Here is a 278,522-nt window from a genome sequence, read left to right on the forward strand (position 1 = left end):
CCTCTTGACTTGCACATGGGTTTCTCAGGAATCAGGTTAGGTGGTCTGGTATTCCCATGTCTTGAAGAATTTTCCAGTTTGTTGTGATCCACACAGTTAAAAGCTTTGGCATAGTGAGTGAAACAGAAGTAGATGTTTTTCTGGAATTCCCTTGTTTGTGATCCACTGAACGTTGGCAGTTTGATCTCTGATCCCTCTGTCTTTCCTAAACCCAGCTTGTACATTTGAAGTTCTTGGTTCATGTACTGCTAAAGCCTAGCCTGAAAGATTTTTGAGCATAACCTTGGTAGCATGTGAAATGAGTGTAATTGTACGGTAATTTAAACATCGTTTGGCATTCCCCTTCTTTGGGATTGGAATGAAAACTAACTTTTTCCACTCCTATGGTCACTGCTGAGTTTTCCAAATTTGCTGGCATATTGAGTGCAGCACTTTAACAGCATCAGCTTTTAACAACTGAGCAACTGAACTGAACTGAACAAGATGAAAGAATAGGAATCAAATTTAGAGCAAAATTTAAGTCCACATCCAACATTAATTTACCTTCTTAAAATCCGGCTACATGTCCTCAACAAATTCCCTTAACTCCCAAAAATCCACCTTCCCCAGAAAATCCCTTAAACACCCAGATGTTTAATTTCCCTTTCCCTACAAGATTTATAAAGAGCACTCCAGCCTAATCTCAAGGCCTAGAGCATACAGATTACTCATGTAAATATTAAAATCCAGGGGAAAAAATTTAATAGAAGCATCCAGGCAGAGAGTAAGGCTTGTTTTGCTGTCAGGCTTTGCCAGCTTCAGGTCTTCTTATGCAATATCCTTTGCAGGTAGAATCCTAGAATTCCACCCCAAAAATCCATGTTTCCAGGATCCCAGAATTTAGAAATCCTTTTAGTTCCATCTTCAGTTCATTTCAGTTCAGTTCAGTCGCTCAGTCGTGTCCGACTCTTTGCGACCCCATGAATTGCAGCACGCCAGGCCTCCCTGTCCATCACCATCTCCCGGAGTTCACTCACACTCACGCCCATCGAGTCCATGATGCCATCCAGCCATCTCATCCTCGGTCGTCCCCTTCTCCTGCCCCCAATCCCTCCCAGCATCAGAGTCTTTTCCAGTGAGTCAACTCTTCTCATGAGGTGGCCAAAGTACTGGAGCCTCAGCTTTAGCATCAGTCCTTCCAAAGAAATCCCAGGGCTGATCTCCTTCAGAATGGGCTGGTTGGATCTCCTTGCAGTCCAAGGGACTCTCAAGAGTCTTCTCCAACACCACAGTTCAAAAGCATCAGTGGGAAATTTTCTCTCTGATATAAAAGGGAAAGTTCAAAATAATGTGACGGAGTAGGCAAACCAACTTCTAAGTAGTATAATGGAAAATCAGTTCAGTCGCTCAGTCACGTCCGACTCTTTGCGACCCCCATGAACCGCAGCACGCCAAGCCTCCCTGTCCATCACCAACTCCCGGAGTCCACCCAAACCCATGCCCATTGAGTTGGTGATACCATCCAACCATCTTATCCTCTGTCATCCCCTTCTCCTCCTGCCTTCAATCTTTCCCAGCATCAGGGTCTTTTCCAATGAGTCAGCTCTTCGCATCAGGTGGCCAAAGTATGGAAATGGCTACCCAATTCTTTGAAGATTGCTTGAAGGAATGGAAATGAAAAAGAGCTAAAATCAGCAATTCTTGATCTACAACTTGACTCTAGAAAAACAAATGTGTAACTCTGAAAAAAACTCAAAATCCATTCAGACATTTTCTTATTTCTCTTCAGAAATTTGCAGATATTTGAAAAATCAGGACATTGAAATACAATCGTCCTGCACTTAAGAAAAGAAAAGGAAATTTTTAATAACAATTATTTTAAGTTTCTAATAATAGACAAATATACCTCAAAACTCTTAGGGGGAAAAAACTTGCATTCTTTCTCTGTCCCTTGAAGTTATACATCTTATCTTTGAAATATAAACAGAGCCCACAACTGCCTGAGACTAAAGGGAAGGAAAATAAAAGGGAAAGAAATCTTTTTAAAATACAAACTGCAAAAAAAACTCTCTTGCCAAACTCTAGACCACAGGCTCCTTAAGATTACTTCAGAGACAAATACAATTCTTAAGTTGTCTCCACAAATAGTAAAAGCCTTTAGCCATCTGAGCAAGTAAATTTAATTTATTCCAACTTGCTGACTGAAAAAAAAAGAAAAATTAACAACCTATGAGTTGAGTTGTTTTATTTGGCCAACAAAACTGAGGACTTAAGACCAGGACATAGCATCTCAGATAACTTCGTGGAACTGCTCCAAAGAGGCAAGGGTGGAGCCAAGATATATAGGAATGGTTCCAAAAAAGACTAGGTAGTTGGAACATTAAAAGATTACTGTTAATTAAAGAAAACCAGATATCTCCGAGGAAGAAATGGTTGGATAGCTTCACCAGCTCAATGGATATGAGCTTGAGCAAACCCTGGAAGATGGTGAAGGACAGGGAAGCCTGGTGTGCTACAGTCCATGGGGTCACAAAGCATTGGACACAACTTAGCAACTGAACAAGAGCAACAATAAGATATCTTAAGGAGTTTAACATTTTTTATGAATGGGAAGTCTGGTCTCATTGATATTTTTCCCTTGATGTACACCTCACCTGTCTGGGCCCAGTATCCTGTATCTCATCTCACATCCCCTCAGGGGGCATATGGCGGGGGCAGGGGGTGGCTGTAGTGGCTGACTGCTAGATGGCAGGCAAATCCTACATCCATCCTGAGTTCCCTCAGAGCTCACTATCAGGCAGCTGTAATGTAGTACTTTGGGCTTCCCTCATAGCTCAGTTGATAAATCATCTGCCTGCAATGCAGGAGACTCGGGTTTGATTCCTGGGTCAGGAAGATCCCCTGGAGAAGGAAATGACAACCCACTCCAGTATTCTTGCCTGGAGAATCCCATGGACAGAGGAGCCTGGTGGGCACAGTCCATGGGGTCACAAGAGTTGGACACAACTTAGCAACTAAAACACACACAGCACAATGTAATACTTTGATGGTTGCAACATCCTTTGTTTACTGATATCATAGGTTGCATATTTAGTGCACAAGCAATTACTTATACACTGCTGCTGCTAAGTCGCTTCAGTCATGTCCAACTCTGTGCAACCTCATAGGCGGCAGCCCACCAGGCTCCCCCGTCCCTGGGATTCTCCAGGCAAGAACACTGGAGTGGGTTGCCATTTCCTTCTCCAAATCATGAAAGTGAAGTCGCTCAGTCATGTCCAACTCTTAGAAACCCCATGGACTGCAGCCCACCAGGCTCCTCCGTCCATGGGATTTTCCCAGCAAGAGTACTGGAGTGGGGTGCCATTGCCACACTAGTGAGTTTTAAATTGTTTTACAACAGAAGCTATAAGATCTCTGTAGGTTTGTGTTATAAATATGGTATTTCTACCCCTAGATGGTATTGCCAGAATTAATTTGTAAAAGAGCTCTATTTAACCAACTTAAAAATAAGCATTCATATAAATTTAGTATTTCTAAATTCTCAGAAATATAGAAATTAACCCAAATGCCTTCAAGTTCATGTGATCTGAGAAAAAAACCTTTGGTAAATAAAAACTAAACATGTTGTAAATGTGTTAACAGAACTAATACAGACATGTCTTTAGAGTTATCAGCATTAAATACAGAACTTTTATTCTACCTAGGTTTCATCAAAAGATCATTTGAATGCTGAGCAACTTCCACAAAACAACTTCTGAATGCTGGTGGAGGACACCAGGCACCCAGAAAGGCAGCCCCTTCTCTTCGAAAGGAGGTAAGACAAAATATAAAAGACAAAAGAGAGACAAGAGTTAAGGACCGGAGACCTGTTCTGGGGAGGGAGTCGTGAAGGAGGAGGTTTCCACACAGTAGGAAACACTCTCACAGGTGGATCTGTGGAGAGTTTTAGAATCTCAGAAGGCAACATAACCAGGAGGAAAAAAAGAAATCGACAGAATATACACCTAACCACAACTGTGGAAAAGAGAACTTTCCCACCAAAGGCTCTAAGCTAACAACCTAACAGGCAGCCTGGCCCACTCACAGAACAAAGGATTGAGGGAATACCAAAGGAGAGCTAGCTGCTGTGACCCGGCTCCTCCCTGCCCAGAGGCAGAGAGGCAGACTTACCACAGCCAGAGCCGGAAGGCGAGGGGCAGCTGCATCTTCCACCAAACTGAGAGCAAGCTCCCAGCTGCTTACCACGTCCTCCTGAGAGTCTGTACGGTTGACATCCACCAGGAGGGTCACAGCCTGAGACCAGCTCCCCAGAGGAGACACACAGCACACCTGAGTTGGTGCTCTCCCAGCGTACCCAGGAAACCAAGCCACAGGGACCAGGGAGGTGATTAAGACGCACAGCCCACCTGGGAGAGTGCGTGCACCAAGCACCTGGTCGCCTGAGCTGCTCAGACCTGGGAAGGGCACAAAACGCAGGACCAACCCACAGAGTCTGACCTGGAACTCTGTCTGAGTGTCTCCTATGGAGGTACGGGTCAGCACTGGCCTGCTGCAGGGGCAGGGGCTCTGGGTGCAGCAGACCTGGGTATGGCATAAGCCCTCTTGGAGGAGGTCACCATTAACCGCACCATAGAGCTGCCAGAACTTGCACAGGACAGGGGAAACAGACTCTTGGAGGGCACAAACAAAACCTTGTGTGCACCAGGACCCAGGAGAAAGGAGCAGTGACCCCACAAGAGACTGACCCAGACATGCCCAGAAGCGTCCAGGAGTCTCCTGCGGAGGTGTGGGTCGGAAGTGGCCTGCTGCAGCGTCGGGGGCACTGAGTGCAGCAGTGCATGCCTGGGACCTTTTGAAGGAGGTCGCCATCATCCTCCTTAACTCCACGATAGTTTGGCCTCAGGTCAATCAACAGGGAGGGAACACAGCCCTGCCCATCAATAGAAAATTGGATTAAAGAGTTACTAAACATGGCCCTGCCCATCAGAACAAGACCTAGTTTTCCCCTCAGTCAGTCTCTCCCATCAGGAAGCTTCCATAAGCCTCTTATTCTTCTCCATCAGAGGGCAGACAAACTGAAAACCACAATCACAGACTAACCAAATTAATCACATGGACCACAGCCTTGTCTAGCTCAGTGAAACTATGAGCCATGCCTTGTAGGGCCACCCAAAATGGACAGGTCATGGCAGAGAGTTCTGACAAAACATGGCCCCCTGGAGAAGGGAATGGCAAACCACTTCAGCATTCTTGCCTTGAGAACCCCATGAACAGAATGAAAAGGCAAAAAGGTATGACACTGAAAGATGAACTCCCCAGGTCAGTAGATACCCAATATGATACTGGAGAATAACTCCAGAAAGAATGAAGAGACAGAGCCAAAGGAAAAACAACGCCCAGTTGTGGATATGACTGGTAATGGAAGTAAAGTCCAGTGCTGTAAAGAACAATATTGCATAGGAACCTGGAATGTTAGGTCTGTGAATCAAGGCAAATTGGAAGTAGTCAAACAGGAGATGGCAAGTGTGAACATCTACATTTTAGGAATCAGTGAACTAAAATGGGCTGGAATGGATGAATTTAACTCAGATTACCATTATATCTACTACTGTGGGCAAGAATCCCTTAGAAGAAATGGAGTAGCCATCATGATCAACAAAAGAGTCCAAAATGCAGTACTTGGATGCAATCTCAAAAAGACAAAATGATCTCTGTTCATTTCCAAGGCAAACCATTCAATATCAGAGTAATCCAAGTCTATGCCCTGACCAGTAATGCTGAAGAAGCTGAAGTCAAATAGTTCTGTGAAGACCTACAAGACCTTCTAAACTAACACCCAAAAAAGATGTTTGCTTCATTATAGGGGGCTGGAATGCAAAAGTAGGAAGTCAAGAAATACCTGGAATAACAGGCAAATTTGGCCTTGGAGTACAAAATGAAGCAGCTCAAGGCTAACAGAGTTTTGCCAAGAAAACACACTGGTCATAGCAAACACCCTCTTCCAACAACACAAGCGAAGACTCTACACGTGGACATCTCCAGACAGCCAACACCGAAATCAGATTGATTATATTCTTTGCAGCTAAAGATGGAGAAGCTCTATACTGTCAGCAAAAACAAGACCAGGAGCTGTCTGTGACTCAGATCATGAACTCCTTATTGCCAAATTCAGACTTAAATTGAAGAAAGTGGGGAAAACCACTACACCATTCAGGTATGACCTAAAGCAAATCCTTTACAACTATATGGTGGAAGTGACAAATAGATTCAAGGGATTAGATCTGATAGACAGAGTGCCTGAAGAATGACGGATGGAGGTTTGTGACACTGTACAGGAGGCAGTGATCAAGACTATCCCCAGAGAAAAAGAATGCACAAAGGCAAAACGGTTGTCTGAGGAGGCCTTACAAAAGCTGAGAAAAGAAGAGAAGATAAAGGCAAAGGAGAAAAGGAAAGATACCCATTCAAATGCAGAGTTCCAAAGAATAGCAAGGAGAGATAAGAGATCAATGAAAAGAAATAGAGGAAAACAATAGAATGGAAAAGACTAGAGATCTCTTTGGAGAAGGCAATGGCAACCCACCCCAGTACTCTAGCCTGGAGAATCCCACGGATAGAGGAGTCTGGTAGGCTATAGTCCATAGGGTCACTAAGAGTCGGACACGACTGAGCAACCTCACTTTCACTTTTCACTTTCATGCATTGGAGAAGGAAATGGCAACCCATTCCAGTGTTCTTGCCTGGAGAATCCCAGGGACAGAGGACCCTGTTGGGCTGCCGTCTATGGGGTCGCACAGAGTCAGACACAACTGATGTGACTTAGCAGCAGCAGCAGCAGCAGAGATCTCTTCAAGAAAATTAGAGATACCAAGGGAACATTTCATGCAAAGATGGGCTCGATAAAGGACAGAAATGGTCTGGACCTAACAGAAGCAGAAGATATTAAGAAGAGGTGGCAAGAATACACAGAAAAACTATACAAAAAAAGATCTTCATGACCCAGATAACCATGATGATGTGATCACTCACCTAGAGCCAGACATTCTGAAATGTGAAGTCAAATGGGTCTTAGGAAGCATCACTACAAACAAAGCTAGTGGAGGTGATGGAATTCCAGTGGAGCCATTTCAAATCCTAGAAGATGATGCTGTGAAAGTGCTGCACTCAGCAAATTTGGGAAACTCAGCAGTGGCCACAGGACTGGAAAAGGTCAGTTTTCACTCCAATCCCAAAGAAAGACAATGCCAAAGAATGCTCAAACTACCGCACAAGTGCACTCATCTCACACACTAGCAAAGTAATGCTCAAAATTTTCCAAGCCAGGCTTCAACAGTAAGTGAACTGTGAACTTCCAGATGGTCAAGCTAGATTTAAAAGCTAGATTGCAAAGGCAGAGGAACCAGAAATCAAATTGCCAACATCTGTTGGATCATTGAAAAAGCAAGAGAGTTCCAGAAAAACATCTACTTCTGCTTTATTGACTACACCAAAGCCTTTGTGTGGATCACAAGAAACTGTGGACAATTCTTCAAGAGATGGGAATACCAGACCACCTTACCTGCCTCCTGAGAAATCTGTATGCAGATCAAGAAGCAACAGTCAGAACTGGACATGGAACAACAGACTGGTTCCAAATAGGGAAAGGAGTAAGTCAAGGCTGAATATTGTCACCCTGCTTATTTAACTTCTATGCAGAGTACATCATACGAAATGCTGGGCTGGAAGAAGCACAAGGTGGAATCAAGATTGTGGGGAGAAATATCAGTAACCTCAGATACGCAGATTGACACAACCCTTATGGCAGAAAGGGAGGAGCCTCTTGATGAAAGTGAAAAAGGAGAGTGAAAAGTTGGCTTAAAGCTCAACATTCAGAAAACGAAGATCATGGCATCTGGTCCCATCACTTCATAGCAAATAGATGGGGGAACAGTGGAAACAGTGTCAGAGTTTATTTTGGGGGGCTCCAAAATCACTGCAGATGGTGACTGTAACCATGAAATTAAAAGACACTTGCTCCTTGGAAGAAAAGCTATGACCATCCTAGACAGCATATTAAAAAGCAGAGACATTACTTTGCCAACAAAGGTCCGTCTAGTCAAGGCTATGGTTTTTCCAGTGGTCATGTATGGATGTGAGAGTTGGACTGTGAAGAAAGCTGAGCACCGAAGAATTGATGCTTTTGAACTGTGGTGTTAGAGAAGCCTCTTGAGAGTCCCTTGGACTGCAAGGAGATCCAACCAGTCCATCCTAAAGGATATCAGTCCTGAGTGTTCATTGGGAAGACTGCTGTTGAAGCTGAAACTCCAATACTTTGGCCACCTGATGTGAAGAACTAACTGATTTGAAAAGACCCTGATGCTGGGAAAGATTGAAAGTGGGAGAAGGGGACGACAGAGGATAAGATTGTTGGATGGCATCACCGATGTGATGGACATGAGTTCAAGTAGGCTCTGGGAGTTGGTGATGGACAGGGAAGCCTGGCATGCTGCAGTCCTTGGGGTCGCAGAGAGTCAGAAACGACTGAGCAACTGAACTGAACTGAGGTTTGTGTATGCATGCTAAGTCATTTACATTTGTGTCCAGCTATTTGCGACCCTATGACTATAGTCCACCAGGCTTCTCTGTCCATGAGATTCTCCAGGCAAGAATACTGGAGTGGGTTGCCTGCCACACCCAGCCAAGGGGATCTTTCTGACCCAGGGATCAAACCCGCATCTCATGTCTCCCGCATTGGCAGGTAGGTTCTTCACCACTAGCACCACCTGGGAAGCCCATCTACCTAGGTCTGCTGCTGCTGCTGCTGAGTCGCTTCAGTCATGTCCGACTCTGTGCGACCCCATAGACGACAGCCCACCAGGCTCCCCCGTCCCTGAGATTCTCCAGGCAAGAACACTGGAGTGGGTTGCCATTTCCTTCTCCAATGCATGAAAGTGAAAAGTGAAAGTGAAGTCGCTCAGCTGTGTCTGACTCCTAGTGACCCCATGGACTGCAGCCCACCAGGCTCCTCCCTCTATGGGGTTTGCTAGGCAAGAGTACTGGAGTGCGGTGCCTTTGCCTTCTCCCTACCTAAGTCTCCCTAAAGTCAAATAAGCTTATGTTGTCTGTTACAAAATTTGTCATCAGGAAAAATATTTTGGAATGATGGATGACTTTGTCTAATGTCTCACAAAGTTTTCATGAGTAGTCTAAACATAAATGCTAGGAGCAAATGATATATATATATATAAATAAATGGGATAAGTGTTTGTAGCTGAACTTTTTAAAGTAATTGTGTGCTATGGCATGTATATGTCTTCAAAATCTTTTTGGTAACTTGAAACTTCAAAGCTTTATTAAATTTAATGATAGGAATTCATTGAATGTCTTGATCATTTCCAAATAAGATAAAATACTGAAACATTAATTGCTAAATGAGTCTAAGTTTACCTACTTTTGATGCCTTATTACAGAACCTATAGACATTTTAAACATTAAAATGTTTCATTAAATGTTTTAAGCATTTTAAACATTAAAATGTTTTATTAAACATTAATAAACATATTTTGTGCCACATTTGAAAAAATGTGCTATGAGAAAATGTATGTTTCTAGAAATTATTTAATGTATTCATAAATTTTCAAATCTAAAAAATGCCAGTGTAACACTTTGCAATTGCTTGCTGCTGTGTGGCCGCATAGAAAAATCACTGGAGGTGTTCCAACTATGAGCCAGGAGAATCTCAGGTTGCTACTGCCTGCCCGTACTCCATCTAAAGATGCTTCAAGTCTGACATCTAGAAATCCTCTTGACTGGCTACCTTCTGAATTCAACAACTGGCTTATAATTTGCTTCAGTAATTAACATTTGTTCTTTGTTTCCATAGCAGTGGCTCTTATTAAGCACCTCATCTCTTGTGCAAAATAACATAGGCCTAACTTTGGGAGCCCACTTACATCACCACCTCCTGAAATGAGTGTAACTAAACTGACCAGTTCTCAGGACTTAGTAATTGGTTCAGTGAAATATGGAATAAACTACCACTCAGCTACTAACCCGGCTTCTCTCCACTGCTGCCAGATCAGCTGTTAACATGCAGAACTTCCAGAGACGTTTCAGAGGAGGCATCTGTTGGAGCTCAAGACAGGTCACCCCAAAGTGGCATATTCATTAGTTTGAATTAAAGCTCCTTGAGGAACAGCCAGTAGAAGAAGAACATACTGATCCTCCCCCCTCCTTTGTCCCCAGAAGGCAGAAAATAAATCTCCTGTGTGACAGGTGCCCTCCCTGTACCAGGAGGTAGCAAGGCATCCTCATCACCAGAAATAGGGAATTTTGGAGCCAAGAAGGCTGTGTAAACAAATTCTGCTTTGGTAATTCACTAATTAATGACCCAACCTGAGTTTCTTTGTCTTTGTCAATTCTTCACAAATTTATTATTCCTTTGTTTAAAGCATACAAAGGCTTCCTGCTTTGATCATTTCTTTGAGTCTCACATTTCTATAAACTCCTATACATACAAAATTAAAATTTAATTTTCTCCTGTGAATCTCTCTCGTGTCAATTTAATGACTAGACCAGCCAGAAGAATGTAAAAGGGGAGCAGAAAATTTTTTCCTCCTCAACCATTACATGTGGGGAAACTGAGGCTCCGAGAGAAGAAGTCCATGTACACAGTTTGAACTAGAGTGTTTGCCTCCGAGTCTTGGCCCTTTGAACAGAAATCCCAGGCTCTCTCCACTAGCCCAGATGTTGAAAATCAGTTGCCTCCAGCAGGAACCTGATCCTTGATGGAATTTGACATCCACAGTATAATAAAAATTTGGAAAATTCCATAGAAAAATGTAAGGTTTCTGATTTCTCTTGAAAAATCAGGGAATTGAGACACTGCAAACCTTGGGAGAGAGTGGAAGACAGGAACCTGGTGTGCTAGAGTCCATAGGGTCACAAAAATTTGGACACAACTTAGTAACTAAACAACAACAACGTTCCAACAGTCCTACCTGGCAACAATTACAAGGAATCAAGCTCATCTTCAGGCTGAGCTTTGGAGTCCAGGTAGCAGGGCGACCTTGGGCATCATCTTGGGCTCCAACTGTATTGTCTATATGACGAACATATCACTGATGCCTACCTCAAGGGCTGTCCTGAGCAATAAGTGAGTTTAACACATGTGAACCCAGGCAGGATCATAGTTAGGGCACCCTTGTGTTCACTCTGGCCCTCGTCTGATGGGACCCACCCTCTCCTGGTGCCCACAGCTCCCCCCTCCGCCTTTTATCTCCACTGCCTTCACCCTCTCACTCATGTATATGACCTGCCACCTGCCCCAAGCCATCAGATCTTGTGAACCCCGCACTCCCAGAGCCACTTCCCAACCCAACGTGAGAAAGACTTAGGCTGCAAAGGGGCAGGACTCTGATATGGGTCAGAAGTGTCCAGGCCAGAATGCTCTCAATGTGAGTTCCAAGCTGGATTCTGCTCTCAGACTGCGTGTGTGAAACTGCGTCTGCACGTGGGGTTCCTGCACTAATCCACGCATCTATACACAGGTGGTATAGAGAGAATGGTCTGAAAGGGGCAAGAGGGCCTGGGAGATGTCAGTGTGACCTTGACGACAGGCACATCCCCTCCTGCATCCTTACACCTGGGGCTTCTCCAGGCTCCGCCCACGTGGTGCCTAGGATTTCCCTGAGCTCTCACTAGGGGCTCCAGGCCAGTGAGGGAAAAGAACCCCTGCTTCACTGTCCTGAAAAACATCCATCACCACCAACAGGATGGTATGAATGGTCCATCAGCTCCCATGGACACTGTCAGCGAAACCAAGCAGGGGGTCTGGGTGAACTTGGAGGGAGAAAGATTGATTTTCAGATTATCTCCCAATCCATAGTTGTCAAGGAAGAAAAAAGACCTAAACAATCGTAAAATTAAATCAAACGACTTTCTGGATGCTGAATCCTTTTTCTCCCGCCCAGGGACACCTCCCACTCATCCCTAGGGAGGGGATGATGAATGGGCTTGCCATGTGTCTATGCCCCTACTGGTCCCTCTGACCATCCCTGCATCTCTGCAGTGAACAGGGATTGATTGTGCCCCTACTGTGTGCTTGGGATTCCTTGGTGGTTCAGACGGTAAAGTGTCTGCCTGCAATGCAGGAGACCTGGGTTTGATCCCTGGGCCAGAAAGATCCCCTGGAGAAGGAAATGGCAACCCACTCCAGTTTTCTTGCCTAGAAAATCCAATAGAGGAGGAGGAGATGGGCTACAGATGGAGGAGCCTTGTGGGCTACAGTCCATGGGGTCACAAAGAGTCGGACACGACTGAGCGACTTCACTTTCACTTTTCTCTACTGTGTGCTTGGCCCTGTGCTTGGTGCCAAGAATCTGGGGGTGAACAGGCAAACACCACCCCTTCCTCATGGGTCCACTGACCAGGGGGCAGTGCCTGGCATTCAACAACCACCACACGTCCCAGAGGCCCTCCCCCTCCTCCTGTGAGTCTTCCTTCCAGAGTCTCCTCAGTGAGCCCACCCTGACCACCCAACTTGAAACTTCAGCCCCCACCCCCAGATCTTTCAAGCCCCCAACCGGCTCTTATCACCTTCAAACGTAGAGTATAATTTACTTATTCATTGTGTTTATTGTCTATCTGTAACACACACACACACACACACACACACACACACACACAGGCATGTAAGCTCCAGATTAGTGAGGACTTTGTTGTGATTTGTTTCTGATATATCACCAGCGTCTGCAATGGTGCCTGGCGTGAAGCAGGTGCTCAGGAAATAAATGTGAAGTGAATGAATGATCATTGACCTAAGTCACTATTCTCATCACCTCATCACCCTCCAGAACAGTGACAGTGCTTGGCCCAGTGCCTGAGCTCAGCCCAGAAGTGGGTGTCCTCTTTCTCAGTTGCCCTTGGGGGTCAGTGGTAGAAGGTGCTTGCAGCTCCAGAGGGGAGGGGAGAGGTGGGGAGGTGGTTTTAAGACTTGGGATACAATTGATGGGATGTTTTACTCTGTAGGAAGGGGAGTGAGTTTCAAAGAGTGTACTTGAGGGGTGAATGGGGAAGTTGAGAACATGCATGCAGCTGACGGTGGTGGTGGATTCAGGGAGGTGCTAGGTCTAAACTAGGCCCAGACCAGGACAGAGGAGAAGAGGAGCAGGGTTTGGGTCCAGGCCAGGCTGGGGAAGGGGCCAAGAAGGCCAGCAGGAAGCACCCAGCCTCTCTGTGCGATCCTCACTCCCCCTGTCTCAGGATGAGGTGGAGGGTAGCCCCCTGTCCTGCACAGGGGCTCGGGCTCCAGCACAGCCCTCCTCCCTGCCCCTTCCCCCTCCGCTCTGTTGCCTGCTTCACTTGCCCCTGGTCTGGGCTTAAGGGCCAGCTGAGGGCAGAGTGTGCATCACCTACCTCCAGGCTCTAAGACTAAAGTAAAATGAAGTGAAATTCGCTCAGTCGTGTCCGACTCTCTGTGACCCTATGGACTATACAGTCCATGGAATTCTCCAGGCCAGAATACTGGAGTGGGTAGCTTTTCCCTTCTCCAGGGGATCTTCCCAACCCAGGGATCGAACTCAGGTCTCCCACACTGCAGCAGATCCTTTACCAACTGAGCTATTAGGGAAGCCGAGACTGGCCTTTGGGCAACCCTAGTCTACCCCTATTGTACTTACCGGGAAACTGAGGCCCAGAGAGGGTGAGACGCACCCTGGGTTTTTATCCTCCCCTCCCTTTCCTGCCTCTACAGAGTGGATGGACCTCAAATGGGAGGCCAGGAGACCTAGATCTCTTCCTGCTGTCTGTCCCTTTTTACCTATGCCATTGAGCAAGATATTACGCTGCCCCAATTTCTCTATCTTTAAACTGACCCCAAGAGGCAGTGTCTTCCCTGCTTTGAGCTGCACAAAATGGCACACTCCAATTTCTGCTCACACTATATGATAATATATCTTTTGAACTGAACAGAACAAACCTCTTGCTTCTCCTTTGCTGGAGGGGAGAGGAACTTGGAGTTACTGAGCAGCTCCTACACACCAGGCTCATTCAGGCACGTTATCTTACTCACCACAGTCCTAGGAAGGTTTCCCATTTTACAGATAGAGAAACTGAGACTCAGAGGTATGAAGCAACTTATTTTGTTTAGTCGCTAAGTCATGTCTGACTCTTTTTTGAGACCCCATGGGCTGTGGCCCAACAAGCTCCTCTATCCATGGGATCTCCCAGGCAAGAATACTGGAGTGGGTTGCCATTTCCTCTTCCAAGGGATCTTCCTGACCCAGGGATTGAACCTGCATCTCCTGCAGTGGCAGGCGGATTCTTTACCACTGAGCTACTAGGGAAGCCCATGAAGCAACTTACCCGGCCACCCAAATCCAGTGGGTGGTAGAATGGGGCTCTGAACCCAGCTCTGGGTCAGGCCAAGTCCACTGTCCTCTTTGTGCCCACAGCCTCTGACCTCCTGTCCCACCTCTATTCCTACTCTAGGGAACCTGGCTGCCTCCTCTGTTTCCTCTGCCAAACGAAAGTGAAGGACTAACTTCTCCCTGTCAGGCCCAACCCAGCTAAGCCCTTCCCTCGCTGTGGTGAGCATTCCTTTCCTCTGATCAGGTCCCTAAGCTTGCAGCGTCTTTGCAAATAGAGCTTAGAGATGTGTAATTTGGGATTGTGGTCAATTAGAGCCTCCTGACCCTCCCACCTGTGGCCAGTCCCTTGGATGCCAGACTCACTTCCTGCCACCTCGAGTAATGTGGGCAAACAGGAAAAAAGTGAAAGGAGAAAGGATTTACAAGTCGTACATGCAAGACAACACCAGTTGAAAGTGCACACACATAGGTATGAGCACATACATGTGGATGGGCACATGCCCACACGCACACACCCGGCAGCCGCTGGCCACCAGGGCGTCGCTCAGAACAACCAGCTGTGGCTGGAGAAACGTCTGGGATAGGGAGGAAAGATGGCAGAGGGCAGGGCGTGTGTGAAGTGCCTGCTGCATCGGGATGCCTGTGGAGGCCCACCTAAGTGCACACCCAGAGGCTCTGGTCTCTGGTTTCAACTTCACCGCTTGGTGGCAGTTAACTTCTCTGTGGTATCCCCAGTGTGGGGTTTTGTTTTTTTTTCCTCTTTTTTTTTTTTTGGCCACATCCTGTGGCATGTGGGATCTTAGTTCCCTGACCATGGATCAAACCCATGCCCCCTGCAATGAGAGTGCAGAGTCTTAATCACTGGACCACCAGGGAAGTCCCCTCAGTGAATTTGAGATGATCTTATTGCTTTTAAGTCAGACCATCCAAATGAAGCCTCCACATTTGGTGAAAACCTTCGGAGCCATTTTCATCTGCCGGGATGACAGACAGACAGAAATTTAATTTGATTTACAGTCATTGGCAACCCATTCCAGTACTCTTGCCTGGAAAATCCCATGGACGGAGGAGCCTGGTAGGCTGCAGTCCATGGGGTCGCTAAGAGTCGGACACGGCTGAGTGACTTCACTTTCACTTTTCATTTTCATGCATTGGAGAAGCAAATGGCAACCCACTCCAGTGCTCTTGCCTGGAGAATCCCAGGGACAGGGGAGCCTGGTGGGCTGCCGTCTATGGGGTCGCACAGAGTCGGACACAACTGGAGCGACTCAGCAGCAGCAGCAGTCATACATTGGCCTCCCTGATGGCTCAGACAGTTAAAAATCCACCTGCAATGCGAGAGACCTGGGTTCTATCCCTGGGCAGGGAAGATTCCCCGGAGGAGGGCATGGCAACCCACTCCAATATTCTTGACTGGAGAATTCCCATGGACAGAGGAGCCTGGTGGGCTACAGTCCGTGGGATTGCAAACAGTCAGACACAACTGCGTGACTAAGCGCAACACAGCAGCATAGTCAAACACATAAAAGGAAACCTGAAATATGCCACAATATGAACAGTGGTCACCTCTGAGAAGCAGAGTATGGGTAACATCTTTCTAGTGTTTTCAAGAGACATGCGCTGCTTTCAGAGTCCTCTCCAAGCAAACCACACAAGAAGAGCTTGCCCTGCAGCTGGCAACTTCCTCTACCGAGTCACCTGCTCTTCCCCACCAGGTAATCAGAAACAGTTGATAGCGGTGCAGAGATCAGGGCTGGGTCTGGATCAAGATTGGTACCCAGGTCAGGAACTTTCCAGAAAGGCAGGTGTTGTTACCTGCATCGTCACAGAATTGCTGCTGGCCTCTTTGCCCATAAACTCCACAGTTCCTGGCCCAAGTGGGCAGAGGGAGCAGGTGAGCCCTGGGGATGCCTGCAGCCAAGGCCATAATGGCTGTGACTGGCCATATTCAGGTGACCCCTATAGCCTTGGCCCTACAATAAGCCTGCGAAGTGGACGGTGCTGGTCCCATTTGGCAGATGAGGAAGTTAAGGATCAAAGAAATGAATTGACTGGGCTGCGGTCACACAGCTAGGATGTGGCAACGTTGAGACCCCAATGTAGTGGCCACCAAGGCCTGATTTAAGGCTCAGAACACCCCGATAATCTCCATCATCCCCCGCAAGCCTCCTAAAATAAAAGTACTCATTTTTGTTGCTGTTGTTTAGTCGCTTCAGCCATGTCCAGTGCTTTGCGACCCCAATGGACTGTAGCCCACCAAGCTCCTCTGTCCATGGGATTTTCCAGGCAAGAATGCTGGAGTGGGTAGCCTTTCCCTTCTCTAGGGAATCTTCCTGACCCAGGGATTGAGTCCGCATCTCTTGCATTGCCAGAGGATTTTTTTTTACTGCTGAGTCATCTGGGAAATACTAAAAATAAAAATATGGCCTAGGGTAAATGCAGCTCTAAGGCCAGAGCCCCACCCCATGTCCAAATCATGGAGCAGCCCAGGGAGCCCTGCTCCAAAGCCCAGATGCCCCCTCGTCTCTAGACAGCTTCTCAGATTTGACCTTCACCGGCCTGGAACTTGACCGCCCCGAGCTCACTCCCTCTTTGATGAGGCTGGCAAGAGGGGAGGGGACCGCTGGCCGGACAGTAAGCCCCCAGCATGTCTCCAGCCATGGCCTCACTGAACTCTTCCCTCTTCACCCTTCCAAAGACTCTCTTGGGGAAAAGAAGGCAGCCCACCTCGGTCTTCTCTCTTGCTTCCATGCCGAGGATAGAGACGGAGTCCTGGCACTTGCAGTGAGTTCTATCTCCCCGAACCCGCACTTTGGCTGCCCCTGGAGATTTTAGAAACTAGAGCCGATGAAGAGCACAATAATTTCTATGCCTGGAGGGACAGAGGATTTATGTCACCTGTGCTCTTGTACCTCTGTCTCATTAAACCTCATCATAACTGGGGCGAGGGAAGGGATTATTATCTTACTATCTCCCTTTTATTCAGTCCTGAATATTCATTGAAAGGACTGATGCTGAAGCTGAAACTCCAATACTTTGACCACCTGAGGCGAAGAACGGACTCATTTGAAAAGACCCTGATGCTGGGAAGGATTGAAGGCGGGAGGAGAAGGGGACGACAGAGGATGAGACAGTTGGATGGCATCACCAGCTCAATGGACATGAGTTTGAGTAAACTCGGGGAGTTGGAGATGGACAGGGAGGCCTGGCGTGCTGCAGTCCATGGGGCCACAAAGAGTCGGACACAATTGAACAGGTGAACTGACTGATCTCCATTTTAAGGATGAGGAGCTTGAGGCTCAAAGGGGCCTGTCAGGTCACAGCAGCAGAACTAGCCTTAGACCCCGGCCAGGGTGATTTCTGGTGCCCATCTAAGAGTGGGCCTAGGATGTCTACACTGCAGGGCTCTTGGGGATTGCCATCATGAAGTTGCTCTCTGTGCAGGCTCTATTCTCAGTGCTCAATACGCCTTGTTACCAGAGGCCATCTGCAGCCACTGTCACCTTCATGCTTGCACGTGTCCAGAGAGGTGGGCCACGTGGGGACATGATCCCCACTACACGGACAGGAAAACTGAGAAAGGACAGCGTGGGTGAGCCGTCCAATGTCCTGCAGCTTGTTTGACGCCAGGCTTGGACTTCCCCGGTGGCTCAGACGGTAGAGCGTCTGCCCACAGTGCGGGAGACCTGGGTTCGATCCCTGTATTGGAAAGATCCCCTGGAGAAGGAAATGGCAACCCACTCCAGTACTCTTGCCTGGAAAATCCCATGGACAGGGGAGCGTGGTAGGCTACGGTCCATGGGGTCACTAAGAGTCGGATGCGACTGAGTGACTTCACTTTCACTTTCATTTTCACTTTGCTCTGCGTCCCAGAGCTCCAGCCCCACCGCCAAAGACGCTTGCAGTGAAGAAACCAACCTCATCATCCTCTACATCTCAGTCTCTCGATTACTGAAGCACCACCCGGGGGTGAGGGTGTCTGTTAGAATACACGCTCTGGGGCCTGACCCAGAGAGTCTGACTTAGTAGAGATGGGGATGGAGCCAGGGAATCTATGTTTTATACATGGCATACCCCTTCCCCAAGGTGCTTCTGGCGGGTCAAGCACGTGTAGCCTACCCTCAGAGAAACACTGGCTTAGCGGGTTCAAGGCCCCATTCTCAATTCTGTATGGACAGTTTATAGCCCAGCGTTTAAGATCTAAGATCTAGATTCATCCAGTTTGGACTCAAGGACCACCTGTTCCACTCACCAGCTTGAACCCAGGGGAAGTTACCTCACTGCGCTGCATCCAGGGTCCCCACCTAAAAGCAGGGAGAATAATAGCACTTCCCTCATAAGGTCTTTGCAAAGTACACTGAGAAGTTGGAAGAGAGCCTGCGAGCCTGCACAGAATGAAGCCTGATGATGCAAACCCCAGCATTCTAGGCCCACTGCTAGAGGATGCAGGCATCGAGATGAAATCAGTTGTATAAGGACACGCAGCCAATGAGTGACAGAGCTGGGACTCAAGGACCAAAGTGCTCCTGAGTGCTAGGTGACCCTGCTCTGATGGCACAGACTCCCCAGTCCCGCCCTTTACACCTGCACCTGTTAGGGAAGCACACTGATTGAAACCGCCCACCCCAGCCAGGCACCATAGTAACCATTTGCATGAGTTGTTTTACGACAGGAGGTCCTGGTAAGGGACATGGAACTAACAAGGCTCCACCAACCAGAAAAGTTCAGGAAAAGTCAAAAGGAGACACCACATGTCCAGCCACCTCCCAGAATCCTCTTTGGCATCCATCTTGGCTGAACAAGGCGTGCTCCAAGGACTCTGAGTCAGAATGATTGGCTAAAGACCACCTGGAAACTAATCCCATCACCATAAAACCCGAGACTGTGAGTCACATGGCAGAGCATTTCTTCTGGGTTCCCTTACCCTACTGCTCTCCGCCCGGGTGCCCTTTCCCAATAAAATCTCTTGCTCTGTCAGCAGATAATTCATTTCCGAGTGTTAGACAGGAGCCCGGTTTCGGGCCCTGGAAGGGGTCCCCATTCCTGCAACACACCCACAGGGCAGTGCCACACAGGAGGGAGTCAGGAAAGGCCCCTTGGTGCTAGGTAGAGATTTGCTACAGAGACCATGTTCTTCTTACCTACACCAAGCAACCAGCCCCTGGTGCAGCCTCTGCATTAGGTAAACAGGGAATCTGAGGTCCAGAAAGTAGGGAGAGACATGCCTGAAGTCACACAGGGAGAGGGCGCAGAATCAGGCCCAGGCGGCCCATCTCAGCCATCTCTGGCTGGGAGGACTCCTGGAGGCAACCGTAATCCTGGTAACCTGTGCGAATGTGACCCTGTTCTGCTAACATTCCCTGCAGCTCCCCCTCCTTGTCTAATGTTGATTTAACCTGTGGTTTTATGGTTAATCATCTCGTAGTAAATCTCTGCTTTAATCTCCCACGGGGCCACCCAGGCTGTCCTTTTATTAGGAAATAAATAGTGCGGGTATTTTGTGCCACATTGCAGCCAGTGAGGGGAGCTCGGTGGTGGGAGGAGAAGCCATGGACCCTGGAGGAGCTTTGAGGCCCTGAGGACAAAGAGAGGTGTGAGGATAATCCCCAGACATCGGGTTTGGGGGCACGGCTTGTGCGAGACACAAAGAGTGTGGCAAAGGACTTCCCTGGTGGTCCAGTGGCTAAAAATCTGTACTCCCAAGGCAGGGGGCCTGGGTTCTATCCCTGGTCAGGGGACTAGATCCCGCATGCCACAATTAATACCCATTGCAACCAAATAAACAGAAAATACATTAAAATATGTTTAAGTTGTGATAAAATTGGCTTCTGCTCCAAAGCTCTAGGTGAAATTTTTAAATGAAATATTGGCTGACAGATAAGCCCCCCGCACTGCTGCTCATGTGCTGTGCTGCCTGAGGCTAGCCAGGCCCTCTCTGGGCCTCCTGGAGCCTGAGGAAGGGGTTTGGGAAGTGTCACTCAGGGGTCACCCACCCACCCAGTGTAGTGAGAATGAGCAGACAAAGGCCAGATCAGAAGGAAGGTCCCCTGACACAGCTCTGAGTAGCCCTGGGGTCAGTCTGGCCCCACCCAGCCTCCCTTCTCCCTGACCCTCTGAACAAAAGGATTATTGGACAGCAAGTCAGAAACCTAAGCCTCTTTCAGTTATGGATTTCTCAGGGTGTATGCCCAGCAGTGGGACTGTTGGTTCTATTCCCAAATTTTTAAGGAATCTCCACACTGTTCTCCACAATGGTTGTATCAGTTTACATTCCCACCAACAGTGCAAGAGGGTTCCCTTTTCTCCACATCCTCTCAACCTATTTTGCAGGACAGCAATGGAGATGCAGACATAAAGAACAGACTTGCGGGCACAGTGTGGGAAGGAGAGGGTGGGCCAACGTGAGAGAGTAACATGGAAACATACACACTGCCAAATGTGAAAAAGATAGCCAGTGGGAATTTGCTGTGTGACACAGGGAGCTCAACCCAGGGCTCTGTGACAACCTAGAGGGGCGGGATGCAATGGGAGATGGGAGGGGTGTTCACGAGAGAGGGGACACATGTATATCTATGGCTGACTCATGTTGTGTATGGCAGAAACCAGAAAAAGACTGTAAAGCAATTATTCTCCAATAAAAAATTACAAAAAAAAAAGAAAACTGAGCCTGTCAACTGAAAAAATGCAGAAGTCTGCAAAGAACAGAGCTTATTTAGAGTCTTAAGAACTACAGTTAGGGAAAAAGAGATTGAATTAAAACAGAGTATTCTGGGGGAGAGAAAGAGTCAAGGGCTTATTAAGAAAAAGGCCACAAGGCTGTACTCTGACACAAGGAAAGAAATATTTTTCCTGAGGTGATGGCTATCAGGAGCTGTTTTAGGGTAAGGGTCCCATAGTCATCTTGAGTTTCTGGCAGATGCTCTGGATGCTTTCCTAAAGATGGTAAGTGGTCAAAAGGTCAGATTCCCTCCCAGCTGGGATGAGCATAAGTCACCCTTCTTCAGCTGCAATTCAGAGAGCTCTCTTAGCCGTGCAAGAGAAAGTGAAAGTCACTCAGTCATGCCTGACTGCTTGCTACCCCGTGGACTATATAGTCCATGGAATTCTCCAGGCCAGACTACTGGTGTGGGTAGCCTTTCCCTCCTCCAGGGGATCTTCCCAACCCAGGGACCAAACCCAGGTCTCCAACATTGCAGGCAGATTCTTTACCAGCTGAGCCACCATGGAAGCCGTCTCGACCCCATTGTTATTTCCCTTTCACAAGCTTCAGCCCAGCCTGTATGAGATGATTTGCTGTGTCACCTTGGAGTAGGGTCTTCCTCTTTGGTGTCTGAGATATCGTGATATATATATATATAAGAAATATATATAAGAAATTTTATATATAAAATATATATAAATCTTTGGTCTTTACTGTTTCTGACACAGAGCTCCTAAAACTCTAGGAATTTCCTAAGCGTTGAGAGTAATAAAGGTGTCATGTTGTATGAATGAGATGACTTTTTTGGAAAGCACCTAGGGTAAACCTCAAGATGGGGACTGGTTGCCAGGGGAACCAGCCAGGTGATTAGAGGGTTAGAACTCTCAGTCCCTCCCCTTCCCCAACCCCCACCAACCTCCAGGGAGCGGAGAGAGGCTAGATTCCCAGTTCAATCACCAATGGTCAGTGATTTAATCCACCGCTCCTGTGTAATGAAGCTTCTTCCCACACGCCTTGCCCTGTACAATTCCCGAGTATATCTTTTTATAATTAACCGGTAATCATTAAGTGTGTGTGTTCAGTTGTGTCCGACTCTTGGTGACCCCCATGGACTGTAGCCTCCCAGGCTCCTCTGTCCATGGAGTTTCCAGGCAAGAATACTGGAGTGGATTGCCATTTCCTACTCCAGGGGATCTTCCCGACCCAGGGATCAAACCCACATCTCTTGTGTCTCCTGCACTGCCAGGCAGATTCTTTATCAACTGCACCACCTAGAAAGCCCTCGAAATAAACTGGTGATCTAGTGAGTAAAACGTTTCTCTGGGTCCTGTGAGCCACTCTAGCAAACTAATCAAATCTGAGGAGGAGGTCTTGGGACATTCCCATCTCTAGGCGGTTGGTCAGAAGCACAGGGGACAGCCTGGACTCGCCATTGGCATCCAAAGTGAGGTGGGCAGGGAGTCGAAGGAATGAGCCCCTCATCTGTGGGACCTGACACTGTTCCTGGGGAGATAGTGTGAACCGAGTTCATTGCTTGTGTGGGAGAAAGCATTTGCATCGATGTCTCATCTGTAAAACGAGGGACATGCTGGGGATGTGCTGGATCCCCTGTGTTCCTCCTAGTGGTCCAGGTGCCGAGATCCGCTGCAGGGTGGTCCACTCAGTGGGAGGAAGGTTTGGGGACTGGATGAGGCCTCTCTGCCCAGCTACCCACCCCCTCCTCTCCGTGCCCCTCCATCTCCCTCCCTCACCTTGGGGACCCCACTGGCACCGGCCTCATCCCCCCCGCTCCCCAGATGCAATGCAAAGACTTCAGCGCAGCTCAGCCAGGATGCAGAGAACTGAATCTCTCTCTCCAGATGGCAATGTCCTCTCCTGCTCCAAGCCCTAAACTTAGACGTGTGAGAGCTGAAAACCAGAAGCTCTAGCTGCTCCTTCCGGTAGCTGTCAGCCCACAACCTGTGCTTCAAAAAGCGGTGCCTCAGAAGAATTGGAAGCAGGGTCGGGAAGAGCTCTCTGCACACCCACGGGCAGCATTACTCACAACAGCTAAAACGCAGCCCAACCGGCCATTGGCAGATGAGCAGATGAGCACAATGTTGTCTATCCCTGTGATGGATAGGGCCCAGAAAGGTCTTAAAAAGGAAGTTCTGACACATGCTATGACCCGGATGAACCTATGCTAAGAGAGACGAGCCAGAGATAAGCCTGGGGGAAGTGAGGGAAGGAGGGATGTTATTTAATGGGGATGGAGTTTCACTTTTACACAGTAGAATTATGGCAATGGATGGTAGTAAGGGTTGCACAAGGCTAAGAATGCATTCAGTACCACTGAACTATACCCTTAAAAATGGTTTAGATCAGGCTTCCTCGGTGGCTCAGTGGTAAAGAATCCGCCCGCCAATGCAGCAGACAGAGGTTCTATCCCTGGTCTGGGAAGATCCCACCTGCCTCAGAGCAACTAAGCCCATGTGCCACCACTTCTGAGCCTGCACGCTAGAGCTTGTGCCCAGCAAGGAGGGAAGCCATCCCCATGAGGAGCCGGGCACTGCAACTAGACAGCAGACCCCACTCGCCGCAACTAGAGAAAAGCCCACACAGTAACAAAGACCCAGCACAGCCAAAACTAAATAACATTATACTTAAGAAAATGGCTAAGATGGTAAACTTTACATTATGTGTATTTTACAACAATTTTTAAAAATTAAAGATTTAAAAAGTGCCAAATAATAATAACAACCACCTCTATTAACTAGTGGACATTTACCACCGAAGTACTGGGCACCACTTTAAATAATTCACATGCAGGAATTTATTTACTGCTCACAACAAGCCTGTGAGAAAGAAACTTTTATTTCCATTTTACAGATGAGGAAACTGAGGCAAAAAGAAGCTAGGTAACTTGTCCAAGGTCATGGGGGCTGGTAATGGCTGACCAGAACTGGACCGGAGACTCACTCTTGCATCCTCACGGTGACCCATGGGACAGCGCTCACTAGCCCTGATTTCCTGGACTGTTTGTGGATTTACCCAATAAGACCCCAGAGGGAGGCTCAAGGGAAGCTGGGGAGTATGGACGTGGATTCCACAGGAGGATGAGGATTGGCCCCCATCAGCTCCTTCCCCACGGTCCCCAGAGCCTCCCAGGGAAGCCCTATGGAGAGTGAACCACACTCAGCCCGGCCTCTGGAGCCCACGTCCTACAGCGTGGGGAGCGTCAAGTACTCAGCACTGGGGAATCTGGTGGCTACTGGACTCACCCAAGGTTGGGGAAGCAGATTCTGCATTCAGTGGGGCTAGACCAGGAGCAGCTTGAAGCGTCCACAAGCCCTGAGAAGGAAAGTCACTGAGAGACTCAGAGATTTTCTGCTTTTAATAAAGGGAGTGACTAGGGCTTTCTGGGTAAGAGAAAGTTCCCGAGCTTGGTCACCTGCGAGGAGGCCAGAGGCAGTTCTGGCCGAGCCCATGGAAGTCAGATGTCAACTCTGGCCTCCCATCCTCAGGAAGGTCATCAGGCCTGGCCCTGGTCACCACCACCTCCAGGAAGTGACTGCAGCAGGGACCGGCTTTCTTCCCTGCGCCTGGTTAGTGCGCCCAGACCTTCCCAACCTGCTTCAAAGATTATTACTGTCTTAAAAAATCAAAAAACATAAGAGCTGCCATGGGACAGAAGGGAAAGAGGAGGGCCTACGGTCAGGCGAGTCTCAGTCATTTTCTAGCAAATGAACTTGTGGCCTCAGACAATTCACGTCTCACTTCTGAGCCTCCATTCTTGGGCTGCAAATGGAAACAATGACCCGACCTAGCAGACCACGTGAGGCTGAAATGTGATCACAGCCGGTGAGGGTGAGGGCTGACCCGCGCTTCCATCACCTCTTTGCTCTTGATGGAATGTCTTTTCATGACCCAGGAAGGGAGGAGATACCAGCCAGTGAAAAGGAACAAGAAAACATTTAAAAGTAAAACATTCCCCCATGCCTAAGCTTTGAAAGCCAAACCTTCCCTCCAGGTTCAGGAGAGGACCCCCCACTACTGGGCCCTGGCTCTCTGCCACCTTCTTCCCACACTCAGGGGTTCCTACTTTGCTTCTGTGCCTGGACCAGAGCCAGACAGACACTTGGAGCCAGGCCAGGCACTGAGCCGCTGCCCAGACAAGGGCCAGGCGCCCAAGCAGCGAGAAGGAGCCAGGAGAGAGGCCAGAAGCCAGCGGGGAAGATGGTGCATACGGGTGTGTGCATGTGTATGTACTCATGTGTGTGCATGAGACGGAGACAGAGAGACGGAAAAGAGAGAGTGACAGAAACGGAGAAACACAGAGACACAGAATGAGAAAGACAAAGAAGGAAAATTAACTGTGACCCCCTGTCTTGGCCTAGCACGCCTCTCCTCCCTGACACCTTCCAACCCCATCTTCACTCCACCACCCCAATCCCACCTCCAGCTCTGGTAAGTCAGCCCCTCTTCTGTAAAATAGTGGTGTTGATAGCACTGCCCCTGGGGTCCAGTGAACCATCGCACAGTAGGTCTTCAGCGAACATGGCTCTTCCCACACCCCTCACTCAGGGGAAGATCTACTGGATGGAACCTGGGCTGCACGTCCCCAGGGAACGACTCACAGTAAGTAATCAGGATCCATCTGACACCTCCATCACCTCGTCCAGAAAACCGGGACGGCTTTCAGTTGTTTATTTCTTAAATGTTTTGATGTTTCATTCATGAAATACAGTTTTTCCTGAGGCCTCTTGAAATACAGAGGCTGGAGTGAAGGATTTAATGAGAACTCAGGCCTGTGCTCCCTAAACGCTGCTCCCAGGAGGCTGTGTCTGTTCTCAGAGCAGGAGTCCCCATCCTAATTCTGCCAGGGGAGGAAGAGGGGGAGAACCCTCAGCTACAGGATGGAGTGGGGGTCATGGACCCATTTCACAGGGAGGCAAACTGGAGTCACCTCAGCATACATAAACACACACAGTAGCTGGAATGTGGGTGATAGTTCAGACTTTTCAAAACACCAGGAAGTGCACAGGGAAGACTGACAGAATGAATGAAGGACATCCATTCACAGATTTGACTTGGGGCCCAGAATGTCCCTGAGGATGGGGGAGGGCAGCTGTCAGTATCTCATCTTTCTGGACAAAGTAGCAAAGGCTCAGAAAGGTTAAGCTACTTTCCCAAGGACACACAGTAGCAGCATGTATTCCTGGCTTCTGGGGAGTACTGAGTCCAACTCTCCTTTGACAGACAGGGAAGCTCAGGTTCAGAGAATGATGATGATGAGCCCGAGGGCAGTGGCCAGGGTGGTCAGGACCCACCCGCAAGGTTCTCTAACTCAGAACAGGCTGAGTCCCTCGATCCAAGCCTTCTCCTTCTCTCAGACCCCTCTGCACTCTCACCATCTTGTTCCCCTCCCACCGAGGTGACCAGCCTCGTCCCAGCCCCTCCCTGGCCTTAACCTTGGGATCCAGATGTCTAGTGCTCCCAGGCCACTGGGGGGCTGTGCACCCTCTTCAACACCCTACAGCCTCCAGGAAGCTGGTCCCATGCCTCCTCCCCACCAGGTCTGGGAACACAGGCCTCCCCCACAGGAGTTCTGCATCAACCCAGAAAGTGGGCTGCGGCCCCTCCTGACCCCAGGACTCAGGTTGCCAAGTCCAGTATTGAAATACCTCTGAGAGCACTGCCACCAGGCCTCACTTACACACCTCCCCCAAGTTACCCACAACCGGGAGGCAGCCTCGACTGTTAGAAAGCTTTTCCTTAGACTAACCTGAAGACTGGCCCTGTGGCCTGACTGTTCTCTCCCAGACACAACTGTCGGGGCCACGCAGCCTGCATCCACTTTCCCCATGGCAGCGCTCTAAATATTTGAAGGCATGATCACAGTCACTCCTTCATTCATGAAACACTTACTGGAAGACAGCCACGGCGGCTGCTTTCACCCATTCACTCACTCATTCATTCATCTCACCGGGTGCCAGGCCCTGGGCTGGCTCCCCCAGCACAGCCGGTGAGGCAGGTGGGTGGACCAGAAGCGACACACGATTTTCAAGTGCCGTGATGCAGTGTGGGGAGGCAGATAGCTATAGGGCCCAGAGCCCCGAGAAGGGGCCTTTGGGGAGGAAGCAGGAGGTAAAAGGAGAAAGTTTCAGGCCGAGGGAGCAGAAAGTTCCAAAGCCCAGAGAGACTTCGCAGCACCCTGAGGGCTGGAAAACAATGGGGAGAAGGCTTGGGTTCTGGATGGGACAGTGATGAGGGAGAGGCGGAGGGGTGGGCAAGGCGAGACTCGGCAGGGCCCCAAAGCCGTGCTGCCCACAGTACCCTGCACCCCCTCTTCCCTATCTCCATGACCCCCATGTCCTGGATGGTCCAAGAGGCCAGAATCCCCCTCACTTTGGTGTTCAGGACACAGAAGCCAGGAGCAAAATAGGGAAAAGACCCCAAGGGTCTCCATAGTCCAGGCCCAGGGGGAGCCCAGGTCAAAGCGAGGACACCGTGACCTGCTTCAAGCCCCCAGCACAAACGCCAGGCCTGGCTGGGTTCCCCATGAGCTGCAGCGAATCTGGTCATCATTGCAGTCCGGCAGGATGGAATCACTAACCCACCTGCCTAGGTGTTCAGTGAAGCACGTTCATTCATGTCCCGCGCTCCTGTGGGAGGGGATTATTGGTCCTGCATGGAGGCGCCGTGATTTGTCCAGGCTCACCCAGGTCCCTGATCCCAGCACTCAGCCTGGGTCTGGCCCCCACTGGGGCAATAAAAAGAGGCCAAGATGGGAATGGCAGGACAGCCCAGGCCAGGTAAAGGTCCTGGTGGCTAGACAAGAGCCAGCCTTGGCTCTGCCCTGGGCTCAGGCTCAAGTTCAGGCCCTGGCCATCCGTGCCCAAGGCTTGATGTCTGGGGGCTGGGGTCACTGAGGTTAAGGACTCTGCCAGGGTCAGAGAGACCCAGGGTAGTGTTCTGTTTCAGGGATTCAGTGGCCGATCCTCTACTGCCTATGGTCTCCAGGGAACTGGAAGCTGAAGGGGTGGGATTACTGGCTGGGGGTTGTCAGGAGGGGTGCTGTCTGGAGACCTGAAGTGGTAGACAGGCTCTGGAGTCCCATGCTCCAGTTCAAATCTTGTCTCTGACCCTGAGCACGCATGTCCTGGGCAGGCCACATAACCTCTTGGGCCTCAATGTCCTCATCTGTAAAATGGGCTGATAGCAGCACCCCTCATAGTCTGGTTGTGAGAGGCCAGTTACCCACAGGGCAGGCATTCAGCAAAGTCAGAGCCCCGTCAACGTCAGATGTGATTCACTGGCAGCCCTGAGGATGTCATCAGTGGAGAGAACCCTGGGAGGATGAATCTGGGAGCCAGGCTCTGGCATTCACTCCCCTCCACACTGTGATCTTCCCCAAGGCTGTGACCCTTTACCTGTAAAAGGAAGGTGTCTGTGTGTGTGTGCACTCAGTTGTGTCTGTCTCTGCAACCCCAGAAACTGTAGCCCACCAGGCTCCTCTGTCCATGGAATTTCCCAGGCAAGAATACCAGAGTGGGTTGCCATTTCCTTCTCCAGAGGATCTTCCAGACCCAGGGACTGAACCCACATCTCTTGTGCCTCCTGCATTGGCAGGTGGCTTCTTTACCACTGTGCAACCTGGGAAGCTTAAAAGGAAGATGGTGATGCCCATTTCCCAGGGCTGTGGTGGGGATGAGATGTGAGAGCCCCTCCTCCACCCCAGTGCCTGGCACCAAGGAAGGCCCAGTGAATGTGGTTGTCCCCCCTTTCCCCATGAACTTGCCCCAGGCATTGCTGCAAAGGGGTACCTGTCCCAGAGTCTGCATGAGGGGCCTGGGGCCAGGCCAGACTGGAAGGCATTTGGTGGGTTGGCTGGTTGGTAATCCTATAAGCTGAAAGCCAGTTCACTACCTGTGCCAGGTAGAGAGCAAGTGCTTTACACAGATACTATCCCCCGAACCCTCCCAATAGCCCAACCAGGCAGCCGCTGATGCCCTCACTTTAGAGATGAGCAGATCAGAGGTGAGCAGTGACTTGCCCAAGGCCCCACAGGTGGCAAACTGTGGATCCCAATTAGAACCCAGCCAGGCTCCCCACGAGCCCGCTCTCTCTGCCACCCACCCCCCCTGCCAGTAGTAGCAGTGAGGAAAAAACAGGAGGTGACAGTCCCGGCTGTGACGCTGAGGCCTGAAGGGACAGAACCCTCTGCTTCCCCTCCAGGAGGCCTCATGATTCAGCAGGAGGAGGCTCACCAACTGGCTCCACCCACAGATTCACTTTCTAGGACAGGTCTGCCCGGGACACTGTCTCCCACTGTTTTACCTATTGAGCTAAACAGACGGGCAGGACAGAAAATGGGTACAGCTAGCATCCCTACAAGATGGAGATGGAGGAGGAACGGAGGAGGGAGGAAGCTCTGCAGTCAGCACCAGATGCTGAGGACGCCTAGCTGATGTCAACTGAAAAAAATCCTCCAGCATGAGGGCTGGGTTGTTGCTGTTGTTCAGTTGCTCAGTCATGTGCGACTCTTTGCAACTCCATGGACTGTAGTACACCAGGCTTCTCTGTCCTTAACCATCGCCCACAGCTTGCTCGAACCCCAGGAGCAAGTGACTCAAACTCATTGAGTCAGTGATGCCATCCAACCATCTTGTCCTCTGTCACCCCCTTCTCCTCCTGCCTTCAGCCTTTCCCAGCATCAGGGTCTTTTCACATCAGGTGGCCAAAGTATTGGAGCTTCAGCCTCAGCACCAGTCCTTCCAATGAATATACAGGGTTGATTTCCTTTAGGATTGACCTGTTTGATCTCCTTGCAGTCCAAGGAGTCAAGAGTCTTCTCCAGCACCACAGTTTGAAAGCACCAATTCTTGGGCGCCCAGCCTTCTTTATGGTCCAATCCTCATATCCATACATGACCACTATAGCTTTGACTATATGGACCCTTGTCAGCTAAGTGATGTTTCTGTTTTTGAATATGCTTTCTACATTTGTCACAGTTTTTCTTCCAAGGAACAAGTGTCTTTTAATTTCATGGCCGCAGTCACCATCCACAGTGACTGAGTTTCAGTTTTATTGAAGGATCTTCTGAGGACTATAGCCTGGGAGACAGCCTCTCAGAAAGCCATGAGCAACTTCCCCAGAGAAGGAGGGGGAGAGGTCAGTTTATACGTGATTTCAGCTAAGGAGGATGTACACTCATGTACACTTCTCGGTAGAAGGTCACTGCTAGTCACAAGGACTAGATATCTCAGTTAATGATTTTAGTGCTTATCTCACTCCAGTATTCTTGCCTGGAGAATTCCATGGACAGAGGAGCCTGAGGGCTAGAGTCCATGGGGTCACAAAGAGTTGAACACAACTAAGCAACTCACACTTTTACTTTCAGTGTGGGAAGATACAAGAATCCAAGTTCATGAAAAATTCTTCCTAAAATATATCTAACTATCTAAGGGCCTGTTTTGCCTATTTTTCTAAAGCACAGGGTACTTCATCCTGTTCTTTGTCCTGAATTCCTTTCAGTGTGTCTTGAAGGTCAGTGACTGCAGTGGCCAATGACTTGATCTTTGTAGAAGTAGGTTGCAGGCAACTTTCTTTGTTTTACACCAGGCCCCTCCTCCGGTGTCTTCCTCCACCCCTCAGCAATTCAGTGACCTTGTTCCTTCTCCCCTCATACTCTGCACGCTGAAACAGTTTCACTCTCAGTGTGTGAAGGTGGGCAGAGGGGAGATGGCCATTATTAAGGCTCGCAGAGGGTTCCCTCATTTCATGGGATGGGGTTGGTGTTAACACAGGGACAAGCTTTGGGGTGTATCAGTCTCAAATCACTTAAGCATTTGGGGATCAGTTTTTTCATCTATAAAATGGCATGATATGTAGTGATACTTCTTGAAGATAATTGACAGATTCATGGGGATTTATTATACTACCCCTTCCACTTTTGTATGTGTCTGAGTTTAGTTCAATCACTCAGTCGTGTCTGACTCTTTGCGACTCCATGGATTGCAGCATGCCAGGCTTCCCTGTCCATCACCAACTCCAGGAGTTTGCTCAAACTCATGTCCATCGAGTCAGTGATGCCATCCAACCATCTCATCCTCTGTCATCCCCTTCTCCTCCTGCCTTCAATCTGTCCCAGCATCAGGGTCTTTTCCAATGAGTCAGTTCTTCACATCAGGTAGCCAAAGTATTGGAGCTTCAGCTTCAGCATCAGTCCTTCCAATGAGTATTCAGGATTCATTTCCTTCAGGATTGACTGGTTTGATCTCCTCGCAATCCAAGGGATTCTCAAAAGTCTTCTCCAACACCATAGTTCAAAATTTTGTCTGAAATTTTTCATAATAAAGTTTTTTTTTTTAATGGGATGATAAATCACACCTTGGCAGAAGGAAATAAGATAATAATGCATGGAGAGTGCTCAGTGCTGGGCAAGCCTACAGCAAATGCTCAGTGAGTACCAGCTGTTAAGATATTATTAAACCATCTGGCCCAAGCCCCTGTAATTGTGTGAAGAGGGAAACTGAGACCCAGAGAAATCAAGAGACGGGCTTCAGATTCCAAAGTTGTGAAGGGGGGTCCGGAAGGTCCCTCAAGGCCTGCATCCCTCACCTTGCTGGGTCTCAGCCCCATTGGGTTGCTTCTGGGTGTCCTCAGAGAGACAAGCAAATCCTTGGCTTCAAAGGGTAATTTTCCAAGAGAGGCAGCATTCCCTGTCTCTGGTACTAGACACAGAACCATGTCAGTGCCCTCACAGAGCCCCTGGCTTAGGAAGGGTATTGTGGGCAGTGAGCTCAGACACCCACTGAGCATCTCCTGCATGCCAGGCATGATGCCAGGCTCTTTAAGTCAGACAAGGCAGTGCTCAGATCCCAGCTCTGCTGCAGGCTTGGTATGGCTTAGAGCAAGTCCTTTATCTCTCTGAGCCTCTGTTTTCTCATCTGTGAAATGGGAACATAAGAGTCACATTAAGGGAGGCTGTAAGGAATAAATGTAATAATTTATATGAGGCACCTAGCACACAGTGGGAGCTCACAGACTCTAGTTCTCACCCCCTTGGCACTGACTAGATGGGTGACCTGAATGACCCTTGCCCCTCGGCTCCATCTCCTCCCCAAGGGAACCAGCCTCAGAGCTTCATAATCCTCCCCCGCACAGCAGGTGTCTCGAACACCACATTTTCTCTGTCTGCTCCTTACAAACCAACAAGGCTCATCCTGAGGGCCAGGCTGGGGGCATAGTGGGTGCAGGGGTTGGCAGGGGGACAGGGAGGGGACGCACTTTGAGAAATAGTCAGAGGAGGGGCTGGTAAGCATGACCGGGAACCAACAGAATCTACCCTTCACTGATTCAAGCCCGGATGATGGTGGTGAGGATGACGATGGTGGTGGTAAAGATGATGGTGGTGAGGATGGCAGTGGTGGTGAGGTTAGTGAAGGTGAGTCTCATGGTGAAGATAACAGGGAAGATGATTAGCTCAGGCAGTTATGTGGTAATGCTGCGTGCTAGGCAGTGTTTTAAGTACTTTACATTTATTAATGCATTTACTTTTTCCAGCAACTCTAGAAAGCTTGCATCAATACCATCCCCATTTTGTAGTTGAGAACACTGCAGCATAGAGAGGTTAATAACTTGCCCAAGCTCATGCAGTTGGTGACTGAGAGTGTGAAGATTCGAACAGTCTACATGAGCCTACATATTTAACCCCAGTGCTATGATAATCGGAGAAGGCAACGGCAGCCCACTCCAGTACTCTTGCCTGGAAAATCCCATGGACGGAGGAGCCTGGTGGGCTGCAGTCCATGGGGTCACGAAGAGTCGGACACGACTGAGCGACTTCACTTTCACTTTTCACTTTCATGCATTGGAGAAGGAAATGGCAACCCACTCCAGTGTTCTTGCCTGGAGAATCCCAGGGAAGGGGGAGCCTGGTGGGCTGCCATGTATGGGGTTGCAAAGTCGGACACGACTGAAGTGACTTAGCAGCAGCAGCTATGATAATAATGACAGTACAATGGACACAAATAGTAAGAGAAGAGAAACATCATTAAATGTTGACAATGTTCCAGGGGCTGTTTGCTTTATAATATCTCATTTAATTTTCACTATTGAGCAAACTCTGGGAGATGGTGAAGGACAGGCAAGACTGGCAGACCATGAGGTCGCAGAGTTGGTCATGACTTATTCCTATGTAAAAGGTAGTATTCCCTCCATTTTACAGATGGGAAACTGAGACTCAGAGAGGAAGAATAATTGGTCCAATGGCTCAGTGATGAAGGTGGGGTTTGACTGTGGCCCTGGGAGACTCCCGAGCTTGTGCTTTTAACAGCTTTAAATGGCACAGGATGTAGTCTGGAGTCCTTCTCTGGAGTCTGGAGACTCAGGATCATGCTTGGCTCTGTTTCTCATTCACTGTGTGACCTTCGGCAAGCTGCTCACCCTCTCTGATCCCTGCTAGTTCTCAGAGTCCCTCCCATCCCTTCCAGTGCTGTGCCTGTATATCACACGGGTATTCAGGACCCTCTCCCCTCCCCCTCCCCCATAGCTCACCTGTCTCTTAAATCCAGCCATCCAAAGTCAACTTCCTAGACACTTCCCAGCAGCCCCACTCAAAGAAACTGCCCACCTGAAGTCACTACTCCTGGGTCTTCAGGTTTTGCAAAGTGTCTGGGGATCAGAGTAGACACGTTACCATCTCCAGGTCTGCCTTTTTCTCTCCTGTCCTCCCATCACCGCCCATTATATGCAAATTGAGCCAGGTTTCCCCTTAATAGCACAAAGAACAGAAGCACAGGCACTTCTTTGTGCGGACCCAGTCTTGAGAATCTCAGCTGTAATGCTTTCTGCGTGATCTTGGATAAGTTTCTTTACCTCTCTGAACCTCAGTAATATGCTTGCAAATTGCAGTTAACAATAGTACCTACATCATGGAGAGGCTGTAAGAATCAAATATGAAAAGGTAGTGCCTGAGTGATAGAAATTCTCAAGTAATGGTAGCTGTAGCATTATTATTCTCTGCCCCTCCTCACGTTCACCGTTCACCCCGGTTCAGGCTCCATCTCTCCTCCGCCCCTGCCTAATGGGATGGCCTCCTGCCAGGTTCCCTGCCTGAGGTTCCCCACCCTGCCTCTCCTCGTCCATCTAGCTCCCCGCTGACCTTCTTCTCCTTCAAGTCCTTCAGGGGCCCCCACTGCAGGGTTGCAACATGGCTCTCGAGGCTCTGCCTCGTGGCCCCATCGGCCACTACCTGCGTTGCAGCTGGGGTTCCCACCACATCTCTTCTGGCGACTAACTGCCCCAGGCCAACCAAGCTCACCCTCAGGCTCCCTGACCAAGGGGCCCCACTGCCAGCCCTTTGCTCAGACTCTTCCCTGGGCTGAGCACATCCTTGTGCCCATCCCCACATCCCATCCAAACGTCAGGACCCAGCTTGACTCTGCTCTGATTTCTTACTTTACTCCTAAACCCTGGGTAAGAGTTGTCCTTCTGCTTCCCCCTCCTGACTTCCAGAACAGTTCCCTGCTCTTTCCCCACGTATAGCATGTATCACAGTCTATTTACACACATACACACTATATTCTCACTATGTCCCCTCCCCTCCAATGTGAGCTGGCCTGTCCCCGCTCTGACCAAGTGTGTTTGGCAGAGGTGATGTGAAGCCAGCCCTGAGCCTTACCTTTAAGGGGTCTGGAAGCTCCTGCCATGATCTCTCACTGGCCCGAGTCTCCATGTGAGCATTCCATCTCTCAGGATGTGGCCGCCCTGTGGGGAAACCCAAGGCAAATGGAGAGGTTCTGGAGGCGGAGACGCCCCATTGTCAGAGACGACAGGCCCAGAGCTCCAGGAGACCCAACTTGCGGTGAAGGAGTGAAGTGGCCGTCTCAGGAGGGGTCCTTGGAGCCAGTATTTCCCCTGGCCAACCCCAGGCAGTCCAGCTGAGCCCTTCCCCAATCCCTGACCCACAAAATGGTGATCAAAATAAAATAGTTGTTTTAAACCACCAAGTGTTGTGGTAGTTGTTTGTGTAGCAATAAATAGCCAGAGTAGAATCACCTTCCCCAGCCGAGCAGGACTCTGCTCCTCCCCCTCCTCCACATTCTCAGGCCTAAGGTCACCTCCTCAGGGAAGCCCGCCCGGCCCTCCATGTGGGGTCAGAACAGGGCTTTGTGCATTCCCCACCCCCTGTGCTCCTCCATCACGGTGTCTGATCGCCCCCAAGTCCTGAGGGGGTAGCATCACCTCCGTCTCCCCTCCAGACCATGTGCCCCAGCTGCATCACAAGCCCGGCACATACCAGGGTTCTATAAATACACGGGAAGCAAGTGAGCATGTCTGTCTGAGAGGTGGTACCGTCTGTCCCAGCGCCACATGCTGAGCAGGACCAGATGACCCAGCTCTGCCTCCCAGCACCAGGCCTGATTCCCTCCAGATGACAGGCTGGATTCGAGGGTCTTGGTCCCTCTGCCAACCTTGAGGCCTGGTCCCTGGCTCTCCCCCTCCATGGAGCCCCTGGGAATGGCCTTCCCTGGGAGGGGACTGGGAGTGCTGGGGGTAGGGGAAGGGGAGAGCTGAGCCAGGCCAGGGACAAGGCATCAACCTCCTGCTGCCCTCTCCCCACAGCCCCCCAGCCAGTCTCGACACCACCTCCAGGAAGCCTCCAAGGCTCCTTCAAGACCACCACAGCTCCTCCATCTACCATTTCCCTGTGGGCCTGAGGCCACGCTGGGGCTGCCTTGGAGTCCTGACTCCTTCTCTATTTGTTGTGCCCTCCCCCGCACCATGCACTGTCCTCCAATTCTACAACAGCCTCCTTTTACTAATGAGGAAACCAAAGGTCAGAGAGGCTGAGCAACTTACCCAAGGTCACACAGGAAGCGGAAGAAGCAGGACTTGGGCTTTGACACTCTGGCTCTGAGTCCAGAGCGTTTCCCACCACGCTGGGGCAAGGTGACTCGGGAGCCCCCTGAGATTTCCAACCTGTTCCTTCCCCGAGAATCAACTGAGGGCCCCCTTCCTCAGAACATGAGGCCCTGAAATCTCAGTCCCAGACCCCCATGTTGGTGTCAGCAGCCAATACGGGGCGGAAGGAGTGAGCAAGTCAGAGAAAGAGTGTGCATGCTTGCTAAGTCGCTTTAGTCACAGGCGACTCTTTGTGACTCTACGGACTGCAGCCCGCCAGCCTCCTCTGTCCATGGGGTTCTCCAGGCAAGACTACTGGAGTGGGTTGCCATTTCCTCCTCCAGAGTATCTCCCCGACCCAAGGATCAAACCCCTGTCTCTTGCCCCTTCCGCACTGGCAGGCAGATTCTTCACCACCAGTGTCACCAGAGAGAGAAAGAGGAATTAATTTGGTTTGTTGAGCAATAGAGACAGAAATATCAGGCAGCCTTTACAAAACACAGACACAGGCTCACAAACACATAAACACACACCCATATTCACATGGAAGGAAAGAGAAAAACAAAAGGTAAGAGATGGGATGTGTGGAAATGAGACAATAGATACAGAGAAAGGAGGAAGATGGCGGAGGAGTAGGTGGGCAAGAAGTACAGCTCTCTCCAAGGGTACACCAGGAATACACCTTCAGACACAGAAGTACATGCAGAACACCAGCTGAGACCGGACAGGAGTACCTGACCAGCGGAAAAGAACATACAGAACCGCACAAAACTCGGTAGGACGAAGGATCTAGGGGGGAAAACGAGAGTGTTAGCAGGACTGAATCTGCCCTCAGTGGGTGAGGGAACTGAAGCAGGGGTCCGATCCCCACATCGGGGCAACTGTCTGGCTCAGAGAAGAAACATTTAAGGCTGAGGGTGGAACAGCTGATATGTGGCAGCCTAAATGGGATGAGAACCAGACAGTCCTTGTGGCAGCCATACACACCCCAGACAGGTTCCCTGGAAGGTGCAGCAGCTGGGAGCTGGAGTTTAGGGACTGTGGAGCAATCCCAGGGTGAGGGCTGCTGCTGACTGTGGAGAGAAGGATCGGGGGGATGTGAGGCAGGAGACTGTGGTGAGAAATGCCTGTGGAGGAAAGCTGGGCACCCATGGAAGCAAGGTGATACTGCTGAGGGGGTGGAGCCATCACCATAGCCTCTCCCCACACACCAGCATCAGCAGCTGAACAATAGAGAGGCTGACCCATCAAACAACCGAGGCACTAAACTGCAGAACAGGACCCCACCCAGGGTGCCCCTTTAAGTGCCTGATGCACCGGCCTACAGAGTAGGACCCCAGCCAGGGGGGGCCCTCTATGTGCCTGACACACTGAACGACAGAGAAGGACCCCAGGCAAGGGAGCTCTCTAAGTGCCTGAGTGGGAGGAGCTAGGGAGAAAGACTGGCCAGAGAGGTCTTCTGATAGCCAGCTACAAGAGGCTGGAACAAAGACTCTGATAGGGCCATAACTCCTGGGGTAGAGGCAGCCCGTGTCCCTGCACACTTTGCACCACCACTGTCCCTGCAAGCCAAGCAGCTGTGCCACCTTCGCACTCAACTCTCACGGGGACAGAGCTGCCACAGGCCAAAAAAAATATATTGGGTCTATGCGCACAGGGTCACTTCAGTTGTGTCCAACTCTTTGCGACCCTGTAGACTGTGGCCTGCCAGGCTTCTCTGTCAGGGATGGGGGGTTCTCCAGGCAAGAATACTGGAGTGTATTGGCCAATGCTGGTTGCCATACCCTTCTAGAGCACTATATTTCCTGCTGCCCTAGCCGCCAACCACCCTGAGTACCTGGTGCTGCCAGAACCCCTGTGACCCAAGCAGCTGCACCACCTCCACACACAAGGGCAAACCCAAGTCCTTCAGGGCAGACTTGGGGGCAATCCCCAGTGGAAGACCCACATGCAGAGGTGGAAAGAAAACCACAGCTGAAATCCAGGGGCAGTGTGGCTAAGGAAGAAGACTCAAAACCTTCCCACCAGCTGCACAAGCTACAGATTAAATCCACATGATCAACTAGGCAGACTCTGTGCCTGTGGAATATATGAAAGGACATTGAGAGCTCCCACAAAAGAAAATGCACTAGTTCTGATAGCTGTGGATACTGGAGGCAAGAACACACAGGAGTAGGACCAGATTAGAATCTCAGCTGCCCCCACAACAGGTCCAGAGATCAGCACAATGTTGGAGGGCATCCTAGGGAGGTGAGGTGGACTGTGACTCCCAGGGAGGGAAAGGACACTGACAGCAGTGACCCAAGAAAAACATTTATTGTTCTTATGTTTTGACTTGTTCTGTAGATTCTTTTGGATTTTTCCCCCCTCTGTTGTAGTTGTCAATTTTATTGGCACTATGAAATCTAATTAAGATTTTGAGCTTTTCTTTTCCTCAGTCACATTTTTTATTCTTGTTATAAACCTCTGCCTCTATGTTGGGCTTTTACAGTTCTGTGGAGTTTTCCTTCTCTCTCTCTCTCTTTTTAATTTTAATTTTTAAACCTATTATTTTTCTACATTCATTCCTTTGCTTTTCCTACTGTCCTTTTCCCCTTGTAGTTAATTTTGACTGTATATAAATCTTTCTCTACCTCTATCTTACTTTGTATATCTATTCTTTCTTTTCTTTCTTCCCTTTCCTGGCAATGTATTTGTTAGTTTCATTTTCATTACTTTATTCTCCAGTTGGCACCTTGCTTTAGTTCTGTTTCCAGTTTGTGCTTTAGTTAGTTTTGTGTTTAACGGGTAGATATAATTTTTGGTTTCCTTTGTTCGCTGGGTCAGTCTATTGTACTTTATTCTTGTGGACTGTTTTGATTTTGCTTATGGGTGTGTGTGTATATGTCTATATTCAGTCACACTTTTTATTGTTGTTATAAACCTATGCCTCTGTGTTGGGCTTCTGTAGTCTGTGGAGGTTTCCTTTTTCTTTCTTTCTTTCTTCTTCCTTTTTTTTTTCTTTTCTTTTTATAATTTTAATTTTTTAAACCTCTTATATTTTTCTATATTTATTCCTTTGTTTGCCTTTCCTACTATTCTTTTCCCCTTGCTGCTGCTGCTAAGTCACTTCAGTCGTGTCTGACTCTGTGTGGCCCCGTAGACGGCAGCCCACCATGAACTTTAATGTATATAAATCTTCTTCATCTACCTCTGTCTAACTTTGCATGTCTGTTCTTTCTTTTCTTCCTTTCCTTTCCTCTCAACATATTGGTTGGATTTGTTCTCATTGTTTTATTCCCCACGTGGCACCTGGCTTTAGTTTTGTTTTCCAGTTTGTCCTTTAGTTGGTTTTGTTCTGGTAAATATAATTTTATATTTCCTTTGTTTGCCAGGTCAATCTACTGAACTTTATTTTAGTTAGACTGTTTTGACTTTGCTTTAGCTGAGTGCCGAAGAATTGATGCTTTTGAACTGTGATGTTTGAGAAGACTCTTGAGAGTCCCTTAGACTGCAAGGAGATCCAACAAGTCCATTCTAAAGGAGATCAGTCCTGGGTGTTCTTTGGAAGGAATGATGCTAAAGCTGAAACTCCAGTACTTTGGCCACCTCATGCGAAGGGTTGACTCATTGGAAAAGACTCTGATGCTGGGAGGGGCTGTGGGGCAGGAGGAGAAGGGGACGACAGAGGATGAGGTGGCTGTATGGCATCACCGGCTCGATGGACATGAGTTTGAGTGAACTCTGGGAGTTGGTGATGGACAGGGAGGCCTGGTGTGCTGCAGTTCATGTGGTCGCAAAGATTCAGACACGACTGAGCAACTGAACTGAACTGAATGGGTGTATATGTATATGTGTATATTCCATTATTTTAATTATTATTTGCCTGATTTTGTAACTGACATTTGTCTGGGGTTCATCTTTGGTTTCTCGATTTTGGATATTTGTTTTAATCTCACTTAATGCCATAACAAACCACTTGTGGAATCTTTGTTTCTGACCGGAGATCAAGCCCTGAGCCTTTGGAATGGGAGCACTGACTCCAAGACTCTAGACTACCAGAGAACTAACCCTAGGGAGTATCAAATAGTTAGAGCCCACTTGAACACAGCACCTGGCATCACCCACCCACCAGTAGCACCCTGTGCAGGACACCTCATCTAAACAAACAAAACTAAATTACAAACCCATTCATCAGCAGACAGGATTACTACCTCACTCAGCCTTGCCCATCAGAGGAAAAACAAGCAAACAAAACTCAGCACAAATTTCACCCTATATGAAACTTACACAAACCTCTGGACCAAACGTAGGAGGGAAAAAACCAAAAAGAAGAAAGAATTCAATGTTGAAGCCTGGGAAAAGGAGACCTCAAACACAATAAGTTAAAAAATAATAATAACAATGAGAAGGCCGAGAAATACTACACAACTGGAGGAACAAACTAGAAAGACAGAAGTCCGAATAAATGAAGAGGAAATAGGCAACTACCTGAAGAAGAATTCAGAATAATGATAGAAAAGATGATCGAAAACCTTGAAAACAAAATGGAGAAAATGCAAGAATCAGTTAACAAAGACCTAGAAAAATTAAAGAATAAACATACAAACAACACAATTACTGAAACTGAAAATACTCTGGAAGGAATCAATAGCAGAATCTCTGAAGCAGAAAAATGAATCAGTGAGCTGAAAGATAAAATGGTGGAAATAACTTCTGAAGAGCAGAATAAACTAAAAAGAATGGAAAGAACTGAAGACAGTCTCAGAGACCTCTGGGACAATATCAAATGCACCAACATGCTAATTTTAGGGGTCCCAGAAGAAGAAGAAAAAAAGGAAGGGTATGAGAAAATGTTTGAAGAGATTATAGTTGAAAATCCCCCCAACATGGAAAAGGAAATAGTCAATCAAGTCCAAGAGGTGCCAAGAGTCCCATATAGGATAAATCCAAGGAGAAGCATGCCAAGACACATACTAATCAAACTAAAAAAGACTAAACACAGAGAAAGAATATTAAAAAGTGGGAAGGGAAAAGTAACATACAAGCAAAACCCCACACTTTTACAGCTGATCTTTCAGCAGAAACTCTCTAGGCCAGAAGGGAACGGCCGGATATATTTAAAGTACTGAAAGGGAAAAATCTACAACCAAGATTACTGTACCTGACAAGGATCTCATTCAAAATTGATGGAAAAATTAAAAGGTTTTCAAACAAACAAAAATTAAAAGAATCCAGTACCACCAAACCAGCTTTACAATAAATGTTAAAGGGACTTATACAGCCAAGAAATACAAGAGAAGGAAAAAGGTCTACAAAATCAACCCCACACAACTAAGAAAATGGCAATAGGGACATATGTATCACTAATTACTTTAAATGTAAATGGATTAAATGCTCCAACCAAAGGACACAAACTGGCTGAATGGATACGAAAACAAAACCCATGTATATGCTGTCTACAAGAAATCCACTTCAGACCTCAAGACACATATAGACTGAAAATGAGAGGATGGAAAAATGTGTTCCATGCAAATGGGAAGCAAAAGAAAGCTGGAGTAGCAATCTTCGTATCAGACAAAATAGACCTTAAAATAAAGAAGATTACAAGAGGTAAGGAAGAACACTACATAATGATCAAGGGATCAATCCAAGAGAAAGAAAATATCTGTGCACCCAACATAGGAGCACCTCAATACATAAGACAAATACTAACAGACATAAAAGGAGAAACTGACAGTAAGACAATAATCATAGGAGACTTTAACACTCCACTCACACCAATGGAAAGGTCATCAAAGCAGAAAATTACTAAGGAAACACAAGTCTTAAATGATATGTTAGATGAGATGGATCCCATTGATATCTTCAAGACATTCCATCCAAATACAGAAGAATACACCCTCTTCTCGAGTGCACATGGAATATTCTCCAGGATAGACCACATCTTAGGTCACAAATCAAACCTCAGTAAATTTTAAAAATTGAAATCATATCAAACAACTTCTCCAACCACAATGCTATGAGACTAGATATCAATTACAAGAAAAAAAAGGTGTAGGAAACACATGGAGACTAAACAACACGTGTCTAAATAACCAACAGGTTACTGGAGAAATCCAAAGGGAAATCAAAAAATTTCTAGAAACAAATGACAATGAAAACATGCAACTCCAAACCTATGGGATGCACCAAAAAGCAGTCTTAAGAGGGAAGTTTATAGAAATACAATCCTACCCAAGAGACAAGAAAAGCATCGAATAGACAACCTAACTTTACACCTAAAACAACTGGAAAAATAGGAACAAAAAAAAATTAGTAGAAGGAAAGAACTCATAAAGATCCAAGCAGAAAGAAATGAAAAAAAAACAATAGTAAAGATTAATAAAACTAAAAGCGGGTTCTTTGAGAAGATGAACAAAATTGATAAACCTTTATCCAGACTCTTCAAGAAAAAAAAAAAAAACAGAAAAATCAAATCAACAAAATTAGAAATGAAAAAGCAGAGGTTATAACAGACAATGCAGAAATACAAAGGATTATAAGAGACTATTATGAACAACTATATGGTGACAAAATGGATAACCTGGAAGAAATGGACAGATTCTTAGAAAAGTTCAATGTTCCAAGACTGAACCAGGAAGAAATAGAAATTATGAACAACCCAATTACAAGCACTGAAACTGAAGCTGTGGTCAAAAATCTTTCAAGAAACAAAAGCCCAGGACCAGATGGCTTCACAGGAGTATTCTATGAAACATTTAGAGAAGAGTTAATGCCTAGCACTTCATGGCAAATAGATGGGGAAACAGCGGAAATATGGCTGACTTAACTTTTCTGGGCTCCAAAATCACTGCAGATGGTAACTGTCATCATGAAATTAAAAGACACTTACTCCTTGGAAGGAAAGTTATGACCAACCTAGACAGCGTATTAAAAAGCAGAAACATTACTTTGTCAACAAAGGTCTGTCTAGTCAAGGCTATGATTTTTCCAATGGTCATGTATGGATGTGAGAGTTGGACTATAAAGAAAGCTGAGCACAGAAGAATTGATGCTTTTGAACTGTGGTATTGGAGAAGACTCTCGAGAGTCTCTTGGACTGCAAGGAGATCCAACCAGTCCATCCTAAAGGAGATCAGTCCTGGGTGTTCATTGGAGGGACTAACATTGAAGCTGAAACTCCAATACTTTGGCCACCTGATGTGAAGGGCTATCTAATTTGAAAAGACTCTGATGCTGGGAAAGATTGGGGGCAGGAGGAGAAGGGGATGACAGAGGATGAGATGGCTGGATGGCATCACTGACTCAATGGACATGGGTTTGGGTGGACTCCAGGAGTTGGTGATGGACAGGGAGGCCTGGCATGCTGCAGTTCATGGGGTCTCAAAGAGTTGGACACAACTGAGCAACTGAACTGAACTGAACTGAATGCCTATCCTTCTAAAACTCTTTCAAAAAATTGCAGAGGAAGGAACACTTCCAAACTCATTCTATGAGGCCACCATCACCCTGATACCAAAACCAGACAAAGGCAACACAACAAAAGAAAACTACAGGCCAACATCACTGATGAACATAGATGCAAAAATCCTTAACAAAATTTTAGCAAACAGAATTCAGCAACACATCAAAAAGCTCATACACCATGATCAAGCTGGGTTTATTCCAAGGATGCAAAGATTCTTCAATATATGCAAATCAATTAATGTGATACACCATATTAACAAATTGAAAGATAAAAACCATATGATTATCTCAATAGAGGCAGAAAAAGTTTTTTACAAAATTCAGCACACATTTATGATTAAAACTCTTCAAAACATGGGCATAGAAGGAACCTACCTCAACATAGTAAGGGCCACATATGATAAGCCTCCAGCAAACATTATCTTCAATGGTGAAAAACTGAATGCATTCCCCCTAAGATCAGGAACAAGACAAGGGTGCCCACTTCCCCCACTATTATTCAACATAGTTCTGGAAGTCCTAGCTGCAGCAATCAGAGAAGAAAAGGAAATAAAAGTAATCCAGGCTGGAAAAGAAGAAGTAAAGCTCTCACTGTTTGCAGATGACATGATACTGTACATAGAAAACCCTAAAGATTGTATCAGAAAACTGCTAGAGCTAATCAGTGAATTTAGCAAAGTTGCAGAATACAAAATCAATACAGAAATCACCTGCATTTCTATATACTGACAATGAAAAATCAGAAAGAGAAATTAAGGAATCAATCCCATTCGCCATTGCAACAAAAAGTATTAAATATCTAGGAATAAACTTACCTAAGGAGACAAAAGAACTGTACACAGAAAATTATAAGACACTAATGAAAGAAACCAAAGATGACATAAACAGATGGAGAGATTCCGTGTTCCTGCATAGGAAGAACCAACATTGTGAAAATGACTATACTACCAAATGCAATCTACAGATTCAATGTGATCCCTCTCAAATTACCAATGACATTTTTCACAGAACTAGAACACAAAATTCCACAATTCATGTGGAAACACAAAAGACCCCAAATAGCCAAAGCAGTCTTGAGAAAGAAGAGTGGAGCTGGACCTTCCTGACTTCAGATTATTCTACAAAGCTACAGTCATCAAGAGAGTATGGTACTGGCACAAAAACAGAAACATAGACAAAAGGAACAAGATAGAAAGCCCAGAAATAAACCCATGGGTACCTTATACTTGACAAAGGAGGCAGAATACACAATGGGGCAAAGACAGCCTCTTTAATAAATGCTGCTGGGAAAACTGGACAGCTACATGTAAAGGAATGAAATTAGAACACTTTCTAACACCATACACAAAGAGAAACTCAAAATGGATTAAAGACCTAAATGTAACACCAGAAACTATAAAACTCTTAGAGGAAAATATAAGCAGAACACTCAATAACATAAATCAAAGCAAGATCTTCTATGACCCACCTCCTAGAGTAAAGGAAATAGAAATGAAAGTAAACAAGCGGAAGCTGATTAAACTTAAAAGCTTTTGCACAGCAAAGAAAACTATAAGCAAGGTGAAAAGACAACCCTCAGAATGGGAGAAAATAATAGCAAATGTAACAACCAACAAAGGACTAATTTCCAAAATATACAAGCGGCTCATAAAACTCAACACCAGAAAAACAAACAATGCAATCAAAAAGTGAGAAAAAGACCTAAACAGACATTTCTCCAAAGAACGCTTACAGATGGCTAACAAACACATGCAAAGATACTCAACATTGCTCATTATGAGAGAAAGGCAATCAAAACTACAATGAGGTATCACCTCCCACCAGTCAGAATGGCCATCATCAAAAAGTCTACAAACAATAAATTCTGGAGAGGGTGTGGAGAAAAGGGAACACTCTTGCACTGTTGGTGGGAATGTAAACTAATAGAGTCACTATGGAATATGGTATGGAGATTCCTTAAAAAAACTAGGAATAAAGCCAACATATGACCCAGCAATCACATTCCCTGGCATATACCATGAGGAAACCAAAATTGAAAAAGACACATGCATCCCATTGTTCATTGCAGCACTATTTACAATAGCTGGAACATGGAAACAGCCTAGAAGCCCAACAGATGAATGGATAAAGAAGCTGTGGTATGTATACACAATGGAACATTACTCAGTCATAAAAAGGAATGCCTTTGAGTCAGTTCTAATGAGGTGGATGAACCTAGAATCTATTATACAGAGTGAAGTAAGTCAGAAAGAGAAAGACAAATATCGTATTCTAACGCGCATATTGGAGAAGGCGATGGCACCCCACTCTAGTACTCTTGCCTGGAAAATCCCATGGATGGAGGAGCCTGGTGGGCTATAGTCCAAGGGATCGCGAAGAGTCGGACATGACTGAGCGACTTCACTTTCACTTTTCACTTTCATGCATTGGAGAAGGAAATGGCAACCCACTCCACTGTGCTTGCCTGGAGAATCTCAGGGACGGGGGAGCCTGGTGGGCTGCTGTCTATGGGGTCGCACAGAGTCGGACACGACTGAAGTGACTTGGCAGCAGCGGCAGCAGCAGCAGCAATGCGCATATACGGAATCTAGGAAAATGGTACTGAAGAATTTATTTACAGGGCAGCAATGGAGAAACAGACAGAGAATAGGCTTATGGACATGGGGAGAAGGGAGGAGAGGGTGAGATGTATGGAAAGAGTAACACGGAAACTTACATATTTTACTTACTTACTTTACATTGCCATATGTAGAATAGTCAATGCGAATTTGCTGTATGGCTAAGAAACTCAAAGAGGGGCTCTGTATCAACCTGGAGAGGTGGGATGGGGAGGGGGATGGAAAGGAGGTTCAAAAGGGAGGAGATATAAGTATACCTATGGCTGATGCATGTTGAGTTTTGACAGAAAACAACAAAATTCTGTGAAGCAATTATCCTTTAGTTTAAAAAAGAGAGAGAGAGAAAGAGGAAAAAACAGATTCAGACAAGAAAGGAACAACAAAGAATAAGAAATAGCCAGAGGAAGATCAAGATAGAAACACACAGAAATGGGTTGAAAGGTACAAAATCACGCGAACACATATACAGAGACATAGACACACACGAAGAGAGAGTGCCATTGTGAAAGGAGGTGAAATTCAGATAGAGAAAGAGACTCAGAGACATACTGCCAGGCAGAGGTGGACAGCCAGCCAGCCAGCCAGCCAGCCATATGGAGAGACAGAGGTGAGTTACAATAGATACAGGCAGAGGGATAGAGGACTCAGTCCCGGAGATAGAAAAGGCCATAGTGAGACAGAAGAGTGATGGGGAGAGGCTGTGAGAGAAGCTGGGAGGCGGAGGTGGAGGGAGCCGGAGGGAGGCAGGAGCCAGCAGCGCCCAGAGCATCAGATGCTGGGAGCTCACCCCCTCCTCCCCTCCCCACAGCCTTCTTTTCTCCACCACCTCCTGACTGGCTCACAGGAGCCTGCACTGTCAGTGGAGTGGAAATCGTCACCCTCCCAGGTCAAGCTGCCCAGATACGCTCTGCCCTCCACCTGGAGCCCTGAGGACCAAGAGGTGTTGTGGGCACATCTGCATTGAGCTGGGCTTTCTCCTCTGTCCTCCCCTTGAACTAGCCTCCATGATGGAAGGACAGAGACAAGCCCAACATCCGCCCCACCCCCAGACCTCAGAGCCGCTCAGTTCTCCCTGCTGGTTTCTGAGCTGCAAGGACTGGGGTGGGCACAACTGAGACCCCCAGCAAGTCTCTGCAGGCTCCCCTCGTGGGTGAGACACTGCCCCTGCCCCAGGGACACCCACATGGGAGGCAAGCAGCCCCCCTCACATGCCCCTTGCTGGCTGCACAACTGCGGTGTCACCTGCTCTTTGGAAGCCTCAATGCCCACCTCTGAAATGGGAGATGATCAGCCTGCCTCACAAGTAGGTAGTGGATGCCAGTGAAGGACCTGACCCAAAACCTGGCATATAGTAGGTGCTCAGTAAACACTGGCTTTCTTTTATTGGAAAAGTCTGAAAAATACAGAGATAAAGACAGAAGGTGAGGCATAAAACCAACAAGAGTTAGAGAGTCCTGGGAAGGGAGAGTTCATTCTAGCTGGGTCAGAGGAGACATTGGTGGCATTTGAATCAGGCCTTGGCATATTTTGGGGCTTCCCTGGGGGCTTAGATGGTAAAGAATCTGCCTGCCATGTGGGAGACTGGGTTCAATCCCTGGGTCAGGAAGATCCCCTGGAGAAGGAAATGGCTTACCCACTCCAGTATTCTTACCTGGGAAACCCCATGGACAAAGGAGCCTGGCAGTGTACAGTCCATGGGGTCGCAAAGAGTTGGACATGACTGAGCAACTAACATTTTGAAATATTTAAAAGTGAGAGATAGAGATGAGAGGAAGGTGAGCATACAGCATCTCAGGAGGGATGATACTGATGGACTTCATTCTGTTGACCACCTGGATAGGTTTGGATCTATGCGGGTGCAGTAGGAGCAGAGAGCTGGAAGGTGCAAGAGAGAAGAGCTTGGAGCCCCCAGAAGCCATCAATTAAGGGGAACGGGGAAAGAGAGCAGTGATGGATGGGAGGGAAATGGCACCGCTGTCTCAAGACAGGTCACGTAGGGTGAAACTGACAGGGACTTGGGCCAATGATTCCCAAATCTGAGGATGACAAAGGGACCCCAAGAAGCTGGCTTGCATTTGTGATCGTATACAAGTGCACACTTTACTAGAGAAAAGATCCATAGTTTTTACCAGATTCTCAAAAGGATCTGTGTTAGTTTGGACAGGCCAGATTTATGCCTAGTAAAAAACAGCCCCAAAGCTCCCTGGCCAGAAGTTTATCTCTTTATCTCTTATGAGTTCCACTGTGACTCTCCCTGAGTTTTAACCCAGAGACCCAGACTGTTTTGAGTTTACACCTCGACCATCTCAACATGCTGCCTCCATGATACGAGCTGGTATCTCCCATCGGCTTCTTACTGCTGCAGTCCATAGGACACGTCACTTCCAGTCACTATTCCTCAGTGACAGCTAGTCACCTCACTGTAAGGGAAGCTGGGAAAATCTCCATGCTCCTGGGAAGCAGGGAGAGGTCAGCGCTGATGAGCACCGATTATGTCGGGGACCCCCAAGAAAGTTAGGAACCTTAGTTTCAGAACAGTGAGTCCCACACTCTCATTTATAGACCACCTGCCTCAGATAGTATTTTGAAAGCTCTAGGTAAATGCCGATCCTAGGCTATGTCTTAGAGAGTTACGTGTTAATGTCCAGGAACCTGTGTTTTTAAAAAGTTCATAGGTGAATGTACAGAACCAGTTTGGCAACCCCTGGAGTGGAAGGTTCTCTGATCACAGGGCTGGTGGGAGTTGCCTCAGAGGTCATCCAGGTTAGAATCTTTGAAAACCTCCAGCTGGCTTGCTCTCCTCTCCCTACATCTTCCGGCTGCTGGAGTGAAGTTACAAAACCCTCAGTCAAAGTTGATGCCTGCTGTCGCTTGGAATTCCAGGCCCAGTCCTGTGCTCCTCGTGCCAACACTAAGATTGGGCCCATTTTACTGATGTGATAACTAAGCCACAGAATGTCATACTGAATCTGGGATTGCTGACCCTCATTCATGTCTGATGTAAGGAGAAGTCAATATCTGGCCCCAAATGCCCTTGACTCCACTCCCAGTATATATGGTTCCCGGGTATTTTCCAAGGCAAGTGGGCCTTTAAGACACAAGGTGCTCAAAAGTGCTCAAACACCCGCATTATGGCCAGTTCTGTCTCTGCCACCATTGTTTAATTCCTTCCGGAGAACAAGACTGGAAAGACAGTGCTAATTTAATTTGCCAGAATGAATAAAGATAAGACAGTAACCGAGGGTGATGAAGCGCTGGGAGCAAATAATTCACATCCCCGAAACCCGGCTCCTTCCATCACGACTGCCGTCCCCACACTCGAGCTGATTAAGCCAGGACGATGACAGTTAATTACCTTCCTCTGTCGCTGAGGAAGGCTGGCTTCCCCCAGCCAGGCCATGGGCATGAGGGGATTTATAAATGGGCAAATGAGATCAAAGGGTAGAAGGAAGGAGCAAGGGTCTGTGGACCCCCCCAGAGCCCAGCAGTATGTGAGTGAGGAGGGTACTTGGAGAACGTGTTCATTAGTTAGCAGTTCATCAGTCAGCCCCCAGGGCTTGGAGTCCAGTGCTCCTGGTAACTGCTTTTGCGTCCACCTGAAGGCAGGTTCATCACTGAGCCCAGCGACCAGTTAGATCCAGAACACAGGCAGCAGCATCCATTGTGTTCATGGACGGCATCACCAGTGCTTGTGGGGCACTTAAGCTCCCAGGAAACAAGAAGGCTTTTCATTGGTGCACACAGGGACCTGCCCTTCAGCCAAGCAATGAATATTTTCCTGGTACATGGTGGGCGTTGGTGTGAGGGTGTGTGGGGATTCCAGGGGGCTGGTTCAGCACTCATCACATGGTGAGATGTAGAAGCACCCCTGCCCAGCTACTCACTAGTTGTATGACCTTGCCCAAGTTTCTTCTCTAAGCCTCAGTGTCTCCATCTGAGGAATGGGGACAGTCATAGCACCTACTTTATAGAATTCTGGGGAGGGTTGAGAGATTGTGCCTGGAAAGAGCCCAGCTTGGCCCCCAGCCCACAGGAAGGGCTCCAAGATCATGAGTGACCATCAGTGTCACTACCATGAGGATCCTGTGCATCCTTCCCGGGTGAACATGGGGCATGTCCTCACCGTGAAAGTGAAGGGAGGGGCCCACTCCTCTGGTTCATGGATCTCATGGGCAATGGCATTTAAGGCCACAGGGAGGGACCTCTGTGTCACCTCCAAGGTGCCTTGCCACCTTCCTCTGTGGCTCAGAGAGTGAGGACTCAGTGCCCAGGCGGGAGGGAGGGAAAGCAGGTGGAAAGCCGTCTCTCAAGAGTTTGGACTCTACGCAAAGCTGGAGACCTACTTTACTGGAACTGAAAACAATTTGCAGCAACACAAAAGGAGGCATTAAAGAGAGAGCCAGGCACCCTGCAAAGAAAGGGAGGAACTGATTGCAGGAGAGCAATTTAAATGCAACCGAAGCCTGAACACATTTTCCAGGGACCCGGCTTCCCTTCACGTAGAATGAAGTGTCTGCGTGATGTGGGAGCACCCCTCCCCACAGTTGCAGAGACTCTGAGAGCTGAGTTTCAATCTCCTTTTGTGTGGAGCCTAAGATGAAGACAGCTCGTCTTGGGACCTGGGATGCAGAGACCCTGGAACCTGGGTCAGATAAGGCTGGAATTTTTCTGGGGGTTAGGGAGGAGGCAGAGTCACAGCCAAAGATGAAAGGAACTTGGAGCTGAGAAGGCAGTACCAGGCATGGGTTCGGGGGTGACCTTGTCTGTGAGTGGGGAGTTTCAGGGGGCAGCAGCAGGTGAGACGGAGCTGAGTTCTGGATTCAGAGCCAAAGGCTCAGGATGAGACTACAGTGAGGTGGTCGGAGGTAGTGCCAGGTATGTGAGGGGCCCAAGAGCTTAAAGAAACAGCGGCCTGTTTAGACCCCCACACCAGCCCCATCTCGAAACTGGGCTCTCCGACCCCTTGGGAAACTAAGTAGCCGTGGGTTGAGGAAACCCCCCTATTGTGAGATATCAACAAAGAAGACACAGAAGGCTACAAATAAAAGGTTTATTTGGGGTCTTAGGAGGCACAGTTCAGAGACACAGATTCAGGTAAAAACCAAAAGAGTGCTCCAGGGGAAGAGAAAGAGTCAGTTCAGTTCAGTCGCTCAGTCGTGTCCGACTCTTTGTGACCCCATGAATCCCAGCACGCCAGGCCTCCCTGTCCATCACCAACTCCCAGAGTTCACTCAGACTCATATCCATTGAGTCAGTGATGCCATCCAGCCATCTCATCCTCGGTCATCCCCTTCTCCTCCTGCCCCCAATCCCTCCCAGCATCAGAGTCTTTTCCAATGAGTCAACTCTTCGCATGAGGTGGCCAAAGTACTGGAGTTTCAGCTTCAGCATCATTCCTTCCAAAGAAATCCCAGGGCTGATCTCCTTCAGAATGGGCTGGTTGGATCTGCTTGCAGTCCAAGGGACTCTCAAGAGTCTTCTCCAACACCACAGTTCAAAAGCATCAATTCTTTGGCACTCAGCCTTCTTCACAGTCCAACTCTCACATCCATACATGACCACAGGAAAAACCATAGCCTTGACTAGACGGACCTTTGTTGGCAAAGTAACGACTCTGCTTTTTCAACATGCTATCTAGATTGGTCATAACTTTTCTTCCAAGGAGTAATCGTCTTTTAATTTCATGGCTACAGTCACCATCTGCAGTGATTTTGGAGCCCAAAAAAATAAATTCTGGCACTGTTTCCACTGTTTCCCCATCTATTTCCCATGAAGTGATGGGACCGGATGCCATGATCTTTGTTTTCTGAATCTTGAGCTTTAAGCCAACTTTTTTACCCTCTTCTTTCACTTTCATCAAGAGGCTTTTTAGTTCCTCTTCATTTTCTGCCATAAGAGTGGTGTCATTTGCATATCTGAGGTTATTGATATTTCTCCCAGCAATCTTGATTCCAGCTTGTGCTTCTTCCAGCCCAGCGTTTCTCATGATGTACTCTGCATATAAGTTAAATAAGCAGGTTGACAATATACAGCCTTGATGTACTCCTTTTCCTATTTGCAACCAGTCTGTTGTTCCATGTCCAGTTCTAACTGTTGCTTCCTGACCTGCATATAGGTTTCTCACGAGGCAGGTCAGGTGGTATGGTAGTCCCATCTCTTTCAAAATTTTCCACAGTTTATTGTGATCCACACAGTCAAAGACTTTGGCATAGTTCATAAAGCAGAAATAGATGTTTTTCTGGAACTCTCTTGCTTTTTCCATGATCCAGCAGATGTTGGCAATTTGATCTCTGGTTCCTCTGGCCTTTGCTAAAACTAACTTGAACATCTGAAAGTTCATGGTTCACGTATTGCTGAAGCCTGGCTTAGAGAATTTTGAGCATTCCTTTACTAGCATGTGAGATGAGGGCAATTGTGCGGTAGTTTGAGCATTCTTTGGCATTGCCTTTCTTTGGGACTGGAATGAAAGCTGACATTTTCCAGTCCTGTGGCCACTGCTGAGTTTTCCAAATTTGCTGGCATGTTGAGTGAAGCACTTTCACAGCATCATCTTTCAGGATTTGAAACAGCTCAACTGGAATTCCATCACCTCCACTAGCTTTGTTAGTAGTGATGCTTTCTAAGGCCCATTTGACTTCACATTCCAGAATGTCTGGCTCTAGGTGAGTGATCACATCATCGTGATTATCTGGGTCATGAAGATAAGAGTCAGGGGCTTACAAAGACAATGCCATAAAGTTAAGTTTTCTCGAAAGAACTATGATCAACCATGACACAAAAAGGAAATACTTGTCTTCAAGGGATGGGCTCTCATGAGTTGCGTGGAACAATGACTGGTTCAAACTTGGGAAAGGATGTATATTGTCACTCTCCTTATTTAACTTATATGCAGAGTACATCACACGAAATGCTGGGCTGGCTGAATCACAAGCTGGAATCAAGATTTCCAGGAGAAATATCAACAACCTCAGATATGCAGATGATACCACTCTAATGGCAGAAAGTGAAGAGGAACTGACGAGCCTTCTGATGAGGATGAAAGAGGAGAGTGGGAAACCTGGCTTAAAACTCAGCATTCAAAAAATGAAAATCATAGCATCTGGCCCCATCACTTCACGGCAAATATAAGAGGAAAAAGTGGAAGCAATGACAGATTTTATTTTCTTGGGCTCCAAAATCACTTCTTAAAAGATGCTTGTTTGCTGGAAGAAAAGTTTTGACAAATTTAGACAGCACATTGAAAAAGCAGAGGCGTCACTTTGCTGATAAAGGTCTGTCTAGTCAAAGCTATGGTTTTTCCAATAGTCATATACAGATGTGAGAGCTGGACTATAAGGAAGACTAGGCACTGAAGAACTGATGCTTTTGAACTGTGGTGTTGGAGAAGACTCTTGAGAGTCCCTTGGACTGCAAGGAGATCAAACCAGTCAATCCTAAAGGAAATCAACCCTGAATATTCATTACAGGGACCAATGCTGAAGCTGAAGCTCCAATACTTTGGCCACCTGATATGAAGAGCCAACTCATTGTAAAGACTCTGATGCTGGGAAAGATTGAGAGCAGGAGGAGAAAGGGGTAACAGAGAATGAGATGGTTAAATAGCATCACCAACCCAAAGGACAGGAGTTTGAGCAAGCTCAGAGAGATAGTGAAGGACAGGCAAGCCTGGTGTGCTGCAGTCCATGGGGTCAGACATGACTTAGCAACTGAACAACAACAAGGGCCCGATGAGTATCTTGAGTTTCTGGAACTTTGGACAGACATTCTGGATGCCTTTGATAAGACAGTAAGTGAGCAGAATGTCAGAGTCCATCCAAACTAGGACATCCATAAGTTTCACTCCCTCCATGGCCTTCTGGCTCTGTTTAGAGAGCTCTCTTAGCAATAGCAGCTCTGTTTTGATTTTCTTTTCACAGAGAATTGGGAATGGGAAAGTCTGTGGAAATAACCCAAACCAAAAACTTGACAGAAGGGATTCGCAGATTCAGGGATGGGGGGTGGGGGTGGGGAGTGACTGCCCAAAGTCTCTGTATCTGTTTGGATTCTTTTCAGCAAGTATTCACAGCCCTCCACCCTACTGATGCAGAGCTTGGCCGTGTGACCTATTTGGGTTCAGAGGATGTCAGTGGTTGTGACAGGAGGCGATTCTGAGCCAAGCCTTTAGGGAGCATCCCATGGTTCTGCTCTGCCTCTTGTGTTTGCACCATGTTTGAGGAGCAGAACACACCTTCAGGGGCCACCGATCCACAGAGGTTTGTCTCAGGGCCCAGCAGGAAGCACAGGTGCGACAGAGGACTGGAGATAAACAACACAGGAGCCAATATCCAATTCATGCATCATTCAGTTTATTGCACACAATTAGCACATGACATGGGTTAGTCAAAGTAGGGGAAAAAAGGAATAAAAAATCTCTCCTGGGAGAAGTCTGGGATGGATATGTCTCAGCATGAGCAGTGCTCCATGGTCCAGCAAGGATCTCGAGACTAACGTGGGTGTGGGGAGACACCTTCAGCTCCAACAGGGCCTCTGGCAGCACCTCTCAGGAGCACAGAGTCAGACCCTCCAGGAAAGAGTTGGAGGAAGTCACTCAGCTTCGTTCAGTTCTTCAGTCGCTCAGTCGTATCCAACTCTTTGCAACCTCACGGACAGCAGCACGCCAGGCTTCCCTATCCTTCACCATCTCCCAGAGCTTGCTCAAACTCATGTCCGATTGAGTCAGTGATGCCATCCAACCATTTGGTTCTCTGTTGTCCCTTTCTCCTCCTGCCCTCAGTCTTTCCCAGCATCAGGGTCTTTTCCAATGTGTCGGCTCTTTGCATCAGGTTAGCCAAAGTATTGGTGCTTCAGCTTCACCATCAGTCCTTTCAAGGAATATTCAGGGCTGATTTCCTTTGGGATTTCCTGGTTTGATCTCCTTGCTGCCCAAGGGACTCTCAAGAGTCTTCTCCAACACCACTATTCAAAAGCATCAATCCTTCAGCACTCAGCCTTCTTTATGGTTCAACTCTCATATCCATACATGACTACTGGAAAAATGATAGCTTTGACTCTATGGACCTTTGTCTGCAAAGTGATATCTCTGATTTTAATACTCTGTCTAGGCTTGTAATAGCTTTTCTTTCAAGGAGCAAGCATCGTGCTATCTTTTTAAGGAATAATGGTTATCCCCTGGAAGATGCCTTGATTCTATCAGCTTCTCCTGTCCAAGTGATGTATATGATTCATCAAACTTCTTATCTAAAGCAACACTCTTAATTTATCACCCGAAGACACAGTCCCATAGAGAGCATGTCAAACAACCACACTGGCCACGCTGACTCCATTTGAACTACTTGTTGTTCAACCACCCAGTCATGTCTGACTGTCTGAAACTCCATGGACTGCAGCATGCCAGCCCTCCCTGTCCCTCCCCATCTCCCAGAGTTTGCCCAACTTCATGTCCATGAACTACTGTGAACTACTTAACATAGGTTAAGTCCCATAAGTATCACACAAGATGAGTAGGAGATGATCAAACAGTAGGGGATGAGAGGCACATGGAGCAAAGCAAAACCCAGCCCAAGGTCTGGAGCCAAGGGCCTCCACCTCAGAACCCAGCACGGGCTGCCCAGCCAGTGCACAGACCCTCGAACAAGAGAAGCCAGTGCCCACAGCTGTAGGTGCTGCAGGTGCCCCAGCACCATGATGCAATGGCTGTGTGACATTGTGATTTATGAGAAACAGCTGTTTGATCTTTGTCCCCATCCTTGGCAGAGTTCCTGATTCCTTTGGAATTTCATAAGTGATGAGAGTGATAAGGCTGTTTTTGTTTGATTCAGCTGGGCCGGGTCTTACTTGCGGCCCGTGAACTCTTAGGTGCAGCATGTGGGTCCTAGTTCCCTGACCAGGGATGGAACCCAGGCCTCTGCTTTGGGAGCACAGAGTCTTAGGGACTGAACCACCAGGAACGGTCCAAGGGTCTCTTTTATTATGTTAATGAGGCAATTTTGGACCCCACCCAAGGATGAGGTCTGGTTGCCAAGAGAACTAACCATGTGATTAGAGGATTAGAGTCCCATCTGACTTCCCTGGAGGGAAGAAGGGCTGAAAATTGGATCAATCATCAGTGATCAATGATTTAATCGACCATTATATAATGTGCTGGTTGTACTTGTATGCTCAGTTGCATCTGACTTTCTGCGACACCATGGGCTGTAGCCCGCCAGGCTTCTCTGTCCACGGGATTTTCCAGGCAAGAATACTAGAGTGGGTTTCCATTTCGTTCTCCAGGGGATCTTCCTGACCCAGGGATCGAATCTGCGTCTCCCTGTGTCTCCTGCATTGCAGGTAGATTCTTTACCCACAAAGAAACCCCAAAGGGCAAGGTTCAGAGAGTTTCCAGGTTGATGAATACATAGAGGTGCCAGAAGCTTGGTGCATCTGGGAAGGGCCTGGAATCTCTACGTCCCTTCTCACATAGCCTGCCATCTGCATGTCTTTCTCTGGCTGTTCCTGAGCTGTATGCTTTCATAACAAACCAGTGAGGAGTGCGATGGTGGCAGAGGAGGTGGGGGAGGGGGATAGGATGGAGGCTAAAGAGGGAGAGGCTACATATACAGTTATGACTCATTCGAGTTGTTGTAAGGCAGAAACCAACACAACACACAGTGTAAAGCAATTATCCAATTTAAAAATAAATTAAAAAATAAAAGAAGCCAGTAATCTAGTGAGTAAACTGGTTTCTGAGTTCTATGAAGGGCTTTAGCAAATCAAGCGAACCCAAGGAGGGACCTGTGGGAACCTGATTTATAGGCAGTAGGTCAGAACCACAGGGGACAACCTGGACTTTCCAGGTTCATGGAAGCAGGCATGGGGTAGTTGGCTAAGAATGGGAACTCTGCCTTGTGGGGCTGAGACTTCACCCTGTAAGATCTGAGATTATCTCTAGGTAGATTATGTTAAGATTGAGGTGAATTATGGGCCAAGCTGGTGTTGGAAGATTGCTTGATTTGGGGGAGAAAATACACACATGTAAAACTGGGAGCAGAAGTACTGGCTGGCAGACAGTCACACAGCAAGTCAAGGGCTGAGCTGGGCCAACCCAGGCAGCCCCAGAGAGTAAAGCATACTTCCTCCTCCACCTCTGTCCCCACAGAGCGTCACGCCTCTGATAACGTGCTAGCCAAGGTCTCCCTCGCAAGAGGCCGTGTTTGGACACTCCCACTGGGTGCGCCCTCTCTGGGAAGCCCCCCATTAAAGGCTCAGGCTGCCTGGAAGGGATGTGCCGGCCTCTCTGTCTCTCCTGTCAGCCACGTGGGTCCCTCTCAGTCCAGGCAGCGACACTGCGGGGGCCTGGCAGGGTCAGCAGGTGGCCCTGATGCAGAGCAAGCAGGGAGGAGGGTTGGGTAACAGCACGGGAGCCAGTGCCCTGGGCTGGGGAGGGGGGGGGTCACAAGAGGCAGGAGGCGCCAGGTGCCAGGTGGGCGCTGCACCCAGGGGACCACTTTCCCACAGGAGCTCTGTAGGCAGGGGCTGCACCCTGCTCCACACACCCTTCTCTGTGACCCTGGGCGAGTGACCTCAATGCTTGGGGCAGGGAAATGGGAATAAATACACCCCCCAGGACTGCAGGGCAGAGTAATAAATCTTGAAATAAGCAACAGGCCCAGCCTAGAGCCTGGCAGGTGGATGGCGTCTGACAGAGGGGGCTCCCTCTCGCCCACTGCCGGCCAGGACGCCCCAGCCGGGGTCACGGCTCCACCATCACGCTTCTGGGATTTGCGTGCTGCTCCCCTGGCTGCTGGCTGTGAGACCTTGGGCAAGCCCCTCTCCCTCCTTGAGCCTCAATTTCCTCATCTGCAAGATGGAGATAATAATCCCACCTCCCTGCAGATCAAGGTGAGGACTCAGTGAGGTGATCATTGTTACGTGCCGGCTCACAGCCTGCATGGAAGAAACCGCCATCAGAGGCAGCTGCTGTCCCCCAGAGCAGGGGCTCTGGGGGGCCTCTTAGAGAGTGAAACCCTGGACCACAGGAGGGCTGTTGTTCCCAGAGTTATTATTCACTCTCAGCATCCCTTCTAAAATCCCCCGTGGGATCCATGGCTGTCTGTCTCCTGTCCCTAACACCACCTCTCTCCCTCTCCATCTAGCTTTGACAGAGCCGGTCTGGCTCTATGTGGAAAAGGATTCTCTGTTCATGTGAAAATTTCACAGAGAACAGTAATATCTTCTACCTGAAGATGACAAGAGCAAAAATATACCAGCATCCTTGCATTTTGCCTTTATGAACAAGCAAGCTGCCCCCGTGTGTGAGGGACTCAGTAGAAACTATTCAGGAACACATGACTCTTCATTTTAAGCCACATTATGTTAAAAGCAGTTTCCCCTCCACTACATGTTACCTTCTCTCTCTCTCTCTTTTTTTTTTTTTTTTTTTTGGCTGTGCTGTATCTTAGTTGCAGACACGCATGCAGGCTCTCAGTTGGGGCATGCAGAATCTACTTCCCTGAATAGGAATCAAACCTGGGCCCCCTGCATTGGGAGCCCAGAGTCTTAACCACTGGACCACCAGGGAAGTCCCTTTTTTTTCTTTTTAATGAGAGAAACCCTTGTTCATAATTATGGACTTAATTATTGTTGTTTAGTCAGTAAGTCCTGTCCAACTCTTTGTGACCCCATGGACTGGGGCCCACCAGGCTTCTCTGTCCATGCTCTTCCCAGGCAAGAGCAGGAGAGTGGGCTGCCATTTCCTTCTCCAGGGGATCTTCCTGACCCAGGAATTGAACCCACATCTGCTGCATTGCAGGCAGACTCTTTACCACTGAGCCACCAGAGGGCCTGAGTGGACTTAATTAAGGTCTGCCCCAAAATCCTACATTGATGCCCTAACTCCCAGTGTGATCAGCATGATCGTATTGGGAGATGCAGCCTTTGGGAGATGATATGGGTCAGATGAGGTCATGAAGGGGGGGCCCCCAGGATGGGATTAGTGCCCCTATAAGAAGACACCTCAGATTGCTTGCTCACACACTCTCTCTCCCACCTTATGTGAGGATGGCAAGAAGACAGGTCTCTACAAGTCCCCTCACCAGGAACCAACCCTGCTAGCACCTTGATCTGAGACCTCCAGCCTCCAGATCTGTGAGAAATAAATGTCTGGTGTTTAAGTACCCATTTGTTATAGCAGCTGAGCTAAGACGTTCATTCTTGTGAATGATCTGTTAAGGGAGATGAATCTAGGAAATTCATGTACTGATGGAAAGCTATGGCTCTTTAAAAAAGCATTCATTTGTGGTGTAAAATACAGCTGAGTGAGAGTGTACAAACCCAGGCAAGGTCGATGGGCCATCACAGCACAGGCTGAATAGCTTTGCTGTAGAGCTGTCTATAATTACCTGCTCCTAACTGGTGCTCAGGGCTTCTGTTTCTATTCATTCCCTGCAGGGAAACTAGAGGTCTGGTGGCGTCTGTCACTCCTTCAAGGCCCCAGCTGCGCTCTGTCACCTGCACCCTCTCTGCTGAGCTCAGATCCTTTCTCTGGTTGACTCCAGCCTTGGGGCTCAGGCCCAGGTGGCCCTATCTCTGGATCTTTATCCATGGCCTTGGCATGGGGCCTGTGGTCTTGCTCTCCCTAAGGACTTGGTGCAGCATCTTGGGTCTCTCCTGCTTCAGAACCGAGCAAATGTCCTGGCACATGAAACAGAGCTCGACTTCACACCATCCCCCCACCTGGAGCAAGACAGACCCCTACCCTGGACCCCAGACATGAAAGGACCCTGCTTTGTCCCTGCTCTGGCCCTGCCTCTCCTCATAGGATGACAAACATGTATAGCCAAAGAAATATGCCCATTGGAGACTAACCCCTAATTTAGACAATAGTTTGAATTCTTGGGACCTAGAATTCTCTGCCCAAGTAGCCTGAAGCACTTCCTGACCCAGGTGGGCCTCTGTCCTGGGTCTGTCCTCCTGAGGGTGAATACACTGGGAACATACCCCAGGCCTGAGGGGTACTGAGGGGTACTGAGGGATACTGAGGGATACTGAGGGGTACTGAGGGGGTACTGAGGGGTTTGTGGGAGTCATGGAAGGAGTTTGAACATGCGCCCTGGGGCCTCTACACCCTCAGGGTGTGGGAGGCCCAGGAGGGGCCAGGAAGGGTTCCTCCTGCACCTCCACATCTGGGCTGGAACCCCGAGGGGCCCAAGAACTTTCAGATCAAACCTGGCCTCCTGATTTATTATACAGTTCACTCAGTCAAGATAAAAAATAGAATATATATTATTTCCAGTTCACTGGTGTGATTCGTCATTTTAAATATTTAGGAACGAGGGCCTCCACCAGGCGTGGTCTCTGCCCGTCAAATGGCAGGGGCAGCCAGCAGCGCCTGTAGCACACAGACAGCTGGGCCCTGGGGTCAGTGGGGGAGAAGCGGGTCTCCGGCAGGTTATGCTGACCACCTCGTCTCTGAGTGGAGGAGCCTGATCTGGTCAAGAGGCAGGTGGAATCCTCATGGGGTCATAGGCTCTCCCTCTGCGGGCCCGGCGCAGAGCTCAGCCATCCATGGGGGTCCTTTTATCACACTGGGTGAGGAGTCCTGCTCTGCTTCAGGGAGCCTTCAATGCTATTCCGCAGAAAAGCAGGGCCCTGTAGGAAAAGAGGCTGGAGACGGTGGCAGAGGCCCCGTAGCTGGGCTTATGGCTCCATCCTCCCACTCTGCCTCATTTATTCCTCCCAACCAGCCCGCGAGAGGGTACCATCATCTTCCCACTTGCAAGCTAAAGCACCTGCCCTAGTCACACTGTCAGTACAGAAGCCCCCATCCTCCACTGTCAGACCAGGGCCCCTACAGGGACCAGCTGAGTGTCAAGAGCAAGTGTCAAGAGCAGGGTCAGAGGCTGATATGGGCAGGAGCTCGGTGCAGTGAGCAGATCCCAGTCACTCCTGTTGCACTCCCTGAACCTTTGGTACCCAGCACAGATATGGCAGAGGGAGCATCCCCTGAGACGAGAGGCTGGTGAGGGGATGAGAGCTGTGGGGCCCAGGTGAGGAGGCTCCTCCAGACCCCTCCAGCCTGCTCTCTCCTGTTTGCCCAGCCTCGTTCCATCACTGACCTCCCTACCCTGCTTCCTCTGCCCTCCAGCATCGAGGGCCTTGTCTCAGTCTCCCAGGATGCACCAGGCTCCCACCCACCACAGGGCCTTTCCATGTGCCCTTCTCTCTGCCGAGATCACCCTCCTGGTCCGCATAGCTCTTCTTCCTCTTCCCTAAGCAGGTCAAGTCATATTATCGTTCTTTTTTCAGAGCATCAGAGCCCTCTCCCACATGGCACTCACCCCAGGTGCAATGAATTAAAGATATGGGCAGTGAGTCATCCAGTGCATCCCTCCTCCAGGGTCCCCAGGTCCGCCTCTCCAGCATCAGAGTTCCTGCACTAGAAATATGGAATAGATGAACAAATGGGGAGGATAAGATCTGAGTGAGCGACTGCAGCCTGGAACCTCCCACAGCCCCGTATCATCAAGCTTCTCCAATCCCTAGTTGGAGCCCTTATCATTCTGCTTCATAGATGGTCCTGTGACTGCATTGGCCTCCCCATCCAGACTAGAGACTCTGAAGGGGGGAATTCCCTCCAGGGCCCCAGGGCTCACCCCAGTACAAGACTAGGGTGGACTAGGGAGGGTGGGTAAGTGAGTGTGTGTTGAATGAAAGGTGGGACTTTCAAGAGGAGGGAGGCCCCTGGCTCTACTCAGAGGCAAAAGCTCTGATCCTCAATGTTGTGTGGTAGCCTGGATGGATGGGAGCTGAGTTTGGGGGAGAATGGATACATGTATCTGTATGGCTGAGTCCCTTTGCTGTTCACCTGAAACTATCACAACATTGTTAATCAGCTCTACCTCAATACAAAATAAAAAGTTGGGTGTTTTTAATTTTAAAAAAAAAAAAGCTCTGGTCCTTTGCTCTGCAGGCTGAGCTATGGTGTAAACTCTCCCCAACACACACACACACGTGTGCACACTTGCACACACACACACACATGTCTATGGCACAAATTTGGCTGCAACCCACAGAGGTCCTGGGGGAAGATACAGGAAACAAGATGGCACCCGGGAGCTGAGGGGATGGGAGAAGGGCTGTCAGGACAAGAGCATCAGTGAACTGGGGCCTCCTCTCTCCTCTGAGAAGAAGCAGGTGGTGGCATGCCTGAGACTGCTGTCTAGTGGTCTGGCTTCCATCACAGCTGCGGAGTTGGCAGTAACTGAGAGGCATTGGTGGAGTGACGGCTTCTAACTCATTCCCACCCCCTTGAGGCTGACATGTTAAAATTCATGGAATCACAGCACCTCAGGGCTGCAAGGACTCTCCTAGGCACTTACTAATAACCTGCCATGGCAGGAACTGGATTTATTATCATGTGCATATTTGCAACCGTTTACACACACACACACACACTCACTCATGAGAATTTTATCTTTACCCACTCAGCTTCTCCCCTTCCCTTGCCCTCTAAATGAGAATGTTATCTTTGCAAGATGGTTTCTGATGTACGTGTGCACCCACTTACAACACAGAGAAGTGAGGGGGAAAACAAAGAAGAAATCAAGACTGAGGTGCAACGGGGAAGGGAGAAGAGGGGAGAGAGCAGCTCAGCAAGCTGCGGGCTGGAGAGATCTGAAAGGTTCGGCTTCCGTGAGGCTCTGCAGTTCCCCAGAGATGAGGAAGCGGACCTGGAGAAAGTGTTGTGGAACGTACAAATTGCATCCCCTTTAGATTCCATCATGAAATGGAAGTAATAAGAAGTGAAGTAAAGTGAAAGTCATTCAGTCGTGTCCGACTGTTCCTGCCCCCATGGACTGTAGCCTGCCAGACTCCTCTGGCCATGGAATTCTTCAGGCCAGAATACTGGAGTGGGTAGCCTATCCCTTCTCCAGCGAATCTTCCCAACCCAGGAATCGAACTGGGATCTCCTGCATCGCAGACAGATTCTTTACCAGCTGAGCTATCAGGAAAGCCCAGAAGTAATATAGGAATTCCTTTTTATTTTTTTTATTAATTTACTTTAAAGTGAAAGTGAAGCCACTCAGTCACGTCTGACTCTTTGCGACCCCTGTGGACTGTAGCTTACCAAGCTCCTCCATCCATAGGATTCTCCAGGAAAGAATACTGGAGTGGGTTGCCATTTCCTTCTCCAGGGGATCTTCCCGACCCAGGGATCAAACCCAGGTTTCCCGCATTGGAGGCAGACGCTTTAACCTCTGAGCCACCAGGGAAGCCCAGAATTTATTTTAATTAGAGGCTAATTACTTTATAACATTGTGGTGGTTTTTGTCATACATTGACATGAATCAGCCATGGGTGTACATGTGTCCCCTCATCCTGAACCACCCCCCACCTCCCTCCCCACCCCATCCCTCTGGGTTGTCCCAGAGCACCAGCTTTGGGTGCCCTGCTTCATGCATTGAATTTGCACTGGTCATCTGTTTTACACATGGTAATATACATGTTTCATTGCTATTCTCACATATCGTCCCATCCTTGCCTTCTCCCACATAGTCCAAAACTCTGTTCTTTACATCTGTGTCTCTTGCTGTCTTGCATATAGGGCCATTGTTACCATCTTTCTAAATTCCGTATATATGTGTTAATATACCATATTGCTGTTTTTCTTTCTATCTTACTTCACTCTGCATGATTGTTGATTGAGGCCTCAGAGGCGGTGCCACAGAAGACGCAAACCAAGTGCTCTTCTGCCGCTTCCCAGACCCTGCAGATCACCGCACCAGCACGCGCCCTCCCTCCGGCGGCCCTCAGGAGACTGTGCTGGGCCGCAGCAGACGGCAAGAACGTCCGAAAGTGACAGTGTGGGAGATTCTGCCGTGGGAGACCTTCCGTGGTCCACAGACTTGTCACGCGACTTGGACAGATCGACCAGTCCCGGCCAGACAGTTCTGCACCGCTCTAGGCCCAGCAATAGGTGGTGACACTGGACGAGAGCTTCCACTACATGATCCGAGTTTATCTGCTGCAGGGTTGGGACATCGTCACCGACACCTTGGGAGTCTATCATCTAAATCTCTTCCTAGCTTTCCTTTCTCCAAAAGTGGATCCCTCCTTAATGGAAGATTCAGACCATGGCCCCCACATTACCAACCAAATAGAACGAAGGGTTCCAGCCCTTCATCCGGAGGCTCCCAGAGTTTAAGTTTTGGCACGCAGAGACCAAGGGCACCCTCGTGGCTGTGGTCTGCACCTTCTTTGAGGTGTTCTGGCCCATCCTGCTGATGTACTTCATCAGGGAGTTATTTTCTTTCTAAAAAAGAGCTTCAATTATTTGTAACTGAAATACCAGGTTCTTGAAGAAACTGGCATTTAAACCGAATCTCATTGATTTACTTTCCAATGCCTGTCAGGCGTGCAGACGCTGTAATAGAGCGTGGGCTGGGGGCCAGCCAAGCGGGCTGGGGAGGTCGGGCAGCTGGCAGCCAGGGCCAGACCCATGGAGAGAACCAGGACGACTGGCTGATGCCTCTGAGGATGTCTGCCAAGGCCGGACAGCCACGTGGAGGATGCCCACCATCCTGGGTGGGTAGATGCTCCAATAACTGCAAGTTCCAATGCCAGTTTCCCAATTTCATCTCAGGAGAGATGTGTCGAGTTGGCCTCTGCCATAATGACTCAAAACTTTGTTCTTAACCACCATGATGGCTTTTGAGGTCAGTTATACATTATGTATTATAATTTGGATTTATAAATATATTTAAATATGTTATTATATTATATATATAAATAATTATATTTGTATATTATAACCTATTAATATTATAAATAGGTGGCGCCAGTGGTAAAAAACCTGCCTGCCAATTCAACTGACCTAAGAGACTTCAGTTTGATCCCTGGGTGGGGAAGAATCCCTGGAGGAAGGCATGGCAACCAACTGCAGTGTCCTTGCCTGTTGGCAGGACAGAGGAACCTGGTGGGCTACAGTCCATAGGGTCAACATGACTGAATCAACTTAACATGCTGCTGCTGCTGCTAAGTCGCTTCAATCGTGTCCGACTCTGTGAGACCCCATAGACAGCAGCCCACCAGGCGTCCCCGTCCCTGAGATTCTCCAGGCAAGAGTACTGGAGTGGGTTGCCATTGCCTTCTCTGTAACATGCATGCACACAGTATTTATAATATAAATATTTGGAATTGTAAATATATATTTTAATTGTTTGTGATTATTTTGACACAGAAGGAAATGGCAACCCACTCCAGTGTTCTTGCCTGGAGAATCCCAGGGACGGGGGAGCCTGGTGTGCTGCCGTCTATGGGGTCGCACAGAGTCAGACACGACTGAAGCGACTTAGCAGCAGCATTTGATATGTGAAAAGTTGTTTTAATTTAAACGTGTTCTCAAGCAGCAGCCCCGTTTTCAGAAAAGCCTGGCAGGGGTGGCCAGTTCTGTGGGTTTTAATGCACGCACAGCTTCTCTTTCCACAGGGAAGCAACTTTGACCTGCACATCAAATTTTTTAATGTAATAAAAAACCTATACTTGTTAACATTTTACCAAGTGACTTTTAAATTCCAACTTTATTAAAGACATTGTCCCTGCAAAAGAAAAATTGTTGATCACTGGACTGTTTCTTTGGATACAACACTGGGTTGAGACTGGGCCCCACGGAACCCCAGTTATAATCAGCTCATGGCATCATGAGGGATGCAGACATTTTTCAGGGGCAGAGGTGAGATTGTGGGGATCATCCCAAGGGCCCAGGACCTGCCGAGGCAGGAGAGACACTGCATTAATAAGCTCTGAACCAAGAAGAGACTCTACTTGTAGAAGTTCATTTTAAAGTCAGAGGTTTGTGGGACAAAAGTGAGGAATAAAAGACTATGTTAAAGAGGGTGATCAAGCTAGCATTTGTTGGGTGCATCACTGAGAGTCAGGTGACAGTCTGGCCAGTGGATGTCACCTCCCCCATCCCACAGAGGCGGAAACAGCCTCAGAGAGGGGAATAGACTCGCTCAAGGTCACACGACCTGGCAGTAAGGAGCTGGGTGCAAACGCCGCCTGCCTGGCTCCCCCTTAAGCTCTTTCCACTCACCCCTGGGGCAGAGGAGGGGGAGGCAAGGTGCAGCTTTGGAGGTTCTGAGCAGGAGCTGAAGGAGTGGCAGAGGTCACATGTGAGCTGGAGTTTGAAGAAGGCGAAGAATTCTGACCAACAGGGGCTAGGACATGGGTCATAGATGAGGGAGCGGCATTCCAGGCGGAAGAGGCTACATGAGGGTCAGCTCGGAAGTGGAGAAGCCCAGGGTATTCGGGGGTGGGGGAGGGGAGTGGGGTTTGGTAGGATCAGCAAAGGAAGAGGTAACAGGAAGGGTAGGGCAGGTGGGCCTTGACCAGGAAGTCCCCCCAAGGTCACAGCTTTGCCCAAATCTTCCAGCCTCCTGGAGTGAAATGGGTGAACTCAGCTTGAGTGTGAAAGCTTGGGCCTGTTTTATCAGCCCTTCCGACTGCAGTTCTTGCCCTGCTCTTATCAGTAGCCAACTGCCAGCCCTCCCTCGGGGCCCTGGCCTCTCCCACAGGCCCAGCTCTGCACACCCAGGTTCAGCCGGCCCGGCGGACTGCATCAGCCTGCCCTGGAGCCCGTCACCCGGCCTCCTCGAGCTCTGCATCATGGACAGCTCTGAGCCGAGTCACGGCCGAAGTCAGTGATGAGAGTGGCTATTGGAGGTGCTCACCGCTCCGGCCTATTGTCCAGATTAAAGCCGCGTTTTCCAGAAGCACTGGCAGAATGAGACCCTCCCCTGCCTACAGGACCAATGGCTTCCCGTCCCAGCGTCTGTGGCCATTAAAGCCACCCATGCTCTCCCACCTCCCACTGCCACTGCCACCCTGTTATTCCCACTGTGGGAGGAAATTCGTTTTCAGGCTGTGCAGCTGCTGATTTACGACGCATTCCTGAGCCACCCACCAGCCATTAAGCAGAGGCCAGGATTACACACACTGTTTCCACCTGACCACTCCCCCAGGCTTCCCATCATCTCCTCTCCCCCAGACACAACCCCAGTGTCCCTGTGTTTCTCTGTGGTCCATGCTGTCTCCCAGGAATCAGGCCTCCTGCTTTCCTTCAGCACATCTGCTGGTCTCTCTCTGGGAGCCCAGCCCAGGGCACTCCATCTCTGCCTGCAAGTCAAGGAGCGCTTCAGCGTCAGCTCAGGGGCCACACTCAGCATCTCTCGGTGGGAGATCTATTCTGGCTGGTTGGCAGCCACCACCTGCCAGACCCCTGGGTCTCCACCATGTGCATAGCGGAGTCAAGGGGGAGTCCTGGGGAAGGCATTACTGTTGTCAGAGAACCCTTGTGAAATGCAGAATCCCCGTGAAAGGAAGCACATCACGCGCTCAGCATTCTCCAACTTCCCTCCCACCCACCTGGGTGCTGAGTCCTGGAGTCAGGCTTCGTCACCAGGATCGGGTGCTAGGCTCTGGATTCGGCCGGGCCTGACTTCAAGTCCTGTCTCCGCCTCTCGAGCCCTCGGGCAACCTTTGATCGCTCTGGACCTCAGCCTCCCATCTGTTCTTGGGGCAAAAGATATGAAGGAAAAGACGGGGTGACACCGGCCGCTTCGGAGGACAGAGGAGAGGATTCGGTGAAATGAGGCTCAGAACCACTGGCCCTGGGCCTGCCTGTAGGAGGAGCTCAGCTGTTGGCTGCTGTCACTGTCCCGGGGCAGCGGGGTGGCGTGGTGACAGGCCAGGGGTGACCGTGGGCTCCACCCTCCCTGGTGTGTGGCCAGGCAAGCTACTCAGTGGTGCTGGGCACCAGTCTCTGCATCTGTTGCATGGGGAGGAGGATGGTGCGCCTGGCAGAGTCACTGCGAGTATTCAGTGAGTTCTCACGGGTAAAGCACTTGCTCACGGCACCCCCATCTGAGCCCTCCCCACCGTATTCACAGGGGCTCTTTCTGGGCCGGTCAGCCTCACCCAACCCCAAGCTCCCCGAAGGCAGGGCCGGTGTCCCCATTCAGGTGGCCAGCTCATCCTGTTTTACCTGGGACTGTCCCAGCTTCAGCACTGAAAGTCTTATGTCCCAGGAAGACCCTCAGGACCCAGGAAACCAGAAGAGTTGGTCACCCTCTTCTCCATTTGTGCATTCCTCCCCAGCCCCAGCTTTGTCCAGCTGATTCCCCAGCTTTGTCCAGCTGATTCCAGCTCACATGTCACTGCTTCAGGGAGGCTGGGCCTGACCTGAGATGTATGTCCCCCTCCTTCTGCATCCCTGTGTTGCTCCTCACATTAATGTCTCCATCTGCTCCCCATCCTCCTCCCCGGTTCAGGAAGGGACGCTCTCTCCCCCTCCTTCACAGGATTGCCAGGACCCACTTAAGATCTGGTGTGTAACTGGTGGTGCTCAATACATAAATCAATGCCATTAATTTGTTAAGCACCTAATATATGCCAGGCCCTGTCTAGGCACTGGGGACACAGTGCTGAGCAGGACAGATTTAACATCTTGGGGAGGGAACATGGGCAGTGGGCAGAGCGAGATGGACAGTCCAGCCCGGTGGTGTCAGGGGCCTTCCTGGAGGAAGTGGTGTCTCAGGCGGGGTTGTGAGGATGAGCAGGGGTACACAAGTCACAGGAGGGGAAGAGGGTCCCAGCAGGCCCACCAGCGGAGCAAAGGCTGAGACGACAGAGGAGGTAAAAGGGTCCAGCAGAGACAGGGTCCCTGAAAATTCCAGAAATAGAGTTGCCCACTGGCTGTGTGCTAGAGAAGGAAATGGCACCCCACTCCAGTATTCTTGCCTGGAGAATCCCATGGACAGAGGAGGGGTGGGCTACAATCCATGGGGTCACAAAGAGTTGGACACGACTGAGTGACTACCACACACACTGGCTGTATGCAGCTGGAGTCATTTTATGCAGAAGAGAGCCAGGCCTGGAGAGGTTAATGGGCCCACCCAGGTCACCCGGGGGTCAGCGATGGAGCACTTGCCTAGGAGTCCACCTCCCCAGAACCCTGGCCAGGCCTCCTCCACCTCGGGTCTTTCTCTGCACCCCAGTCCACCCCAGCCTCTGTCACGCTGATCTTTTTCCTCTTCTCTAGCAACTCCTCTTTCACCTTCCACCTTGGCGGCTAAGGCAATTTCTCAATGTCCAGCCGAAGGGGTAATACTTATCGGATTTGATTTAAGTAATAAAACATTTGCTGGCCCAGCCATTCGGTTGGGAGAGCTGGGAACAGCGGGACCTGGCCGCAGACACAGGCATCAATCTTGCTGTTTTCCCAACATGAGGCCTCAGAGGTGCTGACTGGGGGCTTTAGGGCCAGCAGCTCTGGGGGTGGATCCTCTGTTCCCAGGCTGTGTGAGTCTGGGTACCTCTCTTCACCTCTGGGAGCCTCGGCTCGCTCCTGTGAAAAGTGGGGCACCACCATGTACCCTGCAGGGGTTGTCATAAGAACTGGAGGTGTTGGAATGCTAGCTGTCTTGGTCCTGCCCCCCTTCACTAACTACCTCCTGCATCAACCAGCACACCTCAGGGTGGTCCTGTGTAGAAAGAAACAGGTCAACACACCTGTCCAAGTTCTCCAGGCCCCAGGATAGACCCTACCCATCCTCTGAGCCTCTGTGTGCAGGTGGGGAGGATGGCTCACTGGGCAGAGACTCAGGTTCAAGATCGCCCCTGCCCTGCCCCCTGGACCTGAGCCCCCCTCAGCTCAGACCACCAGGTCTCACCCTTCTCATAGTACAAGGGGGTGGTTGCCCCTACGTCTGGGGCTTGTTGGGGACACAGACGCATAAAGGATGACCTCGCCCCCAGTGTGGTGCTCCCCTGTGTTCCGTGATTGTCCTCAGCCTACTTGGCTTCTACCCCATCGTTTCCTCTGCAGGTTCTCTTGGGGCTGAAGCTTGTCCTCCAGGAGCAGGAGGTCCCTGTTCTCATGATCCTCCCCTGTCCAGACTCTGAGTCTCCCTCAACAGAGCTTAGTACCCTTTTCCAGCCTGGAGGTATATCATTTCCTATTTGTTATTCAATCTAGACCAGCACTGCCTTAGAGATCATCTGGTCCAATTCCACCACCGTCAGATGGGGAAACAGAGTCCCAAGAAGTCATTCAGGGACTCAGAGCTGAGATTAGAGCCGGGGAAGCCCAGTGCCGAGTCCAGGACTGTCCACCTCTCCAGGCCGCCCCCTTCTGACGCAACCTCCCCTGAGACCTTCTCCTGGGGGACTCCACGAGCATCCTCCCCAGGTCAGGAGAGGGCGGGTCCACTGTGCCAACTCACAGTTTCTCCATCTATGAATCAGTTACAATCATCCCTGCCTCTCCAAGGAGCTGGGAGGAGAACCCTGCTCAGAACTGTCCCCATCAAGAAACACTGCCTGGATGGACATAGAAAATTCAGGAATAGTTTGAAGGGTCAGGCACGGTGTCTTCAAAGGAGCTAATGAATAAGCCATGAGTCATTCAGAGGTACCTGAAGCTCATCCACCTTCACTAGACTAGTCCTCCTCTCCAATGCTCTCCTTCCTTCCAGCAGAGGTGGGAGGTGAGAAACAAATAAATAGCAGCTTCCCCCGCACCACCACCCGACACACACACACATCTGCCTCTGTGCAGACACCACCTATCGGGCTAGCGGGGCCAGAAGAGAGAACCCAAGTCAGCCTCCCTTCCAGGGTCAACACAGGTCAGATATGCCACGCATCATCTTATTTATCCCACAAGAAGTGATTTAAACACTATAATTAGCCTCAATTGACAGAACTGTAAGAGAGTTGGACAGTAGCACAGAAGAGAAACAACAGGCTCTGAGTCAAACTGGCAAGAGTTTGAATTCCAGCTCTGGCAGTTGACCATTGTGAGGCCTTAAGCAAGTTATTCAGCTTCTCAAAGCCCAAGTTTCCCCATCTCTGAAAAGGTGAGTAACCACCTCCCTGGGCTCTTTTGAGGATCTCATGAACAAGCAGGTCTGGGTCTAGTAATCATTCAGCACACAGTGGCCTTGGCTATTCATATTATCATTGTTGTCAAAGCATTACTCCTGTGTTATTTCTTTCCCCCGTGCCACCCTGGCTGCTGCTGCTGCTGGGAGAATTTGGAGCTGAAACCAACCAGAAAAAGAACATGAACTTCAAGTGGCTCAGAGAGTTAAGACTTCCCTACTGGGAGGGAGTCAGCACACAGGCACGCGCGCACACGCACACACACACACACTTTTCCTCCAGCAAGAAGAGGTGCTGCTGCTGCTAAGTCGCATCAGTCGTGTCCGACTCTGTGCGACCCCATAGACGGCAGCCCACCAGGCTCCTCCATCCCTGGGATTCTCCAGGCAAGAACACTGGAGAGGGTTGCCATTGCCTTCTACTAAGAAGAGGTGGGACGGGGCCTTCTTCCTGAAGGCAGCTCCTGAGCACTCTGCAGTTCCAGTGGTTGCACGCTCCTGGTGTGTTGCCTGTCTGGGTCAGGATCCTATTCGCTCTGGCACCAAAAGGAAGGTAAATGAAGCCTGGGCAGCCAGGATGCCCAAGTGAGGATTCTCCTCTTGGGATCCTGCTTCCACTCCTGCTTCAAGAATCTGTTCTCTGAACTTCTCTGGTGGTCCAGTGGTTAAGAATCCATCTGCCAATCCCAGAGACACCGGTTCAATCCCCGGTCCAGGAAGATTACACATGCTGCAAGCTAACCAAGCCCATGCACCTCAACTACTAGAACCAGTGCTTGGCAACAAGAGAAGCCACCACGCCAAGAAGCCCAGACAGTAGCCGCTGCTCGTCACAACCAGAGAAAGTCTGTGCACAGTAACCAAGACCCAGGGAAGCCAAAGATAAACACATAAATAAAATCAAAAAGAAAAGAATCTGTTCTCGACCTGCAAAATTGTCTCAGTACTCTTCCCAGAACCTAGCACAAAGGGGACAGTCAGAGATGTTTATTAAATGAACACACAAAGTCTAAGATGCTATAGTTCCAGCTACCTAAGATTCTGATTCTCAGATTCTGTGGTTCAAGACTCTTAAACTGCTAGTGCTTTCAACCAAGGATCCCAGGCTCAAACACCAAGAGGAGACAGGCAGGGAACATGTGAGTGAAATGGGCCAGATGTAAAGGCAAATACATCGAACTGTGTGATGGGGACAGGCTGGGAGGGTCTGGGGAGCCCAGTCCCATCATAGCTATGACCTATATGAGAACAGTGTGGCCAGGTCTTTCGATTTTTCAGGGCAAAGCAGACAGCTAGATTTTTTTTTTTTTCCTTTTCTCTCTCTTGTTGTGGTTGAATAGCCTCATTTTTAAAACTGCTATGTTTTTAAAAATAATAATAGGAGAAACTGGGTATGGGGCTTATGGGAACTCTCTGGACCATCTTTGCAACTTTTCTGCAAATCTAAATCTATTCCAAAAGAAAAATTTTTATCAAAGGGAATAAAAACACCAGAAGGGCCAAAAGAAATAGACCTGTTAGCAGAATCAGCCCCCAGGCAACTGTTTGCAAACTCTATTTTCAATAGCAGTAAAACTGGGCACTAAACTCAAAGCCAGGGCCTGCAGTCTGAACAGCTGACACACTCCCCATGACCTGGCCAGGCTGGGGAGGCAAAGCCCACACTTAGAAGACAGAGGCTGAAGAAGACAGAGGACAGGCAGAGAAGAGCAGGTGAAGGGTGTGTGGGGCTGGAGTAGCGGGTCTGGGTAGACAGTTGAAATTGAGAGGATGTGGAGAAAAGGGGACCCTCACGCACTGTTCCTGGGCATGTCGGCTGGTACAGCCACTATTGAATACAGCATGGAGTTTTTTCTCAAAATTAAAAATAGATCTACCATGTGATCCAATCATCCCACTTCTGGACTTGATCCAGGTCCACACCCTGACTCTGCTGCTTACCAGCTGAGTGACCTCAGGAAAGTCACTTCCTCTCTTTAGACTTCAGTTTCCTGGTCTGTAATATTATGAAGGTAATGATTTCTTGGCCTTGGATGCTACCTGGTCCACCACGTCAGCACAGCAGGCACAGTTTCTCAGGCTCAGGGGAGCAGGGCTCCCACAGGCAGATCTGGCTGGGGTCCCAGCTTGGCACAGCCGGGCTCTGCCTCTGGTTTAGCTGACAGCTGGCAGCCCTCGCTGGTAACACAGCCCGTTGTTCCCAGAATCTCAGCTCTGCAGTTTCTCTACTTCTCTGCCCCAGACCTTGCTTCCCTTGCAGAGTAGGGCTCTGCTCCTTGACTCTGGCTTGTTTTAGGCAGAACCTTTTACCGCAAAGGGCAGAGCACAAAGAGTTAGAGCGAAGGTATGAGGGCTTATTGACCCAGAGAACTGGAACGAACAGGACATGGAACTGGCTTCACAGGGATGACTAAGGGCAGAGGCTCTACCCTCTTCCTCCCTTCCCTTGGCCCTGCTTCCTTCTTGTCAACACCCTTCTCAGGCAAGTCTTCTCCTCACCAGGGGAAAGATGGCCACCAGCGACTCCAGGCTTAGCTGGTCCTTACAGCTGTGTGATCTCAGAGGGAGAGGGCCTGTCTCCCTCCCAGTGTCCATATCAGAGGATCCTGTTAATAACAGAGAAGGGAAGGGTCTGGACAGACCCCTCAGAGCTCCTCCAAATGAGCTAATGCACCCTCCCTTCACAGGGTCTGGGGAGAACGATGGTCTGTTTCCCTGATGGAACTGTCGTCCATGCCCCCCCAAACCAAGAAGGTGAGCTGTGAGATTCATGGTGTCAGCAAAGGCAGGGTGGTCTAGATCAAAGGGCTCAGAAGACAGCGGAAAATTTGGAAAGGCAGGAATCTGCTTCCAGTCTTTCTGATCAGAAACGGGAAACAAAGGGACATCGGAAGGGACTGGAGGCCAGGGCTCGATCTCCTACCACAGTCTCCAGGGGCCCTGGAAGAGATAATGCCCCTGGCCTTCTCCTGGGCTCTGGGTCTAGCCAGGCTGCCTCCTGTACCACGGGGGCAGATTAATAAACAATAGGAAGATGGGTGCCTTAGAATAAACCGGGAGTGGGAAGACCGTCCCCAAGAAAAAGAAATGCAAAGAGGCAAAATGGTTGTCTGTGAAGGCCTTACAAATAGCGGAAAAAAGAAGAGACGCTAAAGGCAAAGGAAAAAAGGAAAAATAAGCCCATTTGAATGCAGAGTTAGAAAGAATAGCAAGGAGAGATAAGAAAGCCTTCCTTAGTGATCAGTGTAAAGAAATAGAGGAAAACAATAGAATGGGAACAACTAGAGATCTCTTCAAGAAAATTAGAGATACCAAGGGAACATTTCATGCAAAGATGAGCACAACAAAGGAGAGAAATGGTAAGGACCTAACAGAAGCAAAAGATATTAAGAGGTGGAAAGAATACACAGAAGAACTGTATAACAAAGGTCTTAATAACACAGATATCCACAATGATGGGGTCACTCACCTAGACCCAGACATTCTGGAATGTGAAATCAAATGGGACCTTAGGAAGCATCACTACAAACAAAGCTAGTGGAGGTGATAGAATTCCAGCTGAGCTATTTCAAGTCCTAAAAGATGACGCTGTTAAAGTGCTACACTCAATATGCCAGCAAATTTGGAAAACTCAGCAGTGGCCACAGGACTGGAAAAGGTCAGTTTTCATTCCAACCCCAAAGAAAGGTAATGCCAAAGAATGTTCAAACTACCACACAATTGCATTCATCTCACATGCTAGTAAAGTAATGCTCAGAATTCTCCAAGCAAGGCTTCAATAGTACGTGAACCAAGAACTTCCAGATGTTCAACCTGGATTTAGCAAAGGCAGAGAAATCAGACATCAAATTGCCAACATCCATTGGATTATCGAAAAAGCAAGTTCCAGAAAAATATCTATTTCTGCTTTATTGACTACACCAAAGCCTTTGACTGTGTGGATCATAACAAACTGTGGAAAATTCTTAAAAAGAAGGAAGTACCAGACCACCTTAGCTGCCTCCTGAGAAATCTGTATGCAGGTCAAGAAGCAACAGTTAGAAATGGACATGGAACAACAGACTGGTTCCAAATTGGGAAGGGAGTATGTCAAGGCTGTATATTATCACCCTGCCTATTTAACTTATATGCAGAGTACATCATGTGAAATGCCAGGCTGGATGAAACACAAGCTGGAATCCAAGATTGCCGGGGAAAATATCAATAACTTCAGATATGCAGATGATACCACCCTTATGGCAGAAAGTGAAGAGAAACTGAAGAGCCTCTTGAGGAAAGTGAAAGAGAGGAGTGAAAAAGCTGGTTTAAAACTCAACATTCAAAAGACCAAGATCATGGCATCTGGTCCCCTCACTCCATGGCAAATAGATGGGGAAACATGGAAACAGTGAGAGACTTTATTTTCTTGGGCTCCAAAACCACTGCAGATGGTGACTGCAGCCATGATATTAAAAAACGCTTGCTCCTTGGAAGAAAAGCTATGACCAACCATATTTAAAAAAAAAAAAAAAAAAAAAAAAAACAGAGACATTAGTTTGCTGACAAAGGTCCGTCTAGTCAAAACTACATTTTTCCAGTAGTCATGTATGGATGTGAGGGCTGGACCATAAAGAAACCTGAGCACCAAAGAATTGATGCTTTTGAACTGTGGTGTTGGAGAAGACTCTTGAGAGTCCCTTGGACTGTGAGGAAACCCAACCAGTCCATCCTAAAGGAAATCAGTCCTGAGTATTCATTGGAAGGACTGATGCTGAAGCTGAAATTCCAATACTTTGGCCACCTGATGCAAAGAACTGACTCATTGAAAAAGACCCTGATGCTGGGAAAGATTGAAGGCAAGAGGAGAAAGGGATAACAGAGGATGAGATGGTTGGATGGCATCACCGACTCAATGAACATGAGTTTGAGTAAGCTCTGGGAGTTGGTTATGGACAGGGAGGCCTGGTTGTGCTGCGGTCCATGGGGTCACAAACAGTCAGATATGACTGAGCAACTGAACTGAACTGAACTGACTGGGAAAGATTAAGTATCAGTGCATGAGCAAATCACAAAAGGAACCAATCAGCAGGAACCGCCATCAGCTGCACCAATCAGATGAATTCGTTTTTCAGCCAGTCACCTGTTGAGAGCTGCTATTCAGAAACAGGGAGGCTGGCGTTGGTGCGGCCTCCAGATGCTCAATGAACTTGGGCTTCTGGGAGTCTCCCCACCTCCCACAGCAGAGGGTACTCTCCTACTGAACACACAAGTACAAAATGACCTTCCATTGGATGGAAGCCTTTCGTCCCAGGCAGGGAGAGGGGGGGCCAAGCCTGACATTTCAGTGGTTCGTAGAGACACTCCTGTCTCCAGGCCCCTGATGATGTCAAAATGTTATGATTTTCCTGGGAGAAATGATGAGTGGAACCGAGTGGAATTAAACATCGGCCTGACTGGAGAGGTTGCTGAGGAGTATGTAGCCATGGTTACAGCATCCCTGCTGGCTCACCAGTCACCAAAGAGGACACGGGAAGCTGGGAGAGGAGGGGCCTGTCAGACCCTCCTGGGGACCCCACCCCTGAATCTCTATCTCATCCAGAAGACTGAGGACCCCCTACTTTGTTCATTCATTCCCTCCCTCCTTCCATATGTTTCCCTAGCATCTATTTTGTTCTGAACAGCATGACATGTTCCCTATCCTCAGATATCCTATGGTCTAGCAGAGGAGGGAGACATAAATAGATAAGCTAATGAATATAATCAGAAACTGGGATGTGTATTGTGAAGTGAGAGAAGAGAACAACATGAAGGAGAAGAAAATCAGGCTTAAATTAGGGGTCTGAGGAGGGCCTCCCTGAGGGAGCATTTGCACTGAGGCCAGAAGGATCAGCAGTCAGACAAAATGAAGAGCTCTCCTGGTGGCAGTAACTGCCGAGCAAAGGCCCTGAGGCAGGAAGGAGGCTGGGGCAGCCCAGGAACAGAGGCTGCCAGTGTGGCTAGAACAAGGCTGGAAACTAACAAGGACCCAGGTCAGGAGGGACCACGTGGTCTCGTAGTGGTTTATCTCAAGACAGTTGGGGGTGTGGGAGAGCTTTAAACTGGTTTGTGATGCCATCAGGCCCTTGTTTTAACCTCTTTTGTCCTCCCTGTGGAGAGTGGACTAGGGGAGGGGAAAGGAGGGAGAAGAGCATTCCAGGAAGAGGGGACAGCTTGCAGGCAGTCAGGTCAGTCTTGAAGAAGCAGAAGCTGCCAGAAGCAGGTGGGAACATGGAAGGAGAGGGAGGTGCTTGAGATGAGGGTGGGCATTGGATGAGGTTCTGCTACAGAGGGCTTCACAGGTGCCTGTTTAGTTCAGTCGCTCAGTCTGACTCTTTGCGACCCCATGGACTGCAGCATGCCAGGCTTCCCTCTCCATCACCAACCCCTGGAGCTTACTCAAACTCATGTCCATAGAGTCAGTGATGCCATCCAACCATCTCATCCTCTGTCGTCCCCTTCTCCTCCTGCTTTCAATCTTTCCCAGCATCAGGGTCTTTTTCAATGAGTCAATTCTTCGCATCAGGTGGCCAAATAGTGGCCTGTTCAGAGTGTAGCTTTTTAAGTGGGGGAAGTGACATGATCCAGTTTTTTCTAAGTTCCCCTTAACCTCAGCCTTACTTTGTCCAACAGTCACTCCTGAACCAGGTGTTAGGAGGCACAGCTCCTATTGGATGGAAGGAGAGGGAGGAATCCTCAGACAGGGACATTAGGGCCCTGGCTCTGTGCTTCTCAGCTGTGTGACCTAGGGTGAACTCCTGAACCTCTCCAAGCCTCATCTCCCTCCTCAGGAAGCAGCGCTGAGACCCCTCACTCCATCGGCCTTCCCTCAGGGTGTGATAAGCACTCATGTGTGGCTTAGTCCTCAGTGCTATCACCCATGTCATCATGAATCCATCTTCCCCAGGGAAGGGGTCATCACTACATCCCTGGAAGGCAGAAGAGCCGAGGGAGTCTCTCCCATTTCCTAGATGGGAAAGCTGAGGTCCAGGGAAGGAACACGACTTACCCAAGGGTGGCGAGTGGCAGGTAGCGGCCAGGAGACAGAGGCTGAGGATGCTGGACTGTTAGTGCTGGTATTCTCTGGAGCCCAGTGGATATGAATTCACATCCTGTCTCCTAGTCACAGGCTAGGTGCTTGAGTCAGGTGACCCAACCTCTCTGGACCTCCTTCACCTCATCCCCAGTTTGGCAGAAGTTCAGAAGGACCGAGGTCACCCCATGTGTGGAGCCTGGCACAGGGAAGAAACTATTTAAACTGACCAAAAGGACACTGCCTGGGAGAACTACTCTCCCCTCCTAGGGAACAGTCGCCCCAAGTCCCCCCACACGTGAATCTCTCATCTCCCACTTGGCTCTTGGCAGGATCCACTGTCATTTCTGTACAGATGTAACAGTAACAATAATTATGCTCATCCCAGTTCACAGACCCACCCTCCCAGCAGCGCTTGACAGCACCAGCGGCACTCCCCCCACCGCCCCAGAAAGAAGGGTGCTCAACGCTGTCATAGGGCAGCACATCCAATACCCACACACCGTGGGACTCTGAGCGGGCCGGCCTTTCTCATCCTCAGCCTCAGTTTCCTCACCTGCTCAAAGCAGGTACTGAACTAAATACTTATAGAGGTGTAAAGTGTCGGTCACACTGGGCAACCAAGTTCTGAGGATGTTTATGGGATGTGTGTGGGGGTCACGCCCTCTGACCTTACCCCTCTCCCCAACTCACAAAGCAACAGCCATCATGACCTTCTGTATGACCTTCTGTCATGCAGGCTCTGCCTACTCCAGCCTCAGGGCCTTTGCACGCACTGTTTCTTCTGCTTCCCTCAGGTGGAACCAGGTTTGTCCCTTCGTTTCATTCAGGTCTCAGCTCAGACATCCCTTGGAGTGTCACCCACTCCAGCCCAGCAGTCCTTGACCCCCTGCATTTGCCCCCCTCCAGATTCATGTGTTAAAGCCCTAGCCCCCAGGACCTTAGAATGTGACTGTATTTAGAGACAGAGCCTCGGTTAAAATGACGCTGTCAGGAGGGGACTTCATCCAATCTGACTGCTGTTCCTTCTCTAAGAAGAAGAGATTGGGACACACAGAGAGACACCAGTGGGTGTGTGTACACAGAGGAAGATGCAGCAAGAAGGTGGCTGTCTGCAAGCCAGGGAGAGAGGCCTCAAAGAAAACTAAATCTGCTACCGCTTTGATTTTGGACTTCTAGCCTCTGTAACTGTGAGAAAACAGATTTCTGTTGCTTAAATTACCCAGTCTGTGGTATTTCATTAAGAGAGCCCGTGTAAACTAATACAGCCCCCAACTCTATCTTTTTTTTTTTTTATATTTTTTTTTTTAATTTTAAAATCTTTAATTCTTACATCTATCTTATGTTCCTGTATAGCACTCATCAGCTCTGACATTTTGTATACGTGCATGTGTGTTTATTATTTGCCCTTGCCCCACCCCGTACACCAGGAACTCCATGAGATCAGGGACTTAGTCTGTTCTGTTCTGTTTCCAGGAAGAGTAAGCACAGAGTAGGTCCTCAATAAGTGAAGAAATTGGAGCCAGATAGCCCTGAGTTCAAGTTCAAGCCCCTTCATTCCCTTACTCTGTAACCTTGGACTGCATCTTGAGCTCTCTGAGCCCAGTGTGTCTCCTCTGTAAAATGGTCCTAATAATCGTGCCAGACTCAGAAGAGGGTGTGCCACGGCAGTGGATTAATGCAGGCCAATCACCTAGTGCAGGGCTCCAGAAATAAGAGATAAATTGTTGCTGTTACCTTAACAGCAGTAAGTCCATTCTTTCATCCTTTCCACAAACACACACTGACATCTTTTCTGCTGCCAGATGCTGGGAAGGTGGAAAATCAGGCTTGGCTTCTGACCTAGAGATGCTCCCACTTTAGTGAGGAAGATAGAACAAGGAATCAATAACGAGGGGCCATGAACAGAGACAGAAATAGACTCTTCAGTGAAGGCTCACAGAGAGGAGGGTGTAGAGGCTGGGTCTTGAGGAGTGAGTAAGAGCTCTCCATGCCAACAGGGAGGGAAATGCATCCAGGCAGAGGAAAGCATGCTAATTGCTCAGTCATGTCTGACTCTTTGTGATCCCATCCTTCTCTGTCCATGGATTCTCCAGGCAAGAATATTGGAGTGAGTTTCCATTCCCTTCTCCAGGGATCTTCCTAACCCAGGGATGGAACCCACGTCTCCTGTACTACAGGCAAATTCTTTACCATCTGAGGCACCAGGGAAGCTAGGCAGAGGAAAAGGCAGGCGCAAAACCAGGGGTGGCTCTTTGCAAGGTGTGTTCCTGGTTAATGTCCATTCCTCTGCCTAGCTGGTGAAGGACCAAAGAATCTAGACCATGATCCAAGGACACCATGGAGCCTGGAAAAGATTTCTAGCAGGAGGGACCCGGTCAATTTTGTGCTGTGGACGATCACTCCAGGGCAGAGTGGAGGGTGGGCTGAAGGGGAAAGGTTTAAGGGTAAAGAGACTGTCAGTGCACAGAGCTGGAGTCTGGCGGGGTGGCAGTCAGCCAGAGGACCAGGAACGGGCCCAGTGGTGAGGATGAGGCCCAGGTCAGCTCAGGAGAAGCAGCCAGGCCAAGGGGCTTGATGTGGAAGTGTCTGAGCTGCAGGATGGGTGTGCCCCACAGGGTAGAGCTGGACTGACTGGCAGGTTTCCATGGTTATGGGTCAAAGAGCTGAGGCAGGTCAGTCAGTGTGTCATCTTCACAGTTCACAGGGAGTCAGGAAGGAACATTCTGTCAACCAGAGCCAGAGCAGGAAACTTGATAGATCTGGAAGTTGCCTTCCACAAGAAAGCCAAAGGGAAATACATTTGTTTTCATGACACATGTTTTCAGGAGCCCACATGCTTGTTTTTGTACTGGAGAGCCATGAATGGAAAATTCCACCTAGGTTAGACAGACACTTCCTCCTCCAGGCACTAAACAATAGAGGAAGCTTCTGTCCTAAGTTACTGGTGCCTGAAATTCTGCTATTTGAGCTTCATTCCTAAAGCTTGAGGCTTTGTCCTTTGTCAAAACACAAACAACTCCACAGGAGTTGTGTCTTCAACACAGACTTATTTTCATTAATTCAACATATATTTATTGACTTCTTCTTCTAAACCAGGCAGTACCTACAGGCTGGGAATAAAGAGATAAATTAAGACTTGTCCAGGTCCATACCTTTGTTTTAAAATGATTAGAGAAGACAGTGTAAATGATACAAATCTTAACACTTCGTGAAGCAGGAAGTCTGTGTTCTCAAGGGTCCAGAGAACTGCAAACTGGAGCAGAAGGCAGGAAGTATTTATAAGATAAAGAATAAAGAACAAAGAAGAGAAAAGCAGAAAACCAATATAAAACAAGGACGAGAAAAGGGGAAAATAAATAAGAAACAAGGAAAAAGCCTAGAGTCCAGAGCTGGCTTGGCCTTTGGGGAGTGGCTTATTAGATACACTGCATTTCTGGTCAAGTGGAACGTTACCTGGGTTTCATTATGCTGATGTAGCACCCTGGGCAGGAGTGGCTTGATCTTGGGCCTAGAGATTTATTTCAACACCTTTAAGGAACTGGCAAACTCTGTGTGTAGAGGGTGGGTGGGGGCGAGCAATAGAAAATCAGACCTTCATGGTGCAGCAAATGGGAACCCCCAGCAGAGGTCATTTCATAATTGCCAAAGGTGAAGCAGGGGCTGCAATCTAAAGGGTGAAGTGGGTTGGGTGGGGAAGAACAATCCCAGCTGAGGGGCACAGCCGGGAAGAAGGGATGGAGTCCTGAGCCAGAGCAGTGGGGAACAGGAAACTCCATGCCTCTCAACAGGCTTGGACATGAGGCAGGACATGGGCGATGTGGCAGGGAAGACTTCTCATTGACTGATGTTATCACCCATCTCAGATGGAAGCATCTGTCACAACCTTTGCTGCTTCCATCCCCAGCTTCCAACTCACCTCCTCCTGGCAATTCCACCACACTCCTTGGCTGAGCTGCCGGCTTCCTCAGTCGGGTGTGTGAATGATTTGTCCTCAAGTCCAGAGATGGGGTAAATTAAGACCACTGTGTGGGACCGCGCGGCAGAAGCACACCGGCTGTGACAGACCGTGCAGAAGCATGACGGAGAGGAGCTACCCCCGCCTGAGTTCAGGGGCGGTGGCCGAGAGGAGCAATCCCACGTCCAAGGAGCGGTGGATGCATGGCCGCAGGAGGGCCAAGAGGAGCTACTCCACGTTCAAGGTCAGGAGAGGCAGCAGTGAGGAGATACCCCTCGTCCAAGGTAAGGAGCGATGGCTGCGCTTTACTGGAGAAGCCGTGAAGAGATACCCCACGACCAAGATAAGAGAAACCCAAGTAAGACAGTAGGTGTTGCGAGAGGGCATCAGAGGGCAGACACACTGAAGCCATACTCACAGAAAACTCGTCAGTCTAATCACACTAGGACCACAGCCTTGTCTAACTCAATGAAACTAAGCCATGCCCTGTGGGGCCACCCAAGATGGGTGGGTCATCGTGGAGAGGTCTGACCGAATGTGGTCCACCGGCAAAGGGAATGGCGAACCACTTCAGTACTCTTGCCTTGAGAACCCCATGAACAGTATGAAAAGGCAAAATGATAGGATACTGAAAGAGGAACTCCCCAGGTTGGTAGGTGCCCAATATGCTACTGGAGATCAGTGGAGAAATAACTCCAGAAAGAATGAAAGGATGGAGCCAAAGCAAAAACAATATCCAGCTGTGGATGTGATTGGTGATAGGAGCAAGGTCCGATGCTGTAAAGAGCAATGTTGCATAGGAACCTGGAATGTCAGGTCCATGAATCAAAGCAAATTGGAAGTAGTCAAACAGGATATGGCAAGAGTGAACGTCAACATCCTAGGAATCAGCGAGCTAAAATGGACTGGAATGGGTGAATTTAACTCAGATGACCATTATATCTACTACTGTGGGCAGGAATCCCTCAGAAGAAATGGAGTAGCCCTCATGGTCAACGAAAGAGTCTGAAATGCAGTACTTGGATGCACTCTCAAAAATGACAGAATGATCTCTGTTCGTTTCCAAGGCAAACCATTCAATATCACAGTTATCCAAGTCTATGCTCCAACCAGTAATGCTGAAGAAGCTGAAGTTGAACGGTTCTATGAAGACCTACAAGACCTTTTAGAACTAACACCCAAAAAAGATGTCCTTTTCATTATACGGGACTGGAATGCAAAAGTAGTCAAGAAACACCTGGAGTAACAGGCAAATTTGGCCTTGGAATGCGGAATGAAGCAGGACAAAGACTAATAGAGTTTTGCCAAGAAAACACACTGGTCATAACAAACACACTCTTCCAACAACACAAGAGAAGACTCTACACATGGACATCACCAGATGGTCAACATCAAAATCAGATTGATTATATTCTTTGCAGTCAGAGATGGATAAGCTCTAAACAGTCAACAAAAACAAGACCAGGAGCTGACTGTGGCTCAGATCATGAACTCCTTATTGCCAAATTCAGACTTAAATTGAAGAAAGTAGGGAAAACCACTAGACCATTCAGGTGTGACTTAAAATCAAATCCCTTATGATTATACAGTGGAAGTGAGAAATAGATTTAAGGGACTAGATCTGATAGACAGAGTGCCTGATGAACTATGGACGGAGGTTCGTGACATTGTACAGGAGACAGGGATCAAGATCATCCCCATGGAAAAGAAATACAAAAAAGCAAAATGGCTCTCTGGGGAGGGCTTACAAATAGCTGTGAAAAGAAGAGAAGCGAAAAGCAAAGGAGAAAAGGAAAGATATAAGCATCTGAATGCAGAGTTCCAAAGAATAGCAAGAAGAGATAGGAAAGCCTTCTTCAGCGATCAATGCAAAGAAATAGAGGAAAAGAACAGAACGGGAAAGACTAGAGATCTCTTCAAGAAAATTAGAGATACCAAGGGACATTTCATGCAAAGATGGGCTCGATAAAGGACAGAAATGGTCTGGACCTAACAGAAGCAGAAGATATTAAGAAGAGATGGCAAGAATACACAGAAGAACTGTACAAAAAAGATCTTCAAGACCAAGATAATCACGATGGTGTGATCACTCACCTAGAGCCAGACATCCTGGAATGTGAAGTCAAGGTGACCTTAGAAAGCATCACTACGAACAAAGCTAGTGGAGGTGATGGAATTCCAGTGGAGCTATTTCAAATCCTAAAAGATGATGCTGTGAAAGTGCTACACTCAATATGCCAGCAAATTTGGAAAACTCAGCAGTGGCCACAGGACTGGAAAAGGTCAGTTTTCATTCCAATCCCAAAGAAAGGCGATGCCAAAGAACACTCGAACTACCACACAATTGCACTCATCTCACACACTAGTAAAGGAATGCTCAAAATTCTCCAAGCCAGGCTTCAGCAATACGTGATCTGTGAACTTCCAGATGTTCAAGCTGGTTTTAGAAAAGGCAGAGGAACCAGAGATCAAATTGCCAACATCTGCTGGATTATCGCAAAAGCAAGAGAGTTCCAGAAAAACGTCTATTTCTGCTTTATTGACTATGCCAATGTCTTTGACTGTGTGGATCACAATAAACTGTGGATTATTCTGAAAGAGATGGGATTACCAGACCACCTGACCTGCCTCTTGAGAAACCTATATGCAGGTCAGGAAGCAACAGTTAGAACTGGACATGGAACAACAGACTGGTTCCAAATAGGAAAAAGAGTACTTCAAGGCTGTATATTGTCACCCTGCTTATTTATCTTATATGCAGAGCACATCATGAGAAATGCTGGGCTGGAAGAAACACAAGCTGGAATCAAGATTGCCAGGAGAAATATCAATAACTTCAGATATGCAGATGATACCACCCTTCGCAGAAAGTGAAGAGGAACTAAAGAGCCTCTTGATGAAAGTGAAAGTGGAGAGTGAAAAAGTTGGCTTAAAGCTAAACATTCAGAAAATGAAGATCATGGCATCTGGTCCCATCACTTCATGGGAAATAGATGGGGAAACAGTGTCAGACTTTATTTTGGGGGGCTCCAAAATCACTGCAGATGGTGATTACAGCCATGAAATTAAAAGACACTTACTCCTTGGAAGGAAAGTTATGACCAACCTAGATAATATATTCAAAAGCAGAGACATTACTTTGCCAACAAAGGTCCGTCTAGTCAAGGCTATGGTTTTTCCAGTGGTCACGTATAGATGTGAGAGTTGGACTGTGAAGAAAGCTGAGTGCCGAAGAATTGATGCTTTTGAACTGTGCTGTTGGAGAAGACTCTTGAGAGTTCCTTGGACTGCAAGGAGATCCAACAAGTCCATTCTAAAGGAGACCAGTCCTGGACATTCTTTGGAAGGAATGATGCTAAAGCTGAAACTCCAGTACTTCGGCCACCTCATGCAAAGAGTTGACTCACTGGAAAAGACTCTGATCCTGGGAAGGATTGGGGGCAGGAGGAGAAGGGGACGACAGAGGATGAGAGGGCTGGATGGCATCACTGACTCGATGGACGTGAATCTGAGTGAACTCTGGGAGTTGGTGATGGACAGGGAGGCCTGGCGTGCTGCGATTCATGGGGCCGCAAAGAGTCGGACACGACTGAGCGACTGAACTGAACCAGAGGTGGGGCCTGATTGGCTTAAGCCACCAGCCTACTCCATCCTGCTGCTAGGTGATTGGTTCAGGGCAGGGCACATGACCCAGCTCAGGCGATTGAAACGGGAGACGCTTGCTGGGCTTTTGGGAAAAGGATTCACCTCTCCCCTCTGAGGGTCTTCCATGGTGCTCGGATGGTAAAAGAATCTGCCTGCGATGCAGGATACCTGGGTTTGATCCCTGGGTGGGGAAGATCCCCGGGAGGAGAAAGTGGCTGGAGAGTTCCACAGAGGAGCCTGGCATGCTACAGTCCATGGGGTCACAAAGACTCTGACACAAATGAGCAACTAACACTTCTCACTTTCCCCGCTCTGAGAGAGCTCCCAGAAGGGCGTTCTGGCTCCACGGAGTGAGGGGGTGAGGAGCCAGGGGCAAAGATGACACTGGAGGAGGAAATGTCAGAGAAATGGAGCCTGACTGGACCTACCTTATGGGTCTCAGTTCTCTGAGCCAGCAAGCTCCCACATTTGTTTAACCCATTTATTGTGCCTGTCAGTGCAGGAGACATAAGAGACATGGGTTCAATCCCTGTGTCGGGAAGATCCCCTGGAGAAGGGAATGGCAACCTACTCCAGAATTCTTGCCTGGAGAATCCCATGGACAGAGGAGCCTGGCAGGCTGCAGTCCATGGGTCAAAAAGAGTCAGACACAACTGAAGTGACTTAGTACATTGTTACCTTCAAGAGAAAAGTTCCTAACTGAACCAGGGCATTTCTGGAGGAGAGACTTGGATAGAACTGGAAAAGGGGTGCCACAACCTGGAGTAGGGTGGAGATGGTCAGATCCCATTTCTCTTTGATTCCATCTCCGTGAATAGTACTTAGGAGTCAAGATCTTTCCCAAGAAAATATCTCCTGACCCCTATCACTGCCGTATGTGTGATGGACAGGGAAGCCTGATGTGCTGCTATCCATGGGGTCGCAAAGAGTCAGACATGACTTGGTGACTGAAAAACTGTCACTGCCCTGGCTCTGCTCAGGGAGCCCAGGTGTCGGGAGTCCTGGGTTCCATCCTAAGCCAGCCAGTTGCCTGACTGTGGGGCTCTGTGTGAATCATACTCCCTCTCTGATCCTCGATTTGTGATTCACCCACCAGCCCCTAGACTGAGCTCTGGGGCGATGTCCAAGCAGCCCCAGAACCCAGAGCAACCCTGGCCAGAGCAGGTATCAGCTGGCTTGTTGATCAGTCAGTATGGGAGCTGTACCTTCCAGCTCTAACCTCCTATGTAAGGGACCAGTTGTTCCTCTGTTCACCCAAAATGCCTCCTGGAGACCCCCGCCCCATCTTACAGCAGCAGAAAGAGATTTCACTGGGGGAGACTGAGCATGCAACCTGCACGGTTCAGCTCACACAGAATCTCTAGTGCTGTTGAAGGCTCACTGAAACACAGTTCATCTGTCAAGTGAGAAAAGAAATTCCCCCAAAGCTCAACCCTTTACTTTCCAGCTGCAGCTGACCTGGGGCAGTAAAGCTCTAAGACTCTCCTCAGTCTGCTCATTGCAGGCAATGATGAAGAGCCTAGGCTTTAACAAGAGTCGAAGAGTGAAACAAATCAATGAGATGGGTTGAGGGGAGGGGGGGTGGTTTCGGGGTGGGCAGAGGATCAGTCTAGGTTTATTCCTTTGCTGGGTGGCACGGGTTGCATCTCAGAGGGTACCACATGTGTCTGTATTCACAGGCAGGCTCAGAGAAGGCAGGGATGGAGGGAATCATCTTCTCCCAGGAAGAAAAGCTACAACTCAGAGAGCACTGAAGGGGAGTCAGGGGTTCAGTGGGATCCTATGTATGTGTGGCATGTGTGTGTGTGTATGTAGCCCTTGTGTGAGATGTGAGGGTGGGGTGGCAAAGAAAGTGGTAGAGGAAAAGGAGGAAGTAGCAGATGATGGTGTGAATTCCAAGGTGAGTGTCTTGAGCTTCATCCTGTGAGCACTGTACCCCACCACACACACACACACACACACACACACACACACACAATACACTTGCCAGGGGAATTTTTCAGGTGTGCCTAGCAGTACAAGAAGCCATAAGATAGGCATAGAACATCTTCCCTCTGTTTCAGTTTTACTCTAGTACATGAGAAATACCATTGTTTTGTATTTTGTATTTTTTTAACATTTATTTATTTGGCTGCATTGCATCTTAGTTGCGGCACACAGCATCTTTGTTGCATCGTGCGGGATCTTTCGCTGCAGCACGTGGACTCTCCAGTTGTGGTATGCGGGCTCAGTATTTGCGGCACGTGGGCTCCAGAGCACTCAGGCTTATTGGTAGTTGCTCTGCAGCATGTGGGGCCTCAATTCCCTAACCAGGGATCGAACTCGCATCCCCTGCATTACAAGGCGAATTCTTAACCACTGGACCACCAGGGAAGTCCTTATATTTTGTATTAAAACAATCATGGGTATAATATAGATAGCAAAATATGCATATTTTTGAAATATTAAATTGGAGAATTCAAAGAATCTGTTAGCCTGGTTTGGGGTCTGGATGAAGCACTGTCTGCATTCAGACCTTTTGGTAACCTGGGTGTTCCCATGTCATGCCAATTAGCAAGAAACTTCCAGTTCCTGCTTCTCTGGGGCAGACTGGAGGGCGGGGCGGGGCGGGGCTGTTAGAGGGATCTGTCCATGGTGCTGAAGCAGGATTAAATATTTTCAACAGGTAAATTCAGATCTTTAAGTCTCTGATCTATCTCTATCTTGTGGAAGGGGATGAAGAGGGCAGGCTCAGATCTCAAGAAGCTGAGCAACCCTAAGGGCTGGGGAGTGAATATTCCTTACTATTTACCCTTCAGTTCAGGAGACAGAATCCTCAGGGCAAGGTAGTGATGGAGGTTAACGAGGAAAGCTGGAGAACAAGACTAGAGCAATTGTGGTTGGCATTCACAAATTTCAGGGTAAATGTTTTGTTGAGTTTTGAGACTTTTTTCAACTTCCTAAGAACCATCCTGGGTTCTTGAAGAAGCAAGAAACCCAAAGGTGTGTGTGTGTGTGTGTGTGTGTGTGTGTGTGTGTGTGTGTGTGTACACGCATGGGTATGTATCGGACTGACTGCATGTAATAGATTCTCTGAGATGATACATCTCTCATATTAAACAATTGGCATCTCATAAGCCAGTTATTCAAGAGGGAAAATATAGGGCAAATGTTTAGCTGAAATTTTATCCCAGTTCAAAAATGTAATCATTCCATGATAATTTTTAAATGTATGAAAATAGCGAATCACTATGCTGTATAACAGGAACTAACGTAGTGTTGTAGGCCAATTGCACTTCAAAAACAAATGAACAAACTCATAGAAAAAGAGATCAGATTTGTGTTACCAGAGGCACGGGGTAGGGTGAGGGGGAACTGGATGAAGGCAGTCAAAAGTTACAAATTTCCAGTTATAAGATGAATAAACACTAAGGATGTAATGTACAGTATGATAAATATAACACTGCTGTATGCTAAGAGAATAAATCCTAAGTTCTCATCACAAGGAAGCATTTTTTTCTGTTTGTTTAATTCTGTATCTATATGAGATGATGAATGTTCACTAAACATCATGATAATCATTTCATGGTATATACAAGTGATTATGCTGTACACCTTAAACTTATATAGTGCTGCATGTCAACCATATCTCAATAGAACTGGAAGAAAATTTAATAAAAACAAAAATTAATTAATTATTTAAATGTGTTAAATTTCAGTTCAGTTCAGTTCAGTCACTCAGTCGTCTCCAACTCTTTGCGATCCCATGAATTGCAGCACGGCCAGGCCTCCCTGTCCATCATCAACTCCCGGAGTTCACTCAAACTCACGTCCATCGAGTCGGTGACGCCATCCAGCCATCTCATCCTCTGTCATCCCCTTCTCCTCCCGCACCCTATCCCTCCCAGCATCAGAGTCTTTTCCGATGAGCCAACTCTTCACATGAGGTGGCCAAAGTACTGGAGTTTCAGCTTTAGCATCATTCCTTCCAAAGAACACCCAGGACTGATCTCCTTTAGAATGGACTGGTTGGATCTCCTTGCAATCCAAGGGACTCTCAAGAGTCTTCTCCAACAGCACAGTTCAAAAGCATCAATTCTTTGGTGCTCAGCTTTCTTCACAGTCCAACTCTCACATCCATACATGACCACTGGAAAAACCATAGCCTTGACTAGACAGACCTTTGTTGGCAAAGTAATGTCTCTGCTTTTGAATATGCTATCTAGGTTGGTCATAATTATCCTTCCAAGGAGTAAGTATCTTTTAATTTCATGGCTGCAGTCACCATCTGCAGTGATTTTGGAGCCCAAAAAAATAAAGTCTGACACTGTTTCCACTGTTTCCCCATTTTTTTCCCATGAAGTGATGGGACCAGATGCCCCCAGGTAGACATGCTAAAAAGAGAAATCTCTGTCATCCCCGAGAAAAGGGTTCCCCCTCTTGGTGGGTGCCGTGGGGAAAGCCTACAAGGATTTCATAACCCCAGGAAGCTGGAAAACCCACAGCTCAGTGCATACTTCCCTCTGGCAGTCCTTATCCATGGTTCTACTTCCTGTCCAGCCCATCAGGATTGCACGGAAGGTCCCCTCCCCCCGGCCCCTCAGTCCTCAGCTGCTCTGCCCCTCAGTCTTGCTAGGACTTTGACTCCTGGGAAACTCCAGCCTGGAGATGTGGTGCTGATCAACTCTGACAGGTGCTCAGAGCCTCAGCTTCAGACATCAGGGTTGGAGTGTGGGCACCACTCACCCACTGGGGAATCTGGGGGGATGTTGTTTCACCTGCTGTGTCTTGTTTGATATCAGTGCTGACTCCAGTGAATGCCCAGGGTGTCTCCATATGGTCAATGCCCTGTCACCCCCTCTCCCATCTCTTTAACGTCACACCCATTGTTTATACATATGACAGTCATTCGATCATCATTGACATTGACATTTCTTCCTGGTTGATCTAATGACTTTAAATCTGCTTTCTTATTATTTTAATCAATTTAGCCATCATTAGCACATGAATTGTCCTTCCTAATATGATTGCTGTTAACCAGATAAAAATAATTCCTGCTATAATCAGCACAATAAATATGTGTTAACTATATTTCTCTGCCTGTGTGACCTGAGTTTCTGTGCTTTTTCAGGCTTCTGTCAACTTGGACAAACCCACTTGCTCCTCTACTTGACCAAGGCTCTCATCTTCCGGTATCCACAGTCGCCGGGATGGATTCTGCATCCCTTCTGAAGAACACAGTAATCTGTAGATTTACAGCTACTTGCTCTGCTTATGTGGCCACTCTAGTTATCGTGTATTGAAAACTTATTCTGGGTCAGGTGTGGTGCCAAGCACTTTGCCAAGATTATCCCTAAGAAAGAGGCACCATTCTTATCCCCATGGTACAGGTGTGGGAACAGGTTTAAAATGGTTGAATGACTAGTGCAGGGTCCCTCCATATGATGAGTAGATGAGCAGGCCTTTGATGTCAGGTCTTTCTGATTCTAGAGCCCACACTTTCTGCTTGCATTTTGCACCATTGAAAGGAAATATTCACCCCCTCCAGATGCCCCTTCTCCTCCTCTTTGCCCTCTTCTTCCTCGCCTCCTCTTCCCTTCACCCCTTTCTGTTCCTCCCCACCTGTTTGTAAATCACACTTTCTCCCTTCCCCTTCCTTCAGCTTTTGCCTACAGCCCAGCCCTGCCAAGATCCCATTCAACAGGCACCCTGAGATTTGATGTTCCACACCACTTGCTGTGACAGCAAGAGGGAAATGACTTCAGAGACAACCTCACCTGGTGGGGAGGGAATCCAGATTTAAACCCCTTCCCTGGCTCCAGGGCCACCTGGGAGACCACATGGGTTTCCCTTCACTCCTTCTACAGATAAGATGCGGAACTAGCTCTGTCCTCAGCATCACCTTGCTGCAGACGTGGGAGTGATGGTAACACTGGCCCTGAGGTCACTTTCACACGACTGTGTCAAGGAGCTTCTGGACATCAAGAAATTCTCATAGCACCCCAGGAAGAAGAGCATTGTACCGCTTACATGAGGAAACTGAGGCTCAAAGTGATTTTTGGAAGCTGAAGGATTCTAGAGGTCATTAATCTTCTATTTGACAGATGAAGAAACTGAAACCCAGAGAGGGGTCACCAGCAAGAAAGAGGCAAAACCAACATCTGATCCCAGAGTCTCTAATCTTCAGGTCAGTGTCTAATAAAATGGCAGGCGCAACCTGTGAGTCTGTTCAAGTGTTTGTGGTTTTTTGTTTGGTTGGTTTGGGTTTTAGTTTCATCATGACGTCCATCCTTCCTGGTCTTCTGAGAAGTTGGGGGGTGGTTGGGGGCAGATCTGTGTGGATTCAGACTTAGGAGTCTGACGTCTGCCACCAACTCACTGTGTGTGACCTTGGGCAGCCTCTTCTTTGCCTCTGCGCTCCTCAGTTTTCTTATGTGTATGACAGAACCAGGTCACTGAGTTTGAGTTCCCCAGGTATTCTGGATGTACTCAGAGCATCCCGCTCCTCCAGGGGTTTCAAAATTGGACATGGTCTTCATGACCTCTTGGCTTGGCAGCAGCTGCTTCACTTCCCCAGCGATGATTTTATTTCGTCCTGCTGGAAACTCAGCTCCATGCACTTGGGCTGAATAAGTTGATTTGTAGAAATTAACATTTCCTGGGGCTGTTCACATCAAAAGCAGCAAGTCATTGATCTGAGTACTTCTGAATGGGCTTGGGAGTCCAGCTGGGACAAATTCATCCCTCCAATGTGACATCTGCTGGACAGTGACATTGAATTATGTCACATTATAATAGCATCTCCCCAGGTTCCCAGAACCTTTATTTAACTGAAGTCGGACTCTCCCACCAAGAGACCCATGCCCCTCAATGAGGACTTTTCCTGGTGGACAGCTTCCTGGGAACTGATTGCAATGGCATTATAGAGAACAGAAAGGGTGTTGATGGCAGAGGGACGGGCCTCAGGACCCTCAGGGGGACAGGGAGCAGGGATAGACCCCCTGACAGGAGAGGAGACGGTGGGGTGGAGGGGGCCACACTGATGGGATAATTCACTTCACAGGGTCTGTCATCCAGGGTAGGTGCCTTCGAGATTCATGTCCATCATTTACCCAGTTACTTTCTCACTCCCTCACTCAGCAAACTTCTTGGCCGGTGATGGGCCAAGTACTGTGCCAGGTGAAGGAGACACAGGGGTGATGAAGAGCTTGCCTGTACCCTTGGTGGGGCTGACAGTCTGGTACAGGAAACAGAGGCTCTGCCTCAAGAAGTACAATAAGAGATCCCAGGGAGCAGAAGGAGGGAACACTGAACTTTCTTGGGGGGCAGGTTGGGCAGGCGTGGGACTTAGGGTGGGGGCTCCCAACTGGACCCTGAGGCAAGGTCTCTAGTCCCCGTGGTTCATCTGGGAGGTGAGCCCCAGGAGCACACGTGAGGACATGGAGAGGCCGAGCAGGGCAGGGAGGAGGGCCAGGGAGCCTGGGTTCATGCGCGGGCTCAGTCCTGCTGGGGACCTTCTGAGGAAAGAATAAAAGAAATGCAGTCACTTGGGTGGGGAAGCTGTCAGCAGGCCCAGAAATTTCTGTAGCTGCAGGAGAATTCAGAAAGTCAGGGGGGTGTGGTGGTGAGGTGGGGGATCAATAGCATCTGCTACGGCTTCTTCGAAAAGCTGACATTTGAGCTGGATTTGAAGCGTGACTAGGAGTTTTGCAGCTGGAGTAGGCGTGGGGAGCGGCTAATCCAGGCGACTTGAAGAGTATATGGATGGGGATATGTTAGTCATTCAGTCGTGTCCAACACTTTGTGAACCCATGGACTATAGCCGGCCAGGCTCCTCAGTCCATGGAATTCTTCAGGCAAGAATATTGGAGCAGGTAGCCATTCCCTTCCCCAGGGGATCTTCCCCACCCAGGGATCGAACCCAGCTCTCCTGCAATACAGGCAAGTTCTTTACCATCTGAGCCACCAAAGTGGCTTAAAGGGCCAGAGGGTTTCAAGAAAATAATTTATTTTAAAATTAATTATGGGGGAGATTTGAGCAGCCTTTATGCAGGGAAGCCGTAAGTAGTAGAGTTGGGGAAGTTGACAAATGTGAGAGACAGAAAATACTCAATAGGGACAAGCCCTGGAAAATGCAGAAAGGAATGGATCCAGGGGATGGGAAGGGATGCTTTCCATCAGAAGAGAATATTTTCTGTTCCTGAGTTGGTTAAGAATGCTTTTCCTGAGCTGAGGGAAAATAGGTTTAGCTATCGGAGCAAAGGGAGTACCTACCCAAGAAACTCAGGTACCTGTTGGGAGCAAAGGGTTGATGATTGGGATGGGCGAGGGCTTGTGAAGGTGGAGGACTTGAACAGTCCTTGAAGGGCGGGGAGTAGAGCAGACTACAGGAAGGCCAGAAGGATGGACGGTGCTGGAGCCAGCTCATGTTGGCACTTACTCCCTGGCAGTGCTGCCAGTACTCATTGAGTACAGTTTTCTTGATGGCTTCCTGGCAGAGCAGAGCAAAAGTTGAGAAAGCAGATGGCTGCATTGGAAAATGGCTGGGATTTGGCAGGGCAGGGTGGCAAGAAGAGAATGCCAGCCCCCTGCAGGCACACAGGATTCAAGGCAAGGGGACAGGACTTACTGGCTTCCTATCTCCTTTGCTGTCCTTGAACCAAAAAGAAAGGGTGATGCTGGACTGTCATGCGAGTTCCCCAGCCCACATTCTGTGTCACCCTAGGCAAATCATCTCCCTTCTTTTGGGCCTCCATTTCTATATGTTATTCAGGACTTCTCAGCCTCAGCCCTACTGGCATTTAGCGGCAGATAACTCCTTATTGTGGGGAACTGTCCTGAACATTATGGGATGTTAGCAGCATCCTTGGCCTCTATCCACTGGAGGCCAGTAGCAGAAACACACACCCATTGTGACAAGCAAATGTCTTCTCAGAAGCAAAACTGCCCCAATTGAGAACCACTGTCTTAATTGGAATAAGAAGTCCTATCCAGTCACACCATGTGAAAAAAGGGTCCCAAGAGGAACACACAAAATAATGGGAGCTGAAGCCAGCAGAAAACCTTTGACAGCTGATTAGAGATGTATGAGTAGTTATTTATCACAACCTCTGCTCCATTTTCCCATGTAAAATACATGGCTCAGAGGCTGCACTGGGTCTACAACCCAGGCACCCTGCTCCCAAGATCCAGGCTCTTTCCAGACTACCAGTTCTGTGAAATTCCATCCTTTGGCAAGACGTCCTTAGAGGATCCTACATCCTTGTCCTTGTACAGTGGCTGGTTGTTCAAGATGGATCTGAAAGAGGCAGAGGTGAGAAGAAAGGCCAAGATAAGAACAGAAAAGAGGGCTTCCTGGTGGTCCAGTCATTAAGACTCCACGCCCCCAATGCCGGGGATTTGATCCCTGGTCAGCAACTAGATACCACATGCTGCAACTAAGACCCAGCACGACCAAATTTTAAAAAAAGAAAAAAATTTAAGAACAAAAGAGAACTCAAATCTCCGAAAGGTTGACATGAAGAGAGCAAAGGAAACCAGGGTGGAGTGTACTGACACAGGGTCTGTTCAGGAGGAAGAGACCACACAAGTCATTTGAACTGGAAAATTTACCGTAAATAAGTGTTAATTAGAAAAAAGGGTTATCTACTAAAAGGAGTAAAAAGGATACTAAAGAGCAGAGAACAGCCAATGTAGGGAAATTTTACTACCTCTAGCAATGTCTGAGAGAGTGGCTGAAGCTGGTCTGGAAGAGTGGCTGCTGGGTGAGGAGGGCATCGCCATGGAGTTGGTCACCAGTGGCTGCTCAGGTGAGTGCCACCGGGCAGCTCCCACACTGAAGGAGGTCTGAACCCAGAAAAGCAGCTTTTCATGCCATCGCCTGGCAGCATCCCTCCAGTGCCCTCTATTGACAGATGTTGGCATTGCACCGGCTGGCAGAAAGAAATGTTAACAGGGTCCAGCTCCAGCATCACAAGCAGAGCAAAGAAGGGTAGACGTGGAGCTGAGCGAACATGAAGTGACAGCTGCCGCAGTCCTTGCCTTGGGCCAACCAGCTTCCACAAAACCTTCCATGCAGTCTGCAGCTCCCACTGGTAACCGCCCTGTTACCACCTAACAGGGCACAGTTATCCCCTGTCCAAACACAGAGGTTCTCACACCTGCCTCGACGTGAGATCTGTAGCTCCAATGTCAGTGTCTCCATCACTGGCTATATGAATGACTCCTCAAATACAGCACAGTCACACTGGACATGCTGTTTCCTACAGACTAAATTGTACAGTAAACCTCCAATGACTTTTTATAGACAATAACAGGAGGAAGGAGAGAAGAGAAGAGAATGGTTAACATACGGACATAAACTTATAACAAACAGAGCTACTCTGGTCCTCGTTTCTGTAACTAGTCAAGCTATAATTTATATTAATATCTATTGCTACCTGTTCCACATTTCCTCCCCCCCTCAGCCAGAACCTCAGCTAGTTGGAGTTTTGTTTTTGTTTTTGTTTTTCTAAAGGAAGAGTGAACCAAAACTTCATTCTTGAATGGTATGACTCCTCAATTATTCTGCTTTTTTGTGTTGCTTAAGTTTTTCAGTTATATTTACAGTTGGATGTGGAAGTATTAAGAGGCGCCCCAGACAATCCTTGAATTCTACATATAGTCTTCTGTGCTCTCACTGTGTAGCAGCAACCCAATTTCCCCTTGGAAAAGACCCTGATGCTGGGAAGGATTGAAAGCAGGAGGAGACGGGGACGACAGAGGAGGAGATGGTTGGATGGCATCACCGACTAGGTGGACATGAGTTTGAGCAAGCTCAAGAAGCTGGTGATGGACAGGGAAGCTTGGCATGCTGCAGTCCTTGGGGTCACAAAGAGTCAGACACGACTGAGTGACTGAACTGAATCAGGATCAATCCTTCTGTCCAGTAGAGTAACCCTTTTTTGGCTTTGGTGTTTGTTCAATGACACAAAGATCTCAAATGGCTACATGGCAGTCTCCTCCTTCTGTTCACTGGAACCATCATGGTATCCTCTGGTATGCCCTCTCAGGAAAAAAGATCTCCAAGCTGGAAGAGCTCAACTTTGCTACGAGAAGAAGCAACAATTCTGCAAAGGTGTGAGAATGAGTGAGAAGTGCCAGTCATTATTTACTGCTTCCCAGCTCCCAATCCACCCTTCAGGGCCTGCTCGTGATACTGGAATAGTTATCCTTACAAGCATGATGTTGATCATTGTCAATAGATGGCACTGGTAGTATGCAGGACATGCTATCTGATTTCACTGCCCTCTGCTTCTTCTTGCTCCTGCAGCACCAGGTTGGGGGCAGGACACTTAGGAGACCACATCCCTTGTGATATCAGCAGCAGCTGCACAGCTGGCTTCACAAAGGCAAGGTTAATGGGAGCCCCAGCTCATTTCCAAGAATGTACCCAGTCCTCCCTAATCCCAAACCTAATCCCAATTCTGTGGGAAACTTCTTAGCAGCCAGTTCTTCAGTGGGCTTCTCAGTGAGTTCAACAGCAGTTACCCCACAGGCAACTTCAGAAATTCATCAGCACCCCAGCAGGCCACTCTCTGCCCACCAACCTTGGCCTGCTTGCAGAGCCAGATCACCTCTGCCCTGGGCAACCCAGTGAACTTTTCTGCCATCCAATGGGCTGCATCCACACTCTGTCCAAGGATCTGAATTCCACTCTTGGGGAGGATCCTCCCTCCCTCTCAAGTTTTATTTCTTGCATACTCTCCTTCCAGCTTAGTGGTGTTCTTTAGAGTTCTTTCTTGTTCCCCTTTAGTTAATTTAATGTAGTTTCCATCTCCTGGTTGGACCTTGGCTGACACAGAACACTCCCATTTCCACACCTTGATTAATGGATCCGTGTATTCTAATGATGAAGGAGGCAGCCTTATACAATGGTGTCTGATTCAAAGCATATATTACATCCTTTCAGGATTTGTCTGCCAACTGGTGCCCTACCTGAGCCTTCAATATGTCATTCCACCTTTCAATTAGGCCATTCACTTCCAGGGGATGACTTATATTGTAAAAACTAATGAATTTCATGAGGATGTGCCTACTGCTCCACTTTCTTTGTTACAAAATGAATTCTTTGAGAAGAGGCAATTCTGGGTAGAATACCATGATGGTGGTATGCTGTAAGTACTTGGATGATGGTGTGGACAAAAACATTACAGAGACAGCATATTTATATCCAGAAAAAAAAATACATTTTCCAGTAAGGAAGTATCTCTGTGCTGTACATGATAGAGGAGATAAAATGAAGTCAACTTGCCACCAGGTAAACAGCTGGTGTATCCAGGGAAAGGTGCCATATCATAGGTTCACGTTGGTCTTTTCTGCTTAAGGACTGAGCACCCAGCAGTGGCGATATCCAAGGCAGCCATTGTTGTTGTTGTTGTTCTCAGTCGTGTCTGACTCTTTGTGATGCCACGGACTGCAGCACGCCAGTCTTCCCTGTCCTTCACTATCTCCCAGAGTTTGCTCAAACTCATGCCCATTGAGATAATGACGCCATCCAACCATCTCATCCTCTGTCGCCCACTTCTCCTCCTGCCCTCAGTCTTTCCCAGCATCAGGGTCTTTTCTAGTGACTCAGCTTTTCATATCAGGTGGTCTGAGTATTAGAGCTTCAGCTTCTGCATCAGTCCTTCCAATGAATATTCAGGGTTGATTTCCATTAGGATGGACTGGTTTGACCGCCTTGCTGTCCAAGGGCCTCTCAAGAGTCTTCTCCAGCACCACAGGACAAAAGCATCAGTTCTTCAGTGCTAAGCCTTCTTTCGGAGAAAGCAATGGCACCCCACTCCAGTACTCTTGCCTGGAAAATCCCATGGACGGGGGAGCCTGATAGGCTGCAGTCCATGGGGTCGCTGAGAGTTGGACACGACTCAGTGACTTCACTTTCACTTTTCACTTTCATGCATTGGAGAAGGAAGTGGCAACCCACTCCAGTGTTCTTGCCTGGAGAATGCCAGGGACGACAGAGCCTGGTGGGCTGCCGTCTATGGGGTCGCACAGAGTTGGACACGACTGAAGCAACTTAGCAGCAAGCCTTCTTTATGGTCTAATTCTCACATCCATACATGACTACTGGAAAAACCATAGCTTTGACTATATGGACCTTTGTCGGCATTAGTAAGGGGAAATTCATGTTTTTGAGCCCATGCATGTCCTCCATTCCTGCCACTAAGCACACTTTATTCACAGTACCACTGGACAGGAACAGGGACAGGTAGGTAAGCAGGGTAACTGATAACCATGAAGCAGACATACTGTTCCTTTGATAACTGAAAGCCTCCAGGACAGCAGATGCCCATTGGTGAGCATTCATGTGGGACACAAATGTTCACAGTCTGTACCCATCCTGAAGAGTCCATCCTCGTACCTCTTCCCCAGAATTCTTTGTCACCAATTTTCCAATCCCATTCCTTCCAAGTCCCTGACCATCCAGCCAAACCATACCATTAACAACTGCTCGTAAATCTGTGTAGATTCCTACTTCTGCTGCTGCTGCTGCTAAGTCATTTCAGTCGCGTCTGACTCTGTGCAACCCCATAGACGTCAGCCCACCAGGCTCCCCCATCCCTGGCATTCTCCAGGCAAGAACACTGAAGTGGGTTGCCATTTCCTTCTCCAATGCATGAAAATGAAAAGTGAAAGTGAAGTCGCTCAGTCATGTCCAACTCTTAGCAACCCCATGGACTGAAGCCTGCGAGGCTCCTCCATCCATGAGATTTTCCAGGCAAGAGTACTGGAGTGGGGTGCCATTGCCTTCCTACCTCTGGTCATGTCTAATCCCCAAATAGACAACCAAATATTCTGTTTAAAGTTCTACCCACTGAAAATAGTTTTCTTTACCACTCTCCTTCAGGGTCACCCCCTGATGGTTTTTTAATGCTGCAGTCTTCTATTTGGAGGTGGCACTGTCAAATCATGGAGCAGCACCTGTACACCAGGCTTGAGTCTGTATTTCCCAGCTAACTGGCCATAAGGCACTCCCCACAAAGCAATCAGCAAGATTTGAGGAAGAGGAGGCAATGAAGCAGGAGTCTGAATCATTGATTCAGACAGCTTACTCATATCTCCCGGACTTGCCCAAGCGTGGTCTCTTTTACACCACTTCTATCTGATGATAGGTTGCTGCTGCACAAAGTTACATTTACGGCTAGCTGTGCCAGGAGAATCCTAAATGGGGGTCTCAGGCAGCATGGTCACCTGCTGGAGTCTCTTCACCACAGTTCAGTAGAAAACGAGAAGCTGTTTCTCAAAAAGAAAGTGTTTTACGCAAAAGAGGGCATAAATTTACTCTAAAATCCTAGAAGGGATGTGCCCAGTGGTACAGAGGATAAGAATCCATACGCCAGTGCAGGGGAAATGAGTTCAATCCCTGGGCTGGGACGATTCCTCATGCTGCAGAGCAACCAAGCCCGAGTACCACAACTACTGAGCACGAGACCTTGGGCCCACGGGCTGCAACTACTGAGCTCACGGGCTGCAACTAGAAGCCCATGCGCCTGTGAGCAAAAGAAGCCACCGCAGTGAGAGGCCCGCACCCTGCAACGGAGAGTAGCCCCCGCTTGCCACAACTAGAGAAATCTTGCAAGCAGCAACGTAAGCCCACGGCAGCCAAAAATAAATAAATAAATATATCCATACATAAATAAAAACTGCTGTGAAGATGTATTGTTGGTCTTTCCAGGTAAAGGAAAACTGATTTTGATGGTCTTCACAACTTGGTTTGGGCAAAAAGGCAGTATCTAGGTCAATGGCTACATACCAAGTGCCATACTGTGTTACTCCAGTAAGAATACTTGATCTTGGATGGCTGCTGCAGTAGGAGTTACTTCCCTGGTGAAGCAGATGAAGAACCTAGTCATTCTTCCAAACTCATCATATGTCTGCCCAGGTCAAACAGACAAGTTCAATGGGAATGCGATGGCAATCATCCCCTCTGTATATTTCAGCCTTCTTCATTCTCTGAACTTTCCCCAGAGAAAGAGAATCGCTTTCAGTTTACTATCAGGGGTAGAGAGGAAGTTCCAGGAACTTCTACTGAGCCCTGCCTTTCACAGCTTCCCTCACTTCATGAGTCAGAGACCCAAAGTGGAGATTTCTTCCAGCTGCCAAGTATGTGTACTTCAATTATACATTCTGGAATTGGGAAAGTGACCACTGGACACACCTGAGCTAAGGGTCTAACGCCTGACTCCCTAAGTTTTCACTTTGACTGGTAGGCCTCAGTGGCATTTTGCATCCCCTGTCATTTATAACTTTATTGCTATTTCTGTCTTGGGCATTTCTTTGGAAAAGGTGTATGGATTCATTACATACTCTAATGTATGTATAATCTCTATAGATTATAAGAGAAAATCAGGTATCTGCTGATACTTTTTAAATTGACCTGTCTTTATACTTAGAAATGTCTCTTAATAGTAGGCTTCCCTGGTGGCTCAGATGGTAAAGACTCTGCTGCAATGCAGGATCCCTGAGTTGGGAAGATCCCCTGGAGAAGGAAATGGCATCCCACTCCAGTAATCTTGCCTGGAGAATTCCATGGACAGAGGAGCCTGGCAGGCTACAGTCCATGGGGTTGCAAAGAGTTAGGCATGACTGAGAAACTATCACTCACTCTGGCATTCTGAATTTTCATAAATTCAGAGCAGTGTCTAATAATCTCCAAGGTCTGCGTACCTTCCTTTCCCAAGTGCTTAGCTGCTCAGTCATGTACAGCTCTTTGTGACCCTTTGAACTGTAGCCTGCCAAGCTTCTCTGTCCATAGGACTTCCCAGACAAGAATATTGGAACGGGTTGTCATTCTCCTCCTCCAGGGGATCTTCCAGACCCAGAGATTGAACGCATGTCTCCTGTGTCTCCTGCACTGCAGGCAGATTCTTTACCCACTAAGCCATGGGGGAAGCCCCTTCCCAAGTGCATTTGTCTAGTAAATGGCCACAGACCCCTCTGGTGAAAGCTTGGAGGAAGATGTATGGCACATACTCAGAGCACTGCTGCAGGAAGCTTCTTCCAGGCGCCTGGCCTCCTCTTCAGTCACGGGGCTCTAATCTGTCTCTAAACTGATGAAAGGCCACCACTCTCCAATGTGGTGAGTCAACTCAGGCTTAGGCCACCAGTCTCAGAGGTCAATGGGCTGGTTTTCTTCTGTTATGTAAATCAAGCAATACTCTAGTAGCCTGTCCATCTGGCTCATTTCTAAGGCTGCACTGATCAATTCAGTTCAGTGTCGCTCAGTCGTGTCTGGCTCTTTGCGACCCCATGAACCGCAGCACGCCAGGCCTCCCTGTCCATCACCAACTCCCAGAGTTCACCCAAACCCATGTCCATCGAGTCTGTGATGCCATCCAAACATCTCATCCTCTGTCGTCCCCTTCTCCTCTTGCCCTCAATCTTTCCCAGCATCAGGGTCTTTTCCAATGAATCAGCTCTTCGCATCAGGTGGCCAAAGTATTGGAGTTTCAGCTTCACTTTCAGTCCTTCCAATGAACGATTAGTTACTACTAATTGATCTCTATTAGCCAAGGCATTCTGATTACTGCTACATTCCTGCTGCCATTTATGGTAAATGCACTCACCTTGTCTTTGGCTGTTAAGTACTTAAGTTAAGTACCATCTACCACTCCAGGAGCCCACCATCCCCGTGAAATCAGGGAGCTCATCTGAATACAGCATCGTAACACCTGGTCTACAAAGACGAACATCCACTGAGTGTCTTAAGGATGTATGTTCTCACCTCATTAATATGCCTTTCAAAGGCTTATTTAGGAAAGTGTGTTTCGGAATGTTCATGGAACATAGGTTAGGGGTGGCTGTGCAGGTCACATATGATAAATCCACTACAAAATCCTGTATCCTTAAGCCTTTGGATCAGAGGAAAACATAAGCAGAACACTCTTTGATATAAATTGCAGCAGTATCTATTTCAATCCGTCTCCCAGAGTAATGGAAATAAAAACAAAAATAAACAAACAGAACCTAATTAAACTCAAAAGCTTTTGCACAGCAAAGAAAACCACAAACAAAACATAAAGACAACCCACAGAATGGGAGAAAATATTTGCAAATGAAGCGACTGACAGAGGATTAGTCTCCAAAATTTACAAACAGCTCATGTGGCTCAATACCCAAAAAACAAAAAACCCAATCAAAAAAATAGGCAGACAACCTAAATAAACATGTCTCCAAAGAAGACATACAGATGGCCAAGAGGCATGTGAAAAGATGCTCAACATCACTAATTATTAGAGAAAGGCAAATCAAAACTACAATGAGATGTCATCTGGTGTCAGTCAGAATGGCCATCAGCAAAAAATCTACAGACAATAAATGCTGGAGAGGGTATGGAGAAAAGGGAACCCTCCTACACTGTTGGTGGGAATGTAAATTGGTGCAGCCACTATGCAGAACAGCATGAAGGGTCCTTTAAAAATAGAGCTAACGTATGATCCGGCCATCCTGTTCCTCATTGCAGCACTGTTTATAATAGCCAGTACATGGAAGCAACCTAAAGGGCCACCAGCAGATGAACAGGTGAAAAAGATGTGGTGCCTATACATACAATGGACTATTACTCCACCATTAAAAAGAATGAAATAATGTCATTTGCAGCAACATGAGTGGGTCTGGAGATTATCATACCAAGTGAAATAAGCCAGAGAAAGACAAATATCATTTATTATACGATATCACATATGTGAATCTAAAAATAATGATATAAATGAACTTGTTTACAAAATAGACACACAGACTTAGAGAATGAAGTTATGGGTACCAGAGGGGAAGGGTGGGGTGGGGATAGACTGAGAGTTTGGGATTGACGTGTACACAGCGCTATATTTAAGATGGATAACAAAAAAGGATCTTCTGTAAAAATTTTAAAATAAATAAAATAGATTACCCTTTTTTAAAAAAGCCTTTGGCGTCTTTCTTCCAAATGATTCCTTGGAAGCTCTAGTCTCTCCACTCTTTAAATGTAAGCCACTTTCAAGTCCAAGTTTCAGGCAACCAGCTAAAATGTTAGGGCCACCTTCAGCTCAGGCTGATACTCTAAATCTCAAATCTACATCCATGGCTTCAGAATGATTTAGTATTCTTCCCCACCCTTAGAATCAACTCCTGTGTACATTCCCCAGGATTATGTCAAATCTTGGCATTCTTCTATTGTATAAACGATCTCCCCCTGGCTCACAGTGTGTACCTGATCCCTTGGAGCACGTTGAGATTTGACCTTTGTGATGGATCTAATGACAACAAAGGAGTGCATATGTTATGTCTTCAGGAGAATGGTTATCCTTTTTCAAGGTATCTGTCCCATATCACAGGGTTTTCAAACAAAGGAAAACTATTCTGTTCAGATACAAGAGGGAAAGTTCTTTCCATTGGTAAAGGGAGCCTCAGAGTGACTCTCCATTTCATCTGAGTCCAACCAGATGTCTCTACCAGATGTTTCAGGACCCCATTCTTTCCTAACTTATGTTCAAGCTCTCATGTGAAAAACTTGGCAATGCTATAAATCTCACTGACATTTAAATTCCGTGACCCACACCATTAAATTTTATATTTTCTTTTCAGCAATATCAGCCCTGTGGCTACATGAAATAAGATTTTTTTAAAGATGCCGCGGAAGCTCTGTGGTTCTCAAACCATGATTTGAGCTGAGAATTAAATGACCTGAACTTATTTTCTTTCGAGTAAGTGCTCCAGTGCCTTCAAGAATCCATCCCACACCACAGTCTTTGCAGTCATAATTACTGACATGATGGTCAAGTGCAGTAGTCAGTTGGGCTCCCCAGACATTTGCTTCAGTTAGCATTCCATCAAAATCCATCACAGGTGATCACATAATTATGATGCCACTACGCTGCTGATTACTAGCATCCCAAGTCCCATTGGCATGGTGCTTAGCGCTCTGCTCAAGCCCAAGGGCACAAGGAAGCCAATCAAATTTCCACCATTGAAGGTCTGTCTCCTGGGACCACCCCTGCTCCCAATTCTATATCAATTAGAACCCAGTCAAGAGACAGAGTTCAGAACCCATAAACTGAGCATGAAAATTTTTAATATAAAGAATTATTAACTAGCATAGGGTACTTAATTACCAACAGGGGTAAAAGAGGACTCTGCTGCTGCTGCTGCTGCTGCTGCTGCTAAGTCGCTTCAGTCGTGTCCGACTCTGTGCGACCCCATAGACGGCAGCCCACCAGGCTCCCCTATCCCTGCGATTCTCCAGGCAAGAACACTGGAGTGGGTTGCCATTTCCTTCTCCGCTGCATGAAAGTGAAAAGTGAAAGTGAAGTCACTCAGTCCTGTCCGACTCTTAGCCACCCCATGGATCGCAGCCTACCAGGCTCCTCCATCCATGGGATTTTCCAGGCAAGAGTACTGGAGTGGGGTGCCACTGCCTTCTCCAAAAAGAGGACTCTAAAGGACCTGAAAGCAGCAAGAAAGAAACACCCAGAAGAGCAACTTCCCTGGTGGTCCAGGGGTTAGGACTTTTGCCTTCCATTGCAGGGGGTGCAGGTTTGATCCCTGGGTGGGGAGTTAAGATCCCACATGGCAAAAACCCAGAATATAAAACAGAAGCAATGTTGTAACAAATTCAAGAAAGACTTTTAAAATGGCCTACATCAAAAGAAAATGTACATTTTAAAGAAAGAAATAGCCAGAAGAAAAAGTGGGCTGCAGAAAAAGAAAAAAAAAGTTGCTAATATATCTAGGCTGCTACTGCTAAGTCACTTCAGTCGTGTCCGACTCTGTGCGACCCCACAGACGGCAGCCCACCAGGCTCCCCCGTCCCTGGGATTCTCCAGGCAAGAACACTGGAGTGGGTTGCCATTTCCTTCTCCAGGGCATGAAAGTGAAAGTGAAAGGGAAGTCACTCAGTCGTGTCCGACTTTTCGCCACCCCATGGACTGCAGCCTACTAGGCTCCGCCGCCCATGGGACTTTCCAGGCAAGAGTACTGGAGTGGGGTGCCATTGCTTTCTCCGTATCTAGGCTGAGGGAGAGTGAATAATGATGGAACTAAAGACTGAGGAAAAAGCCCTCTCTCAAGACGGAAATTCAGAGCTCTTCAGGGAGGGTGTGAGGAACGCAAGCACATGCAGCCTCTAGTGGCTAAGAACTTTGCCAGGGAGTTTGGGCTAGAACTGGAGAGTGAAGCTTGAGGATATATCAGAGCTGGTCCACAAAGGCCACTGAGGTCGCGGCTCCTGTGCCGAGGGAAAAAAAAAGATGGTGGAGGATCAGAACCTGAAAGAGCAGCCCACGGCATCACCTGGCAGTGTCCCTCTAGTGCCCCCTACTGGCAAAGCCGAACATTGCTCCCGCTGGCAAAAGAACTGTTTACAGGGTCCAGCTGCAGTATCTCAAAGCAGGGCAAAAAAGGATGGATTTGAAGCTCAGAGACAAAAAAGAAAAAAAAAATTAGATAACAAGTATTGTGGGAGAGACAGACATGGAAGGGAGCAACGAGTCTGTCAGGCAAAGAGGCTCCAGGCCTTTGGCAGAGAAGGGGCAGACAGGGGCTGTAACCCTGCAGAGCAAATTCTGTCCCCAGCCCACTTCAAAAGGAGAATGCAGTCACAAAATAAACACAGCTTAACAAAGCCACATTGTTCAGCTTTCAAATGAACAGAAAATAAAATTCCTGGAAAGGTTCCCTCTTCCCACCCCGGGGAGCAAGTAGGAAGTGAGTTAGGATGCATTTCATTTTTCTTGAAGAGGCTTTCTCAGTTCCTTGGTTCCTGCTGACTCAGGCCACCTCCACCATCTGCAGCTTCAACAGACATTCAGACGTTCATTCAACAGCGTTGTCAGCAGGCCTACTAGGTGCCAAGCAGTGAGTCTGGGAGGCTCTTTAACGGTGGGCCTCCGTTAGGCCTGCCTGCATCTTTCTGTGGCTGAGCCCATCTTGAGCGAATGTTGAGAGGGGAGAGTGATCCATGGACGAGAGAAATTACAAGTTAACGTGGTTCAGGTTCAGACTCTCCAAAGTTTCTATGAGGATTTTAAGAGCAAGGGCTTTGGAGTCAAGCGATACGAGTTCTCATTCTGTCCCATTTCTTCTTTTATTAACCACCCCCCCCCCCACATACACACCCCCTCTGTCTTGGCTCTTTAGTGACTGTGACCTTAAGCAATTCACTTCAATTCTCTGAGCCTGTTTCCTCATGTATCAAATGATTTTGGCAATATCTATCTCAGAGTTTCTGGGAAGATCAGGGATAATGTCTGTATTAAATATAATCCAAGCATAGGTGCCCAGGTCTATCACGCCAAAGCCCAAACCACACCCTAGGTTTCACCAGACCCAGAGAGCAGATGCTTAGGCCAGGGGCCTGGCACCACCACCAAACAATGCCAGCCCATCATCACTGATATTGAACCATTGCTGCCCTACCTAGTTCTACCTCCTTCTTGGACGGATTAGAATACTGAACCCCAGAGAGGGCAGGTGATTATCCAAGGCAGCACAGCATGGTGGTGGCCAAGCCCACACTGGAACCAGGCCTCAAATGGCATCAAGCCACTTGGCCATCTGAAAAACTAAAAATAATGTGCTTCGGGGTATGGACTCTGGAACAAGGCAGGCCTGAGTTCAAGTCCTCTCTCTGAAATTTCCATTCATTCAACAAATATTCACTGAGTATCCGGTACAAGCCAGGCACCCATGCTAGTGCAGGGGACAGAGAGGGATCTGATCTACACAGCTCCGGCCCTTGCACGGTCTGGAGGGCGAGACAGTGAATAAATAATCAATGAATAACGAAGTTCATCACCAGCTTCGGGAGAGTGAGGAGGGACATACAAAGGGTGAGGCCCTGAGACGACAGGTCAGTAGGGCAGGGGTCCCCCTTGGGGCCATCAGGGAGGGGTTCGTGATGGGGGCGTCTCTGAACTGGGACCTGAACACAAGAAGGACCAGCCATGCAGAGGCCAGCGGAAGGCACCCAGGCAGAGAGCTCGGAGCCATGAGAAGGGAGGCCCAAGTGAGCAGAGAAGCAGGAGGGACACACGGAGAGAAGGCAGAGCCCATCAGCAGGGCCTCCACGGTCACCCCAGGAGCTCAGCTTCGCCCGCCAAGTGGCGGAGGTCGCGGGGGTCTGAGCAGACTGGTGATGGGACCCAGTGTAGCTGTTCGAGCGACCACTCTGGCCACCACCGTCAGTCACTCCAGGGCTCTGTGACCTTGGGCAGGTCACTTAAACTCTCGGAGCCCCAGTCTTCTCACCTCTAGAGTGGGGATGACAATGTCCCCTGCCTCACAGGTCTCCTCGGAGGCCAACAGGACCGTCCACACAGAGTAGCTGGCAACAGGCCCCGGGCCTTGTAAGCACTGAACGGAGCTTTGCTCTTTCACGTCACCACATCTAAAGCTCTCGTCCTCCACCACAAGACGTCACTTGGCCTGAACCTGTTGAAACCATAGGTCCCTCTAACCCTATGCACCATCCAGTCCCCCCTGCCCTGGGAGCACCAGAGCCCCTGGTTTCTTCTTCTCCCGTTTCTCAGATGAGGCCCCCGAGGCTGAGTGAAGGTCAGGACCAGCCGCGGTTCCCCCGCGGGGAGGAGGCCTGTGGAGCAAGGGCCTTGGACACCAGAGTCTCTGCTCCCACTGGCCCATCACAAGACAGTTCTGCCCGCATAACGACCCCTTTATTTCTGCACTGGCCTCCACCCTGAGGGTGTCTATTAAGCCCCAGTCCAGTAGAGGTTGCCAGGGGAGGTCAGTAGGAGCCTGGTAACAGGGAGCAGCCAGGCCCCGCTCTCAATCAGGGCCTTGCAAATGGCCTTAGCATCCATCAAAGTCACGGCTCCATCTCCTGGGTGACCAGGATGTATAACATGTCCCAATCAGGGCCCGACAGAGAGGTGGCAAGAGGTAATAATTACCTTGGCAGGTTCCTACAGCCAGATTTATGATGACATAAAGAAAAAAATTTAGCTCCAGGCAGTAAATAGGCAGCTGGCCCCTCTGCACTTGTAGAGATTCTAATCACTGGAGTGGGGCGGGCGGGGCCTCTACCCCACGTCTGCTCCGCCTGCGGCCCTGGGCAGAGCCAGGCTGGCCCATTCAATTCCTTTGCTCCAGGCCACCTTGTCCGAGAGGCCACCGACTCTGACACATTTCATAGCCTTTGAAAGTCAGCGCCCAGGCCACCGATCACATTTGGCATTGCCTCAAGGGATCCCCTGGTTTCCAACACCCCCAGGCAGGCCACAGTGCAGCTACAGGCGCAGCCTTTGGAGTCAGCCTGATGTAGGTTCAAGGCTGAGCTCTGCCGGGCAAAGGCTATGACTTTGGGTGAGGAACCTGCCTTCCTGAGCCTCCGTTTCCTCATCTCTAAAATGAAGGGGTGGCCTCTACTTTGAAGGGCTGTTGTGTGGATTAAGTAAGAGACAAAGGCTGCAGGTGCTAAACAGCAGCATTGGCGAGCACGCTTACTATCCGGGGCTTCAGGACTATGATAAGAGATGGTGACTCTGAGGCCAGTGATGTCACGGGGACCCTGCTGGTTCTTTTCAAACACTGTATCTCTAGACTTTGCAACCAATCCTACAAGGAGGTAATGCTATGTCCCTTCTCTAGACGAAGAAACTGAGCCTGGGGTAGTTCAGGGACTCGAGCAAGGTCACCAGCTGGGGGGATGTGGGAGCTTGGCTTGTTGATTCTGCAGCCTGCACTCCTCCTAGTACACAGCCCACCCTCCCAGCTCCTCTGAAAGCTTGAGTAAGGCCAGACAGGCCAACATTTCCTAAGCATCTGCTTCAAGTCCAGTCCTTTGCCAGGCAATGGATACAATCAGGTGAACACGGAAACACTTCCTGCCCTTAAGGAACTCAGCACCTGATGGAGGGAGAGGCAGGATCACTGACCCACTGCACAGAACTCATATGTATTAGTTAGTTTTGCTGCATAACAAAACAATCCCCAAACCTCCTGGCTTAAAAGAATAATTTGCTATCTCTTCCAGGTCTGGGAGGCGGTTGAGCAGTTTCTGCTAAACTTAATCATGTGGGTATACTCCCCTGACAGGTCAGCCTGACTGGGAGGCCCAAGATGACCTCATTCAGATGTTGGTTCTTCTCCATGTGCCCTCAAATCTCCCAGTAGCCGAGACAGGCAGAGTGCCAAGAGGGCAAAAGCAAAAGCGGCAATGCCTCTTGAGGTCTGGAAGCCAGAGCTCGTGCTACATGCTAAGCTGCTTCAGTCGTGTCTGATTCTCTGTGACCCCATGGACTGTAGCCCACCAGGCTCCTCTGTCCATGGGATTCTCCAGGCAAGAATACTGGAGTGGGTTGCCATGCCCTTCGGCAGGGGATCTTCCGGACCCAGGGCTTGAACCCACGACTCTTATGTCTCCAGCATTGGCAGGTGGGTTATTTACCACTAGCGCCACATGGGAAGCCCAGAAGCTCACCTGATGTCAATTCTGCCACATTCTGTTGGTCAAAGCAAGTCCCAGATAATGCTTGGCCAGTATCTATGACATACATTTGCGGCCCATCAGGTAAGTTTTAGTGGTCAGTTCAGAATGAATGGGAAGATCAGCTTGTGCCCTCGCTAAGTGGGATCATAACCGTCTAAAAGATTTTTAATTCAGATTAAAGGATATTGAATTGTGAGGGTTTTAGAATGGGCTGTATCCTTCAATCAATGGAGAAACTGCGGCAGAGTCAGTCAGTGCGGACCAAATCAATACATCATAGAGCCAGTCTCCACATGAAGAAACCAAGGCCCAGAAACGAAGAGTCTTGCCCACATCCTACAGCAAGTTTGTGACAGAGCCAGGGGTGACTCGGGTCCCTGCCAGCCAGCTTACTCCTCCTCCGAGACTGGGGACGGGCCGGACTCGAGCAGCTGAAGTGGGTCCACCCTGTCCTGACTGTGTTGTGTTTTAAATGGAGCTCTTTCCACACACCCGCCACCACACAGGCACTTAATCACTGTCTTATTTCATCCTAAATAGAACTGTCTCCATTTTACAAATGGGAAAGAAACCAAGGTCGGGAGAGGCAGCTGATTGGCCCAGGGTCTCACAGCCCTGGGGGCCCATCTGTCTGACACTGAAGCCTGAGCTTCTCAGGAGGAACCCAAAGGAGCTCAACCTGGATCCAAGCCCACAGGAGCTGAGAGGCAGCTCCGTGGCCATCAGAGGTCTCAGGATAAAGCCTCCTGTCTGAGTGTTTCAGAGGCTTGGGTGGAGCCAGCTCTGCAAGTGGAAGGCCCCTGAACGATGCTCGGGTCCATGCCTCTCCCCACATTTTATGGATGGAAAATCCAAGACCAGACCGGGCCCTCCCATGGCACTGGGAGGCTGGGGGCAGGTTCCAGTCAGGCTGGCCAGACACATACAAGGCTGCTCGGTGGCATTCAGAGAGCACGTTTATTTACAAAGCGCTTTACAAACAACCAGTTTATGCCTCCCCACAGCCCCCTGCGAGGTAGGTCAGTAGTCATATCTACAGTTTACAGATGGAGAAATTGAGGCACGGAATGGGGGTGTGGCCTGCCCCATTTTAAAGAGACCTTCCCTCCCACCCATCAAAAAATAAACAGAAAAACATTGATCTTCCATCTCAAAATATACCTTCTTTCTCCAAACCCTAGGGGGTGGTGAGCACCCCTGATTTAACAGTGTCCCAGGAGGCACCCTGACCAGGAGCCACAGGGACCTCAACCCCAGGGGCTGTCGTTCAGCCTTGCCGATTGTCACTGACCCAGGCGGAGCAGAACCCAGCCAGTGAGGCCTGAAGTGACAGGCAGAGGGGGCTGAGGTGACTTCATTTTGCAGACATTGGGTCAAGCAGGAAAGGGACCCCACACAGGACAGGGTAGGGATGGGCAGATCCTGGTTTGGGGGAGGTCAGGGCACATTCAGGGAAGCAGAAATTCGAGGTGGGGGGGATCATGAGCAAAATATCCCCAGGGCTGCAGGGAGTCGAGGGGTGGAGAAGGGAGCTGAAATTGCCCCCGCAAGGACCAGTCTGAAGTGCCTACTGGAGAATCAGGGCAGAGGGTGTAGTCCCCCCAAGACCCGCAGGGGCTGGCCAGATGGGGTATTAGATGCCAAGCCCCAGTGCACGCTCTCCCCACACTGGGCCAAGCTGGGTGGGAGCCCTGGCCTGCCATTTGCTCTGCAGGGCTTCACTCATCTCTGCCAAAGGCTGGGATGCAGTCCAGGGGCTTGGGTCTGGGTCCCCCTAAGCTGGCAGTTCCGAGCCAGTCACTCTGCCAGGCAGTCCCAAGCCTCTCAGCAGGCCTGCAGGACCCCGTGGAGGCAGGCTGGGCTACAGTCTTGCTAAGCTCCTCCTTGGCCCGCAGCCTGCTCACGGCTGTGCTGAAAGGCCCTGCCCACAGTGGAAGGGGCACCAGGCTGGCCCAGCACCCACTCAGGCGCTTTCCCTGGGGGCGCAGGTCTTCCTCGTTGGTCCATTGGGGGTGGTGGGCCTGACCCTGAGTGCGCAGTGGGTGCCCCAGGCCAGGGGCCCCTGCTATCTTGACTCCAGCCCCTCCAGGTACTCCAGGGCCACGTCGTAGCAGAAGTGGTATTGATCCTGGGAGAGGGACAGGAGTCACCAGCCGGGTCCCTCTCTGCCCCACGGTCGGGGAGAAGGGGAGAAATGGGGGTGGCACTTTCGCACCACAGGACTAGACCCCAAGGCCCAACAGTGGGGCCCAGATATGGAGGAGGGTATCTGAGGGCGGCCTGGTAGGGAGTGGACTGGGAAGTTGGAAGCGGATGGGCAAGGGGTACAGGGCTTCTCACCAGGGTCTCCACCATATTGGGTTTGTAGTTCCTAAGTGTTTTGGCAGCAAAGAAAACATCCACCAGGTTGTGGCAGCGGATCATTTCCAGGACCGTGGCGCAGGCGCAGAAGGTGCCGCTGCGGCCGCCCCCATTGCTAAAGGAGAGACAGGAAAAGATTTGGGGCTGGGCTTGCGGGGTAGGGTGAACTCAAAGATGAAGGGCAGGGCCAGGGAACCCAAAAGAGAGGAGTCAGGGAACCCAGATGGGACGGGCTAGGACACCCAGAAGGGAGGGGCGGGGCCTGGGAACCTAGAAGGGAGGAATCAGGGAACCCAGAGGCGAGAGGCTAGGAAACCCAGATGGAAGGGGTCAGGGAGCCCAAAGGTGGGCAGCAGGAAGGGCTGGTTAAGGGGGCAGAGTCAGAGGATAAAAGACTAGCATCCCAAGCGGAAGGTATCTAGAACAGAACCTCTAAGAGAAACAGAGCAGATTCTGAGAACAAGGAGTCGAGACACACTCCAGGAGAAAGACACCCAGACAGTGACAGAGGAGCGCTGCAGGGCAGCAAACGAAAAACCAGACAGCAGAGTGGGAACCAAACACTGAGATCACCAGCCACCCCCAGCATCACAGACACAGCCTCAAACGCAGAGACTCTCCCAAACGGGCGGCACCGCCAGGGAGACCCTCCGCTTCCCCCAGCCCTCTCCCTCCTCTGCTGTCTGTTACCTGGGGCGGAGGGGGAGCGGCGCTGCTTCTCTTGGGAGATGAGGGACAAACCAGGCCCTCTGTCCCCTTCCTGAGGGGCATCTCCCACTAAAAGCAAAAGCCCTTGAGAGGGCCAGGCCCTGCCTGACAGCTCCCTGCCCCTGAATCCTGTGTGCCCAGCCTGGCACTGGGGTCAGTAAGTGCTGAAAGCATGACAATGTGGGAGGCAAAGGAATGAGGGCACCCAGATGTGCGTGAATAGATGAATCTGTGAATGAAGCATGTAAATGAGTGCCTGAGAAAGGACAGAAAGCAAGGACATGCGTGCAGGCACGAACAGAGGCCAGGATTCCACTGGCTTAAAAGACGCACCACCACCATATCATGGGGTCAACTATTTAGACAGGACTCTCTCCAGTTAAACTGGCAAAGTCAAAAGTCACACAGAGGCTATAGTGGTCACGTGTTTAGGACGGAGCCCACACCCTGGAAAGTGACAGGGCTCCTCCAAGGAAGGCAGGGTCAGCTTCACCTGGCCATGCTGCCTAGAAGCTCAGGGCCTGGGTGTCAGGCCGGAGGCCGTCTCGCACCCCGGCCTCTGCCCTCCCCAAGCCAGGGGCAGCCGCCACTCACAGGCAGTGCACGACAGTGCGCCCGTCCCCGCTCTCCGCCTGCCACTTGTCCACCGCCGCGAGCAGGTGCAGGAAGGCCTTCTTGGAGTCAGGCGTGTCCCGGTAGGCGGACCAGCGCAGGAACTGGAAGTGTCGCACCAGCAGGTGCCCCTCCTGCATCTGGGGCGGGAGTAGGCAGCCAGGGGACCTGAGTACCAGGGTTCCACAGCCCCCGGGGACCTCGAGAGGGTCATTCAAGGCCGCCCAGCCCCCATCCTGGAGCTCCCGCCCCACTCACCCGAGAGATGTTCTGCACCCGGAAAACTCGGGCCACCAAGTCCTCGTCCGCTGTGCCCGACACGAACTCCACCTCCATGAGGCCATACTGCTGCCGGCCTGGCTCCGGCCAGTACTGCAGGCAGGGCTGGTTGTGCGGGATGGGGAGGCGAGCTGAGCTGAGCAGAGCTGGTGGGGCAGCTGCTGCTCACACCCACCCCTAGACCTCCATGCTTGCCCAGGAGCCCACCACTCACTGCAGACTCACGTCCAGGTCCCCGCTCCACCCCCCAACATCCCACCGCTCACATATCAGATCACAGCATACACCCACCCCGTGCGTTTGTACTGATACACTCAAGTCAGCCGAGACAAACTCTGTGTCGTGGGTTCATTGATACCACCGTGCCGCTAGACAGCTACACCTAACACCCTCACAAGCACATACACCTCCCCCTGGCTGCCTTCTTCCAAGGACAGGCCTCAAATGACCCCCGCTCACCCCAGCACCCCTGCCCCGAGGCCTTCTCTCTCACTGCCTCAGCCCTCCAGCATCAGCTCACAGACATGGTGAGCTGCTGCAGCACAGCTTAGCACTCCCCTACTCCTGCCCCAGGATCCCTCCGTGGAGTCAGGGTCCTAAAGGTAACCCCCTCCAGGTCACATTCTCAAGCCAGTGGAGGGACAGGGAAGGCAGAGCCCCCTTACACACAAATACATGGGTCTTCTGGGGAGTTGGTCTGAGGCCCCAGCCTTCTAGTATACCCTTCTAGCAAGGCTCTTCCTTCCTCCAAGCCTCAGTTTCTCCAGCTGTGAAATGGTCCCCGGGCCCTGCCCAGGCAATACCCTGCTCAATCTGCCTCCCTCTCTGACCATGAAGGGAAGACACCACCTTCCTCTTTTTCCTGGGGTCCTGGCAACTCCTTGCATTCAGGCCTTTGCACATGCTGCTCCCTCCCCATGGACCACCTGTCCCTCATCTCTTCACCAACTCAACTCTACCCTTCCTGTACCTCTCAGCTCAGATATTACCTCCTCCAGGAAGCCCTCCCTGATACACCATTCCTCAGGCTCCTCTGTGTCCCTGTACCAGCCCCATGGTAGCCTTCTGCCTCTGCTGTCATGATCAGTTTCAGTACCTGCTTCCCCTAAACCATGAGATCTGGGAGGGGCCACGTGTTCCCCTTCTACCTCCCCACCAGGCTGACAGAGAGTGGCCTGTGAGCAAAGGTGGTTGAATGAATGAACAAGCATGTGACTAGTGAATGACATCTCTGTGAGCCTCCCTCTGGGTCCCTCCCCTCCATCTTAATAAGGGCAGGGTTCATGCAACATGAGACTCCCCAAGACCCCTGCCCAGATCCTGGAGCCCATTACCCTGAAGTCCTAGGTTATTTATACCAACTGCCTGACTTGCAAGGAGCCCAGTTAACAATCTTCTCCAGGCGGCCACCTCCAGGCTGTCATGCTCATCTTATAGCAATGGTCATATGGAGCTGGAAGGTGGGGTGTCTGGACTTCCCAGTCCAGCTTCCGGAGCCCCAGAAAGAAATGAGGGGAGCTGCCTCAGGCCAAGATCACTGACCACCTTCTGGACCATCCTCAGAAGCAATGGTCACCTTCATCATCTTCACCCCCGTCATGCACTGAGTACCTGCAATGTGCCAGTCACGGCGCAGTGCTAAGCATCTCACACAATCTCACATGATCCTGGTAATAATCTCATGACAGAACGGGTGCTGAGATAGTTCCCATTTCACAGAAAAGGAGACTGAGGCTCGAAGAGGTGTTATTGACTTACCCTAGATCAAAAAGTAAGGAGGCTGGACTTCTACTCTGCCTCAAGGCCCCCATGATTAGCTGAGTGACAGGAAGCAGAGCCTCTGGGAGGAGGCAGCCCCAGATAAGGGGCACGGCTCTGCCACTTCCCAGCTGTGTGACCTGGGAGAAGTCCCTCCACCTCTCTGGGTCTTAATTTTCTCACCGGAAGACCATAAGTGCAGAGCAGAGTCCCTAGAATACATCAGATACTCCATAAAGAGCAGCTGCATTTCTCCAGGCTGAGCCTGGTTTTACAGACAAGGAAACAGAGGCTCTGGGAGTGAGTAGGACACATCTGAGGCAGCTCAGCAAGTAGGCAGGTGGCAGAGCTGGGCTCCAACCCCTGACTTTTGCCACGCGCCCTTGAATAGACTGAGGGCCTGGGCAGCAGGCAGCTGGCCAGCCCGGCCAGTGGAGCCCTCACCCAGGCGGAGTTGGACTGGTGCAGCTGGTTGAGCATGACGATGGAGGTGCACCCGTAGTCGTAGACCAGCCGCCAGAAGTCGGGAGTGGTGCTCTGCAGCGGGTGGAGGGTCACGATGAAGGCCGCGCTCCGGGTGTAGCTCTGTAGGGAAACCGGGACTCAGCGCCCAACACAGCCAAGCCTCTGCCCCACTGTCCTCCCGCCCTGCCCACCCCAGCTCCACCCCACAGGACCAGGCTGCCTCCAGGGACCCAATGTGGGGGCTGGCCAGCACCGTGGTGCCTGAGTTGACAGGGTGACCCCCCAGGCCTCTAAGGCCCAAGCCCATGGCCCCCCTGAGCTATATAGCCAAAGGTTCCCAATAGGTGGCAATGGGAGCTTGGGCCTGGTGGGCAGAGGCTGGCCAAGCTTGCTCCCTGCTATTTGCACCTGCCATTCCTGTTACCTGGAACAAATTTCCCAGGTGTACAGGGCTCTCTCCCTCACTTCTTTCTGGCCATTCCTTAACTTCAACCACTTCAAAGAGGCCCTCTTTACCAATTCATCAAAAATAACCACATCCATACCCCAAAACCCACATTAAACACTTCCTCTATCTGGTTGCTTTTTTAAGAAATTAACAGTAACTGACAGTCCATTGTATACTTGCTTGTTGACTGTCTCAACCCATTTCCCCAAAGGCAAGGTTCAGGAGAGCAGATTTTTTTCAGGGTGTGGCCTGTGACCAGAACTTTATAGGAGTTCAAGAAATATTTTTTTAATGAGCAAATATCTAGGTGCCTTCCAACTCATGGATGAAGGGTCTGAGACCCCAACCCAAGCCCCCAGACCAATGACCAATACTGACCCCATTCCCCACTCCTGACGTTGCCCCACCAGGTGAGCCAGCCACAGCCCTCCCCCCATTTCAGTGCTCCAGTCCCAGGTCTCCTGTACCCTACACTGTCCCCCCTGTGCATGTCCCCTCCCTCTCCTGATGCTCTTCTCTTACCACCCCTCTCCCCAGGACCCACCAAAGGCTCCCCCTGATTGGCAGCTCCCCAACGCTGGGCCCAGCCAGACTCTAAAACTCAGGCCTGGGCACCCAGTGGGGCTCCCTGCAGATTTAACCACCAAAAACGGCCCCCACTTGGCCCCCAGACAAGCTCACCGCAATGCAAGCAGCAGGGCCTGGCTCATAAGCCTCAGGCCCTGCATGGCTGGGATCAAGTGTGAGATATCACAGCCCCAAGGAAGCTTCTCCACCAGACTGGCCCATTCCCACCAGGCCAAGGAGCCCAATGTGACCCTCTCCAGCTCAGGGGCTCAGAACCTCAGAGAGCCTCCTCTCCATCACCCCCGTGTGCAGACAGGCACACTGGGGGCCAGAGAGCAAGCTGAGAATGAGGCCACAGATTCCTACGTCCCCCTCCAAAGCTCACTGGCACCCTAGGCCACCTCCCCAGGACCCCAGCCCCTTCTCCGTTCACTCCCTTCAGTGGCTGCAACTGCTCGCCCCTGCTTGCCTTCAGCTCACTCCAGGAAGCCCCCGAGGAAGGCAGTATGGGAGCTTTCTCTCTTTGGAGAAACCCCAGTGTTCCCTGCACCATTGTGCCAAGGGGCTCTGGCCAAGAACTGGGCCAAGAAAGGCCCATCTGCCTCACCCCTGTGGTGGGGGAAGCTCCCTCCCCACAGCTCTCATGTCCACGTGGAGGGACATCCAGTGGTGACAGGACACCCAGTGGTGACATCCACCTTCACGGGTGGATTTGGGACAAGACCGGAAGTGCTCAGCTTCCAAAGGGCCCTCCCCTTCTCTTTCCAGGCCAGCTCTTCCTCAGAAGCTGTGCATTCAACTGTTGCCGCTCCCCACCAACATGTAAAGGCCTGCCCCTTGCAGGGAGGGGCTCCAGCTGGACCACTGAGTCTGAGAGGACAGGTCTGCCTGCCCGAGGCTGAAGGAATAGCCGTCCAAGTAGCCACACAGCTGAAGTCACCTTCTCTAGTCTCAACAGTTTCCTTAGAACAGTAACATCTTACCTCCACCTGTCTGCCCCCTGCACCTGTCTGTCAAACTGGTTCCATTTAGGAAGGAATAGGGGGTCACTCACAAGACTTGTCCCCCTCAGGCAGTGGCACCCTGAAGTTATTCACTGGACCCTAAATCCCCTGGTTCTGTTTGCAAAGCCTGATAAAGGGGGTGAGTAGAGGCTCACCCTGAGCTGGGAGTAGAGGCTTCTAAACAGTCCTGAGTCCTCAGAACCACTGGGCGTGGGGAGCAAGTCGCTACTCCAGGCCAGGTTCCTGGGCAGGCTCTAGCTCCACCACCCCAGGACAAGCTCCCCTGGCTCCAGATACCAAATCTACATCCCAACCCCAAACCCTCCCAGCCTCCCCAGCCAAAGCCCTTGAATCACTCATCCTACCCCAGGTTCTGCTGGGCCTGACCCTGGAGACAGCGCTGCCTGAACTTCACCACCCAGATCCCTACTCAGACCAAGGGTAATACCTGAGGGGGAGCACTGGTTCTTGAGTGCCCTGAATAGAAGATCCTTGGTGCAGGAGGAAGGCCACCGCCCCAGAAAGGCAGAGGGCTCCCCTAACCTGAGTCCTCCCTGGCTCCTGCACCTCCCCTCACTGCCGGGGGAGGGTGTCCCAGAGCCCAGCCCACCCCCGCGCCTCACGTCAGTCAGGGCCGCGTTGATGTAGTTGTTGGGGTCCCCGTCCGTGGAGACGAGGAAGGGCAGGCAGCGGTCAGGCGGCAGGACATCCATGCTGCGGTTCTTGTCCCGGTTCCGGGGCAGCAGGGCGATGCTGCACTCCTCCACGTCCAGCGGCGGTGTGACCGAGTTCAGGGTCTACAGAGAGAGAGAGGAAGGGAAGGTGATGTCCCGTGTTTGTGGGGTCTCCTCCCCCCATGAGGCCCCATGAAGGAGACTGGACTGGATTATTATGCCCATTTTATGGATGGAGAAACTGAGATCCAGAAAGAAGAGAGGGAGGGGACCCAGGCTCCCTGGATTCAGGCTGTGCAGGACCCGGACGGAGCTGTGGAGGCGGGAGTCTGCCTCCTCGCCACCTGTACACTGTAGACAAGCTACTCTACCTCTAAGCCTCCTTTTCCCTCTGCCGTAAAATGGAATAATTATTTGCCTACCCCAAGGGATTGCTGGGAGGATAAAGTGAGATAACACCAAGCCTGGCACGTGCACCACCTTCAACACGCAGAGGGCACCGTGAGGCTCATTCCCAGGAGCCAAGCCCTGAAACCCCACGTCATCCACAAAGCGGACTCCAGGGCCCCGGCACAGATGGTCACCTTCCCGGCCCTGGCAAGGAACAGCTGGCACAGGGGCAAGCCGAGGACTCCGGGCCACCTCCCCTCCCCTCCTGCCTTCATGCCTCGGGCGTCCTGGCTCACGGGGCCCCCATTTCTTCCTCTTCTTCTTCTTGTTCTTGTTCAGACACTCAGTCGTGTCTGACTCTTTGGGACCCCATGGACTGCAGCCCACCAGGCCCCTCTGTCCACGGGATTCTCTGGGCAAGAATACTGGAGTGGGTAGCCTTTCCCTTCTCCAGGGGATCTTCCCAACCCGGGGATCGGAGCCAGGCCGCCCACATTGCAAGCAGATGCTTTACCGTCTGAGCCACCAGGGAAGCCCCCGACAGCACTGAGGACCTCCCACTGCCACACACATGCTCACTCACTCACTCACAAGCCACACCTATACACAGACACTCATGCCGCACCTGGAACTCCTCCCGCAGCTGGGAGGAGTTACTCTGAGGGTCAATGCGGATCATTTCCTTATACGTGGCCTTGAATTCGCTGACAGGGATGGTGGTCTCCCCACACAGGCAGGCCTCCAGGATTGCATCGTGGATAAAGATGTACTGCTCCTGGAACAACAGGAGAGGATATGAGGAACCAGGAGGGGAGCAGAAGTGAGAGACTTCAGGGTCAGGAGGAGGCATGTTCAAAGTTGCAGCTGGGGTGCTCTGAGGTGGAATCCAACCATGTGTTACTACATGTGGGACCCACCATACTTGAAACAGCCTCCACAGATATTTGCTCATTGATCTCACATTTCATCCCATAATAACCCTACGAGAAGCTCTGAAGGTGAGGGGACAGCCCAGGGTCACACATCTAGAGAGGAGACAAACCCAATAAGCGTTACGTCTTGACTGTAGAACTTATGACCTGGGCCCAGTGCTGTGTGACCTCACCCAAGTGAACACAGTGGAGCTGAGCTTGGGAAGACCCTGAGAGGCTGGCAGCTGTGTGATGACCTGGAGGCATGGGATGGCCTGTGATGGGGAGGGAGGCTTCAGAGGGAGGGAATATATGTATGCTTACGGCTGATTCATGCGGTTGAACAGCAGAAACTAACACAACATTGCAAAGCAATCATCCTCCAGTCTTAAAAGATATCCTATGATAAACCATTATAGAAAGCAATATTCAAAAGAAGAATGTATATATGTATAACCAGATCACTTTGCTGTACAATAGGAATCAGCAACATTGTAAATCATCTACGCTGTTCTTCAGTCACCAAGTCACGTCTGACTCTTCGTGACCCCATGGACTGCAGCATGCCAAGCTTCCCTGAACCTCACCATCTCCCAGAGTTTCCTGAAGTTCATGTCCACTGCCTCGGTGATGCCATCCAACCATCTCATCCAAATCAACTGACTTCAACAAAAATAAATTTAAAAAAAAAAAAGAGCCTGGCAGGCCAAGTCCAGGGATGGGAAAGGACAAGGGGACATCCTAGGACACCTTTCTGACACCCTCCACCAGCTTCGAGCTCCTACACGAAGGACTCTTGTCCTGGAGGGGCTGTGGGGGGAGGGCTGCACCCCCACCTCGGTCTGGATCATGTTGACGCGCCGGGAGCAGAGGGTCTTCACGCAGTTGTAGATGTCCACGACGCCCTCACACTCCGCCATGTCCAGCATCACATCCAGAACGATGTAACACCCTGTGCGGCCAGTGCCCGCGCTGGGGAGAGAGCACCCGCGGCCAGGTCAGAGGCTTGGGGAGGGAGCCCAGGACCGCGAAGAAGAAGAGAGGAGACCTGGGGCCCTGGGCCAAATCTACACCACACAGGCGATGGGGGACATGGCGGAGCCTGGGAGGAGGCTGCTAGAAGGATTCCAGGGAAAGTGACTGAGGACAGACGGGGAGCTGGGCCTTGGGGATGGAGAGGAAAGGAGGGGTGGGGAGAATGCAGACCTGAAACAGCTCAGCTTGGCAGCTGTGATGGGGGAAGAGGAACAAAAGTGATGCTCAGCATAACCCAAGAATGCTCTGGTCTCCTGGATGTCTGGAAATCTCCTACACATCCTTCAAAGCCCTACACACTTAATCCCATAGTCTCTGGAGCCTCCAGGAAATGTCAGGCTTTTGAGTTCCCAGAGCAATCTGGGTGGACTCTTACCAAAACCCCCTTCCCTGCTCCGTGGTCACTGTTTATAGGGCTATCCCCCTACCTCACCGTGAGATCCTTGAGAGCTAGATGGGGTCGAACCCATCTCTGGAACCCTCACGTTCAGCACCAGGTAGAGCAGAGTTGAGAGGAGGGGGGAGGACAGAAATGACACCAAGATCTCAAGCTTGAAAATGGTGAGAGCGACGAGTTAGCCAGGACACACAGCCAGTGGGTATCCCATGTGCCACTGATAGGGACTGGAATTAGTGAAACCACTTTGGAAAACTGCCCACAGTATCCAGTAAGGCTGAACATTCACAGAGCAATTCCACTCCTACATACTTACCTCCCAGAAATGCGAGTGTGTGTGTCAGCCAAAAGACATGTAAGAGAATGTCCTTAGCAGCACTGTTCATAACAGCTCAAAGCTGGAAACCACCCAAATGCCTCCCCACAGCAGAATGGATAAGCACACGGCGGTTTGTTCACGCTGTGGAATCGGGTACAATATGGATGAACCTTACAAGCATAAGGCTGAGAGAAAGTCAGACTCCAAGGAGCACCTGATGTGTGATTCCACCGATACAAAGTTCAAAAGCATGCATAATGACTCTCAGGCTTAGAAGTCAGGAGAGCGATCACTCTGGAAGGGAGGAGGTGGGATACAGGCCACAAGGGTCTCAGGCTTAGAAGTCAGGAGAGCGATCACTCTGGAAGGGAAGAGGTGGGGTACAGGCCACAAGGGAGCTCCAGGGACTTCTGGGTTCTGTTAATGTTCTGTTTCTTGATCTGAGTAGTGCTGAGTCCTTCACAGTGAAATTGGGGAAATTCCTAAAGCTTACTTATTATTACAATAGCCCATAATAATAAGCTACACTTAGTGTGCACACGATGGTGCCAATCCCAGAGCCGAAGCTCAAAGGGCAAGGGGCGTCAGGAGGTCATTCTCCCCGTCCTCTGCCTCTGAGCAGGATGGACTCGGGTCCAGTCTCCTTTAGGAACCTCAAACAACCCCATTCCCCACCCCCTTCTCCCTGGGCTCCCCAGCACCCCACCTGCAGTGGATGACCACGGGCCCAGCGTCTGGGGGCGTGGAGGCCTTCACACGCCGGATGAAGGCCAGCAGCCCCGTGGCGTGGTAGGGGACACCGTGCTCCGGCCAGGCCGTGAAGTGGAACTGGCGGACCTCGTGGCGGGCAGAGTAGCCTCTCTGGGGAGACAACAGAAGCGACAGTCAGAGCCCCTGCCAGCGTCTACCAGACACCTGCAGTGTGCCAGGCACGGGAGTGAGCATCTCACCGGAGGAACTCAGTTCACCCCAATGAGACTCACGAGGTGGGTATTAATGACTCATTGTACAAGCAAGAAACCTAAGCCTCAAAGACGAGAAACCACCTGCCCAAAGCCAAGACACACATTAGGCAGGGGCTGGGCCGGGATCTGCCTGGTGCCACATCTGCACTGTAAGTCACCCATTTCCGCCACCTGCTACACAGCTGCCCTAAGAGATCATTTTGATGCTCCCAGTCTTAGTTCAAAGGGAGAAAACTATCTTTCCTCTGAGGATTTTATAGACAGTCAAATAGGACTGTGCCATCCCTCACCTGGGGCCTTTCATGAGTGACGTAACCACTCTTGAGCCTCACTTTTCCTATCTGTAAAATGGGTCTAATAGCAAAGGCCTAACCCACAGACTGAAGGAGGGCCGAAACAATATGTGTAATGGGCTGAGCACAGCGCCTGGCACAGAGCAGGATCGGCACCTGGCAGTTATCCTCATGGTCCTCATCGTTCTCTACATTCACACCATCCTCATCATCTTGACTTCCTCCTGCAGTCACCAGTCAAGACGGCCACCTTTCCATCTTTTCACAGTGCCCCCTGTGAGGTGCTGTGGCTGCCCTGCTCGGGATGCAGAGTGCCACCCCCACCCTCCACTCCTGGGCTGGTGGGGGTTGGGGGTGTGCCCTGCCCCACCTTCTCAGGCACCCTGGGAGGGGCCTGGTGACCACAGGAGACTCACCCGCTCCAGGGCAAAGCTGCGCACAACATACTCGGCTAGAGTCTCCGTCTTCACTAGCGTGATCTTGATGTCCCCGTACATGTCGGAGTCCTCCGGCCAGTACCGCGAGCATTTCACCTGGAGGCCCCAAGGGGCAGGCTCAGTGAGCTCACTGCCCCCGGCCTGCCACGCCTCCTCCCCCAGGGCCCCACTTACCCTGCCCACCTCCACCAGTTTGGTGATCATGACGATGCTGGAACAGTGTTCCTGCCATACCATGCGCCAGAAGTCGTAGACCATTTCAGGCTTTGGCCCTGGGGCGCAGAGAGGGCTTGTCTCTAAGGCCAGGTCTCCACCCAGGCCCAGCACACCGCTGCCCCACACCACCGATGCAGGCCAGGAGGGTCCTGAGCCCCAGTGGGGGCTTCATGCTCACCCCCACACACCCCCATCAACTGCTGACTCATGCCTGTTGGGTCCTTGGGGTGGTCATTATCAGGGAGAGCCTGCCTGGAGACCCCGGTCATCCTGAGCGGAACCCAGGAGGAAGAGCTGGAGGGCCACGGCACAAGCCTCCAGGAGGGATGGACAGACGGACAGTGGAGAGGATAAGATACAGCCCAAGGGACCCAGGCAGCCCCCACACCAAGAGGCACAGTCCACACCCATGAGGACTGAGGCTGGCTGACCCTTCTGCATGCAGACAGACAGGTGGACCAGGAGCTACACTCAGACAGCAGACATCGGGAGATACAAACACAAAGAGGGAACAGATATGGATGTCCAGATTCCAGAAGATCCAGACAGACAGACAGATGGAAGGTAGACAGGGAGGCAGGCAGATCAGCAGGGAAGGCAGGAAGGCAGGCAGAGGGCACTCAGCACACTGGGGCGGGGGGGTGAGGGAAACATGGGAAGAGGTGCCAGGTACCTTGAGTGGCTATGAAGTGATTTGACCTGTGGTAACCCTGGAACAGGAGAAGAGGGGGTGTTAAGACCTCGAGGATTGGCCCCTCACTTGCTCAGGCCCCTCTGCCCTCCTCTCCCAGAAGCTGCACACACAGGCCCCACTCAGGGAAGGGCCCCACCCTCTTGACCTGTCTTTTGCCCATCCCCCAAGTAAGGAAGGAAGTAGAGCCTGGACACCAGGGTCATGGGTTTAAACCCATCTTTGCTACGTAACCCAAGGGAAGACACGACCCCTTCATGGGCCTAGAGGGTCTCCCCTTTCATAATTGGGGATAATTGTCCATAATCTGCTTATAACCCAGCTGCTCTTTGGAGACAAATACATTGCAGGGTGACTCTACCCTGTTCCCAAAGCCCCAGAGACCCTAAGCAACCCCAGGCCCCAGGCTGGGTCTTGTCAGTTATCTCAGCCCTGCTCAGGGCAACCAGAATGGGCAATGTCCCTCCCCACGACCCGGTCACCCAGGGCTTGGGGTGGCCCAATGAAGGCTTCAGGTTAGGAGCAAGTGAACACAGGAGTTGCTCATGGCCCTTAGACAAAATGTTTTTTAAAATCTTCAAAATCAATAATAATGATAATAGCAATAATAAATAACTTACATAGTTATTTATTAAAATAATAATAAATGTTTGAGGCCCTGTTATGGACACATACTGTGCTAAGCACTTTACCTGTATTATCTCCCACAAAAGAGGCCAAGAGCCACTTTCATCTTCCATCCCCAGAGCCCCCAGGCTGAGCAGTGGAACCAGCCAGACTCCACTCCCACCCTGAGGCAGGAACCACCCATGAGATCTTGCCCACATGAGACACCCAGGGAATCAATGCAGGTGACACGGGATAAGTAAGAATCACTGCAAGCATGGGATAAGTAAGAGATCAGCCACTGGCCTCAAGTTCACACCCTCAACACAGCTCCCAGCAAATCCTTTGACCTGGTGGGCTTCCCAGGCCCAAGGGGCCCCGCAGTCAGACTGCCAGAGCACAAATCCCAATTCTACACAACTCCTGCTAAGTGTTGGGCAAATTCCTTTATTTCTCTATGTCGGTATTTTCGCATCTATGCAACGGGAATAAGTATAGTATTTATCTCCTTGGGCTGCTGGGAAGGGTAAAGTTACACACATTAAGGGCTTGGCACATGGCAAACACAAAGCCAGTACTTAATCAATAGTCGCCATTACTACTGCTACCACTTTAAATGTCAACAAGTATCACTGAAGGTCTCAATGGTGTGAACATCAAGAATTACTGGGCAGACAGCAGTGTACGACAGGAGTTCACAATACGAGTCTTGGGTCAGGCTGAGCTGGGTCTCTGCTGCCAGGTAGTAACTGTGTGATTCTAGGCACTAAGCAGGCACTTCTCAGCCTTTAATGTGCATGCGAATCTCCTGGAGATCTTGTTAAAAGGCAGATTCAAATTCAGACGGTCTGGGCAGGGCCTGGGATTGTGCATTTCCAACCAGATCCCAGGTGGTGCCAAGGTGGGGCCTCAGAACACACTTGGAGTAGCCAGGCTCTCTGACTCTCTAAGCCTCTGTTCTCCTCCAGAACCCTGAGGATAATACCAAGACACGCACGTGCTGTATACCTACACGTTCCCATGAAAATGACCAAAACATAGTCAAAGTTACCAAGACTGAAGAGCCTCCCAGAGTCACTTAGCCCTCACTACCGGAACTTCTCCAGGTCTAGCCTAATTCCTTCCCACTGTCTCCCCAGCCACGCCTCTGCTTCATGTCTTTAGGGGAGCTGCTGGGCAACAGGTCAGAGGGGGCGCTCGGCAGAGGTGCTGCCAGTGTTGCCCTCCACCCCTAGCCTCAGTCAACCTGGGAACAGGCTACTCCACCTAAAGCCAGTTTGCTTGAGACTCTCACGCGAGAGCCAGAGTCTCCAGTGCCCAGCATATTGCCAGCACCCAACTGCTAATCAACACATACAGCAAACAGCTCAATAATTTTTCAGACAGATGGCTTTCAATATCTGTATGTTCACTTTTTAGTTGCACATGTGCATTATTGCACAATTACATCACACAGAGGACAGTGAAATGGAAAGTTTTAAATGATCAGATGTTAAAGGAAGATAAGGAGACCACCTTGAGCACACCCGCTTTAGAGACCAGGATTAGAGAGCAGGGGTGCTCCTACTCTGGGCCATCAGCCTGTCCTAGGAGCCTGTTCCCGGGCAGACACTCGCCCCTCCTTGGTGCCTTTGAGAGGGCAGAGCTAGGAGACTGACTACCTGCACAGTGGGCAAGGCCCCTGGGGCATCCCAATGCCCCCAAAGAGAGAGATCCAGGGTCTCATGTAAGGGTGGGGGGGGTCTCACGTAAGGGTACAGGGCTCAGGTTGGATTTGAGGCCCCGGCTCTGCTAATCCAGAGCCTTGGGGCCATGAGTAAGCCACTCAATCTTTTTAAGCCTCAGTTTTGTCATCTGCCAAATGCAGGTCTCAGCCTCATAGAGTGTGGCAAAGATGACATGAGGTGCCAGAAGTGCCTCGCACAGAGCACGTACTCAGCCAATAATGTTTTTGGTAACAGGCCTTTGAAAATGAAATAAGCCATGTCCCCTCAGGATATTTCATAAGAGTCTGGCAACAACTAAATGAATGTGTTATATGGAGACTGAGATGTAAAAACATATAATGATCTAGGGACTTGCTCAGCTGTCCAGCGGTTAAGACTCCACACTCCCAATGCAGGGAGCACGGATTCAATCCCTGATTGGGAAACTGACTGGGGAACTAAGATCCCATAGGCCATGAAGTGTGGCCAAAAAATTTAAAATAAAAAAAGTTTTTAAGTAAAAAAATATATATATAATGATCTATATTCATGACCTCCTAATGGGGTTGCTAAGGCCGAGTACATCCATTGCCTTCTGTGGGTCTAATATTTCATTTAAGTTTAGCAACTTTACAAATCAACTGCGTAAAGAAACTCAAAATAAGGCAGAGGGTATCTAGGAGCACATGAGGAACAACTTTCATCTTCAGCAGATGCGACAGCAGGGACCTTACGCTTTATATATTAGTGCAAGGCCCCAAGCATATACATGTTGTCTGAAAGTCTAATAATGAGTTGTATTTTTCCAATCATAAAAAAGCCAGACATATATTTGTAAAAGAAAAAAAGAAGATAAAATAGACAAGGTATCCCCAAAAAAATCCCATCGACTATTACAAAAGTTAGATTTAAAAAATCAAATGAGAGGACTCTGCTAGGTGGAATTTTTTTTTTAATTCTTATAAGGCTCACACATAGCAAAATTATAAAATACCCAACTGCTCCCCCAAAATAAAACATTCAAATTAGGGCTAAATTTGAGGGCAAAGCGGTGAGGGTTGAGTTTCAAGCAAACTGACCACAAAGGGACTGGAACACAAGGGAAACTACTACTAAAGGGGAGTGCCTGGGGCCATCCCTGGGACCCCCAAGCAGCGGGAGGACAGGGCACCCAGGGCAGCTCCTCCCACCCGACCCCTCCCAGGCCCGCAGAAGGTATGGCTAATGAGTACTCATCGGGCACAGGGAGCTGAGAAGGGAGACAGAGGTGTTGGCTGGGGAGATGGCCGGGGCCTGGGGAGGCACCCAGACACTGCAGGCCCCCGCTTAGGGTAGAGGGGATGGAGGGCATTGTTTACAACAGGGGTCGTGTCAAACTTTCAGCCCCAGCGGCCCCTGGCCAGGCTGCTGACATGGACGGTTGGTGCTGGGCACACAAGTGGAGGAGAAGGAAGACAGAGACAAGAGAGAGGGAGAGAGACAGCCAGAGACTGCAAGAGAGCCTGAGATACGGCCGGTCAGACAGACAGGAGAAGGAGGAAACGGGAGAGAGATACTTACTTCACGGTTTATCCGAATCTTAATGATTCCAGTGAGGGAACAGGACAAAGCAAAAGAGACAGATATTAGGCCAGAGGCAGATGGAGGTGGACGGCAGGGCACAGGAGTGGCTGGAATGGGTGATGCCCAGCAGGCGTGGCAGAGCAGAGACGGGTGGCCAGGCCTGGGCAAGAGAAGGGCAGGGGCAGGGCCCCGGCGGGGCCCCAGGAGAAGCCAACTAGGGCCTTGAGGACCCCGAGGCGAGGCCCCTGTCCCTGTCCCCATAGCTGCCGAAGTCTGAGAGGCAAGGCCAGGTCGGACCATACTGCAGCCTGAGGAGAGGGTGAGAGAGGGGGTGGGTGGGGGAGAAAGCAAGGGATTCTGGCAAATATGGGCGAGCGCATCTGGCCACCAGGAGGAAATGAAGAAGGAGAAGAGAGGCCACATCCACCATCCCTGATTGCTCCCCACTCCCGGATACACCTCTGACCTGGCACACTGGTTCTGCCTGAGATTACCCTTCCCTTCCCTCTCCAGCCACCCAAAGCCAGCGCAAGCCCTCTGACTCCATGCAGCCCAACACGGCTAAAGCTGGCCCCACCACTACCTTTGCGGTACAATGCTGAGAAAGTCATTCACTCCTCTTTCCTGGCCTGTGATTGCCCATCTAACCTGAATTCATTCCACTTGTATGTTTATGAGCCTCCCCGACTAGAATCTACGGATTCAAGGAAAGCAGGGACTATGTCTCCTTTTTCACAGGTGTATTCCTGGTGGCCAGCACAATGCCTGGTACACAGTAGATGCTCAAAATACATTTAACATCCAATGAATGAATAAGTGATTCTCTGCACACTTGACTTGCTGCCGGTCGGGGAGTCTGATCAGCGTCCCTGGGCCTGTCCTGTCCCACTCTCATCCACACTTGGGGAGCGGATTCATCGCCTCTTCTTCACACCCAAGCCCAGGCCCCACTGGCTGCCTGCCCTGTCTCCAGCCCCTCCCTCTGGTCCAGCCTGACCAGTAGCTGCTGCGGTTGGCAGGACAGCCTTGTCATCAGCAGCACAGGCTCTGGAGACCCTGACCAGCTGAGATGCGGCTCCCTTCTTGACCACTTGCTAGCTGGGTCACCTAGAGGAAAAGGAGCTTCACTTCTCTGAGCCCCAGTTTTCCTCACCTGTAAAGTGAGGCCACGATGCTGACCACAGCATAGGGTGGTTGTTGGAGTTATAGACAATTAAATATTAGGCATAAAGTGCTTAGCACAGTGCTTGGCACACAGTAAATGGTCAATTAACCTGAGTTTGTCACAGTCCAACACTTCCAATGCTTCCTGATGCCCCTAGGAAAAAAGCCCAGCTCCTCAGCCTGCCATTCGAGGCCTTCACAGTCCAGCCCCTGCCTGACTCAGCCTGACTGTGTGCCATGAGAACCCCACCTCCAGCCTCGGGGCCCCTCACTGAGAGGGGACCTGTTCTCACATCTACGCCTGGCTGTCTGCCCTCTTGCCTCCATTCTGCTTCACTCACACCCCCAGCCCAGGGAAGCCCTCCTGAGAGCCGCTGCCCACCCTGTCCTCCCCTCTGCTGAGCTCCCTGGCACTGACTGCAGGAGGTGGGGGCACTCAGAAATCCAGCCACGTGAACCCTGACTTCTTCCCTGCCGGGTCCCGCCCCACCGGGACAGTGAGCCTGGAGCGGCCAGGGCCAGTCGGCGGACGCCATGGTGCGAGGCACTCACATCTATGTAGTTGGCATTGATGTAGTCAGCGTCGGGGTCTCCCAGCATCGGATGCAGCTTCACTCGGTGCCGATCGTCTGGAAATACACAGCACGTGGCCATGGGGCGGGCAGGGGCTGAGCTGGGGAGCCCAGCCCCGGGGCAGTAGCAGGGAGGCTTCCTGGAGGCCAGAGCCGGGGCACAGGCAGGGCAGTCAGGGAACCCAGAGACTCAGGGCTGACCAGCGGGGCCCTCCGTATCACTGGAGGTAGGACAGGCCAGTGGTTAGTCGGGGCTGCAGTGTCAAGGAGGCCCGAGGCCTGGTGCTGCTCTGGCAGGTATCAGCTGTGTGACCCCAGGAGGGGGGCTTAACCTCTCAAGCCTCAGTTTCCTCATCTGTAAAGTGGGAGTTCTACTACATCCCACGTCACAGGACTGCTGAGAACACTAAGTCAGATGAGGAGCGTGGTGCTCAGCGCACAGCCCAGCCTGCAACAGGCCCTCCATAAACGGCTCACTCTGCTCTTCTCCCTCTTCCTGCTTCCTCCCACCCACTGCCCCCCCGATCGCAGGCCCTCCTGCAGGACTCACAGGCAGGCACGGGCTCCTGTCGGCCACCCTTGACCTTGTCTTTCTTCTTTGTAGCATCCCAGCCTTCAAAGAAACTCTACCAGAAGGGAAAGGCATAGTTAGTGGGGGGAGGGAAGCCCCTCCCCTCCCAAGAGCCCGACCCTGTCAGCAGAAGGAAGTAGGACCACGGTAAGGGCCAGGTTCAGGGTTAAATTTGGGGCCTGAGATGAAGTCACTGTATATTCCTTTATATGTGAGGGACTAAGTTTAATACCAAGCAGTGTGGGGAGGGGAGTGAGAAAAAGAGGGGGAAAGAGGTAATTATAGCTCAGAGACATTTCAGAATGAAGGTTAGGTTTAGGTCAAATCCAGGTCTGACCTGGGACGAAGGTAAAATTTTGAGGGTCAAATTAAGTCCAGACGGAGGTAGGATGGGATTCAAGTCAGAGTTCAAACGGAGCTTAGGACGAAAGTTAGGGTCAAAGTTACACTGGGGTTTAGGCTGGAGGTCAGGGTCAGTGTTAGTGGTCAGGTCCACATCAGGGATGGATAAAGGATCCTGGCAGGGTCCAGACAGAGACCAACATAAGATTCAGACACTTTTTAAGTCAGGGTTAGGATGAGGGAGAAACCAGGTCAGGCTGAGATTAGGGCCAAGGTCAAGGCCAAGAAATTAGCTTGAGATGGGGACTGTCAGGGCAAGGATCCATCCAGGGACCAGCTGAGGGCTGCCAGGGTCCACAGTGAGGAGGAGCCAGGGAAGGCCCTGGCGAGGGGTCCCAGCTGGACGGGGCCAGGCACCTCGTATTCCTGCTTGAAGCCGTAGCCCTCGGCCGTCTTCATCTGGTTGATGTGCTGCAGGAGATCGGCCACACGCACCGCGGGGTGCAGCTGCCCCGTGTGATACGGGGAGCCCTTCCGGCCACACGGCCGCCGCGGTGAGCCCCCTAGGAGGCTGCTGGCCTCAGTGACCCCACCGCCGCGCTGGTCTCCTGCAGCCAGAGAAAGGAAAAAGGGGCTCCTGATGTGCACCGGCCCCAGCCAGGGGAACCCCACATGGACTCAGGGGGGCCGTGGGAGGGATGGGAGCACAGCCAGCGTGGAGGATGCCCGGGTTGTTTGCTGGAACCAGGCAGCTCAACCACCCGCCCTGGGTGACTCTGGACGAGCCCCTTCCCTGGGGCATCCTGGTCTTCCCACTGGTAGAATGAGGGGATCGGGTCACATGCCCTCTGGGGGCCCTTCTGGCCCAGCCCTGCAGATGGGATCCCTCGTCCCCTCACCCTCCCGGGCTTCCCAGCGAGGGCCCCCTCTGTGACTTCAGCCTGCAGGGGGCAGCGCTCAGCAGAGCCCACAACATCCCCTCCTTCCTCCCCCTCTTTCTCCCAGGGACCAATCTGGAACACTGACAACTCCCAGCAATCACCCCATTCAAAGACAAGCAAGTCCTGAAATTAGCTGCCGTTGCCACCCCCTCCACAGATGAACGGGAAGCACCTGAATAGAGGCGTTTCTCCAGCGCAAGCATTTCCATTGTCAGCCTGTGTGGCAGCTCAGCCCATGGAGAGCAGGTGGAGAGGATCATGCTGCCCCACACTCCAGAAAACCATCCCTTCCCCATGGACCACCACTCCCCAGCTCTCCTGGCCAGCCTCCCCAAGAACATCCCACCCTGGTCCCCCTGGTCAGGTCCTGGGATGGAGGAACAGCCCCATTCAGCCACACCTAGCTTCCAACACTCACTCCCACACACTCAGCACGTATCCCCTCCTCCTGGCCTGGCTGCGGTGCAGGGGCTTTCTCTGCATGTCTCACCACTGTTCTCTGCCCAGCTCTGAGCCTGCAGGGGCAGGTGGAGGACTCCCAGCGGGCCTCCCTATCAGTTCTGATGAGATGGATGAAACTGGAGCCGATTATACAGAGTGAAGTAAGCCAGAAAGAAAAACACCAATACAGTATACTAACACATATATATGGAATTTAGAAAGATGGCAATGACGACCCTGTATGCAAGACAGCAAAAAAGACACAGATGTGTATAACGGACTTTTGGACTCAGAGGGAGAGGGAGAGGGAGAGGGTGGGATGATTTGGGAGAATGGCATTGTAGCATGTATACTATCATGTAAGAATCGAATCGCCAGTCTATGTCCGACGCAGGATACAGCATGCTTGGGGCTGGTGCACGGGGATGACCCAGAGAGATGTTATGGGGAGGGAGGTGGGAGGGGGATTCATGTTTGGGAACGCATGTACACCCGTGGTGGATTCATGTCAATGTATGGCAAAACCAATACAGTATTGTAAAGTAAAATAAAGTAAAAAATAAAATAAAATAAAATAAAATGTAAACTCTAAAAAAAAAAAAACCTAAATATACCGAGTCTTCACACATGGTCTTCCTCTGCACCACTATCCCCTGATGCCTGGTGAACTCATATCCATCCATCAGGTCTGGACTCTTAATTCCCAGTCTTGACTAATGGGTGGAATGAATGCAATACCCAGACAGACACCGCCACCCTCCCCAAACTCCAATCTCTGCCTCCTCAAATCAGGGAGACTGCGGGCCCTGCTTGGGTTCCACTTCCTGTGCCGAGGTTTGAAAGCTGCCTCGAGGTAGAGGGGCAATGCGAGGCAGGCACTTCAGTTTGTTTTGCTTTTCTCAGGAATCACAGTGGAGGACTGCCTGGTGCCCAATGTCTGAAAACAACTGTTTCACATGTTTTATCCAGATTTCCAGTTGCTTACAGCTGGAGGGCAAGCCACGTACCAGTTACACACGTGTATGTGTGTGTGTGTGTGTGTGTGTGTGTGTGTGTGAGTTACTCATGTCTGACTCTTTGTGACCCCATGGACAGTAGTCGACCAGGCTGCTCTGTCCATGGAATTCTCCAGGCAAGAATACTGGGGTGGGTTGCCATTTCCTTCTCCAGGGCATCTTCCCTACCCAGGGATTGAACCCAGGTCTTCTGAATTGCAGGCAGATTCTTTACTGTCTGAGCCACCAGGGAAGCCCACCCATTACACATTTGTGGTCAAATGCCTCAAGCCCTTCATTTTTCAGGTAGAGAAACTGAGATCTGAAGAGGAGAGATTTGCCTAAAGCAGTGGCTGCCCAAGTGTGTTCCAGAAAATGCTGGTCGTGCCCGATGACTCACGTATTCAACAAAGAGAAGGATCATGGGGACAGCTTCTATGTTTTAAAGGAGTTTGTGAAATTCTGGTTTAAATAAAAATAAGTAGGTTGTTTTCCCCTGTGAAACCTCCTAGGGCTTCCAACAAGTTAGTGTGTATTTTAAATCTCCAAGAGATGGGTGGGAATAGCAAGGTTTCACCTCCGTCTTTCACCACAGACAAACTGTTTGTTTCATGAAATATCCTCAGGGGAATACAGTATACTATGGCAATTAAGAGACAGGATCTGGTGTCAGACAGGCTTCAGATCAAATCCCAGTATTGCATGTAACCTTGGGGATGTTACTTGCTCTCCAGAAATTTCCCTTTTCACACGGCAAATGAAGATTAAAACTGTTACTCTCCAATATGATGATATAAATATTCAATGTGCATGCATGCTAAGTCACTTCAGTCGTGTCCGACTCCTGTGACCCTGTGGCCTGTAGCCCGCCAGGCTCCTCTGTCCATGGGATTCTCCAGGCAACAATACTGGAGTGGGTGGCCATTCCCTTCTCCAGCGGATCTTCCCGACCCAGGGATCAAGCCCAGGTCTCCTGCATCTCCTGCACTGCAGGCAGATTCTATACCAAGATTATGTATACACAGCACCCAGCCCAGTGCCTGGCACATGAGCACCTGCAGATGGGGCTCTGGACATCACTGGGAGTTTCCAGGAAAAGGAGGATCCCCTTGAGTTTCAGAAAGCCAGGCCAGATGGTTGACAAGAGGTGGCCTTTCTGCCTGGGTCCTTCTCCACCACTGGATCCTGGTCTAAGACATGACAATTCCAAAGAGCATCCACAACAAGCACACAAGACAACCACACAAATTTCAAGCAAAAAAAGACTTCTGCTGGTTCAAAGATCTCAGAGATGAAAGGGTCCTAAGTGTTCTTCATGGAAACCGTGTTGACAGCTCCACAGTGAGCTCTCCAGACAGAAAACCCAGCAGCTCATCTCAGAGATCTTGAAAGGCTGAAAGCTCTGATAGGGCCTCACAAGTAAGCATGGAATCATCTGGCAATGGCTGAAGACAAGCAAATGCCCCCACTGGTTGGGAGGAAGCCAGAGCCAAATTTGGGCAGCTTCCAGGTGAGCCCGAGAGCAACAAGATGTTCTCCAAACAAGACCACCAGAGGACAAAGGATGATGAATGATGATGCTGCCAGGAAGATGTTCCATTTCCTGGGCCCAGAGAAGACATATCCTTACTCTTCTCACCCATGCATTCCCACGGGATCTCTCTCTCCCTCTCTAACACACACACACACACACACACACACACAGATCCTGAGGACTAGCTTGCCCGCACAGCTGGAAGCCCCTGAAAGGATGACAGAAAGGAAGGTAAGAGCCAGCCCTCAGCTTCAAGGTGGGCACTCAGGCGCTGGCCTTGGCTTTCTCCAGCTCCATAATGATTATGGGATAATTTGGGGGAGTAACCACTGGATGCTTGCTCCTTGAAAGAAAAATTATGACCAACCTAGACAGCATATTAAAAAGCAAAGACATTACTTTGCCAACAAAGGTCCAGCTAGTTAAAGCTATGGTTTTCCCAGGAGTCATGTATGGATGTGAGAGTTGCACTATAAAGAAAGCTGAGCACCAAAGAATTGATGCTTTTGAACTGTGGTGTTGGAAAAGACTCTTGAGAGTCCCTTGGACTGCAAGGAGATCCAACCAGCCCATCCTAAAGGAAATCAGTCCTGAATATTCATTGGAAGGACTGATGCTGAAGCTGAAATTCCAATACTTTGGCCACCTGATGCGAAGACCTGACTCATTTGAAAAGACCCTGATGCTGGGAAAGATTGAAGGCAGGAAGAGAATGGGACAGCAGAGGATGAGACAGTTGGATGGCATCACCGACTCAATGAACATGAGTTTGAGTAAACTCCGGGAGTTGGTGATAGACAGGAAGGCCTGGTGTATTGCAGTCCATGGGATTGCAAAGAGTCGGACATGACTGAGCAACTGAACTGAACTGAACTGAACCACTGGACAGCTGATGTTTTGCGGGGAGGACTGGAGGCCCAGAGGAAAGAACACTGGGTGTGGAGTCAGAGGAGCCTGAATGTGAATTCTGACTCAAGTCACTCGACCTCTCTGGACCTCGGTTTCCTCATTTGAAAATGAGGATCCTCAGACTTCCCTCAAAGATAGGCACTTCCCCCAATTCCCATCCACCCTTGATGAAGACAGGCCACCAGCTATGTAACCAACAGAACACTATACTTCTCCTTCACTATTTGCAATTAGCAAGCAACTTTAAAGAAACACAACCTGTAACAATAGCTAACAAGATCTAACATACTGAGGGCTTTCACATGCCTGGCATGATTCTTAAGCCATTCAATCCTTAGAATATCCCTATGACGTAGGTGTTATTGTTATTCCCCTTATTACATAGGGGCTTCCCTGGTGGCTCACAGGGTAAAGAATCTACCTGCAATGCAAGAGACCTGGTTCAACCCCTGAGTTGGAAGATCCCCTGGGGCAGGGGATGGCTACCCACTCCAGTATTCTTGCCTGGAGAACTCCATGGACAGAGGAGCCTGGCTACAGTCCGTGGGGTCACAAAGAGTCAGACACAACTGAGTGGCTAACACTTTTGCTTGTATGGGCTTCCCAGGTGGCACTAGCGGTAAAGAACCCACCTGCCAATGCAGGAGACATAAGAGACACAGGTTTGATACCTGGGTCAGGAAGATCCCCTTGCAGAGGGCATAGCAACCCACTCTATATTCTGAGGCCAGAAGGGTTGAGTGCCCTGCTGCTTAAGTGGCAGCATTAGGATTCATGCTCAGCCCATCTGACTCCGGGACCCTATTGTCTTCCTCTGATTTCCTCTTCCTGATAAGAGGGCATTTGTGGTGTCAAATAAGGGGCATTTATTTGACAAACCATTTGGCTGGAACCCTCTGGTTCCCATAGCGGTCAAGAGCTCTGGAAGGATGAGAACCCAGAGGGTTTGAGGGTTTCAGGGCAGGATTAGAATCCACAGGGGCACATTCCAACAACTTGGGAACATCCCAGCTCAACATTTACTCAGCATGGGAAGTCCCTATTTAAAATTTCCATACTGAGGTTGAATCTAATCAACATGGTTTTAAACCACAAAAATCTGGCCTCACTGTTAGGAAAAGAAAAGTAGCGGCTAGACCAGGACACGGCATAAAGAAAGAGAGAAGCCTTAAGACTGAGCTTCAGTCTCCTGAATACATCTTGAGCTTCCCAGCAGTCACACCTTCCCCCTGCGTCCAGCATCCTGCCTTCAGTGTCCACCCCTCCTCACCGTCCATCAGATCTTATCCATCTCAGCTGAAACCCTGGCCTCCCCTGCCCAAAGGTGTGTCTTCTCAAGACTATGGCAACACATTTTCCCCACTGCTCTGCCAGCAGTTAGCCCAGTGCTGAATCTCCTGGGTCCATCTCACTTCCCAACTAGATAGTGAGCTTCTTGGGTGCAGAGCCCATGTTTCCTGCCTCTCTCCGTCTCTCCCTAGGACTCAGCAGCAAGATGTGTGACCACAGCACCCCCACCTCCCACTCCCCCCAAAACCCACTTGAGTTTTCCGCCCAAGCAGACCTCGCCAGGTTGTGAAATGTGCATTTACACACGCATTTACATTTGCACACGCTCTGTGCATTTACCTCATGCATAGATGCCTTTGCTTCCCGTCTCTGCCAACCCAAATCCTACCCGGTCCACCAGGCCTGCGTGATACAGCAATTTGCAATTCAAAGATACCTGCATTTAAATCCTGACTCTGCCACCTTCTGGCGGTTTGACCCAGACAAGTGATTTCTCCTCTCTGCATCTCTGTTTCCTTGTTTGTAAGATGAAGAGTTGATTAACAGCTCAGTGGAAACCCACTCCAGTACTCTTGCCTGGAAAATCCCATGGACGGAGGAGCCTGGTGGGCTGCGGTCCATGGGGTTGCTAAGAGTCAGACAGGACTGAGCGACTTCACTTTCACTTTTCACTTGCATGCACTGGAGAAGGAAATGGCAACCCACTCCAGTGTTCTTGCCTGGAGAACCCCAGGGACGGGGGAGCCTGGTGGGCTGCCGTCTATGGGGTCACACAGAGTCGGACACGACTGAAGCGACTTAGCAGCAGCAGCAGCAGGGCTGTAGTTAAATTTAATGAGGGAAGGTCACAGAGAACATCATGCAGAAATGCAAGTCAATGGACTTGAAAGCATAAATGAAATGGACACATTCCTAGACAAATATAACACTAAACGTGTCTTTTAAAAACAGAAAGCTTGAAGAGCTCTTTATCCCTTTAAATAAATTGAATTAAAAGTTTTAAATGTTTCCATAAAGAAAACTAAAGACAAGGACTCTTTTGGTTTCACTGATGAATTCCACCCAACTTTCAGGGGCTTGGAGCCAATGAGTCCAATCTTCTGTGATAAGGAAAAATGAGACAAGATCTCTGTGCATTTTATAAGACGAGTAGAATCTGGATACCAGAAACCAGACAAAGATAACACAAAAAAGAAAAATTACAGGCCAATCCCACTGGGGAATACAGCTTTAGAATCTTGAACTATATGATAATTATACTAAATCCAATAATTAATAAAAAAAATATTACGCATCAGACCAAGGCGAATTTACCCCAGGAATGGAAGGTTATTTTAACATTAGAAAATCTATCAACACAATACTGTAACGCAATTATCCTCCAATTAAAAATAAATAATTTTTTTAAAGGGAAAAAAAGGAAAATCTAAAACTGTCACTCACCTCACTAACAAACTAAAGGAAGAAAAATGACATTATGAGTAGCTCCTAAAGAGTCAAACAAATAGACAAATATAACAATACAGATATAGACTCACAGACATGGAGAACAACCTAGGTTTTGCCAGAGGGGCAAGGGGGAGGAAGAAAGGCAAAATAGATGAAAAGGATTTAGAGGTACAAACTACCAGTTATAAATTTTAAAAGCCACAGGGATGTAATATACAGCACAGAGAATATAGCCAATAATATTGTGATAACTTTCCATGGTCTATAATCTAGAAAAATATCAAATCGTTATATTATATACCTGAAACTAACAATACTATAACCCAACTATACTTCCATTAAAAAAGAAAATTTATCAAGGTGGATGGATATAAGACCAATATCTATTCGCACAAAAATCAACTGCATTTCTCTATATGACCAATACTTAGAAATATAATATTCTAAAAATATACCCCATGTGTGCTGGGAAAACTGGACATCCATATGCAAAAGAATGAAGTTGGACCCTTATCTAACATCATACACAAAAATTAACTCAGAAAGGACTAGAGACCTAAATGTAAGATCTAAACATAGGGCAAAAGCTTCATAACATAAGATTTGGCAAGAATTTCTGGGCTATGATACCAAAGGCATAAGCAACAAAAGAAAAAAACAGACAAAATGGACAACATCAAAATGTAAACATTTGTTCATCAAAAGATACTAATCGCAGAGTAAAAAGGCAACCGACAGAATGAGATAAAAATGTTTGTAAGTCATTTATCTGATAAGGATTAATATCCAGAATAAATATAGAACTCTTAAAACTCAACAGCAAAAGGACAAACAGCCCAATTCAAAAATTCTCCAAATAAAGTACACAAACAGCCAATAAACTCATGAAAGGATGCTCAACATCACATCACTCCAGCATTAGGGAAAAGAAAATCGAAACTACGAGATACCATCTCACATCCATGACGATGGCTGCTATAATTTTTTTTTTCTTTAACAGAAAACAAGTACTGGCAAGGATGTGGGGAAAACTGGAACCCCTGTGCACTACTAGGGGGGACGCAAAATGGTGCAGCCACGGTCGAAAACCGTGGCAGGCCCTCAAAAAATTAAAAATAGACCCACTGTCTGATCCAGCAATTCCATTTCTGGGTATATACCCAAAAGTACTGAAAGCAGGGACCCGGAGAGATGTTTGTATACACCCATGTTCATAGCAGGCTTCCCTGGTGGCTCAGGCTTCTCCTACAGTGCAGAAGACCTGGGTTCCATTCCTGGGTTGGGAAGATCGCCTAGAGAAGGGAATGGCAACCCACTCCAGTATTCTTGCCTGGAGTGTTATTCACAATAGCTAAAACTTAGAAACCACCGAAGCGTCTATCAACAGGCAAACGGGTCAGAAAAGCGAGCATATACATACGATAGAATATTATTCAGCCTTAAAAAGAAAGGCAATTCTGGAAGTTCCTTGGCAGCCCAGGGGTTAGGACTCTGAGCTTCCACTTCAGGAGCCACAGGTATGACCCCTGGGCAGGGAATTAAGATCCCTCATGCCATGCGGTGCAGCCAAAAACTAAGAGTTTAAAAAAATTAATTTTTTCAAAAAGCAATTTAAAAACAGGCAGTTCTAAAAGGTGCTACGACATGGATGAACTCTGAGGACATTACGTTAGGTGAAATAAGCTAGTCCCTAAAGACAAGCACTGCGTGATTCCACTTATATGAGACAGTAATCAAAGTCAGAAAGTAGAATGGTGGTGGCCAGGAACTGAGAAGAGAGGGAACAGGGAGTTTAATGGATGTCGAGTTTCAGTTTTACACAACGAAAACCAATCCTAAGATTCAACGCACATTCCGCCAACCAAGTTTGCCAAGGAATTTGAAGAGATGATTCTAAAACTTGTAAGAAAAAGAACGAAGGCAAATATAGCCGAGACATCCTTGGCGAAGAGCAAGGTTGGGAGGGCTTGACATTTCAGATATCAAGACCTAGATACCTATGGTAATTGGCTAGCTTGGTACTGTCACAGGAATCACCAAACTGGCCTATGATAAAGAACAGGGAGCCAAAACATAGCTCATACATATATGGAAATGTGATATATGATACGGGGTGGCTCTGCAAATCAGTGGTGAAAATATGAACTGTAATACCTGATGCTGGGACAGTTGGTTTTCCCCATAGAAAAAAAATAATTTATATCACATACAAAAATCAACTACAAATGGATGAAGATGTAAAAGTGAAGTGCAAAATATTAAAAGTTTTAGAAAAAAGTAAAAAATGTCTTGCAATTTTGCATACAGAAGAATCCATTAAACAAACACAGAGATAGAAATCAAAAAGGAAAAGACTGATGAACTTGACTAAATCGACACAAAAATTTGTTCATCCAAAGACACTATAAATAACCAGCAAAGATGAGCCACAAATTGGGAGAAGATATTTGCAATTCATAAGAGACAAATGAGTCTCATCCTAAATATATAAAGAACTCCTAAAAACCACTAAGAAAGCAACAGAAAACCAAACAGAAAATTAGGTAAAAGACATGAACAGGCATTTTACGGAAGAAGAAACCTGAATGGCCGATGATGATTTGCAAATATGTTCAACTTCATTAGTAATCAGAGAAATGCAAATTAAGACTATAGAGAATTACCATCTTTATACAAACTAGTTTGGCGAAAGTGAAGAAGCCTGGCAAGTTTTGATCTCGATGTGGAGTGATGCAAACTCTTACGCCCTGCTGCTAGGAATGAACACAGGCAAAGACGCTTTGGAAAACAATTTGGCCCTGTCTCAGAAAGCAGAACAAGCACATACTTTATAATCCAGCAGCTCTTATTTCCAGAAGCTGCTGTGCAGGTGCATCTAGAGATTCATTTAAGAACATTCACAGCAGCCTCGTTTGTAATAACAAGAGAACTAGGAACAAATCAAATGCCCGTGGATGGCAGGATGGAGAAATAAATTGTGATATATTCATACAATGGAAAACTATACATCAGAGAAAATAAATGAACTATAGCAAAACATCCACCTGGGTAAATGTTGGAAACATGGTGTTGAGCTGAAAAATAGAGAGCAATTTCATTTTTATCAAGCTCAGAATGAGCGAAATTATAGCATGCACTGTTTGGGGACACACGCACACATGGTAAAAATTACTCCCCGAAAGCCAAGAAAGTTATAAACATAAATTTCAAGGGAATATTTACATCTAAGAGGGAGGTAGGGGCTATGAAGGACGCATTCAGATGACTTTCAAATTCACCAGTGGCCTTTACCAGTGTTTACTGTATTATTACAACTTCATGATTTTCCTAAATAGTCTATTTCCTTTTGTACAAATCAGCACTAAGTCAAATCAAAAGATGTGTGATGAAGCAATTGATGAGAAGCTCCCAGCATATACAGCTGACTCACCCTCCTCTCCCTGCAGGCCAGCCACAGCACTAAACAATGTATACCCATTCTCATTTAGTCTCCCAGTGGCACCACCAGCAGAGATGATCTTCCTCCTCATTTTATACTTGAGGAAGCAGACAACCAGAAAGGTTAAGCCACTTGCCTCAGGTCACGCAGCTCAGGGGACCTGAGATGCAAACCGAGGTCTAACTCCAGAGCACTCCCTTTCACACAGCAGGAAGGAGATGGCTCTGACCCCACAGCAGCGCTCCCTTCCCTGAGTCTCCAGAACACTTCTCACAATTAACAAGGGAACTCACACTCCTTTTAGATGAATCTGTGTCTAAGACCTCGATTTTCCTAAAGCTCCTCCAGTGCAAAGATAACACCGGTGCCTTCTCTGTATCCCCAGGGCCCGTGCTGGTACCCAGCAGGATGCTTAGTCCCGTGGTTCGGGGTGTTACAGAATCCACTGATGGGGGGCTCTGTGCTGTTGGCTCAGGAGTCTGGGGCAGGAGTGCCTGGGGGCCACAAGGAAGGGGTAGGCACTTACCCCGGGGGCTGTAGCCGTGGGCGTCCATGAAGGAGAGGCCCAGCCGCTCATCCTCCTGCAGGGTGCTCTGGTCCGTGAAGCTCCGATCCACAGCGCTCATCATGTGGGTCTTCTCCTGGCGGTAGTTGACAGTGGCTTTGGTCATGTTCACTGGCTTCCTGCAGAGTAGGGTCGATGGGAGACATGGGTGCTCAGCTGGACAGGACAGCACCCAGAGGTGGATGGGGAGACCCGGCAGTCAGGGGCCTTGAGACCAGGAGCCAGTCTAGAAGCATCTCTGGATACTGAAGGGACTCTGGCCCCATCCTTTGCTCACCAGACCCGGAAAGCTGCCTCTTTGCCCAAAAGGGACCGGGCGGGGTCCCTGATGCTGGGCAAGATTGAAGGCAGAAGGAGAAGAGGACGACAGAAGATGAGATGGTTGCATGGCATCACTGATTCAATGGATATTAGTTTGAGCAAACCCTGGGAGATAGGGAGGGACACGGAGGCTTGGCGTGCTGCAGTCCACAGGGTCGCAAAGAATCAGACACAACTTGGGAACTAAACAACAAGGGTTCCTATCCTGTGGACCTTTGCTGAGAGCAAGGGATGGAGCAGTGGTGGCCTCAGGCTGGGATATGCCTCCTAACTCTCACTGGGCCTGAGGGCTCAGAAAATTGGGAGGACAGTCACTCTAGGCCTATTGTCGTGTCACAACAATCACCGCATCCACAACGAGGAAGACGGCTGCCCAGCTTCGGCCTTGCAGGCCCCACACATAACCTTCCTTCCTCTGGCCTCCCAGCTTCCCTGGGACCTCTTCCTCCTGCATGGGAAAGCACTGCAATTCTCCTTCAGGCAGAGGGTCTGGTTAGAGCTCGGCCAGTCTCAGTGTCCACTGTTCAGTGGACAGGGAATAAATTCCAATCACAACTTTTTCTTACCCCAGGAACCCCAGGATGGTCCTCCCACAGGCCACACTAGACTTAAGTAATCCACACAGCATCCATATTCCTGTCGCTGCCCACCAGCCCATCCAGCTGCCAGAAGCTGAAGAGGGAGAAGGCCCAGTCCCTCCCAAGAGGGGGAGCTTCGGAGAGGACCCTGGGCAGGGACCCCTGCACAGCCCAGGTCTCCAGTCCAGCTTTAGACGTGGATGGTAGTTTGCAACCCCAGGGAACTCAGAGGAAAGTGGGAGGGAGTACAGGGGTGGGGAGGCAGGGCTCAAGGCTCCACGTCTGAGGGGCTGAAACCCAGGCAAAGGGAAAGGACGTGGGAATGGCACTGAGACTGGAGAAGAGCCGGGACCCGATCACAGGGAAGGCTCGAGACCAGAGAGCCGTTCACCTGCCCGGCCCTGCAGCGTGCAGGACGCAGGTCAGACCTGAGAGGGGACTTCCAGGTTGTGCAGGCTCAGGGACACTGGTCATCGTGGAGATGAAGAGGATAGTGTGGGACTCACTCCCCCAGAGAGACAAACTCCACTCAGCCCGTCCTGGCTCCAGAGCTGCTGGGGGCAGGGGGAGGGACAGGATGACCTCTGGATGCCCCTCCTGCCAGGACAACCATGTGTTTCCTCTGGGAAACACAGGAAAGAGAGCTCTGTGTCCTGCTGGGGACCAGTGTGGCTATGCACTGCGGTGGGTGTGACTTTCCCAATCTGAGACAGCTCAGCGGGCCCAAGCCTCCGACTCCCACCCACCTTCAGGCTCTGGCTGTCTCCCTCACTGTGGCCCAGGGCAGAGCCAAAGACCCTTTGGGGGCAGATGAGGAGAGGTCTCCGTGGCTGTGACCTCGATCATCAACATAGGACAGAAGGTGGAGGAGGAAGGGAGGTGAAGAGGGAGACGGGCGTGGGACAGAGAATTAGAGATACAGAGAAGGGGGAGGAGGGAAAAAAGGACTAACGACAAGGAGAGAGGCGGGGAAGGAGACAGAGGGCGGGGGGACAGGTCAGACACCAGCGACCACAGGGACGACAGGCAGAGGGCCTCGGACAGAGGACAGCCCGTCAGGCTGGCTGGACCATGCAGCCCCAGGAGGACCCGTCCCGAGAGGATCCTGGCCTAGGAGGCGGCCTCCAGCGGTGAACCACAGGGCCCTGTTCCCGCCCAGGCCTCCTGCTCTACTTGGAAGAAGAACTTCAAACACCAACCAACCAGATCCGCAGACAGAGCCAGGAGGGACACCGCTCACCTCGGCCTCCAGCCGACCTCAGGGCGAGATCAAGCCGATGGCACGTAATATGGACACTTGGAAAAAGTTCAGCATTTAGATTCAAAATTAAGTGCTCTGTGACAACCCAGAGGGGTGGGATGGGGTGGGAGATGGGGACACATGTATACCTATGGCTGATTCATGCTGATGTATGGCAGAAAGCAACACAATACTGTAAAGCAATTATCCTCCAATTTAAAAAGAAAATTTTAAAGACTATGAAAAGAATACATATATGTGTGTGACTGAGTCACTTTGCTGTACAGCAGATATTAACACAACACTGTAAATCAACTACACTTCAGTAAAATAATGGTTTTAAAAAACACCTGCAGAGTTGAGGGAGCAGGAGAGCTGCCTTGTTAGGAGCTCAAGGAACAGCTGAGCTGGAGGCTCCACGTGTGTTGACAGGGGTGTGGTTGCTGGAAAAGCCAGGGTGACAGTGGGTGATGTCGATGCAAGAAGAGGGTCCAGGGAGGAGGTGAGAGATCACCGTCCTCTGGGCTGGCCCGGGGCCACCTGGGCCTGCTCTGCAAGGTGGGGACAAGCACGGGTGCAGGGGAATGATCTGGAAGCCTTGCAGGGTCAGAGATCCCAGAGGCAGAAAACAGAGCAGCATCGGCAGGCTGGGGAGTTAGAGGGGGGCCTGGGCTGCAACCCCGTCTCTGCACGTCCTGTGACTTCTGACAAGTCCTTAACCTCCCTGAGCCTGTTTCCTCATCAGTGAAATGGGGCGATCACAGGGCATCTTCTCAGGGTTGTTGTGTGGTTTCTGTGTGAAGAACTGAGCTCAGGGGAGGCGCCCAGGGATCGGTGGGTCTGAGGAGCTGGGCCCAGCTAGAGAAAGGCTGGAGGTGCCCTGGGAGCCGCCCTATGTCTGCCCCCGACACGCACGCGCACTCAGGCTGTGGACCCAGAGTGGGACCCGGGCGAAGACCTTCCTGGACGTGGACTGAGGTCTGATGTCGGGAGGTCCCGACCAGCAAGAATGGCTTGAGACACAAGGGGCTGCCTTGGGGTCAAGAGGACAGGAGGCTCCGGGAGGTCCAGTGACTTGTCTGGGGCGGCTCAGACAGCTGGTTCTGAACCCAAGACTCAGCAGAGAGACAGCGCTCATGACCTCCACACAGGAGGACGGTGGGGAGAGGAAAGACAGCAGAGGAGGGAAGCTCAGAGGCAGGGTGGCCGTGGAGGAGGCGTTGACCTCAGGCAGGGCAGAGGCGGGGGCGGGGGCTCCCCAGGAGGGGCGGGGCCGCCAGGCAGGGGCACTACTTACGGGTAGTAGGAGTAGGCATAGTGGTTTCTCCTGGCAGCGTGCAAAGAGAACACACAGGTGGGCCACGGTTTGTGCACAAGGCGGGGCCCAGGGCAGCACCACCAGCAGGAGGGGCCTGGTGCTTTCTCTGCTGGGGACCAGGCTGGCCTGGGACCAACGGGTCAGAAGGCCCTTCTCTGACCCAAGGGCTGGCCCGGCTCCTTCCAGAACCTTCCCCAAGCCCACTCCTGGAGTGAGAAGGAGGTGGGGAAAAGGCCTGGAGGGAAGCAGAGCTTTTACACACATGCGTTCACAAAGAGAAATACACATGCAGACACACGGATACACACACTCACACAGAAGCACATGGACACACTCATGCACTTACAAACACAGACCTATTACATGCATGCACTCAGACACAGGCACTCAGACACACACACTGGCACACACAGATACATACACAGACGTGTTCGCAAACACACTCACACACAGATGCCTGCACTCACACACTCCAGGTAACCGTACACTCACCCCTGCAGACCACCCCCCACAGTCCCCATGCCACCCCCCTGCCCCCCACAAGCTCCCCCGCCCCTGAGGGGACAGCCCTCTGCAAGCTGGGAAGAAATGAGCCAGGAAGGGGAGGGGGGCTGTACGCCAGGACAACTGGGGCCACCCTCAGCCACCCAGACTGCCCCTGGGTATGGGGTCCATTAAAGGAGCCACGTGACCCCCTCACAAGCACCCAGAGCACAGCTGGGCCGAGAGCCCTGATGGGACCTCGAGGCACCGGCAGTGGGGTCGTGGGGCAAGTCTGATCCCATCTCCCCGGCGGGGAGCCAGGTCCCAGAAAGTCATGTCAGCCCGCGGCTCTCAGGGGGTCAGCGAGAGTCCAGACCGGGCCCAGGACCCTGACCCCAGAGCCAGCCCCTCCTGAGGCCCCTTCCAGGACCGCTCCAGGATCCTCCACTCACCCGCGCCCACATCACCCCATCAGCAGGGAGGGAAAAGCAAAGAGAGGGGAGGGGAAGACAGAGGCCCAGCCAGGGTGGGAGAAACACTTGTGTTCACACAGCACGTCTCCCGTCCCAGGGACAGAGTGGGGTCCAGGGCCCTGAGCTGGTCACAGTGGCCCTGAGGGCAGGGAGATGGGCTGAAGGAGTGGCATTCTTCTGGTCTCGGCTGAGCTGTCATAACTTCAAAAGGGCCGATCCTAAGGACTCCCCCACAATCACCAACTACATTAGTTCCCCTTTTACTCTCTCTCTGCCCCTTCACCCTGACACCCTGGTCTTTTCACAATTTGTAATCACACATTTGTGCTTTTTTTAGTTTAATGCCAGACTCCCCACCCACAGCCACAAAGCACAAGAGGACCGCATCCTGGTTGCTTTTGCCCACTGTGGATCCCCAGGGCCCAGGACAGTGCCCAGGGAATATGTATTCCCTCGATACAGATTTTATTAAACTGAGTAATCAGTAAATGGGGGGCTTCCCTGGTGGCTCAGATGGTAAAGCATCTGCCCGCAATGCAGGAGACCCGGGTTCGATTCCTGGGTCAGGAAGATCCCCTGGAGATGGAAATGGCAATCCACTCCAGCACTCTTGCCTGGAAAATCCCATGGATGGAGGAGCCTGATAGGACACAGTCCATGGGGTCGCAAAGAGTCGGACACGACTGAGCGACTTTACTTACTTTACTTACTAATCAGTAAATGGAGAAAAATAACTAAAAGAACTCCATCTCTATGAGCTTCCATTTTCTCCTCTAAACAAGTGAGGTTAAAAATAATCCCCTCCCGGACAGCAAGCATGCACCCAGCCCTTCCCTGCCCCTCTGCTTGCTGGGTGTGGGCGTGGGTTCAGGAGGACCCGAGTCATCCATAAGTCATACACAGAGGACCCGGGGGACACACAGGCAACCAGACAGAACCTCCTTTGCCCTCATGCAGTTCTCAGTCCAGCAGGGAAGTGAAACACTGAGCAAAGCCTGTGAGTATGAGTGAAGTGCAGAGTGGGGTGGGCAGAGTGGGGGAAGTGCTGCAAAGGGAAGTGGGGAGGGTCTCTGGAAGCAGAACTAAAGGGTCCAACTGGCCTGGGGCACCCCAGAGTTCCCAGGAGCAGGTGCATCCAGCCTCACTCTCCAGGGGGCAGATGAAGAAGCTGAGACCTGCTCCCAGCCACCTCCTCCCCACCCCAGGTGCCTCCTTCCTGGGTGCACGGGAGCTCCCTGGGGGCTGCTCTCCCTCAGCAACCTCCTAATCTGTCCATTTCATCCATACCCCAGGTTGATCTGAACACCCCCATCCCTGCCAGAGCTGCTCTGCCCCATGGCACCCACGGTGCAGACTGAGGGAGCCCTCAAGAGCACAGTGAACCCGGAAGGCCAGGTAGGATTCGGGGGAAAGCAGCAAGGGGCTACAGAAAGGGGCTGAATGGCTTTTAGAGGATCTAAGAAGGAACAGGGCGGAGGCAGGTAGCTATGGGGAAGGGATCCTAAAGGCTTCCAGTAGCAGCTGCATGAAGTGGAGGCCTTCCCAGTGAGGCCTTGGTAGCATATCTGACCCATCCATCCTCTCCTGGGCCTGGCTCTCTCTTTGCTGGGGTGGCTGGCTCTCTCTTTGCTGGGGTGGGTGACCTTCCCTACTTTGCCAGTCTTCCTCAAGAGTAGATCTGGAGAGACTCAAATACCACCTGCAATTTCCCAAATGTGATCCCTCCCTTACAGCCCTCTATCTGTGCCGCTCCCCACCCCAGGGCCTCGCCCCCTACAGGAACTACTGTGTGCCAGCCGTGGTGAGGCCCTTCACATGCCAGGCCGTAAGGAGGATGAGCTTTGCGGTCAGGCCTGGGTCCAGTCAGGACCTGCTACTTAAAGTGACATGGGCGAGTCCCTTAATAATAGTTTCCCGACCTGTGAAAAGGAACTTAGATCTGCTTTGTGAGTCAGGATCCAGGAAGGAAAAATTCCCTGATGTCTCCCGAGTGCCAAAACAGCGCCTGGTACACACTAGGTGATCAGTAACTACGGTTCTAATGGGTGATGTGTGGAGAGCTCTTGGCACAGAATAATACTCATTAAATGACAGTTTAAATGATTTTGCCTCAGGAAGCTTCACAGGGAACAATCAGAGCCTGATGCCCTGAACAGACCATCCCAGCACCCCACTGCTGGCATGCCCCCACCCCGAGACTCTTGGGGAGAGTCTCTCTCCTGCTGGTGCTGGGCCTCAGGCAAGGGGGGCCCTGCCCAGTTCTCCCTCATCTCCCTGGATCCTGCTTATCTGCTCCTGACAGGCCAGAGACCCAGAGCCAACCCACCCACGCGTGCCCAACTTGGCAGCAGCAAGGGCCGCAAAAGCCAGAGCCCAGAGGGGAGAGGATGGAGCAGGCTCTGCCCCTGGCTCCCGGGTGGCCTTGGGCAGGTCTCTGCCCCCTCTGGGGCTCAGCGTCTCCATTCCTCAACTAAGGGGCTTGGGCCACAGTGTCCTGGGGCTGCCTGGTAGGAAGTGAGGTAGGGCAAGGAGAATGAGGTGGGGCAGGGTCTCAGAAGCCCACCGAGCTCCAAACCAAGGCTCAGTCTTTAGTGCTCCATGTACTGGCTCTCGGGAGGGGTTTATTTAGTGTTTTGAAGATAGGTTCTGCTGCTTTTGGAAGACGGGAAAACCACTAGGCTAGACATCCTTGGACTACAATGGCAGCTCTCAATGTCCAGGTTCTGAGCCTCCACAGTTCTAAACTTGGAGATTCTCAGAATTTCACATCCTGGATTTCTAAAACTCCAAAACAGTGTAAGTTCTAGGTTCTAAGATAGGCTGGTATTCACTCTGCCCACTGTGAAATGTACCCAAAAGTGCCTCCCACACAAACATAAGGCTGGACCTTTGAGGCCTGGGAAATGGCAAGGGCAGGAAGGGAGGTCTCCTCTGAGTCATGGGCCCAGAAGGACTCCTCAGGGATCAACAGTAACAGAGCCCAGCACAAGCTGAGCCCAAGAGAAGATGGAGCCTGGGAAGAGCCACTGCTCAGGGTCCTCCGTGTGAAGGGGAGTGAGCCCCGCCCCCCACTGCTCAGGGATAACGCGCCAACCCCGTGCTCAGGGCAGACGCAATGGCAGAAGATCTCTCGTGCACTGAGGATGCCAAGTCAGGTTACCTCCCCACCATCCCCATCAGAACAGCCCAGCGGGCAAGGCGGGTGGGGCCCACTCCCAGCACAGCTCCTTGGCAGCGGCACTGAGAGCCTTTCCCTGGACAGGGGCACCTGGCACCGGCCAGACCTGGGCTCCAGCCAAGCCACTCTGGGGCAGCTCCATCTGCACAGTCTCAGGCTTCCCCTCACCGGCTTGGGTCTATCCACAGGCCTGATGCCCAGGTTGGCAGCCCTCCACACGCCCGCCAGGCGGCTGCCCAACCAGCCCTCAGCCTCCTCTCTGCTCACCCGGCCTCGGACAGGCAGAAGCCCCAGGTGGGCCAGGGCACTGGCCTCACTCACCCCTTTCGGATGATAATAATAATGGCCCCCAGCAGGAGGATGAGGACAGCAAGGCCCCCCGCACAGATGCCCAGGATGAGTCCCATCTCCTCCGACCTCTGGGACACCTCCAGGGGCTGTTTGCTTTCCTTGCAGGCGGCTGGGAAGAACAACACAGGACAGAGGATCAGAGGGGAGGCGGGGACCACCTTTCCCCTGCTTGCAGGGGTCTTAAACTCCAGGAGTTGGTGATGGACAGGGAAGCCTGGCGTGCTGCAATCCATGGGGGTCGCAAAGAGTCAGACATGACTGAGCGACTAAACTGAAGCCCCAAGGAATAAACCAGGCTGCACAAACAGGTGCATAAAAACATCTGCCCATCATCCTCAGCACGTGTCCCGCCTTTCAGTCAATCAGACCCATCTCTCACTGTCCCTCCCACCTTCCACATCCCCCGGTCAGAAGGCCTTACATGCCCTGTGTCCCTATCTGGAATAGCTCCTCATCAGAACAGCCCAGCAGGCACAGGACTGTGGTGCCTACTGCGATGCCCCTCTCTCCTGCCTCAAATCCTCCCCATCCTTCAGTGGATGCGGGATGGCAGATGTGTGTGGGGCCTTCAGACGCAGCCTCCCGCCCTCCTGGGAGGCAACAAGGGAAGAGAATTACGTATCGAGGGCTCAGTTAGGGCATCTCAGGACTGGGAACCACCCACATTCCTCATCTGGGGGCAGCGTCAATCCCGACACTACAGGGTCCATGCTATCCCCCTTCTCCTCCCCACAGGAAAGGGGGCAGATACAGACTCCAGGACCAGGGTCCAGTACCCACCACCCCATTCCCAACTTCAATGGCTCACCCTCTGCCAGGCCCCTTCTGTGACCACGGTGTGTGAGGGTGTGTGCCCAGGCTGGGAGGAGGAGCCCTCGAGATGGGGCATGTAGAGCCCAAGAAGGGGAATGTTTCCTGGCCCCCACCAGTCTGCCAGACCTCCTGCCTCTGCTCCCACAGGCCTGAGTGCCCAGCGTCCACCTCCCCAGAGCCCAGCAAGTCCTGAAGGACTGAATCCAGGGGTACTTACCCTTCCGGGCGAGGCGGATGCAGTTCAGCCGGGTCTCCTGGAGGCACAGATGGGGCGGGTCTCAGCACCGCTGAAGCCAGGACCTGACCCTCCCCAGAGGCAACCTTAGACAGGCTGTCTTGGCTCTGGTCAGAGTTGTTCTGGTATGAACTGTAACTAAACACACCCCACCAGCAGGAGGGTCGAGGGGGAACCAGGGACGGAGGGGCCAAAAAGGGGAGAGGTCCACAGATAGGGCGATGCCTTAGGAAAGTGGAATGAGATGGCCGGGAACAGGAAAAAAAAAAAAAAAAGGCACAAGGAGAGGGTAAGGAGGAGGAGCTCAGAAATGAGGGTAGCGCTTAGGTCCAGGGGTCCGCTTGGCTACAGGGCAGCCCGGAAAGGAGCAATCCGAGGAGGGAGGAGCCTGGAGAAGGGCGGGGCTTCAGGGAGGAGGCTGGTCCTAGGCTTCAAGGTCAGGTGAAAGCGAGAAGAGGAGAGGGACACCCTCTGGAGCCAGAGGAACCTGAGTTGGAAGACCAGGGCCTCAGGAGACGGCAGGGACCACACTGGGAGCTTGGATAGACATGAATCCAGGAAAAGCCCACCAGGCTCCTCTGTCATCTCTGGGATTCTCCAGGCAGGAATACTGGAGTGGGTTGCCATGCCCTTCTCCAGGGCATCTCCCCGACCCAGGAGATCAAACTCGGGTCTCCTGCATCGCAGGCAAATCTTTTACTATCTGAGCCTTCAGGAAGAAGCCCCCCGGAAAGGGTTAGTACTGGAGAGAAGGTGTCTGGGGTTAGGAGGGCGGGGCTCAGATCGGCAGGCGGAGGTGGACAGGGCTACGGGAGGCCTGGGCGCAGTATGGGGAAGGTGGGGAATAAGGCTAGTGGGAGGGGAAGGGTGGAGGGTGGAGGATGGGCATTGTCTCCAGCTTCTGCAGCAGCCTGCTCCGATCTGTCCTGAGCCTATCCCCCACCCGGATCGCCCCCACCATGACCCCGGCCGGCCCCTCACCCCCTTCAGGTGGCTTGCTGCCTGGAAGTAGATGAGATAGGCCTTCCTGGGCTCAAGCGGTGGGTTCCAGAAGCCGCGGTAAGTCTGGTTGTCACCCACGGTGAAGGGCATGGCCTCAGGCAGACTGCTGGCCGCCAGTTCGGCCCCAAAGTAGTGCACCAGGCCCCGGGCCAGCGCCGCATCGAAGGTCAGCGGCACCGGGAAGCAGTCCTGGCTGCCAGGCTCCCGCCGGAGTCTCCGCGGCCGCTCCTCCTCCACAATCACCTGGTACACACTGGACATGGGGAGGGGACAGGGCAGTGGTCACGGTGGCCAGAGGACAGGGAGAGCCATCTGGTGACTAAGGGTGCGGGCTTTGGGGTCAGACTCAGGACAGCCCTCATCTCAGCTCTGTCTCTTCCTAGCTGGGCAAGTCACTTAAGCTCCCTGGGCCTCAGTTTTCTCCTCTGTAAAATGGGAATGATTACAGGATGGCTCCATAAGGTAGAGGTGAGCAAAGAAGCAAGTTTAACAAGCAGCCAGTGCCTGGGCAGCTGTTATTACTGTAACTAAGGCTGAAAGTATGTGGGCCCTGCTCAAGCCAACCAAGCCCTAAAGCTCCACCCTGACTCCCAGCGCCTGGGAACCTCAAGCCCTGGGCTCCAACCAGGTTCCCAACTGCTCCCTCTAGGCCTCAGTAAATTCGAGTAAGACACAATGCATTCATTCATCCAGAAAGTTTTTACTGAGCTCAGACATGAGTCCTATGCTGGGCACTTGGGGCTCTGGGCTTCCTGGAACTGGCCTCCAGTGGGGGAGCCAGTCACTGAGCAGGCAAACGAGGTCACACTAAACCTACATCTCGAATACCCTCCCAACCTGGAGGCAGCCCTGGGTCTGCAACTCTGAGCCTGCCATCTCCCGGGCCTGATGGCTGATTTCTGTTCCCTGGTCTCTGTCTCCTGATCCCACCTTGTGTGTTTCTATTTATTTTCATCACTATACTGAATGGCCTTGTCCTATGAGCTCCTCCAAATCCTCTGTGGAACAAAGCCAAGAGTAAATAAATGAATGCTGACAAATTTAAATCTTTCCACTCCCAGCCTCAGTCACGTCTTGGCATGTGACACCCCATACTGACAATGGCAGCCTGCACTCTGGGAAAGTAGAAATGCCTTTTCCTTGCTCTCCAGCTGTTTGTTTGTTTGTTTGTTTGTTTTTAGCTCCCAAGTTAGGAGGGAATCACCCCAGCACCCTAAGATTTAGGCCAGACAGGTTCATCCCGTCATTAGCCAGCCCAGGCCCCTCTCAACCTCCACTTCCCAGGCTGAGGTCAGGCCTCCCCTGGCCCCAAGTCCCACCAGGAGATGCTAATAATCATGAACTGTGAACAAAGCACACCTTGATCTGGGATAATCACCATAAGGCAAAGGAAAGGGAGGCTCAGAGAGGTGAAGGGACATGTCCAAGGTCACACAGTCATCAGGCCTCTCCACCTCACATGGTCCATCCCTCGCCCCATCCCAGGCTTGCCTGGGATGCTGACTGGGCTGCTCACAGGATCCCCCAAGGAGACAAGGAAAGGAGAAGCTGCTGGGTCCCCAACTCCTCCCAATTCAGAGGCACCAGCATCCTGAGCCTCCTGCAAAAGGCCAAATTCCCCTGAGCTCTGCAGACTCCTTCCTGCAGCTCCTGTTAGGGTCCAGGAATCAGCCCAAATCAGACTGTGCAGTAGCAAATATGGGGAGGCAAAGCAGGAGGAAAAAGTGAAAGTGGGGAGGAGTGAGGAAGTGAGAGTGTCAAGAGCACCTGGGAAACCCCCTGCCTTTTTGGGGGGTCTCAGTAGGACCCTCTCACGGCCAACTGCAGGCTGTCACCCTCTCCCAGTGCCTGAGCCTTTATGGGAAGGAGCGGGTGGACCAGAGGGCCAGAGAGGCTCCATGACTTCAAGGAAAGGTACAGGCTGTACAGACAGACCAGGCTTTCAAATCCCAGTGCTATCACTTACCAGGCGTGTGGCCTCGGGGACACATTATTCAGGCTCTCTGAGCCTGCTTCCTGATGCAGAAAATAAGGGTGCTGATACCCACTCCACCGGCTGCCATGAGGATCAAATGACTCATGCAGGTAAAGTCCCTAAGATGACGTCTGGCCGACAGGAAGTGTGTGCACACACTGCACAAACACACATCACACCCACAATCACACACACACACATCACACCCACAATCACACACACACACACACCCCATCTTATCTCTAGCACCTTCTCCTCAACAGAGACAGTCACTGCAGCATCTGCTTCCTCTGCAAAGAAGTAGGGAAGCCAAGCTCTTGGCCTCTCCAGAGAGAGGATGCCACGTGGCCAGAGGCCCTAGCCTTCCAGGAAGCTCATCCTTGTGTCTCCCTCAACAGGAACCCCCAAGGGAAAAGCTGGGGAGAAATAAAGCCCCAAGGTGGCAGAGGTAGGCCCTCTGGAGAGATCCGAACAATCTCCTGTTCAAGATCTTGTGACAGTCACCACCAGACAGCCCACAGCCTCAGAGGGGAGTGAGTGCAGGCCTTCCACCTGCCCAGGACCACACAACGTCCTCCTCCCGACACTCTGAACCCTGAAGAGGAGACTGAGGGAAGACAAGGCTGAGCAGGCCTGGGTGGGGGTTCTGGGTCAGAGGACAGGCATCTTCTTTTACCGCCCTGACCTCCCGCCCCTCCGTTACACGCGTGCCCACCTGATGGGCGCCCCGCGGCCCTGCGCCGGCCTCAGCAGCACGGTGATGGTGTTCTCAGACTCGCCCAGTGGCGACGGCATGTCAGCATAATCAAAGCTGGGCGCTGGGGGAGAGAACAAGGACATAAGCCCGGAGCCTGGCCACTGCACCAGGAAGGCCAGGCCTCCAGGCTCCTTGACCTCTGCCCTCAGACTGCTTCCCCTTCAGCCTCTGCCTCCCTGTTCCCTCTGACCTGAGCTTCCCTGACCCCTGACCTCAGCCCTCGGATTCCACCAACCATCTCCAGAACCCTCTGAGTTAATCCTCCCTGACCTCACCCTCTAAATGGTTCATTTATCTCAGCAGGAGTCCTCCATTGCCACCCCCAGGAAGCCCCACCTCTGTGCCCAGGGGACTCTGGGCCTCCCCAAAGAGGCCAGGCTAGGTCAGGCAGGGCTCACCTGAGATGTTGGTGGTGATCTCGGTGAGCGCCGCCTGGCCAAAGCCTTTGCCCGTGCGGGCCCGCACAGAGAACAGGTAGGTGGTGCCCGGGTGCAGGTTGGAGAAGACATGGTAGGTCTCGTTGCGGAGCTTGGAGATGGTACGCCGTGGGCCCGGCACATTCACCGCCGGGTCTGACGATTCGACACTCTGGTAGCTGATCTAGGGGCAGAATGGGCAAGCAGGCAGGCTCAGGGATGGGGAAGTAGCCTCCCACCCATCATGGTTCAGGTGAGCCAGGCCTCTGGGTACGTTTGCCTTCTGCCTGCAGGTCCCCCATCGCCCACAGGGTATGGACCCCAGCCATAGCTGAAGGAACGCCAATGATCACCTCTGTTCTCCCACCCCACACACTTCCCTCTCCAACCTGTGGGCCCACCGTCCACCAGGGGCCCACCCACCTCATACTGAGTGATGAGGCCATTGGGTTCCTGGGGCTCCTCCCACTTGAGGAAGATCATGTCCTCCAGCGGAGTAAAGGTCAGGGACTCAGCCGCAATCCCGCCAGGCACTGCGAGGGAAAGATGACACGGGGCAGGGAAAAGCAAGCTTTGGAACCAGATACCTGGGTTCAGATTCCAGCCTTGCCATTTCCTAGCTGGGATGCTTGGACTACTCAGCCTCTCTGAGCCTTGGCTTCTTCATCTGTGAAATGGGGATGACAATACCTCCTCCACCGGAATTAAATGATATGATGTACATAAAGCCCCAAGGCAAATACCTATCAGCACTCTCATATGGTTCGGCCTACGTCTGAGCACTCAAAAAGGGCAGCTGGCATTTTCATTACTGTGCAGGAGGCATTTTGCAGAGAAGAATAAATGCTCCTATTTTGTTCCAGCTGAGTGGTTTTCAGAAAATATAGACATTTGCCAGAAAAATGAAAACAACTGCCTTACAGTGGCAGGATTATGGGTGGAGATGTTTTCTTGTCTGAAAATTACTAATTACACAAACAATATGTTCAATGTAGAAAATCAAAATAAACATAAGGAAAATTAATGGCACCGACAGTTCCATCACCCAGAGATAAACACTGTCAACATTTTAGCAGAAGCCCTTTCAGATACGGTTTTGTTTTGTTTTTGTTTTAAGGTATCATCTTCACAGCTGGCTCCAGGAATTTCCTCTAGGAAGAGAATGGCCTTCTTTGTTTTTGGGAAAACACTTTGATAAACCTTTGTAGGGAAGCTGAACTTCTAAGATAGGGGAAAGCAGAAACCAAGATAATAGCTCAAGTGCCTTGTGTTAAAATGAAGTTAACCAGGCAATTCCACTATTCACCCACCAAAATGTTAAAAGGAAAAAGACAATTCCAAGTGCTGCTGAGGAAGCAGAGCAACTGAAATTTTCACACACTGTTAGTGGGAGTGTAATTCAACACAACCACTTGGGAAAACTGGATATATCTCCTTATTATGAACACAAACCCTGAAATCTAGCCGTTCCACTCCTAGGCATAAACCCATCAAAAATGTGTATATCTACCAAAAAAAAAAAAAGAATCTACAAGAATTTTATTTGCAGCACAATTTAAAATAGTTGCCACCACCGCTGCCACTAAGTTGCTTCAGTCGTGTCCGACCCTGTGCGACCCCACAGACAGCAGCCCACCAGGCTCCTCTGTCCCTGGGATTTTCCAGGCAAGAACACTGGAGTGGGTTGCCTTTTCCTTCTCCAATGTAAAATAGTTGAAAGCACCCCAAATGCCTAACAATAGTAAATAGGATGAATAAATAGTCACATAATGGATTATTCAGCAATGAGAATAAATTCTCTGGAACTGTACACACCACTTGGCCGAATATCTCAAGCATAAAGCTGAGACGGAGAAGCCAGTCATAAAAAGAACATACACTGATCCAGAAAAGGTAGGACCACAACTACAGACCTACTGGAAGGACTAAGCTCCCAAGGCTGACAACACCTCCTACTGGAGAGAATTCGGAGCACCTGCAGCGCCCTGACATTGCAGCTGTTCAGTCGCCCAGCCGTGTCTGACTCTTCGTGACCCCATGGACTGCAGCGCGCCAGGCTTCCCTGTCTTTCACGGATGAGGATGCAAACGTATGGCCACTTTGGAAATCAGTTTGGCAATTTCTTATCAAGTTCAACATACACTTACACCCAAAACAACACTCCCACTCAAAGGTATTTTCCCAAGTAAACAAAAACGTAGTCCATTTGAACCAGCATGCCCATGTTCATAGCAGCTTCATTTGTTTTTTGTTTTTTTGAATGTATAATGTTTTAATTTAGTCTGGGTAGAACCACAAGGGTTGCTATATGAACATATCATGGTTTAGGCTATTATATACAACAGGTGTCCTGAAAACAGGGGTAGTTTTACCTCCAGGTTACAGAGTTTCTAAAACGGCTTTCTTTTTTCAAAATTAATTTTTATTGGAGTATAGTTGCTTTACAATGTTGTGTTCGTGTCTGCTGTACAGCAAAGTGAATCAGCTATGTGTACTAAGAAAGAGAACATACACTGTATGATTCCACTGATATAATGTTCAAAACCAAGCAGAGATCAGCCTATGGCATTACGGGTCAGGATAATGATTACCTTTGGGAGCTGTGAGTGGGAGGGTGCAGAAAGGGGACTTCAGGGCTGCTGGTAATGCTTTTTCTTGGTCTGGGTGTGGGTTATCCTGATGTGTGCAGTCTAGGAGAATGCCAAGCTGAGCTGACCGCTTAAGATAAGCACACTCCCCGTAAGTATTATACTAATACTTCAGTGAAAAGTATAAAATATTAAATAATTAATTAACATTAAAAAGAGGCAGGAGAAGGGGGACAGAGAAAAAAGAAAGAAAAACAAGGAGCCAAGTGAGGCCTGGTGGCCAGGGTTGGGGGTGAAGCAGCCTCAACAATGTACCTTGCAGAAGGAAAGGGGAAAGGTCAACAGATTTTAAGAATGGAGCGGTCTGAGAGTCAACATGAGATTACTTGAGAAGGGTAGCAATACATGCTACCCCAAAATATGTCACTTGGAATAAGGATTATTTTGAGTTGAACTGAGAAGGCAATATAGGAGCATACACAAGAAAAAATTCTCTACCCTCCCCCTATTTGCCTAAAAGTAGGACATAAATTTGCACAGGTGCCCCCCTCCCCTCTTTACCTGGTAGGACAGAAGTTAATCACTGAGAAACCTCTGGACCCTTATCAGCCCAGAGGAATCTACCTGACAGCCTTTACTGACCACCATTAGTTTCCCCATACATGTGATTTCCCCTAATTTGCTGCCCCTAGAAGTTTGAAGTCCTTTTCTTTTGTCTTGCCACTTTACTAAAAATTCATTGTTCCATGGTTAAGAGGCTATATAACCCCAAGTTCTTACCACTCCTTTGAGTTACTCATCACTGAGTACTCCCTATTATGTGCAAAGCGTGTGTTCATAAACTCTGTTTCCTATAATAGAAAATAATCTGAATATATATATGTGTGTATATATTCACATATATATTATATAAGCTTTGGAAAGATTAATAAAATTTATTTTATTGTATATAATAAACTGAATCCCTCTGCTTATGCCTAAAACTAACACAATATTGCAAATTAACCACACTTCAATTTTTAAGAATATATAACAAAAAATAAATAGAATTTATAACAAAATTTTTTTAATATTTTTATCTTATTTTCATCTGGTTAATCTATTTTTGCTCAGTCAATTTACAGGATCTCATCCAATGAACCTCAGATAGGTAGGAGAAAAAAGTTAAGTTTCTCCGATTTAGGGTAAACCCCTCCAGACTTCATTCCCACCCCCAGCAAATCCTCATCAGTGCAGGGCACAAGGCATACACACTTCCTCAGGTGAGTGGGGTTTTCTGGAAATTGAGAAAGGAGTTGAATTTTATATCTGGGCCACTGCTGTGCAGACAGAAAATTATACATGTGAGGAAACAAACAAAAAAGAAAACTATTAACCAAGGAGCTTAGGGGTACCTGGGGATTTACAGCAATCTGGAGGAAGGCTTTGGACCTGTGCTGAGATTAGAATGTAGCTGTTAAGAAAAACAGCTCTCAAACAGATGGCCAGGTTTGAAACCCAGCTCTGCTACCCATCTACTAGTAATGGGACTTCATCGGCAAAACGGGAAGGGTAACAGTAAACAGCCAGATAGGGTTGTCATGAGGTGCACGTGCATTAATATATAAAAAGCATTCTGAAATTAATGAATGTTAGCTTGATATCAGTGGAAGAGTACACTCAACAATGACAGAATGCACATTTTTTTCAAGTAGATATGGAACATTTACTAAAATTTAACCATATATCACTGGTGGCTCAGCTAGTAAAGATTCCACCTGCCATGCAGGAGACCTGGGTTCGATCCCGGAGTTGGGAAGATCCCCTGGAGAAGGGACCGGCTACCCACTCCACTATTCTGGGCTGGAGAATTCCATAGACTGTATAGTCCATGGAGTCGCAAAGAGTCGGACTGAAGACTTTCACTCACTCACAACCATATATTAGGCCATAAAGCATGGATCAAATTTCAAAAGACCAAAATTAGAGTATGTACTCTGACTACAGTGTAAGCTAGAAATCAATAACAAAAAGATAACTAGAGAAATCCCAGTCAGAAATCAAACAATGTAATTCTAAATAACTCTTGGGTCAAAGAATGAATCATAACAGAAATCAGAAAATATTTTAAACTGAATGATACTGAAGATAGGATATAGCAAAACTTGTGCAATAAAACTAAAGCAGAGCTGAGGGAAATTTATAGCTTTAAATGCATATGTTAGAAATGAAGGCAGGCTCAAAATCAGTGATCTAATAAGCTTCCATATCAAAAAACTAAAAGAACAGCTGATCAAATGCAAAGAAAGCATTTTTAAAAAGAAATAGAAGAGAACGTTAAGTATAAAATAAAAAAAATAAACTAGGCCAAAATTTTGGCTCTTTGTAAAGATTAATAAAATTTATATACCCTTACCAAGAATGAACATGAGAAAAAAAGAGAAGACACAAATTACCAATATCAGGCATGAAAAAGGGGATAGCACAATAGATCCCGCAGACATTCAATAAATATAACAAGAGAATATTATAGCCAACTTGATGCCAAGATAGTTGGCAACTTAAGTGAAATGATCAAATCCCTTAAAAACGGAGTACACCAAAACTGATACAAAGACTAGAAAGTCTGAATATTCCAATATCTACTTTGAAAATTAAAATTGTTATTAAAAACCCTCCCACAATGAAAACTCCAGGCCGAAATGACTTCCCTGGTAAATGTTCCCAAACATTTTAAGGAAGAAATTATACCAATTTTACCCAAAGTCTTCCAAGGAATAGATATTAGTATCATTACTCTGTTGTCATACAGTCGGCTTAAACCTAAGCAAAAAATCTCCTAGGGCGAGTTCAGTCTCAGACACGTGGTGTCTGTGGGCACCGGGGATCAGGAGGCCTCTTACCGTCCTCGTCTGTCTGGAAGGTGACTTCCTTGCCCTCTTTGCGCCCCTCGGGGTTAGCGAGGATGAGCCGCACGTGGACATTCCGGTAGGGCAGCAGGTTCTTGATGGTGTAGCGGCTGACACCCCGCTCCATCTTCACACACTCCCGGACGGTCTGGTTGTGGCTGCTGCCCAGGGTGTAGTGATAGCACAGGGACACGGTGTAGGTGTGGCAACGTGTCACGTTGTAGCCCAGTGGTTCCCACTGCACGGTCAGCTGGCGGGCCTGGATCTCAGCAAAAGCCAGGCCTTTGGGGGCCCTCATGGGCTCTGGGGAATCCGAGCAACAGAAAGGGTAGAAGAGAGAGGAGGAGAAGCAGGATGAGAGAGAAAACATCAGGCAGCTGACTAGTATCAACCCTCATTTGCCCCCAAGAGTCCAAGAGACCCCTTAGTGCAGCAAAAAGGGAATAAAGTGCATGTTTTGGAGTCAGGCAGGCCCACATCTGAATCCTGGCTCTGTTGCTTGCAGCTGACAACTACTGGCTAAGTCACTTTATCTCTCTGAGCCTTAGTTTCCTCATCTGCAAAATGGGATAATAGGCTCGATCACAGGATGGCTGTGAGGTTTAAGGTAAAACATACAAAGCATGTGTAGCAATGGCTAATACACAATGCAAAAGTGGCTCAGTCATATCCGACTCTTTGTGACCCATGGACTATACAGTCCATGGAATTCTCCAGGCCAGAATACTGGAGTGGGTAGCCTTTCCCTTCTCCAGGGGATCTTCCTGACCCAGGAATTGAACCAAGGTCTCCTGTTTGGCAGGCGGATTCTTTACCAACTGAGGTATCAGGGAAGCTCCAATACACAGTAAGCCATCGAAAATATTAGCTATAATTTTTTTAATAATACAGTTCACTTCCTATTCCAAATTCCTCCTGAAGGAAGTCAAGACAGCCTGAATCAACCAACTGTTGTATTTTTCTTCATTCTCTGTTAATTCCAAATTTGTTCTAAAACAGTTTACAGTAATATGTACAATATAATAATACAGAGAAGTCAGCATAATGGGGGAAATGAGAGCCAAATAGATAAATAATGCCAGAGAATGTTAGGAAAATAGAAATGCATGCCGTTAGGTCCCGCATGGAGCTATAAATACAAGGCTCAAATTAGGTGATGGGTTCCCTGGCTGCCAAAGAAAAAAGGGAAATACAATCTGTTCTATAAAGATGATGATGACAATGATGGCTGTAAACATTTACTGGGGGCTTTGTCTGTGCCAAGCATTGCTCTAGAGGCTTTAAAATGCTTTATCTCATTTAACCCTCTCTAACCTAATAGAAAGCTGTCATTATTAGCCTTGTTATGCAGATGTAGAAATAGAGGCACACAGGAGAGATTAAGTAAACTTGCTGACTGTCACACAGATAGTAAGTAGTGAAGCTGGAATCCAAACCTGACAGGCCAGCTTCAGAATCCACACTCTTAACCACCACTACTCTGCCTCCCCATGAGGAATTCACTGTCCAAAAACTAAAAATAAATAAAAATAAACCAGGAAACTTCCTTGATGATCCAGTGGCTAAGATTCCACATTCCCAATGCAGATAACCAGGTGTGATCCCTGCTCAGGGAACTAGACCCTCGCATGCTGTTACAAAGATCAAAGATCCCACGTGCAACTAAGACCCAGCACAGCCAAATAAGTAAAATATTTTTAAAAATAAATAATAAATGAATAATAGTTCAGTTCACTTGCTCAGTTGTGTCTGACTCTTTGTGACCCCATGGACTGCAACACACCAGGCCTCCCTGTCCATCAACAACTCCCAGAGTTTACTCAAACTCATGCACATTGAGTTGGTGATGCCATCCAACCATCTCATCCTCTGTCATCCCCTTTTCCTCCTGCCTTCAATCTTTCCTAGCATCAGGGTCTTTTCAAATGAGTTAGCTCTTCGCATCAGGTAGCCAAGGTATTGGAGTTTCAGCTTCAACATCAGTCCTTCCAATGAACACTCAGCGCTGATTTCCTTTAGGATGGACTGGTTGGGATCTCCTTGCAGTCCAAGGGACTCTCAAGAGCCTTCTCCAAATGAATAAAAAGGATACCTTTTTAAAAATTAATTAATTAACCACACCAATGCCTCTGGAGAGGCGGATACCCAACATAAGGCAAGTGCGTATTACTGTGCTCCATAGCCTCTTGAAGATTCCATAGAACCAGAATGTTATCCGCATTTTATAAGTAAAGAAATCAAGGCTTCTTTACTCGGGGGCTCAGGCCCCAGTCTTGCATCTGCACTGAGCAGCTGTGCAATCCTAAGTAAATCTCTGGGCCTCGATTTCCTCATCTATAACATGGTGAATGAAGTCATGATTACTAATGATCCTCTTCTCTCTTGCCCTCTGACTGTGCAGGTTCTGTGATACCTGTCAAGTGTCCTCAGTTAGAGGATATCAGGACACACCTTAATGAATAGGAAAGAAAGTCCTACTGCTTTGCCTCTTAAGATGATTAAGTATGACCCTATTATCATTTTCATATGATTAATTTGCTCAGGATGCTCTTTACAAAGACAATGCAGAGAAAAACATCAGGCTGCTCCTCACTTGCAAGTGGATGGGTAGGTGCACAGCTTTAGACGCTGGCCAGCACAGTGCAACTTTCCTTCCTTCCCTGGACCAGAGGCAAGTGGCCGTCTCCAGTCATACATCGAATGCCACTGAGAGATTTCAGCACCTGAGAGTAAGGCTCACCTCTTGACTTCTTACAGAGAGCCTGGCTCTCTTATCCCCACAACAAGGCAGACCCGATCCTCACCCGAGAAAAACATTAATAGGCGGGTTCCCTGCTCACTGCATCTCGAGGGCTGATAACTGCAAGCCCACCTACCACACTTGTCTTTTCTCTGCTGTTCCTGGACCATGGAGATTTTCCTAATGTTTTTCTATATAGTTTTGTTTTAACTCGTTGTTCTTATCTGTTTAGAAAGGAATGGGTGAGTTTTGTGTGTGTTCACTCTGCAGTCACTCTGCCATCTTGTTCAGAGGTCTTTGCTTTATTTCCTGAGACTCTGTGGCTCTGGTCCTGGCTGCACGATGTGTCCTGTCCCAAGGTGTCTATGTCTGTGTCTGTGTCTCTGTCTGTGTCTATGTCTACTAACGCCAAGTATCATGGATTTACTTGCACTAGCGAGAGAGGATCTCGGTTCCCTGAAGCTCTGCTCACATCCTCCCCACCTCCACATCCTTTACCATCCTTCCAGGTTTGGCGGAAGCACACTGCTTCCTTCACCTTCCTGCAGCGTTCAGACAAGGACACGAAACATCAACTGCAAACCGGTGACACAGGCTGATGCTGGGACTATGACCAACGAGACAGTAAGTGTCTCATCCAAAAGGAGCAGCTGCCACTCAGTTCCGGGCTGTGTTGCCAGATCTTCCCATTTATGAAGCCAGAGATTCCAATTGTTTGTGTGAAATCTCCAGATTTATAAATACTGGCAACCTACTCAGGTTTTTTTTCAAACCGTTTTGCCAGGGGACCTCCCTGGCATTCCAGTGGTTACGACTCCACACTTCCAATGCAGGGGGTGCAGGTTTGATCCTTGGGCGGGGAACTAAGATTCCTCACGGCCAAAAGAAAGAAAAAAAAATAGTTTTCAGGGCACAAAATGGTAACACCTAACTTGAAGACTGAAACTTTCACCCTCATGCTTAAGTATCTCATTCTCCAACAGCTATGCTAGCCCCCTCCCCCCTTGCTAGACAGAGGGGTCTCTGAGAAGAAAGCGCACTTTTCTTTCTCTCCCCACCCTGAACAAATCGGGGCAGATCCAGAGGCTCAAATAGTTTGTTGACTACAGGCTGATATGTTGATTGAGGGGTGTGAATTCATGAGTCTCTCTGTGTTTCCAAAAACCATCTGGCACCCAGACACACACTCTTCGGCTGCCAGCACACACTGGCAAAACAGAACCTGGGGGCCTCAAAGCCCCAACCCTCTGAATTCCACAGGCTGTAGGCCACTCGGAGGTCAAAGGTCTAAATGCACTTTTTTTTTTAACACAAGAAGGCTAACAGTTAACATCTGTTAAATTAGCCCCCAATGCGTTGATTTTAATGATGCTAAGGAGCGCTCAATAACCCTGAAATATTAACTGTTGCTTGAGGAAGGGGCTTTGGGGTGGGGTTGGGTACTGCAGAGTTCAAATCCTATCTCCACATTTCATTAGTTCTGTGACTTCAGGCAAGTGATTCAACTCCCTTTGAACATTAAGTTCTTTGACTAAAAAATGGAAATATAATAACACCTACTTTGAAGAGCAGTGTGAGAGTTACATGAGATGGTGTGAGTCTAATTCATAGGAATTAATTAATATGTGCATGCTAATGGTGAGATATGGTGACTGCAGCCACGAAAATAAAAGATGCTTGCTCCTTGGAAGAAAAACTATGACAAACCTAGACAGTGTATTAAAAAGCATAGACATCACTTTGCTGACAAAAGTCCATATAGTCAAAGCTATGGTTTTCCCAGTAGTCATGTACGGATGTGAGAATTGGACCATAAAGAAGGCTGAGTGCCAAAGAATTGATGCTTTTGAACTGTGGTGCTAGAGAAGACTCCTGAGGTCCCTTGGACAGCAAGGAGATCAAACCAGTCAATCCTAAAGGAAATCAACCCTGAATATTCATTGGAAGGACTGATGCTGAAGCTGAAGCTCCAATACTTTGGCCAACCTGATGCAAAGAGCCAGCTCATTGGAAAAGACCCTGATGCTGGGAAAGATTGAGAGCAAGAGGAGAAGGGGACGACAGAGGATGAGATGGTTGGATGGGCATCATCAACTCAATGGACATGAGTTTGAACAAACTCAGAGACATATTGGAGGATAGAGAAGCCTGGAATGCTTCAGTTCATGGGGTCTCAGAGTCACACATGACTTAGCGACTGAACAACAGCAAGGATAAGATATACCTTTATACATAGCAGCACCCTTTATAGCAGCAGTATAAATTAGTACAACCACTTTTTAAAGCAATATACATCAAAGCCCTTCCTTAAATCACCTCTGACTACTTACATGAAAGAAATAATTCAAGGAGGGAATATAGCATGATCAGCACTAAGTTTTTCGATACAGTGTTATTCACAATAATAAAAATCTAAAGGCAAATAGCCCAGCCATATGGAGACACTCAGTGGACTCCTACAGCCAATAAACACAATTATAAACAACATAACACAAGTAACAACACCAAGAAAAGGAAGGAGAGTGCAGAACGCTTTCCACATCCCAATGACAAGGGTGTGAAGTGTGTACTGTAGGCATATGGGCAGAGATTTGCAGGAGGCAAGAAAACTAAAACAGCTGTTGGGCTAGGATGGTGAGATTTAGAGTGATTTCTTTTAAATGCCTCTACTGGCGTGCTATTATTGTTTTTACAGGAAATAATACTGTGGGAGGGGTGTTTCATGGAGCCCGAAGAGGTGACAACACAGCTGGTCAACAGCAAAACTATGGGTCAAGGCGCCCAAGCAAAGAGGGGGCGGCGATGCAAACGAAGAGAAACGTGATTAAGAGGAGCAGGCTGAGTTGTTTGGATCCTATCTGCCTGGTCCCTGCTAATTTACACAGCTTCTATCCCAGCCAGGCCATGTAAAGTGTTTAGCAGTGCCTGGCACAGAGTGGGTACTCAGCCCACGATGGCAGCGATGCAGCTATTACTGGTAGTAAGGTGGTGGTGGTGGTTTCCAACACGAGACTGGAAGTCAGGACATTCAGACCTTGGTGCTGACTCTGTTATGGACTCACTGTGTCAGTGTGGACCAGTGACTAACTCTCGAAATTTCACTTTTCTCATCTGTAAAACGAGAGTGGTCAACAGCTGTCACCATGAAACTTGGGTTCTTAACTTACTGTATAGTCACAGGCAAGTCCTTCCCATCTCTGGGCTTCCATCCCCTCATCTGCACACGAACAGGAGTGAAAGAGAGACTCTCTGTGGACCCTAGGCTCTGATTTCTTTCATACCAAGTACCTGACCAGAACTGGCTTTGAAGAGTTAAAAACACCATAACAATAATAGTTGTCATTCACTGAGTGTTCACTGTGTGTTAGGCACTAGGCTTCACAGGCATTTAATACATTTACATGCAATCACCTGCATTTAATCCAAAACCAGAGGGTTGCACAACTCAGGCTTCACTGCTCCCCTCTTTTCCATCTACACTTATTCCCTAAAATCTAAGGACTAAATCAGGGGTTCTCAACCTTGGCATTACTGACATCTCAGATGAGATAATTTTTTGTTGAAGAGGCTGCTTATACACCGTTGGATATTTATTACCTTCTAGGGCTTCCTCTATCCCTAAGATGCCATTAGCACCCCACCCCCAGTTGTGACAACCAGACACTGCAGATGACTCCTGGGAGACAAAATCACCCCCACTAAGAACCACCAGCATAAAAGATCTCATCCAGTCTCATGGCTTTAAATATCATCTACACCATGTCTATACTGACGACTTTCAAATTTATATCTGCAGCCCAAACCTCTTCCCTAAACCCCACACTCGTAAATCCATCCACCTGATGGATATCTCCACTTGAACGTCTAATAGGCATCTCAAAGTCAACATTTCCAACACAGAACTCCTGATCTATGGCACCCCGTCACACCTGCTCCTTCCGCAGTCTGCTCCCTTGCAGTAAATGATAACTCCATTCTTTCGGCTGCTCAAGCAAAACGCTTTGGAGCCATCCTTGACTTCTATTTCACTCTCTCACTGCATATCCAATCCATCAACAAATGCAGTTAGCTCTACCTTCGAAACAAACCCAGAATCTAACCACTTTCACCACCGCCACCACTTCCTCCCAGCTCCCAGCCTCCACCATCTCCCAGCTGACTCGTTGCAGTAGCTTCCTCACTGGTCTCTCCTCTGATCCCTTCGCCCTCCTAGAGTCTATTCTCCACAAAAGGACAAAAGTGATCCTTGTAAACATAGGAGGTGATGTCACTCCTGCTCTCCAAACCTGCAATGGTCCCCCAGCCCACCCAGAGTAAAATGGCTCTGGGTCCCGTATCCCCAGTATGACTTTGACCTCCTCTCCCGCCAGCTCCCCTCAGTCACTAGACCACAGTTATACTGGTCTCCTTGCTGCTCCTCACATATGCCAAGCATACTACAGAACTCCCTGCTATTAGGTCGGCCTGGAACGCCCCTTCCCTCAGCAATTCCTCTAGCTTCCTGTGTGTGGCTCTCTCCCTTACCTCTTTCAGGTCTCTGCTCAAATGTCACCTTCTCGGTAAAACAGTCCCTGAGCCTTTTTGAAATAACAGTTCTCCGAACCTCACACCCCATCCCCCTTCCTGCTTTGGTCTTCACAACCCTGATCATCAACCGACAATCTATATATTTCACTTGTTTACTACTTCCTCCTGCCAGAAAGACAAAGGAATGCAAGAAGACAAAATGGCTGTCTGAGGAGGACTTAACAAATAGCTGCAAAAAGAAGGGAAGTGAAAGGCAAAGGAAAAAGGAAAAGATATATACCCAACTGAATGCAGAGTTCCAAAGAATAGCAAGGAGACATAAGATCAGTGATCAATGCAAGGAAATAGAGGAAAACAATGGAATGGGAAAGACTAGAGATATCTTTAAGAAAATTAAGAGATACCAAGGGAATATTTTTGCAAAGATGGGCACAATAAAAGAGAGAAATGGTAAGGACCTAACAGAAGCAGAAGAGATTGAGAGGTGGCAAGAATACACAGAACTGTACAATAAAGGTCTTGACGTGGATAACCACAAAGGTGGGGTCACTGACCTAGACCCAGACATCCTGGAGCATGAAGTCAAGTGGGTCTTAGGAAGCATTACTATGATCAAAGTTAGTGGAGATGATAGAATTCCAGTAGAGCTACTGAAAATCTGAAAAGATGATACTGTTAAAGTGCTGCACTCAATATGCCAGCAAATTTGGAAAACTCAGCAGTGGCCACAGGACTGGAAAAGGTCCGTTTTCATTCCAATCCCAAAGAAAGGCAATGCCAAAGAATGTCTAAAGTACCTCACAATTGCACCCATTTCACATGTTAGCAAGGTAAAGCTCAAAATCATCCATGCTAGCTCTCAGTATGAAACTAGGAATTTCCAGATGTACAAGTTGGATTTATAAAAGGCAGAGGAACCAGAGATCAAACTGCCAACTTCCAGTGGATCATTGAAAAAGCAAGAGAATTCCAGAAAAACATCTGCTTCATTGACTATGCTAAAGTCTTTGACTGTGTAAATCATAACAAACTGGAAAATTCTTATAAAGATGGGATACCAGACCACCTTACCTGCCTCTTGAGAAACCTGTATGCAAGTCAAGAAACAACAGTTAGAACTGGACATGGAACAACAGGCTGGTTCCAAATTGGGAAAGGAGTACATCAAAGCTATCTATTGTCACCCTGCTTATTTAACTTATATGCAGAGTACATCATGCAAAATGTCAGGCTGAATGAATCACAAGCTGGAATCAAGATTGCTGGGAGAAATATCAACAACCTCAGATTTGCAGATGACTTCACCCTAATTTCAGAAAGTGAAGAGGAACTAAAGAGCCTCTTGATGAAGGTGAAAGAGGAGAATGAAAAAGCTGGCTTAAAACTCAGCATTCAAAAACCTAAGATCATGGCATCTGGTCCCATCTGCTGCTGCTGCTGCTGCTGCTGCTGCTAAGTCACGTCAGTTGTGTCCGACTCTGTGCGACCCCATAGACGGCAGCCCACTAGGCTCCCTCATCTATTTGCCATAAAGTGATGGGACCAGTGACAAACTTTATTTTCTTGGGCTCCAAAATCACTGAGGATGGTGACTGCAGCCATGAAATTCAAAGACGCTTGCTCCTTGGAAGAAAAGTTATGACAAACCTAGACAGCATATTAAAAAGAAGAGACATCATTTTGCTGACAAAGGTCTGTCTAGTCAAAGCTATGGTTTTTCCAGTAGTCATATATGGATGTGAGAGTTGGACCATAAAGAAGGCTGAGCACTGAAGATTTGATGCCTTCCAACTGTGGTGTTGGAGAAAACTCTTGAGAGTCCCTTGGACTGCAAGGAGATCCAACCAGTCATTCCTAAAGGAAACCAACCCTGAATATTCGTTTGAAGGACTGATGCTGAAGCTGAAGCTCCAATACTTTGGCCACCTGATGCAAAGAGCCTATTCACTGGAAAAGACACTGATGCTGGGAAAGACTGAAGGCAGGAGGAGAAGGGGGCGACAGAGAATGAGATGGTTGGATGGCATCATCGACTCAATGGACATGAGTTTGAGCAAACTTTGGGAGACAGTGAAAGACAGGGAAGCCTGGTGTGCTGCAGCCCATGAGGTTGCAAAGAGGCAGACACGACTTACTGAACAACAACTACCCACCAGAATGTGAGTTCCGTGCAGTTCCGGCATGAGGAACTCATACACTAGTGGCCTTTGTCTGTCTTGGTCACAGTCTTATATCCTTAGCAACTAAACAGTATCTGACAAGTAATAGGCACTCAACAAACATGTGTTGAATCTTCACATTTACCCTGTAAACATTATTATTATCCCCTTTTATAAAACAATGGGACTAAAGCTTGGAGAGGTTAATCTGACACAGGTCCTTCAGCTAGAAGGTAATCTCCCCTAGAATACTCTTACCAACCACCCAAGGGCCTCTCCAAGTGTGGCATTAAACTGTATTTTAGATGGTTCTCAGATCAGCTCTTAAAAACACAAGAATATTCACTGGGAAAAAAATAAACCTCAACCAAATTCTGTAGCTTATCTAAAAGTTAACTCAAAATGGATCATGACTTATTTGTAAAACTATAACACTTTTATTTAAAAAAAAGAATAGGAGAAAATCTTCAGAATCTAGGGCAATGCAAGGAGTTCTTAAATTTGACACTAAAAGCATAGTTCATAAAAGGAAGTTTTGATAAACTGGCCCTCATAAAAATTTAAAGTGATTATTCCATGAAAGCCCAGGTGAAGAGGAGAAAAAAGACAAGCTAAAAGCCAGGGGGAAATATTTACAAACTATATACCCAAAAAAAGGACTAGTATCTAGAATGTGTAAAGAATTCTCAAAGCTCAACAATAAAAAATGAATAATCCAATTAGAAAATGGGCAAAGACATGAATAATTCATGAAGAGGATATACAGATGGCAAACAGCACATGAAAAGATGTTCAGCATCACTAGGCATGGAAAGTGAAAGTTGCTCAATCGTGTCCGACTCTTTGCATGGACTATATAGTCCATGGAATTCTCTAGGCCAGAATACTGGAGTGGGTAGCCTTTCCCTTCTCCAGAGGGATCTTCCCAACCCAGGGATCAAACCCAGGTCTCCCACATTGCAGGCAGATTCTTTACCAGGTGAGCCACAGGAAGCCCATTAATGTCACTAGGCATTAAAGAAAGGCAAATTAAGACCAGGATGGGATATTACTACATACCTCTCAGAATGGCTAAAATTTTTTAAAAATAACAATAATAATGACAACACTAAATGCTGGCAAGGATGTAGAAAACTGGATCACTCATCTATTGCTGATGAGAATGTAAAAGCATACAACCAACTCTGGCAGTTTTCAATAAAACTGCAATAAATATGCAATTACCATATGATCCATCATTTGTATCCTTAGGCATTTAGCCCAGAAAAAAATGAAAAATTATGTTCATGCAAAAACTCGTACATGAATGTTCATGGCAGCTTTACTTGTAACAGCCAAAAACTGGGACCGGTTCAGGGGTCATTCAACAGATGAATGGTTAAACAAACTCTGGTATAGCCACACCATGGGATATTACTCAGCATTAAAACAGGACGAACTATTGATTTATACAACTTGGATGAATCCCCAGGGAACTACACTGACCAGAAGAGTCAGTCTCACTGCCGAGACAATCCAATGAGAAAAGAACAGTCTTTTCCATAAATGGTGCTGGGACAACTGGACACCCACAAGCAAAAGAATGAGACTGGACTCCTACCTCGCCCCAAATCCAAAAATTAACTCAAAGTGTGTCAAGGAGCTAAATGTAAGAGCTAAAACTATAAAACTCATAGAAAAAAATAAAAGTAAATCTTCCTTACTTTGGACTAGGCAAACGTTTTCTAGATGTGACATCAAAAGTCCAAATAACAAAAGAAAAAGTAGATAAATTGAGCCTCATTAAAATTAAAAATCTTTGTGCTTCAAAGGACACCATCAAGAAAGTTAAAAGACAAGTCACAGAATGGAAGAAAATATTTGCAAATATATCTGATAAGGGTCTAGTATCTGGAATATATAAAGAACTTTTACAACTCAATAATTAAAAGATTAAAACCCAATTTAAAAATGAGTAAAGGATCTGAATAGACATTTATACAGAGAAGGCATACAAATGGCCAATAAGAACATGCAACTTGTTTGATATTTATTAACCATCAGAGACGTGCAAAACCACAATGAGACACCACTTCATATCCACCAGGAGGGTTATAATCAGAAGACAGATAATAATGAGTGTTAGTGGATATGTAGAGATACTGGAACTCCCATACGCAGCTGATGAGAATGTAAAGTGGAATGGCTGCTTTGGAAAGCAATCCAGCAGGTTGCTAAATGGTTAAACATAATTACCATATGATATGTACATGCTATACCCTCAGGAGAAATTAAAACATATTTCCATACAAAAATCTCTACATTAATACTCATAGCAATAATAACCAAAAAGTATAAACAATGCAGATGCTTTCCAACTGATAAATGTATAAGTAAATTATGGTATGTCTATACAATAGAATATTATTCAACAATAAAAAGTACTAAAGCATGCCACAACATGAATAAACCTTGAAAAAGTATGCTATGAGAAAGAAGCCAGTCACAAAAGACTACATATTATATGATTCCATTATATACAAAATGTCCAGAGAGGCAAATCTCTATAGAGACAAAAAATAAATTAGTGGCTGTCTACGGCTGGAAGTATTAACGGGACATGAGGGGAGGGGTGGACTGCTAAAGGATACAAGGCTTCCTTTGAGAGAGGGGAAAATGTTCTAAAATTTATTGTGGTGATGGTTGCACAACTCTGTGAATATACTAAAAACCACTGAATTATACACTCTCTTGAGCAAATTGAGTGAGATGTGGTTATATCTCAATAAAGCTATTACCAAATTAAAAAGGCAATTCAAAAGATTATATACTGGGACATCTCTGGAAGTCTGGTGATTAAGAATCTGACTTCCAATACAGGAGACATGGGTTTGATCCCTTGTCTGGGAAGATCCCACATTCTGCTGGGCAACTAAGCCCATTTGCCACAACTGCTGAGCCTGTGCTCTAGAGCCTGTTTGCCACAAGAGACACCACCGCCGTGAGAAACCCTCGCACAGCAAACAGATTATCCCCTGCTTGTACCAATTAGAGAAAGACCGAGTGCAACAATGAAGACCCAGTGCAGCCAAACAGAAATAAATACATGTAAATAAAGTGAATAAATATCATGCGAAGAGTTGACTCGTTGGAAAAGTCCCTGATGCTGGGAGGGATTGGGGGCAGGAGGAGAAGGGGACGACAGAGAATGAGATGGCTGGATGGCATCACCCACTCAATGGACATGAGTTTGCGTGAACTCCGGGAGTTGGTGATGGACAGGGAGGCCTGGTGTGCTGCGATTCATGGGGTCACAGAGTCAGACACGATTGAGCGACCGAACTGAGCTGAAGTGAACTGAACCAAACAAAAACCAAAAAGGTTATATACTGTATATACAATGTATGATTTTATCAGCTATATAACATGTTTTAGAAATGAAGAACAGATTAGCAGTTCCCACGGGGTAGGGGTGGAAGGACAGCAATGATACAAAAGGGCAAATCAAAGGATCCTTAAGCTGATTGAACTGTTCAGTATCTTTTGACTGTGGTGGTAGATACACAAACCAACACTAGAATAAACTATATAGAACTAAATATACACACATACACACAAATGAGGACAAATGAAACTGGGTAAGTCTGAATAAGATCTGTGGATTTTGTCAATGTCAGTATCTTGAGAGGAATATTACACCACAGTTTTGCAAAATGTTACCATTTCAGGAAACAGGGTAAAGTGAAAAGGAAAATCTCTTGTATTTTTCCTTATAACCACATATGAATCTTTTATATGGCAATAAAAATTCAACAACAACCACAAAAATGCTGAAATCACAGAGTAAGAAAATCGTTCTGTTCTCAGTCTCTCTTCTGATTAAACAAAAAAGTCTCCTCTGGTGCAGGTGTGCCATCACTCATAACAGATGCTGTACCCTTTTAAATAAGAAAAAGCAGACCTCAGTCTTAAATGCCCAGATGAGAGAATCCAGCTAGAATTTAATAACATGCTTTTATTTTATGCTGTTTAGTTGTTTATTTTACCTAGATGATACAGTGTAGAATTAAGAACACAGATCCTGAAGCCAGCCAGTCAAGAGTTCTAATCCCTTACTGTTCTGCTACTTACTAGCTGTGTGACTTTGAGCCAGTCACTTAACATCTCTATTCATGATCATCTGTACAGAGGTTACAGATTTTACACCTCATCTGTAAAATGGGTACAAGAGTACCTAGATGATGGGGTTGTTCTGAGTTTTAAATATGACACACACACATGTGTCCTTCAGAGTAAAGCGTTAGCTATCATCCATTTCTTTACCATAACTAGGATGGAGCGAAAATCATAATGGTTCAGAAAGTTTGAGAAGCACAGAGGGAGGCCATACTACCGTTCGGAATGTGCCCTTCGCCCCTTGGATGCCCTAAGTCCATACCTGAGTATCCGGAGGAGGCAATGAAGCCAGGAAGCACCCACCTGCGCACTTGGTGCGGCTGACGAGGGGCGGCCCCGGACGGCCGGTGCCACCGTCACCCGGGCGCGTGAGCAACACACTGATCTCGTACTCCGTGTCGGGGTCGAGGTGCCACAGCTTGTAGGTCTGCAGGCTGACGGCGTGCACCTCGGCCCACGGGCCGCGCGCCATGCGGTACTCAATCTCCTTTCGCACGATCGGCCCGTCGCCGATGATGGAGTTGGTGTTGAGCTGAATGATGAGGTAGGTGGGACCAGCGCGCAGCAGCTGCGGGGGTGCAATGGGGGTAGGGGGCTCTGCAAGGAGATGGGGGAAAGACGGAGCCAGACGGATGCCGCTATGAATCCCTGGCTCCCAGCTCCTCATCCTACAACACCCAAAACCCCTAGCGCCATCCTGGTCCCTCACCCCTACCCCAGGCTCCTCATGCAGCCCCGCATGTCCTCGACTAGACTGCCTCCCCTCACTAAATCCCCAGGCCCTAAGAGACGCCGAACTCCAAAAACTGACCTTGCCCCTCACCTCTCAGCCTACACCTTCTCCCTCACTCCCTTCCAGATCCCGAAGTCCTCGCCTCTAAGGGCTGACCGCTTGTCAGTTAGAGTCAACCCTGGGAGGCCCACAGCCCGATCCCGCCTCGCCCAGGTCACACCTTGACCCAGTCCTCACGCTGGCCCACCTCTCAGAGGGACCTCCTCCCCACTCTGACCTTCAATTAGGACTGGATCTCCCAGGAAATGACGCTCCCTCCTCGAGCCCCGCCAGGGAGGTCAGAGCACACCCGGAGTCGGACGCGGCCTTCCCTGGCGGTCCACGGGCCACGCCCCGTCGATGAGACTCCGCCCCCAGTAGAAGCCACGCCCGCCCCGCCTTCGCCCGCCCCGCCCCTCGGAGGCCGACTGCTCGCTCACCCTTTACGATCAGCTCCGCGAAGTTGGAGACGCCCGCTCCACGCGGGGCCTGGGACACGCAGCGGTACAGGTCCTGATCCTCGCGGCTCACGGCGACCAGGGGGAAGGTGGCCAGGAAGCGCCGGTGACTGATGTGCCGCACGCCGGCCGCGGGCACCAGGGCCCCGCTCTGTCGCTGAGCCGGGAGAGGGGCCAGTGGGTCAGGGGAGCCGGGGAAGAAGGGTCCAGATCTCGGTCTGACCCGAGCGAGCGGAGTGGTAAACTCCCGGACCCATTTCGCCATCCCGAAACTACCCAGGGACGTGTGGGATTCCTGGAACCAGCCCTGCCCCAAGAAGGTGTGGGGCCGATTACGGGAATGTGGTCGCTCTGCCTTGGTGGCGGGGTGTGGTTGGGGACGGGGGATGGGCCGGGGGGGGGGGGGGGGGCGGAACCTGGAGCCGCTCTTTTATGTCGGAAGAACTACACTCAAGAGGGCAGAGAGCCTAGGATGAACCAGGACGCGTGTGTTTGGGTGCTGGAGAAGGACAGAAGGCCTCAGCCCTCCGCAAGGAGCTTGAACTTTTCTTAAGAAGCTGGCCAAGTTCCCCCCAACACACACACACCCCGGGCACCCCCGACCCCGCTCACCTGCAGAAGGAAACGCTCGGCCTCCGCTGCTCGGCCTGCCGCCATGCACTGGAACGAGGCGTTCTGGCCCGCGTTGACCTCCACGTCCCCCAGGCGGGAGAAATGCGGGGCCTTTGCTGCCGGAATAGAGCCCTGGCGTGAGCTGGGCCAGCTCCCCACTGTCAGCAGGAGCCGCGGCCGCCCGCACCCCTCACCTTGCACCCCAGGGAGCCAGGACTCACCGCAGGGGTAGCTGAGAAGCAGGATGTCATCTAGGCCCATGTAGCCCCTGCGGTCTGGGGAGACAAGGGCCTCAAACAGCACCTGGGGGAGGCAGGAGGGTCCCTGTCATCTGACATTTCTCCAGCCCTGCCCACAAGAGCCCCCTTTCAAGCTCTGCTCCAGCCCCATCCTCCCCAACAAGCAGAGGTCAGTCCCAGCTCACAATTACCCTCCATACCAAGCCAGCTGGTTGTAGCAGAGGGTGTCAGCACACAGAGCTAACAAGGTCAAGGCCAGAGATTCCATCCAACCCAGATGGATGTTACTTTCAAGTCACAAAACTTGGCAGCCAAGACAGGGTTTCCAAGTCAGCACTATTCCAACTCACCCCTTCCCCAGCCACAAACTATCACTGTTAACAATGACCTCTGATGCTGAACCCAGACTGAACCATTACTGGAGAACCACAGACTGGCCACCGACCTTGACCACAGACGGACTCCTGATGCTGAACACCGAATAACTCCAACCTTGGCCACTTGCTTACCCTGACCTCACACTGACACTCCTCTCTACCCTCACTCCCAATCAGACTCACCGCAGACTGAACCCAGCCCACCTGATATTCATTAGGCCAGAAGGTGCTGACAGCCAGTTCAGCCTGGTGCCACTGACGGCCGTGGGATCCAGTCATATTCCAGACAGCACTGCCCAGGGGACCCCCATTGACACGCACATAAATGCCCAAGGTGCCCGGGCTGTGCCCATCCCGGCTGTACAGGAAGTAGCTGAACTGCACACAGTGGGTGTCATTCTCGCTCAGGCTCTGGAAGATGACATGGGCCCGCTGGCCTGGAGCATGCTGGGAAGCGTTGACCACCAAGTAGGAGCCTGGAAAGAGAGGGGGAAGAGGCAGGAGCTGAGAACGTAGGGGAGGACCAGGGTCAGGTGGGCACAGAGGAGGAGGCAGAAACAAAGGACTTCATGTGGAGTCAGGGGGCCTGAGTTCTGGTCCCAGTTCTGAATCATGGGATAAGTCCCTCCATTTCCCTGCATCCCTTTCCCAAAGGAAAGGCTTGGAGCAGCAAAAAACACACAAATCTGACTTTGCCAAAACCCTTTATTGCTCCTCGAGTCACCCCTAATGACCTCCGTCCAAGCTCATGTTGGTCCATGTCTTTTCCCACATACTGAGCTGTCCTGGGAGGCAGGGACTACGACAGTCATCTCAGGAGTCAAGAGTCTGGCACATGACAGGCCCTCAAAGTCCACCTCTTCTGAAGCCCCCCCACCCCTGCATCCCTCTCTGGGTGTCTCTCCTGGAACCTGGATCATTAGTAAAGTGTGTATCACTCTCCCCACCAGCCTGTGGGGCTCCTTGGGGCTCCTTGGGGCTCCACTGTGTCGCCAGCACAGATCTGCAAGCTGAACGAACACACAGAACAGAGGTTGAATGAAAGGACTCTAACTTCTCTTCAGGCCCCCACCCCCCTGAATCTGAACTCCTGGGATACAATTTCTCTTGATTTCAAACCTGGAGAAAGGCAATCCTGTCCCTTCCCCAGGGAAGAGATCCAGGCTGCATGCTGGGAAGGGTGGGGTGGAGGGGGTGGGCAGAGAGGGGCAGAGGGGGAAAAGGGAGCTGGACTCCTCTGGACCTGGCTGAGGGATTATGGCCTCCCTTCTGTGAGGAGAAGGCCCCCGCAGCTGCCAAGAGGGTGCCCGAAGCCACGCAGGGCTGCCTCTTCCCAGGCTTGGCCACCGGCCAACACAAGCTCATTCAGATCCCACACCACGAGGCTCCCTGCTCCAGGAGGGCTCTCCAGGGACTCCGCTGGAGGGAATCGCATTCATCTGCGGGAGCCAGAAGCCTGTGAAGTAGGCAGCTCCTGCATCAGTCCTGGTGGGGTCGTAAACAAAACTCCAGATCCCCATCCCCACCCAGGAAGGGACGCATCCCAGCCCCCAGCACAGTCTCTCTTGGCCCACGCCTCCATCCTCTCTCCTCTCCCTGTGAGCAGCTGTGTGTGCGTCTCTCTCCCCCTTTCAATCTGACACTTTGTTCTTGCCTCTTCCTCCTGCTCCCTCTGCCTCTCTCTCCTCTTTTCCCTAGTTTTTTCTCACTCTGCATCCCTCCCGCTTCTCTCATCCACTCCCTTCATCCCCATCGCCCCACCCTCTCTTCTCTCCTGCTCTGTGACTTCGAGGATGAATCCCCCCTCCTCCCTTCCCTAAAATGTAAGCACCAAACACAGCAGAGACTCCATCCATCTGGCTCACCACTGTATCCCTAGGATCCAGCCCAAGGCCCATACTGCGCATGAAATTTCTCATCCCCTTTTCTCACTGGGTCTGTCTCCGGTGGTGTGGGGGAGAGAGAGAAGCAGAGCCTATACAAGGTGGTCAGGACTGTAAGAGGTGAACTCAAATCAGCCACCTTGGACCTGAAGGCTAACCCATCTCAGGCCAAGGCTGGGCCCTGGGGATATGAAGTCGGGCCACTCAGCATCCCTGCCATGGTGGGCACCTTGACAGCTCACTGTCACCCAGCTCAGACTTTGACATCTGCCAGGACAGAGGTCAAACAAGGAGCTAACAGTCCTGTGAAGGCAGAGATAAATGTCCCATGGAGGGCAGAGTGTGAGCAAACGCACAGAAAGGGGAGACACCGGAGGGCTCCAGGAGATGAGGCCAGGGGTAGGAGGCCAGGCTGCAGAGGTCAGGTCATGGAGGACCTCCCTCCTATTGGCTTCAAGTCCTGGCCCCACACTGAGAACCTTTGCTGTCCCTCCCATGCACTCTTGACAGCAGATGCCATCTTGGCCATCCTGTGAGCTGAGAACAAAGGCCCTGGCTTCCTACTGTGACAGGGGCAAGGGGAGGGGCCTCAAGCTATCCAGTTCTGGGTTCGCCCAGCAAGCACATTTGGTTCTCCTACTATGATATGTCCTCCAGTCCAGCCTTTATCAGTAATAAAGGTGACAATCTGGTCTCCATCCATCTTATCCTCTTCTTAATCCCCAGTTGATTCTTTACCCAATGGCAATGGGTGGATCTTAGTAGTTAGGGCCCTCAAATACCTCCAACAATTGTTTCTAAGCATTCATTGAACCCTTATAGGCCACCTCTGGGTTATGTACATTACAACACTATAAAATGGATTATTCTGTGCTCCATTTTACATTTAAGGAAATGGAAGCTCAGAGAAGTTAAGTGACTTGCCAGAGACCACACAGCCGGTAACATGATGAAGCCGGGATCTGAAGCCCAGGTTTCGTGACTCAGTGCACTCGAGGCCATCAACAGGGTAGAAGGCCAGGACTAGGGTCTATGCAGTTAGTCTCCTGACTCCCGGTCCAGTGTTCATGATGCTCCCCACCCTGAAATAGGGACTGGACAAGGCAGAAGCTGGGAAAGACCCGGGACTTGCAGGAAGAAAGGGGCAGAGGAAGCGAAGGTTTTACACGCATCCAGCCCCCAGGGCGACTGCTCTATCAGCACCTTGATGTCCTGGGGGACCAGGATTCAGTCGCAGGGAGAAGGAAGCCTCCCTGAAGGTGGAGGATTTAGGAAGACTTGGCAGGAGTAAGAAGGATCCTGAGCTAAGCTGCCCCAGGAATAACGGGAGGTGGGCTTTATCCTACAGTTTACAAGGGTCTTTGAGGACTTGAAAACCCATTTTACAGGTAAGACTACCTGATGTACACCACTGGTCTGAGTCCAGGGAGCTCCACATTCACAGTGTCATGTGTCACTACAGAGCAGATGAGGCCCAGAGAGGTTAAGCAATGGACCCAAGGTAACACAGCCAGTGGGTAGGCGGCCTGGCCCGGGAAGGAGACGAAGGAGGAATGGTGACTGAGGGTAGGCTCACCGTGGGGCAGGTCCGCAGGCACCCGGGTGCCAGGGTGGATCCGCACCTGCTCCCACTGGAAGTCGTCGTACTGGGCCTGGCTGTACTCGCAGGGCACCGCTGGGTCACTCGTCTCCTCGAAGGTGCAGCCGGCTGTGAGGGCAGGGCCTGCTTAGCCCAGGCTGGAGTGGAGGTGCTGGCCCGAAGGGCTCCTGGGCTACCCTCCAGGTGCCCCCACGGTCCCCTCCTCCCCAGGCCCACCCTCCTCCCCTCTGCCTCCTCAAGCCCTCCCCCCACTGCTCCCTCCAACAAAATGCTCCCTCCCCCACCCTCTCCCCCCAGCAAGGCCCTCTTTCCATTGTCTCCTCCCCATGCCAAGACCTCCCACATTGCCCACCCCCTCCAGCGGTCCCCAAACCCCCTACGGCTCAACCACACATTAAAGACCCTCCTCAGCAAAAACTAGTTGTTATTACTCTGTGTGTGTGTGTTTGTCACTCAGTCATGTCACATGGCTACAGTCCACCAAGTTCCTCTGTTCATAGGATTCTCCATGGCAAGAATACTGGAGTGGCTGCCATTCCCTTCTCCAGGGGGATCATCCCTACTCAGGGACTGAACCCACATCTCCTGCGTTGAAGGCAGAGTCTTCACCATCTGAGCCACCAGGGAAGCACGTTATCATTCTTGGGCTGTGCTCAGTCACTCAGTTGTGTCTGACTCTTTGCGACCCCATGGACTTGCAGCCTGCCAGGCTCCTCTGTCCAGGTGGATTCTCCAGGCAAGAATACTGGAGTGGGTTACCATACCCCGCTCCAGGGGATCTTTCCAATCCAGACGTTGAACCCAGGTCTCCCACATTGCTGCCGATTCTTTACCATCTGAGCCACCAGGGAAGCTCGTTATCATTATTACTACCCATTAAAGTCTCACGACAACTCATGAGATCAGAACAAGAATTATCCCCATTTTATAGATAAGGAAACTGAGGCCCAAAAAGGCTAAGTGACTCCTTTAAGGTCAATCGGCAGGTCAGTGACAGAGGCGGGGTTTGAACCAAGGTCTCCTGACTGCTGGTCAGTGTTCTATCACAGGCCCCTGTATCTTTGCAGAGAGGACAGACAGTGGGCCCCAGGACTGGCAGAACTGATCGCCCTAAGCCAGCCTTGATGGCATCTCCTTAAAAATAACAACTGATCATGTGACTTACAACAAGCCCAGCACAACGCTAAGTGCTCTGAGTGTGGAGTCCCATTTAGGCCTCGGCTTCTGAGTAGGCACCACTACTGTGTCACTTCTACTTGATGCATGAGCTCAAGGGATGCCCACCGCCCAAAGTCACCCAACTGAGGTCTCTGCTTGCAGGAACACGGCGGGCAAAAACACTTATGTGAGGTCCAGGCACCCATGACTACAGGAAGCCAATTCCCAAGATTCTGAGCCACTCTGCACAGTTTAAATAAGGAGAAGGGGAGGCAGGAAGGAGACCAAAATGGATGCTAGGCCTTAGGCACGTATCTTAGCTGGCTCATCAAAGCCCCGAGTTGGACCTAATCCACCTGAGAACAGCACTGGTTCAGGAAGTAACTGGTGCTTGCCCTCTCCCCTGAGCTGGTGCAGCGGTAAAGACTCCACCTGCCAGTGCAGGATGATACAAGAAACTGGGGTTTGATCCTTGAGTCAGGACGATCTCCTGGAGGAGGAAATGGCAACCCACTCCAGTATTCTTGCCTGAAGAATCCCACAGACAGAGGAGCCTGGTGGGCTACAGTCCATGGGGTTACAAAGAGTTGGACATGGCTGAGTACACAATGCCACCACTACCAGGGGTAAACTTAGGCATCTGAAACCCAGGAAAACGCCTCGATGAGCAGCCAGGAAGCAAACACAAATCATGCCAGGCCCTATCCAGCCACTGGTACTTCTCCCCACTTGACAGACGAGGCAACTGAGGTTCCCAGGGGTGAAGGAATTTGTTCACAGCATAAGGTGGTAGATAAGTAAGTGGGCTTTGGCATCAGACAGACTTGGGATTGAATCTTGACTCTGCAATGTGCTGGTCCTGGGACCATGACCACTGCTCATCTTCAGCTCCCCCATCCACATGGGGGTTTGTTGAGGATTCACCCGGGGTCCACTTAGCACGATGCCGGCACATGCAAGCACTCAGAAGACAGGAGCTCTGCACTGAGCCGCCTGAGTAACAGAAGCAGAATTTGAGTCCATGGTGCTCCAAGGCTGAGGGCCACATTCCCCACCAGAAAAACCTTCACTCTGAGAAGGAGCAATCTGAGCCCCTTCCCAGCCTCAAGGAGAGGAGGGATGAGCAGCAGAGAGTAACAGGGAGTGAGTGCCGCGTGCCAGCACAGCAGTGGGCAGCTGCACACACGGCCGGTGGCCTGACTTTCAGGAGGCTCTGCTGTGCCCTCTGCAGCAGGGGACCTCTCCAGGTTCTCCTAGACCACATGAAGCAGCCCCTTGAACTGATCCGCAAAGCCAGGCATGCACAGGCTCACCGCTGTTGGGGGTGGGGGGGTCTCCATTTCCTCTTCACGGACCCCATCAGGGTGTAAAATAAAGTGGACACGAGGCTGGCACAGAGCGGATGGCACAAAATAATAAAAGCCTCACTTCAGAGCTGAGGCAGGACCTTGGCTGAGCACTTTGCCTCTTTGTGTGAAGAACTCTGGCCAGCACGTGCCCTGTAGCCTGTGGAAGGTAGGTTTTAACCCCATCTATGCTGGGGAGGCCTTGGCTCTCCCCCTAGAAAATGACCCATAGCACAGCACAGAGAGAGAACAAGGCCAGTAGAGATGGTCAGGGAGGGCTTCCTGGAGGAGGAGACAGCTGACTTCATTCACTCTGAGCTGAGTCTGTGCCTGAGGGTTTTAGTCGAGGCCTCCCTGAGCTAGATGAATTGCCATAAAGGGGACCCCAGGACCTAGAGTGCTGCTGGGGTTCAGAAGGACCTGGGGTTCAGGTCCTTCCTGTTCCTTCACAAGTAACAAGGCAGCTGTCCCAGACATGTCACCTGTGGCCCTAGGGCGAGCCTGAGAATGCCAGCCCCCTGGCTTCCTCCCATCCATTCTAAGCCAGGACAGGCCACGTGAACTGTCAAGACTCCCAGACTAAGTGATCTGGTCAGAAGGACCCCCAGACTGCCTGACCTTAGCCAGGGTAACCTTCACACTGCCTGACCCAGGTCAGTGACACCCAAACAGACAGACCTGAGCCAGCGGCCCCATCCAGATGACCACCAGACCATCTGACTTCGACCAGACTGACTGACTTCAGACCAGCTGACCACGGCCAGAGTGACCCCTGACCACTATCAAATAATTTCAACAACTGACCCCACCAGGCTGACCCCAGCTGACTGTCACCACTCGGAGCATCCCCTTCCAGTGGCAGAAGGATTCCTCTCCCTGACCCGTGTCCATCCCCAGTCCTGAGTTTCTGGGCTAGGCCCATTCCAGCCACAGTCCTTAGAGGGTAACAAATCTGGGGCCAGGCCCTCCAAGGAGAGCCCCACCCTGACCTGGTCCCCAGCTCACCCTGGGATGGGAACAATCTACCTTCCCAGATCCTGGGAAAAGCCCCCATCATCTCCAGTCTGGGTGGCTCAGGAGCTATGAGTCCCAAAGCCAGGTCCCCACCTCTGCTAGAGACCCAACTCCTGCTGGGGGCCCCCAGCCCAGAGGGAAGAAAATAGATCAGACTTTGCATTGAGAGCAAGAATGGTCAGGAGATCCCTCTCGGCTCCATTGACTCAGACTTGGGCCCAGACATGCACACACACATCAATGCCACCACGTGAGGGCTGCCGCCTACCACCAGGACCTGCCATGCCACTATCCCTCAAAGTAACTCACAAGGTAGGTACTATGATTATTCCTATTTTACAGATGGACACCAAGGCACAGTGAGGTGGAGGTGGCTTGCCCAAGGCCACATCTTAAGTCTGAGAAGCTGGGGTTTAAGCCATCTATCTTCATTCAAGAAGACTGGCCACGTGTGCCAATTCAGCTCCAGTCACAGGACATTCATCCACTGACAATACAAAGCAGGCCCCGAGTTGGCACCAGTAAAGGCACAAGGATGGTTAAGACTCTGCTCTGCCTTCAAGGACTTCCTAGCTAGAGTGGAGGTGAGGGAACAAAGCAAAACAGAGAAGAGTCAAGGCCACGGTGGTGGGGATGGGGAGGTGGTCAGGGGAGGAAGGTAGGTACAGGGGGAAGCTTTCCTGGAGGTGGGTGCATCTGAGCAGAGCCTGGAAGGATGGGTGTCACTGTGGCCAGCAGAGATGGAGAGGGGCATTTGAGGCAAAGGGCCCAGCAGGAGCAAGGGAAAGTAGTGGGTAACACAGTTTACACAGGACACAGAGAGGAGCCCAGACTGGCCAAAGCAATGGGAGATGAGACTGGTGGGCAGGAGGCTGAGGCCAGATCTAGGAGAGCCAAGTGTCAGAGTGAGAGGTTCGGCCTCGTTCTGAGTGGGGAAGACACAATTCGTGTTGGAGCAGAGAAGCTGCTAGATTCAGATGAGACAGGTGATACATCCTATCAGCCAGCAGTCCTCAATCTTTTTTGGGACCAGGGACCAGTTTTGTGGAAGACAATTTTTCTACAGACAGGGCGGGAGGGTGCGGGCAGCGATGGTTTTGAGATGATTCGAGCACATTACATTTATTGTGCACTTTATTTCTATTATTATTACATCAGCTCCACCTCAGATCATCAGGCACTAGATCCCAGAGGTTGGGGACCCCTGCTATATGCCTTGAGGAGGGCAGGGGACTTCTCCAGAGGACACTATAGGGTCAGAAGTGGGATAAGTTATCAAGGGGTCTGGAACCAGATGTCAGAAACCAGTGAGGAAGGGACCTCAAGTGCCCATCCTGGACACAAACAGCACACGTTCCAAGCACACCAACAGAGATGCACAATGCACACGCATGTGCATGCACACACACACACATACACACACACACACAATCTCAAATGTTCACACTCTCTTCCCCCAGCCTCATCCACGCTTTGGGGACAGAGTCTCAGCTGGGGACAGGAAGAAAACCAGACCCTTCTGTGGGTACAGCATCTCTGCCAGGGCCTCCCTGAGAGGGTGGGCTGAATCAACCCAGGACCCCCAACAGCTCCCCCAGCCTCAGCTCAAACTGGCCCAGCTACATTCCTCAGCTAATCTCCCCAATCTGGCAGGCGGTTGCCTGAGCAACCGTCAGCCACAATTTGGGAAGGGAGGATGATGGTTTATCCACATCCGGCTGGGCTCTGGATGGGGTGATGTAAGGGGCAAAGCAACCTCTGCAAGAGCAACCAGAGTGTAGGAGGGGGTCTCCACCCCTCCATATGCATGTATTTCCATGCACAGACGTGTGTGTGTGTGCATGCACACACGTGCACACACCAGTGAGAGTGATGGCCTGGTGCTGATTTGTGAGCTCGACGGGGAGGCAGGAGGCCTGGATCTAATTCCCGCTGAGCCTCTAACTCCCTGCGTGACCTTGGGCAGCTGGCTTGCCCTCTCTGAAGCCCCACTTGCTCACCTATGAAATGAGAATGAAGATCTCAGTGACTTCTAAGACTGTTCCACCTCTAGAATTCTGATTCCATTTGTGGGAGCATGCACGTGGGTAAGAATAACTTGAGGGCAGAGAGATGCTACGGGGGACAGGTATGTGAGGGTGAGCACGGGTCTCAAAGTGTGAGTCTCCCAGGCAGTGCACTGTAAAGTTGTGGGTAAGTAGGCGTTTGTTTACATGCAGGGGTACAGTCAGCAGCAAGTGTGTGCCTAAGGGCAGGTGAGTGTACGCGGTGGGTAGAGGAGAATGGTGCATGTGTGTGCGTGTGTGCCTATGCGTGTGGGCACCACAAGCATGGAGGCACCAGACTTCCTCCCCACCAGACAGGGAATGGTGCTCTGTGCCAACTACGGCTGCCAGCCAGCATCAGTGTTTTCCAAAGACCCTAGGTAAACATAGTCTGTTTGCAATGAGATTTTTGTTCCCTTTGGTTTGTCAATAGAACATCCAGTTCCCAAGGGATGGCCCCAGGAGAAACAAAACTTCTCCCAACGGATTACAAATTTAGGGGCTGGCCTCATACCCTACCCCTGGCATAGCCCCAACCCTGGCCTGGGGAACTCAGATACAACCCCAAGGATAACACTGGCTCATGTCATCATCTGAAGCCACACCCTCTTTCTAGGTAGCCCAACACCACCCTGGAACCAACACAGACTCACCCTTGGACGTTCCTGCCCAATCTAGCCCCATCCCACGTTCTCCATCTCAGGCCTGTCCAACCTCCACCTCCTCCCTTCTTGAGGTCTCTTTTTGCCCTTGAACACCATCCCCAAGCCCTGTGTATAGGAGAATACCAACCAAGGCTGGACTTACTGACTGCACAATCCCAGCTGGTTCCTTTTTCTCTATTTTTAATTGAAGGATAACTGCTTTACAAACTCATGTTGGTTTCTGCTGTACAACACGTGAATCAGCCATAATAATACATATGCGCGTTAGAATACGATATTTGTCTTTCTCTTTCTGACTTACTTCACTCTGTATAACTGGCTCTAGGTTCATCCACCCCAGTTCAACTGACTCAAATTTGTTCCTTTTTATGGCTAATATCTCATTGGAAAAGACCCTGGGAAAGATCGAAGGCAGGAGGAGAAGGAGAAAACAGAGGATGAGATGGTTGGATGGCATCACTAACTCGATGGACATGAGCTTGAGCAAGCTCCAGGAGTTGGGGATGGACAGGGAAGCCTGGCATGCTGCAGTCCATGGGGTCGCAGAGTCAGACACGATTGAGTGACTGAACTGAATATTCCACTTCATATAAATACCACAACTTCTTCTGATCCTGACCAACCCCACCCAGACTCAAAGACCATGATTCCAGTCCAGAAACCTGGCCCAGCCCACTTCACTGCTCTCCTGGCCCAGATCAATACAGCCAGACCTTAGCTAGGGCTCCCTGGCACCGCTCCCCAGAGCCCTAAATAACTGATGATCAATTAATCAAGGGCAGGGCTAGCAGCAATATGCTCACTTTCTAATCACACAGCATTCAGCAGAGCTGAAACCAAGAAGATTATCCAGGGCCAGGCCACAGGGTGAGAAAGCTGAGCTTTACCCTCTATAGGAGCCAATACAGGACCCAACAGTGCCAGCATCCTTCCAGCTCTACTGAGAAGAGAAGGAAGTGAGCTACAACAGAGGAAACTTCCGCCAGACCTACTCCCCAACTCCTGGATCAAAAGCACAGTAAGCCCCAAAATTAACAGCAGGGCTGCCATATTGTTAATGTAAGGGGAAAAAAATAAGACACTTGCTCCTTGGAAGAAAAGCTATGACCAACCTAGACAGCATATTAAAAACAGAGACATTACTTTGCCAACAAAGGTCCATCTAGTCAAAGCTATGATTTTTCTAGTAGTCATGTATGGATGTGAGAGTTGGACTATAAAGAAAGTTGAGCACTGAAGAACTGATGCTTTTGAACTATGGTGCTGGAGAAGACTCTTGAGAGTCCCTTGGACTGCAAGGAGATCCAACCAGTCAATCCTAAGGGAAATCAGTCCTAAATATTCATTGGAAGGACTGAGGTTGAAGCTGAAACTCCAATGCTTTGGCCACCTGATGCGAAGAACTGACTCACTGGAAAAAACCCTGATGCTGGGAAAGATTGAAAGCAGGAGTAGAAGGGGATGAGAGAGGATGGATGGCATCACCAACTTGAGGGATATGAGTTTGAGTAAGCTCCAGGAGTTGGTGATGGACAGGAAAGCCTGGTTGCAGTCAATGGCATCGCAAAGAGTAGGACACAACTGAGCAACTGAACTGAACTGAAGGGGAAGACGTGGGGCAAGGCTGGACTCCAGAGGCAAAGGGCTGAAGGGAGGGCTGTTCTCTGCAGAGGTTCAGTGGACAAAGAGTCCACGGACCTTGGTAGTGCAGACACTGTGTCACATAAAACCACAGTGCAGTCCAGTGCTTAATACCCTGCACTTCGTATGCAGGGGATATGGGTTCGATCCCTGGTCAGAGAACTAAGACCCCACATGCCACATGGCATGGCCAAAATATTTTAAAATAATTTTTTTTAAAGTGCAGAGTAGAGAGGCAGAGGGCTATGCACAAACACGTGCAGTGCAAAGACCTGGATCTCCAATGGTCCCATGGAGAGAGAAAGCTACGTGACCCCAGTGTGGGTGTCGGGGTGCAGCGCAGCAGTTCCACACTGCACAGAGGCGGAAGGTGGTTACACAGTGCACGGGAACAGAGCCAGGGTGCACAGACCTCACACACACCAGACACAGCACAGCAGGACTGGTCGGTGCAATGACACAGTGGAGAGGTGCCCCATCCATTGTGGCCATGACCCAGAGCTGCTCAGAGGCACGGTGCACCAATGAGCAACTTAGGGGTACACTAGGCTGGCACTGGGCACAAGGGACAGGTTTATAGAAGACCACCAAGGGAGTCCACCCAAGCTTCACTAGGCTTGGCACATAATTGGTGCTCCATGAATTCTCACCGAAAGGATGTCTAGAGGAGGCAGGCTTAACACACAGATATTTGGCAAAGAGAAGGACGTTGTGCAGGGCAGAAGGAACTGCTGGTGCTTCACACAGTCCCAGGAAGCACACAAAGTGCAGACTCGAGAGGAGGGCGAAAAAGTGGCACCGAAATGGAATGTCGTGAAGACACCGGGTGAAACAGGGGATTCGGTGCAAATGCTCTGGATCTTGAAACGCAGTAGAGCACCCGAACAGGTGAACAGGTACAGTGCAAGGCAGAGGCCCAGGACAGTGAAGGTGTGCGGGGCACAGGTGCATCACCAGGCGCTTGCAAAGGTAATGCAGGTAAAAACCCACACCAGTCCAGAGCCCTACAAAGTGGCCTCGGGCTGCAGTTTAGCTCCCGACTTCTCAGGCAGCGTGCAGTGGGAGCCAGAGGAAACCTGCAGTGAAGCCGGTTGAAGCAAAGACATTGCTCATCTGGGGCTGCCTACAGAGTCCCGGGAAAGATACCGGCTGACACCTCAGTGGCTCTAAAGGGAAAGGATGAAATAACACAGGGGCGGTGTTGGAGCGGCAGTGGTGCAGGCTGCAGGGCCGGGCCCGGAGAAGGCGCACCTCCGGGGCAGCGCAGTGAAGCAATGGGACAGAAGTGCTGCACCGGCAAGGGACGCTGTCCCGGGACAGCAGGACGGAGGGGCCGCAGACAGGCTGTTCCCGCCCGTCCCCGATGCAGTGCAGATGTCCACGGCGACCATGCAGCGCCTACAGAGGCCACGTGACGCAGATGCAGCGTCGTGGTAGCACGCCATCTGTTGGCACAGTGCAGGGGTGCGTCGCCAGGGACCATGCCCGATTCCAGGAGAGTCCACAAGCCTGACACAACACCATGGTCTGACAGTCACGCAGCACAGAAGACACAGAAGAGAGCCGCAAAGACACAAAAGGGAGCACAACGACAGGACACAGCACAACGGACACTGCAGATGGAGCGAACAGACACACACGAAAGTCCCGAGTCAATGCAGCGCGGAAACCCAGAGTGCAGCATGCAGCGTAGGGCTGAGATGCAGAGCAGCGCATGGATGGAATCCAGTGGCCTAGCCTTGAGGGGATGGGTCCAGGAGCCCCAGAGAGCACACAGCCAGAGCAGTCCAGGGCCGTGATGCAGGGCAGTTCTTAGCATGAGGTCAAGAGTGGCACACGCCTCCCATGATGCTCTGGATAGCAGAGGAGCCCAGACCCCAGAAAACCCTTGTGTCTACAGCTCTGCCAGGCTGGGCTGGCCACCCTACAGGTTGGAGGCTGAGGCCCCATCCACCCTGCAGGCTTCCCCCTTTCGTATCTCCACCCCAGTGACTCTCCAAGGGCACAGGATGAAGCCACCGCCACCCACAGGGCGGGCAGCCAGAACTGAGCAATGGTCCAGGTATTTCTATCTGAGCAGGGCCCCAGCGCGCTGGCAGGCAAACAATGAATTCAGATTCTGCTGAAAAGCTTTTGGACAATTAAAGCACATCCCCCTGGCCCCCAGCCCAGGGCTGGGCAGTGTGGGGCAGGATTAGAAAGAGACAGAGAGGGACACCTATTGGATTCGGCCCTGGTACCGAGGGGGTGGGAAGTGGGATGAACAGGGAGGGAAGCAGGCAAAAGGCTTCCCAGACCCACTGAACCTGGATCATCCCTCCAGCAGCCCCATTCCCCCTCCCAAGCCTGGATTTCATCAGAAGCCAAGAACAAGCTTTTCTGAGAACATAGGATGCTGTACCACATACACACACACTTAATAACAGTTTAGCACACACAGGGCTTACCACATGCCAGAACCTGTTCTAAACTATACACGTACGTGTATAAAATACATCCTCACTGCAGTCCCAAGCAGTATGTTCCATTATCATTTCTCCTCTCACAGATGAGAACACTAAAGGGTCAGAGAGGTCAAGCAACTCGCCCAAGGGCTACGTGGCTAGCAGTGGGAGAGCCAGGATCAGAACCTAGATGGTGTGGTTCCCAAGCCACATTTCACCACTATACTCTAGGTGCACATACACGGAAACACACACATGCACACATCCTGAGCAATGTATGGCCCACCCTCTCAGTTGAGACCCCTCCATCCTGTCCAAATAGGTTTCTGATACTTTCCAGTTGTCACCTTTTGTCCCTCAGCTGTCCCATTTCCCCTTCTAGCCATCCCCCATCTATTCCCCCACCCTCAGTTGTCCCCCCAACACCACCTGTCCCCTCATTCCCAGCTGTCCCCATCCCCCCAATATAGCTTTATTGCAGGTTATGTCCCATCCCCCCTCATGGTTCCCCACACCACAGCTGTCATTCCATCCCTGGCTGTGATCTTGCCCATCAAATATCTCAACACGCCTTCCCAATTTCCCTGTCCCAGTCCTTCCTCCCCTCTACTATGCGTGCATGTGTGTGTGCTCAGTAGCTTCAGTCGTGTCCGACTCTTTGTGACCCCATGGACTGCAGCCCGCCAGGCTCCTCTGTCCATGGAATTCTCCAGGCAAGAATACTGGAGTAGGTTGCCATGATCCTCTCCAGGGGATCTTCCTGGCCCAGGGATAGAACCCGCATCTCCTGCATGTTCTGCGTCGCAGGCGGATTCTTCACCACTAACCCAGCCCTTCCTCCCAGCCTAGTGGGGAAGGAGACGGGAAATGCTGCAGCCCACTGAATCACGTGCACTGTGGGCGAAACCTGGTCAACCGTGCCGGAAAGGGTCTGAGAAGGCTTCCCTGGGGAAGTGACATCAGAGCTGGACTCTGAAAGCTGAGCAAGAAGGCAGGCTTCCAGGAACTGAGGCAGGTAGGAAGGGCATTCTTGGCAGAAGGCACAGCATGTGCAAAGGCAAAGAGGTGTGAAAGGGCCTGGCGGGTTCTGGGATCAACACTGGCCTGGTGAGCCTGGAGCCAAAGGCGGGCAGGGAGGAGCGGGGTCAGGGGAGGAGAGGCATAAACACAGAGCAGTCATGGAGAGCAGGGACTGGGTCATACAGGGTCTTCTCTGCCATCTCAGGCTTTGGCCCCTGGGCGGTGGAGAGCCTTCAGCTTAGAGCAAGGGAGTGGCAGCATCCTATGTCTGCCTGAGAGGCCATTCAGATCCCGGGATGGTGGAAGCAGGCAGACGGCAGAACAGAGACCAAGAAGGGGGCCACTACAATGGTCCAGGCAGGGAATGAATGGGCTGCAGAGAAGGGGCTGTGGATTCAGCAAAGCCTTCTTCAGTGGCCACAGAGTGACAGTCCATCCACTTGGTGAGGTGTCCAGGCCTCACTAAAGATGCTATAGGCCTTGCACCTCTAGATCAGCACTATCCGTGGAGTGTTTTGCTGTGATGGAGATGCTCTTTGACCAATACACAGCCCGACCAATACAACAGTTACTAGCAAGAGGCGACTCTTGAGGACTAAAATCTGGGTGGTGAGACTGAGGGACTGAATGTTTATTTAAATTAAAATCTAATAGCCAGGGACTTGCCCAATGGTTCAGTGGTTGAGAATCTGCCTTCCAATGCAGAGGATGTGGGTTCGATCCCTGCTTGGGGAATTATGATTTCACATGCCATAGGGCAACTAAGCCCTGGAGCAACTAGAGAAATCAGCGCAAGGCAACTGGAAAGAAGCCTGCAAGCCACGATGAAGAGCCTGTGCATCGAAACAAAGATCCAGGGTAGACAAAAAATAAGTAATCTAATAACCACCTATGAAGAAGTAGCCACCAAACTGAAGAGTGCAGGTAAAGAACAATTCCACTATTTGATAAAGTTCTAGTGACTATCCATTGAGAAGCAGAACCACAGGGGCTTCCTCCAGAGGGCTCTGGCACTGGGGACTGTCTGAAGATCAGGAGGCCGGCCCCCTGGAAGGCAGCATCACAGGCTGGGTTGGCACAGGCCCAGGCCCTGGTCCACAGTGGAGCAGAACCACATGGACATTCCCCACCCAAACATGCACACCCCTTTCCTGGAGATGCAGACATCTAAATATACACCTAGACACACTGACTATGGAGCACCTTACAGCCAAGCCCACCAACACCTGGATACTCCAGCACAGGCGCACCCCATAGCTGGATACATAGATACCCCAGACCAAGACACGTGGGTACCCACACCCAGGCATCTGGGCAGCCCCACAGCTGGGCACAAGGCAGCTACAGTCCCCCACACCCATTAACCTGAGGACTCCCAGCCACCGGCGTACACCCACCTCTGGATCCAGAGACACTGAGATATTCTTATGTTGACACATCCTGATCTCCCACATCCGGGTCCTGGGACACCCATGCCCAGATCCTGAGATGTCACCCACCCAAGGAGCTCTGCACCCAAACTCCAGGGATCTGACACATGGATACCTGGACACCCAGCATCAGGCCCCCCGGGATCAGAGCAGCTGGTTGCCTCCCAACTCGGAATTCAGATCCTGCCACACAGGGTGACCAGATGGCTAGACCTGCCCTGCCTGCCTCCCCCAGAAGCCATACATATGTCCTGTGCCCAAGGCTACAATCATACAATCACAGCCACACACACACACACACACACACACACACACCCCATTCTGAGGGTCCAGATGTCAAGGTGACACCTGCACACACCTCCCCTGGCCCCCCCGAACCCCACCTGCAGAGTCACCGTGGGGAGCAGCACTCCCTGATTCCTGGGTTCAGAGGCAGCCAGGACAGAGGCTGAGACGAGGACAGAGGACTGAGGGGAACACCTGCCCTCCCCCAACAGGGCCCTCCCCCTCCTCCCCAGACTCGACGCTCAGAGTGACGGTTGGGACTCTGATGCCTCTCACCAACTGTCAAGCCTCCAGGACAAAGAGCTGAGACCAGGGATGACAACAGGCCCTGCTAGCTGCTGGGGGGCAAGGGTGGTTGTGGGAGAGGGGGTGGCAGACAGGAGCAGGGGCAGGGTGAGGGGCTGGCAGGCAGAGAGATGACCTCTCCAACTCCCAGTTCCCAGATGACACGCTCTTTGTGGCCTTTTCATACAACACCATCCCCCCCACCCCCCCTCACCCCTCCGCACCCAGCAGAATTTTCCAGATTCCTGGAGGGAAACCTATTTCTTCAATCTCTACTTTCAGTGGAGTCGGTGCGCCCCCATCTGGCATCTCCAGCTCAGAACTTGACCCCCTGGACATCACTCATTCTTTCCTGCCTGGTGTATTTACTCAGCAGGAGTGGGCCAGGCCTTGTACCTAGCAGTTAAGATTCAAAAATGAGCTAAACACCCAGTCCCTGTCCCCACTGAGCTCATGGTCTCTAAGGGAGAAAGGACCAATAAACTGTAATTACAATAATTACAGTGCTGTGAAAAAATCCAATCAACACCCCCCTCCTCCCTTCTTGGACTGGAAGAGGGAGTGACCAAGGAAGGCTTCAGAGAGGAGGTGATGTCTAAGCTGAAACCTGAAGGAGGAGCAGGAGCTCACACAGTGAGGAGGCGGACTTAGAGAGCTCTGGGGAGAAAACACAGCTTGTCCAGAGGCCTGGAGAGAAGACGGAGGGAAGTGGGCATTTAGTGGGTGTTGGGAGGTGGGTTAATCTGGTCAGACCATAGGATGCAAGGCAAAGAGCACAAAGCTGATGGGACTGGACAGGCAGGCAGGGGTCAGAGCAGGCAAGAGGACCTGGGGGAGAGACTTAACCAGGAGGTAATAGGGAAACTTCAGAGGGTTTCAAACCAGGGTTTCAAATGTGTTTTAGGAAGATCCCTGACACTATGGAGAGAGGGGTAGAAGGAAGAGGCTGGAGCCTGCCTGCACAGGAAAGATGGGTAAGGATGGCAAGAAGGGGACAGATGAGAGAGATCCTGAGATGGCATGAGGGCCAGGTGCATCAGGATACAGGAGAACAGCTTGGAGGAGAGAAGGATGTTGAAAGAAAAAGGAGGGCACAAGGCTGCCCCAACAGCTCTAGCTAACGCAGTCCTGCATGACCAGCCACCCCCCACCCTGGTCTGGCTTAGCTGATGAAAGCAGGGCAGGACGGTGGCACACCTGGAACAAGCAGGGCACCCACCCTGGGTTTTCCCTGGCACCAGAGCTGGGCAGGAGGCCACCCAGGAGCTCAGCACCCCCCCACTCTGGCCACTCTCACATCTTCCTGCTGAGTCCCTCCCCCACCCCAAGGAGAAGTGCCAGCTGCCCAGACAAGCCTTTATTGCCCAACCTGAAACCACTGGGCAGCCTCTCCCTCATTCCTGCTGTCCACAGCGCCAGCAACCAAAAGGACAAAATGAGCTAGAACGCAACGGAATAAATTACTGCCAGATTTGCATGGCTCAGAGACATCACCACCCACCCTTTGCGGGGAGGGGGGACTCAGGAGGCCCTTTCAGGGAGCTGGGCTGACTCAAACCAGTTCGGGGACGCGGGGAGATCACATCCCTTCTACTCAGGGCTTCTGAATGAAGCTCAACAGTAATAGCTACAGGTGTCAGGAACTGTGGAAGAGAAGTGACTTGCCCAAGGACACAAGGACAGCAAGGTGCAGAGGCAAATCTGAACCCAGGTCCCCCTGGCTGCAAATCACAGCCTCTGGGGTTCTGTAGCCATCCTCAAAACCATCTTTTGTTCCCTGACACTCACAGAGGCTTACTTTACAATCTACCAAGTACCATACACCTTTATCATGAAGCCGAAGGGACAGAGCAGAAAACCGGGGCCCCAGAAATGGAAGCAACTGGCTCAAGAGCTCAGTCCCCACCCTCAGCCGTCGGTAGTCCCCCTGTTAGAAGAGGGGGGCACATCTGAGGGTTCTCAGAATCAAGGCGATGGAGGTAGGGATGGGAGTGCATGTAGTACCCTCGGTTTGATCTCAGAGTGGGGGAGGGGGCAAAGTCGCTGCAGGACAGGGGTAAGGGTTGGGGGAAGATAAGGAGGGAGGTCGCCTTAGGGGTCCTTTCCGACGCTCAGGGGTCAAAGCTAAAGCTGTGTGCGATGGCCTGGGGCCGCAGGGTCCGGCTGACCTGAGTCAGTGGCAGGAGAGGCTGCGAGCGCCCTGGGAGCTCCGCCCGAGAGGCCGGAGCGGGCGGCAGGGCAGCAAATGCGATCGGGAGAGGCCAGTTCTCGGAGACCGGAGGCCTGAAGGAGGCTCCCTGGGGCCGAGGTGGCTCTGCCTGTGTCTAGGCTCGGAAACCCGTCTGGGGCGTCTCCCCGTTACTCGGGCGCCCCGGGTACCAGACTGGAGCCGCCCAACCAGAGCGGGCGGGGATGCTGAGGCCGCCGGGAGGGCACAGGCCACCCCCGCCCTAGAAAGGCCATCAGACGCAACTCCGCAGGAGAGGGCCCCCAGTGTGGCATCCCAGGCCTCCGGGTAGGATGGGGGGTGGGGGAGGCGGGGACAGACACATGAACACACACAGCCGCCGCCGACACACGGTCCACAGCACACACGGACACACAGCCACAGCTCTGGATACACACATTCAGAAACGCGACCACACGCACAACTTCACACACACACACCCCTCCAAAAGACTCCACTCTCAGAAACACACTCAGAGAGACAGCGCGGTCACACGGCACCCAGAAGCACCGAGATACACGCTCACACGCGTACACTCACACCCCCGCCAGCCCGGAGGCCGTACAAAGTTGAGGAGTCGACGAAGGGGGGGTTGTCCCAGGAGACCCCGGCGTCCGCGGCGCCTCCAGCGCTCAACCGGAGGGGGCGCCGTCCGGCCGCCCAGAGCCAGGCCCAGCCCACCCGGACGCACCCCCACCCCACCCCGCCGCCTGGGTGCAGCCGCGGCCCGGTCCCCGCACGATCGCCTGGCCGCACGGCCCTCCCCTCCAGCCGGCCCCGGCGCGCCCCGCAGCCCCCCGCGGCCGCCCCCACCCCGCGCTGGGCCCTCCGGGCCCCGGCCCCGGCGCCCCGCAGACCCGGCGCCGTCTCGGATCCGCCACCAGCCAACGCCGCGCTGAACTTGCGAAACAACAAACAGCCCGACATGTCGGAGTCGGCGGCCGCCGGGCCCCCATCCCTCGCTGCCAAGCCTCAGGCCCGGCCCGACCGGGGAGGCAACGGGCGCCGCCAGGACAACTTGTTCCGGGGCCCGCGCGCCCCACGCGCACACCCGAGGGACACACACACAACACGACCTGCACCGCCCCCTCGGGCGGCCCCGGCCCGGGGCACACACTCAAGCCGTGGCCCAGGCGAGGACCACACTCGCAACATTCCTGGACACGCAGCCAGCTTGCACGAACACACTCACATCCGCTCCAGACACGCTCCTACACACGCATTCCCGGCACACTCGGCATTCACTGAGACCCACGCAGCCCCCGGCGGAGCACACCGCCGGCCCCAGACACACGTACACATCGCGCACACCGCGCGCGGACACACTCGTTCCGGACCCGTTCCCACGCCTTCACACACGTACACGGATCTCACAAGCACACACATCGCACACGCGTCCTCTGCTCCCCACGCGGGCAGAATCCACAGAGCACTCTTCGCCACACGCAGAACAAAAAAACACAAGCCATTCTCGGACACACAACAAACAACACTCCAGGCTAGGGCACACACAAATGCCCAAAAATGCAACACATCAGCAGAGGCAACTCCTGCCACACAACCGAACTCAGATGGACACACAACAGACATACACTCCTACTTGGCCCCACACACACACTACACAGAGGCAGACACGACACTCGGCGCACACCCCATGCCTTTATGCACACAACATTCACCCCAACATACTCGTGGACACACAACACACACAGCACCTTTTCTTGCACATCCCTCAGACACATTCGCAGGCACACAACCCCCTGAACACACGATCGTACATCCAACACTCAAGACACACCGGGAGCAAGCTCGCCACGTCCGGTCATCCAACACTCCCACTTTCTTTCGAGATACGCCACCGGCGCCGAGGCTCGGCGGGGCAAACTGGGTCCGACCGACGCGCGCTTACCTGCCGGAGTCTCGGTCTCGGGTGCGCAGAGCTGGAAGGTGAGCGCCAGGACAAGAGCCTGGGCGCGGGCCATGGTGCGCCGCCGCCTGCCCCGGGGCCCGGCGCGGGGGGGCGCAGCCGCCGGAGCCCGAGCCGAGCCCGAGGCGAGCCAGAGCCGGAGCGAAGCGGCGCGGCGCCGAGCGGGACTGGCGCCGAGTCCAGAGCGGGAGCCCAAGCAAGCGGGGCGCTGACGTCAGGCTCGGCCGCGCGTTCCTCGGTCTCGAGGCGCCCCCTACTGGCAGCCGCGCGCTCCCCTGCCCAGTCCGGTCGCCCGCGGCCCTGACGCTCCCCGCCCCCACTCCCGGACCCCTGCCTGGCGGTCCCGGGCTGGGCCTGGATTCCCAGCCGCCTCACCGACCTGCTTAGGTGAGCAGATCCACTCCTCTGCTCATTGCTCGCGCCTAGCTTGCACACAACTCTCCGGGACAGAGACCCAGGGACACAGAGCCTCTCGGTCCTACCCAATGCTTGAATCCCCTCTACCTTGATCCCTTTCAGTGCACATCCACATTTATCTCCAAGGACAAGGAGCTCATTACCTACCAACGGCAGGTGATGGGGTCTTGGAAACGCTAGCTTTTGGAGTTGTTCGTAGTATTCCTTTCAGTTCAGTTCAGTTCAGTCGCTTAGTCGTGTCCAGCTCTTTGCAACCCCATGGACTGCAGCACACCAGGCCTCCCTGTCCATCACCAACTCCCGGAGTTTACTCAAACTTGTGTCCATTGAATCGGTGATGCCATCCAACCATTTCATCCTCTGTTGTCCCCTTCTCCTCCTCCCTTCGATCTTTCCCAGCATCAGGGTCTTCTCAAATGAGTCAGTTGTTCGTATCAGGTGGCCAAAGTATTGGAGTTTCATCTTCAGCATCAGTCCTTCCAATGAATATTTAGGACTGATTTCCTTTAGGACGGACTTGTTGGATCTCCTTGCAGTCCAAGAGACTCTTAAGAGTCTTCTCCAACACCACATTTCAAAAGCATCAATTCTTCAGCGCTCAGCTTTCTTTATAGTCCAACTCTCACATCCATACATGACCACTGGAAAAACCATGCTTTGACTAGATGGACTTTTGTTGGCCTTTATCACCCTTTTAATGTCCATGGGATCTGTAGTGATGTCCCCCCTTTCATTTCTGATATTAGTAATCTGTGTCCTTTCTCTTCTTTTCCTAGTCTGGCTAGAGACTTATTGATTTATTAATCTTTTCAAAGAAGCAGCTTTGGGTTTGGTTGATTTTTCTCCATTGATTTCCTGGTTTTCATTTCACTGATTTCAGCTCTAATTTTTATCATTTTCCTGCTTCCCTGGCATTCTATTTGCTCTTCTTTTTCTAGTTTCTTAAGGCAGAAGTTTAGATGATTAATTGCATATCTTTTTCCTTTTCTCACATATGCATTCAGTGCTATAAATTTCCCTCTATGCACTGCTTACCCAGCATCCCACAAATTTTGATAAGCTGTGTTTTCATTTTCATTTAGTTTTCACTTATAAATATGTCAAAAAATTTAAATTCCTCTTGAGATTTCTTTGACCCATGTGTTATTTAGAAGTACATTATTTAATCTCCAAGGATTTGGGGATTTTTCAACTCTCTGTTATTATTTCTAGTTTAATTCCGCTATGATCTAAGAGCAATCACTGTATGATTCTTTTCTTTCAAATTTATTAAGTTGTGTTTTATGGTCCAGTCTATCTTGGTAAAAATCCATGTGATCTTGGGAGGGTTTTGTGCTCTGCTGTTGTTGGATGAAGTAGTCTTTATTTATTTAGTTGCGGCATGTGGGATCTAGTTCCCTGACCAGAGACCAAACCCTGGCCACCTGCACTGGGAACTCAGAGTCTTAGCCCCCAGACCATCAGGAAAGTCCCTGAAGTAGTTTTTAGATGACCTTTATCTTTAGTTGATTGATGGTGTTGTGGAGTTTAATTATGTCCTCCCTGAGTTTCTGCCTGCTGGACATGTTTATTTCTGAGAGAGAGCTGTTGAAGTCTCCAGCTGTAATAATGGATTCAGCTATTTCTCCTTGCTATGCTGGCTGGCTTTTAAAAAGTTCTTTCTCTTCATGCCATGAAATCTACCCCCCTCACTGACTCTCATTGATTCTAGTCTATCTCCGGGCTACACAGGTTAAGTCCATCTGGGCCTCTGCCCAGTATAAACCCTTGTACAATGACTACAAACTAGTTGTCCATTTCTGCATAAGACCAGGTGCCTTCTATGTGTTTCACCTGTATGGATTCATTTAATCCCTACCACTATTTTTCCCATGACATAGTTGAGAAAATTAAGGTACAGAGAGAGAAAGTGACTTTTCCGAGATTATGTGTAGTAAGCAGCAGCTCCGAGACTTGAATCAAAGACATCTGGCTTGAAATGAATAGAAACTGAGGCCTGTCTCCGTATGGAGCAAATCAACAAACACTAGATACCAATTTTTCTGTTCAACAGTTGCTCTAAGCCAAATTGAAGATATAAGACAGATAAAAATCCCTACCCTCATGGAGCTTATATTCCAATGGGAAGACAAGAACAATATACAACCAAAAAAAAAAAAAAGCAAATTCTCTGGTGTGTGAGACAGTAGTATACTGTAGAAATGGGGGAGATGGGACCTCCCTGGTGGTCCAGTGATTAAGAATCCACCTGCCAATACAAGAGACATGGGTTCATTCCCTAGTCCAGAAAAATTCCGCATGCCCAGGAGCAACTAAATATGCGCGCCACAACTGCTGAGACTGCATGCCGCAGCTGCTGTAGACCAAGCACCTAGGGCCTGTGCTCTGCAACAAGAGAAGCCTCTGCGATCAGAAGCCAGCACACCACAGTGAAGAGCGAGCCCCCAGTCACGGCAACCAGAGAAAGCACACGTGCATCAGCGAAGACCCAGCAGAGCCATCAGTAGATAAATAAAAGAAAGAAATGGAGAGAAACTGTAGGGGAGAGGGGATTGTTGCTGTTTTAAATGGAGCGCCTACTCTTATGGCATATTCATTGCATGTCTGCAGCTTTAGAACACGAGCTCCCTAAGGGCGAGGACTCTGTCTTATATCCCACTGCTTGGTATCTGGCCTGTATTCAGCACTCAAGAAATATTGAATGGATGAACAAATGCAGACATGGTTCTTGCCTTCGTAAAGCTTACTTCTTCCCGGGAGAGACTAACAGCAAACACACAGAGAAAAGACAGAAAGGACCATCCAGAAAAGCAAACTCAAGGAGAAAAATCTGATGAAAAAGAAGAAGCAACCGGGGATGCTGCCTTTTGCAGAGGACTGTTGCAGAAGCCCCATGGCAGGAGTTTACTGCTGGTCCCATTTTGGGGGGATGTGGAAACTGAGAAAAGCAGAAAAGTTTTTTGGGTGTCTCAGAAAGCATAAGACACTTGCCCAAGGTCACACAGCTAATAATGGTGGGTCCAGAGCTCAGACCTAGATCAGACTGATTCCACAGCCCTCTTTGTGCAGAGGAAGACTATGGGCAGAGACTGAGCTGGAAGGAGAAAAGGACACAAGTAACAGATGGACAGATGAAAAGAGAACATTCTGCTCCACTTGAAGAAGACCATAGGCTTCTCTAATCCTTGAGAGAAGAAGGAAGGGAAACGGAAAGTCTTGGCCTGCAGTGACCAGCCCAAATCTAGGGAAAAGGAGATGGTACCACCGACAGGCTCAGGCCACGAGGAAATTCAATTACTTTCAACTCATGGAATATTCATGACACCTGCCCTGTGCCAGGCCCCATATTGGGTGCTGGTGTCATGGAGATGCACTAAATGTGGCCCTACTCTTGCCTGGAGGGGGAAATGGGCACATAAATAAGTAAGAGACTGTGTCCTAAAGGTCATAACACCAGCCCAAAGAAAACACAAAGGCACCAGGGCTTGACTCAGCCTGGGGGTTTGGGAAACAACATCAAAGAGGTGATACCTGAACCTGGAGTTTCCTAGATAGGCAATGCAGAAAAGGGCATTTCAGGCAGAAGGAACAACCTGAATAAAGGCACGAGACATGGAAGTACTGGGAAAGGTCAGTGTCAGGTATGGTTGCGTCGTAGTCTCTGCATGGTCCAGCAGCAGAAAACAAAGACAGTGCGGAAGCTGAGGGACAAAGGGTCTCGAATGTAAGACCAGGACAATTGGATCTGGTCCCCTCAATCAGTGGTTCTCAAATGGTGCTCCTGAAGAAGCCCGAATGTTCCTCAAGTCAAGCTGAGGGATCCTACGGGTGAATTAAAACCACAGTCATGTTTTTCTCTTTTTTTCTAATACTTATTTATTTGTTTTCATGGGGGATCTTTTCATTGCAGCACTCAAATTCTTAGCTGTGCCTGACCAGAGATTGAACCCAGGCCCACCACATTGGGAGTGCAGAGTCTTAGCCACTGGACCACCAGGGAAGTCCCAGTCATGTTTTTCTAATTTGCAATTAGAAAATAGATTAATTACAATGAGTAGAAATTTGATGTTGTTATTTTAAGGTGTTTTCCCTCCATCTATTTTTCTGAAGATTTTAAAACATGTCAGTAGTGTGAGAGAATGATAAAATTAGCATAGAACCATAGTTTTGTTTACAAGTTTAAGTTTAATATATCAATAGTTCAGAGTTTTCTAATACAAAGAACTGTAGCTTCTGGTTCTCCCTGAGTATTGAATAATCATGGAAGGATTTTAAGCAAGGGATCAACAAAATCTGGTCTTTCTCTTAGAAAAAAGAAAGTAATTCTGGAGGCCTAAGAAAGAAGGAAATGGAGAGAGAAAGAAGGGAGAGAATTTCAGTTAGGAAGAAGATTATTGACACAGTTCAAACAAGAGCTGATGTCCTGGGCCAAAAATGAGAGCTATCATGATGCCCAGGGGACCACATCCAGCCCCCAAAGAGGAAGACAGGCTGGCTGAGGCTGGGTGACTCTCCAGGCTTTCTGGATGAGCTGCCCAGGGAATTCAGAGGAACCAGTTTCATAAAGAAGATAAAATCAATAGCTCAATGTCACCTAGGGAGTCTTCCAACAGAAATAGAACTGTGTGTCACTGTGAAAATAAAAGATAGGCAAGACTGGGTGTGTGTGGAGGGGAAGTGTGTGTGTACTGGGAGGAAGACTTGGTCTTCCTTGGAACACTAATTTTCTCTAATAATAAAAATAAGTAGGGGCTTCTCTGGTAGTACAGTGGTTAAGAATCCGCCTGCCAGTGCAGGGGACAGAGGTTCAATCCCTGGCCCCGGAAGATTCCTCATGTGGTGAAGCAACCAAGCCTGTGTACCACAACTATTGAGCACACGAACCGCAACTACTGAAGCCTGGGCTCCACATCAAAAGAAGCCACTGCAATGGGAAGCCCAAGCAGTGCAACAAAAGCAACCCCTGCTCACCACGACTGGAGAAAGCCCGAGCGCAGCAACAGAGATCCTACGCGGCCAAAAGTGAATAAATAAATAAATAACTTTGTTTAAAGTACAAACACTTCTGAGATGTACTGTAAGCCAGTCTGGGTGTTTTACAGATGATATTTCTCATTTAATCTTTACAATAACCCCCGATAACAGTTATCAAATGCTTTCATGCCAAACATTGTGTTAAATGCTTCAAGTGAATAATAGCTCACAATCACCTTGAATCAGATACCAGTATTTCCTTCATTTTAAGGATAAGGAAATGGAGACACAGGGAGACCAGGTGGCTTGTCCAAAATCAAATGGCCAAACAGTGGCAGAGCCAGGACTCAAAGCCAGGTTTGCCAGAATGCAGCATGTGTGCCCTTTGACCTGACACTTTCTTTTCTTCCTCAGAGGAAAGGCTCTAAATTGGCAACTTTGAGGTCAATAAAACCCAATGAAAGGAATTCTTCCTTATCCTTTTAAGCCTTGGTTCAGTGTTTCTCAAGTTTGTTCCCCAGGCCACCTGCATCAGAAAATTCTTGAGAGCTGCTTGTAAGAAATGTAGATTCAAAAGAAAAAAAAAGGAAATGTAGATTCCTGAAGAATTATGGCAACTAAACGTAACACGTGATCATGAATTGGGTCCTGAAGAAGAAAAATTATATTCAAGGGATAACTGATTAAAATGTGAATAAAATTTGGTGATTGTGCAGACTTGTTAATTTCTTTATTTTGATCATTTTGTTACACATGTTATCAGTTCAGTTCAGTCGCTCAGTCGTGTCCGACTCTTTGCAACCCCATGAACTGAAGCACACCAGGCCTCCCTGTCCATCACCATCTCCCGGAGTTCACTCAGACTCACATCCATCGAGTCAGTGATGCCATCCAGCCATCTCATCCTCTGTCGTCCCCTTCTCCTCCTGCCCCCAATCCCTCCCAGCATCAGAGTCTTCTCCAATGAGTCAACTCTTCGCATGAGGTGGCCAAAGTACTGGAGTTTCAGCTTCAGCATCATTCCTTCCAAAGAAATCCCAGGGCTGATCTCCTTCAGAATGGACTGGTTGGATCTCCTTGCAGTCCAAGGGACTCTCAGGAGTCTTCTCCAACACCACAGTTCAAAAGCATCAATTCTTCAGCACTCAGCCTTCTTCACAGTCCAACTCTCACATCCATACACATGATGTTAATTTCTGGGGAATCTAGATGAAGGTATAGAGAGAATGTGATTATTTTACAGATCTGAACTTATATGAAAATTAAGTTAAAATTTTAAAAAATATATTAAAAATGTAGTTTCCTGGATCCCTCCCCAAGATTCTAATTCAGGTCTGAGATGGGACTTCAGGTGGTTTTCATACATATTGAAGACTTTGAGTCACAGGACTGTCTCCAACACCACCTCCTCCAAGAGCCCCCACCCCCACCTCAGTCCCAAAACACCTCTCTCCTTCAGACTCCAGAAGTGCCCTCTGTCATGCCCTAATATTTAACTCAGGTTTTAGTTATGCTTGTGCTTCCTTCCACAAATAATGTGATAAGCATCATTCTTGGGTTACACCTCTTTACACCACATTTCCACAAAGGTCTGCTTTAGTCAAAGCTATGGTTTTTCAAGTAGTCATGTACAGATGTGAGAGCTGGACCATAAAGAAGGCTGAGCACTGAAGAACAAATGTTTTCAAACTGTGGTGCTGGAGAAGACTTTTTAGAGTCCCTTGAACAGCAAGGAGATCAAAACAGTCAATCCTAAAGGAAATCAATCCTAAATATTGACTGGAAGGACTGATGCTGAAGCTGGAGCTCCAATACTTTGGCCACCTGATGCGAAGAGGTGGCACTCACTGGAAAAGACCCTGATGCTAGGAAAGAGTGAGGGCAGGAGGAGAAGGGGACAACAGAGGATGAGATGATCAGATGGCATCATTGACTCCATGGACATGAGTTTGAACAAACTCCAGGAAATAGTGAAGGACAGGGAAGCCTGGTGTGCTGGAGTCCATGGGGTCGCGAAGAGTTGGACAGGACTGAGTGACAGAACAACAACAAGGAATGAGAAAGCTGTCTCACAGTTTCAATCGTTGGCCCGAGGTGGCCAAGCTAACAAGCGGCAGGTCTAGGATTTGAACCTGTCATCTAACTCCAAACCCAGTACTCGTACCTCCACATCTACTTACATCTACTCTACTTAGTGTAGGGAAGTAAGGTTTGCCACCCAACGCTGTTAGAAGACAGCTGGGATTAAATGAAATAACGCCTCATTTGAACACAGTGAGCGCTATGTTCACTGTGAGGAGAAACTGAGGCCAGGGGAGGGGAAATTGTCTTCCCCCAAATCAAACATCAATTGCAGACTTTAAGCCAGTCCCAGCTTTAAGCCACTTTCTAACGTTCATTGTTAGGAGTTCAACCCTGGGAGGCTCAGAGCCCCCGAGACGCCCCTAACTCCCTCCGCCGACTACTCCTGGTTTCCCAGGGAGTTTCATCTAGCGCCAGCGCCAGATCCGGAGGACCGCGACAGCCCTTTAAAGGGAGCGAGGGGCGTGGTCACCCGGGAGGCGGGGCCGGGTGCAGGCGAGCGGTCGCTGGAAGATGACGTATCTCGCAGCGTCTGGCTCTGAGTTGACTGGACGGAACATGTGGGTTTGCGGGGCGCTCTGCAGGGCTCGAGCCCCGGCCCAGCTGGGGCAGAGGCTGCTCCCAGAGCCCCGCCGGCGACGGCCTGCCTCCGCCTCCTTCTCTGCCTCTGCCGAGCCTTCCCGGGTCCGGGCGCTGGTCTATGGACACCACGGGGACCCAGCCAAGGTCGTCGAGTAAGACACGGCGCCGAAATAGGGGAAGGGGACTGGGGTTGGCAGGTGGGTATTAAGATGCGCTTTGGGGAAGGAAGACTAGAAAGGGAAGGAGGGTCAAGGCCAGAGGAGGATAATAGGAAACTGTTGTCCAGGTGTGGTAGCTCAGAAAGTCCGTGCTTGAGGAAGTTGAAAACCTGGCAGGCACAGTTACGGTGACAGTGGCTGACGTTCGCTGATCCTGTACTCTGTGGGCCAATCTGTATATAAATGGATGCTCTCATTTAATCGTCACAACAACCCTTTGGTGCGGATACTTGATTTAGCCCCATTTTGCAGATGAGAAAATGGAGACATGAGAAGTAAAATCACTTGTCCAAGATCACACAAGCCAGTAAGTGGCAGAGTCAGAATTTTTGAACCCACAGCTGTCTGACTGGCCTACGTGAATTCCTATGCTCTATTGTTTTATGGAAGGAATTTTCAGAATACTTTTTTATCCATTTGGATCTTCACTTCTCATAGTGAAGTAGATCAGAGATCATTGCTTCCAGTTTGCAGAAGGCAAGTGACTTGTCCAAAGTGATTTAGCTAATAAAAATTGGAACAGAGGAATTCTTGGCTCCTGAATCCTGTCTCATGTGATTTCCTCTCCAGTACACTGTGTGTGTGCCTTTAGCTAGTTAAAAAGAGCTCCTGTTTTGGAGCCATAAAGACCTAAGATCAAATACAGGCTTGGCCTCTTGGTAGCTGTTTGATCTTGGACAAATCACTCAGCCCCTCTGAGCCCTTATTACTTTTGTGATTATATCCTAAAATTCTGTTGGATCTTAATCCATGATTTTTGCATGTGGCTGAAAAAAACAGTATGTGAATTTTCAACAATTATACATCTGCACATAAGTGCTTATAGCCATGCAGAAGACCTAGTGAGGTCCACTAGTGGTACGAGGGTAGAAGCACGGATCTGGAAATGAGAAGACCTGGGGTCAAGTCCTTGCCCTCCCTGTCCTAGCTGTGTGTGTTTAACAAGTTACTGAGATTCTCTGAGCTTCAGTTTTACCATATTTAAAAATGGAGTTATAGCTCATAGTGCTAATCAGCTTCAATAAAATGAATGCTCTTCACCAAAAAGTACCTGCATACTCTCTTGCAGTCCCTTGTTTAAAACTCTTTGATTCCCAGCAAATGGTTTGATTGCTTTCCAAATGACAGACAAACAAGGAATTATTTTTATGATTCAAATTCAGGCTAGAGTGCTGGCTTCAGCAGCTCAGATATTAAAATCGAAATGATACAGAGATTACCATGGTCTCTGCACAAGGGTGACATGCAAATTTGTGAAGTGTTCCATATTTTTACTTAAAAAATACAAGCTAGATGTTTTGACAGCTGAAGAGGATAAGCCTCAGATATCAGTGCATGGTCATGCACTCAATTAGAGCAATTGAAATTTTGAGAATATACATCAGTCAGTAAACCCGTTTGTATGTTGATCATAGGTGATAAATCACCATGTTGGGAAGACATCCACTGAGGACTGCTGTCATGAGTTGGTAAAGCTCTGATGAACACTCTTTTTCCAGGAACACACCCCTAGTGAGAACGAGGTAGTGCCTCTCACAGGCTTGCAGTTTTTATGTGTCTGCTTCAGGGCCCGCCACAGAAAAGGAGCTCCAAAAATGTTAGTTGAATCTGAATCTAGTTTCTGTAATAAGTGTACCTTTTATTGAGTTCTGTGGTGATGAGGCAGGTGTCTCCAATGTTCAGGGACCCTGAGAGAGGCATGGGAAGGTTAGGCAGCCAAGCGCAGCTGCCTCCTGATAGATTCCCACCCCTTGGAGAGCCAGGGAAGCTGTTATAGAACAGACTGATCTGGTTGCAGATACCACTTAGGAAAAAGAGCTTCTCTTATCTCCTTGTGTGGAACCCTGATCATTTCCCAGAAGTCCAAAGCACAGTCTTTCCACGAAGCATTGTACTATTTACCTGGCTGTGTTTGGTCTTAGTTGTGGCACGTGGCATCTTCATTGTGTCATGCGAGATCTTTCACTTCAGCACACTGACTCTGGTTGTGCCACGCGGGCTCTTGTGCGTGCGGCTTTAGTAGTTGGCAGTGCATGTTCTTAGTTGCTCCACGGCATCTAGGATCTTAGTTCTCCAGCCAGGGATCAAACCCACATCCGCTGTATTGCCCTGCGGATTTTCAAACACTGGACCACCAGGGAAGTCTCCATCATCTAAGCAACTCTGATGCCCCAGCCAGGGTTGAAAACCGTTGTCCTGTGGGTACAGACTGAGGCAGGCAGTAATTCTCTCTGCCCCTAAAGGACAGCCTTCCCTTCTGACCCAGATTCAGGCGACCTAAGCATGGACTGAGGCCAGAGACTGGGATTCTCCTCTCTGTTGTCCTCTCAGGTGGTTTAGGGTAACCACACTGTCACAGAGTCAGGTGTCCTTTAAACATCCCGGTGACTGCATGTGTCAGGTTACACTGAGTGGGGTCACGGTGTCTAAGCAGAGTCCCAGCAGAGTGTTCCCCGACCTGATGTGACTCGTAATGCTTACACTGTGGGCCGAGTTCTGGGCACAGCAGGGAGGAAGAGTTTGCTCTGGTCTGAGTCAGGGGCAGAGCTCCTCAGAATGAGGCCTCCAGGGACCTGTTCTCCTGTCAACATTCTGAGTGTCCCTCTCTTTATTCCTCTTGCCCCCAAACATTCCAGCTGTTCTCTGCCAAGGCCTTTTCCTTTAGTCTCTTAGTAAGTTTCTTTCTTTTACCCCCAAATGAATCCCCTAAATAAGCACTTGGGTCTTTTTCAAGTAAAGAATTAAACTGCTGATCTAAATGAAATAAGACTGTGGGAGAAAATGACAAATATGGGAGAATTACAAACATTCCAGAAATTTCAGAGGTCCCCACGACCATCACCCCTTGTGCAGAGTTCTGGATTCTCTATCAGATAATTCCCAGAAACTCCAGTGTCCACTTTCCTTTATTTCCTACAAGTCCCCTTTTAGAACTTGCCATTCTCTGGATCTTGTGCTAATGACAGCTCTCATTTACTGTGTACCTACTAAGTGGCAGGAACTGAGCTAAGTTCCCCACATATGTTATGGATTTTTAAAATCACAGTAACCCAGTTTTGGTCATTGCTATCACCATTTTACAGATAAGAGAAGTGAGGCTCAAGACACTTAAAAGTCACTTGCCCAAGATCACACAACTAGGATGTCACTTTACTAACAGCCCATGATATAGACATAGACCTGAAGAAACAATGACTGTCATCTCAAATGTTTTTTGAGCATGAGATGGAGTATAAAGCTGGAAATAAGATCAGAAGAGAAGGTGAAATTATTGGTCATTCAGGTGACCCCAAGTCTCTGCTCTTCATTGGAAGGGCAGCACCCCGCTCCGCACCCCATCCCTGGGGAAGATGGTAGGAGTGCTATTCTCTGTCTCATCCCCTTTTCAGGATCTTGAAGCTTTCATAAAACAGCATCGTAGTCATCATGGCTTTCTCACCTGCCTGCTGCTAGCACAGAATGAAATAAAGCTGTGAAGCCTTTGGACAAATACCCATTCTGTCTTAGCCAGATGGAATTAGGGGGAGCAGGTGGTGGGCTCCCAGGCTGTGTAGGTAGTGAGTTCTCACTCTAGGGCACTGTTTACTCTCAGGGGATTTCTTCTATTTTTACAGTTGATGTCAATGTTTAAAACTGAAGCTCTATGCAAGTGACTTGGTTTTTAAACCAGAATTACAGTAGTTTGAAAAAAAATTTAGCATTCTCATTTGGCACCCTGTTGAAAGAACTTGGATTTGTTTGCTTGTTTGTTGGTCTCCTGGAGCTCTTCACTGTGGTCGTGAGTGAAGACGGAGGGGACAGAACTCACTGTGCGCCTACGATGTGAGCCAGCATTTGTTCTTTGAGGGCCTACTAAGTGCTGGGTACTGAGGTGAATAATCCGTAGACTTTGCCCTCCAGGAGCTCACACTCCAGTCCAAGAGATGGTCCAGGGGTAAGTGCTGTGATAGACTCTATGGACACACAGAAGGGGAACACCCCACCCTGTCAGAGTGCTGTCTCTGGAGACACAAGGTCTCAGCTGAGTCCCCCAGACAATCTGGGGCCGTAAACAAGGAGTGAAAATAGAGGAGCCTGCATGGGCAGAAGCCCAGAGGAGAGAGAAAATGTGGTGCGTCTGACTGATGACACGCCTTGAGTGCGCTCATATGTGGTCCTTGAAGGAGGAATCTGCAGAAAGAGGCTCAGAAGGGACGAGCCTTGGTCACAGGATTCAGACCCCAGCTGGATTTCGTATCCTGTGACGCACTTTACATTACCTTCCCTCTGGACTTCACCCCGCGCAGCCAGGTTTAGGGCCCAGTCCTTCCACCCCCATCTCCTCCCTCTTGCCTCTGACAGTCAAAGGTGGCCGCACACCTCCAAGGAACTGTCCCTAGATGCGGCCTGGGGAGCGCCGAGTTCTTCCTGTCTGGCCTCTCCTAGCAGCTCCTGTGTGGTCCAGGCCTCTCCCAGCCTGAATGGTGGGAAGGGTCTTCATTTTAGAGAAGCAAGAGCAGAGATAACAGGAGGCTAATCTGTGGCTCATGGTGTGTCATCCGGGACCACTCACGAGAGCACTAGTCCCAACCTCGCCACTCACTGGTAGAGTGAGGATGTCAGGCCAGTCTCCCTTCTTTTCAGTTTTGTTGTTCTTGTTTTGCTTTTGTCTTGGGGGGAGGGAGCACGGTTGGGTTGGTTTCTTTAATTGAAGTATAGTTGATTTAAAATGTTATGTTAGTTTCTGGTGTACAGCAAAGTAATTCAGTTATATATATATATTTTTTTTCATATTCTTTTCCATTGTGGTTTATTACAGGGTATTGAATATAGTTCCCTGTGCTATTCCTTTTTTTTTTTTCCAGTTATTTTTTGATAAAAGAAAGGGATTGACCAAGGTCAGCTGTAGTAAACATGGGCATTCATGGGACTTCCCTGGTGGTCCAGTGGTTAAGACTGAACTTCCACTGCAGGGGGTGTGGATTTGATTCCTGGTCAGGGATCTAAGATACCCACATGCTGTGCCATGTGACCCAAAAAAAAAAGGCATGAGTGCCATCCCCCCCAACCCTTGTCTTCTGTGTCAAAGCCAGTGACAAAGCTTCATAGCTCCCTTTTCTATGTACCTTAAAACGTACACTCCTCTTTGTCTCATTCTCCCCAAACAACACTTTTTTCTGCCAAGACAAGACAAGGCCTCAGCATCCTTCTCAATGTAATCCTGCATCCATGGAAATGATTATGAGCCTTGAGTCCTCTGATTCAACAATTGTCCAGTTCTGACGAGTCTGGGAAGCTGAAGCAGACAGCCTGCTCACCAGGATTTGCTCTGGTACCCGTCCCGGGAGCAAGGGTGTGGCTTGAAATAAGGGATCCTGGGCACAAGATTTCACCAAGGGGCCCCTTTGCCACCAAAGTCAGCAGCCCACCAGGCAGGGGCTGTGTTGTCATCATACCCAGCAAAGAGACAAAAGCGGCTGCAGGCTGTGGCCCCATCTTCCTCTCTGAGGCAACACAGAGAATTGTTCTTCAGTCACTCAGTCATGTCCGATTCTTTGCGACCCCATGGACTGCAGCACGCCAGGCTTCCCTGTCCTTCACCATCTCCTGGAGCCTGCTCAGACTCATGTCCATTGAGTCGGTGATGCCATCCAACCATCTCATCCTCTGTTGCCCCCTCTCCTCCTGCCTTCAATCTTTCCCAGCATCAGGGTCTTTTTCAGTGAATCGGCTTTTCGCATCAGGTGGCCGAAGTATTTGAGCTTCAGCATCAGTCCTTCCAATGAATATTCAGGATTGATTTCCTTTAGGATTGACTGGTTTGATCTCCTTGCTGTCCGAGGGACTCTCAAGAGTCTTTTCCAACACCACAGTTTGAAAGCATTAATTCTTTGGCACTCAGCCTTCTTTATGGTCCAGCTCTCACATCCATACATGACTACTGGAAAAACCATAGCTTTGACTAGATGGACCTTTGTCGGTAATGTCTCTGCTTTTTAATACACTGTCTAGCTTGGTGATAGCTTTTCTTCCAAGGAGCAAGCATCTTTTAATTTCATGGCTGCAGTCATTGTCCACAGTAATCTTGGAGCCCAAGAAAAAGTCTCTCCCACTTCCCCATTGTTTGCCATGAAGCGATGGGACTGGATGCCGTGATCTTCGTTTTTGGAATGTTGATCTTTAAGCCAGCTTTTTCACTCTCCTCTTTCACCTTCATCAGGAGGCTCTTTAGTTCCTCTTCACTTTCTGCTGTAAGGGTTGGTGTCATCTGCGTATCTGAGGTTACTGATATTAGCCCTCATCGAACTAAGCAGCAGACCCTCTGCAGCTTCCTTCAGGCAGATTTCCTGATGTTAGCAGGTGTGGAATATTGGAGGCCTGCAAGCTATCTGGTAACCTTAGGGGAGGGAAAGAAGGAGTTTGAGAGGATAGAGAGAGGGTTTCTTTGTCAGTCCTGAGTAGAACCTTCCAGAAGCTGCCCTCAGTCTTTGATTCCCTTCCATTCAAAGTGATTGTTCTTCAGAAGAAAAGCCCTGAACGGTGGGAGGACCAGAGGACTCTGAGGTGAGATCACCAGAAGAGGCACAGGGAGGCAGGCGGGAGTGCCCGCACACCGTGGAACATGGTGAACTTTGCCCCCTGAAAGGCGCCTTCCCTGAGAGCCCAGGACTCCATCCGAACCCCACCAATTGCAGCCACCGGCATCTCCTGCTGGGGGGCAAGCTGGAGAACTTCATTCCTCCACGGTGGCCCAACTGTGCCCTGCTTATTAATGGTAAAATCAAATCCCACAACAGTGTACCCAGAATGCCTAGCACTTTACTAAATCACAGAAGGTGGCACACGTGTGACTATGGGGATTGGCGATGGACCCGGGAGAGCCACAGAAGACATCAGTCACCTTCACCCAGCGCCCTGTGATGGAGCGCACGTTCTTGGCTCTCTGTGACGAGCAGAGGAGAAAGTCTCCCTGACCCAGGACAGCTCTTCCTGCAAAGCACTTTGAGGTGATGGAGTGGAAGATGCAGGATAAGGACAAATGGTTGCTAATTAAATGCAGAAGGCGGGAAAGATATCTTAACAGAGCTGGCTGGTGCCCATCCAACACAGCCAGCATAAGCGAGCCAGTCCCCGGAGTACTGGCCTCTTTTCCCCGCCTCTCTAAAGGCTCTTTCTTCTGCCTGCTTTTGTTTCCCTTGTAGTTCATATGGCATCACAGGTGTACAGCCTTGGCCTCAAAGGAGCCATTGTGACCTTATCCCGTCTGGGATCTGTCAAGTGAAGGCAGAGGCAGCGCTCTGAGTTGCGTGGCGCCATCACGCTCACGGGGGACGGCACTGAACAGTCTTGGGAAAGTGACTTGAGATCCAGCCAGGCTGTGTTTGGGTGCCTCGCTTGCACTTCATAACACAGCCACCCGCTCCTTTGGTGAGTTGAAAGATGAAAAACAAGGAAGAAATTGCTATCATTACACTCAAGGTTCAACTCCTGGAATTTAGACCCAGCCCGGTTTTCCTTCCTGTCTCTGCAGAGCGGTGTCCTTGACGACGCAGTTAGAACTGTCTGCAGGAACAGCAGTGTCTGGCATTGATGGCATTCCGTGGAGCAGGCTGGGGCTGGTCTCCCCGGTGCGCGGCAGCTGGACCAACACAGCTCTCCCCCAACCCCCGCCTGCCCCCTGGGTGAGCAGCCTGTGGCAGGCCCGTCCCCGCCCTCAGCCACCTGTGTTTGCAGCTTCAACTTTCCATCTCCTGCCCCTCGCCCTGCCCCTCCTGCCGCACAGCTAGGCTCCCACAAGACAAAGAAGAGAACTGGGAGTGGGTTGCAGCGCTTTTTAAATTGCCATTTGGAGGCAGATGGTTCCCCTGTGTGCTGTGAGGGTAGAGTTCCCATCCAAGCTAACCCTGGAACACAGGAGGACGCAAAGCCATGTGGGTTTCTTCCCAGGAGGACTTTTCAGAGCCTTCGTGACTCTAATGTTCAGTCTGAATCTTATAAAGGGAGTTTAGTAAGCAGCGTTGCCCAAAAGTATTGTGCCCCAAGGAATACCTCATAGTATCTCCCAGGACGAAGATTCCACACCCACAGTGTAGGGAGTACCGGCTTAGCGTTGGACAGTCTGAGCTTTGGGGTCAAGCTTAAAATCAAGTCTTGCCACTTACTGTTAAACCTTGGGCATGTTTTTACCTAACTTCTCTGACTTGCAGTTCCCATTGAAAATTGGGATGATAAAACACTGTCCAGATATTTTGAGGACTAAACATTGTCTTGTATATAAAGCTAATAAGCACAGTATCTGGAGCTCAAGAAGCTGTTAACATTGTAGTTTAACTGTCCAGACAGATCACCCAGAATAAGTTTACCTACTACCCTAGGTTCCACATACACACAGCTGCCTCCCAGCCCCAGACAGCCAGCACAGAGTACCTCTTCTCCACAGCACACTTCTGGCCACCTGCTTCAGGCTGCAGATGTAACACCTTCCTCCCCACTCCAAGCCACTCTTCCTTCCCCCTATCTCAACATCCGGTTGCCCAAACCAGAAGTCTGGGAGCCCTGAAAGATCCTCAGCCACTCTGTGGAATCAGTCACCCAATGACATCAATGCCATTTCTTATTAAAGGGATTCCAGGTTATCAAATTCTTCTCTCCATTCCCACAGCTGCAGTCCAGACTGCATCTGGGCCTGGCCCACAGTCAGGTTAGACTCTCTGCCATTCCTACTGGCAGGAATATTTCTTTCAGTCCACCCCATAAACTTTTGTTTATCCTTGAAGTTCCTGCTAACGTGTCACACCTTCCAAAGTCCCTTTGCTAACCCTTTGCTCTCCCTCCAGCCAGTCCCAGTGTTTTCAAACGTTGAGTCCCCACGCCATCAAACTCCTGGGCAGGAGATACTTTTTTTTTTTTTTTTTCATCTTTAAACCCTTGACACAGTACCTGGCACTTAGTAGGATCATCACTAAATATTTGTTGAATTAAATTTACTCAGATTTTCCAAAAAGTTGCCTTCTTCCTTTGAGTGATTCGGTGATTTTTTTTCCAGACGTATATAGCCAGCTTTTTCAAAGATTTCCTTGGATGTTCCCACAGCTGGCAACAGCTGCCATTTGTTGGCCTCTGCTGTATATCAGATACTCTAGCAAGTGCTTTCTGTCTGCAACTCATCTAATCTGTGAGCTGACTTCTAGTGTGCTCCCATTCCACAGAAGACTACTGTGAGGTTCAGCTGCTGCTGCTGCTAAGTCACGTCAGTCATGTCCGACTCTGTGCAACCCCATAGATGGCAGCCCACCAGTTTCCCGTCCCTGGGATTCTCCAGGCACGAATACTGGAGTGGGCTGCCATTTCCTTCTCCAGGAAGGTTCAGCTAGCCAGTCAATAACCAAGGTGGGATTCACACCCAGAACTGCCTCTTTAACTCCATATCCATGTTCTACCCTTCATCTAGGAACTGAGATCTTGTTGTTGTTCAGTGGCTAAGTCGTGTCCGATTCTTTGTGACCCCGGGGACTGCAGCAGCACACCAGGCTTCCCTGTCCTTCACTATTTCCCAGAGTTTGTTCAGACTCATGTCCATCGAGTCGGTGATGCCATCTGATCATCTCGTCGTCTGCTGCCCCCCTTCTCTTCCTGCCCCCAAACTTTCCCAGCATCTGGGTCTTTTCCAGTGAGTCAGCTTTTCACCCAAGTTTTGGAGCTTCAGCATCAGTCCTTCAGTGAATATTCAGGATTGATTTTCCTTAGGATTGATTGGTTTGATCTCCTTGCTGTCCAAGAGACTCTCAAAAATCTTCTCCAGCACCACAGTTCAAAAGCATCAATTCTTCAATGGTCAGCCTTCTTTATGAGATCTACTTATATTCTTATCTATGGTCATCTAGATTTTTAAGAATTACAGTCTCAGTACAGATTTGATCTGCACTTTCCCTTGAGGAAAAGAGGTGTGGGTTTTTGCTTAGATTGAACTCCCTTAAGGATAATATCCATTTTTATTTGTACCCATCCTACACCAGTATTTTCCCGAACAGCCCAGGACTAAAAAGAGTAAATACCCCTTTAATAGCTAAGTCCCTGTGCTGTGAGCTCTGCCCATGATTCCCTAAATGTCTGTTACCTTTACACTACATTTTCTCACTTAAGAGGAAAATAAGATTATTTCTTTAAGAAGCATTCTCAACCACTGTTTTGGTCCCAGACACTGCTAAACACTGCATGAGCTTAGTTAAGCAGTGCCCCCCATGAGCTCACAGTCGAATAAGGAGACAACATATATTCTGACTGTAAAACTCAGTGATAAGTGAAAAGAACCCTGAACTGAGTCTAAAAGACTTGGATTCGAATCCAAATTCATATCTGCACTCCAAAATTCAGAAAGTTCTGAAAATCAACAGTTTTGTTTTGTTTTGTTTTCATAACTCTTTTGGAGGCAAAAGCTGATCTAAAGTGAAGTTTTTATATAGCCACTATTTGATCCACTTCATGTGCGTATTCCTACATTTTGCTGCAGAAACAATGTCTGTTGGGAGTGCTGCCCATCCCCCAGGGCGGGTTGCAGATAACACAGGAGCCTGAGCTCTGGAGGATGTCTAGCCCCAGAAGTTGGAAAAGGAATGTGAACTTATGCCTTGTTGTGATGGGTTAAAGAAAATGCTTGAAAAAACTTCGTAAAGTAGAAAGCAATGACCTTGTGTAAGACGGTCTTAAATGGTAGAGACGGTCACACCGTCCATGTAATGGGGGCCCTCAGAGTGCAGCAAGTGATTTTTATTGCTGCTGAGCCTAAGAAGAGGGTCAAAGATGCCTTGAAGGAAGTAAAATTTCATCCAGGTCTTAAAGGGTGAGTTGAATTTCTCACTTCGCAAAGAAGCTGTGGAAAAAAGAATCCTGGGCTGAGGGAGGAACAGGTAGAAAATGTGCAGGAAAAAAATGTATTTAAGTAGCTTGAGTGCACAGACTCTGTCACCTTACAGAAAAACTCTGATTATTTGTCGCAAGAGAGAAGCAGTATGGATAATACAAAAGGACAATGAGGCCACGACCCATTTGCTCCCGGCAGGATTTTTCTCTGGAATTCAGATTTCTACATGTGTTCTGGGCTGAGGCCTTCCTGCTTATCCTGGGAGGGGAGGCTGGCCCCCTTCGTCCCCCCAGGCAAGGATTGAAGACACCTACCGCTCCAAACTGGCTCCTCCTACAGCCTCCCCTGCCTGGTCTGGGGTCAGCCCTTCAACCAGCTGGCTTCTCCAGTATCACATTGCCAGGTTCAATTCAGATCAGCCACTTACTACTTCAGGGGGCCTTAAAAAAGTTGTCTGCCTCTTTGGTGCCTTTGTTCCTCAGCTATACAGTCAGAATAATAGTATGAAAACTCGCATGGAAAGCACTTAGCTGAGCGCCTGGCTGGTGCGCACTCAAACAGTAGTTATTATTGTTACAAGGACTCTCCCTCCTCCAGATATGTATAAATACATACATTTCCTAATACTTAACCTACAAGGGGAAAAAAAAGCCCTTTCTTTATTCTCTCTGCCCTAGTCATCAACTCTTCTTAGTTAACCATTTTCTGTAGAGAGTGTTTCTACATTATTTTGATAGATTGCAGCTGTTTTTCAGTCATGGTAATAACCATCTGGTGATGTCCATGTGTAGAGTCTTCTCTTATGTTGTTGGAAGAGGGTGTTTTCTATGACCAGGGTGTTCTCTTCAGCAAAATTCTGTTAGCCTTTGCCCTGCTTCATTCTGTACTCCAAGGCCAAATTTGCCTGTTACTCCAGGTATCTCTTGACTCCCTATTTTTGCATTCCAGCCCCTTATAATGAAAAGGACATATTTTTGGAATGTTAGTTCTAGAAGGTCTTGTGGGTCTTCATAGAACCATTCAGCTTCAACTTCTTCAGCATTACTGGTTGGGGCATAGAGTTGGATTACTGTGATATTGAATGGTTTGCCTTGGAAATGAACAGATCATTCTGTCATTTTTGAGATTGCATCCAAGTACTGCATTTCAGGCTCTTTTGTTGACTATGAGGGCTACTCCATTTCTTCTAAGGGATTATTGCCCACAGTAGTAGATATAATGGTCATCTGAGTTAAATTCACTGATTCCTAAAATGTCAACGTTCACTCTTGCCATCTCTTGTTTGACCACTTCCAATTTGCCTTGATTCATGGGCCTAACATTCCAGGTTACTATGCAATATTGCTCTTTATAGCATCAGACTTTACTTCCATCACCAATCACATCCACAACTGGCTGTTGTTTTTGCTTTGGCTCCGTCTCTTCATTCTTTCTGGAGTTATTTCTCCACTCTTCTCCAGTAGCATATTGGGCACCTACCAACCTAGGGAGTTCATCTTTCAGTGTCCTGTCTTTTTGCCTTTTTATACTGTTCATGGGGTTCTCCAGGCAAGAATACTGAAGTGGTTTGCCATTCCCTTCTCCAGTGGACCACATTCTGTCAGACCTCTCCACCATGACCCATCCGTCTTGGGTGGCCCCACACAGCATAGCTCATAGTTTCATTGAGTTAGACAAGGCTGTGGTCCATGTGATGAGTTTGATTACTCTTCTGTGACTGTGGTTTTCATTCTGTCTGCCCTCTGATGGAGAAGGATAAGAGGCTTATGGAAGCTTCCTGATGGGAGAGACTGACCGAGGGGAAACTGGGTCTTGTTCCGATGAGCGGGGGTATGTTCCCTCCCTGTTGTTTGGACTGAGGCCAAACTACGGTGGAGGTAATGAAGGCAATGGCGACCTCCTTTAAAAGGCCCCGTGCAAGCACTGCCGCACTCAGGGCCCCAACCCTGCCACAGGCCACCCACCCACCCACGATAGATCATGGATCACCGTGGGTCATGGTGGATGGTCATCGTGGATGACTGTTGGATCATCGAAAAAGCAAGAGAGTTTCAGAAAAACATCTACTTCCGCTTTATTGACTACGCCAAAGCCTTTGACTGTGTGGATCACAATAAACTGTGGATAATTCTTCAAGAGATGGGAATACCAGACCACCTGACCTGCCTCCTGAGAAATCTGTATGCAGGTCAAGAAGCAACAATTATAACTGGACATGAACAACAGAATGGCTCCAAATCAGGAAAGGAATACATCGAGGCTGTATATTGTCACCCTGCTGATTCAACTTCTATACAGAATTCATGATGCAAAATGCTGGGCTGGGTGAAGCACAAGCTGAAATCAAGATTGCCGGGAGAAATATCAATAACCTCAGATACACAGATGACACCACCCTTATGGCAGAAAGTGAAGAAGAACTAAAGAGCCTCTTGATGAAAGTGAAAGAGGAGAGTGAAAAAGTTGGCTTAAAACAACATTCAGAAAACTAAGATCATGGCATCCGGTCCCATCACTTCATGCCAAATAGATGGGGAAACTGTGGAAACAGTAGCTGACTTTATTTTTCTGGGCTCCAAAAGCAGATGGTGACTGCAGCCATGAAATTAAAAAATGCTTGCTTCTTGGAAGAAAAGCTATGACCAACCTAGACAGCATGTTAAGAAGCAGAGACATTACTTTGCCAACAAAGGTCCATCTAGTCAAAGCTATGGTTTTTCCAGTGGTCATGTATGGATGTGAGAGTTGGACTATATAGAAAGCTGAGTGCCAAAGAATGGATGCTTTTGAACTGTGATAGTGGAGAAGACTCTTGAGAGTCCCTTGGACTGCAAGGAGATCCAATAAGTCAATCCTAAAGTAAATCAGTCCTGAATATTCATTGGAAGGACTGATGCTGAAGCTGAAGCTCCAATACTTTGGCCACCTGATGCAAAGAACTGACTCATTTGAAAAGACCCTGTTGCTAGGAAAGATTGAAGGCGGGAGGAGAAGGGGACAACAGAGAATGAGATGGTTGGATGGCATCACCGACTCAATGGACATGAGTTTGAGTAAGCTCCAGGAGTTGGTGATGGACAGGGAAACCTGGCGTGCTGCAGTCCATGGGGTTGCAAAGAGTTGGACACGACTGAGTAACTGAACTGAACAGTCATGGTAAAGCGTGTCCTCCCTTGTGTGTGTGCTGTGCTCAGTCATGTCTGACTCTTTGTGACCCCGTGGACTGCACCCCACCAGGCTCCTCTGTCCATGAAATTTTCCAGGCAAGAATACTAGAGTGGGTTGCCATTTTCCTCCTCCAGGTGGAGTCTTCCCAACCTAGGGATCGAACCCACATCTCTTGCATCTCCTGCATTGGCAGGCAGATTCTTTACCACTAGCACCAACTGGGAAGCCCATTGCCCCTCTTACTTTGGTCATAATCCAGTACAAGGATTCCCAGGGTGGGTCCCTGGAGGTCCTTGTAGGCCTTCAGAGGGATTCTGGTGCTAATTTCAGCTGCTGGATTAAAGCAAGGTAAATAAGAGCACCTTGAAAGTAGATAAGCCCCACCCTGATCAATTCTCCTGAAAGTGAAAGTGAAAGTTGCTCAGTCATGTCTGACTCTTGGCAACCCCATGGATTATATAGTCCATGGAATTCACCAGGCCAGAATACTGGAGTGGGTAGCCTTTCCCTTCTCCAGGGGATCTTCCCAACCCAAGGATCGAACCCACGTCTCCCACATTGCAGGGAGATTCTTTACCAGCTGAGCCACAAGGGAAGCCCAAGAATACTGGAGTGGGTAACCTATCCCTTCTCCAGGGGATCTTCCAGACCCAGGAATCAAACCAGGGTCTCCTGCATTGCAGGCGGATTCTTTACCCACTGAGCTATGAGGGAAGTCTGGCCAATTCTCCTACTCTGTGTAAATTTCATCATTTCCAGGAGCTTTCATTTCCTGCTTGATAAATTGGGAATATTTATACTTTTGTCACAGGAATCAGATTATGCATTTAAATCCTTCAGCACAGCGATTTCCCTGGTAGACCATGGTTAAGATTCCATGCTTCCTCTTCAGGGGCACAGGTTAGATCCCTGGTCAGGAAACTAAAGATCCTGAATACCAGCCTCACTCTGCCAAGAAACGAAAGTTAAGCCCTTACCACAGGACCTGGTGTATAATAAACACCTCATAAATACCTGTCACCTTTATTACTACCAGTACAAGCCATTTCTTGGAAATCACACTTTTAACCTTAGCGGAGCCTCAGGTATAATTAAAAGGTCAGATTACAGCAGGAAGCAGGTAGAATTACATCAGCTTAGTGAAGTGACACTGTTGCCTAATGCTAAGAACCTCTGGTTGGCTGTTACATGTGCCTTCAGTAAGTAAAAATAAGGAGAATTATTACTTAACGAGTACATTTGGGCAGAGAAAAACACTGCAAACAATAAGTCTTAGAGGTGTAGAGAGAGACAGAAAAGGATTCTCTAATAATTAAAAGTCATGAGGCTCAATTGGTCTGTTAATAATACACAGATCAGCCCTTTCTGATTGGAAGGTCTCCTTTTATTAAAAAAACAAAAGTAGCACGTGGCATTGCCACTGGGCAGGTTTTACCCATTAACCAACATTCCAGTGGATACAGACCGTGATGTCTAGGGCGTAGACATTATGAGCAGAGGCAGTTACCATACAGACTTGAAATGGAAAGAGCCCTTGGAAGTGATCGAGTGCACGTGAAGGTGATGGTGACATCACCCCCATTTTAGAAATAAAGAAACGGAGGCCTGGAGCAGGGGAGAAACGTGCTCTTGGTGACAAAGCCGTCTGAGGTGGAGTTTCACACTGAGACCAGCAGCTCTCCATCCAGCATCCTTTCTGACAGACCAGGATCCTTGTCATGAAGGGACATCTCTCCAGGGGGCAAGCTACAGTCACCCAGGGAGTTCTTTCCCACCTCCATGAGCCATCTCTTTTTCCCTCACCACTCTGCAGCTAATGGAAATGTCTTCCCTATATGTGTTGGAGCAAAAGGAAAAATTGGAGAACAAATGAGCCATGCAAGGGTTTCCCAGTTGTTCCTTGGGGTGCCCCTTATCTGGAGATTCTGATTCAGTGGATCAGAGCTGGGGTCTGAGAATCCATAAGATTAGTATACCAGGTGAATCAGTCAAGTTTGGACAACACAGGGCTAACCCAGGCCCACAGGAGTTTTAACCATTTTCTGCCCTGGAGTGGGTGGTGGGGTCAAGAGGTCACCAGGACTGTCCACTTGCAGTTAATGAGAGCTAACCTGTATCCTGTGCGAATTCCTTCTGGCTCCTCTCTCCTAACAAAACCCTCATCCTTGGGGCGCACAGTGGTAGCTCAAAAATGTTGCTGCCTGACCTACTTTGGGGAGATGATCTGAGCAAAAGACTCCCTGTCTAGCGTGGGTGACATGAACATCTCTCTGGCTTTGTGCTTAGACTGAAGAACCTGGAGCTGGCTGCTGTGGGCGGATCAGACGTCCATGTGAAGATGCTGGCGGCCCCTATCAATCCATCTGACATAAATATGATCCAAGGTAACCTTGGTTTCTATGGCTTATGCTAATTGGCTTTTTTGCTTAGCCGCCACCTCGTTTTCATTCCTCCCCAGGTGTGGGTGTGAAATTCCTATGATTAGCGGCAGCTGTTCTCCAGATGAGGCTGTCTGTGCACTGTGTGAGCCCTCTCTGGCCTCCCCTCCCTGGAATGTGAGGCTTTTCTAGAGTTAGGAAGATTGCAGTGGGGGAGCAAACCCACCATTGTGAAGTGCCGGCAGTATGCTGGGCTCAATCGCTACATTATCTAATCTCATAGTAACCCGTGAACGCGAGGAGTACATCCCCTTTTACAGATGAAGAGGCTCAGGCTCAGAGAGGTTGGTCAGTCACACAGCTGGTCAGATCGGGCTGAGGTCCATCTGACTCCGAAGCCCATGCCCTCACCACCCAAGCTTCATGGATGACCTTCTGTGCTCTCCTCCCTTAGGAAACTACGGCCTCCTTCCCCAGCTGCCTGCTGTTGGAGGGAACGAAGGCGTTGGACAGGTCGTAGCCGTGGGCAGCAGTGTGACCGGGGTGAAGCCAGGAGACTGGGTGATCCCAGCGAATCCTGGTTTGGGTGAGTTTCTGCTGGTGTCTCCAGCATGTGGTGTTTCAGATCCTATTTCACAGACATGGTACACATTTCCTCCTTGTCTCAGTGTAAGAAAGCAGCACGGGACTTATTACTAGGTCCATACACCCACCTCCAAGGGGGATGGAAGCTGGACCAGGAGAGCAGCATCTCTGTTTCTTTTGCTCAGGAGACAGTGCATCAGCGCTCAGCACTGTGCACCCATGTTGACTGGAGCTCTTACATCCCTAGGGAACGTAGGGTGCAACGGGGAATCAAGGCAGCCCCTGCCCTCCGGGAGGTTAAAATCTCACTGAAGAAGTCTCCAAATCAACAGCCTCCACAAAGGAAGTGCTGCGGGTTCACAGAAAGCAGAGGGCACCTCTGGCAACTGTGTGTGAGAGAAAGACAGTCTCGAGGGCTTCAGGAGGAGGCTTCATTGGCAGGGACCTCTGATGGATGTATTTTGGTAGGTGGAGATGAGCCCTAAATGGTGGCATTTGGAGAACACAAATGGAGCAAAGACACAAAGGTGACTTTTGGAAATGGAGGAAAACTCGGTGTAGCCTCAACAGAGGATGTGCCCGTGGGAAGGGACTGCAGGAAGAAGTGAGGGGGGAGGTCAGAAAGCAGGTGGGGCCGCCTGGAAGGCCCTGCATAAGCCACCCTGCAGGTGAGGAGTTTCTTTGATATGGCGTGAGGAGTCTTTGGTGAGATGTGTTTTTTAGCACTTGATGGGTTTTGAGGCACAAACATCACACAGATGGATCCTGGCAGCAGCCACGAGAGGGAAGCAGGGCTGACATTTACCCCATTGGACGTATGAGGAGCTGAAGCCTAAGAAGAAGCCCTTGTCCAAACTTAAACAGCAGACTGCAAAGAGAGCCCCCTAGACTCTGGTCACTTCTGTTTTTCCCACTTCACTCCAGAGTGAGGACTCTTGAGGTTATAACTTGCGAAGAGTCAACTCAAGCTTGGTTTCCCAGAAAAGCAGTTAATTGGTTTGTGGAACAGGGAGGTACAAGAGATGGAAGGCTTCAGGCACAGCTAGATCTAGAAACCCCAGGGCTGTGAGAGCTTTTGCTCTTGTTCCTATTAGCCCTCCGATGGGATCTGTCCCCACAGCGGTGTAGAAATAGCAACAGATATCGACCACTCCTTTTGTACCAGGCACTGTTATAAGCACTTTACCTATATGTACTCATATGCCCACAGCGTGAGGTAGGTATTGTTATTATTCCCATCTTGCAGATGGGACAGCAGTAAACGTAAAAGATTAAGCAACTTGCCCAAGGTCACCCAGCCATTAATTGGTGGAGCTAAGAGTCACACCCACTCTGATACCTACCTTTAATGGACAGTCACTGGCAGCTTGAGGTTTGCATCATCCTGAGAGCAATCAGAAGAGCATGTCCTCCACAATGTGGCCAGTACCACCACGTCCATCCCCCAGAAGGGCTCTGACCAGCCCTGCCTGGTCTTTGCCCATCCACGAACCTATCACCAGGGGATGGGGCTTGGGCCACTCATAGTTGCCCCGGCTGAGTCTCTTGCCAACATCTGTGGTGTAGGGAGGGGGGCCTTCTTCCAGTTGACAATCCCAGAGGTTAGGAGGGAGCTGTTCTAGAAAGAAGAATGTACCAGGCAGGAAAAAAGTAGTATCAGGAGTCTACAAAGCTCTTTCCTTCTGTGAGATCAGGGATGCTTCCAAGAATGGCCCCACCCTCTCCTATACCCCTCTTCCCCGCTCCACCACCCCGCACAGTGAAAGCATAGCCAGGTGAGCAGATTGAGAGCTGCCAAGATTCACAGGCTACGAGAGGTGCTTCGGGCCACACACACCCACTGTGCAGAGTGAAGGGCCCCCGACCTGGGTCAGACACAGTCTCTGCCCTCCACACGCCCTTGGCTGGGGTAGGAAGACGGGACTTACTACAGTGCAGCGTAGTGAGTGCTGTCGTCCCAGGAGGAACACAAGGGCAAGAGCTCCCTGTCTTGGGGAGCGTCAGGGAGGGCTTCCCAGAAAAGTGAGGCTTGACCTGGGTCTGGAACAGGGGTCCCCAGCCCCACCCCACCCCACCCCCGGGGGGCCATGGACCCGGTCCCGGTCTGAGGCTGTTAGGAACCAGCAGGAGCTTCATCTGCCGCTTTCCCACCACTCGTATTACCACCTGATCCTTCCCCCCACCCCACCACTGCTGCAAAAAAAATTATCTCCCACAAAACCAAAAGGGCTGGAGACCGCTGGTCTACAAGACAGGGGAAACAGAGCCAGGGGCAAAGGTGTGGCGATGGGAGAAGGCACAGCAGGCCACTCAGTGTGGCTGGGTCATGGTGGGGGCAGGGGGTGGGGCGTGCAGAGAAGCAAGATCAGGCTGGAGAGGTCGACTGGCCCTGGTCATGGAGAGCCCACATCCAGTCGGTGTGTGGAGGTGGGGGGCGCTGATGAAGGGTGAAGATGAGGAACAGTTTGATCAGATTTGTACCTTACAGAGAACACTCTGAAAGGGCAGAGAGTGGGGGGGCAGGAAGCCAGTGAGGAGGTGGCCGAGCAATCCAAGCTTCAGATAATAAGGGTCTGAACAAACGGTGCTGTGGCATTGGAGAGACCGGTGGACAGAGAAGCTGGAGTAAGAGGGCTTGGTGATTAGATGGGAGAGAAGAAAGGACGTGGGCCAGGTGTGTGTGGGCAATTGCACGTGTGTGGTGCTGGCATAGCCAGAGCTGGGATTTATCCCCCAGAGAAAGGGTGACTCTTTAAATCAGGTGCCAGTCGGGGAGGATGAGGGTTCTGTCATTGTCAGGACGATAATTAACTCGATTTATTCAATAAACATCTTGTGAGCATCCGTGGAGTGTGGGGCTCTAGCATGTAGCACTGGACAGACACAGTCTTTGTTCTGGAGACTGAGAAGACTGCAGTTGAGTAGAGTGGCCGTCATTAACCAGAGAAGTCCTCAGCTGGCCAGATCTTGGTCATTTCTCATGCTCTGAGCTGCTCAGCTGTTGCTGTGCCTCTGGTCATCCTTTTCCCCAGACCCAGGGGAGGCAGGGCCAGAGAATGTGCAAACTGACATGCCTATTGGAAATACTCAGACCCCGCTGAGGCACCTCGGGGCCTAGCAAGCACTGGCCTGGGAGTCAGAGGCAGGCTCTCCTTCCACCACCAACGCTACCACCACCGCCCCATGATCTTGTTTAAATCACAGTGACCTTGAGCCTCAGTTTCCCCATCTCTAAAACAGCTAATTATTGTTGCCTTGTCTGTCTCAACTGAGGGAATACATACTATGGCCTTTGCAAACACTAGATTTCCATATGCATTAGATGGGAGGTTGGCAAACTTTTTTCTTAAAGGGCCAATGAGTATATATTTTAGACTTTGCAGCCCATTCCACTTCTGCTCAACTCTGCTGTTGTAAATAGCCATAAACAATACATTAAAAAGTGGGCTGTGTTCCAGTGAAACTTTATTTACAAAAACAGGTGGCGAGCCAGGTTTGGCCCATGATCCATAGTTTAGTGACCCCTGCATTAGAAGATGGAGACAGTTTAGGCTTGGGTGCACGAGAGTGGGGACTGGGAGCCCTCGGAACTCAGGCTTGGGAAATGCCGATCAGAAAAGGAGCCCATGGGGGGCTCCACAGCTGCTGTGTACCGGGCACGGTGATAGTCTGTGCCGCCTTCACTCTGTGACGGGAGTGTTGTCCTCCGCATTCATGGGTCAGGAAAACTGCAGCTCAAAAAGGGTGACGTGATCAAAGTCACAACCAGCGAGCAGCAGAGCTGGGGTTTTTAAGCAGCCTCTCTCCAACTCGAAAGCCCAAGGGTTTCTACTTTCCCCTGAAAGCCCTGGAGGCTGATGTGGAAGCTGCCCCATCCCACCCAGGTTCTCTTAAGAAGAGGATTAGCGACTGCCAAGCCCCAGAAATCCGTGTCAAGGGCTGGATTTCCATTGTCGTGCCATTAAGAGGAATTAGAAAACACCTTTGATTTCATGCACAGAGAGCCATTCACTAAGTGTTTGGCACAGAGTAGAGTACAGTAAATGTTGACTAAGATGAAGGGGGTGATGATTATAAAGATGACGCTGAAATCTGAAAACTAGGCTGCCCAAAGCCCAGAGAAAGGCAAGACAGCTTCTGGACTTCAAAGCACCCCTTCAGTTTTTCAGTCTTATTTTCTCAGTCAGCAGTCTTCTCTGGGATTGACACAGCTTTTAGTAAAGAATGTTCCTACCTCCTGACCCCATTTCCTGGCCCCTAAAGCCCACCTTGTTTCTCCCCTCTTGCAGCACACCTAACAGCCTGCCCCCTGCTCCCCACCCTGGACCACAAGAGAGCCAGGGCCGTGGGTCATGAGCGCACGGTCAAGAACTTTGGAAAGATAGGCTGAGGAACCCTGAGACACCACGCCAACAAGGCTCCATGTCGTTTAAGGTGACCCAGCAAGTCCTCCGCAAGCCAGGGCTTGAATCTGCCTATGTCTGACTCTGGTTTACGTGGGTCCCTGCCTGCAGGGGTGAGGACCTGTCACCCTTCACCCAGTGCTTCTCACATCCTGTTGATTCTATCTTCAAACCATAACTCGAATCCATCTACTTTTCTTCATCCTTGCTACCTAAGTCTAGGCAGCCAGCACCTCACTTCTGGACCCCTCCAGTAGCCCCCTGATTAGCCTTCCTATTTCTACTCTGCCCTTTCCCCACATCTTTTCCACATAGCAACAGAGTGATTTTTTTAAAATTGAAGTATAGCTAATTTGGGGCTTCCCAAGTGTCTCAGTGATTAAAAATCTACCTTCCAATGCTGGAGATGCAGGAGACCCAGTTTCAATCCCTGGGTCGGGAAGATCCCCTGGAGGAGGAAATGGCAACCCACTCCAGTATTCTTGCCTGGGAAAATTCCATGGACAGAGGAGCCTGGTGGGCTGCAATCCATGGGGTGGCAAAGAGTCAGACACGACTGGGCACACAACACATACTTGATTCACAGCGTTGTGCCAATCTCTGCTGTGCAGCAAGTGACTCAGCTATACATATACAGACATTCTTTTTTTAATACTCTTTTCCATCATGTCTTATCGTAGGATGTTGAGTGTAGTTCCCTGTCCTGTACGGTAGGACCTTGTTTATCCATTCTAGATAGAAGAGTCTGCATCTACCAACCCCAGACTCCCAGTCCATCCCACTCTCTGACGCCTCGCCCTTACAGCCACCGCAGAGCTGTTCTCTATGTCTGTGCGCCTGTTTCTGTTTTGTAGATAGGTTCATTTGCGCCAGACTTTAGATTCCACATGTAAGTGATATCCTGTGGTGTTTGTCTTTCTCTTTATGAGTTACACTTCACTTATTGAAATAATCTCTAGCTGCGTCCACATTGCTGCAGATGGCATTGTTTCGTTCTTTTTCCTGGCTGAGTAGTAGTCCACTGTGTATGCGTGCCACGCCTTCTTTATCCATTCCTCTGTGGATGGACATTTAGGTTCTTTCCATGTCTCGGCTGTTGTGAGCAGTGTTACTGGAAACAGGAGTGATGCATCTTTTGAATGATAGTCTTGTCTGGATGTATTCCCAGGAGGAGGATTGGTGGGTCATGTGGCAGCGCTATTTTTAGTGTGCTGAGGCACCTGCATACTGCTTTCCATAGAGGCTGTACCAGCTTACACTCCCACCAGCAGTGTAGGAGGGTTCCTTTTTCTGCTCACGCTCTCCAGCGTTTGTTATTTGTCGACTTTAGTGATGTCCATTCTGCCCAGTGTGAGGTGGTACCTTATTGTAGTTTTGATTTGCATGTCTCTAGCAATTAGTGATGCTGAGCCTCTTTTCACGTACCTACTGGCCATCCGTACATCTGCAGCAACAAAGTGATCTTAAAGCGTAAATCCAATCACCTCAGACTTACTTTTAAAATTAGAAGCTTCCTGTTCACTAAAATCCATTCCTCACGCCCTGACCCAGAGTACAACACGTCACATAGAGTAAAGTCAAGTGTTGTTCCATGAAACTTTGGCTTCTGTTGGGTATGTGTGTGTGTGTGTATACGTAAACGGACTGAGTTAGAGTGTAACACGCAGTCACTGTGGGTCAAGATCTTGAAAGTGGTACTTTCCTGGTAGTTCTGATGGTAAAGTGTCTGCCTGCAATGCAGGAGACCTGGGTTCAATCCTTGGGCCGGGAAGATCCCCTAGAGAAGGAAATGGCAACCCACTCCGGTATTCTTGCCTGGAAAATTCCATGGATGGAGGAGCCTGGTGGGCTACAGTCCATGGGGTTGCAAAGAGTTGGACACGACTGAGCAACTTCACTGGTTCGTGACATCCATCCAGCCAGTGCCACATTGGCCGCATCTGTAGCCACTGTTCCCACCCCGGTTTCCCCGCCAGCGTGTATTTGTCCTGCTCCGTTCCTATCTCTGTCCTGCCTCGAGAGTCTGTGCTTCTTACTTCCCGGGAATGTTTGCAGACTGAGTGGCTGCATCTCTGGCCTTCACCTCTCAGCCTGTCCCCTCCTCAGAGAAGCTCTCCCTCGCTCCTCATGTCTGAAGTCATCTTCTCCCCCTGTTTCTCTCTCCCTGTATAACTTACAGCACTCACACTTGCTCATTCCTGTCTCTCCTGTTCTGCTCCACTGGAGCGAGCGCCCCATGATCACCAGGAGCACACTGTTGTTCAAGGGCCTGGCTCACAGCTGGTGTAGGATGAGTATCTGCCCAGGGAGCCAGGTGACTCGCAGCAGGTCACAGCCTTGGTTCCTGCCCTCTTGAGTGAGCCGTTTAAACTGGACATTTTATTATTCTTTTGTCTGGAACTGGACTGTGGGTTGGGGGTTCAGTTCAGTTCAGCTGCTCAGTCATGTCTGACTCGTTGTGACCCCATGGACTGCAGCACGCCAGGCTTCCCTGTCCATCACCAACTCACAGAGTTTACTCAGACTGATGTCCATTGAGTCGGTGATGCCATCCAACCATCTCCTCCTCTGTCATCCCCTTCTCCTCCCGCCTTCAATCTTTCCCAACATCAGGGTCTTTTCAAATGAGTCAGTTCTTCACACCAGGTGGCCAAAGTATTGGAGTTTCAACTTCAGCATCAGTCCTTCCAATGAATATTCAGGACTGATTTCCTTTAGGATTGACTCATTGGATCTCCTTGCAGTCCAAGGGACTCGCGAGTCTTTACCACAGTTCAAAAGCATCAACTTTTCAGCACTCAGCTTTCTTCACAGTCCAACTCTCACATCCATACATGACTACTAGAAAAACCATAGCTTTGACTAGATGGACCTTTGTTGGCAAACTAATGTCTCTGCTTTTTAATAGGCTATCTAGGTTGGTCACAACTTTTCTTCCAAGGAGCAAGTGTCTTTTAATTTCATGGCTGCAGTCACCATCTGCAGTGATTTTGGAGCCCAAAAAGATAAAGTCTGTCACTGTTTCCACTGTTTCCCCATCTATTTGGCATGAAGTGATGGGACCAGATGCCATGATCTTAGTTTTCTGAGTGTTGAGTTTTAAGGTTGGGGGTGAAGGGGCCTTTTTTCCCCAGTTTACAGGATTGTTTCATTTCCTGTATATCACGTAACCTGTGCAGCATCTCTTGGGGAAACCACCCAAAGCTCTTCTTGCCGGTGTCATCTGCATATTAGAGTAACCAGAACTGTCACTGTGCTCAGACTAGCAGACCGGCAAAGCCAGGGCCCACACCTAGGCCTTCGACTTCGACCTGCATGCTTTTTCCATAATACAATCCCGAGTCACCCTGCCTTAGGTGAGAATGAGGCCCGAGCGGGAACCTGGGGCTTTTGCCACTTCTCCTGCCCCGATAATGATGTGGCTCTCTCACCCTCGGAGCCCAGTGGTTGGAGATCCTCCACCTCCTGCTGTGTGATACCAGCTCAGTCTCCCGGTCACTCATGTGGGGTTAACAGTCTCCCTAACGTAATTATCACCAGGGCTCAAAGACATTCAGAAAGACTTCAAGGGTTTCTTTTTTTCCCTCCAAGGATTCCTGAAGCCCGCTGTCCTTGGCGCCTGTCCACCAAGGAGGGGGAGCTGGGGTTGGGTGTGGAGGGGTCCTTCCTTACTCCCCTGGCCTCCCCCCAGGAACCTGGCGGACCGAGGCTGTGTTCAGTGAGGAAGAGCTCATCACAGTCCCAAGTGACATCCCTCTTCAGTGCGCCGCCACCCTGGGCGTCAACCCCTGCACAGCCTACCGGATGCTGGTGGACTTTGAGCGGCTGCAGCCAGGTAGGCGCCGCAGTGGGCCAGCAGGCCGGGCTCTCCCGATTGGGATGTGACCCACGTCCCGACCCCCGAGGCCTGGGAACTTATGGGTGAGGGCCCGCGAGGAAGACGGCCCGACCTGGTGAGTGTGTCTTTTGTTGCTTTAAGTGGAAGGATGTCAGCTTGGGTCCTGGAAAACAGGCAGAAACCCCATGGAGGAGCACACCCTGGAAAACCGCTGAGGGGCCACATTCCCTCGAGCTCGGGGTGGAATTCTGCCACTCAGCAAAAATCGTGTGGCGCTGTGCTGAGCTCTGGGGCTGCAGAGCTCAGACAAGACAGACACAGTCCCCATGTTTTCAGTAAAATGCTGAACTGAGCGTTAGTCTCGCCACTCAGCACGGCCAGAGCACTTTCCCGTCCACATACGTGCCCTCCCATGCATCACCCGTCAAATGCACTGGGCCGCCAGAGCGGCGAGCTGAAGGCCCCAGTCGGCCTCACCGACTGGCAGCTGACCTCCTGGATCAGCAGACCCTTCATCCGTGAAACAGGGAGGCAAGGTTCTGAGTGCTCACAGAGACATGCCGAGCAGCCCTCAGCCCAGGGCCTCGCCTACAGCACAGTACAGGGGCACCCCTGGTACCATCTTCCCTCTTGATAAAGGAGGAACCTGAGGTCCAGAGAGGTAAATTATTCACCCGAGATCACTCAGCGAGGAAATGACAAAGCCAGGTGTTTTATTCAGGGATTCCCTGAAAGCAGAGCCTAAGACAAGGACTGAGGGCAGATGGTTCCCTGGGGAGGTGACCCCAGGGAGCAAGAGTGAGGGACTGGGGCCAGGGACAAGGAAGGGGGAAAAGCCAGTGAAGGCTGGTTCCCGCCATGGGCTTCCAGGGCCCAGTCCTGCTGGGGAGCCTCCAGAGACCCTCACAGAATCCTCCTCAGAATTAACCTCCGAGTGACAGGAGGCTGGGCCAGTTACCCACCGCCTCCCGTCCACCATGGTTGCAGGGTTACCCTGCACACCACACATCCAGGAGCAGGCAGGGCCCTAGAGATTGCCCAGCCCACCTCTGTCGCGCTGACAAGGCAACTGAGGTGAGAGACGCGGGAGGGTGGTCAGCTGAAAGCCAGTGCCAGCTTCCTGCAGAGACAGATGCAGGCCCCCCAGCTGTGGCCAAGCAGCCTTGGGTCTCTCTAGCGGAGAAAGCCAGCAGGTGTGATCTGGGACCTTCGCTTGAATCCCAGTGCAGCAGAGGCCGTGGGCGCCTGCGTCCCCTCCCCCCAGGTCCCTCTGGTTAGGACTGTCGCTGTCGGGGCCAGTCAGGCCATTCTGGCACCACCCAGGTCAAGTGCCAACACCGTGGCTCCTCTTTCCTGCCCGAGGGCTGGCATGAAACACGTGATCCTGACCCGTGGTAACACTGTCCTCCAGTACATAGACAGGTATGAATATACATGTAAGGGAAACCAGAGTTTCATGGAATAGTATTTACCCTCACCATGTGTGATACACTCCACTATTTTTTGTTCTATTTTCCTCAAATTTAACCATTAAGAAAAAAAAAGTTCACAACCCACTAAGTTGGTTTCATAACCCCTGGATGGGTGACAGTCTGTAGGCTGACCCTAGCTAAGAATGGTGAGGCTGCTTCTTCCAGAAAGTCCTCTGTCTCTAGCATGAGGTCCCTGCTGCCTCTCTAAACCTAGCGAGCATTTCAGGGGACTGGAGCCCCTCCCTAGACATGATGGCCCTGGACTCTAATGAGGAGCACCCCGGTGGTTGCTCCTGGGACCCTTCTTATGGAGAAGAAACTGAGGTTCAAAGAGGTCAGGGCTTGCCCTGCCCCATTCAGTTCTAGTTACAGTCGGTAGAGAAGCTGGAGCTCAGACCCTGGTACGTCTCATTCCAGAGCCCATGCTTTCCCAGCACAGTCCACACCTCCCTACTCAGCTCAGGTGCAAAGTTAGGCCTGGGCTTTGATCACAGACCCTGATTCAGGAGCTGCCAGTTTCTCCATTGCAGCTCTAATCCCATTCCGAGGCAATAGCGCATCTTCCCTCAGGAAGCCACAGGCTGTTGATCGAAAGGGACTGAGCTACAAGCTGTAAGTCGAGGCTGACCATGAGCCTTAACAGTTGGCTGCAGAGTGCCGTGGGAGGGCACGGGGGAAGAATCTAGGAAGGCTTCACATAAGAAACCACACAGGTTGCCATTTCCTGTGCTTTCAAGGTATACAGGATTTCAAAACAATGGGAGAGAGAGGAGACATTGCAAACCAAAGAAAGGACCTAAGCAGACTTGACCTAAGAGCTGGGAGGATGATGAAGGATGCAAAATCACTGACACAGCAGGGGCTAAGTTGCATCCAGCGTGAACTCTGAGTTGCCAAATCCTGGCAGGCATCATGGGTGCTGTAGAGGCTTGGGGCGCCCTGGGAGGAGAGAGCAACACTGCCAGGACTGAAAAGGTTCAGCAGCCAGGTCCTGGGTCCCTTCAGAGTCTGAGAACTCCACCTCTGACCCTCTAATAGGATCCTAGGCTGAAAGCCCTTGACCTGTTACAGATCTCGACTTGAGTCTCTTCCCGACCCCACAGGGGATTCCGTCATCCAGAATGCATCCAACAGTGGAGTGGGGCAAGCGGTCATCCAGATCGCGGCCGCCCTGGGCCTGAGGACCATCAACGTGCTCCGGGACAGGTGCGTGGGAAGGCCTGATCGCAGCCCACCACTTGGGCCTTTCCAGCCTGGCACCCGCAGGTGCCCAAGTCTCCACCAGGTGGCGCCCTTGCATAAGCGGTCCTCCTTTCCTGCAGCTGCTGCTCGCTAAAGGCTGAGTCAGCCTCCAGCCCTGAAGTCCAGCGGTCTGGGGCTGTAGGATGGTTTAGTCACTAAGTCGTGTCAGACTCTTGCGACCCCATGGACTGTAGCCCGCCAGGCTCCTCTGTCCATGAGATTCTCCAGGCAAGAATACTGGAGTGGGTTGCCATTTCCTTCTCCAGGGGATCTTCCCGACCCAGGAATCAAACCTGGTCTCCTGCATTGCAGGCAGATTCTTTCCCAACTGAGCTATAAGGGAAGCCCCGGGGCTATAGGATGAGTGACTGAAATGTAAAGGGAGGGCAGGAAGGAGGTAGAGAAGGCCCTCATTCCCAACCTGAGTTTTTAAGATGCTTGACTTCTTATAAGCCCATGTTTTCAAAACCACAGTTCACACTTGGGAATGTTTAAAGCTGTATTTCTATCTGTGAACTGACTAACCCAAAGCCCCTGTTTCCATTGCATTTGTGTGATGCCTTGAAGTGCACTAAATACAGATGTAAAGGAGACGGGGCAGGTTTGTCATCAGAGAGAGGAAGCCACTTGCTCAGGAAGACACAGCAAATCAACAACAAACTTAAAGTTCCTGACTCTTTCTCTCTCCAGCGTATCATCCAGCCTCCTTAAGCCTCACTGTCCACATACGTGGCTGTGTCCATCAGGGAAGGCCAGCCTCATTAGGAGAACTGATACGCGCTCCAGTTCCCCATCCCCTCCGTTGTGCTAACAAGAATTGCTCTGTTTGCCTTGGTAAAGAGGCACAAAGCCACTCGTGGGCCAGGGTATGTTTGCACAACACTCTGAAGAGCCTCTTGAAAAGACAGGGGGAAAGGAGGAGGAGTTTGTCGTTTAAATAGAAGAAATCAGGAAGTGAACCAACTCCTCCCTGAGCCAGATGGTTTCTAGCGTCCTTGGGACCAGTAGGAGTGGTAGCAACCACCCAGCACTCTCTCACACCAGTGAGAAAACTGAGGCCAGGAGATGCTGGAGTGTGCTGAGGCTGGGTGGCTGGGTCCAGCTTCCCACAAAGAGAAACTCGGGTTCTCACACCTGTGGCAGAGGGGTCCTGGGGGCCTCTGGTGGAGAAAGTGGGCAGATGTGACCGACTGGATTGTGTTTGGTTTCCAGACCTGACCTCCAGAAGCTGACCGACAGACTGAAGAATCTGGGGGCTGACCACGTTGTCACAGAAGAGGGACTAAGAAAGCCTGAGATGAAAAGCTTTTTTAAGGTACCAGTGAAAACGGACCAGGCTCATCCCGCTGAAGAAAGGCAGTCACTTGAGTTCAGAAAGCTGGGCACTGGCCACTGATCGTCTCCAAAATCCCCCCTCCATCTCCCTGTGGCTGGGTAAAGCCCATTCCCTCAGCCAGGGGACAGCACACAGTAAGTGCCCAGGGGCTGTGAGGGGACAGCGTAGAGACAGACAAGGTCTAGGAAACCCCACCTGATTTGTCATTTTGAAGGTTTCTGATGGGCTCCATCAGCCCACACCGCCGACGTGAGTCTCAGAGCTGGGAGAGGGGCACAGGAGGGAAGAGAAAGGAATGAAGTCATGTTCATGAGGCACCTGCCGTATGTTTTTTACCTGAAAATCCGCACAGAAGCTCTACAAAGTAGGTGCCATCTGTTTTATAGATGAGAGAATGAAGCTTGGAAGAGACAAAGGACTTTACTGAGACCACACAGTCAGAGGTAGTGAGGAGTTTACCCAGACCGCACAGTCAGACGTGGTGGGGTCGGGGCTGGCCTAAGCCTCTCTAGACTCAAAAGCCCCTCAGCCTGCCCAACACCTCACAGCGATCAGACACATCCCAGTCTCTTGCCACTGACTCCTGGCGGGGCAGGACACATACTCACCTGAGAGCATTTCTGAAGCAGTAGGTCAGCATGTCTGATACTGACCAACCTGTAAGTGCCGAGGAGAGGGGACATGAAGTCTGTCAGAACACAGCACCGATGCCCTCTGTCTGTTCTTTCCCAGAGGTGAGTTTTGAACAAAATCCTCCCATGGACAGAGGAGCCTACCGGGCTACAGTCCATGCGGTCACAGAGTCTGACACAACTGAGCGACTCAATAACAACAGTGCTGATCCATGGGCTTCCCAGGTGGTGCCAGTGGTAAAGAACCCGCCTGCCCAGGCAGGAGACGTAAGAGACGCGGGTTCGATCCCTGAGTCGGGAAGATCCCCTGGAGGAGGGCATGGCAACCCACTCCAGTATTCTTGCCTGGAGGATCCCATGGACAGAGGAGCCTGCAAAGAGGTGACTGAGTATGCCTAAAACAGATAACAAGATTAAGCTGGTAAAGAAAAGGCCCTCCCCAGACTGAGTTTGAAAGCCTGAGGGTCCTACTTTTTCACTCCCTCCAGACGCAGCCCTTGGGCCAGGGAAGTGCGGTTTGCAGCAAGCTTCACGCCACTCTCCCCTTCACCCCCTCCACACACACTGCACCCCACAGAGGGGTAGCTCACTCACTGAAGATCTCGTTTCCCAGGACGTGCCCCAGCCACGGCTTGCTCTCAACTGTGTCGGCGGGAAAAGCTCCACGGAGCTGCTGCGGCATTTGGCGTAAGTCCCTCGGCCCCTCGGGTCCAGTGCCCCGGCGCCCTCCTGAGCTGTAGCCAGGAGGACCACCAAGTGACCAAGTGCCAGTGGCCAGTGCAAGCCAAGGCCAGGTCAGCACACCCCTGGGTAGGAAGACGGGACCCTTGTCCCATCCCAGTTATCTGGACCCGCCCCTTCTCAGCCTTCTTTACAGATGGCCCAGAGACCCGTCTGGCTTTGTTTTCCCGAGGACCCCAGTAGTAACTGCTGGGCCCTCTGTGAAAGGGGAGCAGTTAAGGGTTCATAACCTAGGGGCATCTGCAAAAGTCCTAGCATATTAGCTTTAAAAAACAGATTCTAATTTTAAAGGTAACATTATGCTATTATTACAAAAACATCTTGAAAGCATGTAAAAACACAAAGGAAAAATTAAGCACAAAACTGACCTACCGTCCCGCCACAGAGAAGGATAAGCATCGTTGACAGTGTTGACAGTGTACGTCCTTTCATCCTTTTTTCATTTCATATAAACTTCTCGAACGGAAAGGCGCCTTAAGGGACACCTCCCAACTAGAGCACCAATGTTTGTTAACTCCTGTTTGCTAGCACTCACTATACCCAGGGGTACCAAGATGACTGAGCCACCAAGGGAACCCTCTAGAATGCACAGGCTGGATGGGAAGATAGGTCATGAGATCAGAGAGCTGTGGTAACAACCACAGAACATGAACCACGCGTCAGACTGTGCAGAGTGTGTGACGTTCCCCTCCCACAACCACCTGAGCACGGGGTACCGCCCCCATCCCCATCCAGACAAGGCCCGGAGAGGGCAGGCAGCTTGCCCGTGTGGCTGTGAGCCCGAGCACACCTCTTCACATGACTCCAGGCAGCCTCCGAGGCCAACCGCCATCCCTGCGTGGCCCGTCATAGGACAGAGTCTTGCTCAGGGGTCACAAGTGTAGGCTTTGGAGTCAGAAAGGCTGCTGCTCACTAGCTGGGGAATCTATGTGATCTAGGCAATACATGAAAAATGATCCAAGCCTCAGCCTCTTCAACAGTCAGATGGGGGGATATAAACCTTTTCTACCTCAGAAGGTGAGTATAAGGGGCTCTGAAGTCCGTACAGAGCGCTGTACAAGTGAGAGGTGGGTCTGCACTTTCTCGACTATGAAAGAGGCATCATCAAGGTCCTCCCTTGGGGTCACCCTGAGGATCATTGGCCAGCACATGTGAAATGCTCAGACCTGTGCCTGGCACATAGTAAACACCCAGTCAACAGTTGTTTCTGATTTTAAAAAAACAACTATATTTTGTACTGGGGTATAGCTGATTAACAAACAATGTTGTGATAGTTTCAGGTAAAAAGTGGACTCAGCCATACGTGCATGCATGTACACGTATCCATTCTCCCCCAAACTCCCCTCCCACCCAGGCCATAAGCGGTAGCCATTCTGATTAAACCCAGTGTAGTGCTAGTCCACAGAGGGAAGGCTCAGCGCCACTCCCTGCCACAGGAGCTACTTTCCAGAGCCAGGTGGCAGATGAAGGACCTGAAGGCCAAACTGGCCCGCAGCCTCAGGGACAGAGAGTTCCCCGCCCCTCTCAGCAGCTTCTGCCCTTCTGGAGTTCGCCGAGCCTCCGTGGTGTTGTCCCAGAGTGAACCTCGGCTCATCCTGCATCAGCAAACTCCTGCAAGAGCTGGGGGAGCAGGGAGGAGCACACAGGTTGTCAGGCACGTGAAGACTCAGCTTAACATTTTTTAAATGACACAAGCCCCTCTCTCCTGTATGACCACTGAGGGTGTCAGACAGCAGGTCCTGACACTCACCATCGTCCTCTGCACCGTCCACAACATCCCTTAGCATCCCGAGCTGCTTCCATCTCACTAGTCCTTTGACTGACAGCTCACTGGTCCTTTGAATGAGAGTGCCCAGAGAGAGAGGCAGCATGACCCGCTGCCTGCTGCCCAGGGTCACCCAGGCACATAGTGAACACCCAGTACACAGTGTTTACACCCAGTAAACAGCCGGAGCAGAGCCCAGCTGCACTCGGGTCATGAGCTTTGCTTAGGGAGCACTCTTCCCTGCAGCTCTTCCTCAAAGCCTGGGCACGAGCTTCAATCAGTGGGCTCCCCACCCTGGTTAGACATCCAGGTCATCTGCAGGGGGTGTCTGCTTGCTTCTTTGTTTTCTGTTGTTTTTAATATAGATCCTTGCCCTGATCCACTGGGTCTGAGGCAGGCGTGGGAATCTGTTTGTTTGTTTTTTTTTTAACCCTTCCCAGGAATTCTGGGGGCTTCCCAAGTGGCACTAGTGGTAAAGAACCTGCCTGCCAATGCAGGAGACACAAGAGAAGAGAGTTCGATCCGTAGGTCGGGAAGATCCCCTGGAGGAGGAGATGGCAACCCACTCCAGTATTCTTGCCTGGAAAATCCCGTTGACAGAGGAGCCTGGTGGGCTATATAGTGTATAGAGTTGCAAAGAGCCGGACACGACCGAGCACGCACGCACGCAGGGCTTCTGAGAACAAGGTTCAGGAACCAGGGTTGGAATAGACAGTGCTGTGACTCTGCCTGTACCTGTGACCACTCTGTTCTCTCTGCTCCTCAGGCCTGGAGGAACCATGGTGACCTATGGGGGAATGGCCAAGCAGCCTGTCATCGCCTCCGCGGTAAGCCGGGGTCTGAACACCACAGTCCTCTAGACTCGGGCAGTGCCCCGCCCCTGGGGGGGTCTATCCCTTAAGCCTGAAGTTCTTGCCCTCAGAGCACCTTAGTGTGTGTCCTTCCTATTTCCACAGAGCCAGCTTATTTTTAAGGATCTCAAACTTCGGGGCTTTTGGTTATCCCAGTGGAAGAAGGACCACAGTCCAGGTGAGTGGATGATAGCCCTGTTACCAGGGGTCACACGAGAGGGCAGCGCCTACTCAGAAGTGACCAGCGACCCTGAGCCCGGAAGAGGTGATCAGACCCCCCACCCCAACCCCAAAACAGGATAAAGGATAACAGCCTCTAGAAACAGCTACAGTCAGCAAATAGTTGTAGGCTAAAGTGGGCTTGTCCTCAAGGGGACCACATTGAACAGGACAGCTCCTGCTGCCCTCGCAAGGAGCTGACAGTGGGGAAGACTGCCATGGAGGACAGCCCAGTAAAGAGAACAAACTGTGGCTCCAGCCTGACTGGGCTCAAATCCTGCTTCCACCATTACTAGCTATAGGTTCTGCCGAGCCAGCTATGGGACATCCGGCAAGTTACTTAACCTCTGCCTTGGTTTCAGTGTCATAATGGTTGGGACTTCCCTGGCAGTCCAGTGGCTAAGACTCCCCTGCAGGGGGTTGTCGTTGTTCAGTCACCAAGTCATTTCAGACTCTTTGCGACCCCATGGACTGCAGCACACCAGGCTTCCCTGTCCCTCACCATCTCCCGGAGTTTGCCCAAGTTCATGTCCATTGAATTGGTGGTGCCATCCAACCATCTCGTCCTCTGCCATCCACTTCTCCCAGCATCAGGTTTTTCTCCAGTGAGTCAGCTCTTCCCAGCAGGTGGCCAAAGTATTGGCGCTTCAGCATCAGTTCTTCGATGAATATTCAGGGTTGATTTCCTGTAGGATTGACTGGTTTGATCTCCTTGCTGTCCAAGGGACTCTCAAGAGTCTTCTCCAGCACAGAGGTCCAATCTCTGATTGGGAAACTAAGATCCCACGTGGCCTCAAGGCTCAGTCAAAAAAAAATTTTTTTTAACAGTCGTAATTGTTTAAACTATTGTTAGCAATGTTTGACAGAGGCGGAAACAGGTTTAGAGTGGCTAAGTCACTTGCCCCAAGTCACCCCCACCTAAAGAGTGTGCAGCCAGGATGTGAACAGCCAGTCACTCTGACTCGAGACCCTGAACCAGACACACTCTCCTTCCTCTCCCGGAGGACGGGTTCCCCAGAGTGTGACCACCATCCTCCCAGGCTGAGCCTGAGGAATGAGGTGGCATTCTCCCAGTGGAGATGGGAGTGGTCCTATGAACAGGGTGTTTCAAGCAGAGAAAACAGCATGTGCAAAAGGCTATCAGAGAGGGTGGGAAGCTGGTTGTGACCAGATTATGAGAGGCCTGATAATCCTCTTTAAGGAGCTCAGACTCTATCTTAAGGGGAAATGGGAAGCATGGACAGTGTTTCAAGCAGGAGATACAATTCAGTTTGAATACTGAATGAACTGATGTCTATGAAAAAGCACTTCTTAGGCAAGGCCTTCACTTCTCATTTTCTTCTGCCATCCTGGGTCCCTAAGTGGGAGACAAGCCCCTGGAGGGGACCCTGCTGGCCTCAACAGGAAAGGTCCTGAGGGAGTCTCGGGCTCTCAGGAACCTCTCTGCCCCCAGCAGAGCTCATCTGTCTGTGCTGGACACTGCCCACCCCCTCTTCCTCCTCTGGCTTCCCGCCCTCGCACCATTCAGGACTCCCAGCTATACCCAGTCAGGTTCTGTGGGTCTGAGCCTCTCAGCCACCACTCTGCCTGCCTGTCAGCTCCTGGGGCCGCTGCCTGCACCCTATCCCCACCCCGGCTCTCACTGTCCTGAACGCAGGCGGGAACCAGGCCGCCTCCACAGCCGCCCGCCCCGGCCAAGCCCGGGTCTCTCACCGTGGGGCAGGCCTCCCTGGAGGCTGGCCCCAGCTCCCGCCCGCCTCCCACCTCCCCGGGCCCTCCAACCTCCCACAGACCAGTTCAAGGAGCTGATCCTCACGCTCTGCGATCTCATCCGCCGAGGCCAACTCACAGCCCCCGCCTGCTCCGAGGTCCCGCTGCAGGACTACCTGTGTGCCCTAGAAGTGTCCACGCAGCCCTTCGTGTCTTCAAAGCAGATTCTCACCATGTGACGTGATAACCCCAGAGCCAAGCAGGAGGGGAGATGGATCAGCAGGACTGGTTCGGGCCCTCCCCCCACCCCCCAGTTGGGCCTCCACCGTCCACAGGCTGCACCTCTCCCCACTGTCCCTTCTGACTCAGAGAATTGGGGGGCCAGCCTCAAGGTATTGAATAAAGTCTGAACTTCCTAGGAGGAAAAAAAAACCACAAACCAACAGAAGTCCTCTCTGGAGAAGGACCATCCCCAGGCACTCACCATCTCCCAGCATGAAGAAGCCGCCCTCTGCCTGTGCCCCAGCAGCATGGCCCTGTAAAGCCACGCCTGGGCAGGACGGGCAGGGCACAAGAGCCAGTCAGACAGATCTCTGCCCTCCAGCCGTGCCAGCCCACTGAGGAGAACCTTCTAAAAAGGAAGGTTTGACTCATTCTCAGGTGGCCTGCAGCTCTGTCTGGGGCAGGGGGAAGGATCAGCTCCAAAGAAGAGCAAATGCCAGGCTGAGAAATCAAGGAGATGGGGTCTCTCTCAGTCGCTGGACCATGCCCGGGGCACTTCCATTCTAACTAGGGAGACAGGCACATCAGTGGTTACACCTGAGGTCATTTTACCCCCAAGGGACACTGGATTGTCATAATGGAAGGGCTGCTGCTAGAGTCTTGTGAGTAGAGGCCAGCAATGCTGGCATCCTACAGAGCACAGCACAGTCTCCGTCAGCAAGGGCCCATCAGCCCAAGTGTCCACAGTGCCACCGTGGAGAAACCCCGCATCACACCACAGGTCCCACAGTGGTTGTCATGGTGATGCGCACGCTAAAGAAGACCTGTGTGAGGTCCTGTCCTAGACCTTCTTCAGGGGAAGCTTGAGAGCGGGCCCTGGGCAAGGCATTGCTTTATTCAGACAGTGAAGAACTTGACACGACGTGACTTTTTGGTGTTTTGCTTCGTGATCCACTCACCCAAAGCAAAGCACTAGAGACTGGAGGGTGTCCCCTTCATCACCCCGCCCTCTGTCCCTGAGCTCTAGAGCCTCACTGGGGTGGACTTACTGAGAGCCCACTGCATGCCTGAGGCCAGGGCTGCCTATGAGTGGCGTGGGACTGGCCCACAAGTAGCTTTATCTACTCATGAGGCCACTTTACGGAGGTGTTCAGAGGGCCTTGGGGACACAGCAGCTCTGCCTGAGGGTTTAAGGAAGGCCCCCCACCCCAGAAGAAGTATGGTCACAGCCAGTCTCTAGGCCCAGCAGGAGGAGGTGTCCCAAGCAAAGCCAGCAGCACACGAGAGTCTGGAGGCCCAGGAGAGCCTGCCCGTTGCAGAACTGCCAAGGGGTGAGTATAGCTGCCACCTTGTATGTAGGGGTGTCGGAAGACTGAGTTGGGAGCCCTCCTTCACAGCAGGAAGGCTCAGGACTTGCCCTCAGGACACGGGGAGGAACTGGAGGGGTTAAAGCAGTGAAATGGTGGGGAAACTGGCTCTGAAAGCTACGGGACGCTCCGGTTTAGTTGCGCTCCAGCACGTACATGGGCCCCGGCGTCGTCATCCTGTCTTCGGGAGCATCATGTGTGTGCTCTGGAGAAAAGGATTCGGCTTCAGCCTGGGACTGTGAAAGGTCTGCAGGTGCCCTCTGGGTCAGATTTTCCACCTTGTACACCTGGGCTCAGAATCAGCCCCAGTTCACCCAAATCTCTCCTGTCCTTGAGGTTAGTGGGACAGATGATTTGTGCAGCTGGTCAGTGTGGGCAAGTGCAGAAAGTCTGAGGGAGGGGGAGGCCACCCAAGGCTATGGGAGTGAAGGTTAGGATGAGGTTCGTCAGGGGGACTCCAAAAGCTTGGGCTTAGGGGCTCTGATGAGCCTAAAGCCATGGAGACGGATCTGGCCCCTAGTAGAGACTTGGGGGCAGACAGGAGGGAGGAAGGTTCATAACACCACAGCACAGTTAGAGACCTCGTGGGTGGGGGAAGGGTGTGCAGAGTCCCCTGAGAGTAGCACCTTTGGGGGTCTGGAGATGATTTGGGGCGGGGGGTGGAGGGGGCTACACCATGTGACATGTGGGATCTTAGTTCCCCAACCAGGGATCGAACCCATACTCCTTGCATTGGGAACATGGAGTCTTAACCACTGGACCACTAGGGAAGTCCCTGGAGTTGACATTTGCCCTGGGTTTAAAGGATATTTTCTCAGGCAGGGAAGGGAGACAAGCACTACAGACCAAGGGACAGGTTTAAGTTAAGGCAGAACATTTACGTCAGAATCTACTCCTTTACCCCCAATACCATTCTACTTCTAAGAATTAAGACTGATGACTTTTAGGTGGGGACTGGGAGGCTGGAATAAACATTTTCCCCGCCCCCTAGCAGCTGACAAGATCTGGCCCATGTGATGTAAGCAGAGGTGGGAGGTGTCTGTTTCTTGAAGTGAAGTGAAGTCGCTCAGTTGTGTCCGACTCTTTGCGACCCCATGGACTGTAGCCTATCAGGCTCCTCCATCCGTGGGATTTTCTGTTTCTTAGGAACGTCTTTAAAGTAAAGCTGGCATCCATCCTGTACGTTTTCCTTCCCCTTCCACTTTTCCCCTCGCCAGGAAACAAACATGGAATTTGCATAGCCATCTTTGACCATGTTGAGAACAGAACAGCAACAAAAATCAAAGGAGCCTGGGTCCCTGAGACCCAGAAACCCTGACTGCCCACCTCAGGACTTGAGAAATAAGCTTCTGTGCTATTTAAGCCCCTAGTGTTTGGGCTTCCTCTGAACCTACTCCTAACTGATACATATTGTCTGATTTAATTTATATTGAAATCGTCAGACCATCTGAAGCTGAAAATTTTCACAAAATCACAATCTGAGCAGTGGCAGTTTGTGATTACCAGCTAAGGAATTTGAACTTTACCCTGTGGGCAGTAGGGAACAAAAGATTTCTGAGCCAGATGATCAGAACTGCGCTTGAGAAAAATCCCTCTGGCAGCAAGTGGGGGGACAGTTTAGAGGCGCTAAAGAAAGATAATCAGAAGCTCCCAGATAAGGACAGTCTCCCTAAATTCTGAAGACCAATATAGGGATTACCAACGTTTAATGAGGCCATCAAAGGAAAGGAGCCTAAGACAAAACTGTCAGAAGAGAATGGATCATCTCTTACTTAACAAGCACGGGGGGTGGGGGGGGGGGAATCCAGTACAGGATATTGTTTTTAATTTTCAGGGCATGTGGAGTTGGGACAACTCTTCTAGCCCACCAAGTAAACAATATCCTTTTTAAATGGTGGAAGGAGGAAACTTTGGCTCCAGGAGACTAAAAGATGGCAAACGGTCATGACCTAAACCACAGCCTGGGCACACCTGAAGCTTCATGCCTGGCTCTCCCTGTTGTCTTCCAGTAGCATCCACCCTGCAGCTGCCTACAGCCACGCCATAATATTGTCTGGTGTGCTGGGACACCAGTTAACCCTGCTTTCCTCAGGGAAAGACTGAGGCCCAGAAGGAAGAGTTTCTTGCATTAACCTGTGGGCATTAGGCATCTCAGTCCTGGTGCCTCACAGCTCTCATGCTCAGCCCCACGGTCATTGGCAGATTCCATGCCCTGGGCAGGATGCTGGGCCCAGCCAGGACAGCTGGAGGAAATGGTAGAAGCAGAGAGACTCGGTCCTGGCACAGCACCTGCCTGCAGGTGAAGGCAGGAAGATCCTGGGAAGACAGAGGTGAGCTGACACTGAGGGGGAAGAAAGCTCTCCCCGTGTCCCTGACATTCTGCAATGTTCAGACATTTCCTCTCGCACTGTCATTTGATTTTTATAGCTTCCCTGTGTCATTGAGGTTTTACTATCACCACTTTTCCAGAAGAGAAAGAGGAGATGAGCTGCTCAAGGCCGCACATCAGGAAGCAAGCTGGCACCACAAGCCAGGCCCCCTGACCCCATCCGGTCACTGGGCCAGTCAACCCCCGTTCCTTTGGCCCCACAGTTGGCCCTGAGTTCCCTCTTTTCTCAGGACTCCTTGATTTTGTTCAGTGATAACATGTCACCCAGTTTCCCTGAGTCTACGTCTCATGGAGAAGCATGAAAAAAAGAATGAGGCCATTGAAGCAGTCCAGTTGAGAATTCATTCAGTAAATATTCTGAACACCTGTTATGTAAAAGGCACTGTCGACGGTGCTAGGGATACAGCGGGAGACAAAAAAAATCCTGGCCCCTGACACCAGAAGCCAGTGAAGGCGCGAATAAGCGAGGTGTGTGGGAGAAAAAACTATAGTGGTTTCATAGTGGCAGGGATGGGGGTGGGAGGGGGGAGGTACTCGAGAGAAGGTGGGCAAGGAACATCTGAGCCCTGAATAAGTCAGCCAAATTTCCAGGCTGGGGGAACATGTTTAAAGCCCGGTGTCTAAACAATATGACAAGGCCTGAACTGGCTTAGTAAGTGGGAGTGGAGAGGAGTGGATTCGTGAATACTTACATGGAAGGAATAACAGGATAGAGTGAATGGAGTGTCCGAATGGAGTGGCACCTTGCTGGAAGGAGGTGCCCAAGTTAGGGAACTCTTAGAGCTTGAGGGTTTTAGCGACAGGCCTTTCGCCTCTAGGGGGCGCTCTTCCCATCCGTACGATAGGTTGAGCAGATAATATAACCAACCACCAAGGTTAGCACTTCAGAATACTATGATCCTCACACTTTACTAAATATCAAATGGATCAAGATTACAACATAAAAATCAGTTCTAAAAGTAACAGGATAGGGACCTCCTTAGGGGCCCAATAGTTAAAGACTCCAGGCTTCCAATGCAGGTGGCAAGGTTGGCTGGATCCCTGGTCAGGGAACTAAGATCTCAAAATGCCCTGTGGCATGGGGGGAAATTTTTTTTTTTTTTTTTTTTTTTAAGAATAAACCATGGGAAGTACTTTTAAAAATTTTTTCTAAGCTCAGAGTGAGGAAGGCCTTTCAAACTACAACACAAAATCCAGAATCAAAGTAAAAGGATAAATTCAATCCCATGAACATCTGTTGTTTTTGCATGGCAAAAAAAGCACTCTAGGCAAAGTCAAAAGTCAACAAACCGGGAAAAAATATTTGCAACTCATTTGACAAAGAGCTAGTGAACTATAAACCTGTAAGAAAAATGGGCAGAAATATAAGCAGACATAGACACAGCAGAAAGAAGAAATATATCTCTTAAATATATGAGGCTCACCGCACTTACCTGCAAATTAAACTATCCAGAGATAACCATTTCTCAGCTAACAGACTGACAAAGATCATAAAGTTTGATAACGTGTTGATGAGGAAATGGAGAAAGCTCCTTTTCTACTCTAATGCAATGATTTTCAAATTATCAGTCTATTAAGTGCAGAATTGTATGTATAGTACATCACCATTTACTTTGTATGTGTAAAATACCTCTAAAAGGCCATTTACAAACGGATTACATTGCCTCTAGGCCACCAGAGGTCAGCTGGTTAAGGTTTTTCACTGTATACCATTTGAACCAGTTAATGAATTATCCGTTCAACATACGATTTTTAAAATAAATAAAAACAGTAAAGAAACAAAACTTCTTTGTGGTTCTAGGTAAATTGGATTAGTGAAAAGAGACCCAATATTTATCGAGCTTCTACCACGTTCCAGATACTGTCCCAAGCTCTTTCACATCCACTTTTCGTTACCCTGGTAGTCCACTGAGATGGGATAAATTATTCTAATTTTACAAGTTAGAAAATGGTCCAGTGATGTAGCCAGTATCAAGCCTAATCCAGCTCCATAGTTCCAGCCTTCTTCACTTTCCAGGTTGCTTTCATTAAAACAAGTCCTATTTTTAAAATAATACTGGTGTTACTTTATTGGGCACTTATGATACGCTGGGATGTCCTATGGTTGCAGTCACTCTCCCCTTTTATAGAGAAAACAAACGGGACTCAACGAGCAGGGCGTAACGAGCCCAAGGTCACAGATATTTAGATGATTAGAAGCCAGGTTTAATTCCAAATCTCCTGCTCGAAAAGTCGAAGCCACTCCCGGTGCAAAGGACAAAAGCAGAAACACTGGCAGGATTGTGGAGGGAGGCATGGACGCTTCCGGGGGAAGCGGCGAAGCCAGCGGGCTACGCTGCGCGCCAAGCTCGCGAGAGAACGTGCCGGGGAGATTGAAGGCCCAGCACCCGCCCGCACCGCCTGTCGATCACCTGGCCCCGCCCCACGCCGGCGCGCCCCCGGGCAGGCCCCGCCCCCGTCCCTGGCCGGGCGGGAAGCGAACGTGCTTTCTCCCTCCCGTTACCCTCCGCCTGCGGGGAGGCGGGAGGCGCGTGCTCGCGAGCTGCGTGCTCGCGTACGTCACCGGGTTCGGCTACGTCCGTCCCGCCGCCCGCCCGTTGCCGCCGCCGCCGCCGCCGCCGCCGCCGCCGCCGCCGCCGCCGTCGCCGCGCTCTCGCTTCGCCGGCCGCCGCCTAAGGGGGGCTGGGGCCGGGCCAAGTAGCCGCCGCCGTTGCCGGGATGCCACGGGTGTACATCGGCCGCCTGAGCTACCAGGCCCGGGAGCGCGATGTGGAGCGCTTCTTTAAGGGCTATGGGAAGATCCTGGAGGTGGATCTGAAGAACGGGTGAGGAGGACTGAAGAGGGGCCTGCCATGTGGGAACGGGGCCCCCGGCGGTGGCGGGAGTCCATGGGGACGGGAGAGGGACGCCTGCCCCACTAGGAGCTGCTACCGGCCATCTCCGGCTCCGCCATAGTAGCGGCGCCTCGGGGGCGCGGGTAGGCCCCAGTTCCCACTGCGCCTGCGCGGGTGGGGGTGGCGGAGGGATAATGGGAGCGATGGTGAGCCGCTGAGTGGGACGCGGGGGAGGAAAACCCGAGTGGGATTGGGGCTGCGGGCGGCAGGGCACACAGCTCCAGGGCGGCCTGGGTTTTTCCTTCTCGGGCCCTGGGACCGGGGCCTGGTTCGTCTCCAGCAGAGACCAACCTTTCCCGCTGTGAGGGCTGCTGGAAACAGATTTCGTGCTTCCTTTTCACCTCTTACCCAGTTTACTGGATCAGATGGTCACAGCGCATCTCTCCCAGGGACGGGAGCTCTGAAGGGACCGCCCCCCCCCCCGCCTTCTTTTTTTTTTAGATTTGCCATGTGCTATTCTTTTTTTGGGCGGGAGACTGGTTTGAATAGTCTAAGGATGGTTTCAAAAGTATCGACTTGCGGTTCTGAAAGCCTTCACCGTTCCCTCTACAAGGGTAAATTAAAAGTCTTAGCCAGCTATCTTTTAAGACTGCGTACAGTTTCCATGCTGGGGTTTCCGTTCCTCAGCTTGCCAGGAAATTGCTCTGAGGTTGTCGAATTTGTTGGAGAATAGTGGCCACCTTGAGTTGTCAACTCGTTGATGTAGACGGAGACCTACAGTTAGAAAATTGCTGACTTCCTATACGGCTATGGTCTGTTACTTGTATTCTGATCTATCTTGGTAGAGCAGGGCCCACAGGAGCTACAAGTTTCAGGGATAACAGATGAGTCAGGACTGGAGAAGATATTCAACAGGGAAAACTGAGAACCAGGAAATGTTAGGTAGGACTTAAAAGACACGGATATTAAAAAGAGGAGTAGGGGAAATATTTTAGGGTACTAAACCTTGGATGTTAGAAGAACTCTTGGCTGCCTCCCCCCCTTTTTAAGACCTGCTCTGCAACAGGTCTGACATGACTAGAGTTTATTCCCCAAAGTAATACCAGCAGCTAACACTTGAGAGGTTTATGAAGTTATAATTGAACATTGGAGAAAATCGGAAGCTAGAATGTACTCAAACTGTTGGCTGGGTTTAAAAAGTCATTTCAAATTGATTGTTAGGAAGAATCACCTTCTTATTAAGGGAAATGTTCTCCATCAGGTGTTCATTATGAATGCTGATTTCATTCAAAGTAGAAGGCTTAGGACAGTCTTCATTTTGTACATTAGAGCTTTCAGCTCTTAAGTTGGGCAGGGGGTTGTTACTGTGATAAATATGTGTCTGAATGATTAAGTTCAAACTTCCGGTTTTCTTCGGAGCCCAACCAAGTTGACAGAATAATTAAATTTTGGGGAAAGCATGGGTTTTGAAAGCAGACAGGCCTGGGTCAAACCCTATCTTCACTACTTACTTTCTATGAACAAGTGACTTCTCTGATTCTGAGTTTCCTCATCCACCAGGAAAAGGAAGATTAGAGAGAAGAATTGTAAAGCATTTGGCTTATAGCTGTAAATGGTGTTTATAATCAAAGGGATCTGACCATGATCATAAGGAGACAGCTTGTTAAGTGTTTAGTAACATGAAAGCGTATTTGGTTAGGTCTGTTCTCTAAGGTTACTCAAGTGATAGCAAGAAATGATGTTGATACTAATGGGAAAATAACTAATGGAAACTAATTAATGAAACAAATATGTTGATAACAACCAAGATGTCTGTTGATGTGCTAAATGAAGGGAGGAGGCAGAAAAACAATTCCACTCTTGAGTAAATTAAGTGCCTACATTTGAATTAAGAAATGCTTGCTCTCTGTTTAAACTCAGAGAGTGAAACTTGGAGTGGTTTGTTTGAAATAGGCTTTGAAGTATGGATTGCCGGCGTCTAGAAGTGAAGTGTCTGGGAATAGTGTATGTCCTAACTGGTGATAGTTGAATGAGGAAGAATTTTGAAATATAGTAAACAGCCTAGCTTGGATGAGTCTCACAAATGATCTAGAAGTTTAAAAACATAAATCAGAAACAACTATAAGGTTTTACACTAAACATTCAAAATCACGTGCTCTGGAGGGAACAGTTGAGCAACCTGAGAAATGGTGATATAAGAGGAAGAACTACTGCTACTTCCAGGACCATATATACGTGGGTCTCTAAGGGGAACTATTCATTTTTGCAGTTGTGCAGCTAAACCATGGTATGCATGAAATCTGCGGTTGAAAGTCAAAGGAATGAGGAATGGGAAGTCATTCTAGGGATTTGAAGGCAGGTGTGACAGACACCAAACTGGTGCACCTCCTGGAAGCATTCAGGAATCATTGCAGGGGAAAATGACTTCTGAACAAAGTAGATAGATGTATTTCAAACACAAATTGACTGGATTAGATGGCAGTAGTGCAGAGGAGTTTAAAAGGATGGCATAATTTAGCAACATATGTAAATTTATAGTCCTGAAAACTTAGGAAGCATAATAGAGCTCCTTGAGAATCATTTTTAACACATCTGGATTGTGATTATTAGTATCTCTGAAACTGAAAAGCAGAATTTTGGATGGTTAGGGCTTTGAAGATTGCTGAAGAGTTGGAAATTTGTAGAAGTGAGATTTATCGGTAGGTGGTAGATAAGTTGAGCTGAAGGACTGTGGGTAAAGTTCAGAATTAAATAGGCATAACGCAATGGTATAAATGGAAAGTTTGACCAAACGAGGAAGCAGATGAACTCTCCAGAGGAGATTTAGTATCCAGAAGAGCATTTTATGGACCCTCTTGGGATCAGGAGAAGGGAGATGTATACAGGAGTGCATTGCCTGCTTTTATTGTACCAGGTAACCCTAATCTAGATTGCCTTTGTTTTAGAGAACTCCTGGAAAGATGGTTCAATTTGGGACCACGAACACGTGCTGTAAATCTCCCACGACCATTTAGGCCTCTCCAGATCCCCTCTGGTCTCCTTCATCTGTCTGTGCCACACTGACTCCAGCAGGAGCACTGGGGGACCAGGGGTCAAGGAAGCAACAATATTAGCACCTGTTAGAGCCTTCCAGCTCTGTGGTAATTTTTGCTGTCTTCGATTATTTGTGAATTCTGTGAACTTTCTTGTTAGTCACTTTTTTCTTTTTTCATGTAAAATGTAGATGGTTTTTTTAATACACTATTTTGCCACACAATATTGTAGTCTTGCTCATAGATCTTTATATTTTAATTTTTTCCGTATTTTAGTTAGTGAATGAGACAGAGCATATACTAGGATTATTTTATTTGCCTAGTAGCTGGACAGGTAAACCCCCAAACCATTGAGGAGTTGGGGGGGGGGTTGGTTTTTTTAGTTGGTTAAATGTGTGAATTAAAACTCTCCAGGGAAACTTCGCTATAAATTTCAAAACCTGTGTTTCATATTACAGTGAAACTGTGAACAGCCAGAATTTTCAGAGATGTAATTGGATTTTCGTGATATCTAAGTATTACCAAGAAGTTTTTTGTTTTCACTCTTCGCTTAAAATTCCTTCAAGTAGAAGATACTGTAGTTAATTTTTTAAATGTATTAAGGCTTCAGTGAGTTGCATCGTTTTTCTGTTAGTCCCTGAGCACTGTAGGACATTGTTAGGCCTGAGATACTGGGATAGAATCTCTGCCAACCCCAGAACCTACACAGGGATGTTCTCTTTTGACTAAATCCTTAATGAGAGCTTGTTTTTCGTCTTGTTTTTTAATGAGGCAATAAGGAAAATATAATTGAATTTGAAGTTATTGGTTTCTGGCTAATTGAACTATTAGTTTATTATTAAAAGCCCACTCTTGGGAATTCCCTGGCAGTCCAGTGGTTAGGACTCAGCGCTTTCACTGCTGAGGGCCTGGGTTCAGTCCCTGGTCAGGGAACTAAGATCCTGCAAGCTGTGAGGCATGCCCCACCCCCATCCCCAGAAAAAAAGCCCATACTTAATTTGTATGACATTTCAAAATACTGTTTTATTTCTGGTTAAAAATTTTTCATATTGTACAATTTTTAAAATACAGAGGACAAAAAATTAAAAATGACACTGTCTGCACTTAGACTTTGCCTTTTCTTGCATGCACTTCTTCAGCTTCCTCACCTCCCTTTTTCACGAACTTGGATTCATACTCTTAGGCTCCGTTTTGTAACCTGCTGCTACCTAACAGTCTGATCCTCCTCTTTGTCATTGAGTGATCTCCTGCAACCTAGTTCTTAAGTGCTACGTAGTATTCCCGCATGTAAATACTGTTTAATATAATGTACATAAGCAAAACCATGTTGTACAACAAGGTGATTGTCTTTGGTCTTCCACTGTTTTGTACATATATAAATATCTTCCATATAAATATGGCAAATATCCTTTATGTAAATCTTAGGGCAGATTCCTGAAAATGGACTTTGGAGACAGAGTGTATACCGTTGTCCCTCAGTATACTCACAGGATTGGTTCTGGGACCCGTTGCAGAGACCCAAGTCTATGGATGCCCAGGTCCCACAGTCCACTCCCCACACCCGCAAGTTCAATCAGCCACAGATGTGAAGAACTGACTATACACGTTTTGAACTTTGGCTACCTTTTGGCTTCCATATAATTTATTTATATTTTCACTTGCCGTATTTAAGAGTTCCTATTTTTCTGAACTTACTTTTTACCATAATGTTTTAATATTATGACTTTTTAAATTAGAATATCCAAATATATGTGTTAGGAAGTTATCTTGCCGCCTTTAAGCCTTATCCATTTAGCTTACCAAGCATAACAGATTGAAGGACTTTTTTTAAAAAGTAACTTTTTGACTTAATGTTGAATAAATACAGAAATAAATATGAAAATAAATACAGGTTCATTGTAGATAATTTAGACAATACCAAAAGCATAAAGTAGAAGTTATCATTAATAACCCTTTTAACATAGACAAGGTTTTATGTGCAATTTTATGTCCCTCTTTGTGTGCTTAATTTTTCTCACATATTTTATTCTGTTACATTAAAGTCTTTGACATAAACATCATTTAGTGGCTACCTAAAATCCATTCTATGGCTGAATCATGCTTTACACAAGCATTCTTCCTAGGTTGTCTCTAAATTCTTGCAGTTGTGTGTAACCTTGTGATGGATGTCATGTGTATAAAACTTTGTTTATATTTTTAATCATTCCTTAGAACAGGTTCTATGAAATAAAATGCGTGTCACAGCAGGCGTGAACACTTTGAAAGCTTTCCATGGGTATAGCCAAATAAGTGTCAAGCAAAGCCATGCCAGTTACACTTGTATCAGCCGTGCATGGGCACACCCATCACGGCAGCTCATCAACACTGAGCAGCTGTGTTGTTTAAAGTCTTTGTTAGTTTACCAGGTGAAATGGTTTCAAGTGTCTTACCAAGAGCTTTTCTTAAACGAATAAGAAATCATGAAAAAACAGGACTGTGGATTAAGTAGCATTCTGTCACTGTTTTGTTCGTAATGTAACTATTACAAATGTGACCAAGTTGTTTTTGTACTGAGGTCAACATACCTCCAAAAATATATATATTAAGTGTGTGTGTGTATATATATATATATTTTTTCCCCCCTTAAGCCGTGGGTAATTTTTAAATTTCTGTCTTTTTAAAAAGTCAGTGCCAAGAAATCATACCATGCTGTGATTTGACCAAATGTTACCTACCACCTTAAACTGCCCTGGCTTGAGACTTCCACTCCTTGTTCCTGCTTTCCCAATCAGTTTGTGAAAAGAATAAACATCTTCTATAGTAATCTGTCCAAGTCATCTTAAATCTCTATTCTCACTTTAATAGCTTGCTCCTCCTCTCCTGATTGAGGTATCAAATGAATATAGGGGCCACGTGAAATGTTCTTCCCTTCTTAAAAGGTAGGCACAGGATGTAAACTAGATAAAATGTGGTTTGGGTTCCCGGGATTTTTTTATTCTTCCAGGTAGCCTAAACAGAAGATTGTATTTTGAGTTCCTCAGAAGAAAGATGCTCAAAGCATCTGAGAGAATACTCTTGGGGATAGTATTTATGAATTTATAAGTTAACACTGAGATTTTAAAATAGACAAGTGTTATGTCTAGTTTGTACTGACAGGGAAACTGAGGCACAGGAATTTAGAGTAACTGGTCCAAGGTCACAAAATGAGTTATTAACAACTCTGGAAGCTGAAGATCTTCTTTATGCACACACCAGATACAACATGGGCTGTGTAAGTCAAAGCTGCTCTCACACTGTTCCAGATGGTTCAGTCCTGTCCTTTGGGGCCTTGCCTCCAGAGTGAGAAGATAGTTTGGGTTCCACCGCCAGAAGTCCTTAGTCTCTCTGCACCAGCTTCCGGCAGACCGACAAGTTACTGCCCAAAGTGAGGTGGGGGTCTGTTTTGTTTTAATGACATTGGCCCTGGGCAGAGACTGCTCCTGATTCTCCTCAGGCTACTGTTTGAAGAGCTAAAGGGTGGTGTCAGCCCGGTGATGGCTGAGAACCAGGGTAGGATTTTGTGCAGGTAAAAGGCGTTGTTGTGTTGTCATTGCTAGGGCTGGTCTTGGAGTATCCTGGAGGTGAGGGGTGGTTTGTGCCCTGGATTTGCACGCCTGTGTTTTGAGGAAATGCCCTACATGACTTCTGCTGTATGTGGAGATGAAAGTCTAGAGGTCCTGGAACGGCACCTCTGGATTCCTGAAGCAAGCACTCAGGACCCTCCGCCAGGGTCCCCAGCCATGTCTTGTTCCTGGATGACAGAGGCAAGCCTTCATGAACACCGGTCTCCAAGACCCAGGGTGGGTGGGAGGACTGGAGGGAAAGAGGTGAGCAGGAGGCTCGAGCAAGGGGTTCAGGAACCACAGACCAGGTGAACTGACTTTGAGAAAAGTGACTTCATGTGGATGAAATGAAGCTATTGATCCATTAATGTTTAAGGAATGTGAAATACGCATTAAAATATTAAGTGAATTAAATAATTTTCACGGGAAAGGCATCTCCAGGGTAGCATGGGGAGTGGCATCTTTAACCCAAAACAGAGACTGTGAGGCGGTTATGAGGGACGTGGAAAGAGCCAAGATGGTCCCAAGAGGCATAACCTCTCAGAGGCTTTAACGTCTGTTACCCTGCTTGTAGTGTCGTTTAGAGGTAAGTACAAACTGGTTTTGTTTGTAGCTTTGCTGTGGATCCAGATAGTGTTGTCTGCTGAGTGTACACCTTTGTTTCATTAACTGCAAGTAACAGTGATTCTATCTTCCATTCCAAGAGTTTTATTCTAAATCAGCAGTACGACTTTCATCTCTTTGAGTTCTTTTAAACTGTTTTTAATTTGTGAACAAGTCTTCATGAACTTCGAGTGTGTCATCAGAGAATAAACTTAGTCTCTCAAGTCGTGTCCAACTTTCTGTGACCCCATGAACTATACAGTCCGTGGAATTCTCCAGGCCAGAATACTGGAGTGGTAGCCTTTCCCTTCCCCAGGGGATCTTCCCAACCCAGGGATCGAACCCAGGTCCTCCCGCATTGCAGGCGGATTCTTTACCAGCTGAGCCACAAGGGAGGGACAAGAACACTGGAGCGGGTAGCCTGTCCCTTCCCCAGTGGATCTTCCCGACCCAGGAATCGAACTGGCGTCTCCTGCATTGCAGGTGGATTCTTTACCAACTGAGCTGTCAGGGAAGCCCCATCAGAGAATAGTTGACCTCTTTTGAGACTTCTTAATTGCATTTACCCCTAATGTTGATAAGTGTCAGGAAATTGAAATGGATGCAGGTGTGATTGTGTTTACCCTCCCTCCTTTAAGGAAAGCAGCCCTGTTGACTTTAAAGGTCACAGTGATAGATTTCATTATGACAGAGGGGTTATGGTTGGATAGATTCATCCACAAACTATTTACAAGTATGTTGCTTTCTAGGGGTAGTCCCATTTTATAGGGTAGGAATATGGTAACTGCATAGTGAAAGGGAAATTTCTTGGTTCATTCTTGAAATAGTTTGGATAGTTGAAAAAAATGGTAAATAAGCTCATAGACCGGTTGCACAGTAAAACTAGATGTGAATTTGGTTATAGATTCCCCTCTTCCTGCTTTCTGAAGGAATTTTGTATTATCACTCAGTTTTTAGAATAATGAGTATTTGTGTTCTCTTTTCCTCACTCCAGTATGTGAATATTCCCTCAGAGAAGGGCGGGTGTCTTCTTAATGACTATATCATCTTTCTGTATATTCCTTGACTGGTGTTGAAATTTTGATAATTGACATATAGGTTTGGTTCCACTAGTAGCTTAGAGAATGTTCACAACTTACCAGTATTAGTGCACATCAGATGCAGAAATTATATTCCTTGTCATTTAATATTTCTCATAAGATGTTAATATTCATGTGGGCATTAGTCTTCCACAACACATAATTTGATGTAGCTGCTTTTCTGTGCTAGAGCTTACATTTCTCAAAATGTTTGCTGTATGGAGCACTTCTTTGCACTGGCACGGAGACAGTAGAGCATGGCGATGGAGTGTTGATTTTAGGTGAGGACCGAGGTCTAAAGGACCCCAGATATTGGGTAGCCTTTATTTAACTGTTCTAAGTCTTCATTTCTTCATCTGTGAAATTATCAGAAAAGCTCGGAGTTGTAAACATTATTATAGGGGATAATATATTATATGAAAAGGGAAAGAGGTGGTGGGCTAGAATAGTCATGTTAATAGTGGTTTGGAAAAAAAAAAAACAGTGGTTTGGAGTTAAATTATAGATGCCTGTCATCTGCAAAGTATTTTTCTAGTTTGCTGCTATAGTCATTGTTTAATTGAAAGTCTGTAAACCTTATCATATTCTTTGATTTCTGGTCTGTTTTTTTCCCACACCATTCATGCTTATATTTTTTGGTCCCAGTCACCATTCCTTACAAAACTAATTAAATGCATCCTTAAGTACATAATACTGTCAATGTCCATTCACATTTACCACCTCTAGGCCCAACTTTCCATCATCTCTATGCTGGTCTAGTTTTTGCTGAGCCTTAAAACCAAAGACCAATTCCAGGGGTTAATATGGGGCCTCCAGAATGGGGACTGCACAGAATAATCTTATTTTTCCTCTATTCTTCTAGTCTGTTATGTTCTGAACCCACACATGTTTTCGGAAGGACCAGATGGCTGACACTGGCTAATGGGAACCAAAAGAGGAGTGAAAGTAACCTGGTTGTCACATACCCCAAGCTTAGAGGTTCTTCACCTTCCCTAACATCAATTTCTTTTTTGCTCTGGAGAATTTACCCGACTGTATCAAAAAAAAATGTTAATACAGCCTGGCTTATCTGAGATTAGATTATCAAGCCAAGCAGCAGCATTTGTTGAATTTGGAAGAATTATACTCAGGACTGTGGGAGAGAAGAAACACCAGCCTTTACAAAGGCAGTGTGGCCTTGTGGTTAAGAGCTTGGGTTTTGGAGTCAGATGGACCTGGGTTCTAGTCCAGCTCTGCTGCCTAGGAACTCCTTGACTCTGTGCAAATTGCCTAACCTCTCCCAGCTTCATTTTCTCATTGCAAAATGGGAGTAACAGTAGTGCATTCTTCACATATCATATGAAGAATGAATGAAATATTATAGATGAAGTATTTACTTGTGCCAGGCACTATTTAGATACTAGCGTTTGTTAAAGAGCTCATAATCAAATGAGAAGATAAGCGCAAAGGAGAAAGAACAAGGCTTGACATTTTTCTACTCAATTATATTTTAATACTGAAAGAAATATGTGAGACCTAGTCAATTCTGCCTTGATTAAAACGTAATTCCATTATATTCTGTTAAATCTGGTGGAAAAGGAAAAAAACAAGGCTTTAAAGGTCACCAAAACATTATCATGTAAAACAAAAAATTGAATAGAAGGGCTGATGCGAGTTTTTGGGACTCGCGGAAGAGAATTCTCACGTCTACAGAAGCCGGTGGCTCTGATTCACCTTGTGTAATCAAGGCATTCCAGAGTTAGAGAATGGATCAACAAAGATTTTAGGAGTCAATATAGACCTCTGAGCCAAAGAATGATACAGCAGCTGGCTTTCCCTGCTACATGTAAACAGACAAGTTGACTAAGTAAAAGTAGCCACATTCTAGAGCGAAGTGAGGTGAGACCCTACTTGTCTGCCAGAGAGGAAGAGCACCCTGAGAGCTCAGCAGAGGGAGCGCACTGTGGGGCGAGGCAGTGCACTGAGGGGTCACCGGGGGAGGCAGGCAGGGGCGATGACAGGGTGGTTAGGAGTGAATCTGACGGTCGGGGGACCGAGAAGAGAGGAATCATGAGGTAGGTTTTCTTCTTTGAAGGTGGGGAAAGATCAAGTGCAGACTGAGATGTGGCCAGCGTTTGCAGACCAGGAATCCACACCAGCTCTAAGCAGAGAGCTCTTGGTGTGCGGGAACTGCCAGTGTGCCGACGTGAAAAGAGCCCCAGACTGGGTACTGGTGAGCCCTGAAGTCGCACCCCAGCTCTGCCACTCAGTGAGCACGGGTAAGTCATCCACCTTCCACGGGTGGCCGTGATGGCCCTCCCTCCTCAGAGGCTAAAGAGAGGGAGGCCGGAATGCCCAGAGCAGCCTCCTTCCTGTCTCAGGATAGAAAGGATCTCAGGAACCCACTTTGTGTGGTAGCAGCTCCTAGCGGTGGGTTACATACAACCCCCAGTTACTGGGGTCACCAAATTGCAACCATAATCCGTGACCCAGGGCAGTGAATGGGACATTGGTCAATTTTACTTTGAGGGCCTGACCACTGCTTCCCTGGAATTTTGCAGACTTTTGGTATTGGGGGTAGTAACACAATTGTCACAAGCTTTCTGAGTTGGCCTCACCTGAGCACTAGAGAGTTGGTTGCAGAAGTGCCTATCTGCAGTTTTCCCAGCACTTTATGCAGAGAGCAAGAATTTCTGGTTTTTATTACAGTCCTGTCCGTGTGCCCCTTTTGCACCTCATAACACAAACTGACTGGAGCATAGGACCAACACTGAGTGCTTTGAAAGAGAGCTGTTTTGATTCCTGTTCACTGAATGCCATTTCTTTCAGGGTAGATTTAAGGGCTGTGCCCTTAAAGTACATTGCTTTTGACCCTAGTTTCAGGGTTCAAGCCACCCCACGGGTTAACTTCAACAGATGAAAATTTTTCCTTGGCTACAGCAACATCCCTAATCCTGACCAGCCATGGAGAGGTTCGGTTCTTGCCAGTGAATGTGGGAATGGCTCACCACATTGGGAAAACAAAACTCACATCCTGCTGATGTTGGCTGAGGACTGTCATGTCCACATACAAAGAAAAGCATGTGGCACAGTTTTAGGACAAAGGTGAGCAGAGATCCACCGTGGAAAGGGGCAAATTTTTCTTATAGAGCGAACATCCAAGGCGTGCCCCGCGGTAAGCAGCGCTGGCGGGTGAGGGCAGGCACACGCATGGAGGCTTGCTTCCCCTCGCCCCTCGGCCCCACTCCCCGTCAGTCAGCTGGTGGTGCACACCCCCTCAGTCATCCCCATTCAGGGAAGGTGTCTGGAAGACAGAGGTGGCCCTAAGCCCTCCCTAGAGGGGTAAGGCAGACTCCTCATCCTCTTCAGTATGACATACAGAGTGGTATTGGGGACCACTGGTGTACGTTATTAGGGTCGGGATATGCAGCAATAACCCCACCTCGGGTGGTCATTTTTCTTAGGTGAAAAAATGATCAACTTTTCGAAAACTGAAGTCTTGGAATACTTCAGTTTTAAAAGCATGTCCTTCCAGCTCCAGCGTTTCAGAGTTCTGACTGACAGTCTGAGCAGTCCGTTAGCTGTTGAATGGGGAAGACCCGAGCATTGGCAGTGATGTCAGAATGGATTGAGGTTTAGAACCGCCCACGTAACTCAGAGGCTTTTGTAGTGTCCCGATCACCTGTTACTATTCAGTAAGAATCATGGTGCCCACTTTTCTTAGAAAATGGCAGGGGTTCCTCTTCCCTCATTTTTTGACTAAATTTGTCAGGATTAAACATATTCTAGAGGAAAACAGTTTGGGAAAAGGCAGTTGTAAAAGAACACTGAAGAATTTTTCTTTTAATTGGAAAGATTTACATTTAATAGGTAGGCCAGGCTTTTCGTTCTTTACACAGGCATAGAGAGAGAGGGCAGATGTAACATCTGAGAGTCAAGCCAGAGGAGGCATACTGGTGGGGTTTTGGTTTGTGTTTTTATCAGTCCCTGCCTTAGAGGGATTTTATAATCTGTCATAGGTTCATTCTCCCAAATTCCTTCATCTTCATTCTCATACTAGAGTTACTGAAAGATGGTCATTTGGAAGGATGTCTTCAGCTAGAATTAAGAAATTTATCTGCTAGGTTGTGACCATAAGGCTTGTGTACAGGTCACTTCAGCGGTATGTCTGAGTACACGCATGCCAGCTCATAGTGTGCATGCATGCGTGTGTGTATTTTGTATCCCTACTTTGGCAAAGAATTCAAGAGGAGGGTACTTTAGGGGAGAGGAGATCAGTTTCATGGGTTTTTTTTTTTTTTGCTGCAAAGCACGAAGGAATTTTAAGATCTATTTAGAAAGATTCTCTGATGTTATCAGGGAGAGCTTTACTTTCTTAAAGGCACAAAAATTTAATTCAGAGACAAACTATTTAAATAAAACTAAAATTTTGTCCCATCATTAAGCCACAGGAGGACTAACTTTATCATACTTTTGATGTTAGGAGAAACCTGAGAGGTACGTAGTATAGCTCCCTAGGATTCAGAGAAATAAAATGATTTTAATGTGCTTTCAGAATTGGTTTGCAGTGGAACCCGAACTAAAATCCAGGCCAGTTCCTGCTGCTCCAGTCTTAATGGCGTTCTGAAGTCAGGCCGCAGTCTGAACATCTTCTGTTTTAATTGTTTAATGTAGTGTGCCTCAGTTTCCTCATCTGTAAAACAGATAACGGCACCTGGTTCTTGGGCACTGTGTTTGTTAAATAAGTAACGTTTAGTACATAGAGGTTACTTAATATTAAGTACCATTTTATTGTTGCTATCTAGTCTTCTGCCTGATTTGGGGAACTCATTCACTCCACTTAGTGAGGTCATCCTTTGGGTAAAACGGACCTACACGAACAGTGATACGGTGGAAGCAACCACACACTGATCTGATCTTTGCTTAGAGAACAGGAATCACACCAGGCATGGTGTATGGGGCAGGAGGATGTTTTGCTTCGTCTTCCAGGCCCACCCAGCAAGTCAGTGACAGAGAGGAGTGACGGTCAGGTCCTGATTTAATCATTGGACTGGACTTTGGCATTAAAACGTTACAGATGGATTTTGTGGCTTTTCACAGAGTGGTAGCCAAGATTTTTCTGTGGGATAAATTATATCTTAAGTCAGCTGTTTTAATAAGTGGCTAAGATAGCCCCAAAATGTGGCTACTAAGTAATCGGCTCGCTCGGACTTCTTAGAAATGTAGCAAATACTAGGGAAGAGCTGCAGGGGTCATTTTCTTCTGACGACACAGATGGATCGCTGCAACTCAGGAGAGTTTTACTGGGAAGATGTGCCTTGCGTCAGCCTCAGCTGCAGAGGAAGATTGATCACTGTGAGCATTGTTGTTGTTATCTTTTTTTAGATAACTGTGCCTCCACTTAGCAGATTGTCATCTTCCCTCAGAGGGCAGGATGAGCTCTTAGTGTGCACAGGGTGATCCTGGAGTCTGGGAGGATGCTCTGCCGCAGGGTTCTGACCTAAGCTTCGCTTGTCAACACACATCTGGCTTTCTATTTCAGGTTACTTGCAGGGCTTGGGGTCTTGCATTCTCTGACTCCCAAGTGGTTGTAAACCCTAATTGTTGTGAAGAAAACAGGTGTTCTGTGATGTCTTTATATGATCCTCGCAAGTTAGCCGTAGTCCTTCTGACATCACATCAAATGAATTAAGGGCATTGAATGGTGCTGAGCCAGTGAGACGGGGGGAGGCCACTTCATCATGCCCGTGTTGGATGTTTTCTCTCATCCCTCTGTACTTGGCATCTGGGCAAGTTGGCAAAGCAGACCTGTGACCAGTCTTGACAGTTAAATTAAGCAATGTACTTCTGGGGGCAAGGAGGTGTTTTATTATCTATTTAGAAATAAACCAAAGTAGAAAAAATTTTTTAATTAGCTCTTTAATTTTGTCTCTAAAAGCAATAGTGTAGCTTTCCTGAAGACCCACTCTACTTGGAAAAAGACAGCTAGCTGCAGTGTATTTTATCTTTTGGAGATTTTTTATGATCATAAAGCACTTTTTAACATAGTAAGTTACTGATTTGGAGAGGTTTTACTTGCTGTATCAACTGTGACAGTCATGGTCAAAACCATTCTTACTAAGCTGCTAGGCAGTTGCAGCTCATGGGAGGGTGAACCCCACTTTAAAGTCTCCATAAGCTGAGCCAGATGTTTTCTGAATTCTGTTCCTGCAGAACGTTTCCCATTAAACACTGAGTGTTTTTATGTTACTTTTCTTTAATGGAATTGAGCTTCAGTGACTCTTGAGGTTTGAATGCCACTCACAGACATTTCAGCATAACAAAGTTTTTAGCTGTGCATTGTCACCTTGAGAGACTCTTTGGTAAAGGAAGACGTCCTCAGTTTTGGTTCTCTTCACATGTTGCTGAGTACAGCATTACCTGCTAAAGAAAGTGGAATAATTTTGATCAGGCTGGATGAACATCCGGCAGGTCTTATAACTTGTTTTTAGTTTCAGTAGGTTTAAACCCAGAGGAACACCAGTCAGTGTCCGTGTACATAGCTCTGTTAAAAGTTTAAAGGTGTTGATTGTAACCTGTATGATTAAGATGGTTTTGGTTTTTCAGTATAGGCAGTTCTCACAAAGCTAGACTTTTAACAGCCACATCAGACCAAACTAAGTTTATTGATAATATAGTTTACAGGGCGTTTGTTTGACTTTGCTTGTAAATATCTTACAAATTTTGCATTTTGGTTTTATAAGTTTTTCCCTTCAACAGGCATTAATAGGATTGGGATAGGGGGTTGTTTTCTTTTGGATCTGTGTTAAACCACCAAACCTGTTTGTTTGCTGGGAAATTCCTAGCAGTACTATGTAAAAGAAGTTTGCACAGTTGTATATAGATTTTAGAGAATTTTAGCCTACCTATAAAGCTCATGGAAGTGAATTTGGAATATCATGAAGAAGAGAATAGCTCCAAATTTTTTTCATTGGTAGTTTTTAGAATAGTCAATTCACCTGTGACTTGTTTAGGTAGAGAAAAGGGGACTTTAAAAGCTTTTTTCTTTCACTGAGGAGAATTACGATACTTTTTTTTTTTTTAACTTGGTTTATTACTTCAAGCATGATCTAACAGTTAAGACACAGTGCCTGAATGTAGATCTAACTACTCTCTAAGATACTACTTTGAGGCTAAAGCTAAAAAGATGAGTTTTTACCATGAGTTGAAAGAGCAAATATTCAATCTTGTAGGATTACATATTTTAATACCTTATACCAAGCATCCCTGTGGAGGTCTTTGCAGTTGCCACCAGCTACTTGGGGAACAGAAGAAATGATCTCTGAATATTTAGTCACCCTCCTACTAGAAATACAGGAGTCAACCTTGAGAAGTCTCCCTGCCCTTTTGCGTGCCCATGGATACAAAACTGAATGGTTTCAGCTAAAGGGAAGAGAAAGCTGAGCCGTAGTTTGCCAAACCTGCCTAACCTTTGCTGAGCATGAACCTCAATGCTTTCTCTTTAATGTTAGTGAAACTGGTGTCAGAATGGTACCAGCCCGGATTGTGTTTGCTCTTTCCTAGGTACGGGTTTGTGGAGTTTGATGATCTGCGAGATGCAGATGACGCTGTTTATGAGCTGAATGGCAAAGACCTTTGTGGTGAGCGAGTAATTGTTGAGCATGCCCGCGGCCCACGGCGAGATGGCAGTTACGGTTCTGGACGCAGTAAGCATTTAAAGGGCATTTGTATCGGTGACATGCCTCTGTTATTAAATGTTAATTTTTAAATTAATTAACTGATTAATGTTACATTAAAATGTATTGATTATTTAAGCCATTTGATTTATAAATTATGTATCTTTTTAAATGTAAAATTGTAAATAAACATCTTTAATAATGTTTAATTTTAATTAAATTAATGACATAAATTTCTTGTTTTAATACTTTATAAATATGTTTAATGATGTGTGTTTGTGTTGTTGTTTTTTTTCTCTGTAATGCAATTGTTTAACATAGATTTAACAAAGACCTCAATGTTTTAATTAAAAGAATCCTTTGAGGCTAAGATGACTGCCTGTTCCATTTGCTGACCTTGGGTTACCTTTCCATGCGTGGCTCTTTGAACCATTGTGGCCCTTGGCTGACCAAAAACAGGAAGCCATGTGACGACCGCAACCTTTCCCCATTAGACCTGGGTGGTGAGGATCCCAAGGGTTAGACACAGATGAGATTAAACTGAAATAGGTGCCTGAAAACTTTTTTTTTCCATATAAAATATTCACAAAAACTTTAATCACTGTGAGTAACACCAGTAACCGATTTAGTAATTTGGTTACTTATTTCTAAATTGTTAATAATTTTTAATTTATGCATGTTAATTTTAAATATAAGTATTAATGAATATACTTACAACTTTGTAAATTAAATTAAATTTTTGTGTTAGCTGATTGCTTATTTTAATCTAGATTAGAATTAAGGGTGGGGATGGAGTTAAAATATATATATATTCTTTGGGGTGGGGGTAGATGGTATATTTAATAAGGGGAATGTGTGCTGTGTTGTTTTTTTCTTTTTCCTCCACTGAAGTAATCTCATCTATTTGAACCTTCCAAAGGTGGATATGGTTATAGAAGAAGTGGCCGAGATAAATACGGCCCTCCTACACGCACAGAATACAGACTTATTGTGGAAAATTTGTCAAGTCGGTGCAGCTGGCAAGACCTAAAGGTTTGGGCCCTGTTAACCTTCTGGGATACAGTTGGGCAGGAGTTAAGGTTGGGAAGGAGGTCATTTTATACAGGCTCAGGCACACCGAGAAAGCTTTCCCAAAGTATCTGAAAATTTTCCGATTAAAGTTTCCACAGGAACACAATCAGAATCTCACTATCCTGTATGTTACAGGACCAGCATACCGGGGACAACCTATGTTAATGAAGCTTGCTCTGTGGAGAATGTTACCGAGAGATTACAGTGTAGTTTTGCCCTAATGAAAGAAAAAATTACAACTAACCGTGTTTCCTGCAGTATTAGTTGTAATATGCAAGTTTGTGTCAGCTTCCAACATAGAGCCTCACTGGTGAAAATAACTATCTGACCCATGTTCTTTTCTAAGATTTGTTTGTTTTTCATCAAATTTGTTTACTACTGTTAATTGTTTTGGGCCACGGGGCTTGTGGGATCTTAGTTCCCCTATTCCTGCTGAGTCTCGAACCTAGGCCCACAGCAGTGAAAGCACTGGACAGCCGGGGAATTCCCTATCCTGAACAAGTTTTAATCTCAAAAGGGAAAAAACCTTATTGAGTAGTGTCTTAACCTGAATGGTCTTAAGAGGGCAAATGTAAAGGAGGATTGGAGTTTCCTATCTCGCTTCTTATTAAACAAGTCATCTCTAGCAAAATGTTAACTGCTCTCAACAGTCTTTAGCTAACAAAGATGAAATACAGGAAATGTTAGTTCACAGTTGGTCGTAGCAGAAGAGCTGGGATTAAAACATATGCTGTTATTTTTTTCTAGCACACTGTTGGTGTCAGTATTACAGCAGGCCCTTACTGAGTGTCTGCCAGCAAGACTGTGTTCCCCGAAGAAATGACTCCAGTATTCTGAGAATTAAGAATTGAACATTATGAATTAAAACTAGAAAGACTTTCAAATTTGGGTTTAAAATGGAGCCTAGCCAACATCCTCAGTTGGTATTATGCTTCCATGTGCTTGGCACTTTAACTCAGGAGAGGAGAGCAGTTGAGTTGATTTCCTAGGAAGTCAAGGGAGCCTTCAGAGCAGGACTTAGGAGCCCACCTGCCTGGGTGGATTCCCAGCTCTGCCACTTACTGGTTATTTTACTTGAGTAACTTAATTTCCTCTTGTGCCTCATACTCCTGAACTATAAAATAGGATTAATATTCACGTCTGTTGACAAAAATACTAATGCATTTTTATACGAAAAATTGGAATGGTTCCAGGCACAATAAATGCTAGCTATTAACCAAGAAAATGCAAAATAAAATAAGCGAAAGGAATACTGTCGGTTTTTAAAATGTGTAAATGCATGCTACCCACTGGTGATGTTGAGATGAACTACAGAAAATTGGTTGTTTCACCCACAGTGTGGGTGGTACTAAGAATTTACATTCTGAAGTCTGGATGTTATGTTCAGATCCCAGCTCCTTCGCTTAATATTAGTACCTGAATGATCTTGAACAGTTTGCTTAATATCTCTTGTATTTCATTTTCCTGTAAAATGAGAGTAATGATTGTATCTACCTCAGGTGACTGTGTATAGGACTGCATTAATTAAATCCTACTTATCAAACAGCAGTCAGTATGTTAGGAGCTGTTATTAACAGTTTGGAAGTATGGCAATATCTCAACTTGCCCAGGATAGTCCCAGGTGTGGCATAATGTGATAACATTTTCCTTACTCTTTAAGATGTATGCCAGTTTGGATGATAAATCATTGATATATGGACCTTGTGCCTTTTGCCCAGAATCACCACTCCTGCAAATAATTCAGTTAAAGAAATTTTTGTATGAAGATGTTCATTGCTAGATTATGAATAGTAGCAAAAGACTATATGTAAAACCTAGAAGTCCCAACAGTTAGGAAGTATTGGACACACTAATTATGAAGAATGTAGGTTATGTTAAGACATGTAAATGTTTTATGACACTGAGCAAAGGAATAGTATCAAACAGCATATATTCAGTGTTGGTAACTTTGTAAAATATGGAGAGGAAAGCAATAACAAAAACGAATTGCTATGGGATATTTATGTATTCATTCCACAGATACTTATTTTGGGGTATATATTATGTATGAACAAACATGGGGAAATTGGCCACAAGACCCTAGGTTTTAAATTTATCCAGATTTCGTTCTCTTTTTAAACACTAATCACATCTCCTGTGTTCATCTGGCATGTTGGTTGTATTCTCTCCAGCCAACCAATTGCATTATAGTAAGTCCTCAGAGAGAATGAGCAAAGAGCCTTAGAGTAGTCATTGCAGAAGCCAGGGCTGGAGAACACTGTTACGTTGTCTTCTTGTCTTTACTAATCCATTATGATTTTGTTTACATTTTACCTTAGACATTTATCAACAACTATACATGTTTTCAATAAGAATTTATAATGAAATGTAAAAGACTTGACTTAAATGTAGTAACTTGAGTTTCTAAAGCTTCTATAATCAGAGAACCTACCACTAAAAAAATTGGGAAATGATGGTTAAAAAATTTTATTTTCAATTGTAAAATTTATATTCAAACAAAACAGTTTAAAGGAACAGTTAAATATTTATCATCTCTACTACCCACCTAATGTCTGATGCTTTAAAGAACCTCAGTAAATAGTTGGTGTGTAGCTGGAAATACTTAAGGTCAACTTCATTCTGAGAAACCTGGCATTTCTTCTTAAAGGCAAGGGAAGACTTTCATGTTGATGATTGTGTTAGGTATTTTCATAAAATGTGTCTTAACCTATTCCGGGATTTTTTTTTCTTAGGATTATATGCGTCAGGCAGGAGAAGTGACTTATGCAGATGCCCACAAGGGACGCAAAAATGAAGGGGTGATTGAATTTGTGTCTTACTCTGATATGAAAAGAGCTTTGGAAAAGTTAGATGGAACGGAAGTCAATGGCAGAAAAATCAGATTAGTTGAAGACAAGCCTGGCTCCAGAAGACGCAGGTCCTACTCCAGGAGCCGCAGTCACTCAAGGTACTGTTGACGTCTTCAAGTGTTAGAGCTTGCTATCAATTCATTAATGAACGTGTGGTGTTTAGTCGCTAAGTCGTGTCCCACTCTTTGTGACCCCATGGACTGTAGCCCACCAGGCTCCTCTGTCCATGGGATTTCCCAGGCAAGAATATGGGAGTGGGTTACCACTTCCTTCTCCAAGGGATCCTCCCAACCCAGGGGTCAAACTTCAATCTCCTGCATTGCAAGTGGATTCTTTACCATTGACCCATCTGGGAAGCCCCAAAGAACACATAGATAATCCATCTTCATTGTCCTGTGGAAGTCTTCAGTACTGTGGTTCTATCTGCTTCAGTAACTCAGAACTTTGACCTGAACATTTATTTGTAAAACTCTTGAACACTTTTGTCATGAGTACAAATAGAAGTAAAGTCCTTCTCTGAGGCAGGTATCAGTGACCTCCTTTCACATTTATTCCTGAGTCCCCTAGATTATACCATTAATTGGGGCAACATGACCACTGGCCCATTGGCTACTCTCCCAGATACTCCAGCTACTCAGGAACGGAGACTTTGTCTTATTCAACAGCTGCTCTGCAGGTGGACCAGACACTTGTAAATAAGACAGATAAGCTCCACGCTCTCATGAATCTCAGTCTAGGGGAGATGACTGGCATTGAGCAAATAATTACCATCGTGCTCAGGATGTTAAAGGAAAAGTATAGAGCCCCACTCTGAAGAACTGGCAGAGACTTTCCTGAGAACATGTCATAGAAACTGAGCCCTAAAGGCTGTGTTGGACATGATGGGCAAAGAGAGGAGATAATGCCTTTTAGGCAGAGAAGACAGTGTGTTTTGAAGGCCCTGTTGGGGGAATGAACAAAGCAGAGGAGACCAGCTTGTGATGAGACAGCAAAGAGCCAGTTCCTGCTGAGCCACAGGCCAGATTGAGGGTTAAGAGCAGTGGGAAGGCATTAATCTAAGCTTTCCAGGTTTTGGTATTTTGTTTTTTAACTTTTTATTATGGAAAATATTAAATATATAAAACATTAGAGAAAATATGAACCTCAGCCCCTTAAACTTATTGCCCACCCAGCTTCAGTACTTTTTATTTTGCCAGTCTTGCTTCATCACCCGCCCCTGCTACACTGTTTGAAGGCAAGTCTAGACATCCTGTCATTCCGTCTGTAAATACTTCAGTGGGTATCTAACCTTGTAAATAAAATAATGAAGCCACATCACAACAACACATCTGCGTTCAACTTTCCCCAGTTGCCTCAAATACATGTGTATATTTGTAGTTGGTTCATATTAGAATCCCAGTAGGTCTACACACTGCAATCAAATAACATGTGTCTCAGTTCTTTAAATCACAACTATCTCCTTCACCCTCCTTATTCTCCATGCATTTAGTTGTGAAGGAAATAGTGTTCCGTTTTGAAGATTTTCCAAAGTTGAAAGTTTGCAGATTGTATTTTTCTGGTGGTGTAGATACATCCCTCTATCTTATCCCTTGTGTCTCCCATAGTGTTGTAGTTAGATCTTGAAGGCACTTAGAGTAAGGCCAGGATTTTAGCGGGTGCTTTGTACTTCTGTTGCATCCCTTGTGTGGGGTCTGGATATCTCACTTTGAATGATGATAACATTTATCGGCGTGAGCCGCCCATTATACAGTTCTGCAGCAACAGTCCACCCCACAGTGTCAGTGTCTGCTCATAGTCATCGCCTCAAACCATTCAGTAGCAGTTGTAGCATGACGACTGTCTAATTTTCTCATTCTTTGTGCATTTAAAGACCTTAGTTCTGTGAGGGATGATTTCCCTCTTATACCCTTTTGCTATCACCCTAACAAAATATTTGTATAAGAAAAGGAAGATCAAAGTTGATATCTTTATTTACCAGTTTCCAGAATATTGAATGTGCCCAGCAACACCCAAAAGTGGTGATGAGGTTGTTTGTTTGGTGTCATTTTGAATAAATTGTTGGATCTTGGTATATTTAGTGTTTGATGCATTGCAGTCAGTTTTTTATTGATTCGAACTATTCTGTCTTTGATCATTGGAAGCCCTTCAAGCTGGCTTCTGTGTCTTTTGGTTTTGTTTGATTTCTGTGTGAATGTGCTTTACTAAATATTTACCCAAATTTTTCATTACAGCATTTTTAAACATTAAATGTTGACAGAATAATTCATGAGCATTCATGCCCTCCCTGTAGCTTCAACAGTACTGAAAGTTTGCCCTTCTGTTTATAGACACACCCTATGCATTTATTTTCCTGTACCATTTAAAGAGAAGTTGTAGAAATTGACACTTCACCCCTAACTACTTAATAATATGTCTCCAAGAATGAGATTAACCACACATATTTTTTTTACCTAACAACGTTCATGGTGATTCCATAAAGTCATCTAATGTCCAGTTCGTATTCAGGTCTCCCCAGTTGTTCATTGATGGCCTTGGAGCTGTGCTTTCTCCTGGCCTGGATCCATCCAGTCATGTGTTGTAAGGTGTTGTTGGGTCTCTTCAGTCTGAAGTAGTCTGCCTGTATCATTCCCCGCTCCCACCCCACAACGTTTATTTTCTATACTGCCCCACATTCTAAATTTATGTTTTCTCTTTATATTGTTGAACTTATACTTTATTCCCTGAACTTCCATAAACTGGAAGATAGGTCTAGAGGGGTGTGGTTGAGATACAGATTAAGTATTTTGAGCAGTTCTTTCATAGATAATAGTGTCCAGAAATCTTTGAAAGTCTCTGTCATGGTGATAAGTCCCATCTTTCCTTTTCCTGCAGAAGAATTGGTCATTTTCCCCAAGGAACCCTAGTTGCTTTCGGTAGGAAACAAGAGAGTCTACAGTCTCAGTACTAAAGGTTTTTTAAACTTGAAGTATACAGTTGACCCTTGAACAAGTGGGGGGTGGGGCGCCCGCCATTCATGTACAGAGTTCCCACACCCATGGATTCAGCCAGCTGCAGCCTGTGTAGTGTTGCAGACCATGCTTATTGAAGAAAACCCCATGTGTAAGTGGACCCGTGCAGTTCAAACTCACGTTCTTCAAGAGTCAACTGTAGATCTCAGTGAATTGCATGACTAGGTGAAAGGCAGAAGTGTATGCAGGAAGGCCAGTTAGGGGTCTTTGTGGTAGCAGGAGAGTGGTGGTGGCTTGTGGGGGGCGGCCGACGTAGTTAAGTGGAGAAGATTAAGAGGAGAGTCGCCAGTGCAGAAGAGGGTGAGGGAGGGAGGCAAGTCCAGGATGGCTGTGGTTTCTGGCGCCAGGAGCTGGTGAAGCATGGTGGCATCGGTGGGAATAAGGAAGAAACCCGGCAAAACAGCAGGTGTGGGGGAGACGGGCGTTCGGTTTTGGAGGAGTGTTTGCAGGTGACTATCTCTGGGCCCAGAGCGTGGGAGAGAGTTCGCTTTCAACTTCGTGTCTGGAAACTGCCAGGGTCATGCATGTTTGATTGAAAAGATGTCTTAATTGACTTTTCACTCAGTGTTTTGTCAGCAAGTATTAAAAATACATATTTGCTCCCCTAGGTCTCGCTCTCGAAGCAGGCACTCTCGTAAGAGCAGAAGCCGGAGCGGCAGCAGCAAAAGCAGCCATTCTAAGAGCGGATCCAGGTCCAGGTAGGCGTTCCTGGGATCCGTGCAGGGCCCGCCTGCACCTAGTCCCGCTCTGATGGTCACTGTGTTCCCAGCCTTCCCTCACCCCAGTTTTCTTAGCTCTAGGACTGCAGTCGTGGGGGTTCGGAAGGCAGTCCTGGGCCAGAACGAGCCGGGCCTTCTCTCGTGGGGCAGAGCTCCACCGGTAGCTGTAGTCCATCTCCCCTGACGGGGCCTGAGGTTTGAAGTCCCACGCAGCGACCCTGTCCCCCTATCTCACCAGGTCAGGCTCCCGTTCCCGGAGCAAGAGCCGCAGCCGCAGCCAGAGCCGCAGCCGCAGCAAGAAGGAAAAGAGCCGCAGCCCCAGCAAGGACAAGAGCCGCAGCCGCAGCCGCAGCGCCGACAAGCGCCGCAGCAAGAGCAAAGACCCGGCGGAGGAGAAGGTGCAGAACAGCGACCGCACCGGCAAGTCCAAGAGCCGCAGCCCCAGCCGGCACAAGAGCAAGAGCCGCAGCCGCAGTCAGGAGAGGGGCGCGGAGGAGGCACGGGGCAGCGCGAGCAGGAGCCGAAGCAAGGAGAAGAGCCTGCGCAAGAGCCGCAGCCGCAGCCAAGGGGGCAGCCGCAGCCGCAGCCGCAGCAAAAGCAAGGACAAGAGGAAGGGGAGGAAGAGGAGCCGGGAGGAGAGCCGCAGCCGCAGCCGCAGCCGCAGCAAGAGTGAGAGGAGCCGGAAACGGGGTGGCAAGCGAGACAGCAAGTCGGGCAGCGGCGGCGGGAGCGGCAGCAGCAAGAAGAAGAAGAAGGAAGACGCGGACCGCTCGCAGTCCAGGTCACGCTCCCGCTCGGGCTCCAAGGAGAGGGAGCGTGCCAAGTCCGAGTCCGGCCAGAGGGAAGGCCGAGGGGAGGGTGAGGATGCCGGCGCCAATCAGGAGACCCGGTCCAGGTCGAGGTCCAATTCCAAATCAAAACCAAACCTTCCATCAGAATCACGCTCCAGATCAAAGTCCGCCTCAAAAACCCGGTCTCGGTCCAAGTCTCGGTCCAGGTCTGGGTCCAGATCGCCCTCCCGATCTAGATCCAGGTCTCACTCGAGGTCCTAACTGGCCGCGGCCACAGCTGGAACTCCCCGAGCTGTCTTTTTGTACATGTTTGGTAGCCGTAGCACAAGTGATTGGAGTAGAACACATGTCACTACTGTACATTTTTACTTCCCCTAATGGTGTGTCTACAACTGTTAAATCTAAGTGCTTCCTCTCCATAAAGCCTCCTGGGCCCAGGCCTTCCTGCTCGACTGAAAACAATCTTCTCTTTGAAAACCCCTTTTACTCATGGCCCACGGTAGAATATCCAAAATGCCTTGGCTTTCAGGCCTGGCCTTTCCTACAGGGAGCTCAGAACCTGGATGGCTTTAAGGCTGGAATGATGTCATAGGTAGGTATGGTGAGTTCAACCATTTTGCCCTTGAATTGATGCCCTTTGATGTATGCCATTTAGTGAAAGTGCTAAGTCTTAAGTTTCCTACCACTTTGGTTTCATATTTTTGGACTTAACAAAGTTGTGAATAGCAAGCACAGTCAAGGAAAACTGATACCTGCAGTAACCCATAGGAAATAAACTGTAGAGTTCCATATTCTGGTATTGTGATTATATTGTTTTATATTAAAAAAAAAGAAAAGAAAAGAATTTTTTTTAATTTTATTTTTCCCCGTCTTGCAAAGTATAGTGACCCCTGTTTCCATTAAATTTGAATAAAGACTATTTTTGCTTGACAAAATTTTGTGTTGCTTGAATTAAAGTTTTGTTTCCTGATCTTTCTTGATATCTTTTTCTTAGCATAAAAAGTTCATGGTATAATTGCTGTTTTGTTCCTTGAGATCACCCACGGGTAGGAAGCCAACACTTCGCCTGAAGAATTTTTCTCACCCTCAGAATATGGTCACGTTTCCGGGACATTTATAATTCCTTCCTCAAGACACCTAGAGCCAAGCTGATGAGAGGAGAATCCGTTTGGCAACTCAGCATCACTGGATGAGCTCTGAACAGAGATGTCTCTTCTGTGCTATTTGTTGAGGGTCTTGGCCATGATCCATCTGAAGCGTAGTACATCGTCTTAGAATTGGGCTTAATCAGAACCAGAAGAAAAACCATTCAGGAACTTTGTCCCATTTGTCCCCTGCGTCACTTGTCTGACCCATCTCTAGAGGAGGTTCCAGAGATACAGTGGTTCTGGTCTGGCCTCCACCCTTGGGGGGCTGTAGAAAGGCATCTGTCAAAGCCAGAGAGAAGTTGGAGGGCCTGTGTGGCTCTGCTCCAAGCTTGGGAGGAGAGAGCACCACTTTGCAGACTGCTTCCTGGGCACCCACTGGGGGCGTTCCTAGGCTTAAAATACTGACCTGGGCCTTTTATAGACCATACCCTCTATGACTCACAGGGAAGACCCCGTCAGTGTTTCTTGCCCTCCTGGAGTTTGGTTGCAAGTGGTAAATACCACTTGGCTAAAGCAGGCACTCGGAGAAGGGAGTTGGAACTTCGCCTAGGTTCAGAGACGTCGAGAAGGAGACAGCCCTGAGGCTGAACCTTTGGAGACGGTGAGTGGGGTCGGAGGCCTTCTTAACTGAAGGAGATGGCCGTGAGCAAAGCCATGGAGCTGGGAAAGCATTGTGTGGGGCACTCTGTGGACTTCTGTCATGGGGAATAAGAGAAGGAGGTTTGTCAAAGTGGATCAGGTCAGAGGACTTGGAAATGTGTGGGGGAGGAACTCGGCCTTTGGGGAATGTAGAAGATGCTGGAATAGAGAAGGCAGGTTGTAGAGCTGTGCTGCTGGAAGGTGGGCCCGAGGGCTTTCCCTGCAATCCTGTGTAATCCTGACAAAGACTGCTCCGGCCATAGACCTCCCAGTGCCTCAGCTCTCAGGTTGGTCTCCAGTTGTCGTTCAGTTGCTAAGTCACGTCCAACTGACTCCAGTAGATGACAAGGATTCAACATCCCTTAATTTTATCCCTGTAAGGTTGTGCACATCTGAGGGGGTTTTTTCCTCCAAGTTTAAATTTTTTTAAGCCTATTTTTTAAAAATTCACTCCAATTTTACAATCTCTAACACAACTTTCTTTCCCCAAATTATCATTGTTCATACTTTTTAAACGGTTCTGTTGTGTTCATATAATTTAATGAACTTTGTCATGATGTCCACCCACCCCCAACAACTGCTAGGTTAACATTGGTAGCTTCTATGGACCAATCTCTGTTTTTGCAACTGCTCTGGTTAAATTTGAATTGCTCTGTCACTTCATCAAGACTCAAAGGCATGCCTGGGAGTGCCCATTTGGCTAAACCCAGGTCGTCGTCATCCCAGATCTTAGATGCCAAAGAGTGGTAAAGAGGGTGGCTCATTTTAGCGTCTATGATGCAGAAGAGTACATTCATCCCCACAAAAATGCATTCAGCAAGTAATTTCCCCAAAATTGGAAGCAGCCAAAGAAACAAATGCCCAATGTAAGTCAACTTCAGGATGCTCAAAACCCTGAAGTACCCTTATTTCCACAGTTAATCTTCCTCTCCCCTGCCTCCTAAAAAGAGTGAAAGACAAAAATAGGAACAGAGAACCAAGGTAATGGTTAGAAAACTATGTCAGTAATCACTTCAAATAATACTCTTAAGTAACTGGGTTAAAAAGACCCAACTATATGTTGTCATTATTATCTAAAATGGGTTTCCTGCAGACATAGTAGGAGTAAAGGTGTACAGGAAGATACCATAGTAACACGAATCAAAAGGGAGCTCTATTTCAGACAAAGCAGACAAGAGCAAGGAAAATTATCAAGGACAAAGGCACTACATAATGATTAAGAGGTCAGTTCTCCAAGAAGATTGGGCTAATGCGTATGCACCTAACAGCAAAGCATCAAATATATGAGGCAAAAACAACCATAAGGAGAAAGAGATCCACTATTCAGATCAATGCACAGACATAGTTGAACAGTGCCATCAATGACTGGATCTCATTGACAGTGATACTTCCACCTACCAACAGCAGGATACACACATTCTTAAGGCTTACATGGAACATTCACTAAGATCGACTACATTCTGGGCCATTAAACATATCTTAAATTTAAAAGAACAGAAATCATTCTAAGAATGCTCTCAGACTACCGTAGAATTAATCTAAAAAAGTCAACAGAAAGAGCTGGAAAGTCCCAAAGTGCTTGGAGATTAAACAGCACACTGGTGTTTGTTTTTGGCCGTGCCGTGTGCCATGCAGGATCTTAGTCGCCCGACCACACCCCCTGAATTGGGAGCACAGTCTTAATCACTAGACCATCAGGGAAGTTCCAAGCAATAAACTTCTAAATAACACATAGATAAAAGGAGTCAAGAAAAATATTTTTGAGTTAAAGGAAAATATAACATCAAAATTTGTGAGATGCAGCAAAAGCAATCCTTGGACATTTATAGCATTCAGTTCAGTTCAGTTCAGTCATGTCTGACCGCGACCCCATGAATTGCAGCATGCCAGGCCTCCCTGTCCATCACCAATCCCAGAGTTTACTCAAACTCATGTCCATCGAGTCCGTGATGCCATCCAGCCATCTCATCCTCTGTCATCCCCTTCTCCTCCTGACCCCAATCCCTCCCAGCATCAGAGTCTTTTCCAATGAGTCAACTCTTCTCATGAGGTGGCCAAAGTATTGGAGTTTCAGCTTTAGCATCATTCCTTCCAATGAACACCCAGGACAAATCTTCAGAATGGACTGGTTGGATCTCCTTGCAATAAAGGACTCTCAAGAGTCTTCTCCAACACCACAGTTCAAAAGCATCAATTCTTCAGCGCTCAGCTTTCTTCACTGCCCAACTCTCACATCCATACATGACCACAGGAAAAACCATAGCCTTGACTAGACAGACCTTTGTTGGCAAAGTAATGTCTCTGCTTTTGAATATGCTATCTAGGTTGGTCATAACTTTCCTTCCAAGGAGTAAGCATCTTTTAATTTCATGGCTGCAATCACCATCTGCAATGATTTTGGAGCCCCAGAAAATAATGTCTGACACGGTTTCCACTGTTTCCCCATCTATTTCCCATGAAGTGATGGGACCAGATGCCGTGATCTTCGTTTTCTGAATGTCGAGCTTTAAGCCAACTTTTTCACTCTCCACTTTCACCTTCATCAAGAGGCGTTTTAGTTCCTCTTCACTTTCTGCCATAAGGGTGGTGTCATCTGCATATCTGAGGTTATTGATATTTCTCCTGGCAATCTTGATTCCAGCTTGTGCTTCTTCCAGCCCAGCGCTTCTCATGATGTACTCTGCAGATAAGTTAAATAAGCAGGGTGACAATATACAGCCTTGACGTACTCCTTTTCCTGTTTGGAACCAGTCTGTTGTTCCATGTCCAGTTCTAACTGTTGCTTCCTGTCCTGCATATATGTTTCTCAAGAGGCAGGTCAGGTGGTCTGGTATTCCCATCTCTTTCAGAATTTTCCATAGTTTATTGTGATTCACACAATCATAGGCTTTGGCATAGTCAATAAAGCAGAAATAGATGTTTTTCTGGAACTCTCTTCCTTTTTCTATGATTCATTAAATGCATCTATTTAAAAAGAAGAGCTGAAATCAGTAAGATTCTGCTTCAGGGAACTAGAAAAAGCAAATTAAGTCTAAAGGAAGCAGAAGGAAAGAAATATTAGAGCAGATATCAATGAAATTAAGAGCAAGAAATCAACAAAAGAAAACAAAAGCTGAGTCCTTGAGGAAATTGATAAAACTTCTAGGCTAACCCATAAAAGGCTATGGTTTTTCCAGTGGTCATGTATGGATGTGAGAGTTGGACAGTGAAGAAAGCTGAGCGCCAAAGAATTGATGCTTTTGAACTGTGGTGTTGGAGAAGACTCTTGAGAGTCCCTTTTACTGCAAGGAGATCCAACCAGTCCATTCTGAAGGAGATCAGTCCTGGGTGTTCATTGGAAGGAATGATGCTAAAGCTGAAACTCCAGTACTTTGGCCACCTCATGCGAAGAATTGACTCATTGGAAAAGATTCTGATGCTGTGAGAGATTGGGGTCAGGAGGAGAAGGGGACGACAGAGGGTGAGATGGCTGGATGGCATCACCGACTCGATGTATGTGAGTTTGAGTGAACTCCGGGAGTTGGTGATGGACAGGGAGGCCTGGCGTGCTGCAATTCATGGGGTTGCAAAGAGTCGGACACGACTGAGCAACTGAACTGAACTGAACCCATAAAAAAAAAAAAGGAGATGATTACTAATATCAGAAACGGATTTAGATCAAGATGGTAGAATAGGACATTCTAGGAGCTCACCTCCCCCCATGAACACGTCAAAAATACATCTAAATGTGGAACAGTGCTCATAGAACCACTCACTAAAAACTAGCTGAAGAACTCCTATACAACCAAAGGTGCAAGAAAGATTTCCATGTAACCAGGTAGGACAGACAAAAGGTGCGTCA

The 278,522-nt window shown here is 49.1% G+C and overlaps 3 protein-coding genes and 1 non-coding gene across 6 annotated transcripts; 3 read left to right on the forward strand and 1 right to left on the reverse strand.

Annotated features, from left to right (window-relative positions):
- Nucleotides 1-111,692: 111,692 nt before the first annotated feature.
- On the reverse strand, nucleotides 111,693-198,296 carry PTPRU (protein tyrosine phosphatase receptor type U). Its single transcript, XM_052635977.1, has 31 exons — nucleotides 198,224-198,296; nucleotides 180,731-180,862; nucleotides 177,476-177,747; nucleotides 176,877-176,958; nucleotides 176,656-176,771; nucleotides 176,026-176,200; nucleotides 175,117-175,410; nucleotides 161,227-161,535; nucleotides 156,180-156,289; nucleotides 155,739-155,940; nucleotides 155,299-155,401; nucleotides 152,588-152,861; nucleotides 151,589-151,625; nucleotides 150,529-150,667; nucleotides 146,053-146,082; nucleotides 142,578-142,735; nucleotides 131,471-131,661; nucleotides 130,691-130,766; nucleotides 130,121-130,197; nucleotides 124,512-124,548; nucleotides 123,797-123,894; nucleotides 123,602-123,718; nucleotides 122,634-122,788; nucleotides 121,013-121,148; nucleotides 119,891-120,040; nucleotides 118,825-118,998; nucleotides 116,162-116,302; nucleotides 113,939-114,064; nucleotides 113,663-113,820; nucleotides 112,340-112,475; nucleotides 111,693-112,127 (listed from the first exon to the last, which is right to left on the reverse strand). The coding sequence occupies exons 1-31, from the start codon at nucleotides 198,294-198,296 to the stop codon at nucleotides 112,065-112,067; spliced, it is 4,341 nt and encodes a 1,446-aa protein (XP_052491937.1). The 3' UTR covers nucleotides 111,693-112,064.
- A 7,966-nt stretch (nucleotides 198,297-206,262) lies between these two features.
- Nucleotides 206,263-242,130, forward strand: MECR (mitochondrial trans-2-enoyl-CoA reductase). 2 transcript variants are annotated; one of them, XM_052663213.1, is made up of 10 exons: nucleotides 206,263-206,448; nucleotides 222,809-222,906; nucleotides 223,355-223,486; nucleotides 231,580-231,723; nucleotides 234,302-234,404; nucleotides 235,653-235,755; nucleotides 237,022-237,095; nucleotides 239,681-239,741; nucleotides 239,871-239,943; nucleotides 241,776-242,130. In XM_052663213.1, the coding sequence occupies exons 1-10, from the start codon at nucleotides 206,273-206,275 to the stop codon at nucleotides 241,931-241,933; spliced, it is 1,122 nt and encodes a 373-aa protein (XP_052519173.1). In that variant the 5' UTR covers nucleotides 206,263-206,272; the 3' UTR covers nucleotides 241,934-242,130. The 2 variants fall into 2 exon arrangements, with proteins under 2 accessions (XP_052519173.1, XP_052519183.1); XM_052663223.1 differs by having other exon boundaries at nucleotides 206,365-206,493; nucleotides 241,776-242,129.
- Nucleotides 207,684-207,787, forward strand: LOC128044006 (U6 spliceosomal RNA). The gene has a single exon (XR_008199000.1). It is a non-coding gene; the product is annotated as a U6 spliceosomal RNA (small nuclear RNA).
- Nucleotides 242,131-248,328: 6,198 nt separating the features above from the next.
- SRSF4 (serine and arginine rich splicing factor 4) lies at nucleotides 248,329-273,817 on the forward strand. Of its 2 annotated transcripts, XM_052655135.1 has the most exons (8): nucleotides 248,442-248,497; nucleotides 258,876-259,059; nucleotides 259,721-259,885; nucleotides 264,344-264,486; nucleotides 265,376-265,488; nucleotides 268,260-268,474; nucleotides 271,993-272,082; nucleotides 272,342-273,817. In XM_052655135.1, exons 3-8 carry the CDS (start codon nucleotides 259,821-259,823, stop codon nucleotides 273,153-273,155), a joined length of 1,440 nt encoding a protein of 479 aa, XP_052511095.1. In that variant the 5' UTR covers nucleotides 248,442-248,497; nucleotides 258,876-259,059; nucleotides 259,721-259,820; the 3' UTR covers nucleotides 273,156-273,817. The 2 variants fall into 2 exon arrangements, with proteins under 2 accessions (XP_052511086.1, XP_052511095.1); XM_052655126.1 differs by lacking the exons at nucleotides 258,876-259,059; nucleotides 259,721-259,885 and having other exon boundaries at nucleotides 248,329-248,497; nucleotides 272,342-273,816.
- The last annotated feature ends 4,705 nt before the right edge of the window (nucleotides 273,818-278,522 follow it).

This window comes from Budorcas taxicolor, chromosome 2, assembly GCF_023091745.1.
Source record: "Budorcas taxicolor isolate Tak-1 chromosome 2, Takin1.1, whole genome shotgun sequence".
NCBI classification, from domain to species: Eukaryota; Metazoa; Chordata; class Mammalia; order Artiodactyla; family Bovidae; genus Budorcas; species Budorcas taxicolor.

Bases quoted from the DNA above. Each gene is read 5' to 3' on its own strand.
- SRSF4 (XM_052655126.1), top strand. From the start codon at position 248,391: ATGCCACGGGTGTACATCGGCCGCCTGAGCTACCAGGCCCGGGAGCGC. The intron at 268,475-271,992 runs GTACTGTTGACG...TTGCTCCCCTAG, and splicing joins AGGAGCCGCAGTCACTCAAG to GTCTCGCTCTCGAAGCAGGC. The intron at 272,083-272,341 runs GTAGGCGTTCCT...CTATCTCACCAG, and splicing joins AAGAGCGGATCCAGGTCCAG to GTCAGGCTCCCGTTCCCGGA.
- PTPRU (XM_052635977.1), bottom strand. From the start codon at position 198,296: ATGGCCCGCGCCCAGGCTCTTGTCCTGGCGCTCACCTTCCAGCTCTGC. The intron at 122,789-123,601 runs GTGAGTCTCCTG...TTGTCTCCCCAG, and splicing joins GCAGCTTTGCCCTGGAGCGG to AGAGGCTACTCTGCCCGCCA. The intron at 113,821-113,938 runs GTGAGTGGGGCG...CTCCCGCCCCAG, and splicing joins GGGTGCAGAACATCTCTCGG to ATGCAGGAGGGGCACCTGCT.
- MECR (XM_052663213.1), top strand. From the start codon at position 206,273: ATGTGGGTTTGCGGGGCGCTCTGCAGGGCTCGAGCCCCGGCCCAGCTG. The intron at 206,449-222,808 runs GTAAGACACGGC...CTTTGTGCTTAG, and splicing joins GACCCAGCCAAGGTCGTCGA to ACTGAAGAACCTGGAGCTGG. The intron at 231,724-234,301 runs GTAGGCGCCGCA...CCGACCCCACAG, and splicing joins CTTTGAGCGGCTGCAGCCAG to GGGATTCCGTCATCCAGAAT.